This window comes from Mixophyes fleayi, chromosome 2, assembly GCF_038048845.1.
Source record: "Mixophyes fleayi isolate aMixFle1 chromosome 2, aMixFle1.hap1, whole genome shotgun sequence".
Lineage (NCBI taxonomy): Eukaryota > Metazoa > Chordata > Amphibia > Anura > Limnodynastidae > Mixophyes > Mixophyes fleayi.
The window spans coordinates 56648945-56937302 of NC_134403.1; the positions used below are offsets into that span (position 1 = coordinate 56648945).

A 288358-nucleotide genomic window follows, 5' to 3' on the forward strand; every position below is an offset into this window, starting at 1 on the left:
GAAAACATAGTTTTGATATTCAAACTTTAGCATCAGCTGAATAGTATTTTATCAATTAAGTAATACAAATAGATGGCCTTAACTTTAGCAGTCAATCTGCAATTAGCCAATCAGAATCGGTTAGCTGGTGCTGCATATCATCATCTTAAGGAGCCATAAGGAGTCGTAAGTGTAATATGCAATGTAATATTTAATATGTAATATCAAAAGCTTCATTAAGGCGTATATATATTTTTCACTCATGAGCATTAAGAAAATTCATTTTTTTTTTAAATAAATGAGATGCAAGTCAAACTGTAAATGAGCCCAACGTTAGTAATTTAATCCTACACTCTTGAAGATATGATTTCAGTTCCCGGCTTCTAAAAGTCAATAACAATTTTTTGCTGATGGTAAATAGGCAGATTGAAAAGCACATACCCTGATTGTGCTATAAGAATGTGGTGAATGGATGTTATAGTATATTAGGAATAGCAATTATTTTACAATATTAGTCAATTGCTGAACTTTATACTGAAACAAAGCATGTAGATTTAAATAATAAATAGTTAAAATGACAACTTAAAGAAGTATCATTATGTTAAGGAATTTATCTTGCAATCATATTTTGTAGAATGATCTGTAATATTCTGGTACATTGCCTGGTGTTAAATGAATGATAGAAACCCTTATTTATCTGACACAAGCAGGGTCACCCGGTGTTGTGCGGGTCCGATTTGCAATGTGTACCAGTTTTTATATATTAGCAAATTATTTGGTAAACAGACCAAAAATGCTCTGTAGAAAATAAGATTTGTTGGTTTGTCACGTTGCTGTTATGTTGTGGTGAGGTTTCCTTCCAGCAGTCAAACAATTGTTTACAACCAAAAAAACCATGTTCTCAATATTTGATGTTCTGTCGCATTGTCGCTATGTGGTTTAATACAGTGGTGAAACTACCAATGGTGCGGCAGGTGGTGTGCACCGCAGCCCATGGAGATAATGGGGCCCACTGCATGGCAGGTGCAGAGGCTCAGGGCTCCAGTTCCCATCTCCTTGCACCGGGGCCCACAGCTCGCTAGTTCCTATAGCAACCAATCAGATTCTAGTTATCATTTATTTAGTAGATTCTACAAAATAACAGCTAGAATCTGATTGGTTGCTATAGGCAACATCTCCACTTTTTCAAACCCGCAGTTTAGTAAATATACCCCTAAATAACTATGTAAGATTTGGCAGCTTTACCTTTGAGTTGTGGAAGATATTCGCCAACAAACAAAAAAACGTATTTTATTTATATAGATAGATATAGAGAAGATTACAGGCCCATTCATACATTTGCATTTTTCATCCATGAGACACGATTTTTTTAGCACATTCAATAGAATGTATTATAATATTATGTATGAAAAGGTTAACTAAGGGAGAGTATTTGTTACTTCGTTCTATATGCAATATAATTTTATATGTTTTCTGCTATTTAAATGCATAATTCTTGAACCTCAGCCCTTTTATCTGCATTCCAGTGGTATCTACCAGGGTGGTAGCAATATCCACAAATGATGACCTCCTACAAAAGCCAATGATGCCAACTCTCCAGACCAGAGGACTGTTACACTGTAAAAAAAAAGTGTGTGTAAGTATTGCGATTTGCCTCCTCCCCTATACATACTATTAGATCCCAATATCGGGAAAAACAGTTTGTCAAACCTGGAATGCAAAGGAGTACGTGGAAAATGGTTCCTACAAATTCCAACTGTCTCTTCTGCAAGTCTTGTTTCTACTCCCGAATCTAACAGAAGACACATTCTTCTGGAGAAGTCATCATAACCAAAAGAAAACAGACAGGGGCAACAACTGGGTCATTTTGGCCCATAAAATTAGTTTACTAGCTTTATAGAAAAAAATACTATATGAATGCAATGTTTTTCCCGTTTGTTAGTGGGTCATTATATAGCTTTTCTCCACACAGAGAAATAAAGTGGAACCTCACCTATTTATCACTCTATCTACTATTTAAACCCTTTTCGTCCATAAAGATTTGTGCAATACACAATAAAACACCCTGTACATAGAAGAAACTATTTTCTTATATTCCCTGAGCTGCATGTCCTATTCAGCATGGATTATCATTTCACTTTCTAAAATATTACAGTAGGTGTCTTTAAATAAATGATAGGAAGCATTAAAAGTAATGACACGCTAAATATTACCAACACCTGTAGTTAGTGAACAGCTTTGACAAATGATTTGAGCATGATTATTTTGCATAGTATAACATAAATGTATATGTATTTATACATTTATCAATCAATTGTGTTTTGTCATTGAATGGGATTGAATATTGCAAACAATAAATGAATGCTATGTTAATGTAAACAACAGTGTAGATCCTTGTTACAAAGCATACCATTCACACAGTGTATTTGTTTTCCCTATATATGCTCAAATCTATATTAATGATTCTAGCGCCTAAAAAGGCAAAGGGGTATATTTACTGAACTGTGGATTTGAAAAAGTGGAGATGTTGCCTATAGCAACCAATCAGATTCTAACTTTCATTTAGTAGAATGTACTAAATAAATGATAGCTAAAATCTGATTGGTTGCTATAGGCAATATCTCCACTTTTTCAAACCTGCAGTTTAGTAAATATACCACCAAAGTGTTAATCATTTTTGTAAAGGAATATGCAAACATTCAAAAATACACTTTTAAAATATGTATTTTCATATACATATATTCATAATCACAGTCTTGTTATAGAATATTCTTCTTCTGTGGGAGGTTCCGCTTGTTTGTTGTTAGTATTGAACTGTATGTCTTTGTCCAAAATCTTTTCAATATGGTCTGTTCGACTTTTATCCACAAAACTGTGGCAACCCCCGGAAGGCTGTAATGGTAAACATTCGGAGGTATCCGATGTACCTTGAGTTACTGTGCATTGTTCATCCAGTGTATTAACATTTAATTGGCAGTTTGGTTCTATGTCTTTCACTGTTTCAAATGTTTTTTTACTTGGATCGGATATTTGTTCCTCCAGAATTTCCTCGGAAACGGAATATATTTTGCTAGAACTCCTCTTGAACTCTGCTGTGCTACTAGACTGTGAGCGTCTGTGAAAAAGTCCAAAGCTTTTTATGTCTTTGACAAATTGAATTTTCTTCGGTTTCTCCTTAGCAGTTTGGGAAGCCAACAAGGCAGACCCATTGCTTACATTGTTATATTTATCAGCTGTTATCTCCGCTGTTTTAGGATGGATCATAGTGGTTATGTCATAGATGCTGAAGCTCTTCTGTGTTCTACCAATCTTTTCCTTGGGTTTACTTTTCTCTTCTGTATCTGAGAAATCGGATACACTGTTGCTCATCTTTGTAGAGTGAAGATTAAACTTGTTTCCCTTTAACAAACCCAAAACCTCAAAACGGAAGCTAGAAATGTCTTGCTTTAGTTCCTAAATGAAAGAAAAGAAAAAAAAAGTATGTTATATTAGAAGTAATTTACAATTTATTTTAACACACCTTACACAAGTAGGGTCTTTTCCTAAAGAGGGATTCTAAGTGTAACTATTTTTTTACTTCCTTCCACTACAGAAACTGGGTGTTGTTACTGTCATCAATCGGATCATTACTCTGTTAGCAATTTTTGTTGGGCAAGACAGAGGTGGCTGGGGGCCATTTACCTCCAAGGGCTGGTATTTTTAATTTAGTATTCAGTACATTCTAATTATATAAGAATAAACTACTAATTGCTTATTGCATAGCTTTCTAGCATTTGGGTAATGTGGGGTTTGTATTTCTAATCAAACTATTAATTCACAAGTGCATGTTGTACTGGGTCCATAAATATGTTAAAATTATTTGCAAATTTGATCTCCGGATATAAATACATATTCCAAAGTACTGGCCAAATTAAATTACCAGTTCTACAATTATGTATGCTGTATGTCATTCTAGATATATGTTCTGTATTCTGTATAAGGTGAGGTTAATTTAACTGGTTGTTGACTGCAAACAGTATTTTTATGTTGGCCACAAACTTTCAGCATTCTACTAAACATAACTTTTTATAAGTTGTTCAGTATATATATTGGACTTTGCCCCTATACTGTTTTCTTTGTGGTTTCTTTGCCGTATCCATACGTGTTACACTAGTGATTGTTTATGTCGGGGGGTTCTGTGGAAATAGCACGTTTCAGCATCAACTATGCCTAACTAACTTCTGTCCTATCTAAAATATTTGCCTCAACATGGGCATGTTTTTTCTACCCATACCCTCAGGAGTGACAGTTATTACCTACATACTATTACTTACCATTCATATAATCTTTTATGTCCCCACTAAGCTTCACCCACCCCTTCTTGTCTGCACCCCTTTCCCTTTACTCCCTGGAAGCATATTCAAGTTCACAGAGCATCTTGATTATTGCAGATTTCCTTAGAATAGAATCAATTAATGACAAAAGTGTGGAGGCATACATCATACTACAACAGGCGCACCATAGATAATTTTTCTTAAAATAAAGAGCTTTAAATAATAGATACACATCAGAGCAGGAAGAGGCAAGAAATGAAGCTCACGAAAGCTGCAGAGCACAGCAACAAACTGGAAAAATTCATAAGAAATCATTTTTGATTTATCTCCTTTGCAAAAAAACCAGAAGAGTGTGTGACACCAATAAGTTATAGCATTGTGGATCTTTGGGCAAGTGGAAAAAACACACATTTTTCACCCCCACATTTTCAGTGCAAAAAGCCCAGCAGGTTTTAAGAAAAAGCCGACCATCTGCAGCCACATTACGCCCTGTAATTGCCCACTTTCACAACTTTGTGGATAAAGATAAAATATTTGCTGTGAGAACACACAGGAAAATGTTTACTGCAGATGCAATGTGATAGAAAGAGAGGTTTATTCACCAGAATACATTGCGGTGTTTGAATCTGTAGGCAAAATGCTGAAGGCATAGCTGAATACATACAGTGTGGGGGTTTGGTAATGTGCAACGGAGCAGACAGAGTTTTTAGGCACTGCCTGGGCAGCGTATATTACAAAGGTAACCAAAGGTGTTGAACAGTGCGTAGCATATAATGAGGTACACGGATGAGTTGGTACAGTTAAGGCAGTAATCAAATGGATACAACAGAGTATACTGCCATGATCCTGTAGAGCGGAGATGTAGAGCAAGTGTAGCGGAGTACACACACAGATGACAATAACTAGCAGGCTGGTTTGGCACAACCAGATACACTGACGCAGTGTCTAAGACCCCCACCAGACTTCACCAGGGATCTCCGCAAGAGGATATGGACTTCGCTCAGTGAGGACCCAGGTCACAGGCCCAGTGTATTTAGTTCCTTCCATGAAAGCAGTAGAGTACTTAGCCGGCATGAGGACTCTGCTAAAAACACCACAGATGGAAATGCGGGTATGGGTGTGCTGCTGTCGGGAAGACTGGACACAGGAATTAAAGAAACAAGAATAGCTGCTATTCCTGTTTCTTCAGGTTGATTGATGATTCCCAGCATGTGTTAGTATTAGAGGTTAGTGGTAACACCTGAGGTAAGTATTATGTCAACTCAAGCCTGAGGCTCAGCCCAGCTGGGTTCTGTTAAGGATTCTAATTGGGAAGGCCAGCGATCCATGGACTGGCAGGACAGTGATGTCTAAGACTGCTGCTAGTGACACTTGTTCTTAGAAAAATGGTGCTTTGCAGTTTGCCAAGGGTACAATAACCATCTATCCACATTTAGAGGAGGTGAATTTAAGGATAGTTTTAAATATAGTTTTAAATAAAATTGGATATGATTTTATAAATCAATTATCAACTATCTAATCGATTATCCTTACTAAAACAATATTATTACACCTCTCCACTCCTCAATGAATATATGATAGATAAGAATCCAACAAAATGCCATCTCACTAATTAATGAAGATTCTAAACTATTACTAAATTATTAGCATTACACATAATCAGGTTCAGTGTGGATTTATGTCAGGCAGGTCTACTACATCTACATCCAGAGCTAGATATACTAGTACATCTTTAGATGCTGCAAAATCATTTGATTCTGTTAAATTGGAATTCCTGTGGGTGGTACTGTCAAAAATGGGATTAGGTCTTGAATTATAAATAGCTAAATATTTAATAATAAAAATAATAGTAATAATAATTATTTGTAAAATGGAACAATCTTTCCTCATAAGGGTAAGAACTGGAGGACAAATTGCAGAAACCATTTCCCTGGAGCAAGGTATATACGCCCGGGGTGCCCATTGTCACCTGTGCTACTTCCAATTGCATTAGAAACGCTAGTTCAGAAAATATGGAAACAATAAAAAATTACTGGGAATGTGGAGAAATATAACAATGTATGCTTTAAATTATAGTTTCGGGAAATATCCAGTACTTAAAATATATTGAGGCAAATCAATCTTATTTCCTTTAATATAGTAATACAACCAAGCTCTATATTTCCATGTCAGTTAATTTGGGCCAAATCATTTAAGCACTAAATCATTTAAATATAAATACCCCAGTGATACAGTTAATCGAGCAACAAATAAATACATGGATAAAATTTCCTATTTCCATTATGAGATATAAAAATCTAATTAAATAATTCTGTTACCTAAATCAAACCTTATAATTTTACATTCCCAAATGATATTTCATTAATATTTACACATGTCATATCATGAAGGCACAATTCAGAAATGTACCTCTTAGAATACAGTAATCAAATCTGGAAGCTAAATACTAAACTAAGTCACTTTCAGCTGCATAATGATGGTTGATAAATGGAGCACAAAAAAAATAAAAATCCAAAGGACTTTTTGAACTTCCACACAAAAAAAGCTATAAATTCAACGGACACAGTTTAAATATATACATAGTTGATGACACAGAAAACAAACCCTACACAAATGACAAAGATACATAGTTCAATGTGCAAAACATGCCTTATTGAAACTATACACCATGTTTGGAATTGCACACTGTCACGATCCAGTACTCACCTGAGCCTGTGTGATGTGTGTGTGACAAAGAGTAAATAAAAAACAACCACCTGGGGGTAAATGTATCAAGCTGAGAGTTTTTCGGCGGGTTTGAAAAGTGGAGATGTTGCCTATAGCAACCAATCAGATTCTAGCTGTCATTTTGTAGAATGTACTAAATAAATGATAACTAGAATCTGATTGGTTTTTCAAACCCGCTGGAAAACTCTCAGCTTGATACATTTACCCCCTGGTCTGTTAAAAACGCTTAAAACTCTCCCTGCCTCTCCCACACACTAACTTACCAATCATGCCAGCACCAAGGATTTTTCTTACTCAGGAAGCCTTTGGTTCTCCCTACAACTATGTAGTATTCTAAAACCAAGCAAGTCTGAAATGTAAATTCAAAAGAACATGAACTTTTTGGGCCTGAGTCATTAAGGAACGTATCTCTGTTTTTTTGTGTGTATCAAATGCAATTCCCTTCTGCGCATGCCCAGAACGAGGACATTCGGCCATCAATGAAAGCAGGCCCACTGCGTATGCCAACAAACATGACCGTTACGATGGTCTACGATTTTGGGGAGTGAATGGGGTGGGGAAAGGGAGTGTGCCCACTCTTAATGCACAATGTGGGCATGACAAATTCAATCGAATGCAGCCACGTCGGAATAAAGCTCTGTGTGTGAAAATTTCTTATTTTTCTGCCGTATCGCTTGCACCAGCTAAGGGGCTAGTCTAAGTCCTGGGTCAGTACCGTTTGTGTGCTATAACATGTGTCTGCAATCAGGAGCAACTCTAAAAATGTATTTTATGTACAGTAGACATTAAAGACAGCCTAACCCTAATGTTTTTCAACGGAAAAAAAAAATGATAATTTTTTTTTTTTATATACAATTTCCATTCCTAATCATAAATGACTATATTATTGACAGGTAACATTAATTGATTAATATTTTTTTTCTGTGCGTTCTTTTGAGATTTCATATTCCACATACGCATTATACGCATCCTGCAGTGGTCTAGTACCGCAGAGTGAACCTACACCCATAGTCAACACTACACGTATCTTGAGATCCGTTCCTTGCCAATTTACGTGCAGTTGAGAACAACTGCACAAAGCACTCAGTATGCGTGCCTTAACGAATATGGAAAATAAATCCACAATGCTTACGATGAAAAACAATGAACAAAATTGCATCGAAGATATAATACAATAGTTTCTTGTAAATATAAAAAGGAATAAACAACAGACATTATAGCCTCACGAATGAGTTTTCTCAATGGGAAATTGACTCCAAAAAGTGAACCAAACTGATGATTTACTCCACTGTGATGTCAGACCTAGAAAGTCTGTATAAAGGCAAATTATTTTTTTAATGACCTCTTTTCAAACACCTTTCATGTCAGGGTTTATGTGCACTGGCCTAACTTTTTTACCTGAAGGTTCTACAAAGATGATATTACCTCCACACAACAAGTCATAAGATTCTCTTCATTTGCATACCAAACATAACTCCTGTAAGTAAGATATTTGAGAAAATATGACATTTTCCTGTGTCCTTATTCCCTTTCATTCAAATTTATCCCAGCTGTTCAGTCATCCTGTTGAGATGTCATGAGATATCACAGATAACACAGAGTCACCAAGAATGTGATGAATTTGTTTGTTGGATATCACTGATGTTTTTTATATAACCTTAAAGAGAGATCCAAAAGCTTTTGCTTGACGACCTGTGTCATAAAATGGTTTTGGGCACTCATCTGTAACTAGGTGTCTGGAACTCTCTAGCCAAAAATACCTCATGGGTAGAGCAGAAAAGTTAGGAAACTAAATCAAAGAAATAACATAATTTGGCCTCCCCCTACTCAGTTTTAACCCTAAGCAGAATACAAAGTTCATCTGAGCTACACCAAACTAATACTATGAATGAATTCACAAATACATGCAGTTTTATATGACTAGCAATTAGCTTGCATATGACACATACATATTCATATATGGGAGGTAGCTTATCCATATAATGTGACTGGTTTTAGAAAGGGAACTGTCTATTGCCTCCACATTATATAAACTTAATTTAACCGATGACATGAGATTATCTGAATCTTTACTAATGTATACTACTTTCTTTCACAAATAACTTGGGCTAGCAACTGAAAACACTTATTGAAAGCATATAGCTTTTTATGGAAAATATTGATTTACTTTTGCACAAATGTACATATATCCATAGGGAGTGTCCAACTAACTTCAATAGGATTTGAACAGTAGGGATATAGAAAGTAGAAATACTTAAATATTAGGAACATTACACTTCATACCTTAAAGTTTTCCTCTGTTAATCCTTCTTCTGTCTTGGCATCCCTGATCATTGCTGCAACATATCTCTTAACAAGATTCTTCATGACTTCCTAACGCAACAATAGGAGACAGATCAATTCTTAAACATTATTTTTTGGTATTATTTAAAGATAATATTCAGAAAGTATCACATTTAATTTGTTCCATCAGTCACGATTAGCATATCAGTTTCCAGCCCAAACAAAAATTACACACCCTGCCTTGTGGGGGGAGGGGGGGGGGGGTCTTCTTGCCCATTTGAAGCAGTGTGGAATTGTCGTGAACCACTGTGTACTTGGGCAAGTCTTCCTGTCCGCTCTTAGGTACTGGTGCACTGTATGGTCCCCAGCCTTATCTGACCCTGTGGAGGCTGTGGGGACAGGGTAGTCAAATATGCAATATAGCCTCTAATTTAATAAGGCAGCCCAAACATTTTCCATTGGAAGTGGTGGAAGGCAGGATAGTGGCAATGGGTGTCAGTGTGTGTCCACATTTCCTATGCAATGTGGAGATTTGGATATTGTGGTTTTGTAGTTCCATAACTGCTGTATAACCACAGGTTCCCTACTCAACCTATGGTGCTACGTGAGGGCTGGAATCATGAACCAACTTCCTGCACAGTCATTCAAATACTCTGTGCTCTTTAGAGATGGGTAGGCTTAGGGAACCTATGGGTTTCCAGTGGTTATAGAACTACAATAACTCCCAGTGATCCACAAGGGCTGGAGATTCGCAATTCTTTAGACTTATGCTGTCTAAGAAATAATACATACAAATAAATATTTATTAGACCTCAAATTTTCCAAATCATCGCTTTATGTGGAGTTTTTAAGTCGCCATTCAAGATAGTTCGTTCATTAAGTAAAATCATGTTTAAAAATATAAACAGGGGGAAAGGGATTGTCTTTTATTCCCATTCCCCTTACTCCAGCTACTTATGGATTACATATGAATAGAGGGTCAGTAGGTACTTTGGTGGATTAATATATATTTTTAATGAGTTGGGGTTTTTGTGTTGTTTACTTTATTTTACTTTTAAGTAACAGATACTTAGGGAACCCATGGCGCTCTAGCTGGAGAGCAACAGTAGTTGAGATTCATGCAGTGATACTGAGATGTGGTGACCTGGCAACAGACACAGCTGGATAATGCAGCCTTCGAGTGTGTTAGGGTAAAACGGATTAGCAATAATACGTGTTTATCACGATAAGATAACATTTTTTATAAGGCCAACATCTGTATTATAAAATATACAGAACACAAATAAACAGTGCACTGCAGTAACTGACTTATTTTAACACTGCTGTGTTTGTTTTAATGTTATCTAAACATGAGAGATTACATTTTATAGCAAAAGAAAAAGGAAACAGCAAAGGAAAAAATACCTGATATTGATTGTGCCTGCGGAAGTTATCAGCTGCTCTTCTCTGCAATGAAACAAACAAAAAGCACCAAGAGTTCTCTTGTAACTATACAGTACATTACGTTAAACATATGCTTTTTTTTTGTAAACACTTCGGAATTAGGAAAGCATAAATGTATTTTACCTGGCAAGATCTAAAAATATGCAGTATGAAGTCATCATGCATATTTTAGTAAGAAAATACAATTTGCCAAGTGCCATTAAGTTACTGCCATTCAATAAATTATAAGTAAAGGAGCATCACTTTATTAATCAAACCAATGTTTGAGCCTGTTCCTGAAACATTTATCATACTGTGTATGACAGTAGCCACAAACCTGTAGGTCTAGATTTTGCTGTAGTAGATCTTAAATTGTAATTTCCCTGACAGAGGCAGATTATAGGTAGGGCAGCTGGGGTGCTAACCAAGCCCCCCCACAAAATAACTGGCCCCTGCACGGCACCCACTGCCCTCCCCATTGCAAGGCAGCACAGCAAGAGCTATGTTTGCAAGTCAGTGAGTTTGCTAGACCTGTGCATGCATGAGCTATGTGCATGGAAGCTGCACATGTGCAGGTCGGGTGAACACTTTTAGCGACAGCATCCACTATTCTCTAAAAACATGTAGCAGCATCCGATTGGATGACGTGTTTGATGACTTTTTGGGTTCCACTGCACTTGCTGTTAATAGAGGAATCGCTTTAGAGTCCCATTCAGACCACAAGACGCAGGCTATTGTTAGTAAATATTCAGAGGGGGGAGGGGAGGGGGAATACATCTAATGGTCTGAAAAATATGGTAAATATTATAGGAAGTTCACAAATTGTAAAAAAAAAAAATAATTTCCACTAATTGATTATTTGTAATGTATTATTTATTTTTCTGCTGCTCTCTGCTGGCAAAATAAACTAAATAAAACATAAAATAAAGATGTTTCTTTACTTGTGACCTGGCTATTTCTTCTGATACCTATTCACTTTGAAAAGAACTGAGCTCTAACATGCTGCTCCCTTTCTTAATCGCTACAACTTGGCAGACAGCCAGGACTACTCTTAGCTTCATACTTTGCTGCAACAGTGTTGTATATCTCTGCCAAACAAATTATCCTAAGGATCTGTTTGGAGTGTGACTTACAGCCAGCGATTCCTATTACTGATTATAAATGTATTTAATATTTATATATTAAGGTATCTATATGATGTCTCTTGCTCATTAAGTTACTTTTTCCCTCAATTACTTACACCTATTGTTCCGAAACTTTCAGGTTTTTTTCTTATGTTCTTCTTGCATATTTTTTTCCTTGCCCATTTAAAAAAATACCACAGTGATTTTGGGCTAGGGACAATATTGAAAGGGGTGGGAAGTGTCCCTCCTTCCTCAAAGTAACTCATCCAGAGCTTTGTTCTTGCAAACTTCCATTCAATGTCTGCATGATCCTATAATGGAGAGGGTAAGAAAATATATGTATGAAATTAATTTCAATAAGCATAACAAATTTAAATAATTTACTGCATGTTGCATTGCATTTCTATGTAGCGTTAAAAAGTCCTAGATTCAGGTATTGAAAGACTTAGGCCTGGAATAAAAAGCTCTTAAAGCTGAAACACAATAATATTTACAGATATACTGTACATAACTTGATTTATTTCACATTACATTTGTATTGTTGCTTAGTACAAACCAGGCCTGCCCAACCTGTGGCTCTTCAGGTGTTGTGAAATTGAATGATCCAGCATAACATCCTTATCTCATAAGCTTCCCTTCTAATAGGCTTCGGAAACATTTCCTAATATGCTTGTGAATGTTATTTTATACGTAAGGGTCCATTAAGATTAATCCAGAGTGATATTAAACACATCAATTACAGTGTGAGATACATGTGACCTTGCCTGTGTCATTGGTAGAGGGAAGACCATTGATAAAATCTCTTCCCCTATTCATGATGGGACAATACTGTTATTTCCCTACTACAAAGCACTTAGGTGGTGGGAGGGGGGGGGGGGGTCTCGGTTGTCAAGGCCGCAGTACAGATTTCACAATGACTGAAACAGAGATGCTGCACATGTGGCTGCAGCTCCTCCGATCTAGCTAAGCCTTTATGGGTCAGTGACAGATATGATTGAATGGTGTGCAGAGCTTACTAAGTTTAAGTGTATAGGCAATGGTGCACATTATCCATAAAGATATTGTAAATAACACCTGTACTTAATGTATTAATGTGGAACAGTGGTAAAATTGTTGGCACATCCAATATTAAGAATAATGCCCACAAATATATTTTGTTGTGCGATTACACAATTTAGTGACAAAATAATTACTAGTTAGTTGCATAAATCCTCAAACATTGTCCTCTTGTTGTTCCAGAGAAGTGAGTTAAACATGCAGAAATTAGCTGGTAGTTCTATGAAACTATAGTTTGGAGAAGAACAGAGGAGAGAGCGCATGTAGAAGAGGCAGTGAAGAACCCATAAAAGAGGACCCGTAACCAAAGCTGTAGGGTTATTTAATTAACTAGTCATAGCAGACAAATGCAAGCAAAATGTGTTTGCTTCATAATGTATCCAGCCAAGAATGTGGATAGCATGTTAATCACTCTGCTGGTCAAGACACGGCCGCTGGACGTTCATCCCATGCTGTACATCAGTATTCTCAGTGCTCTACATCAGTGAGGATTGCCAAGAGCACTTATGGGTACATGCTGGTGTGAATTTCACATTGTTATTGTTTGTAAATATTGTATTTTGTAACACATTGCAATACATATATTATTTTACGTACATTATGAAGGGAAACAATTAATTTTTACCACACTTTGATGTGATTCTACAATTCTTTCCATAGTTGACAAATCTTCCCTGCAGCTCCTGGGTTCCTCTATATTAAGAGATTCCCCTCATAATGTCATCAATGTTATGACACAGGATTTACCTCTATTAATGTGGTAGGTCATGTTTCCACCTTTTACTGCACACTGCATTTACTTTGAATGTTGCATGCAGTGATCATGCAGTAGAGAACTAAGGCTGATGGTTCCTGGCCACACTGTTTTAACCCAATCCTGTCATTAAAAGTAGAGTGTACCTCCTTCTGGTCATTAAACTGGGCTACAACTCAGAAATGAAGTCTGCCCAACATATAGGTACGGGTGGGTAGGAACAGGTTAAAAAACACTCGCCCCCTGGTGAAAGGTCATCTTTTAAGGAATTGGTTGAAATGTTCAGTCCAGTGGTGGAACTACCATTGGTGCTGCAGGTGCCATGAACCGAGACACAAGGGGATAATGGGGCATACTGCATGGCCCCGAGTCCCTTCTCCCCACTTACCTGCTCCGGGGCCCACAGCTCACTAGTTCCACCTCTGATTCAGCCATAACTTGCAATCAATGACTGCAGCGAAAAACACTGTACTTGATATTGATTGTTAAGCATAAATGTATTATTTATTGTCCTTTGGATTGACCGGGCTTATTCCCATGACAATAAATCTAAATCACAAACTTAAATAAAAATCTACTGTACAGGCAGACCCTTATTACAGAATATATCTTACAGCAATGAGTTGGTAGGAGTTGTTCATCATGGCGATTAGCATGTTCAGAAGAACAACCAGTGAGATTACATTATAGGTTCCAAACATGGTGGCACCAACGAATTCTGTGAACTTGTGGTCAGGTTTCACTTTTGTGACATATAGACTGATGAGCCCAAAAATTGACCAAAACAATGACTGCAATGTTTCAAATAATCTAGAAAAAAACAACAAAAAGACATCATAAAAATTAAGGAAATATCAATATTACTTGTTAATACTATGTCATATACAATCCTCCCACTCATGCTACACAAGGCTATTCTACAAAACTGTACATGGAAGTGCCTCAATCTTAACAATGTACTGGGGGGGCATAGCAAGGAAAACAGGCCAAATATATGGTATTGTAGCCCTGCTAACTCCATAGCAATGTTTTCTGACACCTATAGTAGATCATTGGCAATGAATACGTTAGCCAAAGCTAGATGTAAACCCGAGGGGTGAGTGCATCTGATTTTAACTGCATTTGAATGGTGTTTAAAGCAGAAAAGTCAGTGTAGGATCTGCATACAATGAGATGCCCTTGACGCTGGGATGCAGGCTTAAATGTTTTGATCAAAGTATGAACTAATACCTCATGTTTTCATTTTGCTAGATACACACATATATGCAGGGTTAAGTATAAGTGCTGACAACAAGTGTCTTTGTTTTGAATAAATGTGTTACATTAACAGTACAGGGCAGGTTTTTCTAGGCCATAAAGTTGGTGACACAATTATGGCTTTCTGAAAGTGTATCTTTACTAAAATAGAATAGACAGTGTAAATGTTATCACTATGCTTGAGACGTTGGTCTCTCAACACAGGGCCAGATAGCTAGGTCTTACTAGTCTGGCATCCCCAAGCTGACTGATTGAGCCGCAATTCATCATCATCATCATCATCACCATTTATTTATATAGCGCCACTGATTCCGCAGCGCTGTACAGAGAACTCATTCACATCAGTCCCTGGCCCATTGGAGTTTACAGTCCCTAACATAGACACACAGTTCCCTAACATAAACACACAGACAGAGAGACTAAGGTGAGTTTTAATAGCAGTCAATTAACCTACCAGTATGTTTTTGGATTGTGGGAGGAAACCGGAGCACCCAGAGGAAACCGCAAACACGGGGAGAACATACAAACTACACACAGATGAGGCCATGGTCGGGAATTAAACTCATGACCCCAGCGCTGTGAGTCAGAAGTGCTAACCAATAAGCCACCGTGCTGCCCAATTGCTATTTGCTATACTCAGACTTATTTGTGTATTTATTTCCATTATTTTATAAAAGTAAAATGTAAGAGTCTGGCAACATAAGTTCTATGAGATGAAAATATTCTATGCCAGTTAGAGTGTTATAGAAGCAAAGTGAACGCAATTTGTGTTTTTTAAAATCGGACGGAAATTGTACGCACATATGCTTTATTCAATTACAAGAGGATCTCAAGAAATATTTCCATTGGCATACAGCTATAAGTACGCTCTGGCTATATGGTACTTGCCATATGCATAAGGACAGAACACACTGTATACCACGCACAATGCATATGTGCAATGTAAAGTCCCATCAGAATGCATGGAAAAAAAATATTAAATACATTAACACCTATAAATACTATAATCAATAATAAAAATACATTAAAAAAATTATATATTTTTTTTTATAATTTTGGGGGAATTAAATACATATATCAGGATGTTCTTAATATGTTCTGTACATAAAATGCATTTTTACAGTTGCTCTTAATTACACATGTTGTGGCATGCGTAGGCGTCCATCCTCACTATCTATCACCATTTACACCTGCCCTGAAGCTGGAGCAAATGATTTGACTAAAACAGCTAACTCAGATCATCAGAACTTGAATCAGACTTATGCGCATGTGCTCGACCTTGGCACGCTGGTACGTTGCCTATGTGCATATGCCCCTTCCTTATCCCATTCTGCTCTTCAAATCAGAGGCAGTCGGAAGGGTCATTTGGATTTGAACTTGGTTTGCATGCACTTGCGCTCACTGGAGTAAAGTCAGTTTCTGAGCAAGCGCAGAGCAATTTCATGTAAAATAGGGCAGGCAGCGGGACTTGCATTCGAAGATGAATCAGGCTCATAGTGTTTAGGAAATTATGTTCATTGGACAATATTAAAAGCTAGTTGTGCAGCGTGGAAGTATGTTTTAATAGATTGTTCTTACTCCTGATACTCATTTTATTTTATGTATAACGGAAATCATAATAGCATGATTTGCAAATCATTATTTACAATTCTACTGCTTTCTGAAGGAAATACAGGACAGATTGAAGGTGATCCTTACCTAACAATTAATCAGTCTGACTAAAAATTACCTATGTACCAATGTGTTTTTCTGTACAGAGCATGTGTAGGCTGCTCATACAATCTGGATCCCTTTATATTTATGTTGCTAATAAATATGAACGATCACATGACCAGAGGGGAGATTTACTAAAACTTTTATACAGAAAAAGTGGAGGTGAAACCAAGCAGATTCTAACTATCATTTTTTGGAATGATCTAAATAAGTGAGAGATAGGATCTGATTGGTTAGTATGGGTGCCTTAACTATTCCCTTTTAGACCTTTTTTGGAGAATTTCGGGAGCAAGTAAAAGATGAGCCTGCAATCTAGAGAGTCCTCCATTTTAGGAATTTAAAATAATGGTTTACAAATCATTTTTTTGTTATCAGGGGGGTCATGAATCATCATTGGCTATTTATATAGCGCTACTAATTCCACAGCGCTGTACAGAAAACTCACTCATATCAGTTCCTGCCCCATTGGAGATTACAGTATAAATTCCCTAACATTCACACACAGACAGAGAGAGAGAGACTAGGGTCAATTTGATACCAGCCAATTAACCTACTAGTATGTATTTGGAATGTAGGAGGAAACCCACTCAAAACACAGGGAGAACATACAAACTCCACACAGATAAGGCCCTGGTCGGGAATTGAACTCATAACCCCAGTGCTGCGAGGCAGAAGTGCTAACCAATAAGCCAATAGCTGCTCATGAATGTAACAAAAAGGGGACATGGTGTATTTTAAATTCAGAGTTCCGAATACAGTTGTCTCTAACATGTATTACATTGTAATTGGGGGAGGCACTATCACCATAGGAATTAATGATCCCCAGGTTGCTATACACTTTACCAGTAGCTGACATGTGGTCAGTAAGTCCTGACAGAACTGCTTGTAAAACAGATTCTAAAAAGATTGTGTGAACAGAGACCTAAGAAATTAGTCCTTTTCTAGCTTCATGGGAACAGTGAAAGTAATTTATGGCTGTCAGTAAAAGCAGTGACTGTTTTGAAAATGTTCAATTAATGCGGTAGGACAAATACAAACGCCAAATGACAAAAGGAGAAATACATTAGGAGGTTTTCTCTTCATGTGCATGTTGATGAAGAGCTTTAACAAAGCACAGACAAAACTGAATATTATGCCTTGTCTGAAAATGGTCTTAACCATTGTGGGCATTTAGGCATGCAGTAGTATACAATGAAAAGCCATATAATTAAAAAACTCATATTGACTCGATCTCGTTTCAGATTACCCAAAATACCAAGCAAAGTTAAAGAGTTGGTAGGTATCTGCATTAAGAGAAATGCATACATACAGATGTAAAATGTATTTTGCTAATGCTATTGGATAGCAAGTAATTTATAATCACAGACATGGTTGATCAAGTTTTATAGAAGACTAAGATAAGAGTAGGAAGGAAATCTAATTAACACAATAGCTCAGTGATTATATACATGTGCGCTCATGTAGAGTTGTGCCCTGAATCTAAGGAGGTACGCATGAAAAAGTGCATTTGTATGCCTATGTGCACTGGGGCTTATCTCACGATATGTTCAGCTGCACATCACTAACAAATGCACCATGTTTATCCCAGGAATAACAAGTGTGTATACATATGTCCCATGAGGTAGCGTAGAGGTCATACTCGGGAAGAATGAATCCGGGAGATGCAGGGGGAGGTAAGCGGTGAATTGTGTTACTGAGCCCACCCCCTAAACAGACACAATAATTTCTAGTCTATTATGAAAGGGGGCGGTGGCCACAATGACACATGAATCGCGACATAAGCCACGCCCTCACCCCTTAAATAATGAATGGCCAGAATCTGGGAGATTCCAATGCTCTCCCAGAAATTCGGGAGTCTCCCGGACATTCCGGGAGAGTAGGCAACTATGGTAGAGGTGCAGCTTGACAATGATAGTGGTAAATGCGAAAGCCGCATTACCCTCTTTGTACACAACATATTAAACGTTAAAATTTGTTTATCAGGCAAAATGTGAATATTTCTAAATATAGTAATTCTAGCCCAGTGTACTGCACCAAGCAGTATCCATCCTGCTTATAAGTCGGTCCAATCTATCAGAGTTCACTCGGATATTCTCTGAGCTCAGATTATGCTGTGGAAATTATTTCCTCTTTAGTATATGAATTTGGAGATAATCGTGTAAGTGGTGTTTTCGAATACATGATTTATTTAATTAAATAGGTGTTCATGTTTTTTTAAGATTATTTGTTTGAGCATTATTTTATGTTTAAGTATATATATTGGACATATGTCTTTTTGGCATTTTGTTGAGTATACAAGTACTTTAATACTGTACAAACATTACACTGGCTCACCAAAGCGAAAGGCAGCTCAGAAAGAACCCCTAGCTTTTCAGCTGGAGCATGTTTACAATATTTTACAGGGGAACGGTTATCATTAGAAGACCCTTCTAGTTTTTTTTAATTAAGGCCCTGCCATATAATGTAATACCAAGAAGAGGAAAGAGCAAGTGCATGTGGGCATCCTTAGTACCTCTGGCACACAGGAGACTATGATTCATGTGTATTTTGGGTAGACTTGTGCAATACATTATGGGCAGCCTGGTGGCTTAGTGGTTAGTACTTCTGCCTCATAGCACTGGGGTCATAAGTTCAATTCCTGACCATGGCCTAATCTGTGTGGAGTTTGTATGTTCTCCCCTTCTTTGAGTGGGTTTCCTCTGGGTGCTCCGATTTCCTCCCACACTCCAAAAACATACTGGTAGGTTAATTGGCTGCTATCAAAATTGACCCTAGTCCCTCTCTCAGTCATCTGTGTGTGTATGTTAGGGAATTTAGACTGTAAGCTCCAATGGGGCAGGGACTGATATGAATGAGTTCTCTCTACAGCGCTGCGGAATCAGTGGCGCTATATAAATAAATGGTGATGATGATGATGATGAATACATTCCAAACTATACTGATTCTACTGGCTTATCACTTTACCAGCCACTTATGAATGATAAGCATATATGTAGAGAAGAAGTGGATGCTTGCATATAAGAGTTATAACCTTTATCACACTTGCAATTTGATTTATATTTGAAATAGAAAATGAAATATGAAACTTACGTGGAGAAGGCATTATTTTGCTTTTCGCATCGGATGCCAATGCAGTTCTTATTGTCCACTTCAGTTGTATCATAATTGAAGTATAATTGATTCAAGCCATTGGCAAACGCCAGTAGTACAAGACAGTATATAAAAAGAAATTTTAAAATGTCCAGAAGCATTCTTCCTAATGATATCTGCAGAGGACCCAGGTGAGAGTTGGCTGTGAACAATGAGATTAGACGCAAAGAGCTAAAGATATTGGCTATTGCAAATAATGCTTCAGCTACCAAAGTAGGGTGCCACATGTCCCAGTCATGTCGTGGACAAAGCACTGTACTGTACTGCAAAGAAAAGGGAAAAAAAAAAGATATTATGTTTTTTATGAAATCATGTATTATGGAGACCTAACTTAAATTTATTGTTGGAAAAAATGCAGCTTTCCTATAATGTAAATGGAGAAAAACAGGAAGCCAAGGACTGAGGGTTAGATAGTGGGAAGAGCACAGAGCAATTACTAGGTAGGTGAAGCTTCTGTCACACTCATGCAGGAACATTGTTGTGTTTGCTGTATGGAATCTGCTACCAGATTGTCAAGCTTACACCATACTTACCTACTTTCTTCAGCTCCCTTCCGGGAGCCAGCCAGTGGAGGGGGGCGTGAAGGGGCGGGGTGGCCGAAAACGCGTCATTTCGGCCCCGCCCCCTGTGACATCATGACGCAAATTGCGTCATTTGACAGCGGGGGCGGGGCCAAACGCCGCGATTCACCGGGAATCGCGGCGTTTGGGATCTAATTCTGCCCACTTCACTAGGAAGTGGGGCACTTCCTAGTGAAGTGGGCAGAATTCGGGAGATTGCCACACTCGCCCGGGAGTCCGGGAGACTCTCACAAAATGCGGGAGTCTCCCGGACATTCCGGGAGAGTTGGCAAGTATGGCTTACACAATCAACCTGCAAAAAGCCACCTGTTATTCTGTCAAATAATTTACTCTCCACCTAGTTCTGGATGCCAATAGCAGAGACGTAAATAGAGGTGTGCAAGAGGGGCGGCCGCCCAGGGCGCAAACATGAAGGGGGGCGCAGAGAATTATCATTTCACATTAATTTCATAAAAACTGAGTACTTGGGGCGTCCCATTTGCTTCTTGTCCCAGGCGCCAACATTTCTAGTTAGGGGTCTGGCCTTATTTGTGTGGAGTTTGTATCTTCTCCCTGTGTTTGCGTGGGTTTCCTCCGGGTGCTCCAGTTGCCTCCCACACTCCAAAAACATGCTAGTAGGTTAATTGGCTGCTATCAAAATTGACCCTAGTCTCTCTCTCCCTCTCTGTCTGTGTATGTTAGGGAATTTAGACTGTAAGCTCCAATGGGGCAGGGACTGATGTGAATGAGTTCTCTGTACAGCGCTGCGGAATCAGTGGTGCTATATAAATAAATGGTGATGATGATGATGATGATGATATGGGGTAAATTAGATGAAGAAGAGTGTGCTTAAAACTGTCAACAGATTCTCAATAAGAGTGGGAGCGATCAGATGCTTACATTTTATAACGACACACCCATACATCAAATTCTAAAGGCAACAATAATATTAACAACAACAACAATAATATTATTCACTTTATTAATATTTATCTTTTTTTTTTTAATTCATGATAGTTCTTATTTAAATAGGTACTGGATAATAAAACAAACAGGGTCTTCTTGAGAGTGGAATGCAAGCATATGCTTTACTTGCGATAGAAAAAAGTTGCACGCAAGTATATATATATATATATATATATATATATATATATATATATATGTATGTTGCATTCTGAGCTGAATACGCATCTAGGTCTGAGTGAGAAGCAGATGCATCCGCTTGACAACAGACACAGCCCTCAAATTTTAATCTATAGCTGAGCGACTAGTAATGTCTCAATAAGTGTCTGTGAATCATTCGCTAACCTACACGTGTTTTGCTACTTTGGGTGTTCATTATCATCATCATACCCTGCTTACACCTATCCTTGACCGGCTGAAAATAAAACAGATTTTCCAGCTGTATCTGCAACTAGGCCCCAGTCTGAATCTGTAAGCAATTGCTCAAACACGCTCTTACTGTACATTCAATACGTTGGAACACCTCTTCCCTCCCTCGTCACGCCTCTTTGGGCATAAGGAGTTGTAAGTGGTAAAACGTTACAGGTATTACTAGCTGTAGTTGCTTACGTTTATTTTCTGAGCATACATTCGTTCATCTAACTCTAAATCAGACCCATAGGGCCTGAATCATTAAGGAGAGCAAAGCATAAGAAAGAAGTAACTTTGCACCTGTGCAATACCATGTTGCATTGGATGGGGAGGTAAGTTTAAAATGTGGGGTCCAATTTATAGTTGGGATAGGGTATTTTCAAGGTCAACTTCAAATTTCAGTGTAAAAATTAAGCTATCAAGTATTTGTGTGCTAGATGAAAAAACAGCCAGTATTTAACTTATGTGCAAAATAATAAACTAATTTGCACCCTTTGCATTGTAACATGGCCATTCTCACCTTCTGGGCCCCCTTCTCTGCTTACCATAGAGCAGAGCGGGTGGCTCTTCTGAGCATGCTTAGTCAAGAGCACGCACCTAGTGTACATTATCAGAAGAGCGGAGCGGGGTGTCAGGGAGGAGCTGGGAACTCGGAGGTGGGGTCAACCCATTGCTGGGCCCACTCACCTCCAGCCCCCTATACTCACGATAGTTATGCACCTGCTGGAAGTGATAAGAGGACATGGTGTTTTAATAGATGTTGGATGGTCGCTTGAGTCGCGTTTGTATTCATGTTTCCCACTGGATGTAAAATTCTTCTGTATAAATTCTGTTTATGATCAAAATACACCTCATTTGAAATGCAATGGAGGGAAATGAAGGTCAGATGGTGAGCTCATGAGTCCGTACCACTTTAAGAAAATATTAATGCACACACAACAAAGCTATGAAAGGATAGTTATAATATGTGTAATGTACCTTTGAATATGCAACAATTTTCAAAGAAATTGTTGCCAAATATAATGAATTCATTACAAAATCCATTAAGTTCCACCAGTCATGCATGTAATCTTGAAGTCCTCCGTCCCACATCTGTTTTATCTCAGCCCATATGATACCTATTATAAGCAAAAATAGAATATTTTAAAATACAAATATCTAATGTAACACAATATAAAATGGGGAATTAAAACACCATGTTAATAAAAAAACATTGTCACGTTAAAGAAATAACTATTTAGAACATTATAAAATATTTTACAATTACAAATTTAAGCAGGATTTAGTAAACTGGGTCTTTATATTTAAAAAAAAATATTTTTATATTAAACGAACTTGTGTTTTTTATTATTGATATGTACCACAGAGCTGTTTCACACATCACAAGGAAACTATAGGTAAACATGGATAGCAAGATTGTTCATTCATACAATTACAAGTTACATTTCCGGTGTTCTTCTGTCTCAAAAATGGTAAATGATACCAGAGGGCTCTTATACTGGAATATAATGTGTAACTCCTTCACTGCCAACCATTGACCATTCCCTGGTATGCGAACCCGTCAGAACACAGGGTAAGATTCCCCCAAATTAAGTAATTGGGCTGCCCAAGCAGCCGGTTTGCTCATGATACACCTTACTGCTTAGGAACCTGGAAGGGCAGCAGTGAAAGCCATGTATACAATGCACCTTGTCTCTCTGTAGCCTGATTGATGCCAAGGGACATTTCCTACAAGTGTTTTACACAACTATGGACATCAGTGTGTACCTAAAGCCTAATGCCATTGCCTAAGGTAACATACCTGGATTAAGTAACTGATGCAAAAGCTGCAAGTAGACCATAACTGTATTTCAAAGATTAAATGGCTCATATTGGACAGAACATGTTTGGAAGGTATAATGTGATCACTGATTACTTATGCAGCCTTACAAGAGATTTTTTTCTGGATGATTTAAAATGCTGCTCAGAAAAGATTAGACCATATTTAGCTGTCATATTTATAGAGTTGTGGGAAAGGGAAATATAAGCTATACAAAGTAAGAAGACTCCCCCCCCCCCAAACCTTATTATAACCCATTCACAGTACATTGCCTCTTCTATTTTTATAGTCCGGGTAAGAGATGAAAGCAGACAGGGGAAAAAAACAAACTTATTTTTAGACAAAAAGTATTATGGTAATAAGTTGCTGTACATTATATCTACTTATCGTCATCCAACATATTCTGCAGAGATAGAGAATACAAGATTTTCAATTGGTCACAATCACACACAGACCTGGGTCAATTTAGCCAGAAGTCAATTCAACTCTTAGCGTGACTTCACACCATGGGGGGAAGCAGATAGCATTCTGGGTTGGAACTGAAACCAAGGCCTCCATACTGCATTTATGACCTCAGGTACTGTACCCCAGCATGTTTTATAGATCCTCTCACATAATAATATGTACAAAACCAAGTAGCATGTGTGGGTCTTTTAGTATATTGAATACTAATGCAAAGTGTTGAAGTCTAACACATTTCAAGTCACCCTACTCCCTCAAACACACACACAAACACACCAATGACAAGATATACTTACAGATGCATACAAAATCGCTCACTTTTCAGATAGACCAATACACACAGACATACCATAAAACCTGACTGTTCCTAAACCTCTCCCCTACAATTTAGGACATGGTCTATTTGCATTGTTTGTTGGTTGGAGCAAGCAGTTACGTAAATTAGGTACAGCACCCTGTGGCACAAATGATAAATAACCTATGAAATTAGGTTTCTTTGGCAAATTTGTATTTTAAACTATTTAAAATTGTAAAAACAGTACCAAACATTAAAACAAACACTACCAGGACTTCAAATACTCCAAACATAGCTTGTATAGTGAGGTAGGAGCAGAAGAATAGGTAGAGAAACGAGAGGGAAGAGGGCCCTGCTCATAAGAGCTTACATCCTAGAGGGAGGACAAACAGATGGGAGGCACAAAGGGAGTCAGAGGAATGGATCAAGTGCAAGAGAGGGGGGTAAGGTAATCAAGTATATATAGAAGATTAGGTGGATGGCTGGTGGGCTTTGAGGAAAATATGAATTGTGAGTGTCCGCTTGAAGGAGCCCAAATTAGGGAGTAGTTGGATGGAGTGTGGGAGGTCACTCCAATGAAATAGAACGGGATGGAGTGTGAATGGAGTGGAGGTTAGACATGTAAGGGACAGTGGAGTGGGAGATGGCCTTGTAGGTGAGTGTGGAGAGTTTGAAAAGGTTTCTGTAGGGGAAGGGGAGCCAGTGAAGGGCGAGGCAGAGAGGAGAGGCAGAAGAGGAGCGGTGGGAGAGGAAGATGAGTCTCTCAGCCTCATTGAGTATAGACCTGAGGGGGGCAAAGTGGGAGAGGGAGAGCCCAGTGAGAAGTTTACAGTAGTCGATACGGGAAATGATGAGACCATGGATGATGGCTTTGGTTGCATCCTGGGATAGGAAGGGCCAGATGCGGGCAATGTTATGGAGTTGGAAGTGACAGGATTGGGTGAGAGATAGAATGTGGGGGGTAAAAGAGAGGGCGGAGAGGGAGTAGTCGAGGGTGATGCCCAGGCTGTGGAGTTGGGGAACAGTGATAGAGAGATCAAGATCGGATGAATATCTAGAAAGAGGGAAGATGATGAGCTCTGTTTTGGCAATGTTGATTTTGAGAAAATGTGAAGACATCCAAGAAGAGATGGTGGAAAGGCAGTCAGATACATGGGAGAGAAGGGAGGAGGAGAGATCGTGAGAGGAGATGTGGAGTTGAATGTCACTGCGTACAGGTGATATTGGAGACCGAAAGAGGTGATGAGATCACCCAGGGAGGTAGTTGTGAAGATAAAGGGTTTTCTGGCCCATTTCTAGCAACTTCACACTGGTTGGCCACCCACGGATGCTTTACTATACCCAGTACCTTCTAAGGTTCCTATAGGCAAATGCAATTAGAAAGTAAAACAATACATTTATTGTAATAAAAACAATCAGTAAAATATTATATACACACAGTAAATAATGCCAGGGAGATTTACCATATCATCTGTCCCTTACCCCACTAGCTTAAGGAGTTACAGTCACCTGGCTGTCCTGACTTGAAGCCCCATGGATCTGCATATGTAGTAAACTGGTAGAGAACAGCAACTCAACACCAGAACTTGCACCTTCCAGAAATCAATCCACAGAATGAACAAAACCCTGGGCAAACCCCTGGCTGTCTCCCTCTTAAACATTGGTGGGTGCTGGATCAGGGGGTTGGAGGGGGGAGGGGAGTTGAGCTGTGCTTCCACAGAAGCTCCCCTGTTGGGTTGGAAACAAAATGTCTGAACTAATCCTTTGGTGGACAATGTATACTAATTGGCCTTCCCCACCTCCAGATATAGTATATCAATCAGTCCCTCACCTTTGTCCTGGAACCTAATCTTTACCCATAACCCACCTGGCTTCACTTTAAGAACAATAAATAACAGCTTCACTGCAATATCAACAATATACATTAAACAATACACATATTTACAATGAGTTACAATGTCCCCTTAGCGACATGTATTTAGACACTGCATTTGTACTCTGGTCAGCTGGGGAACATAAATAGGGCTATAAAAAGTACATGTTGTGAGAAACGAGGGACAGGCTGGTTGAGAGGATATCAAACTCGTTTTGTCACAGTAGTGTACAGTGAAAAGGGTAGAGGGTCAAGGACCGAAGCCTGAGAAACTTCTACAGGGAGGGCGGATGAACCAGAAATAGGTATAGAGAAGGAGCGGTTGATGAGGTAAGAGGAGAACCAATATATATGTTAAATGTATATGTTTCAAATATTTATATTTACTATCCTCTTATGCATTCAATTTATTTATCTATTAGTATTCTTCAATGTTTTTGTTTTTGTCTTGCTTTAGTCTCCAGTGGGATATTTTAGGAATTTTTAGCTAATAGTGTCACAGCTTCTTACACAATGAACATTTCAGTTTTTATATGTCATACAATTCAAGTTCTCATATGTCATTCACACAGGCCCGGTGCTCCCATTAGGCAAGGTTAGGCACTTGCCTAGGGTGCCGGGCTCTGGAGGGCGCCACAGTATTCTAAAATGCTTTAAAACTGTGCGGCGAATGCTGACCATACCTGTCACGGCCGCCGCACAGCATTCAGATGGACGGGGAGGGGGGAAGAGGCTATTTTGTCGCCACCGCCGCCTCTCTGCTCCGTCTCCTCCCCTCCACTTACTAGTGTCAGTGAGTCGCATTTTTAAAAATGTCTAGGGCGCCGTGGACCCTAGCACCGGCCCTGCATTCACAGCTGTATGAGGATGAATCTGCTTACAAAATGCCATTCAGGTATGTAATGTTTTGATTTTGCAAAAAATCGTGTTGCTACAAAAACAAGAAAAGTGTCTTCTAAACTCTCTTACAATATGCCATCTGTGTTGCTAGGGTAATGGATGAGCTATTAAACATTTTATAAAGAGGAAATTCAAATAGCTAGCATCAATTATTCATACCTGGTATATTTTCTTCTTGGCATCGCTTAAGGTTTAATTTTGAGTGTTATAAAACCATATTAATAATTGACTTTTTTTTTTACATATGATTAGCATTCTCTCTGTGTGAAGCATGATAACAAAAACAATTATCAGCATAATCGACTATTATTATCCCTTATTTAATTAATTCAGGCGCTCATGCAACATGCTGAGTCACAGGTAGAAGCAAAAGCTATTTTGTAACTAAAATTAGAACATTGTAGAAACTTAAAATGTTGACGATAAAAACAGAAAGGCCAATCTTAACTGCCCATGAATTTCTTTTCAAAATGTATTTTAGTCTAAGGAGAGACCTCTATGTTTCCCAAGTGTGTATACACTTATTTTCTGTTTTGTTTAATGCTTTTTCTAGAATTTGCCAGAGCCGGATTTACACCTCATGGGGCCCTAGGCAAGATATCGGTATGGACCCCCCCTTCACACACACACAGTGGCCCCTCACACACACATAATACACGCACACAGTGGCCCCTCACACACACACATAATACACACACACAGTGGCCCCTCACACACACATAATACACGCACACAGTGGCCCCTCACACACACATAATACACACACAGTGGCCCCTCACACACACATAATACATGCACACAGTGGCCCCCACACACACATAATACATGCACCCAGTGGCCCCTCACACACACACACATAATAAACGCACACAGTGGCCCCTCACACACACACATAATACACGCACACAGTGGCCCCTCACACACACACATAATACACATAATACACACACAGCGGCCCCTCACACACACACACACATAACATACACACACACACACACACACACACTAGCAATATATTACACCCCCCTCTCCCTCCCAACTTACCTTTTTGTATCCATGAGCTGTGCACTCTTCCCTCGCTTCACACATGGGACGGCACCTGTCATGTGGTGCACGTCCCATGCAGAGCTGGATTAAGACTCTGGGGGGCCCGGGGCACTTTAAACAGGGGGGCCCCTAAGGTGTACTATGGCTATGGCTATAATTTTAGATATATACATATACACAGACAATACTGTGTGCACTACTGTTAGGTGCACGCAGCTCTTCCTTCACCAGTAGTACAGTGTGAAGCGGGACATACCTCCCAACTGTCCTTGTAGTTGGACCAAATCCTGACTGAGCGAGACAGTCACCCAAATTCAGGACTGCCCCACCAGATTCAGGACAGATGGCAGACTGTCCTGCTCTTTCCTACCCGTTCTTGTCACTTTCATCACCTGTGGCTGCTGGTGTCTTAAACCCAGTTGTTGCTTGTGTAGATCCTGGAATGTTCGTGAAAATCTAAAACAGCCCTGGCATTAAATCAATGCACCCACATTTAATACGTAAGCCTCCCTCCCTGCAAATAGGCCTGAATATAAAATTAAATAAAATTAATAGTATACAAGTTTAATAATAGAACTGTTTCTCCCAATAAGCCCTGACACGTGTTTTAGGGTTTTCTTTCCTTAAAAACTTGAAAACAAATGTATTTATTTCAATGTGTTTTTTATTAAACTTTATTATATTTTGTGTATAAAGTGGAACTGGAAGCTCCACCATTTGAATAGTGGTGGGCTGGATCATAAATAGGCCCTTTTTGTCATAACCATCAAAAGATTTGACCACTCCTCCACGGAGCCTGTTTCACAGTGTTTGGGGTTCATCAGTGTAGGATAACCGCTTATTGCTCAGCATGTGAAGCACTTACATAGGCATCCTCACTGAAACCATGATAAAGGTTTATGCTACTTATTAATGGCAATAGGAAAATAAGCAACTCTAAAGCAGGTGTAATGCCATTTACATGGAAGCCAATTGAATCAATGTTTTACACAGTGGGAATGTAGAGCATGACCAAGGCAAATGCTGTAACAGAATGTTCATTAAAGGGTAGAGCAACATCCAGTGTATCAGTGAGGCTTGATTAGTAACATAATAGTATCTTTGAATATTGAACCCTGAAATAACACAAGTAATCACCATACTGCTAGTATAATGCTATAATTGGAGATAGACATAAAGAATGACATCTGCACTCGGGCTCTACAAGTAAGCTTGTAATTGAGCAGTATAATGACAGCATTAATCCACACGCATCTTCTAGTTGATTAGAATGTGGCTTCAAGCTCCTATCAACTTTGCCCTTAAATTTCATATATATATATATATATATATATATATATATATATATATATAATATCACAGTACTTGGAATATATTACACATTCTAATTCTGAACCTGTAAATAAAGTTTCCAATATAACTGTGAAGAATGAGTCACCTGAGTCACCATCAGCTGCGATGAGTCTTTTACTAGGAGAAAGATCAGATCACCTGTCATTTTTCTCCTGTTTGTGCGGCTGTGAGTCCTCCCCTGACGCTGGCGCGCACCTCTCAGCAATAGAAAGCCTCCCCCTCTGGACGGACTAAAGCATTGGCAGCAGGCCACATGTACAGCTGCTGTACATTTTCAGATCGCCGAGGGGGGAGGGGGTCACAATTTTTTTTTTTTTTTTTTTATATATTTTCACTTGTCCCCCCCAGCTGGGCCCCCCGAGAGCCCTGGAATTTGCTCCTCTTTCTGTAAGATTCTAATTTTTTTTTTTGCTGCGAAGCTGTGCTACTTTCATCATCATCACCATTTATTTATATAGCGCCACTGATTCCACAGCGCTGTACAGAGAACTCATTCACATCGGTTCCTGCCCCATTGGAGCTTACAGTCTAAATTCCCTAACATACACACACACACACACACACACACACACAGAGAGAACTACTTTTACCAAATCAATCAGCAATATGTTGCTTATTAACCAAGTTAGACAATGAAAAAAAATATTTGATTGGCTGCTATGATTACAGCACAATTTGCATATTTGCACACTCGGTCACCTCCTTGGGTCCCCAGAATGGACAGATGCAGATGCTCGTTACTCCTGCTGTGCATCCACATCCTAAGAGACCCAATTAAGTGGTCAGCTGATGACAGCCTACACGGTCAGATCCCCATCATTTTTCATTTCGGGTATAACACAGCGCTTTGTTGAAATGTGGTTTAAAACAAAAGAAATTGACTGTACAAATAACTGCAAATCATGTGTGGTTATCTGTAAGCCATTACTCTAAATGTGGCCCTAAAATTACTATGAATTACTGTGAACTATGAATTTAATTATACTGCTGGGTGGAAGCGAATTAACTGAAAAGCTGAAAATAATTCAGTTCAAATTGTAACATTAGTTTATGCACATCAGAGGAAATCTATGTGACAGCTAAAATATTTAATATTGGTCTTTAGTGCAATTCTGGTGTATCTAGAATTACACATTCATCTATGTTTCTATATCCTCTTTGGTGATTATACTCTAAACATAGTGAGGGACTTTAAAACTAGTGCACCCAAACTGATTGTCATTTTGTAGTGCATATTAAAAAAATGAAAGCCAACATCTGATTGGTTGCTATGGGCAATGTTCCAGTTTTCATGTGCACTTGTTTTCATAAAACACCCCCCACCCCACCCTCACCCAGGATTTTAAAAAGAACATTAAAGATTATTAATTGAAATTGCTGAAAGGTGAAAACTTGCACTGAAACCATAGCAACTGACCAGTCTATGTGTTGTCTGTGTAGCATAGGTTAGACAATGAAAGCAAATATCTGCTGGGTTGCTGTGGTTTTAGTGCACATTTGAATTTTCAGCAATGTTAGTCAATAACTCTAAATGACATGTTTATCAATGTCTTGCACACGTATAGTAGCTATGAGTAATTATATGATGTGACATTCACCAAATAATGCAACGACACCAAAATCACTCAGTCCACAAAGAACCACTGAATGGAATTTTATCCGCTCCCTGAAAAAGGATGGTGCACACTGAGTTATTCTCAGAGCAGTGTCTTTTATATAGACTCTTCCCTGAGCTCTAATTGGCTGAAATTTGTAATCCGAGAACAATCTTATTTAACTAATCACTTCTCCTGTATCTGAATGTTTAACTCCACTGTTCATTTTAATAACTTCATAAAATGTTGGCTAATTTCAGATGGTCACTTGTACCTTTTTTCACGTCAAGCAGCATTTTTGGTTTAGGGATCACTTACATAAATTTGTCAAGTATAAATAATGTTATAGAAAAAAAATCAAGACATTTTCTTAGAGTAGAGTATATACAGTTAATTATGATTGCATATTTACTACAAAAAGTAGTAGATACAGGGCTTGTGCTAATATTAGGTGAACCTAAGCTTACAATGTATTAAGTCTAACCCTTCATACCTTGTATACATAGAGTTACAGAGAAGTGTTATATGCACACATGGAATGTAGTACCCTCTTTTAGTCTGCAGATGCCACTGTTGCAATAGTGAGAATGAGCTGGTTAGAAATCATTCATCCTATTTTTAAAGCAGTTTTCAGGCATTAGTTAGCGGCTTAAAAGCACATTAACGATGATAAGTGTGAACGAGTTCTCGGGATTTACTCATTCAATAAAACAAGGCATCAGTTATTAGTGTGTGACACGATACACAACAAACATGTCAGAAAAAGTATAAGATACAAAATAGTTCTTCGCTGTTCATGAGTATAAACCTGTATCAAAAAGTAACACTTGATTTGTTTAAGCCTTTTCATATAACATTTTCACACATTGGTCTAAAAATACTTTGTAGCAGACATGTAAAAATATCTGAAGGTGAAATATGATACTGCTGAAGTCAGCACTCTTTTTTTTTATAACACAATAAACCAAATCTTTAAATGGTCACAGTTTGACTTAAACCATGGTTGTCCAACCCGTGGCCCGCGGGCCGCATGCGACCCAGCCCGCTTGTAAATGTGGCCCAGTGGTTGTGGCAAGGGGGCAGCGCTGTTAATGAAAAAAATATCCTGCAAAAAAAAAAAAAGAAAATACTTATCTTGCGGTCACGTCAGCTGGCGCTCCGGCTCCCTCCCTGGTCTCCTCCTCCGTGTGGTGCTCGCAGTGAATGTCGGGGGTGACGTCATCACACCCGACATCCATTGCGTAGCGCAGCACAGAGGAGTCATCAGCAGCAGTGAAAGATTATCCAGTATCTTATTGTTGTTACTCTGAATTTGGACTTTCTGCACCATGCAATTATGAACTAGCCGTGTTCTTTGTATGTATCTAATATAAATATTAAGAGATGATTGTATTTTTAATATTTTAAACCATTTTAAATGTGCAGTGCTGAGTAGGGTGAAATTATCACCCACTGTTACCCTCATCGGAGGCTGCTCCATGAGCCATTTTTCCCGCCACCCTATCTTTAAATCTCTGTAGATTTCTATTAGTCCTCCTGATGCTACCTATATCGGTGACCATTTCAAACTGGTCAATAAAAAAAATGATTCATGGGTGCAGAAAGAGAGGGAAAAAAAGTTTTTGGCATTTAATTCCCCGAACCCCATTAAGGGGCAGATGCAGGTAAGTTAAATTGTAGCTGGTAATGGGCTTTAATCATGATTCTGCAACAGGTTTCCTAACTCTTACTAACTTCATTTCCAACTAAGTTTAATATGTTAACTATGTTTTCTATGTTTTTTTGGATGATCAGCTATCGTTAGTGTTAGTGTATTTTATGTGCGGCCCAAACCAACTTGTCGTCTTCCAATGTGGCCCAGGGAAGCTAAAAGGTTGGACACCCCTGACTTAAACCTTCCCTATCTAATGCTTATAAAAAGCACAGTGGAGACCTCCTACTAAAGCACAGTTACTGTCCAGAGAAAATCATCATACAATATTCAGTTTGCTTAAATAACTAAGTGAAATATGCTATACATTAATTACTTAGACTTTCAGATGTTAAATTAACTTAATGTTTAAGGCTAAATTGATTTACTGCTGCTGTGGAGAATATTAGTTCTTAAAAAAACATTTAGATGTAATTTATTTTCAGTGCAACATATTTACTTCCTCAAGTACCTTCTGAAGTGATCAATTTCTTATATTGCACTTTATATCCACTGTACAGTATATCCACTGAGGGGCTCAAGTTAAGTTGACAGTATATTGCATTTTTGGCTTATAATATTATATTTTTACTTCTGCGCAGGCACACAAAAGGACCAAAACTTGTGGCTTGTGCGCATGATCAGATGTAAAAACGTATATTATACACCAAAAACGTACTTATCGTTCAACTCAACATGAACCCCTGATTCATGAAGTCACGGTTGGGTGTTTTTTACATACATCTCACTCCTCCACTGACTAGCAGGATGCCCATAGAGAAGAGAGTAGCCATAATGGAAAAGTTAAGAGATGCCAATTGTAGCCAAAATGTAAAAACACAAATAGTCTCTAGGCCTCATTTCCTAAAAGTGCAAAGAACAATGTAAAATGCCTTGATGGCCTTCCAATTGCACATAAAAGTGTGCCCCCTACTGTCTGTTCTGGGGGGACGCCCCTTAAGTTTGCAGAGAGGACAACAATCTGAAGATGTGCACTGTGCAAGGCAAGCCCAACCTTCACTTTACAACCATCTGTTTGATTAAATTAAGCTTTTCTGTTTTGTACCCTAAAACACTGATCAGTTTAGTCTACCTTATAGGTTTCATTAACCATGAGAGTGAGGGGGCCTTGGGACTGCTTTTATTATGTGACACTTTTTGACGCGCAAACCTTTTATTACAGTACATCACTTGGACTGCACTTCTCTGGCAAAGTGTAAGGTGCAGGTACAAAATGAGTCCCATTAAAATTATAGTGTGACATCTGAATACTACCAACTCTAGTCCTTTTTGCAAAGTGAAAATGGGCATGCACCTCACCGCACAGCAAACAGTGCCATAAGTTTTTTTTTCTCAGTTCATCTAATTCTGCAAAATGATAATAATAATGACAATAATAACAGTTATACGTGATATTTCTTGCTTTTCTTGTGATGGTTATTGTTAATAATTGTTCAGTATATGTCTGTGAGTACAATGAGTAACTCAATCTCAAGTTTTCGATGTTGTTGTAAATTCTGGAGCTTGGTTGCTTTACAATAATTTTTTTATATTTTGATTTATGTTTTCTTATATGTTTGCTTTTTTCGTTTTACTTTTTGTTACTGGGGACTGGGAGGGGAAATGTTGGGGATTAATAAACATTATCAGATTTTAATAAGGTGCAGCCAGTGGTGGAAGTGGAGGTGTATACGGTGGTATGGTATGCCGCCACTTCTCCTATAGCCTCCATTGTAAAACTATCAAACTCCATTCACTTACATTCCCATTACATTTTTCATATTGCCGCTTCTAAATATCCATACCATCACTTCTAAGTTTCCACTTCGATCACTGTGTGCAGCTCAAAACCTTTTGATTTTTTTAGCGTAAGGGTAAATCGAGACACATAGCTATTTTAATCAAGAAAAGTCATTTATTTCTAAAACCATTCCTGAATATCTATCTGGCTGATAGGTATTTAATTCCGGACCTAACAAAAGGTAATGTGAAATATTTTTGTCATCTTTATGCTCCAAATCTATTTTGGCTAAGCTTTACCCCTTTGGTGCTATAAAATTTAATTATGGGTGGGAATTTCAATATTGTCTCCTCGCCAGTGCTTGATAGAAAATTTACAGCTGTTAGTAACAGAAAACACAATAAAAGTCACTTATATTACTAAGCTGCTCCATATCATAGATATCTGGATGGTATATTTAATAAACTGTGGGTTTGAAAAAGTGGAGATGTTGCCTATAGCAACCAATCAGATTGTAGCTGTCATTTTGTAGAATGTACTAAATAAATAACTAGAATGTGATTGGTTGCTATCGGCAACATCTCAACTTTTTAAAACCCACAGTTTAGTAAATATACCCCATGAGATTTAAGCAACCCATATATCTTCTGCACATAATATCATGTTAGGCATATATTTATTGTCTTAAATTTTCACTATGACACCTAACATGAGTAAAACTGGTATATGGTGTCCTAATTGATCTTGTCTCAACTCAAAGTTAATGAGACTACCTACAGTGCCAATTTTAAACACATGAGATTTCCGGCTTATTTGGCAAGCTCTCTTTCTTTTCAATGGATTTCAGAAAACACCTGGCACAATTTTTTGATAAATAATCAAAGCCATTTAAATTCCCCTATTATGATTTGGCAAGCTGCCAAGGCTTCTCCAGAAGAGGAGAAGTATCACTCTTACATTAGTAATTACAACAAAACACAGAATGCTGACAATGACACAAAAAGAATTAAGTGAAGCCTTAAAGAAACGGTTTACAACAAAACTAAAAAGTAGCTAAAAACAAAAAGAACTTGCAGTTTGAAGCAATTGTTTCCAAGTGTAAACCAAATCCTCAGGTTTCATTAAATACCAATTTTATTGACATTGCAATAAAATAATATTTGCTAAGAGGAGAAAGTCCACACTCCAGTATAGTGGCACTATGGGATAAGCAGGGTAAGTTACATCAGGGTAAATAAGTAAAACTAAGCATATTGAAAGCAATGGCATTCACACAGGTTTGGCTCATGCTTTCATTAAGCAAATAACATCCCAGCATGGCCAGGGTCACGTATAAGAATACTGAACTGTGCTGGTACCCTATAATGATGGGCAATATGGCTGTAAAAGGATACCTCCATGACTTTTAAAAATGGGTGATTGTCAGGAAATATTTGGCAAGAACTTCAGTGACTAACTACAGTGTACTACTAGTAACTATGGTGATATGATCACGGAACGCAGAGGTAAAACCAATCAGCAAAGGGTAACAATGAAGAGGATGACAATGCCCCAACCTACAGAGCATTGATGGGTGCCAAATACTTTGATGAGCATGACACTGATGTTATCCATATGACAAGGACTTTTCAGATTTAAACCCAATGAAAAATGTATGTTATATTATGTAATGACGCCTGAGACACGATTTTCCACAGTCACCAACCAGACATCACCTGACATGATGCTGCGTCCATCCTGCACAATTCCAGATGTTGGTACACTCAATATAGCGACATACATGCCACAAATGGTGTTACCATCTTCTGAACACTACATTTATGTCATGAAAGTTAACATATTTTAAACAATTTTATAATGATTTTTATAAACTAGACAACATTGATTAGGAGAAGAAGACAATGTTTTGGAATATTATAAAATCTGAAGAGGTGGTCAAGACATTATGTAATGTAGATCTTCTAAAGAATCACATCCGCTCCCTGCGCTCGGCCAACGACTGCCGCCTCTCCTCCACCCTTATCACCTCTTCCCACCCCAGAATCCAAGACGTTTCCTGTGCATCCCCCTTCTCTGGAACAACTTCCCTCGTTCCATCCGTCTGTCTCCTGCTCTGTGCTCCTTCAAACGTGCACTCAAAACTCACCTCTTCCTCAAAGCCTACCAACCATCTACTTAACCCCCCATCTCCTCCCTTTGCTCGTCCTCCCTTCTCTACTCTTGCCTCAACTGGCTCCTCTTGTTCCTGGTCTGTTTACCCTCCCTTAGGATGTAAGCTCGTATGAGCAGGGCCCCCTCCCCTCCTGTCTCCATACCTGTTCTTCCGCTCCGTCTTTACTGCATATGACTAGCCGGAGTTTCTGAAGTATTGGTACTTTTTGTTCATTGTTCTGTATGGTTTCACCCTGTATAGTCTATTGTTAGTACTGTGTGCGGCGCTGCGGATACCTTGTGGCGCCTAACAAATAAATGATAATAAATGATAATAATAATAATTTGTGAACTTTTACACTTTTTTTCAACTTTATTCTAGCTCCTCAGACTTTACCAGAACACTTTGACCTTTATAAAGTTCATGACCTTGATCTTCAGGCCCATTATAGGCCAATTTCATTATTTAACGTTGAATACAAGACATTGAGTAAAATCCTCGCTGAAAGGTGGAGGTTGATTATACATTTTAACTGATTTTATTTGGGGAAGCAGTTCAGCTTTGAATATTAGATTAGAAGATTATATCTGTTATACAACACCTTAATAATTCCAAGGTGACAGCTGCCAATGTAAATGTGACCCAAAATAGAAAAAAAGCCTTTCATCTCATATCATGGGACCACTTTTTAAAATTCTTTAATATTTTTTTTTTCTTTCCAATAAATTGTTTCAAGTTTTACTCTCTTTATTCTACTTCTATAACTCAAACAGTAGCAAATGATTTTCTTTCAGCCTACTTTCAGGTTAAAGTACAATACAAGGTTGGACAAAATTCACGATTCTCTTTGATATTGTATTAGAGCCACTAGTAGTGGAGAAAATACAAGAAATTTTGGTGTATTAGAGTAGATAATAAAAAATATAAACTAGCCCTATTTAAGAAGATACTGTTTTTATTCCATCCATCATAACCTAGTCTGGGATCTTTAGATATAATGGGGGTTTTAAATTGATATTCTGGATATAAAATTAACATGAATAAATCAGAACTACTTTCACTCTCTGACACTGGTTTTACTACTAGAAATCTCAATTTAACTTTGTTTTTAAATTAGCTTTTAATAAAATTAAATATGTGGGGATTTACATTTTTCTTAAAGGGATTTTTATTAATTTAACTATACTCCGATTTTACAGAATATTTATAAAGCACATAAAAATATGAATTTTTTAAAGTTCTTTGCTAAGTTACAATGAATTTCCAAAATTCTCCAATCCTATTCAAAGGTTACCTAGTTCACTGCTAAGCTAACATGTCCATGAATGTACTAAAGAATATTTTGTATTGTAAAGTAAAAGCATAAAATTGCCTTTATTAAATTGAAAGCAAGGAACGCTTAAGGAGTTACTAGCCTTCCGAACATCACAATTTTTTCCCACTCAGCTATTTTTAACATTTCTACAGATATGCTGACATCTCAAGAAAACTTTGCAAATATAGTAACTTTCTTGAATGAGAGAAGTTTGGCTCAATACGCTTTGGCAGATTTATTACATTTGGAAGGGTCAGATAGCCTCAAATTTTATTATTTAAATATACTAATAACTCATGGTTTTACTTATAAAAGAAATTCAAGAAATACTGTATATTTCCAAATATTTTATTATATGGGCTATTTACCAAGTTTGAGAAAAGACTACATAATTAATATTTTAATCTGTAGCAAATTAAAGGCATCTTATCAAGAATTTTTTGATCCTGGGGGTAACATAATTTATAGTTTTAATCAGATGAAAAAGAAACATTCTCTTTCTATAATTCTCAAATGTATATGTTTCTTCAAGTTGGATGCTGTGAATTCCCTAATCTATGCCAAACCTGAATGATCTGTTCCTGATATAATAGAGAATATACAATAAAATAATTTAATAGATTTTTTTATATAAAAATATAACACATCAATTATGTGAAATGCTGGTCAAGGATTTATCAAACTTGAGAGAAGCATGTTTTAGAAGTTACTGAGCCCAGTAAACTTATATATCATTTTAGGAGTACTATCAGTCTCTTCACTACAGGAAAAACATCTCAAATGAGAATAACAGTTTTAGGGGTAGATTTATCAAACCTTCTAAAAAGGAAATGTGAAGGTGTTGCCCATAGCAACCAATAAGATTCTAATTATCATTTTCTAATAATGTACTTGATAAATGATAGCTAGAATCTGATTGGTCTCTATGGGCAACAGCTCCACTTTTTCTTTTTAGAAGGTTTGCTACCTGTAAGACATAACATATGACTGAAGAAGAGTATTGTTCCTATTTGGAGTGTATATTAACTAATGCTATTTTAATTGTTTCTGGAACTGTAGGAAAATAAACAGATATTTGGGCAAAGGCTTTTAATTTAATAAATAAGGCAATTAAAAAAACCTTACCTGTAGGAGGATCATATAGCTTTCTTATTCTGTAATTTTTATAACAGGAAATCATTACCCTTACAAGATATTATACCTGTATTGACCATTATAAATTACACTGCATTACAAATTACTCATTTTGCCAGAAGAGCAGCTCTAGAGGGAAGCACTAGATGATGACCATTCACTTGATACAGATATTTGAAAATACTGAATGATTTATCTATAACAAACAACTTTAAAATAGTGAGCAATTACTTAGTATCCAAATAGTATCAGCTAGCTGGAAATTTGATGTCAACAAACTTTTAGACAAACCAGTCTTTAAAATATGAAAACCCTTTTTGAGACGCCCACCATGGTGTGTAGCTTATAACTGCTAAGTTGTTAACTTGAATTCAACGATCATGTTTGCAGCTAGAACATGTTAAACTAAACAATAAAATACTACCTTTTCTGCCTGTTTGAGCTACATTTTAAAGTGTGATTTTTTTTTTTACTTCAAACAACGAGTTAGAGTTCGAATTTGCATAGAAAGATGCTAAAAATACTGCACAATCTTACTGTCTATGCACCAGAGGAGATCTCAGTGACCTTGAAACAAAAGTGATTATGGGGGCAAATTTGGCAGCAGCTTTAGGGACCAAAACAGCTCATTTTGCAAATGTTTCCTGAGCAACAGTGTCTAAGATGGTGTCAACATGGATCTCAAGTAAAGTACTTAATCGGAAGGGACAATAGTGCGCAAAAATGCATATTCCAAGATTGTGATAACCATACATTAATTTGAAATCCAAGGTAAAACAGGAGAACAACTGTAGAGTGCAAGTTTCAGCCTGTGGAATGGGCAGCCAGACCTGATATCCTATCAGTCGTGCTGCAGGGCAAACATTGCTCCACGCACATGTCAATGTACACTTGCAAGTTGGTGTAAAGAACACAGGCAATGGACTGCAGAGCAGTGGAAAAAGGCGATAAAAGCCCTGCTTCTTTCAACAATGAAGGGTTCTGATGTTTTTGTAATTTTGTGGCACCCATTTCTAGAAATGATTTGGGAGCAGTCATTCTCCTATAAAGCAAGAACAATGCTAATCGCTGAGTAACACCTTGTAGCCGCATTTCTCTCCTGAAAGGAGATGTGTCTTTCAGGATGACGACACCCATATCCAAAAAACACATGTGGCCTCTCCATGGTTTGATAAGCATGACACTGATGTTATCCATACTACTTAGTCACCTGATCAACAACAAAACGCTTATAGTGTATTTCTGGAAAATGACTCAGACATCTCTTTCCATCAAAATCAACCAGACATCAGTTGAGAGACTTTTTATGGAAATAGTGCTGCATCCCACTGGCCCAATTCTAGCAATTGTTAAACTCAATACCAGGACACATAGACAACAATTTGAGAAACACTGCTAATAGTGACTCTATGGAACCATGAAGTTCTATCTGCCTCCTTTCTTAAAAACCTAAGGTAATGTCCTCACCTGACACACAATCCTGTTTGAAGTGCTGAACAGGAAAATGATTATAAAATAATACAAATACATTTTATGTTAGAAGTGCAGACATTGACTGATTATCCTGCATTGTACTGCGCACAAGTAAAACCAAATATAGAACGATAATTGCTTATCAGTTGTTCTGCTTGTTTATCTGGTTTGCCTCCAGATTTAGATTCCTATTTCATTTACAGTGGTTTATCATTGTACTTTTTAAAAAGCCAAACAACGCTGCTCTGCTCAATCCCTCTTTGCTTTGGACAGCGTAGAATAATGTTTGTTAAAGCCACAACAATTTATTCTGTGTTTCTGAAAAGCAAAACTGTTTTCTTTTGGCCCCGCAGCTCATAAAACTCGACATTCCTAAAACATTTTGTTTTAACAGTATTCTTGGTTTATCTACTGTATCATATTAAAAAGTCAACATTTTACAAGAAATACAATACTTATCGGAACACTAAATCTCGGGTAAGAACAAAGAATGGTCAACGAAAAAGAAGAGAGAAACTGTAAAGAATAAAATCCTTCAAAAGCTTATGCCATCCCTGGCAATTACAGTTTTAATTCCTTCTCCATATTTATCAAATCCAATCACTATCCCAATAATAGTACAAAAGATAATTCCAGTGCATTTCATGGCATTGAGTCATGAGGCAAGTAAGAAATTAATTCACCCCCTTCACACTGAAAGAAATGTTGATGCACATTTAAAGCATGGCATTTTTACAGGGAACTTATCTATTAATTATGCTGTATAAGGGAAGGATTAAAAAAAAAGAGTCTGTATTACTAAATTACATGAGAGGTGTAGTGGGTAGAAAGTTGAGGAATGGGAATATCCTCTGCAAAAGAGTATAGCCTGTGAGTAAGGTGGCACAGAGTATTTTGTCTATAGGCTACAATGGTGAAGATTGAGCCTTGGTCAAAAATGTCACTATTAATAATTACATTGAGGTCTGAAGGAAAGTAACATAACTATTACCTATCTAAATATATATATATATATGTGGCTGCTGTTAGTCCACATTACTTGTTCTAATTAGTAGCGATCTGTAGAGGGATAATAAATAAAGGTGTATAAAGAAAACATTATAGTATGTTTTTTTCCCGAATAGGGCATATGGACATAAGTTGATGACATCTCCTCTCCATTCTGTTTTGACAAATTAATCGAATGGAGATGAAGGGGCACTTAGAGGTCATTAATCTGTGCAGAAAAATGCTGGAGGAGAGCACATGACTATCTTAGCAAGACTCCTGCATATATAGACCAATGATCTCTATGTGAGATACATTTTTCTCTGGTTTCCAGTCCTGACAAATTTAACTAATACCCATGTGAACATAGCATTATTTGTTATGCGTGCACCCTAGCCCCATTGGTTGAATGTTAGTATGAGTGAATGTCCTACAATCCTTACCAGTAATGGATATACTGTATTATTATAGACTTTTGATTATATTGGATACTGTACCCTTCAGAGACAATCTCTCGAAAGACCACAATATAGTAACACTATCCTATACAAGTCTTCCCTTCTTTATTCAAAACAAGTTCCTCGGGTAAAACCAACATCACTAGTTTTTTTCCGTAACCCCCATAGATGTTTCTTTATTATGGGGGGGACAGAAAACAAAAAAATGTTGACCTATACACTGCGAAAAGCCATTTTCTGAGCATTTGCTGCCCATGTCACATGTGTGTTATGCTTAATTCTAAATCCCGACCTTGCTGTGCTTGAAACAATATCTATAGCAGACTGGAAACATATTATCTAATTATGTTTAGGTTAATCTTTCTATATAAATATACATTTAAATACATAAGTTGTTGTATGTAAATTTATATATTGTAATTCCTAATTCCATACTCAGCTATTGACTAAACCAGTGGTTCCCAAACTTTTGCAGTTCGCGGCACCCTTAGAGTCTCCAAATTTTTTCAAGGCACCCCTCCAAAATAATTACTGAGCAGTCCTGTTTTAGAAGTAGTTGGGTCAAAAGATTGTAATAAGTATTTAGGTCACGACAGAAATACTTATTTAGTTGTATGTAAAAATACCCCTCTGCATCCAGACACTCTGCCCCCTCTGCATCCAGGCACACTGCCCCCTCTGCATCCAGGCACACTGCCCCCTCTGCAACCAGGCACACTGCCCCCTCTGCATCCAGGCACACTGCCCCCTCTGCAACCAGGCACACTGCCCCCTCTACATCCAGGCACACTGCCCTTTCTCACGGTGCCCCCTCTGCCATCTGTCCCCCTCCTCTGCCATCTGACCCCCTCCTCTGCTCTCTGTCCTCCTCCTCTGCTCTCTGTCCCCTCCTCTGCCATCTGCCCTCCTCCTCTGCCATCTGCCCTCCTCCTCTGCCATCTGACCCCCTCCTCTGCCCCGCGCCAGGCGCCAGCTATAGAAAAAGAAAAAGCAAACAGAAACTTACCAATCCGCGCGGCGCTAGGACCCTGCAGCCTCCTCTCTCGCGCAGCTGTCACTGACGTCAATATTCAGTGACAGCTGCGCGAGAGAGGAGGCTGCTGGGTCCTAGTGCCGCGCGGATTGGTAAGTTTCTGTTTGCTTTCTTTTTTCTAGGGCTGGCTCGCAGCACCCCAGTGACAGCGCCACGTCACCCCTGGGAGCCGCGGCGCACACTTTGGGAACCGCCGGACTAAACCGAACAGTTAGTTATTCTGTTTTATAAGGGCAGCACAGTGGCCTAGTGGTTAGCACTTCTGCCTCACAGCACTGGGGTCATGAGTTCGATTCCCAACCATGGCCTTATCTGTGTGGAGTTTGTATGTTCTCCCCATGTCTGCGTGGGTTTCCTCCGGGTGCTCTGGTTTCCTCCCACACTCCAAAAACATACTGGTAGGTTAATTGGCTGCTATCAAAATTGACCCTAGTCTGTCTCCCCCTGTCTGTCTGTAAGTGTGTGTCTATATTAGGGAATTTAGACTGTAAGAACCAATGGGGCAGGGACTGATGTGAATGAGTTCTCTGTACAGCTCTGCGGAATTAGTGGCGCTATATAAATAAATGATAATGATGACGATAAGTCTTTCAGTGAATTCCTATCGTGTCACATTCTATTAGATACATTAATTTTGATTAATTTCATACTAGACGTGTAGTAACGGTACACCTGACAATCTTTTTTAGACTGGACAATGACACAACGCTACAAGTATAAAAGTATGTGACATAATTATAACATATTCCTTGTAAACAGTAAACCTTCAGTTGGACTGAAATACGTTTTGTGTTTGAAATGTATTTCATTTAGTAATTCATTTACCCAAAACCCACGGTAATATCAACCACTCAGTCTTGGCTGGTGCAGGTCCCGGTTGGTTTATGTTGTATTCGTTTTGTGACGCACGTAACAAGAGGAATAGGAAAGTCAAGTGCGATGCGGTGTGGCAGATGAATTTGATGAACGGCTTCCTAATAAAGAGTCCGAGGTTGCTTTTGGGAGCTATCAAGTAACACATAGAGAAGAAAGGGAAAAGTATTCCTATTATTACACATGTGGCCATCTTCACTGCCCAGTGTCGTCTTCTCCAGCCTGGAAATTCATCATACCAGCGGGACGCAAGCAGCTGCTGACAGTTCGGTTGGGCGACAAACTATAAAACACAAAAAGAAAGAGATTAAATGACAAACAAATGTCTAGAAACCGCAGTTGAATAACTAAAATTGTATATGGTTATGGCAGACTACACATCCTACTGCTACTAGAGCTTTGTTTGTAGCGTGTTTAATTTATCAAAACTTTGTATAATTGAGCATTCTAATTTTGATATGAAATAAGTGACTAAAAAATGTATGTATATTTAGTCCCTTATTTCATATCATTGTTCTTTGGGGAAGTGTATATATCCCTATTCTAAATTGGTTAAGCTGCTTTTATAAAGAAGCGCAGGACACACTTGGGGCCTGAGTCATTATGGAAAGTAAGGCAAAAAAAATGAGTAAATCTTCTCCAGGAAAAACAATGTTACAATGCAAGGGGTGCAAATTATTTTATTAGTTTGTACAAAAGATAAATACTGGCTGTTTTTTCATCTAGCACACAAATGCTTGATAGCTTTGTTTTTACACTGAAATTTAAAGCTGATCTAGGACATGCCCTACCCCAACTATAAATCTGTCCCCACATTTTAAATTGACTTCTTCCTCCAATGCACCATGGCTTTGCCCAGGTGTAAAGTTACTCCTTTTTAATGCTTTACTCTCCTTAATGACTCAGGTCCTTGGTGTTTTTTTTCCATATCTAATTTTGATGCCTAAGCAAAAGGTTACAAATGAATAAGCACAAACTGTCTAAAGCAGACCCCTATCACCAGGCTCCTGATCCGTGTATGAGCCCAAAAATCACTAATGAAAATATAATATATGGGGACATTTATTCTACACAAATTATATATATATATATATATTATATTTTATATTTTATTTTTTTTCCATAATATTCATTTTTTAAAAGAGTTTTTTATATACAAAGTTGCACTATGGTTTGTTTACCTTCTGTTTTGTGCATATACATGATTTCTGTGGGGAGCTATGAAGGAAGTTTCACATTTTGGATCTTAGGCTTCCTCCAAGAAGTTGATTTATAAGGACTATATGATATTTCTTTAATCCACACAATACATATTGGGTGTGCAGAACTTTTAAGACAATAGAATTGTGTATACAGTTTATGCCTATAGCGCCTTCCCTGTCACCATATATTAAATTTTCATTCATTTTGTTGCCTGGTACATCCAGGAACGGGTAGACAAAGATATCCAAGTGCTTTCTCTGCTGTACATTGGGATTTTAATATACAGGAAGTCTGTCAGTGGTAGTGTTACACAGTCAGTAGAGTTAGCCACTGAGCTACTGCTATCAGCCCAGATGATTAATAAATTTCACTCAAGCAAGGGTGATAGTGAGGTTTCCCAACAAAGCAGATTCCATCACTGCACACAATCAATTAAGGCAGAAAGTGAAGGAGAGCCTCAGATAGCTCATGCATCATGTATGTACATGATTCATCATGCATACAGCTCTTATAGTGCCAGCAAAGGAACTGATTTATCCCTCTACTTGGAAGTTTTGCAACATATAAATCTGATTTTCCATAGGATATGATATCTCATTAAATGCTAAATAATTTTTTAGTCCATATGGTGGAGGGATGGATATAAGAGAAACATATAACCGGGCTTAAAAATACATTTTGCATCCAATATTTTACAAATGCATAAAATGACTGTACAAATCTCACAGTTAGGCACATCACTCTTCTGACCTGGACAAAGAAAGCACAGTCAAACCTTTGCTGAAACAAACTATGTTTAATACCAAATTAAATGAGCTGTAAATAAATAATAAGTGCACTTGTCAAGAATTATTATACTAAACATAGTAGCACACAAGAAAAACAGACTAGTATTAGACACCGAGCATTACAACTAATGTTCATTCCAAGCAATTTGGAAATTAAAGTTTACAAGTAAACCTAAAGAGGATTCTACTTTGAAGGACTGTATCAAGCATCTGATGGATTATTTTTAGAAAGTTACATTTTAATATTATCTCTAGACAGCTCAAATTAGATGGAAAACTAAAAAAGTAGTTTATGAAGCAAATCCAAGGAGCACAAAACGCATTGGTTGTGCACCTATATATAGAAGCATCACACAGCACACATCAAGGTGCATGTCGGCTCTAGGGAGAAGACACCACAAACTTAAAGGGCATTTAGGTGTGCAAAAATCTGAAGTATTGCACTGTTCAAAAGTGCAAATGTGTCTTTCAAAGTCCAACCTTAGAACTATCCCTTTCATTAAATAGCATTTTTGCCATTTTTTTAATGCTTAAATTGAAACCTTATTTATTGCTTTAATAAACATACCAGCTAATTATTATTATTATTATTAATATTTATTTATAAGGCGCTACAAGGCATCCGCAGCGCTGTACAGAGACAAACAAAATCACAATACAATGGGAGACAGCACAGTACAGTAAACACAGCAACTCAGTACGCTCAATGCACAGCTAGAGAGGGCGGGGAAGGGGGAGGGAGGATCCGAAAACGGGGAGATAGAGGTGTTGTCGACAGTGATGGAGAGGTCAGAAGGGGATGGGGTATGAGAGGGAGGAAAAACTATGAGCTCAGTTTTGGCAAGGTTAAGTTTGAGGAATCGAGAGGACATCCAGGAGGAGATGGCAGAGAGGCAGGCGGACACCCTAGAGAGGAGGGAGGGAGAGAGATCAGGAGAGGAGAGGTATAGTTGAGTGTCGTCAGCGTAAAGGTGGTAGCTGAAGCCGAAGGAGCTGATGAGTTCACCCAGGGAGGAGGTGTATAGAGAGAAGAGTAAGGGTCCCAGAACAGAGCCCTGAGGGACCCTGACTGGAAGGGTGGATGGGGGGGAGAGAGACCCAGAGGTGGTGACAGAGAAGGAACGGTGAGTAAGGTAAGAGGTGAACCAGGACAGGACTGGGCCGGAGAGGCCGAAAGACTGGAGGGTGTGAAGGAGGAGGGGGTGGTCAACGGTGTCAAAAGCTGCAGAGAGGTCAAGGAGGATGAGAAGGGAGAAGTGACCCCTGGCTTTTGCAGAGAGGAGGTCATTGGTGACTTTAGCCAGGGCAGTTTGAGTGGAGTGGAGGGGGCGGAAACCAGACTGGAGAGGATCAAGGAGGGAGTATTCAGAAAGGTAGGAGGTGAGACGGCTGCAGACGAGCCTCTCAAGAATTTTGGAGGCAAAAGGGAGAAGAGATATGGGGCGATAGTTCGAGAGAGAAGTGGGGTCGAGATTAGGTTTCTTAAGAATGGGGGATACGAGAGCATGTTTGAAGGAGGAGGGGAAGATGCCAGTGGAGAGGGAGAGATTAAAGAGGTGAGCGAGGTGGGAGCAGGTGGTGGGGGAAAGGGAGCGAAGAAGGTGGGAGGGGATGGGATCCAGGGGGCAGGTAGTGGGGGGGGAGGATAAAATGAGAGAGTGGACTTCCTCGCCGGTGGTGGGACGGAAGGAGTGGAGGGGAAGGTGGTTGGGGGGGGAGGACAGAAGAGTGGGAGGGGTGGAAGAGAGAGTGGAGGAGGAGATTTCAAGTTGGATGGCCTCGATTTTAGAGGAGAAGAAGGAGGCGAAATCAGAGGCAGTCAGGGAGGAGGGGGTGGGGGGAGGGGAGGGGGCCAGGAGAGTGCTGAAGGTGGCAAAGAGGCGGCGGGGGTTAGAGGACTGGGAAGAGATGAGGGATTTAAAGAAAGATTGTTTAGCGAGTGAGAGGGCAGAGCTGTAGGATGAAAGGATGAATTTAAAGTGGAGGAAGTCAGCCAGGGAGCGGGATTTTCTCCAGTGACGTTCGGCGGAACGGGAGCATTTTTGGAGGAAGCGGGTAAATTTGGAGTGCCAGGGTTGGGGTTTGGAGCAGCGGGGGTGGACGGAGTGGGCAGGGGCGACCGCGTCCAGAGCGGAGGTGAGGGTGTGATTGTAGAGGGAGACCGCCTGGTTGGGGCAGGCCTGGGAGGAAAGGGGAGAAAGGAGGGTATCGAGAGAGGAGGACAGAGAGGCAGGGTCAAGAGCATCGAGGTTGCGTATGGACAGAGTAGGTTTGGGCAGGGGGGGGAGCAGGAGAAGAGGAGAGAGAGAAGGAGAGGAGATGGTGGTCGGATAGAGGAAAGGGAGAGATGGAGAAGTCGGAGAGATTACATAGGTAGGAGAAGACAAGATCAAGGGAGTGACCAAGGCAGTGGGTAGAGGAGGAGGTCCATTGGGTGAGACCAAGGGAGGAAGAGAGGGTGAGCAGTTTGCTGGAAGCAGGGTAGGTGGGGTTGTCGATGGGGATATTAAAGTCACCGAGAATGATCGAGGGGAGATCGGAGGAGAGGTAGTGAGGAAGCCAGCTAGCAAAGTTGTCAAGGAAGAGGGAGGTGGGGCCAGGGGGGCGGTAGATGACAGTGACGCGGAGATGGATGGGGTAGAAGAGGCGGATGGAGTGAGCTTCAAAAGAGGAGAAGGAGAGGGAGGGTTCAGGGGGAATGACACGAAAAGTACAGGTGGAGGAGAGGAGGAGGCCAACTCCACCGCCAGGGCGGGCACCAGGCCTGGCGGAGTGGGTGAAGGAGAGGCCACCATAGGAGAGGGCAGCGGGGGAAGTAGTATCAGAATCGGAGAGCCAGGTTTCAGTAACGGCAAGAAGGTTAAAGGAGTTGGATAGAAAGAGGTCGTGGATAGCAGTCAGCTTGTTGCGGACGGATCTGGCATTCCAGAGGGCACAGAAGAAAGGGGGAGAGGAGAGGGGGGAAATGGGGATGAGGTTAGCAAGATGAGCAGCGCGCGGGGGATGGGCGGGGAGGAACGGGAGAGGTAGGGCGGGGGGAGAGTATGGGTATGGAGTGAGAGCGGGGAGGCATAATAGGGAGAGAGAGTAACAGAACAGTGAGATAGTGGGGACAGTGAAAAACAGGTAAGAACAAAGGCAGGAAGACAATGAAAAGGTGGAAGATAATAACGAATTAGGGCGTGGAGGGCATGGAACAACAGTACAGTGAGATAATAAGGACAATGAAGACAGGTAAGAATGATAGCAGAACAGTAAGATAATAAGGACAGCGGATAACAGGTAAGAATAAGCAGGGAGACAATAGCAAGATGGAGGACAATAACCAATTAGGGCGTGGAAGGCAAAGAATAATAGAAGGAGAGGTAATAAGGACAATGGAAATAGGCAAGAATAATAACAGGTAAAACTAGTTGCTGGTAAATATAAAATCAGGAAAAACAAGATAAAGGCATATAAATAGTAGAATAATAACAGGTAAAAAGTAGAAACTTGTAAATGTACAATCAGGAAAAACAAAATAATGGCATATAAAATAATGTTCTATATGCAGTTGATGCAGTTAAGCCAGGGACTCAGCAGGAGAAGGGCCAACTGACAAGCCGGGCCGGCACACAGCAGATCAGCTGCTGCAGACAAGCCAGGGACCCAGCAGGAGAAGGGTTAACCGACAAGCCGGGTCGGCACACAGCAGACCAGCCGATGCAGACAAGCCAGGGACCCAGCAGGAGAAGGGTCAACCGACAAGCCGGGTCGGCATACAGCAGACCAGCCGATGCAGACAAGCCAGGGACCCAGCAGAAGAAGGGCCAACCGACAAGCCGGGTCGGCACACAGTAGACCAGCCGATGCAGACAAGCCAGGGACCCAGCAGGAGAAGAGTCAACCGACAAGCCGGGTCGGCACACAGCAGACCAGCCGGTGCAGACAAGCCAGGGACCCAGCAGAAGGGCCAACCGACAAGCCGGGTCGGCACACAGTAGACCAGCCGATGCAGACAAGCCAGGGACCCAGCAGGAGAAGGGCTAATTGACAAGCCGGGTCGGCACACAGTGGATCAGCCGACGCAGACAAGCCAGGGATTCAACAGGAGAAGGGCCAACCGACAAGCCGGGTCGGTACACAGCAGGCCAGCCGGTGCAGACAAGCCAGGGACCCAGCAGGAGAAGGGCTAATTGACAAGCCGGTTCGGTACACAGTAGATCAGTCAATGCAGACAAGCCAGGGACTCAGCAGGAGAAGGGCCAACTGACAAGCCGGGTCGGCACACAGCAGATCAGCCGATACAGACAAGCCAGGGACTCAGCAGGAGAAGGGTTAATTGACAAGCCGGGTCGGTACACAGTAGATCAGTTGATGTAGATAAGCCAGGGATTCAGCAGGAGAAGGGTTAACTGACAAGCCGGGTCGGTACACAGTAGGTCAGTTGGTGCAGATAAGCCAGGGATTCAGCAGGAGAAGGGTTAATTGACAAGCCGGGTCGGTACACAGTAGATCAGTTGATACAGGTAAGCCAGGGACTCAGCAGGAGAAGGGTTAATTGACAAGCCGGGTCGGTACACAGTAGATCAGTTGATGTAGATAAGCCAGGTACTCAGCAGGAGAAGGGTTAACTGAAAAGCCGGGTAGGTACACAGTAGATCAGTTGATGCAGACAAGCCAGGGACCCAGCAGGAGAAGGGCCAACCGACAAGCCGGGCCGGCACACAGCAGACCAGCCGGTGCAGACAAGCCAGGGACCCAGCAGGAGAAGGGCCAACTGACAAGCCGGGTCGGCACACAGCAGACCAGCCGATACAGACAAGCCAGGGACCCAGCAGGAGAAGGGCCAACCGACAAGCCGGGCCGGCACACAGCAGACCAGCCGACGCAGACAAGCCAGGGCTCAGCAGGAGAAGGGCCAACTGAAAAGCCGGGCCGGTACACAGCAGACCAGCCGACGCAGACAAGCCAGGGACTCAGCAGGAGAAGGGCCAACCGACAAGCCAGGCCGGCACACAGCAGACCAGCCGATGCAGACAAACCAGGGACCCAGCAGGAGAAGGGCCAACCGACAAGCCGGGCCGGCACACAGCAGGTCAGCCGATGCAGACAAGCCAGGGATAGACGGCATGGCCTCGCCCCTGGAGCGACGATGACACTCCCCTGCACCCCCACAACAATCCTCCACCGTCCTCACAAGTTTCCAGATGCCCCACAATCGTGGACAGACAACTGTGTCAGACTAATGTGTAAGAAATGGTTAATTTAACTGCGGGTTTGATAAAATGGAAATGTTGCCTATAGCATCCAATCAGATTCTAGCTGCCATTTTGTACAATGTACTAAATAAATGATAACTAGAATCTGATTGGTTGCTATAGGCAGCATCTCCACTTTTTTAAACCCACAGTTTAGAAAATATACTCCCAAGACTCTCCCTCTTAAATGTTGTACTTTTGTGAGTTTGAAGCTTTATTTTACACTAGGTAAATATCACCTACAAAAGCTCTTCTCCCCCACAGAGCAACTGGAGGTGCAAGACGTGTCCTATTAAAAGTACAGGTTGAGAACCAATCTCCACCAGCTCAGATCTGGTGTAACAATCAAAGTCTTTTTGTAAAGTGGAACTCTCCAGCACGGGATGTTCCTGAATATGCACCTTCCTCATTCCCCCCTAGCTACACTGCTTAACACTGTACATTTTGAAGAAGTTGGTATGTTGATAATTCTCACATTTTCTCAATCAAAGTATAAAACATTGTTATAAGATGATGAGAGAGGATGAGGAGCATGGGGAGCCCAGCGGAAGTACAACCAGGAAATCCATTAAATAGAAGACCTTTCTGCTATGCATATTGCCACCTCTAGTGTCCCAGGCTTAGTGGTCACCGCTAGAACATCTTCAGTATTAAACTGACCAGTATTTTAAGGAATAAACAGAAAATGGCATTTATTTGGCGATTCTAAACCTATAGCAGGTTGTACCATGAGTGAGGAGTCACGTGACGTGAGCTGTGTGGCACTGTGGTTTTTCAGTAGATATCCAGTGTTATTTGCAAATGAGGACCAGCGTTTTACTTTGCCTACCAGTGCTGAAGTGATGTCCATCTATTTTTCCCATATTTTACTTCCACCCTGACACCACATCATAACTAAGGTCCACTTGAACTAGAAGATATATGCGGTATCCTTCCCCAACATTTTATCAGTCAGACTTTCTGTTGCATACATGCTCTTTATACTCCTTCCAAAAGACTTAATGACAAATTCAGGGGCTGATTTATTAAAGGGTGAAAAGCGATAAGGTTTTTCTCAAGTCATAGGGGGGACAGCTTTAAATGAACACGCCTCTACATGTGTGACAACAGACTAAAGAAAACATTAAAAGCTATAAAGCTTATCAACATGCCTCCTTATTTATTGATTTTGTATAGATGTGCCTTTCATTTTAGTCCCAGGCCCTGAAGTAATCGCTCTACAGGCCCTCTCCATGCTGGCATTGTGGAGCTTGAACTTGAGATTGACTATTTGAGAGTTCTTTAAGTCATTGCAAGGTGAGATTGGAGCCAATCTATGCTGGGATTGCTATATTAGTATTAACTATACAAGTATTAAAAGGAATAGCCATAAAGGTATCAGAATAAGGGTAGCCCTTCAGTCACCCAATATGTTGCATGTACTTACTGCTGCTCAGTTCTTTCCCTGATTTAACAATAACAGAAGGACACCGCATGACAGGTTTAAATCTGAATTAGAAGCACAGTGTGATGACATCACTATATGGCTGCCTTGGACCACTTCAGAACTAAAGAGTAAGTACTAAACATACTGCGCTGGTGCTTCCACATATCCTGGGGGATGCTCAGGCTCAGATCAGTACTGGGGCCATGGGGACTTTAGACAGAATCTCTTAATTAATCTAATAAGTTAATGTTACACTTGCATCTTTCACGTTGACATATAAAACTGTCACTAAATCTATTCATAGCTATGCAGTTGACAGAGCCCCATTTTGTAACTCTCCCTAAGCCTTTTCTTAGTACTGACCAGGTGTAAAGTGATTTTTGACAGCTAATAAATTAGACAGAACAGTTGCATAAAAGTTATTTAATTTTAGTTAATCATGTGTTCACTTATTATCAATATATTATTCAGCTCAGTAATTTTTAATATGAATAGAGTCATAGACAAATGATAACGGCAATTTAATTTGGCATTGTCAAATTTAATTTGAAGCGTACATTATTTATTTTATTGTTCTATATAAAGTCTAATGTACTCAGTGTACAGCAGTGTTGTACTCAATTTACATATGAAGTTCACAGACTCTGGTTTTTGCTACAGAAAGCTGTCTTTTCCAATTAATGTCCTTGTAATTAGCTTAATGAAAAATGAAAATACTTTTTAATCTTCCTTTTTTGACAGCTACATTCCACCCCATGCTGCTCTACGTCAGCACTGTCTTCTTAAAATGAGAATATGCTAAAAAAAATTATGAATGTGGGCAAAATATAGATACTGTAGGTGTTGATAGACCTTGCCAAGAAGAATCATAGTCCCAAAGTGTTTTGTTCCCTTCTCCTCCTAGTTGCTTCGTAATGTCATCAAAGTTCACTTCAATAGTTTTGTAGGGTTTTTTGTTTTTTTTGTCATTTTTAGTGTTCTTTATTACTGCATTGTTTTTCTATGCAGGCTCTTCCTACTATGGAAGTCTGGGTAATACAAAACATTGAGACCCTTAAGTAGCAACTTTGCCAGCTCAGAGGTCCCAGTATAATGGTAAGGCGTTCATAATATAAGTAAGTTAAAAAGACAAACTCATAAATATGAGCAAAACTCACCCAAAAGCCCATGTTCCCCACTTTATTATAACAAAACATAACAAATCTTCTTTGTTTCTTCTTTCCATCATAGTCCAATGGGAAACTCTTCTTTCTTCATCTAATGGGACAAATACAAAAAAAACCCATAACAGGCTTAAACTGCTAGCTAAGAGCCCCAACATGAAAAAGTGGTGAACAAGGACTTTGGGCATGTTTTTTATTTCAGCAAAAATGTATTCTTAAACTGTGTGGTTATTTTTGGTATAATAGGCAGGGGTCTTAGGAATGCTGGTTCATTCTACTAGGACCACTGAGAGCAAAAGTTGTCATCCCAGGGGTCCTGATCTTTTTCACACATGACTCTACATCCCAAGGGAGCTGGAAATAGCCTCAGTGATTTAAGCTAGGTACACACTACAGGGTTTTTGTCCAATAATTGGCTCAACCAGCCGACATACGACCGCTCGTTCAAAAGTCGTGTCAGTGTGTGTAGTGACACGATGGTCGAAAGTCTGCCCAAATGGACGATTGCTGCCTCATTTGGTTGGTCATATTGTTAAATATTTTCGTTCCAATCTCGTTTCCGTTGTGTAGTGTGTATAAACTTCCGACCGATCCACAATAGGGAGTACGAAATTACAATCATTGCTCACGACAACATGGCTGTAAAAATTTGCTAAAGGGACGTTCGCTCTTCCCTTTATCGTATAAAACAAGGCTAGTGTGTATGCAGTCCATGGACCGAGCGATCAGACCATCGATCGCATGTAAAATCGATCAGCATAAAAAGTTGGTGGAAAATTCTGTGGTGTGTTTCCAGCTTTACTGTGTAGGACTGGTGGTCTCTGGGACGGGGGAGGGAGAGACTCTGCTTTTTAGCACCACCACCACTCCATTCTCATAGATGTTCCACTCCTGCGCTAAGTGGTGTAACCCATTTTGGTGGAAACCTTTTACCAGGCTGTTTTATGGCTAGGGCTTGTAAGTGTGTAGACACATCTTTGTTCGTATGCAAGCGGGTAACTGGTTTGCTTTAAAAACCAGTGGTTTCTGCTTTTGCATGTTGAATAGGATTTCATGGGAATCTGAGGTTGATATATCATGCAGATGGCGTTTTATCGCAGTTTGAAAACAGCATACCAAACTGCAATTAAGTAAATCCCACCTAAGTGACAGCCATTGCATCCATATTAAGGGTGGTTTCAGTTCCCAGAACCTTGGGGAACCTCCCAGAAAGTGCCTGGAATTATTTAAACTTAAACACTTTATCTGCAGTCTTAATTTTGCCGGGTTATGCCATTGTTTTATTACCTTTGGCTTCAACAAATTGACCACCATTATTCTACTTATTTTATCGCTCTAGTGCATTACTTATGTTTTGGCTCTAGTGTTTCCTGTGACTTCAGGGAAAAAAAATAAAATACAGAGAGTAAGTTACTTGTGTTCATATGTCGTTTCGTAGCTGCTAAGAGTTATGTGAAGCACTGGGTGAGTAACTGTAATACTAATTGTATTTTTTTTTATTATTTTCATATAAGGGAAGATTAGAATTAATTTTGAAGGGTTGTATTAATTTACAAAGTAATATTCATTTGGCAAGATGGATTTATGTAAAGGAGTTTAATAATGTGGATTTCTACATTAATGTGCAGCTTACTTTTTGACTCATTCTTTTGTTTTTTCTTTTTAATTTAACATGGATTATTAGATGTATATACATTGCACTTTTCATTTTCTATCATTAATGCGGGAAGCATTTTTTTTTTTGCTTTGTTCCAAAAATCAAGCATTTGTAAAATCCCGACATGTGTTTGCCTCTGCATATAAAGAAGATTTGACCAGTTAAAATATACTCATTTACAAACTGCAAAAATGCTCACCTGTACTTATTCATACTGCACCAGTAAGTTTATTTATCTTGTAAAGTAAAAATGTTAGAGACTTCAAGCGCTCTTAGAACATAGGTAAAGATAAATGGAAGATAAATAAATGATACTTATATTCATTGAAGATCAGATTCCCCTCAGATTAAATTCATTCTCCATAGGGAATCATATAAAAAACAAATAATAAAGGAACATCATAGCATAATATTGTTTGATATAAGAAATATGGCAAATAGTGAACAATAAACAGGAAAACAAAAACTATTGTTCCTTGAGATGCTCTGGAGTGAGTTCTTGTTAAACCCCTAATGGGGATACACGTATTATAATAATAATGGGTGTGCATTTTAAAGCACCAACACTCTTTTTCTGGAGGAGCTTCTTCAACACAATAGTTAAAGGATCCTTGAGAAAGACTATACAGGTTAAATCGCGTTGGTTTCAGGCTTGTGGACTTGAATTTGTGATACAGGAATTGGACTATCAAGATATCCTAACAAGAGGGGAGATCACTGCAACAATTTCTAGGACTTTCTATGATTTATACCATGCCTAACATCTTTGCAATCTGGTAGGAATCCATCCATATCCTGTATTCAGGAAGTCCTTTATATGTTTTGTTTTTAATGAATTTGTATATTTGTATTAAAGAATATTTTTTTATCAAGTACATTTGGATACTTCAAGTTCCTTCTGGATACCAATTATGATAAAGGAATATTCATATTATGCCTTCAAGTTATAACATCTTGTAAGTACACACTTGAGAGGGGAGAGAGAGACAAGAAACATTAACTATTGTGTTGAAGAAGCTCCTCTTGAAAATCATCTGAGTGTTGGTGCTTTAAAGTACACAGAAATTATTATCATAATACGTGTATCCCCATTAGGGGTTTAACAAGAACTCACTCCAGAGAATCTTAAGGAACATTAATTTTTGTTTTCCTTGTTTACTGTTCACTATTTGCCATATTTCTTATATCAAACAATATTATGCTATGCTGTTCCTTTATTATTTGTTTTATTATGTGATTCCCTATGGAGAATGAATTACAACTGAGAGGAATCTGATCTTCAATGAATATAAGTATAATTTATTTATCTTTCATTTATCTTTACCTATGTTGCAACACTAAGAGCACTTGAAGTCTCTAACATTTTTACTTTACAATATTTTCTATAGGAAGTGTATATCCTGTTTAGATTAGTAAAGTTGCATTTAGAGGAAGCGCAGATAAATATCAGTAACTTTTTTAAGTTTATTTATCTGTATAACACATTTCTAGGTGAATGTCCTCTTCACGGAAAGAGTGAAACTTCAATTTAAAGTCTTCAAAGTCTAAACTAGGACCACTTTAGGAACACTCCATTTACTACTTTGAACTTTTCCGTTTTTTTCTCCTAAAATACGGACCTGTTTAGTTTATTGCTTGTCACTTTTATGTGTTTGACTGTTATTATTACAATAGTAGAAATGCCTAGAAATGAGTTTATCAGCAGCTGTAGAAGTAAAGGGAAATCAGGGGGCACAAACCTTTACTCTCCCACATTCACCATGTTGACCCTCAAATCCATGGATCCAACAGTCCAAACAATGGAGCATTTGTGCTTTGGGTTTGTCTCTTGCACATCATAAATGAGCTTTATGTACACCATACAAACTTTACTTCTATACAAATAATAGTTTATTTATTTTTTGCTGCTGTGACTCTCAGCACTTTTTTTGTTTGTTTTGCTTTAAACACCTGCTTACAGCTGCTGCTTAATGTGGTTACCGAGATTTTATTTAACTGAGCGTAGCAGATATTCTCTGAGACTCCACCAGCAAACATTGTATTAACAAAGTGGTAACTAACAGTGTATCTCACAGTGAAAGTAGAGAATTTATTTCCAAATTTGGACAAATTTCAGAATCTGAAATCTATTTGCCCATCTCTAGTGGTAACCAGCTAATTGCCCCATCATCATCGAAAAATAACACGATTCCCGATAACAATCTAAATGAATTGGATTATTACAGGGCATGTTCATAAAGGAGTTTGAAAGGCTTAGTGCTGATGGGTAATGACAGATAACAGAACACATTACCACAGCAGATAATTTCCTCACTATTAACCCTTAAGATCAATTACTTGACATATAAAGGTTGTTAATGCCTACAACCTCCAAGACCACTATATGCTAGAGATGTTCACTGACCGCTGTGTTTTGGTTTTGGATCGGGATCTGGATTAACTTCATGTTTTGGTTTTAGCAAAACTACCCTCGCGTGTTTTGGTTTTGAATCCCGATTTTTTTTAAGATCCCGTTTTGTTTTTTTTGCTAAAATCACAAAATTTGGCTCTTTATTTTTCTCTACATTATTAATAACCACAATAACATCAATTTCCAATAATCTCCAGTCAATTTTTGTGAAGTGACAAGAACACTGCTACTCCTGTTTCTGTGTGAGCAATGGCGCTGGATCTCCTGGGGAAGGATGTTCTTATGGAATCCAAAACCCGAGAGATCAGACAATGCAACAATGACATTTTGCCTGGAGTCAGATCCGAGGACGCCCAGAGATACCGAGCCGGCTGGCGAGCCTACTCGGATCCCCTAAGTTTGGGTGGGCTCAGTTTTCAGAAACCCAAGCCCAAGCATCTCTGCTATATACAGCTCCTGTATATGCCAGTTTATCTATAAAAAATTATGAAGTAATGGTTGTCACTATCCTTTGTTTTTCATTTACCTTAATACACTTCATGCTTCTTTGACACAGCAAAAAACATTTTATTTAATGCTGAGTTAATACAATTGATTTTTATCCTGTTGGTAAGGTTGTATAGAATATTGATATAAATAATCCACTCAGGAAGGAAATCATTATCCTCTATCCAACATGTGAAGAACTTCTTGTCATACCATAATAACAAAAGAGGACAATGCATATATCAAGAGTTCATGGAAGCAGACAGGGCTATTTATATAGTAATGTGAGGTCAGAACCTTGTCTCAGGTAGCTAGGTTATCCCTCGTCTCCCACTACCAGCCAGACAAAGGCTTAAGTTACTGATATGGCTTTTCACACCAATTCTGAAGATAGAAGGTGCCACAAATAGACTGGTAATAGCTAATAATTCTACATTACATTTATGGAGTGGAATTACATTCAATATGAGAACACAATCTAAAACTAACCTCAAAGGTTTGAAGATCCAAAATGTTATCAAATGGAAATCATTATTTTTTTAATCCTTTATTATTGTTCCCAATAACTTTATGTCCACATCCCGTAGAGCATATAAATAAACAGTTTTGTACCATTTATCATTCATTTATTATTATGTATCTTACTGTTGATTGTATGTACTTTAATTCAAACATACTGACTGAAATATATTATAAATGATATGTCAGTCATTTACATTGTTCAGACCATTAAATAATATTCCACTGTTATATAAATTACACGTTAACTACAACTCCTACATCTATCTCACAAATACATTGTATTAAAACTGCTCATCCATGCTTAGCTCAACACATTAATACTTTGTGGGCTATAAACTAGATATACAAATTGTAAATTATTCTATTTAGCAAGTTATTAAGGTGCCATCGCGCTTCATGTACCAGCCTCAACCACATCACACAGCATGACTAAGCAAAAGCAGAATTCAAGGATTGCATTGCTAGTAAATAACACCTTTGCAAAATGGCTTGTGCCATCACATGCTTGATTTGCATAAAATTCTGCTGCAATTTTGCTATTTTTCATATTGTCTTATTTACTATTATCATTCCCTTGAGGTTACTCATTAAACACAATTCCTTTCAAAATGATAATATCAATAATGATAATAATAATATTAGAAAAAAACACTGAATTGAATATACACAATGGATTTCATGTCTCTTAGACAAACATGATCACGGTTTTCTCTAAAGTGTTGAAGGTTCTTAAAGTTCTGTCCATGTCTCATCAACAATGTTTGTGGAACTTCTAAATGAAGTAGAAGTGAACACATCACATTATTAAGAACCCAATTCCAGTTACATCTGTTCTTGTTTGAGAAGATCCTTAAAACATGCCCAGTTGACCGCTCGGAGTACCAGTTATATAGTGCATTAATCTGAGCATAGGATCTACACTAAGTCCACCTGTTACCTAAACACACAAGGGCAGACAAGGGCAGCTATTTTGTGGGATAAAACAATATTCATAATAATGCAGTCTATTAATTTACTAGGACATAGTGACATCATTAAGTCACGCTTCAGTTATCTTAATTTCTATTAAACTAATTGGCAGCTATCGCTTGACTATTGTCACAACCCACAAATAGGCAGCCTCAATGAGCGTAGGTGAAAGTTGCCCTTTGAAATTAGGTGGTACTATGGGGGGTATTCAATTGTTGCTTTTAACACGCTAAAACAAAAAAAACCGAGCGCTCTAAAAATATTAGCGTTAATACGGTAATATGCGCGTAAATACCGTTAATACGGTAGTTTACTCGCTGTATTTTATCTCGCAGCTCCCTGAAATTTAGCGAGTAATTACCGTATTAACGCTAATATTTTTAGAGCGCTCGGTTTTTTTTGTTTTAGCGCGTTAAAAGCAACAATTGAATACCCCCCTATGACTTTGAAACTTCAGAAGTTGTATGTTGGGGACCATCATTCGTTGGGGTATAGTGTGGGGAAAAGAACATTTATGTCTTTGTTCCTCTTTAATCTTTAATTTCATTTGTGTTTTATTTCTATGCAAATACTGCATCTATGTAGGTAAAGACAAGCAGGAACAATTGTTTTCTTTTGCATGTATAAATGTTGCAACCTTACATTACAGGAATTTAAATAGCAATAACAAATATGCAACTTTAAGCATTAGAACATACCTCTTTTTGATGGTACTTAATTGCCAGTTTCAATCGGGCAAGGTCATTACCATTCTGCTCTTCCAACAGACCACCATCATCCCTGTAGTTAAGTATTATTTCTAATTCTCTCGAACTCCTTGTCTGATCCAGAAGGTCTTTTGCAAATTGCTTGCATTGCCTTGACAGCTCCTCATACTCAGATTTAAACTCATTTTCCACTTTGCTTAACTCTTGCAGCTCCCAGCTCAGTTGGAAAGCCGTGAGGAAAGGATCTTCACTTGACAGTGAAATTAGAGACGGGCTCGCCAATGCCCTGTAGATGTTCAGCCTTGATCGAGAGTGCCGTAAACTATCCACATCAGATCCAGAAACGCATTCAACACAGTTACAGCGAACTTCATGTGGTCTGGGGATTGAAACACCTTTTTGAACCAGGTGCTTAATGATTTCATAATTGTTTGTATGAGCAGCCAAAATTATTGGAGTGATATCTGGAGTAAATTCAGAGAATTGCTTATCAAGAAGTATTGGTGGAACCTATGTGGAAACAAAATATGACATTCATTTTTAATTATATAGTAGCCATTAATTATTATTCTAACATTCTCAGAATACATGCCTTCATATTGTTTGGTCCTTTAGCCAACATTATTTAAGGTAGATTTCTACTTGTACATATACTTTTGCTTTATCTCTTCTTGTTTCCACCTAGGCAGAGTGGTTTTGTTCTCATTGCTCTTGGATACGACACAGAAATGCATTGTGGATGCGATAATATGCAATATTCAAGAGCAGAGATTAAGTGTGTTATATCTAACATTAATAAAAGTAAACTGTATCTAAATTGTTTAAAGGCTTTGGTGGGAAATTAAGTTGGTTAAAATGTGGAAAACCCAACATTTTAGAATTCTGGAATTTTAAAGATGCATTAAACTTGTTGTTTCCATATAAAAAAAAGTAAAAGATAGAAGTAAAACTTTGGTTCAAGTTAAGCGGAATAAGCAAGTTGGGCGGGGGGTGGCAAGCCTGAGGGGCACTTCCTTCCGCCTGTCATTCCCCGCTTGTCCACCGACATCATCAAGGCCAACTTGAGGAGCGGTGGAGAGAGGAGCATGAACTTGAAGAAAAGAAGACAGAAGTAAAAGGGAAGAAAACAAAATAAAAAAGACAAAATAAAAGGTAAGTAAGGTATGGAGGGGCAGCACTGGGATAAAATGGGCAGTGTGATAAAGGCACAGTGTAATAAAAGGAAACTGATAAAGGGGCACAGTGCGACGGTGAAGGGGCACAGTGCGATGGTGAAGAGAATACTTGTCACATTATTTTAACCCAAATACTTGAAAAACGGGTCTACTTGGTAATCATTTTGGTTTAAGGGTGCCTTGAAAAAATTATGGAGACTCGAACTGAGAAAGTTTGGGAACCACTGTGAAACATGTGAAAAAGGACACATAACTTAATAATATATGTAATGTATGAAAGGCCTCAATTGTGTTAGGTGACAGGTAAGCGGCCTGGTATATGTTTAATGACCTGATTTATGCTCAAAGATAATATTTTGTATATTTTTGTATTTGTTAAAGTAAATTATACCTAAGTGATCTTATATTTTGTTAAATATACAGAATCTATTGTATGGGACATATAACATAGTTTATCTAACAACAACTTGTTTTGCAAACTTGATTAGTGTTAGGGTGAAATAAATAGCCTTGTTCATTTGTCATGTCTGTCTTCTGATATAGGGGTTCATTTAGACTTGGACCTACGTCTGTTTTATTGTGCAAAATATACTTTTGAGTACTGTGCATGTGAACAAAAAAGTGTATGCATAAGACAATTTGTGGACATTTTCATATCATTGGCTTGTGTCTCCTTACGCCTGGAGAGGTGGAACACGCTCAGAGCTCTAAGGACGTGTTCCAGTAAATGGGACCAATTAGCATACACATCTCTTACCAGAGCTGTAGGGCTAGTGCAATGATACACAATATTGATGATGGCAGTCAGCAGCACTATCTAGCTGCATTTGTTTGGCTAATTGCATACAGACCTTTCCAGCTGATAGTACTTAATTAATTAGAGTTGCGGCTATATTATATGACGCAGCGTCCGTCTATTTGTATTACTTATTTGTCACTTCCATTGGGTCAACTGCATAAAAGAAGTTTGCCACTTGATGTTTAAAGATGTTTGTATTTCACCTGTTTTAATCTCATTTCATTTGTGAAGGGGAGAACAACAGATGTTTATATATTTAATTTAAATGTTGTACTTGTGTTAGCATTTAATTACATTTTATATGAAACATGCAATTTTCACATTTATTAATAACATAGTCAAGACACTGTTCTATTGTGTGTGACCCTTCATTAATTATTATAATGTGTAAAAATAGGAATAGGCGGCTTTTTCTATGTGTAACATTGTGATCTTATTGACTGATTAAATGCACTGGCGGAATAGTACATATCCCCATAACAAATTTTGGGCAAGTGGCAGGAGATACCATTCTAACCTCCAAGGACCCCCATCTCTTCTGAGCACTGCACTCACTGTGCAGAATTCACAGACACTTGTCAGTTTCATAAAGTTTTAAATGAGTAAATGGATTTATTGAATCTTAATTCTAATACATTTTTGCTGCACAATGGAAGTGACAAGTACCTGTGAATTGTTCACAAAATGAACCAAGGGTCTGCCACTCAGTCATACTCCCATAGGAGTAGATATATTCCAGAAAAGCAAAATATGTACTATATTTCGGGGACTGAACCCTACCTCAGGTAATTGTGGTAATTCCAGGTGCAGTCATTTAAATAGTGTAAAACACAGGCTTGTCTTTTATATTTTACATTTACACAGTAACCGAGCAACCTAGGATGTGGCTAATTCCCTCATGACTGCCACTCTGCTCTCTAAAGTGCAGAAGCCTCTTCTGAGCCAGCACATGTGTAGTGAGTGTATGCGCTAAACCGCACATGCTCTGAAGAGGCCCTCACTCTGCTCTTGTGAGAAATGAATAAATTAATTGGTTATATCTTAACTCTAAGAAGTTTCTGCTGTTTTATTTGTATAATCATTTTAGCTAAATTTGGCAAACAAGTCAAAGGTGAATTTAGATTACATACATTACAAATGACTGAAGCAGAAGCCGTTTATCATCTATTTTTATTAACTATTTGACAGGCTTGAAAAGCAAATATCAGCTTTTCGGAAAGAGAAATAAAATAGAAGTTGCTCAGCTATAGGCAGCATAATTCCTAGAATTTCCAGGTCCTTATGCAAAATTTGAAATAACATCCACATTGTCTTTATCATTTTATAGAGCACAACTTAATGGCACAGGATAGGACAATCCAGTAATATATAGAAGAAAGAAGAATCTAAAGACTTTTGTTCCTTACAGTTGTCCTGTCGAATACACACACTGTCTCCTGACACCTGCGTATGCATCTAAGTCTCAGTCTACAGAAGTCAAATTTGTTCCAACACAACCTTACACGACCTCTCTTTCCACCGTTCTGCCTCTTCAATCATAACAGGCTGCAATATGCGTCTACATATGGCCGTAAACGCAATTAGCATTTTGTAGGCATATGCAGAAGTAAAAAAAAAAAGGTTATTATATGCTGAAAATGCTATTTGCAACCAAGCCTACATGACCATCAATGTAGGCAGCAGTATTGTGAGATCACAAGAACTCATTCTCAGTCTACATAAGTGTCAGTCTACATAAGTTCACAGTCTACATAAGTCACATTTGCCCCAACAAGACCTTACACAACCTCTCTTTCCACCGTTCTGCCTCTTTAATCATAACATGCCGTAATATGTTGGCTCTTCCTATCATTGTGAAGCAGAATTCACCAAGCATTGGATTGTTCACCCACTAATATGGAAGGTGAGCTGGGTTTAGACCGTCGTGAGACAGGTTAGTTTTATCCTACTGATGACGTGTTGTCACCATAGTAATCCTGCTCCGTACGAGAGTCTACATATGGCCGTAAATGTAACTAGTATTTTGTGGGCAAATACAGAAGTAAAAAATAAAAAAAAAGTGTAGTATATGTTGAAAACACTGTGTGGGGCCAGTTCTACATGACCACCAATGTAGGCACCAGTATTGTGAGATCACAAGAATAAAAATTAAGTCTATCAATTCACTAGGCAAGCCAGAGATAACTAAATGACAAAGCATTTGCTTCATATATGCATCGAGTTATAATACAGTATTTTAGAAATGTCACTAGATATGGCTCATCATTTTATGCTGGTATCCAAACAGGGCCAAGTATTTTACATCTGTAATGTCATTTGTAGTTTAACTCTTACATTTAACTTACACATTTGTCGCAAGATAAGACTCAGCTTGTATGTCTTTGTCACGGAATTAGAATTATTTTCTTCTATATTCCAAAGTCCAATAAAAAAAAAAAAATGTATAAAGAGAGTCATGTATAAAACTAGACTACTACCCCCTCCCCTCCCTCCCCTTGTTTGGCCTATCATATGACTCGGTGTCACATGGGACGCGCACCAAGTGACAGGTGCCGTCCCATGTCCCATGTGTGAAGATCAGCGTGCGCGGACGGAACAAGGTAAGTGGTGTGTGTGCTAAAAATTCTTCTAACCCTTTCTTAAACATATCTATTGAATATGCCATCACAGCCTTCCCTGGCAATGAATTCCATATCTTGACTGCCCTTACTGTAAAGAACCCCTTCCTTTGCTGGTTGTGAAATTTCCTCTCCTCTAACCTTAGGGGGTGACCACATGTCCTGTGTATAGTCCTTGGGGTAAAAAGTTCCCATGAATGGTCTCTGTATTGACCCTTAATGTATTTGTACATAGTAATCATATCTCCCCTTAGACACCTCTTTTCTAAAGTGAACATGCCTAAACTGGCTAACCTTTCCTCATAACTTAATGACTCCATACCCTTTATCAATTTTGTCGCCCTTCTCTGAACCCTTTCTAGTTCCAGTGCGTGTGTGTATGTGTGATGTCAATACAGTGTGTGTGGTGTCAATACAGTGTGTGTGTGTGATGTCAATACAGTGTGTGTGTGATGTCAATACAGTGTGTGTGATGTCAATACAGTGTGTGTGTGTGTGTGTGTGTGTGAGATGTCAATACAGTGTGTGTGGTGTCAATACAGTGTGTGCGTGTGTGTGCGTGTGTGTGTGTGTATGTGTGAGGTCAATACAGTGTATGTGATGTCATCACAGTGTGTGTGTGATGTCAATACAGTGTGTGTGTGTGTGTGTGTGATGTCAATACAGTGTGTGTGATGTAATTACAGTGTGTGTGTGTGTGATGTCAATACAGTGTGTGTGATGTCAATACAGTGTGTGTGATGTCAATACAGTGTGTTTGTGTGTGTGTGTGATGTCAATACAGTGTGTGTGATGTCAATACAGTGTGTGTGTGTGTGTGTGTGATGTCAATACAGTGTGTGTGTGTGTGTGGTGTCAATACAGTGTGTGTGTGTGTGTATATGTATGTGTGAGGTCAATACAGTGTGTGTGATGTCAATACAGTGTGTTTATGTGTGTGTGTGATGTCAATACAGTGTGTGTGATGTCAATACAGTGCGTGTGTGTGTGTGTGTAGCATGTCATTATAATGTGTGAGGGAAGGGGGAGCATGTTAATATAATGTGGAAGGAAAGGGGGGGTGGTCTTAATTTAGTGTGGGAAGTAGGCTATTTAATGGTGGAGTGCAGGAGGGGCTAGTTATTTAATGGGTGCTATTTTGTTTGTGGGGTGGTGGGGGGCAATTTAATTTATTGGTGAGACTGTTTGGATGGAGAGAAATAGGTTTATATATTAAATGTGTTTGCTATTTAATGTTAGGGTTGGTTGGAGAGAATTCGATCTATTTAGCAAATGAGAATATTATTATTTTAAGGTTAGGACTGGAGGAAGGCCTAATTATAAAATGTGGGTGCTATTAATTTAACAGCTAGACTGTTTGGAGTTTTCCAAATTTTATGTACCCATTTTTTTTCTCTAATAGGGCATCCAACATTCCAGGATCCAGACAAGCAGCAAATGAGTTAAGAAACCAGCACTCACAAGTGGTGAAAGTGACAAGAACAGGTAGGAGAGAGCAGGACAGTCTGCCAACTCTCCTGCATCTGGTGGGACAGTCCCGAATTTGGGTGACTGTCTCAATTAGGACAGTTGGGAGGTATGTCCTGCTTCACACTGTACTACTTGTGAAGGCAGAGCTGCGTGCACTAACTGTAGTACACACAGTATCACCTGTATATTTATCTAAAATGATAACCATGTTACATCATAGGGGCCCCCCTGTTTAAAGTGCTCCAGGCCCCCCAAGTGCCTTAATCCAGCTATGTCAGATTGACCCCTAGTGATCTACTCTTCTTTCCACTACCACCTCTAATATTATTTGGTTTAGGTTAATCCTAAAACAAATAACCCTATTAGTATATAGGGTGAAGCAAAAACATCAGGTTTTTAAAGCAAACAGGCATATTGCATTTTGATAAATCCCATTATAATCAGCCAGGTATGTTTAAAAAAATAAAAAAGTGGTGTAGGGAGAAGGAAGATATAAAATAAAAGGCATTATAAAGGGATGTTGGATTTTTTGTTGCATTATTTATTTTTATTATTTAAGATTTATCATTTATAATAATAAAGTATCACTGGGTTAAGCAACACTAAAATAGGCTCTTTTTATTTTGATAAATATATATTGTACCAAAAACCACCCTACTTATGGGCCAGGCCTGTGTGCTTGCCCCCAGGCTAGAGTCTGCCAGCCAGCCCCTGTTGTAAAATATACAGTACCTTAAAAATACATTGTATCCACAACACATTTTTCACATTTTATTGGCACAGATTATGATTTGAAATAGATTAAGCAGGATTCTTTGGCACTAATCCACAAAGTATTGATCACCATGCCAAACCAAATAAATATTCCCAAAAAAGTTTGACAAATGTAAAAAAACAAAAATGATTATATGTAAAAAGTATTCACAACCCTCACAATTAAAAGCTCAAATTTTCACAGGTGCAATACAGTACCTTAAAAATCACCTAATGTGCTCAGTGATTTCACCTGTGTTAGAGGTTGATCATTTGCTGTCAATGGTTTTGTAAATATAAATGCCACTCTCTCTAGGAGGTGAGATTTAAAAAAAAAAAAAGAAAAAAGAAAGTTTAAAAATAAAGACGAAAGAGCACCCAAAGTGAGAAATATTAATTGTGGCAATAGGAGCAGTTTGCCACATACTATTAAAGAATAGACTAATAGTTTCCCTGGGAATCTGCAGGCTCAGGCTACAAACAGGTTTAAGTCTGCACACTCTTCCACACACATAGCACAGGAACACAAGTGGAGCACCTGGGTGTAATTAATTAAGGGAAAGGCTAGTGTAGTGCTTGGGAGGAAGCTTAAATAGCTGGACATGTACTATGGGTGGTGCGACTGAGTGGCCGGGACTATCTATCTAGTTAGTGTTACAGGTACTTAACTTTGTAAATATTTTTAATGCAATTGCTGAAACTATTACTGTAGCTATTCATTCCATCCTGACAAGCCTGAATAAAACATCAAAGTGGTTCAGTCAACCTGTGTTAGCAGCATTTTGTCTGACGTGCTTTTCACAGAATATAGAGAGGCACAAATCTGGGGAAGGGTACAAGATTATTACAGAGGCAAACATCCCTTTGAGCTCAGTGCACTGTACAGAAATGGATATATAATACTACATTCACACTGCCTAGATCAGGCTGTTTAACTTATTTAGTTTAGTTGACAGACAAGATGAGCACTTATTACAGATTTCTAATGCAATTCCAATTTTGACACTGAATGGGTAACAGAAGTCAGTGGCTTTGATGGAAGATAATGAACGTGGATCAACAATCTACAAGAAATTCCACAAAAAGAGCTTTTATAGAATAGTTGCAAGTAGCAGGTGTGACAAAAGGAGGTGTTTGCCATTGGCTTCTAAAAGAGGAGACAGGTAATTAGCTGGCAAGTTGCAGAGAAAGGCTGCAATCAGAGTTACACATTTGTACAGTAGGTCACCTAAGTTAAAGAGATACAGGCGGAGGACATATGTGTGACAAAATAATAGTAAAGAGTCTGATTTAACTTCCATGTTTTGAAGTGGTTTAAAAAACCATCTTTTCCACAGCAAGCATCAGCCTCACAGGTTGGGTCTGCAGTTAAAACAGAGCACCTGCAACAAACTTCATTTTAAAGGCAAGGCGGGAGTGTCATCTGTCCATCAAGTTAGGGCTCTGGGAGGAGTATAAACTATATAAACCTGTCTGTTTCATTGCTCATTTGTGACAGATGCCAGCCAGTGGCTAAGGAGTTGGTCTCTATCTAGCATTAGGGTCACAAGAAAGAGTTTGAAATTTTATGCTGTCAGTTTACTTTACCATCCTGACAATAAAAGCAAAGTAAAAAGCAAGAAGGCGCTCGTGTGTGCATCACTTGCAGTGTGCCTGTCACACAAGCCAAGTTTTTGGCATCAATGAGTTTGAAAAACACCAAATAGAAGATACTACAAATAAGTCTTGTGGCCTAACAAGACTACAGTAGAATTTTCATCTTGAACGCTACGAGTTATGTATGGCACAAGTCAAACTCTGAACACCACCAAGGTAAGATTATTCCCACAGTAAAAAATGCTGTTTGTGGTGGTGGTAACACCATGTTTTGAGGGAACAATTTTGTGCCAAGGACTGGCAATCTTTTCAGGATTTTTAGGAAGATGGATGGTGAGCATTATAGACAAATCCTGGCCAAAAACCTGCTCTGCGATTCCAAAAGGCTTAATTTATTTTGTTTAGGTCCTTATCCTTTTCAACAGGGCAATGATCTAAAACACAATGCAAGAGGAAAACTTGAGTTGCTTAAAATAGGAGAAAACATACTTGAGAAGCCAAGTCAAATTCCTGGGGGTAAATGCATCAAGCTGCGATTTTCTCAGCAGTGTTGAAACTCGCTGATCTATGAACCCTGAGATTTGATGTAAAATCACCAGAGATGTGTTTCTGTCAAAATCGCTATTTTAAAAATCGAGAGACATCAAAGTCCCGACTGTTTGCCACTCTAGCTATACAAGTCTTAAATGTATGCAGCTGCGATTAAGCAAACTCTCCCGAGTTTGCATTAAAAATTGCTAGATACAACACGCTGCTTCCTAGCTGCATGACTAGTAAACATATCACTGTTACACTGGCTGTCTATATAGCCGGAGGTCCGGCGGCTGTCATAAGTTTAAAAATAGATACATTAAAAAAACAAAAAAAAAAACAAACCCGTGTGGGGTCCCCCCTTCGAGCAGTATTAACCCTAGAGCTGCCAGCCTACTGCTGGTAATGTGAAAATCGGGAAAAAATTGTATTGAGTGTACAATAAAGTGACAAATAGTTGTAATTATGGAGGCAGACATAAGTAATACACATATAAATAAAATGTTGACAAAGGCTTAGAACTAATCTAGCAGACATATGCTGTATGCGTTTATTCAATAGACACCTGTTATTGCTTTACAGCTAGAAGCACCGACGTACCAGAATGAGTGATGTCAGGACAGCATGGAACTGGTACAGCATCAGAAATTAACATAGCTCCTCCCCCCCCCAAAGGAGTCGCAGCTTGAGGAATTATCGGCAGTTGTTCGTGGATTATATACATTACATGATCGTTAGGTGATTGGTCGGAAAATATTGAACACTACCAAATGAGCTGACACTTTGGAACGACATTTGACCATCGTGTCCCTATACACACTAACCCAACTTTCGACCAAATGGTCGTAGGTCGGCTTATTTGCCCGATTATTGGACGAAAATGCTCCAGTGTACTTAGCCTAATCCAACAAATTCACATTGGTAGTCCTAATGTAGAAAAGTTGCTATTGGAGTTGGCTAGACATCTTAATATGTGTTTTTGTCAGGATCTGCCTGCAAGCCCCTTGCAGTGCATACTGCTTTGCTTGGCAGCTCCTGCCTCCTGGACTATTTGACTTTATTAGTGTGTATTTGCAGCAGTACCTCTGATCACCAGAGGTGCTGCTATCGTGGCTTTCATGGTTGCATTAGGGGTTAACCCGTTCTCCAATTATCTCATGCACCTGGGTGTGTTCTCATTTCCCTTATATATACACCTGTCACTCCCAGCACACTTTGCTGGTTATTGTTGTCATCCTGATGTCATACTCTGAGGTCACTTCCTCCTGTGGTGCTCCTGGATCTATGCTGGGTGAGATCTATTTCAAGATACATTCTGCTTACCTGTTTCATATGTGAACCTGGGACTTACCTGCGCATTTCCCTGTATATGCTGCCTGGAATCTTTCCTCACCTCCCATTTACCTGCAACTGCTGAATATCTGGTATTTCTGCAAGCTTATGATTTCATCACCTGTTCATACTCTCCTGCAATAAACATTGTTTTTTCACCTTATCCATGCCTCCATAGCTGTATTTCTAAATTGATCCTTGACAGTTTTAAAGGTAGGCTGGGGACTAGGGATGGGAGATCGAACGAAAACATTGATTGTACGATGTTTTAAACATTGGTTACAAAACATTGTTTAGTCCTAAACATTGGTTCTAGAACCGATGTTTCTATATTTGTCAAGTAAACTGGCTACTTACACATAGAATAAACTACTATACTTCTGAACTCATCCTTATGGGTATCTATCTAAATGTAGGCTTACAGTCTGTGTATACATATAATACATATACTAATATATATATATATTTAGCTTTTTAGATGTTTGATATGTATTAATAAAGTATTGTTATTTACCACAGCGCTATCTCTGTTGTATTCATATTTTCGGTTATTGTATACTTATCTATAATTGATAGTAAATGTGTAGATTTCTTATTTTGTGCTGTATAGTTTTATTTTTAGTTTACTTTTCCTGTGTGATCAACACTTTCCTTTACTAGCTGCATTTGGAGATCTGCAAGATTTGAATAAATTTGTTTCTTTGAATCCACTATAACGCCTGATTATTGTATTTTGTATATTGGGTCATCTTTTCCCGTATCTTTAGGTTATATAGCTGCACATTCTGCAAATCCAGAGAATCATATACTACAATAGGAGAGCAAAATCACACAATGCAAAAATACATCATATATACAAAGGAACATTTCCCACTATGTTTTGGCAAACACAGGATCAAGTTCAAAATCAATAGTTTCCACAGGACTCCATTCAGGGACAATTAAATTGTCCCTGAATGGTAGGAAGATATTGTCATCCACCAGAGGAAGTGCATGTAATCCACAGCAGGAAATCCATGGTTAAAATCCACAAATAAAGGTGTTAATGGTTAGATGGTAGAATCTACTAACTAACAGTATGTAGCATGCACTGAAGGTAAAAGAATACTCCACTGTGGTGTAAACTAATATCCCCATGAAGCAAAATATTATCATTCCAATAATTATAATATTAATTCTCATTTGACCTAATTGACTTCATGGGATATATTTACTAAACTGTGGGTTTGAAAAAGTGGAAATGTTGCCTACAGCAACCAATCAGATTCTAGTTATCATTTATTTAGTACATTCTACAAAATGACAGCTAGATGCTGATTGGTTGTTATTGGCAAAAGCTTCCCTATTTCAAACCTACAGTTTAGTAAATATACCCCCCCAGGACCTAAGAAACTCGACTACCTCACCGTAATTTATTACCTGTGTAACCATCCAACGTACATTTTTGAAAGATAAAAGTAGGTTTGATTGGGCACAATTAAATATCTGGTTGATCAAAGTCATTAATACATTGTGTAAGGTCACCAGCAGACCAGAGAAGAATGTAAAGAAACAGTATTTTGTAATTTGTCATACAGCTTATTTCCTAAATAATTGAATCTGTTGAATTTGGCCATATTTGGCTATAATTTCAGTTGTTTGCACCTTGGGTCAGCAAAAAATATAGCAAATGCAATATTTGTACAATGAATCTTTCGTCATATTTCACCTGCACAGTCTTTACTCATAAAAAATATAAAATGCAAAACATAAACATAAATAAGATTTATCAGGAATACAGGCAATTCCAACATTCCAACAATGAGAGGTAATAATCATAAAAAATAATAAAAAAACAAACAAAGAAAAAAAAACCCCACAAGCATGACCTGGGGTAGGAACTCCCAAAATGTTATCTTTATCAATCTCTGTTCTATGCAAGTCTGCTTTCTTAAGGTGAAAACAAGACATTGGGGGTATATTTACTAAACTACGGGTTTGAAAAAGTGGAGATGTTGCCTATAGTAACCAATTAGATTCTAGCTGTCATTTTGTAGAATGTACTAAATAAATCTAAAAATCTAAAAACTAGAATCTGATTGGTCCTATTTCTGTGTGCATGTTTGGCGATTTATTAAAAAATATCATAACGTGTCTTCTAAAATTGGGCTATATATATGTTCATATATAGAACAATTATTGCTAGAGATTATCCATTGTGCTAGATATATTCAGTTTCGTATGGATGAAAATAGGTACAGACAACAATTGTTCTTTCTTGTTAAACTTGGAAAACTAATATTTCAGACAAACTAAACATTCCAGAATGTTATTTACTTCCTGCAGATATAAGTAAAATACTAAATTAGGATAATAATTGTATTTGTCACTTCTCTGCAGACTTTTCTCTACAGAAAGGAAGCCAATCATTGATCCATGTGAGGTTGTTTACTAATCTGGGAAACAAATTTAACATATTAAAATGTACAATTTCCTTATCAGTTGACATCATATCCAATTATTCAAAATGGATTGTTTTTATTTCTTTTGGCAGACACGATTTTCCCATTCTATTAACAGTATAGTCAACCAGATTTTTTTTTCTAGTTTCTGTTATGATACAATGTTGATAGTGCCGAGAAAATCCAAGATAGCGAATTTAATATTTTACTTGGCCCTTGCAGTGACGAGCACATACTGTATAATCATTTCAGCTGCTAGAACTAGCATCAAATAATTTGTAGTTATTTGAAGCTATGCCAAGCCCTGAAAGGGTAAGATGCAGACGAGGGAGAAGAGAAGATTGTGTAATTTGAAATGACAGCAATTGGTACAGCTACGAGGTATAGCTTGAGGCATGAAAATAAGTATCTGTGTGGAGGAGGATACTGTTCTTGCGGACGACAACCAGACTGAGTAACAACAAAGACAGAAGTGCACAGATTTAAGCTTTGCATTGAGATGCCGTCTCATGATTCTAAAGCCTAAGAAAGTTAAAAGTACACTATAACTGTAGTTTTAAAATACATCTTATGATGTATCTATAATAATGCAAAATACTATAATAATGTGCTTAGAGAATTTATTCCGTAAAACTTACAGGTGATTGTCTAGTTTTACACACTATGCTCAAGCATTACAAATGTGGGGAAAAACTGTCCAGCAAAATATTTTTCTCATTCCACATTTCAATACAAAATTTCACACAATTTGTAAGTGAATTTGACCTTAAGTGTTTCCAATGTTTACAAATTACACCAAAAGCAGTTTTGTGATGGCTAAATAACTAAATTAAATTAGATAACGCATGTATGTGCATGCTTCATCTTTTGACATTGCACACTTACCATCAGACTGAGATTTTAATATAGTACACAATACTTTGTAAATGAATAAAGAACATATACTGTGCTAGTCCATGCTAGCCCTATCTAAACATAGATTCTACTTTTAGGGCTAGATTTACTAAGCTGCGGGTTTGAAAGAGTGGGGATGTTGCCTATAGCAACCAATCATATTCTAGCTGTCATTTTGTAGAAGGTACTAAATAAATGAAAGCTAGAATCTGATTGGTTGCTATAGGCAACATCCCCACTTTTTCAAACCCGCAGCTTAGTAAATCTAGCCCTTAGTCTTTAGCTGCGGTGCAACATTCTTTACATCTGTACATGTAAGACAATTATAACAATAAATGATGTTTCTAAACCCAGATGGTTCCACAGCCTGTCATTGCAGGCAATGGTTAACTGGATTACTTGCAGGGTACTATTCACACGCCGAGCATTAGGCAGTATAGCAGGTATCAAGGAAGATCCTCACAGTAGCAACGTTATATTCCAGTATTGAATATCCCCCAAGGTGTTATGAAAAACATAGGTGGTATTTGGCCAATTCTGAACAGAACATAAGTGAGGGATAAAGATGGAGTTTGGATCCTGTTTGCAAGAGAAAACATCTGATGGGTGGCACAGTGGTCAGCATTGCTGCCTCGCAGTATTGGGTTTATGGGTTTGATTTCCTATTTGTGTGGAGTTTGTATGTTCTCCCCGTGTTCGCAGGGGTTTCCTCACACACTCCAAAGACATACTTGTATGTTACTTAGCTTCTGGCAAAATGTATTCTAATATGTGTGTGTGTGTTCAGGTGTTAGTGAATATTGATAGTAAACTCCAGTAGGGTTGAACTGATGTGAATAATTAAATATGCTCTGAATAATGTAGGCACAATATAAATATCAATAAATAAACACAGAGATAACACCATGGCTCATGATTCACTGTATAGCGAACACACTTTATTGGTGTCAAAGTAAACACATAAATACTTAATCAATATTTCATCAAAGTAACCCATACAGTGATATTCTACATTATTCAAATGTTTCTTTCAATGTGGACTCCAACACTTATCATATGGATTTCTAAATATTGCTACTCTATATTTATATCAGTTAAGGTCACATAATCAGTACTACTGCAGATACGAACTGTTGGCCAGAACATCAATGAACCTTCAGAAAGTTCATCTCGACATTAAAGGGGAAATTAACCAGGGACGGTTTTGTAGGCAGTTTTAATACTGCTGCATATTGCTGGCGGGCTTCACCCCCAAACCACTAGATGTATTATTCAGTAGTTTGGAGGTACAAGCTCAAACCATTGGCAGTGTGCGATCATTTCAAACCCCTTAAATAGCATGTGGATTAGCCAAATCGCCTGCTGTTTAGGGGAAACTGCCATGAGTAAATGTTAAAACTAAACCTCTATCAGCTTCGTTAACGGGCTACCTAAGCATTTGTCATGGTCCTCTGAAGATATCTGCAATTGGTAATATATATTGAATTATAACACTGTGGCAATCTGTAACCCCTGCTAGTGGCTTCCTTTACCAGGGCTGATGGCAGCCTGTGAAGTTATGGCAGCAGTTTACGTATCTCCACCTGCTGGTTCATCTTCCTCCTTCTCTACAGAAAATAGAAAACACAAAATCAAGTCTGGGAATGTCAGGTGGAACATTCTCAACTTCCTCTAGATCCACCATCACAGCAGTCCTTTATCTGGTTTATAATAAGTGTATCTTTAGGTGTCACTTGCCAATGATCCCTCCATTCTAAGTAGTAACAGGCTCAACTACAACAGATGAAGCTCTGCTATGAAAAGTATCTTTGCAAAGATACTGCAGGCAACCAAGTAGGAATAACTGTGACCTTGCTAACAATTTTCAATCTGCATTTACTACTTTGACCAGCGCAAATCCAAGACATGATCAGGAGTAAGAAAAGTGCCAAACTACAAAGACACATACTTTTCCTCTGGGTAATAAATATTGTGTGTTTTGAGGCAAAAAGCTATATTCCAAGCAAGTGTTTTATTAAAAATTAAATTTCTCCAGTGGCTTGAATGGTCTTTTAGAAATAACAGCTGGGGACTTAATTCAGTTTTATGAATTTAAAGGCTTGGGAAAAACAGTGAACTATTTCACATACATTTTGGCTGAAAGGTTTATACATCTCATTCATAGTCTTCTCTCTGCAAAGTTGCTCTGTGTGTTGTTTATTATTATTTTTTTTATTAGTGCTTATCACAGTGATTAAAAATATAGGGTTGTTGCAAATTCATGAAAGTTATCACACTGGGACAGTACCTGCAATAAGTGGCTGTCCTGGTGAGACATTGCTCCGTAGGGGTAAGATTCACCACTGTCTTACCGCCATGGCAAAAGTGTTCTTTTTCTTGCCTTTAAAGAGCTGATAGCATTTCAGCACCTTGGACAGTGACCTGTTCCTGCCAGTGTCTTATACATACTCTTAGTACAAAGCTCCCTGTCTATCTATTGTTAATTATTTGGGTCACATCTATCTTTTACTACACTGTTATTGTGCATGCCCTAAAGATGCATCACACATAATGTAGGAAAAGTCTGATGCATTTCTATTATATCCCTCCAAAATGCTTGTGGTAGTGCAGCTTTTAACCACACAGCAATCCTTGTGTTAAGGAGAATTGCTCTATTTTAGGAAGCCACTTTCCCTGTGGACGTTTGTGTAAAGCAGTCAGTCTCCATCCTCCTACACATCATTTATGTATACTTATGAACTGGTCATATGACATGTTACATATTATGCATATATTACATGACTGTATTAAGGGTGAACTTTCAGCTCTAGTTGAAACTAGTAATCCATTGCAAGGTCAAACTCAATAATCAAGTAAAATTAAAACAGTATATACAAATATATTAAGAATTAAGACCAATACTGACCAGCTTATACAGTGATCTATTCCGTTCAACATAATTGCTTTTGAAAATATTATTGATATGAGACTGCTCCATATATATTTTTAACGACTTGCTTTCAGATTCAAAAAGAGACAGTGCTACTATAGTGATAAGACTTTTATATAGAATAAGTAAATTCTTTGACATAATATAACGACTTATGCCGTCACAAATTATATCTAGTGGTATTATCCAAGCATGTTACTGTCAATACTGAAACAAGATTTCTATTTACAATAGAAATGGTGCCTGAGGAAGGAGGGTCGAGACTGGCAGCCTGCCAAGGAGGAAGAAGACAACTGCCTCTTCTCTGCTTCTCTAATGGCAGGGCTAACAGGTATGCATGAAAATCCAAGCGATATTCAGCTAAAATGAGGTTAGTGCTGGAGAAATCATTGCTTTTTCCAGCGGTAGCTTAATACATTTGGAGAAGCAGAAAATTAGGTTTTCTATGCCGAAAACAAACATTTTCACTGGATTTAAGCACAAAAAATAAATAGGTCTCTTAATGACAAAATGGATCATTTATAAAATTGCCAAAATGCGGACTTGCAATGCATCTCAATATGTGCAAATGCAGCTTTTTATTTGTCTCACGCCTACATAAGAGCACACCATATTTCTGCTATTGGGAATTGCTCCTGGAGAAATGGTAATGGACATTCTTTGTGGAATTCCAGACCTGAAAGCAAATGCAAACGTTGGAATGATTAAAATTGTCACTTTAAAATGCCTAATACCAGTTAAGCTCTATCTTCAGCCTTCATTTTTTCCAAATTGCATTTTACAGCCTCAATCATATTTTAAATGAATAATGAGGGTGATGGGAAGTTTTTATTACACTTTTGTATGTTTGAATATTTTTATTACATTGGCTTTGAAGTATCGGGTGATTCCCCTTACACGTACTACCTCAGAACCTGTAAAACAAATGGACCTCTACACTGTAAATAGGTGTCACACCAGGCAGCCGGCATATAGCTAGGAATACCCTGATCTGCACATCTCCATCGTCAAAAGATGTGAAGTTTAGCATCCTTCTTGATGTGCAAATCCAGGAAAGAGAAACATAAAATCTAAAAATGGCAGAGTGAAAAAATAGCCTTAAGCACTGGACTTTATGTATGATGACTTTTAAGCAGCAAGATGACATAAAAGAGGAGAAGCAATGCAGTCACAAACATGATCTAGTAGAGACATCCGATCAAGAGCATATAGATAATACGACACACACAAAGGGCTAGATTTACTAAGCTGTGGGTTTGAAAAAGTGGGGATGTTGATTATAGCAACCAGATTCTAGCTGTCATTTTGTAGAAAGTACTAAATAAATGAAAGCTAGAATCTGATTGGTTGCTATAGGCAACATCCCCACTTTTTCAAACCTGCAGCTTAGTAAATATACCCCAAAGAGTGAATAAATTGACCAAGTCCGTATGTATAAAATAAGAGTGAGGAATCTAAGAAATGAGTTTTGTGGTACACAGACAAATAGTAGAAAAGAAGAGGAGACAGAATTGTATTGAGAGATAAGAGATCCAAGATAATCTATCATTTAAGATTACCAAAGAATAAAGAGTATTAAGTACCAGACAGTGATCAACCATTGGTTGCTTGTTTCTTTACTGAATCCAATATAAAATGTTTCTACTAACATACAAAGCCATCAACAATACTGAACCAATATCTCTTCATTTGTCTTGAAGTATTTCCTAATTTGACCCTTATGTGTTGCACAATATCTGTTTCTCACCCACACTCATTACTTGCTTCCATTCCTGGTTAAAGGAATGTTTATGGACTGCACCCACTTTGTGGAATAATCTCAAAACCGTCAAGTGTTCTCTGAAAACCTACCTCTACAGGCAAGCTTATTAAATTCCTCAACCACCCTCTTAACCTCCTTAGGCTATTCTACCCTATTACCACCTCTCTACACTATTCACAGAAGACATTTCTATACTCAAACAACCCTCTGACCCTGACTTACCAACATTGATATGGAACTTGATCATATGAGCTCACTAAGCACCTTTTACTCTTGCAGTCTGGCTGGGACAATATGTAGCACTTAATGTCATGTAGCAAACTCCTATTTTCTTATAGATTGAAATTCTTGTGAGCAGGGTCCTTACTATGTCTGTCCATAATACCAAGTTTCATTTTATTACTGTTTATTTTCATTTGTAAAATACTATGGAATATAATGACACTATATATATATATATATATATATATATATATATATATTTATATATATATATTTATATATATACAGATATGATAAAAACAAATGGGGAGGGGCGCCACATAGTAAAATACTGTATATGATAATGCAGAGGGTGTACCACAAGTCAGAATTTTAATCAACCAAGTGGGTATAGAGAAGAGATATTTATATAACACATAAAAACTACAGACCAAATCAAATAGAAAACTATTTATTGAGTACCTTCGAAGAAAATAGCAAATTAATTTTAATAAATGCGCATTTCAGTAGACTTACGGGAAAGTACAACCAATCTTCCCAGAAATACTTATTTCCAGTAGATGCTGCATAGAGCAATTTAATAAAGGAGAACTATTCAGTAATTGACACCATAAAAACAAAATATAGCAGATAGTATGAAAATACCACAAAGCAGTAAAGTTTCCGTTTATTAATGTATTTAGGATTTGAATCAGATTTGCGTGTTTATATAAATGGTGCAATTACAGTTTTCCTGATTTTATACTAATTGACTGTTAGCTGCAGTACAATAATACAATCTACATGCTCCAAGGCAAAAAATTTGTTAACCACAACAATATTAGGACAAGTTGGACTCTACTGTATATAATGATGAAATAATGTTGTTGTTTTTTTCACCTAGAACTGTATGTCTATCTATGGCATGTGAACACACACACACAAATAGGACATTGATTTTGTGATGAAAATAAACTTCCATCTGTATCTAAAACACATTGCCAATTTTTTTTTTTAATGCAATGTTCTCCAAATGCATTGAAAAGCGTGATAAATTATTGGAGATATGTTTCTGATTAGATCCACTAATACTTAGATTTCAAAGAGACAAAAAAGGATTCTAGGGCTATAGGTCATGATCAAATAGAGTATTAAAAGCTAATTACATTTTTAATACTCTATTTGGGTGTGACCTATAGCCCTGGAATCTTTTTTTGTGTGTTGGTATATTGAGGTAAGGGATCAGAACCTCCTTTCCAGCAGCTGAAGTTGTTTTCTTATTAGGTCCCAAACAGTAAACAGAGTTTTATTTAGAAATCGTCATGCAACCAATATTCCAAATTGAAAAATAAGACAAATCATGGCACAGTCCAACCAGCCACACCCTGTTTAGCCTTCACTACACTATTAAACCAGTATGCTATGGCTCTTTAGGATTGTCTCATGAAAAACTGAATGTTGGGGAATGTGCATTATGTCAGTGGCACTCAACCATTTTTCTACCTGAGAACATCAGTGTGCTGGTCTTATGGGACCTCCAAGTGTGAATGAGCTATTGTTCATGGATTCCAAAAGAGGCAGTTCCCAATAGAATGTATCTGACAATCAGGTTACCCCACAAAAATGATACTAGGTTGCACAATCGGGATTGCATAACAAGGTTGTACAAGGTACTAAGAAATAATGCATTAATATAGGATAATAAAGTGGAACTGAAGTGATCATGTTGTTCAATTGGAGGGAATATTAAGCAATTATCAGACTGGTTGGCCTTATGGGTTTTCCCCTGGTGTCTATGTCACATGATGATTACATATGGACCAGTCCATATCTTAAGATTCCACAAGAAAAGTTTCAGCTGTATGCATGCCAAATAACCAAATACGCACAATGGCTTTTTCATAAGGTAAAGAGACAGAGGTTACACACACTGTCCAATCCAGGCTAACAGGATCATCATTCATTTTGACTACACACCCAGTCATCATCTGGATATCTGGAACGGTTTGTTAAGATATATTTATTATTTGCTAATTAAATCAAAATTGTTCAACATCAGGGCAACTGGTTTCGGATAACTATAGCTATATTTGTATTTGTGGTGGTTCTAATTGTTATAACTGCAAAGTTCTAAATTTGAAAAAAAAAAAAAAGGGACATTTTGATTAGTTTTTACATTTTACACATGCTTTGTTTTTTCACTGGTATGCCAGTAAACGTAAACAAAAAATGTCTTAATTAGCATGATTTGAATCATAGCAATAAAAACATTTTTAAAAAAATGAAATTTCTCTTGGTAGTTTTCTACTTCATACCCTCAAGGCCACAGTTATGCAGTAGCCATCTGATTTTCGTTTATATATTTAATTTAATCCTTATCTAGCCGTCTCACTAATTTTCTTTCTAAGAATAGCTTTTTTTTTTGAGGAGGAGGAGGAGAAGGATTTAAAAGTATAAAATAATTAGTTAAGTGCCTCGAGCATGCACACTTTACTTAAAAAGGGTTGACAGGTTATGTTTCTAATAATGTACATGTTATATCACGTCTTCTTGGCTTGTCTGTTACAGATGCAGTGTTCAGAAACACAGGATATGCTAGGGAGATGTTGAAGTTTAATTATTGTATGAAGGTGGTAATTAATAATGTCTACACTACAATCGGTTGCGATGCGATTCATAAACATAATTATCATAACATTTAAGTATGTTTCACGTATTTTCTTTGAATATAATATTATAAAGTGTTGAAGAGGCCAATTAATGTTTTCATCATCTAAACTATATCGAGTTTGGTATCATTCTGTTCGCAATTGCATGAGAATGTTTCCGGCTTTATTTATGTAGCGTTCACACATTGCAAACGCTAGTTATAAATAATATCACTTTTCATTCACCAAATTTCAAGTCCAGAGAAGTCATGAAAAATCCAGTTTATACTAGCCTAGAGGCGGGAGTCTGAAGGAGGACAGCTGGCCAGAGGAATCAAACAATGAAATGTCAAATTCTTGGAAGGTCATGACCCATCAACCTATTAATGTGAACCTTAATACTGTAATTGTGCATCTTTGTGATGTCACTTCTTTTTACAACTGTACGGTTTATAAATTTCTCACTTCTCACTTTGGAAACCAGAGCGTTCTGAGTGGAATCCACACTACTCTAGGACTCACAGAACTATGAATTTCAGTTTATCAATAAAGGGTGGAAGATGCGTCACATAAAGGTAAGAACGCATATCATTCAGTACTTTTATTTTACATCTTGTGTTGTTACACCGAATTCCTGCTTTGAGAGTCTATCAGGGGGTGCTGGAGTGAACCTAGAGGGACGAAGGTAAAATTGTTTTACATAGTTCTATTTTGCGATTGCAATGCACAGAGTTTGTTTAAATAGCGCATATTACGTTGCTATACTGCCACAAATTTAAATATAGAAATATATAATAAATCCTGTTTTGTTATATTATAGTAAAGTATATTGTTAAACTTATCTAGGAAAGGAAGTTGGAAGCAATAATAAATTGTTCTAACAAAGTGTGTTTGTGATCGTGTGTATGTATAGGGTGAAACGAAGATAACAGGTTGCATAAGTGCGCAAGACAGATGGTTAATAATGCTGTCTGGCATGGCGAATAGTTTATATGGGTATGCATCTGGGTAAGCGGTGCAAACCTTTTAGAACATAGAACATTATATATATATATATATATATATATATATATATATATATATATATATATATATATATATATACACACACACACACACGCACTATTATATATGTGTAATTAAAAAGATTTGCCTCAAGTTTCCAGATGGGAAGGATCTGCCTCACAGGAAAAGGTTTCTGTTGGGAGGAGTGCCTCATTGGAAGGAATTTCCAGTGGCAAAAGTGAGTTGATGGCGATTTAGAAATGTTTAGCTCTTCGGGTGCGCAAATCGTGTTTGTGTGACTTGTATTAGTTTTTAATTCACCATTTTTCTTAACTTACCCAAGAGTCTGAAAGACCACAGACAATGGAAGCCAGGCAGACATGATATGGGGCAACATTAGAGCATAAGTATATGGTAGGACCTGAAGGGTCTGCAATATACACTATGAGCAAGAAATGTGGTTAAAGAGCAACTGTGTATTGTGAGAAGTGGACAAAAATAACTGCTGAATGTGTAAAAACTTTTCCTAATGTTGGTCGCTTCAATCTCGAGATATTGAATACAGTTAAGGATCAAATTTGTATGTTAAGTTAACGAAAATTGCAACTCAAACATATCATGTGTTTAAGCTTGTGACAGTGTGAAGGCAAAGTTTAGTATAAAAAATTAGACCAGCCACAGAAAGATAAAGAAAATTGTTTCAAACCTGAGAGTGAAACAGCTCCACCCCACCTAATGTGGATAGTAACAAAAGTGCAGCCAGGGAAAGCAGTGAACCCTGTAAATTATACCCTGTCTTGGAAAAAAGTAAATGTATTAGTGAAGGGGATGAGGATGAGCCTACTTTAATCTCTGCAGTGGCTCATACATTACAATTATCTGCTAAATACCCCAATAAAACCCTCCCACATGCTAGTAAACATAGAAATATCCAATGTTCAGAAACAATAGTTCCAGCTATTGACAAAGAGTGTTGTGATATTGTAGACTTAAATCCAGTAAGAAGAATAGCCATCTAGAAAAGGCATCTAATGATGGAGTAGTTCCAGTCAGGAATGTAGCCATGCATTGCCCTTGGAGTAATATGATTTTCATTATATTATCACTGATTTCCCTGATCCTAGGAAAGATTTAGCTAAATGTAAAATATTTATTAAGGATATGGGGAATGCACACAAATCAACTAATAAGCCCTCAACAAACCCTCCCAATACTGACATTCCAAATTTTATTAAAGATTAAAGCCAACTTGAGGAGGCTAGAACTTTAACTGATAAGGAAAATCAGAAAGATGTAAAGAACATTAATATAAAACTCAGTGTATACTTTTCTGTGGAAATTAATTGGCACAAAATATTTATCATTAAACAAAAAGATAGTGAAAGTGCTGCAGCTTACTTTGCAAGGGCAATGTCAGACATGGCTTCGTACTCTGGACAACAAAGATAATGTTCATAATAGGGAAGTAGTGGTGTCAGTCTAAATGGATCGGCTCAAAGATAAACTAGGGTGCAGACAGTTATTCCAAATTGGAGAGGTATAACAGTAGCTGCCCTCCAGCAGTCTGCTGTTAGTCATGATAAAAATATTGCCAGGAAGAAAGAAATGCAGTGTAAAAAATTTAATGACAGTAAGCAGACAAGCTTTATAGGTGCAGCGTTCATCACAACAAACACAGGTGTATGTAGTAAATTCTTTTAACTGTGGGAGAGAAGTAGAGATGAGCGCACTCGGATTTCTGAAATCCGAGCCCACCCGAACGTTGCCGATCCGAGTCGGATCCGAGACAGATCCGGGTATTGGCGCCAAATTCAAATCTGAAACTGAGGCTCTGACTCATAATCCCGTTGTCGGATCTCGCGATACTCGGATCCTATAAATTCCCCGCTAGTCGCCGCCATCTTCACTCGGGCATTGATCAGGGTAGAGGGAGGGTGTGTTAGGTGGTCCTCTGTCCTGGTAGATCTCGTGCTGTGCTGTTTAGTTCTGTGCTGTGCTGTTTAGTTCTGTGCTGTGCTGTGCTGTGCTGTGTTCTGCAGTATCAGTCCAGTGGTGCTGTGTGCTGTGCTCTGTCCTTCTGAGGTCAGTGGTGCTGCTGGGTCCTGTGCTGTGTCCTGTTCAGTCCAGTGGTGCTGTGTCCTGTGCTCTGTGCTTCTAAGGGCATAGTTATTTCCCCAATATTCCCCTGTGTTTAAAAAAATAAAAAAAAGTTATTTAAAAAAATACCAAAAACTAATTTAATTTTTTTTAATTACCACAAAATTTGCACAACCAATCCTGCAGTATAAGCCCATTGGTACTGCAATATTACCAAGTTCACATATTCAGCAGTAAAAGTCCAGTGGTACTGCAATATTACAAAGTTCACACATTCTGCAGTATCAGTCCAGTGGTGCTGTGTCCTGTGCTCTGTCCTGCTGAGTTCCGTAGTGCTGCTGGGTCCTGTGCCGTGTCCTGTTCAGTCCAGTGGTGCTGTGTCCTGTGCTCTGTGCTTCTAAGGGCATAGTTATTTCCCCATTATTCCCAAGTTTTTAAAAAATAAAAAAAAGTTATTTAAAAAAATACCAAAAACTAATTTAATTTTTTTTAATTACCACAAAATTTGCACAACCAATCCTGCAGTATAAGCCCATTGGTACTGCAATATTACCAAGTTCACACATTCTGCAGTATCTTGTGCTACATATAATGGAGACCAACAATTTGGAGGATAAAGTAGGGAAAGATCAAGACCCACTTCCTCCTAATGCTGAAGCTGCTGCCACTAGTCATGACATAGACGATGAAATGCCATCAATGTCGTCTTCCAAGCCCGATGCCCAATCTCGTAGTACCGGGCATGTAAAATCCAAAAAGCCCAAGTTAAGAAAAAGTAGCAAAAAGAGAAACTTAAAATCATCTGAGGAGAAACGTAAAGTTGCCAATATGCCATTTACGACACGGAGTGGCAAGGAACGGCTTAGGCCCTGGCCCGTGTTCATGACTAGTGGTTCAGCTTCACCCACGGATCTTAGCCCTCCTCCTCCTCCCCCCCTACAAAAAATTGAAGAGAGTTATGCTGTCAGCAACAAAACAGCAAACAACTCTGCCTTCTAAAGAGAAATTATCACAAATGCACAAGGCGAGTCCAAGGATGTTGGTGGTTGTCAAGCCTGACCTTCCCATCACTGTACGGGAAGAGGTGGCTCGGGAGGAGGCTATTGATGATGTAGCTGGCGCTGTGGAGGAACTTGATGATGAGGATGGTGATGTGGTTATTGTAAATGAGGCACCAGGGGGGGAAACAGCTGATGTCCATGGGATGAAAAAGCCCATCGTCATGCCTGGTCAGAAGACCAAAAAATGCACCTCTTCGGTCTGGAGTTATTTTTATCCAAATCCAGACAACCAATGTATGGCCATATGTAGCTTATGTAAAGCTCAAATAAGCAGGGGTAAGGATCTTGCCCACCTAGGAACATCCTCCCTTATACGTCACCTGAATAACCTTCATAGTTCAGTGGTTAGTTCAGGAACTGGGGCTAGGACCCTCATCGGTACAGGGACACCTAAATCCCGTGGTCCAGTTGGATACACACCAGCAACACCCTCCTCGTCAACTTCCTCCACAATCTCCATCAGATTCAGTCCTGCAGCCCAAGTCAGCAGCCAGACTGAGTCCTCCTCAATACGGGATTCATCCGAGGAATCCTGCAGCGGTACGCCTACTACTGCCACTGCTGCTGTTGCTGCTGTTAGTCGGTCATCTTCCCAGAGGGGAAGTCGTAAGACCGCTAAGTCTTTTACAAAACAATTGACCGTCCAACAGTCGTTTGCCATGACCACAAAATACGATAGTAGTCACCCTATTGCAAAGCGTATAACTGCGGCTGTAACTGCAATGTTTGTGTTAGACGTGCGCCCGGTGTCCGCCATCAGTGGAGTGGGATTTAGAGGGTTGATGGAGGTATTGTGTCCCCGGTACCAAATCCCGTCGAGATTCCACTTCACTAGGCAGGCGATACCAAAAATGTACAGAGAAGTACGATCAAGTGTCCTCAGTGCTCTAAAAAATGCGGTTGTACCCACTGTCCACTTAACCACGGACATGTGGACAAGTGGTTCTGGGCAAACGAAGGACTATATGACTGTGACAGCCCACTGGGTAGATGCATCCCCTTCCGCAGCAACAGCAACAGCTGCATCAGTAGCAGCAACTACAAAATGGCGGCTCGTGCAAAGGCAGGCAACATTGTGTATTACAGGCTTTAATAAGAGGCACAACGCTGACAACATATTAGAGAAAATGAGGGAAATTATCTCCCAGTGGCTTACCCCACTTAGACTCTCATGGGGATTTGTGGTGTCAGACAATGCCAGTAACATTGTGCGGGCATTAAATATGGGCAATTTCCAGCACGTCCCATGTTTTGCCCACACCATTAATTTGGTGGTGCAGCATTACCTCAAGAGTGACAGGGGTGTGCAGGAGATGCTTGCGGTGGCGCGCAAAATTGCTGGACACTTTCGGCATTCAGCCAGTGCCTACCGCAGACTAGAGGCACATCAAAAAAGCATGAACCTGCCCTGCCATCACCTCAAACAAGAGGTTGTGACGCGCTGGAACTCCACCCTCTATATGCTGCAGAGGATGGAGGAGCAGCAAAAGGCCATTCAGGCCTACACAGCCACCTACGACATAGGCAAAGGAGTGGGGATGCGCCTCAGTCAAGCGCAGTGGAGACTGATTTCCGTGTTGTGCAAGGTTCTGCAGCCATTTGAACTTGCCACACGAGAAGTCAGTTCCGACACTGCCAGCTTGAGTCAGGTCATTCCCCTGATCAGGCTGTTGCAGAAGCAGCTGGAGAAAGTGAGGGAGGAGCTGGTAAGCCATTGCGATTACACCAAGCATGTAGCTCTTGTGGATGTAGCCCTTCGTACGCTTTGCCAGGATCCGAGGGTGGTCACTCTTTTAAAGTCAGAGGAATACATTCTGGCCACCGTGCTCGATCCTCGGTTTAAAGCGTATGTTGTGTCTCAGTTTCCGGCGGACACAAGTCTACAGCGGTGCAAAGACCTGCTGGTCAGGAGATTGTCCTCTGAAGAGGACCGTGACATGCCAACAGCTCCACCCTCATTTTCTTCCACATCTATGGCTGCGAGGAAAAAGCTCAGTTTTCCCAAAAGAGGCACTGGCGGGGATGCTGATAACATCTGGTCCGGACTGAAGGACCTGCCAACCATTGCAGACATGTCTACTCTCGCTGCATTGGATGCTGTCACAATAGAAAAAATTGTGGATGATTACTTTGCTGACACCATCCAAGTAGACATGTCAGACAGTCCATATTGTTACTTGCAGGAAAAAAAGGCAGTTTGGAAGCCCCTGTACAAACTGGCTCTATTTTACCTGAGTTGTCCCCCCTCCAGTGTGTACTCGGAAAGAGTTTTTAGTGCAGCGGGGAACCTGGTCAGTGAGCGGCGAAGGAGGTTGCTTCCTCATAACGTTGAAAAAATGATGTTTATAAAAATGAATAATCAATTCCTCAATGAAGTACAGCACTGCCCTCCAGATACTATAGAGGGACCTGTGGTTGTGGAGTCCAGCGGGGACGAATTCATAATGTGTGATGAGGAGGAAGTACACACTGTAGGGGGAGAGGAATCAGAGGTTGAGGATGAGGACGACATCTTGCCTCAGTAGAGCCTGTTTAGTCTGTACAGGGAGAGATGAATAGCTTTTTTGGTGTGTGGGCCCAAACAAACCAATCATTTCAGCCAAAGTTGTTTGGTAGGCCCTGTCGCTGAAATGATTGGTTTGTTAAAGTGTGCATGTCCTATTTCAACAACATAAGGGTGGGTGTGAGGGCCCAAGGACAATTCCATCTTGCAACTTTTTTTTTTGCATTATATGACCAATCAACAGTCGTTTGCCATGTTCAAAAAGTAAAACCAAATTTAAACAAATTCAAGAAATTAAACCAAAAGTAAAATGCCCTGTCATAATTTAAAACAAGAGGTATTGACGTGCTCTAAAACTACTGTATTGTTGTTTATATTTTATAAACACTACACTTGAAAGCTTGAGTCTTTCAATAAAAAAGTAACTATCCATTGCACGAATATTTGCAACAGGGACAATTTTAAGGTTAAGAAAGTCAACTAATAACACTTCGACGCTGTCTGTCTTTATAAACACTACACTTTTAAGTTGGAGGAGGTATTGTGGCCCCGGCACCAAATTTACTACCGGGGCCACTCCACTGTGCAGTCCATATTTAGGTGTATCAGATATTAAACAACGGTGACAGTTGATGCCCAATTTTTTAATTATATTGTGGCCTCGGTACCAAATTGTGTACCGGGGCCACCACACTACGCAGTCCATACCCTTTTTTGGTGGAATTCTGACCCGTGGAGGGTTTTTTAATTATATTGTGGCCTCGGTACCAAATTGTGTACCGGGGCCACCACACTACGCAGTCAAGATAGATAGATGCGTATCATAGATAAAGTACATTCAGTGGTGTGGGGCAAATTGAAAAATATTCAAAATGCACTGACATTATCAAAAACAAGAGGTTGTCACACGCTAAAACTCCAACATGTATATGATGGAGAGGATGGAGGAGCAGCCGTATGTGCAGTGTAATGCAGACCTGTTGAAGGTTTTTTATATATTTTATTGTGGTGCCCAGTGCCCACTCCTCTACGCAGTCCAGATACATTTATTGGTGCGAATCATAAAAGTTCAGGGTTTTTAATATATATTGTGGTGACCCACTCCTCTACGCAGTCCAGGTACATTTATTGGTGCGAATCATACAAGTTGATGGTTTTCTTATTATATATATTGTGGTGACCCACTCCTCTACGCAGTCCAGATACATTTATTGGTGCGAATCATAAAAGTTCAGGGTTTTTAATATATATTGTGGTGACCCACTCCTCTACGCAGTCCAGGTACATTTATTGGTGCGAATCATACAAGTTGATGGTTTTCTTATTATATATATTGTGGTGACCCACTCCTCTACGCAGTCCAGAAAGATACCTCGTTGCAACGTTTTGGACTAATAACTATATTGTGAGGTGTTCAGAATACACTGTAAATTAGTGGAAATGCTTGTTATTGAATGTTATTGAGGTTACTAATAACATAGGAGTGAAAATAAGCCCAAAAACTTGATTTTTAAACTTTTTATGTTTTTTCCAAAAAAAATCCGAATCCAAAACCTTAAATCCGAACCGAGACCTTTCGTCAAGTGTTTTGCGAGACAAATCCGAACCCCAAAAATAATGAAAATCCGGATCCAAAACACAAAACACGAGACCTCAAAAGTCGCCGGTGCACATCCCTAGAGAGAAGGACATTGTGCTAGAAGTTGCAGACAAGATAGGAAGCCCTTTCATCCCTGTGCAGATAACAGGAGACAGCAATTGGCAAATAATGGGCAATAGGATAGAGAGAAGCCAGCATCTGGGCCGTACTCACTCAGTGGCAACAAATGTCATGAGTACACATTCCAATCGCTGAAGTATGGGCCGCAACTGTATTATGCAGACAGTTAAATTAATAATCAGAACAGAGAACCAAAATTATTAAATGAATATATCCGGTACCAATCAAACTATTATTGTAGACACAGTAGCGGACAGATCTGTATTAACTTTTCCTCTAAATTAGTCTATTACTAGGGAAAACGTTCCAGCTGTGGAAGTGATATCAGATGTGTATCATTATTCTTTGACAGCACCTGCAGAAGTTACTATTTATTGGGCCATTGCATACTAAACATTCTTTTCTTCTAGCTGCAACAGCCCCTACTAACTTACTTGGCTGGGATTTATTATGTAAAATGGTGTGTGTAATATACTTTACTTCTTATTGTGTGTTTTTAGATATTCCAGGAAAGCATGCACAGGAGGTACAAGATATACTGGACACCCCACAAAAGCTAATGGTGCACTTCTCGGTTATAGAGTGAAGTTCATCACAAGTAGCAAAAAGTTATACTTATGGACTAAAGATGGACAGGACACTGGATTGATGTCTAAAGTAGCTCCCATAATGGTTCATTTAAAAAGTGGCAGATAAGCTCCAAAAATACCACAGTACCCATTAAAACCTGAGGTAGAATTAGGAATTTATCCTGTGATTGAAGAGCTGCTGCAACAAGAAATTTAAATTTGCACATCCAGCACCGCTAACAGTCCAATTCTCCTGGTAAAAAAGGATGGGGTAGGGGCTACAGATTAGTACAAGATTTACGGGAGATCAATAAAGTAGTCGAGAGCCAATTCCCTGTAGTGCCCAATCTAGGTATGCCTTTGGGGTAGTGCATGACTTTGGGGCCCTCTGGCGCCTTAGGAACTTTAGGACAGCTGCAGGCAAAGCAGTAACAGCCATACAACTACCTAAGGAAGTAGCCATCATCAAGTGTAAAGCACACACATACGACAAGGACCCCATATCACTTGGTAATGACAAAGCAGATGAGGCTGCTAAGAGAGCAGCAGGCTAACTCAAAAACAAATTAAACTAAATTAATGATTTTCAAAGCTCTCAGTGCACATAAATTAATAGAAATGCAGGATTTGTGTTTCCTACAGTAGAAGGCTGTCTGAAAGTCGAAGGGATGTGTTGAAGAGTCCTCTGGACTCTGGAAAAATGGACAAGGTAGGATGGTAGCTCCTAACTCATATCTTCCGGGCCTAGCAGAGGCAGCACATGGCCTGACTGACCTGGACAAGGAGGGTATGTGCCAATTGGTAAGAGCATATTGGTGTGCATAGGGCTTCTCTTCACATGCTAGTAAGGCAATGCCTTGTCTTACTTGTCTGAGAAAGAATATGGAAAGAGCAATACCAACAGTGCCATCCCACATTCCTCTAACAGATGGACCTTTCCAGGTCATACAAATCGGCTTCATCCAATTACCACCCTGCAGGATTCTCAAGTATGTATTGATGTTTTCTCTAATTGGGTAGAGACGTATCCAGCCGCTACTAATTCTGCTGTTTTTCCTACTAAGAAAATCGTTAAGGAATTTGTTTGTAGGTTTGGTATCACCAAAATCATTGAAAGTGATCGGGATACACATTATACTTGGAATATCTTTCAGCTTATGTGTAAACTCATGGGTATTGATAGTAAGCTACACACTCCCTATATGCGACAAGCCAGTGGGAAAGTAGAGTGTGTAAATGGTACTATCAAGAACAAATTGAGTAAGGTGATAGCTGAAACTGGATTGGCTTGGCCAAAAGCTTTGCCACTCGTTCTTCACAGCATCAGAACCACTCCTAGACCACCTCTTAACCCTTCACCTTTTGAAAAGTTTTTTGGCAGACCACCTCACTTGATGGTAGATAACCAAGATGATTTAAAATGCAATAGTGAAGTGACTGTTTAAGACAAGGTCGAGGCTGACACTACAACAACATCACTCGTGAATCTGTTCACTGAGACAGTGTGAGGAGCTATTGTCTGAAGAATATTGTATTTGTAAGTACTGTAACCCAATAATTGAAGAGAAGTGCATCCAGCGATGTCAGTATAATAATCATTTTTACCTAGGTGGACATCCATTAGATGATTATCATTCATTGGTGGGTAAGGTCTTAAACCAAACTGAATGCTGGGTGTGTTCTTATGTGCCTCGGGGACAAAATAATGTAGTACTAGTACTCTTTCCACTAAATCTCTCTGAGGTTCTCGAATTACAGGGAGGAGATCAATAGAAGGGAGACATAATAGGACAAGATCCCCTAGTTTGACAATTCGCCAATGCTCAGTAGAGAAGTCTTTGCTGTGCCTGAATTTTATGCACACAAGGAAACTTGAGCATTGGGAAGCTGAATGGGATGATCAGACAATAGGTGTAAATGAAAGACCCATTGATAATGCTAAGGTACAGGTAACCAAAAAGACTGAGGGGTATCATAAACGAGGCTATGTCAACAGACCTAAGAGAGTGTTGATTTGAAAAGTTCCTCTGGGTCACTGTTTGAACGTTATACAAGCCGAGACATGCATTAAACAGATGGAAACGTTAGGTATGGGTAATTTTACTAAAATATTGTGTGACACCATAACAAATCATTTTGTGCCATATATCCTTCCAGATGATGTAAATTACATTTGTGGGCGAAGGGCTCACAAATGATTAACTCCGAACCCCAACGGAATATGTTTTCTAGGAAAAGTACTTCCTGAAATAATGACTATTTCCCATTATAAAACGACTGACATTCACAGAACAACCTCACCTCCATACGTACACACAAAGCATGAACACAAATTCAAAATAAATATGATTCCAAGGGAATTTAATTACAGAAACCACCAGTTTTAGATCATGGCTACATTGGACCCCACCAAGATTAATTGGGGATACCTAAATTATAAATACATACAGGATCTGGCAAAACTAATTGACTATATTACCGAGATGTATGATGACACATTCAGGTATACAGGAGCTGCAGGCTTATAATAAGGAATTATTACAAAGGAGACTGGTACTAAATTATCACACTGCATTTACTGGTGGATATTGTGTGACATTAGCCACCCAGTTCGGTGTTAAGTGTTGCACTTATATCACTAATAATACAGATGACCCTAAACAAATAATAGACCATAAAATGTTAAAATAGGAATTTCGTAAGGTCCAAAAATCTCTTTATATGAGATAGGGGAAAAGGTAGTAGGATGGACCTTATGGTTGAATCCTGTCAAATTGTTTTCAGGCTTCGGGGAATGGGCACAAGAACTGGTTGCTGGTATAGGCATGCAGGCCCGACGCTACCATTAGGCAGCTTTAGGCAGCACTGGGCTTCTGGGGGCACCACCCTCCCCATTATCAATATCAGAACTGTTATAAAAATTAAATGAAAAAATATTTTAATTTACGTAGGCGCCAGTGCTGCTTTGTCAAGCCCCCCGCCAGCGCCATTTTACTGGCACATTTCTTCTGCATATTATTTTACTGTTGGCTGAAAGAGCTGGCGCACCAAGAGCATAGGGACCCAAGGGCTGCAAGCGGTCCAATCAGAGGCCAGCAATGTTCTGACACTGTGAGCTCCAACCAATCACAGTGAGAATCGCCTGGTTGTCAGGACATTACTGGTCTGTGATTGGTCTGCTTGCTGCTCAGGGTCCCTTCTGCTCTTGGTGTGCCTGTTCTATCAGCGGACTGGAGGGTGACATGCTGGGTTCGGAAGCCATGCATAGTATAATATATTATATATATAAATAATGGGATATAATGGGCTCTGTCTTGTAATACTGTAATACTGAGAATATTTATTGCAACTGATAGATACGGATGTAACAGAGATATGCTATGTGCTTATAAACAATAGTTTTAAAGGATTGGCCAAAAATATTGGCACCCTTGCACTTTTTTTCAAATAACTCACAATTTCCTCCTCACATAAGTTCAATTAAATTGTCTTTACAATTCTTTCTCTGTGTTGAAATTCACATTGATGAAATGATCCATAATTTTAAAAAGTTTTTTTATCCAAATCCCACCAGCACAGAGGATCTTGTATAAGTGGAACCTAGATAGAGTGAGGCTCTAAAACAGTCTCTGCTTTATGTCTCTAGGCTCCTATAGAAAGAAATGAAGAAACTTACTAGCCTATTTTACATCCATCCACCAAGCTAGAAGGTATAAGCTGGTTACCATGATCAGTGTGAAAGCAGGAGACCACTGCATACTCCACCACCTAATCAAGATAAGCAGCTTACCATCTGCTTAGTTAGGGTTTTTTTAACAGTAAAGAATCTGGCTCAAAAAAGATACATTACATCATAAACAAACACACACTGTTCTTATAATAAAAAGCAGTACTATAAAACCATAAAACAAATGATAAAAAGAAAAAGAAAAAAGAAAAAAAAAAGTAAAAAATAGTAAAAAGAACTTCCCATTATTAAAAGACAAATACTAAAACAGTTAAACACTATGAAACAGTAGCGAAACCAACACATTTGTATCTTTTAAACCATCTGTTTTGTTCCTTTTGACTAGCTAGTAACTATTTTATTGTCATATTGGGGTAATCAGCCTAAGGGATCTTTTTATTCATGCTTTATTTTTATCACATAAAGGCAGTTTCTCATACCCCTCAACTGTCCCAATAAAGGTGCAACAGTCCTGTTTTTAGGGACTGCCACTGGTGAGCATGACAATGCAGGGTTATTTTGAGAGGAAAGGGAGGTGTACTGGAAGGCATGCAGCATTGGATATGCTAGGCCTGCCCCCAGGTGACATTAGAAAGCCCCAGCCTGACATGGCTCTACCTCTGTTCATTGGCTGTCCCGACTTACCCAGGCGGAACCTTTGGTACATGGTTAATATATGTACCACGAAACAAGATAGTATGACTTAACCCATCTAATTTTTTATAATATCCAAGGTTAACAGGACGTGATGTGATGGGTCAATATTTGAATAGTGGTAGTCTCATGCATCTCCATCAAAACACACAGTGAACTTAACAAGATTTCTATCTACAGCAACAACATTTGCTTACTCAATCATTGAATCATTTTTATGTGCCTTCTGCTTGGACTTTATATTACCCATATGTATTGTTTGCATCTTGCAGTGTGTTGCATCTGTCTCAACACGTCAATTGGCGTATATATGCAAAGTTTACCTATATCCGTATTCAAGAAGAGACGTTTCTTCAGATCCGCTTCTAGTATATGAATGTGGACGTGCGTATGCCCGTCTTTTAAAAGAAATGCATGATACATTCATTGTGCATGCCTTAATGAATCAGGCCCACTGAGTTACTTGGCTTCAGACTGAATGGACCCATGTATGTGTAATATGATTGGTGCCACGCAAATAAACCATGTAATAATATGTGATAAAGCAATATAGTACTCAACTCCATGTAAACCCCATAGCTGTGAGCTGAGCAGTATGGAGAGCCAATTTTTCTCTAAAATCCTTGGTATTAAAGTATATTTATAAAATCTCACTCATTATTGGGAGGGGTTAAACATGGGAGGAGGGGAGGTAGATGGATTACTTTAGTATGGTCTTTTTGCAAGTGTTTTGCACAACAAACTAGAAATTAAATACTAGTAGGTAAATCATCATGGACTTTTTGCACTATTATAAATATTTTTTTTTAAAAAGTAGAAAGAACGGAAAATGAAATCACTGAATTTATGGACATGCGCATGCAACACACAAAGAAAATTGCACAAGTGTCAGTGTATACTATCGATCAATAATAATTAGCTGACCTGCTTTTCTCCTCTTGGCTTTTTGTGATTTAATAGGAGTTCAACAGCCCCAACTACTTCTTTTCTTATCGCATGTAGTAAAGCATCTCCAATGTAGACATTAAAACTTAGCAAAAGTTCAATCAGCTCAAGGTTCTCATTTTCAATGGCAATCAATAATGCCGTTCTTCCCAAAGGGTCGATGCAATTAATATTGATTTTAAAATAAATTTCAGCTTCCTCGAGTGCTTGCTTGACACTGGCAAAGTCGCCTTTCTCTACTGAGACCAGGTAGGCTTTCTCGTGTGGGGAGAGTTCCGACTCTGATCGTACAATGCGAAGTGGAATCCGATCCTGAAAAGGAGAACTGTTGCCTCTTCTGTAATAAAACTGAGCCATATTTTATGCCATCCTTTTTATATCTGAAAACAAAAAGAGTACAAATCAATAATCAGACTCATAATAGAGATGCAATTAACATGTACAAGTATTTTCAAGTGAAGGGCATTCAACAAGGTGCTCAAATGTTCTGCAAAGTAAAAGCAGATGCAAGGCAGTTTAGCTCCTTTCTACACATATTTCATGCCATTTTCATCTGTGGTTGCCATAATTAACTTAGCTTTATAATGCAGTAGATTCAAGGTATTAAGAATTTAAGGCACGTATAATGTGTATACTATATTCTTAACAGGGTTGACACCTTCAGACAACTCAATGGCTTCCCCCAATTTTTGCAATTTTTTTTTTTATATTTTTGGCTTTCTTCAGTTTTTTTTTACAAGGCCCTTTTTTATTTGTATTATCTTTTATTTATATTGCCCTTGCACACAACGCAGTACTGCTCTATGTATACTGTTGAATCCAAAGCAGAGAGCAAAACATTTTGTGTTATATTCGAGGGCAAGGAATGTAAACAACTCTGTATGGATTAATTAAATGACATGAAAAAAGACAGAAATATCCCGGAAAGCAGAAAGAAACCAGTATATTTAGTGGAAAAAGCAGGTGGTGAGCATAAACCAAAAAATCTAAATCATTTAAAAAGGTGGGAAACCTATTTAAGTGTCAAAGCATCACCCAGAGCAGTCTTTCTACACATCATTATCTTCGTAAGAGGCTGAGTTTCTCTCTGTCGGCCACCACCCGTATTTCAATTTAATGTAATTGAAAATATTCCATGCAACACAAGTTCTACCAATACACCGAAGCTTAATTGTTTCACTAAATAAGCAACGTCTACAGAAAAAAAAACAACGTACATAATTCGCTCAAAGCCTCAATTAATTTAGATAGGTCAATAATGTAATTGCATTTTACAGTTTTTTATTATTGTCATTAGGTGAATTTTCCTGGAACTAAGCTAATAGTCTCACAGAATGTTCTCATTAAATAAAGAAGTCTAGATCTTCTTAAACTTCATAAAAAGAGAGTGCTGGTAACTTGTCATATGCTGAACCTGAATTCCAGAAGATGCGTTATTGGGATAGCTGCCAACATTTTAAAATAGTTTCCGGGGACACTATGCTGCTGAGCTGTCACAGCTGATACTGTCTCAGCAAGCCTTGCAGCATTACAGATGTACAATCCCCATCATGTCATATATCTGAAATCTGCCTATAACATGTGTTTTGTATTTTAAATATACCTCTTCAATAAATATTACCTAATAAAGCCCTGAAAATTATAATATATGGCAAAAAGTACATTTACAGTGTAACATGCAATTGGTCAATATTGACTACTAAGGACATTTCTAGGGACCATTTCTTTGTAGCCTCCTTGGAAATTAGGGACAGTTGGCAACTAATGGCCTCATTTAGAGTTGCGTTAATTGCAAATACCTTATTTTTTTGTGATGCGTGTGCAGTACAAATGTGGAAATTAGAGTACAACATAAGTTAAGCTTGCATTGGCCTATTTAGAGTATGGTTCTCTTTTTCAAAGTGAAATAATGTTCTTTCCAAGGGGTCAATGCAATTAATATTGATTTTATATACCTGTTAAAAGACGTAAATGCTGCAGGTACTCAGCCCCTAGTGAGAAGATACATGCTGTTGATAGTGACCTTTAGCATGTGTCTTTACTAATAAAAAAAGAAAGTCATTCAAGGAAAAACTAACCTCCCTTACCCCAAAGTGAACCAAGGCTAATTACAGCTAATGCAGAGGAACAATCAAACCATTATCAGCATCAATCTATGCCAGGCTGTGATGCCCCAACTATAACACTGAAAACGACAGCGTGGGGTCCCCTATAATAGTGGGAACCAGCCCAACCAGGTCCACGTGGAACTGAATTCCCTAGGGAGGATTGGGTTCATGGAGAAAATGTAGGCCACATTGCTAGTGAAAACCAAGTGCCAATTGGAAGATGGGGTATCAAGTTATATAGTCAAAAAAATAAAAAAAGCACTTTAGTGGTCCTCTGGCAGCCATTAACTGCTTGAGCTTGCATGGAGCTTCTAGGACTACAAGTACCAGCATGCTCATGACTGCCAGTGTCTTCTAGAGCATGATGGCTGGGACCAGTAGTGCTACGTAATAACCATCTGTTGGACACTGATTATCAACTGGAATGCATTGGATGCCTACAATGAGAAGTAGAACTCATCTTACAAACTTCCCAGAGCCAGGAGCCAGCATAGTTCCTGATTATGGCCAACAGCCCACAACCAGGAACTAGCGCTATATCTGTAATTAATAACGGACGTGATTGACGATAACTGCAGGTAAAGCACAAGTCCTGACTCTGGGTAGCCATGTGCTTGGAGACAGAAGTCATCTTGTGGTTGCAAACTACAAAGAGCCAGAAACTAGTGCTTTTCCTGGTGTTACCAACTGTCTGGAACGAGGAACTAGCACCGTACCTGTCATTATCAGCTGCCAGGAACTGGTACTCTGCCTGTGGTTATCAACAACCTGGAGCCAGGAGCTAGTGTGGTGCCTGTATCTACCAACTGCCCGTAGCCAATTATTAGCAAAGTGCACAATCATATACGCTTCACCAGCTACAACTATTATACTATTTGTAGACTATGCAGCATTATTGTTACATTCTGTTTAAGGTAATTGTATGTTATTTGTGTACAGTGATGAGTATTGTGTTGTTAAATAAAAGATCATAATATTAAAGTGTAAGTAAAAAAAACAAGAACACACACCATTTGTGAAATATTTTCAAATAAGTAAAGACTCACACATGCCTCATTTCCATCTTTATTTCACATCATGGGTTATGCATAAACCTCAATGTATCAAAGAAGTTCACTGATATATTTTATGAGTGAACTTAATTGATATAATGGGGCATATTCAATTGTCGGCGGGATCGCCGAAAATCCCATGCTCCAAAAATATTACCGTTAATACAGTAATCTCTCGCTGGATTTCAGCTCGCAGCTCCCTGAGCTGCGAGCTGAAATCCAGCGAGTAAATTACCGTATTAACGGTTTTTCCATGCACGATTACCGTAATATCGGTAATCGTGCGTGGACCTGCGGGATTTTCGGCAATCCTGCCGACAATTGAATACCCCCCAATGAATTCATTCAAACCCCATGAGGGAACCATAGGCAAATAGCCAAACAGTATGACTCTCTCATACTTTAGCCAATCAGAGCAAAGCAACTCTGATTGGATGCTTGTTGAAAGGCTAGCATCTGGCAAAGGAAGTCTCTCAACATCCAAAAGGGTTTCTATTCCCAAACAATTACTGGCAGAAAGAAGATAACAAGATCATCATCATCATCATTTATATAGCGCCAACATATTCTGTAGCGCTTTACAATTGGAAACAAATACAGTAAGAAACAAACTGGGCAAAACAGACAAAGATGTGATAGAAGATCCGATGCAGGACGGAGCTCCATTAGGGCATTGGTGGGTCTTTATTAATATTAAAATATTTTTTAATCATTGTGCGGGTTGTTTTTACTTTTACTTTAATATGTGGCACTACTGATCCCAGTATTACATAAATATAATTAAATATATTGAGAGAAAGCTGGTTAAAAGTATATCTAATCGGCTGAAAAAGCTGCTACCAAGGGCACAAATCTTTAGGGTGGGAGCAGAATCTTTTTTGTGGGTGCAAAACTGTGACAGGGAGAGGAATAAACTGAAATAAATTTTAAAAATATTGGAGAATAGGTGTTCTCCTAAGCAAAAAGGAAACCTGAGAAAATTGTAAGGTTTTAATCTTGACGTATTCCCATGTTGGAGGCTGAATGAGTCATCCTTGGGCAGGAGCTTGAGGATAAGTGAGTAGGACAGACAAGGATGGTGACAGGCGCAGCAGTTACAGCCGCTCCACCTTCACATCTTCACCCTCAGTAGCACATGCCTCCGTTCTGCTATACCAAATGAGTGACCCTTTTAAAAAGCCAAGTGAAGCTGAGTTCAGACACATGGGAACAAATCCATAGGTGGGGGTGAGGGTGAATGTAGCCAGATTTAAAATGAAATATTAATTCATAATTACCTACCACATATAGACCTGTTGTGGAAAACAAGGGGTCCTGTGACTGCATTAGCCTAGGGTGGTCTGAACTCTTAATCAGGCCCTGGGAGTAACCTTTAAATACTCCATTGGAACCATATTAAGAGAATCTATAATCACCAGAGGGATTTTAATTAGAGTTTTAAGCCAAATAAGCATTGAAATATTTTCATTTAGGAATGTTATCTACCACTTCTGAGTTATATAGCAAGGGGCTGGCTAGCAAACTTTAGCCCAGGGGGCGAGATTTGACTCAGCAGCCTATTAGGAACATTTAAAAGGAAAATAAATGTATGTAGCGAGTGAGCCAGCCCAAGGTGGTCCACTATGGGACAGGCCCAGGGGGCATGTGCCCCTCTAACCACCAGCCCAGCTAGCCCCTGTATATATGCACTTTACATATTGGTCTTTTCTTTGGTTTTCTCCCCCATTCTTATCCTAGAGATTTAAGATCATTGTTGTAGTTTTGTGTCACCTTGTGTGTTTATATATTGAATGATGTTATTTTCTTAATTAATGGGTAAACTGTAGAAAACAGAATAATCCAGGGCGATCTCACAAGATACAACATCACAATATTAAACTGCTCATGACTAAGAAAAGCACATAAATGAGTCATAAGATAAGGACTAAAATAACATTTCAACCCACAGAATCCTGCAGCAACTCATTTTATGAGAAACATGCATATTTTACCTCTCAGCATTAATCTTCATCTACATTTATTTAGATTTTCAAATTTATGGATATAGTGATAAAAATAGAAAATATAAATATTGCCTTGAAAAAGCCTTTAGCAACCAGTTTTAATGTACAAAATTACATTTAAGATTTTGCAATACATGGACAGATTTAAAGTTATTATCCAACAGATACCCGCAGATAACAAATATCATTAGAAAGCATTATATAGTGACAAAGCTGAACCACATTCTCTTTATTACAGCTTACCCAACAACTCACACATATCGCAACCGTCCATATCTCTACCCTGAGCCACGCTCACTCTTCTTGTCTCAGCTGTGCCCTATTCCCACTAAATTAAAAGCTCTTTCATGAGCCGACCCTATGTTTTTAAATCTGCATTTATTGTGTCTACCAATTTTATGTCTCAGTTTTACGTATACCGCTTCCCCCACGGTCCGATGCCGCAGATCATTGTGACGCCTCACAAATCAACTAAAATAATAATAATGATATTGGAAGACACTGAATTGCTTCTTGCATGTACACAGATTTTATTTTGTGAAGTTTGAGCTTTCAGAGTTTTTCAGCAGATGCTGTAAACGCTTTTGTCATCTACCATAATTTTAATAAAGTGACGCACAGCTTTAACATTTACCTGCATTTGATTACAGTTTAATAATGGTTGTTTGACGGTATGCCTTTTTGCTACATTTATATATGTGGGATAGGTCATTAGTTTATCTGTGTTTTTTAGAAGAAACAATGTGGTAATGATGGTAAGCTTTTTTGCTATAGTTAATTTTGTTGCTGTTAGGTGTACTGATATTTTGCCGTCTAATTTGTATATATTTTCTTTTTCTTTGAACTTTTGATTAAAAAAAATAATTACCTGAAATAGTTGTGGAAAAATTGTTCTGTGGATGAGCTCAGTTAGCGTGCACAAGTGGCACGCCCCCGTGTAATGAAGAGTATCATTGGTTTGTGACAACAGATAACGGGGCCCTGAGTGGTTAATGGGGATTTGAGGTTCCAGTGGGAATAATTTGTGGCATCTGAGCTGGAAGAAACAGGTTTAGGATGTCACAGTGCTGACAGCTCCAAGGAAAGAACCTCTTGGCTGTGCTAGCTATCAGAGACACACTATATCCGGCCAAGCCCCTTAGTCCTGAGAGGACTGGTCATGAGGTACAAGCTAAAGTCAAGGGAATGGAGAAAATAAAATAGTGGGGGACGAAGCAGAGGTCGAAGGATTAGAGTAGTCTTAAGCTGCCGGTCTCATAATAAACTTGCAGAACTAGCGGTAGAAGCCTTCGCCTATGGCAGCTGCCTTTCCCGTAGAGCTTGATGTGCTCACAGGTACTCAGATGTCTCCAGGTCCGAAGCAAGCAGAATAGTCAAAGACAGGCCAATGGGTCAGAGCTAGCAGTAAGCAGTAATATCCAAATAAAAAGCAGAGGTCAGGGCAATCAGAGTTTAAGCAGGTCCTAAACAAGCCAAGGTCAAAACAGGAGATCAATCAGGAGTCAGCAACTCAGCACACAGCAGGTCAGCAATCCACAGGGAATCAAACACTATAACCGGCAGGGAGGCTGAGCCCTCCCTGCCTTAAATACCAAATGCAGCCAATCAGGGACAGGGAGTAGGGTCATATGATTATCCCCCAAAGTACTGTTTAATTAAACATATAAACATTAATTAGCCCGCAGGCTATATTTATTAATGCGCATGCGCCTGGCTGCTCTGTATTGCCAGGACGGAGCGACCCAGCAGCTCAGCGTCCGGCTGCTGCCATAGCAACAGTCGGGCCGGAAGTGACGTCCCGGTCATCAAGGAGACGGCCGGGACACAGGAGACAGTAGGGAGCAAGTTGCAGCGGTGTCTGCAGCCGCCGCGGCTCGTAACAAGTAGGTAGTATTGTGATGTACAGTAAAAAAAGCAAGTCTTCTTCAAAGCAAAAGCAAGAGAAATCCAAAACAAAACTTTGCTTAGCAAAGGTTTGATAAAACTGAGGGACTTTATAAAGGCTACAAACAGGTGAGATAAATTGTTCTGATTGACTTGACTGTTTCACTGAAGGGCTGATTACAGGGTAAAGAAAGCTGTGCAGTAGTCCAGGTGAGGTGAATAGCTAGATTGCTGTTCTTAGCAGAGTGCTGATTACAGGAATTGAGAAAAGGTGTGTGTAGCTGTCTTTGTGAATAGTTTTAACTAGTGCTTTGAATGCTCACATTAATTGTTTTCTCACAGTGGTCATCTGAAGCTAGTGTTGTGAACTATCACACTGGAACTGCAGCTGCTCCCAGGTGCAGAAGCACAGTATCTACATGAGTGAGGGGAAAGTTGGTAAGCCAAAGACATGCCCAGTGGAGATACGGGTTGTGTGTGTGTGATGGTGAGAGAGGATCTAAAATTTCAAACTGCTCAGAAATTCAAGTTTCAACTATTGCAAAAATGTTTGCGATAGAATCAGCTATGGACCCCGATTCAAACTTGCAGTTTGGAGTTTGTAACTTGCATTTTCAGTTCGTGGTCGAGGTTCACCAAACAGGTTTGTGACTCTCATTTGCAGTAAAATAACTGTTATTTTTAACACAAATAAAATAATAATCTTCATTAATATAAAAGTATTTTTAAATTGTATTAATTTCAACTGCGAACACTACTGTATTTGAGGTTTCCTGTACATGTTCAGGGTTTTTAAAATTAAGACAAATTTTTTACATTTTAAATCTATGAGCTGACTTATACTTGGTTGAACAGACTCAAATACGGTCAAACCTGTTCTGCTGTTTCAGATGAATTTTTTATTTTGGAACCAATTCACTGAATCAGTTCAAGGATCGGATTGAGACCGATTCGAGCATCTCTAGTGTCAGTCCAGGGAGTGAATTTATCAAGCTGCAGGTTTGAAAATGTGGAGATGTTGTCTATAGCAACCAATCAGATCTTAGCTGTCATTTTGTAGAATTCACTAAATAAATGATAACTAGAATCTGATTAGTTGCTATAGGCAATATCTCCACTTTTTCAAACCCGCAGCTTGATAAATTTACCCCCAGGAGTCACCAAAGAAGTCTGTGGGAAGAGCAGCCGTGCAAATGTGCATGTGCGAAAGTGAGGAACATGGGTGTCTACTCAGAGATGCACCTGGAGATTTTGCGAAACTACTAGTCTGTGTTACCTGCTGCTGACATGTGTCAATTATTCATTGCAATTAAGAACTATGCTGGAGAGATTACAGGAAAAATACAGAGTTTAATAATTTGTTGAAACTAAAAACTGTGCTGGAGTGCTAAGTAATGAAATGTAAATACATTTTACCATATTTGTTCATTTAAGAGAGAAATAGATTACATCTGCACAACACAAACATCTTTATTGTTATCAAACCTGCATGCACAGGGGGAACATGTCTGAACATTTACCAACAATATCCTTAGGTAAGGGGGAGATAGACTGTAGGCTAATCCAGGAGTAGGTTTCAAGATAGCAACTAGGCCACCCAACAACCAAACATGAGAAACATTTGGTTTTGTTTAATATAATTATCCTTTATTCTGCGTGTGGTGAAATGGATACCGTCACGCACGCCCAGCCTGTCCCAGATACAGCAATCTGAACAGCTGGCCGTGACTGGCATCACCTTAGTCACTTAGCAATGAATACACCTTTTCTGCCACCACAAAGGATTTATTATGGTGTCCTTACTTTCACCAGAACTACTTATTAATGTTTCACACTTGATTCATAAAAACATTTAGCATGAGCCTCCCTGGGCTTCGTAAGTTCACAAAGAATAATGGAGAACACAATAGATTAAATGTATTTAATCTGAAAAATGGTTCCAAGGCTTAGTTACAAAAAATTAACAACAAGACATACAATATATTGCACAAATAAGTTTCAGAAAATAAAATAAATAAATTAAATTACTTACTGGTTAAGACCTAGTATGTGAGGGAACACAATTGAGAAATATGGGATATTTCAGTCTTGATAGACCCCCTCATGAAAATGCACACGTTCTTGTCTAAAGCAAAAGATTGTAAACCCTTCTTACAGGCTCTTCACCCCCATCTTAAGAATTACAATTTCAATTAAGTCAGATTGATTCCCAAAATGACACAGAGCTTTCCGAAGTAAATTATCTATCACTAAAATATATGTTTGGGCACCTGAGAGAATCTCTCACCTCTGCTCTGTTTGAGTGGCTAGATGGTTTACAACTTTGTGGCTTCAAACTCCTCCAATCCCAGGCCTGGTTATTTTCAAAAGACTTGCATAGGTTCCCCATGGGATGTTGGGCGTTAAAACCTTCATTTTTTTGGCTGCATCTCATAGAGATGTTAGCAAAAATAATCCAAAATGTATATACTGTAATTGCCGGAACAGCACACATTTACCCCTCACACCTAGTTGATTCTGTCCCCATATGTCACATTTTCTGATTGCAGTGTATTCACATCAATCATTCAAGTAGTTTATTCTTACTGAAGGATGTGTCACAGTGGACGTAGATGCATCCTGTAGTGGATGTATCTCCATGTTTAAAGTGCTGCAAAAATATGGTATTGTAAGTTGTACAAAATATGTCAAATGTAAGATAATGTAATTTGTGGTAACAAATTAAGAGCAAAATGAAATGAAAGTGAAATTAACTTACAGATTTTGATTGCAATTTTTTTGTTAGACAGAACAGGTCTTTGCGTGATCAATATAGGCAATTTGTTTACATATTGGCATCAGTATGCCTTAAAATGATTTGATTTAAAAACAGTATGAATCTTGTTTGGTCATGTCCATAAATCCACTTATGGTCAAACTGATCATACTTATCCAGTAATTATATGATTGGGCTAAGCATCAGTATATGCTCATATATAGCCAGCATTACTGTAAATAGGCAAATATTGCATTACAGCATCAATGAATATAAGTACAATTTACCTATTTTTTCATTTTTTGTGTAAAAATATGCACAACCTCCCAGAAATTTGTAGCATTAATGGTTCAATAATATATGTCATTAGAATTTAATTCTTGTCAGTTTGATAGGACAATGACCTACTGAATATAAACAGCAAGTTTGTTTTTCATTAGTTAAGTAAAACCACACAAGAGACCATCTTATTAAACCTATATTGCTTTACATAAAGTCAGCATAAATGGAAATTGTATCTGAGCTCATAGCCAGCAGGTATTGGTTGACAGAATACAGCTTGTTTATTGAAGCACACAGTAAAATAAAATAAATGTAATACACATTACAAAATCCACCAGGGCATGCCTGACATGTGGATGTGAAAGGGTTAATCAATACAGAACCACCATTTCTGTCTAAAAATTACTAAAATCCACATATATCTCACACTCACTATTAAATACCAAGTACTGTCAGCACTAAGAATTAATTCTTCAAAAAGTCTTCATCTACTCTGTGACTTATCTGAAAATACAATTTCAACTTAATGTAATCATAGTTACAAAGTTACAGTAATCAAACAATTCCCTGCATAAATTTATCATTATACAAAGTCTATCAGACAACTGATTTTTTTTAAGAATAGAGACAATATTTTATTTAAGGTGGTTTTATATGACAAAAGGTCACAATGTTTTTATAATTAAAATGTTGATAACAAAATTGCATACAGTAATATAAATGCAAAAAAAAATGTTACTTTAAAATAGAACTAAAATAAAAACACAGAAACTTGAAAACTACACATGTACTTTCTTGAATAATCAGCCACCTGGATAAAGGATAAAAAGTTTGGACAACTCTCAGTTGCAGACTGATCCCCATACACCGACAATTTTCCAAAATTATTCCACTACTTTTTAAACTTCCTTGCGCAAGCCCTGAAACACTGAAAGAGGTGTGCTGGTATGCTAATCTGTTTTACAACCTATAAATTGACTTCTTGTCCAAGGACAGTGCTAGTAAAAGGTTATAAAAATATATCATAACACTCTTCTGGAACATAGCAGGGATACAGCATTAATTCCACTAAACATGGTATGATTATATGCATATGGAATATGATTAAGCTATACGGATTTCTAGGACAGATACATAATTCCCCTAATTTCCTTGGGAGGCATGCATATATCATTGACACATGTTATGCTTTCAACAATTCCAAATTTATATTAAGGTCTTCTCAGACATGGTTTATGGAAATGATTCCTTTGATCTGTTATGTTTCTTATAGGGAAACACAACATTGAACTTGGAGGAGTCAAATAGATATTTTAGCCATTTCCTTGAAACTGTGATAACAGGGCATTTCTAAGTAAGCAGTCAGAGTAAGACAGAAAACAGGCACCTGAATATGTCTCTTTCCTTCATCAAAATTCATTAACCGCTTGTTTGCTTATCCACAGTGATTTACTGGAAAAAAAATTGTCTAAAGTAACTTCGGATATTAGAATATATTATAACATGAACAGATGATTAGGCTATAATCATAATGACTCATAATAGAATAAGTTATATCATCAACAAAGTTAAGTGTAAAAAAGTAATTCAAATGAGTTTATCGTGTAATAGCAATCACCATGGCTTTTAATAAATGGAAAAAATATATATTTGCTGGAATTGAACACATTGCATTAAGAAAGTTGCAGCACATTTATAATGGTTTATTTGCTGTAGTCTTATTTAATTAAAAAGAACATTTACTTCTAGAGAATTGATCAAAGCTCTGTATTCATATGAGCCCTCAAATAGATTTTTAATACTTGCAAATAACAAAATATTCATTTGTATTCCAGCATTTGCAGCATCAACATGATGGACATAGCTTAATGTAATTCTGTGCTCTGAAAGAAAACATTTTTTATGATATATTTCCATTAAATATATTTCTCATAGAATAGCTATTTTAGCATCTTTCCATTGCTTTTGTGTAATCATTTTTATAGGGAGTCTCTGGAGAACATTTTGTGAATACAGAAATGAAGTCAACAACAATAATATGCCAAAATGGAATGAAGCATTAAGCATTCCTATGTTTTATATTAATAATGAGCAGGAGGAGACATAGACATCTGCTCCCAGCTATAGAACTTGCAGACCTAAGATGACTGCACAGCCATAATCAACGTCTACTTTGTCGATGTCCAGAGGCAAAGTCACAGGGATATTGCAAATGTTTCTTATGTAACATGCGAATGGAATAGCAAAATCTAATCTCCTTGTCAGCATTATTAAAAAAGGAAATCTGCATTTAGTAGAAATGTTTCAATGCCAAACATAGTTGCATGTGAGAATTGGGTTAGTCATTTTCTTTTTTTTTCTGGGAAATAAGCTTAGCATAATATTAAAGTTAAGAAACATTTAATAGCACTTTGAGGCAAGAAAACTTTAAATTATTTAATGATGAGTGAACCACCCTGTCTTTTGGTTTTGTTTCCTAAACCACCATTGTGTTTTGTGGTTCATTTTGGCAAAATTAAGTCTTGTATCTAATTTTCACAAAAAATATGTGTAATGTATTTTTTAAGATTCCAATGTTAGTATTTGAAAAAGTATTGTATTGACAGAGTCACTGGAAGGAGACTAAATGAAAGAGGTATGTGTCCCAGGCTTCCAGCGTTGTGTACGTTAAAACACCAGGGAGATGTGTAGATGTGTGGGTAAAGCTTCCCACAGGGTATTTCCCTGCGCTAACAAAACATGGTAAGGGTCCATTTTGTTATGTATGGAGAAAGAGAAGGGTGGGCTCCATACATAAGGCCCAGTCCAGGTTTTCTGGCCTGCCAGTCTCTAAACAGACTGATCAAGAGATGCACCTGCGAGGTGCCTGTGAGAAGGCAGCTAGAATATGCAATCATTGTCTCAGACTTGGGAGGAGGTGAGTTGCCTCCTGAGAGACTATGCTGTGGTGAGCAATGATATGTTGAGTGTGTGTTTGAACACAAGGTCCAACACCTGAGAGAGGGTGTCATTAAAATGTATTAGCTAGTAGCCAGACGGCTAGGATTTTGTTTATGTTTTGCTTTGTTTGCAAGCTGGTGAATAAACTAGCTGTGGTTTTTAACCTGAAACCTCTGGACTTTTGTTTTTTACTGCTACTGTTAATCGCCATCTGCCCCAGGAGATGGTACCTATTCCACTGATGATGTTACAGTATATATATAATAAATCAATCTCCATACAGAAATTAAGCCAGTATCAAAAGAAATTGGATTTCTCTGGACAGTCTCCTACCCCATTTTATATGGCCGGATACTAGCATTTGCCTAAAGTGAGGTATGAGGCCAAAGACATTTACATTTGAATAGACCTAGCTTCCAATCCTGTACATTAGCCACATCCACAAAGGCATTGTAATTAACTTTTTTTAAGACAAATGCATTTTTGGAGAAGGAAGCTCATTCAAACAGACACACTCGCTCTACATAGAGATGTAGGGGTATATTTACTAAACGGCAGGTTTGAAAAATTGGAGATATTGCCTATAGCAACCAATTAGATTTTAGTTATCATTTATTTAGTACATTCAACAAAATGACAGCTAGAATCTGATTGGTTGCTCTAGGCAACATCTCCACTTTTTCAAACCCGCAGTTTAGTAAATCAAGCCAATAGTCTGGAATCTTCATCAAGGAGCAGACAACTTTTCATATGCCCTTCGGGGTTGTGGTAATATGTGATCATAAGGGATTATATAATGGTTAAATATATTCAGTGTTTAGCCCCATAGTAATAATATTTACAGTGTTTTAATGGTAAACATATAAGCAATAGGAGTTGTACAATGTATGTGAAAGTTTAACACTGTAAATACATTGTAATAAATGTTATAATAAATGTTAGTGTGCATAGAAAATGGTTAGTTGTTAAATATATAGTATACAAGGAAGTGAAATAGCTGTCTTTGGTTTCCAGATGTTAAAATATGGATTTACATTGTTTGTGAGGACGTGAAATTGTAAGTGAATATTGTTAAGTGATATTGTATGTAAGTCAGCAAAAAGGTTTTTGTGTGAGATACCTGTGTTGTAAGACATTTGTTTTATAGTCACAAATGTCTTATTATAGTTAAAGATGTCCGACAGAGCCTAGACCCATGAGGTCTAGCTTTTAAGAAGTTACATACACACACATGAGCAAGAAATTAGTAATGTAAAATATTGTACATACACACAGATTGTCATCCATGTTGCCGTGTGTAATTTTATGTTATTGAATTTATATAATTGTATTATTGTACAATATATCTGTGCTGGGATTAGGAATTTTATAATGTCTTGATACATGAGATATTTATATATAGAACAGTAAATTTGATTTAAAGGACTGAAGTAGGTGTGTCATAAGAGGGAAAATGTAAAAGCGTGTGGTTGTATGGTTATATAACAAGCGTATCCAGGAACAGAATTGGCAGATAGCATACACAATTAAGGCATAAACACTGGATCTTTAACTGTATTTATTTACATTGAATTACACTCATTTACAGTCTATTTTATAATGACCACTTCACAATTACCAATAATAAAAGTGCCTGAAAATGTTGAACAAAGAAACACTAAATGTGCACTTTCAACTTTAACACAATACAATAAAATGTATTAAAAAAAAAAATGAAACAAACAACTTAGACCATGAAATACATAAATGAAAATATTAAATACTTTCCCAATTGATTAACAAAATACAGTGATGGATGTACTCTAGATGAGCTCTGTGCCCTACCTCCCACATATTCATTTTCACTCAAATTAAAAACAGTTAAACAGGAAATTACATGGTAGTACAAAGTACAGTGTAGTCATCACACCAAGAACAGGGGTGTTTAGAAGATCTACTGAACACCATGTCATTTAATTTTCTGGACCATCTCAGTTGCGCATTTGGTGATCTCTACAGCCTCCTTGGTAACAGCAGCTACCTCCGAACATCATGGATAATTACCATCCCAGCTCTGTTTCCAGCAGTAAGAATGATAGAACGTGCCAGAGACACAGTTACTACAACCTGGAGGATAACTACAATAGTACCTGTGCAGCACAAAAGCAAAAGCCTTTCCTAGACCCAGAAACTAATGGGGGTTCAGTTAAGATAGTGAAGGACAGTTATGGCTGACATCATCTAACCGTTTTAAGATTTCTACAGTGACTGGTTCAAGTTTTGTGTCTCTGCCTTACACTTTCTCGTTCTCTTTTCATTCCATCGGGGATGCACTTCCATGATCCCAGAAGTTAAGGTGTAATGATAACTATAATAATAAAAATAATACTAATATTTTAAATTGATACAAAAGTAGTTGTAGATATCTACTGGATAACTCAACAGTCCATTCCAGTCCCAAAGATAGTATTAAGGAACTTAAAAGCAGTAACTAGCTGGCACAAATAAAACTACCAGTGAATAATGTCTGCTCTTAGTTACAAGTAATGTGGGGTGAGGGTATAGCTCCTATTAAAGAAGACAGAAAGCAGTTCAAATAATGATATAAAAAAAATATTAAACCAGTCCCAATTTGAAACTAGGATGTTAAAAAACAGGAATTAACCAGCAGCTCAATATCATGGACAGCTTCAAAGCTTCATTAAACAGGCTCACTAAATTGATGAATCAGGCCATAATGCTTCTCATACATTAACATGGCCTAAAGACTCTTATATTCAAGTAGCATCATCTTACCTCCAATTTGCAGACCTGTGAGAGTCCCATGTCAAGAACAGCAACAGCACAATGTGAGAAAATTCAATCCTGTCCGCGATCCAACAATTCTTGTCCATGTGTTAAAAATGAGACTAAGACCCCTTATTAAACGGAGCTGCTGGAAAATGCTGCAACTCAGTTAGAAATGGAAACATCAATGTTTTCACTTTCCCTATTTAAATTAGTGATTAATAGTGGTTAACTGTACATGCATAATATACATGTAGATTGACCTGTAACTATGCATATAATATGTTAGATATATAGAAGACACATTGTGTATTGGTGTGAATATCACAATGTGAAGCTAAGGAGAAGGGTGGTGTACACCCACACACACACTGCCCAGAACCTGACACAGATGCACACAAGTACCCATTCATAGCGAGAGGGGAGGTGGATGAGCATGTATCAGGATTAGAGATAGCAAGGTAAGTGGGGGTCCGACAGGAGCTTACATAAAGGAACATGAAATTATTTACAATAATATCACATATATACATTCCGTGACCATGAACAGTAGGGTCTTAGAGGAAGGGCCAGGCATTATCAAAGTAAAAAGTAATTAACCTGTATTGAAGATATTGGTGTATAACCCAGGATACTCTAACAGGAAAAACATCAGGGACAGACTGATATTCTACAAAAGGTACAGGGATTGAACTGTTGAGGACTGCAATCAAGTAATTTTCTCTAATTTTCTGATGAATCCCCTTTCAGATTGTTTGGGGCATCTGGTAAAATGCTTGTCCGGAGAAGGAAAGTTGAGTGCTACCATCAGTCCTGTGTCATGCCAACAGTAAAGCATCCTGAGACCATTTATGTGTGAGGTTGCTTCTCAGCCAAGGGAGTGGGCTCACTCACAATTTTGCCTAAGAACACAGCCATGAATAAAGAATGGAACCAAAATATCCTCCAAGAGCAACTTCTCCCAACCATTAAAGAACAGTTTGGTGCCGAACAATGCCTTTTCCAGCATAATGGAGCACCTTGCCATAGAGTGATAACTAAGTGGCTCAGGGGTCAAAACATGTAAATTTTGGGTCCACGGGCAGGAAACTCCCCAAATCTTAATCCCATTGAGAACTTGTGGTTAATCCTCAAGAGGCGGGTGGACAAACAATAACCCACAAATTCTAACAAATTCCAAGCATTGATTAGGCAAGAATGGACGGCCATCACTCAGTATATAGCCCAGAAGTTGATTGACAGGATGCCAGGGTGAATTTTAGCGGTCATAAGTCAGTATACAGCCCAGAAGTTGATTGACAGGATGCCAGGGTGAATTTTAGCGGTCTTCAAAAAGAAGACCGCTACAACTCTTTGCATAAACTTGTAATGTAATTGTCAATAAAAGCCTTTGACATTATGAATTATGAAATGCTTGTAATTTTGCTTCAGTATACCATAGCAACATCTGACAAAAAGGTCTAAAAACAGCGAAACAGCAAACTTTGTGAAAACCAATACTTCTGTCATTATCAAAACTTTTGGAAATGACTGTATGTTAGTTAAAAATGTGTGTATTGGTGGAGTTAAGCAAGCTGAAAACCAATCTCCTAAATTGGTCAGTGGTCACCTGTATAATCCTTAATGCACACACCAGCTCATTATACAGCATTGTAGTGTGACATATACCTCTTATATCTTTGTCTGTCTGGTTATACCCAGTCTTCTTTCATTACTGTGTTTGTTCCCAATTGTAAAGTGCTACAGAATTATTATTGATAATAACGACAACAACAACATATGTAAGAGTTGGTCGCCAATATGAAAAAGGTCACAGGATTACCATGGTAAATAATGAAATTACCAATTTCCATTATTTTCACATTTACCATGGCCGCCCTATGGAAAGGCCATTCAACTAGTAAACATAACAGTGAGGGTTATTCCCCCAGTCTAAAATGACTATGAAACATTTGTTTTACATAGCAATTATAAACATCAAATATTTTTGTCACTGTCTTCTAATTATTTTAAAAATGCATTTGTTACTTTTCCTCAAAGCTGACTGCTGATTAAACCAAAGTACGACTAACCACTTTTCTTTTGACCATTGCAAAATAATCCTTTTCCACTTTATTTTTTGTCATAATTTATGTTGTGAATTTAAAATGACAATTTGCAGTCTGCAGCATTATTTGATTGAATCTTCAATGGGTGTGATAATTAAATTGTTCCACTGTAATTTAAAGTGACGTTCTTTAAAAACCGACAGTAATTAAGATGACATTTAGCTTCTTGTACATTATTGTAAATAGAGAGTGTCTGTATCAGCTACAGCCTTGTTTTATTTCCTTTATATAAACCGCTCCTATAACTGGTATCAAAACTTGTGGAAAATTGAACTGTGTTTGTCCTCAATGAAGGGATTTGTTGAGTTTGTATTCTGGAAATATTAATCACTTTGAAGCTGACAGATATATACTATGCTGCATAAGAAAGCATACTCATTGAAATCGTTCAGATAAAGCCCAGATTGGTTTAGGAATTGTACAAAAGCTGACATGGGAAAATGACATATTGAGAATGAGCATTCACATTGGTATATATTGATTATATATGATTCTGTATACAGATATAGACATACATAAGATTAAGCCTTTTGCTCATTACTTTCTATGTTTTGCTGCCAACCACAGTTAGTAATGCAAAAACAACAGAAGAACGAGCCATCCCTGGTTGCAATTTTGTTTCCAAAACCATCCTCCTTTTTTGGTGATGCTTTGTTTCAACAAGACAGGCGTTTTGTTTTTGAACATACTTGCCAACTTTTTGATGTGCCCTCGGGAGGGGAGGTGGGTAGTATGGACTCAGGGTGTGGAGCTTGGTGAATCACATTGTACAGCAGGGGGCGGGGCTCTAATGCCACCCACTTCACTAGGAAGTGGGCAGATGCAAGAGGATGCCCTACTCTCCCAAGTGTCCAGGAGACCTACCTGGAATTCGAGAGCCTCCTGGACATTCCAGGAGAGTTGGCAAGTATGTTTTTGGATTTCTCCAAAAATATAAATTTGCCGAAAAATACTAAAAATAAAAAATCATGTCATTTTGAACTGTTGTTTACATTAATATTTATATAATTTACATGCATTCACACCATACCTCTGACTCATGTGACAGGGGCAGGAGGGGGCGTGGTGACGTGGTGACGTCTTTGCTTCACCATAATAAAATGCCAAAATTGAACGACATTTAATAGCGGGGCTTAATGACACGAATAAGCCCCGCCCCCAACATTCAATGCCGTTAAAATCTGCATTTTTTAGGATCTGGGAGGCTTGCCTATTGTTCCGGGAGGACTCCCCGAGATTCGGGAGCCTCCCGGAATTCCGGGAGAGTAGGCAAGTATGATTTACACTTGTTTGCAGTCTATTTGTAGATAATTATCTTTAATATGAGTGATTTCCTGTTTCTCACATGACATCCTGCTTTACTGACAAAAGTAGTGTCAGACTGTAATATAGTCACACAATATATACATTTGTTCTGCTTAAGTATAGTATATACTTTTTTTGCTGTACATGTACAATGTTTTCCGATCTTTTCTCATCATCAAAAATATCTCAATGATCCGCATTACTTAATGTTTAATGAAAAGGTGCAAATGTGCAAAATGCTAATAGCAACCTGCAAGACATTTGCTTTTACTCTAATGTTCTCTAGATGAATCAAAGCAAATTGCCAAATAATTTTCCAAGAATACATAATTATAGTTTGGCGCTATATAAGTACATGATCCACAGTATGTTACAATAAGGGAAGTCTTTATTATTAGTTCATAAAAAACAACATCAAATATGGAACATAAACTTCTCGCTGGGGGATATTAATTTATATCAATAAGAAGAGAGTAATAGAATTATAGTTTAACTGACCATATTTCAAAAATATGCTCCAAAAATATATTTACAAATACTGTAACACAAGCGTGGTAACTTCTTAAAAATAAAATGTGCTAACACTTAGAAATGAACCAATGTAATAGCCCTTTTTTTCTTAATCTTCCTTTAATAAATTGGAAACAGGCTTATTTTAATCAAGCAGATGGTGTCTGCAGAGAACATTTAAATGAATTCAGAACATTTAATCAAACTTCAGAACACTAACTTTGATCACATTCTCTACAGTGCTGTATAAATTAAAACTCAAAGCGTTTCATTCTTTTTTTTTGGGAAGAACACTGCTTCACAATGTAATTATTGCAGTTTGTGAAAAAAAGAGAGAATTATCAGTGTAAACACAAATTATAACAAGCTGATCAAAACTCCAAATAATTATTGAATTGTAACAGCCCCTGTGGATCTCCTTAACCCCCCCCCCCCTCCTCCCCATATTACAAGGCGTTTTCTCCCCTTGTTGATCGGAAAGATTTTTGTTTTGTTTTTTTAGGCGATATCAAATTTACTCAAATTCGTGTTAGAGCATTTTAAGCAAGGCTCTTACACCGTATGGGGGAGGTGGGAGGTGTGGGTACAGCCATCTGTATCTAATAAGAAATAGATAGCGCTTCTGAGAAGGAGTTCATGCCCCAATGCAGTGACTTCTTGCCCCCTGTGCCACCTCCCACAATCTCCCCGTCATCTCAGCTTTATAATCCACCAATTAGCATTTATCTTCCATAATTTTTATGAATTAGTATATTTTAAATCAGGTCTCTATAAATTTATATATTTTTGTATATACATGTTTATTGTTTCATTTTATGTTTGTGTATGAATAAATTATCTATCACAAATTGTAAATGGGAATGCGTCTAAATATGTTTTAGTACCGATTTCTAACGCAGTCACAACACAAATTCACCGCCCACAGTCTGTCTTTTGCTACCCACCTATCCAAAAGTGCTGGCCACATTGGCTATACTGCCTGCAGATGATTTCACATGTGCCTGCCTTATCTGCACTATGCATTCATGCAAATCATGGTGTGAGTGTTGCCAGACACTGGTTAATGCCCACACAAAGATGGGCACGGGCTCCCTAAGCAGGCCCTGACCCAGAACTTTGTACCCACCATCCTGCCGGTGGTTCCTTCTGATATTGTTATAATCCCTATTGCACTATCATCCTTGACTGTTGTCCCATTGTCACCAAGTGGTCTCATGAACTCCTACTTTGTGCTAGATTCTTACTTCCACCACAAAGACTAACAATGCAACAATTCAGCCATTAGCCCCTACCATGTTCTGATACTTTATTGGGGGATAGTGTTCGACTGCTACCGCATGCATGCTTATGTCTAGCTAATTTTGTTTGTTCCAGGGGTAACCTATTACGAACAGCTATTACTTGTCAAAGATAGGGGGCAAAGATAAAAAGACAATACATATGAAGAAGGCAAATCAAGGTAAGGAGCCTTCTCTACAACCAGATATGTAACAATACCTCATAAACCCTCCTACTACCTGCGCTGCTCATCCTTTGGCTTGTCATTCACCCCATCTTCTAATGGAGAGGATTATCCCATGGTCTAATGAAATGTCAAACTTTTTCATCATTTCAAATGCTTGTCCACAAAAACAGGATATCCTTGCATTACAGCATAAGAAACTTTGTCACCAGCTGTGACTACTATCCACATGTATATAGCAACTATAATGATATAATGATTGGTCGTCTTCTTTGGAGGAAGAAAGAGAAAAACTCAACTGATCTTGTTGCGAAACTTCAGAATGCAGGTCAGTGCTAGGCCATGGAACTGAAAGAATTACAGACCAGAGTGAATGATCTTGATAATAGGGGCAGGCACAATAACCTACGTATAAAAAGGATCCCTGAACACATCTCTCCTCCCGAGATCATAGATGCCCTCACAAAGATTTTTAACAAGGTATTGGACCGAGACTCCAGAGGCACTAACACAGAAAGAACCAGAGACATTATCTATAGATTACATTATTATTCCCAGAAGGAAGATATAATTTGAAAAGTGAGAATTTAGATGGGATCGATTTTGATGGACACGAAATTCAGGTATTCCAGGACCTCTCCTGGCATACCCGGCAGCAACGGAGACGTCTATGGCCTCTAACAGAAGAATCTGCGAATGTTCAATGTTAAATATCATTGGGGCTTTCCTTTTAGCCTGCAGGCAGCCTGCGCTGTTAAACAAGCTCTCCTGAAAGACCCTTCTGATCTTGACCTCTTGTGTTCTACATTAGATTTATAGAGAACTCCCTACCGGAAAGGCAGGCCTGGTCCACTCGTCTGATCCCCTTTTCAGATCTTCAACGTGAAAGATGGGAAATAGAGGGTCATTCCTCTAAACGACCCAAAATTCCAACATGTGCCAGTCAGATGGGCAACACAATCTGTTTTCTCTCACTATACATATTTTCTGCCAGGACGCTGTACATGTTCACGTTACAAAGTACCTTCCTAGGGATTGCTTTCCATGATGACAAAGGTTTTTCTGATACTGCTTACTCTCAGCTGTTGATTTTACGAGAGGAGTTATCACTTTGAACTTCAGTTGCCAAACCAACTCTTCTATGTATTTTCTAGATAAAGCCAAACTGAATTGTGTTTTTGTTGTTCGCTTAGTTTGGTGAAGATCTAGCCTAGAGCATTAGTTTTTGCCTGACATGACTTATTACTATTTTGTTATGTCATTTGAGGTTTGAACTACTACTAATCTGGATCATTTTATACTCCTTGTTGTCTCAAGCTGTGTTTAAGTAAGGTACTGCAGAATAATTGAAATAACTGTAGAGTCTACTCATAGACATAGATCTGGTATAGCCGATTGAGCCTCAACTGTTCATCTTAAGAGATAGATTATTACATTTCTTCACTGTTCTCTAGCCTACTGGCTACCTTCTTACTGGGTTTTTTACTTACCTTACCGTGAAGGTGTGAGCTAATTGTCTTTCACTCTATCTGATCAAGAACTAGCATAGAGCTCTTACTTTTCCCTAGTATTCTAGTTTATCATTATTTTGGTCTGTCCTGTGCAGTTTAAACTATTGTTACTTTGGGGCTCCTATATATTACCCATAGCTGTCTAAAGCTGCATTTATAATTGGTTCAATATTTCTTTGTTACCTCAGGTGCATATTGCACTATTCGTTTTGTAATTCATACTTCTACCTATCTACCTATCGAGCTCTGTTTTTTCTTAAGATAAGTTTCTGTTTTTCCATCTGCAGGGCTCTCATCACCCAACACATGTTGACACTAATGCTATGGCCTGGAAACACCTTGCTATGGACTAGTAAGGTGCAGTTTACTATTATTTTTTTACTCATTTTGTGTCATTTGCATTTCATCTATCCTGCCACATACTACTCTTCCTCCCCCGCCTACCACACACTCTTTCTCCAGTCCTCAGGGGTTCTACACATAGCTCTCTACCAGATGACACATCTGATGATATCATCTAATACTAACTGTCCAGGCACTACTCACACCACTGAGGATACCATACAAATTTGCTCTATTGACATGAAAGGCTTTAATATCCCTGAGAAGAAATCACAGGCTTTACAAGGTTACAATTCTGACCGGGCCGATGTAGTCTTTATTCAAGAAACCCATTTTAAACAGGGTGCAGCTCCTTTATTCATTAGTATGCACTACCCGCCTCTTGTTGCTATCTTGATATCCAAGTGTTTAGTAGTGTCTGATCTTTCTCATCACTCCTTTTAGAAGAGGAGGATGCTCCTACTTAAATACTCAATTTACCTTCAACAGTATACCTTTAATTAACTCCTGAACAAGATCAAGTAGCATTTTTGTCTGAAATAAGCCACCTTCTCACCACATCATTATGTGCTGAAAGAGCTGCTTCCCTTATACACTCAATTAAAGATTCTAAGATTCTGGAGGTAGGGATTGCCATCTTACCAATGGGACTGCTAAATCATTTCACTCCTACTACTTAAACCTACACAAAATGTCCAGTGTTACCTCCCTGGTGGACACCGCCCTAAAAAAAAGTTGAGTACAGAACACCTGCAAAATTGTGACTGACCTAAGATTTCGGAGTCAGCTAGAATGCTCTTAGATGAGCCATTTTCAATGAGGGAACTGGAGGATGCAATCTCATCTTCCTTCACGGGGAACAGCCCAGGAGCTGATGGATTTACCATTATATACTACAAAACTTTTGGGGGAGACTGAACCCTCTTCACTTGGGAGCCTTCAATGATATTTAGATGTAGTTGGCTGTTCATAACAATCCCTTGAGGCTAATATTATGATTCTCCCTAAGGAAGGTACCCCTTCCAGTGCTCGAGCTACAAACCAAACTCCCTGTTGAACATTGACCTTAGGCTTTGGGCAAAAATGAATGCTAACCTTTGAAATTCTTGCTACCAGACTTCATTAATTCTGATCAAGTTGGTTTTGTTCCAGGACGTGACGCCCGGGATAACACCACAAAAATCATTTATATGATTCACTCTGGTGGAAATTTGACAGCTCCTGCTTTGCCACTCTCAACCAACGCTGAAAAAGCCTTTGACGGGGTAAACTGGCAGTTCCTATATGGAGTACTGGAGTACATGGGACTCGGTATGTATGTCTACAATGAATCCTCTCACTCTATCAAGCTTACACAGTCAGAATCAACATTAATGGCTCTCTTTCTGATTCCTTCTTTATAAGAAATGAAACATGACAAGGCTGCGTGCTGTCCCCACTAATTTTTATTCTCTATATGTTTTTTGGCTCAGTCTATTGGAAAAAATCCCGATAGCTCTGGATTCAGGTAGGGACAACTATGCCTAAACTGGCTTTATTTTCTGACCATCTCCTGGCATGGTCACCAATCCAGTGATTTCCCTTCCTAATCTGATGTCAGAATTTTAGAAATTTGGTGACTTGTTTAGCTTCAAAATAAATTATACTAAATTGGTTGTCCTTAATCTTTCATTGCCACTAATTTTATTAACAGAGATAAAACATGCTTTCTCCTTTTCCTGGCACCCGTCTCTTATCAAATACTTAGGAGTATTGATTATTAAAGATATCTCTAATTATTTAGTATAAACTTTATTATATTAATCTCCAAGTTATGCTCTGAATTTAGGAATCCTAGAAAGGACCCGTGGCATAGATTCCTATCCATGGATAACAATTGAAGGTCGTACTCTGAAGGTTCCTCCCGGCCTCCTATGGCTCTCCAAGCTACCCTGCATATCTCACCCCACGATTGGCCCTGCCCTTCAATGCTGGACTAAATTGAGAATGCAAACAAACATTTATTTCTCATTGTCTCCTCTCACTCCATTGACTAACAATCCAGATTTCCCACCAGGGCTATAGCCAGGAGCTTTTAGACTATGGCTTATGGGAAGACGGTCAAGTGTGGCCGGTTGCGAATGGAAAGACTTGAGCTTTCCCCGATTTGCAGGAAAGACTAAACCTTCTGCCTTGGGAACTTTGGCTCTATCTACAAGCTAGACACATCCAGGATAAGATTATTCATGCAGCGGCAAGAAGGAGGCTGACTATCTTTGAAGATCTTTATTGTAAATCTCAGGAACTCCCAACACACAATCTCCCCTATTTACAGAATCTTGATTGCCAACTTATATGGTTCATTACAGAGTTATAACAAATCTTGAAATCGTGAGTTCGGGCGAACACATGTAGAAACTGAACAAATTGAGCCCAAAGTTTTATAATTTATCAAGTTCAATGATGCTCAATGATCTATCATCATCAAGTTCATTCAGCCTTTCCGTAGTTAAAACACAGTTCAAAATTCTCTCCAGATTATACAGGTGTCCATACCAACTGTGCAAGATGCATTCAAGTGCTCCAATTTTTGTTGGAGATGCGGATCGGTTACTGGGTCTCTGTTGCACATCTGGTGGAGCTTCCCTAGTTTAACCACCTTCTGGCTTCAGGTCAGAGAGCTCACTATGGGCATATTAGGTGGGCCAGTACCAGATGACCCGACTTATGGCTTTTTAACCTTTTGAATCTACCAACTTTCCAGTATTAAAAATCCCTACTTAGACACTTAATCAATGGTGCAAAAGTAGTTCTCCCTGTAGACTGGAGATCCTTGTTCCTACTCTGAGGGAGTGGCAGACAAGGATTGACATGTCAAGTGATGATATCTTCATGTCAAGCCAAGATTGTTATGTTGAATTTACAATTACTTGATTTGGTGGCTGGATTTTCAGTATGAGAAGTATTTCATAATCTACTTCATATAGTTCCCTGATGGCACATTGATGTTCTCCCAGTGTATGGGATATTGAATAATTCCCCTTTCCAGGCGGTAGGCAGTGTGCCATTGAACGATGCCATTGTACTGACCGCTAGTAGTGCAGACAGAACTTGGGCTTATTTTCCTTTTGGAAACAGTGTTTCTATGCAAGAACATGCCAAAAGGATCTCACCGTCCCTTTTCTTGCTCAACACCCCCTCCCATTCTGGTTTTGTTTCATGCTAAAAATGGGAGGAATGCTCTTCTAAATATTGTTTAACATCTATTTTCTTACTCAATAAACAAAGATTTAAGAAAAAAGGAACAAAAAAACCCCCAAAAACCTTAAATATTGCCATAAAAAAGACCCACGAAACACTGCAAAGGAACAGCGCTCAATGATCACAGCCGGAATTAATAAGGACTCCTTTTCTCGTCCAAACAACCACAAGCATTTTTCCCCACTGGACTGTTGAAACTGGCTGGCAGTGATGAAGGGTTCTTGCTTATCCCATATTTGAACATTTGGCAGGACTCATTTGTATTTTTTTTTTCATGCAGACTTTCCATTTTGTTATTTGTTTTATTTTTCATTTAGTCTATGAAGATTCAAGGAAGTGGAAAAGACTACAAATGCTGGCGATTCATTAATATCAAACCAAAATAAGTTTTGTTTCTATTTTTTATTTATTAATGGCAGCATCTGTCATTCAATGTAAACTGCGTTTCCCACCAAGACCTTATATTTTTACATTGACTGAACAGTAAACCATACAGTTACCCATTGTACTACACAAAAAAATGCAACAATAGTTTGGTTAATGTTAAGATTACACCTAGAGAAATCGTGCAGCAGAAGAATCCTCATGCGTTAAAAGACAATTTGACACGTGTTACATCTGCATTAAAGAGACGTTTTTCTCAACTATTTTAGTTTGTCACAGTTTTAAAAATAGACAGTCACAGCAGAACATTTTCCATTAGGATATAATTTGCTTTTCATATATACAGAACATTGCTGCTCACTTTTAGATACATCATGTACAGCTCCCTGTCAACAAAAGTTGAGACTGTAGAACTGATGAATGTCAGTTTATATCACAACCTTACATTGTTCACCTCTATGAATATGTCTTTTATGTGGAGTTCTAAATTTGTTTTTATTGTTGTTTTAGGTTTAGTTGCATTCTTTTAAGAATACTATTTTGTTGCCACAAATGAAAACTGGAGATAAATAAGTAAATTGAAAAATTCATATATACTGTATTATACACACAAGTCAGGACTTACTGTACCTGCACTGGCCCTATCCGGGGCCTCATTCAGAGTTGGACATAATTGCATTTGTATTTTATGTAAAATGTGTTGTACTGTGCATGCACACAGCTTGCACCCATATTTTGAGACTTTGGACCCCTTGAGAATTGAAAGTTGGATCATGGGCATTCACATGCAGGTGCAACACAGTAAGGGAGTGTTAGTGCATCTTATTTTGGGTTACACGTGTCTTTAGACCCTCCTTTCAGGTAAAGTATCTTCACATCCATAAGCCGAATACAAGTTTATGAGTTGATTATGTCAATGATTGTCACATCTTTGATCCAAATTCATCTATACACTTGATGTCTGGTTGCTCGGATCTCAACATGCGAACAACTCAAAATACAGGCGTAACACCACAAGTGTGCCACTTTACGTGCAACTTTAAATGAGGCCTTAAGTGTAAATATATATTTATCTTTCCATTTGCATACAATACCTGTATTTGAGGTTGTTGCTATAATGCCCCAACTGGAAAAATAAATTGTTCTAAAAATAAAGTGTATGTGGGGAGGAGGGCTGCTGCAGTTTCTCGACCACAGCAAGGGGAGGGGAGAGGTATAATAGCAGGGCTGTTTCATATGGTTTTATTTTGTTTGAATGTATATATTTATTTACAAAGAAGAAATTCATGACCCCCTTTTCTGTGTTCCAACATATATTTTGTAACAATGAGGGTAGGGGGGGGGCTGCAGTGGTGTACTCTTGAAAAATTAGAGAATTGGCAATTTTGGCACCTTAATTCTAGGATTTTCACCATATTAGAAAACCCTTTAAGTTCTCACCATTAAGAGCCACATATTTACTGTTGACTGCTGAGCCATCTCTTACTTTCCCTACCGCAAGTGGTGGCATGCGAGCATTTAGTAAACATCTTCGTAGAGGTATCTCAGGCAAGTCAAGAGGCTTCCTGAAGCTGTTTTGGATTCACTCAAGGCTCAGTAATCAATGAATTTGGTCCTCACATCTTTTCAATTTACACAATCTAACTTGCTTTAAACATCTCTATGTAGGCGATACCTGGCTACACATTGTCTAACTCCTTCAGTACAATCAAAACATGAAAAACCTCTCACAACAATAAAGTTCTCCCATGAACACTACCCAAAGACATTTTAGCAAACCTAAATTTATAACGGTTTTCTCCATGTTACCTAAAATGTATTGTTTGTTTCACATCAACCAATAAAAAGCCCCATTATGTGACCATGTAGAACCATATAGAACCATGTAGAATTGTTTCTAATAATAAAAATATATATATTTATATATATATATTTTTATTTTTTTATTTCACCCATGTTACATCAAATGTTATTCAGATAAATCTACAACATGATACAGATACCTTATATATGATTTTGTATACACTTGGTAAATATATTAAGGGTCATTAGCTTTCATTTGTCAGGGTTCCATTTTTTGAGTAAAAAATGGATATATCCAACCTTGTATTTATTATCAAGGTCATAATAAAATCACAACAATGAATAAATATTAAATAGCTCATTGCATTTGGTATTTTTAATCAATACTAGTTAGAATATTCTCAAAACGAAATTTAAGAGGATAATTTAATTTGTTATGGATCAAACAAGGGCATAAATTCAAATATGGCCTGTAACAACACAAGTGGAATAGACTATGTAGTCTTGCCATTTGGCCTCTAATGCTCTGGACATTTTTCAGGATCTGCTCAAATATATTTTCATACAATTTTAAGGTAATTTGTAGCCATTAATATTCATTATTTTCTTTAGATCTTCTTCTTGGAGGAACAACTAAATCATGTCGGTTTAATGTTGATCAAGTTCAGAGAAAATGCTTTGCATGCTATACTTTAGAAATATATATTAAAAACTACTGAAATCCCATTTCTTGGATATATTCCCAGCTCAGGGTTACACGTGGATCTAGAAAATATTCAAGTTATATTATACTGGACTCAACCCAAAAACTAAAAATCATTTAATTGCTTTTGCATTTCACCAAATACTATAGATCATTCATTAAGAATTTTCATTACTTTAACCCATTGCTCTTTTTTGTATTAAAACAATAATGCAAAGCAATAATCTATGAAATTGTCCAGAAGAACATTTGGTCTTCAATAAATTGTGTCTTTATCTCTGCCCCAGTTTCATGTAACCCTGATACTCTGCAACCTTTCATTATAGAAGTTGGTGCTGTTCACTTAATATTTTAGAACAACCTACTTCACCCATGTGGTTATTTTGCCATGAAAGTTTCCTATAGAATTATAAAACAAAATCTTAAACATACTGAATCATCTAAAATACTGAATTCCAAACAAGCTAAATGGTTGTGTTGTTCTTCAATATCACCTATATAAAAAGAACATTAGCTTTTCTTATGAGCAAGAAACAAACAAACAAACAATTGTTGTCGAGTCCAGATATAACCCATCAAATTCAACATGCCTGACAAAAAGTCTGACAGCTGACAAACATGTTCCAGACATTCTCCATCTATCTAAAATATGACTCAACACTGGCCAAAGATCTTGGTTTCTAGAAGACTGTCCAGTAACTTTGTAGAATAGTTTGGGAGCCCACTTATAGGAGAGATATTTTGGGGTTTGTTAGGTGTGTACTAGAAGTAAATAGTTTTGGTCTGCCCACCTTTGCCCATCAATGGAATCATATCCATTGATTTTATTGTTGATTGACCCTTATCCAAAGATTTGTCATTATTTAAGTGGTGTCAGAACGCTTCTCTAAAATGTCTCACTTTATTAATTTATCCAGCTTACCTTACCCTGTTCAGCGAATAAGGCTACACATGACCATTTAACTTAGACACTACAGATCTATACTGAGTGAGTGTATCATGACCGACTCTCTTCCTCCCCTACTTTCCCTACGGACCGCCTACTATGCACCGCATTGTCCTGGCCATCGGCTGTTACTTTCTCCTCAACCCAACCCTGACTCCTCCCCCCATGTGTGTGTGTGTGTGTGTGTCTCTTGCCTGTACCTCTTCAACCTTTCTCCCCTTTCCTCGCCTGTCTCCATATATCTCTTGCTATCTTGTTTTCCTTTCTCCAATTTTGAATGTGTACCTCTCTCCTTCGGACTCCCCACGTATTCTTCTTCTCTCCCTTATGTGTTTGTGTGAGCATCTCTCTCTCCCATTTGTCTTTTTCCCTTTCAGATGCAGGAGCAAAAACATAAGTGTATGATGTCACAAAAGAAGAACATACAGTATTTGCGCTGTGCTATTTTCCATGTATGTAAACCGACCTTTAATTGTGTGATGACATCAGACCACAATTTATTTAAGAATAGACTAGTGAAATTCCTAATTTCTATTATTCTGAAAGTCTAAAATCCCTGCTTGCAGGTCATGCTCTATTCTGAAATTTATAAGAGAATGACAAATACTATATCTAACGTTTAAAAGTTATGCTTGTTATGCAAGCAGAAACATTCCTTTCCCATGGTGCCAACATTTATTTATAAATATTTAGATTCAAAAGGTGCCTGTGTTTTATTAGGTAGACTGCAATGATTTATAGGTGATGTTTAAAATGCTGGCATTATGTAACTTCCTGTGCAAGGCACCATGTTTTCCTAAGGACCAAATAGTTAAAAAAAAAAAAATAGGTGCAACTGTGCCAAATATTTCATAGAGAGGGTAAACATGCGCTATCACAGGAAAGGTTCCAAGTTCTGCGGTGTCCTAAAATGGCATGTTTAAAGATCTGCCCTAGATTCCAATGTTGTTATTTCTGTTATTATAACCTTTAGCTTGTATTGCGGCATGTTTTTCTTATGGTTGTTGTCAAATAAATACAGCAAATTTCTATTTCTTGCATAAAATATCAGTTTTTGTAGTGTTTCATATGTGATTCTGCTTCGTAGATAAGTTATGAACAGCTGAAATATTAATTATTTAATAGGGCAGTCTTCCTGCAGCCCCATGGGTTAAGTTCCTTGGCAACAAAAGCATAATAATATAAATACAAAGTTATTTACAAGCTTGCAACTCTTTAATGCAACATTTATTTTTTAATCTACAAGAATAAAGTAATTCTGGACATCTCTCTGCAAAATTTGTTAATTAAACAAACATGGTGCTTCCACAGATTCATTGTAAAACAATACACAAAACAAGAACATTCTCTCAATATAGCTCACTGACAGCTCCAACATTTGCCTACTATTGGAACACAAAAAAAACCAAAAAGTTAAAACACGAATACCCACAACTGTGGGTTCCCCATCTTCACATAAATATCAATACAATAACATATATAAATACAAAACAACAGTAAATAAATGCATAATGCAACATAAGGACACTCAAGAGAGTTCTGTTGCTACTGTTGATAAGGTCTGGGGCATTAATATAATACAAAGGGAAAATAACAAAGCATATATAAAAGAGCTAATGTAATAATAAAGATAAATCTATATCAGTAATGGAATCAGCATCTTCATATAACTTTAGCGTTGTAAGCTGATAATTAGAGATGGTTCAGTAAATATGTAAAATATTTATGTATTTTCTGCCATGACCGATTTGTTTTTAATATTTAAACAGTACACAGTGTGACCTCCTATTATGCCCATACTATATTTTTACTACATTTTGACCTCCGTTTATGCTTATACTATCTTTCATTTTGCTGTCATAATTTCTCCCAACATTTTCTGTATAATATAGAAAGTAAGTTCAGAAGTCAGAACACTTGTCAAGAACAGCAAATTCTAGTTTTTCTTTCTTCGCATTACAAAATGTAAGAGTAAAATATTCAATAAAAAAAGGCATTCTAGACCTTTACTGTTTAATGGTGCAAATAAGGTCAACCATATAAAAGGGACAATATTTCTACAAGAAACAATTTATTAAGATTGACGACCTATAGAAAAGACCAAAGCTAATAAAAAGCAAAAGTTAGGGAGTGCAAAACCTCATAAATTTAATAAATGCAGTAGAATTTCTGCCCTTGTCCAGAAGAATGTTAAAGTGCTGGTGTTAAATTTATACCTGGTTGTATACCATCATATTTTGCTCATTTTTGCCTACTGTTTTGGTGTAAAGGTTGGTAGCAAAAACAAATTTTTGGATTTAACTCGGTAATACCAGTCTGGAAAGAATTCTCAGGTCCAGAAAGTGCAGTGATGAAAAGGGGCTGGAGTATGATGGTATGCCATACTGCCACTTCTCCTACTGCCTTCACTCAGGGGCAGGCCTGGCTGGACAATTAATTTGTATTTCGGGCCCCCTAGTGGTCTAGTGGTAATGTGGCGCAGGCAGCCTGAGCGGTTCGTGCATGGGTTGTCACACTGCATGCTACTCACTGTGAATGTGTCATTTATTCATAGAATATTGTACTACAAGCTAACAAAAAATATTCTGTGAATGGATTATGTACCCGCAGTAGGTAGTATGCGATGTGACAGCCCATGCACAGACCACATAGGCTGCCTGCATCGCATCTCCTGTAAAGCAGTGTCTAGATCCCCTTCAGAGTGTGACATCACCAGATCATATGGCTGCAGCAGTCACATGATACATAGTTAAGGAGGCCATTGGAAATCACTGGTAGAGATAAAGGTACAAAGAAGGGGTAATGTGATAGGGAGGGGGCATGTGTGAGTAATGAATGTGGGCAGAGAAGGCATGTGTAAGTAAAGCATTTGGGCAGAGGGGGCATGCCTATATAAAGCAAGTGAGCATGTGGACAGAGGGGGCATGTATGTGTAAAGCATGTCGGCAGATGGGGGCATGCCTGTGTAAAGCATGTGGGCAGAGAGTGCATATGTGTGTAAAGCATGTAGGCAGAGAGGGCATGTATGTGTAAAGTATGTGAGCAAAGGGGCATGTGTTAGTAATGCATGTGGGCAGATGGGGACACAGTGTGATGAGGGGGGCACAATAATGAGGGTCACAGTGTGATGAAGGGAGAACAGTGTGATTATGGGACAGAGATCTGCTATTTGTTGCTCTTATTATTGTTATAGCTATATAGTGTTTATATATATTATTTTATATGTACACATACATACCCCATTACAATCAGCCAGGTATATAAATGGTTCTGCAGGAAGAAGATATAAAAAAAATAGAATGTAATATAAAGTGAGGTTTGTTGCTTTATTTAAGATTTATCATTTATAATAATAAAGTATCGTTAGGTTAAGCAACAATAAAATAGCTTCTTTTTTATATTAATGAATATATATTGTAACCTTTAAAGATGGGCTGCTACTTATGGGCTAGTGCTGTGTGCTTGCCTCCCAGGCTAAAGTCTGCCAGCCAGCACCTGCCTTCATTGTAAAACAATCCAACTCCATTCACTTTCCATACTGCCACTTCTAAATTCCAGGCCACAGAAAAAGTGTCTATAACATAATCAATATAATTACTACAATAGTCCTTTAAAAATCAATACAAAGCTTAAAAAAGTGGAAAAGATTTCAAAGAGCAATAAAGCAATAGTTCTATGCAGAAACATTTCAATCAGTGCCCTTTAATTTCTTCTTAACCACGCTCTCTTGCAGAAAGCCAAAATCTTTGGGCATGTGTATAATTGAACGCATCTTGCTAATCTTCATTCCAATCATATTTAGCAGCAGAAAGAACAAATAAGTTGACTGATTACTAAAGAGGCTTCTGTTTCAGGAAAGGAAACATTCAAGATAGAAATCAGAAAGCATACCAATGTTCAGATTTATATACATATTGAAAACAAGTTAACCCGTGCATGATACTCATGCATTCTAGTCAAATCAAGCTACTTAAGGTGTTAAAAAGGTCCTTGTCATGCATTTGGGCCTAGCCCAGGCCTCCTCAGGGGAAGAGCGTTACTTCCCGACGCAAGCGCCCTTTTTTAACGTGGTTTTGTCCACATGTCACCACCTCATCATTTTTCTCCATCACCTCATCCTTTATCTTCATCGCCACATCCTTCATCAAGCTACTTAAAGTGTTAAAAACTCCCCACTGTCACCCCCGGCAACCACCAACCACTCCCAACTGTCACTTCTCCTTCAAGAAATATATAGGTCAGTGTATAACTCTGCCCAGAAGGTGGCGCTGCAGCTTGTTTGTTTTTTTTTCACACACGCCACTAGGCATTTATATAGTAGATATCAGGGGCAATTAGATGACAAACATGAGAGAATTACACTCTCTAACACAAGACATTTATTCACAGTGGACCTGATTCATCAAGGAGCATATCAGCCATTTTTCTGTGCGTATCGTACACAAAATTAATCTGCGCATGCCTAGAACCAGACCACACGTAACTAGACGTTCAATTTATCTTCGTAAACAAAGGACATTTATTACAGCCTATGATTTCTGTGAGGGGACGGGCGGGAATTTACATTCCCCTCCAATGCAACATGTTTTTGCCAAGGTGCAAAGTAGTTACATAGATACATTTCAGAAGTTAGTAGAGAAAGATGTTGAGGGATTACCTGACAAGATACAATTTAGACGGAATTTATCCCAAGGAGAAAAGGTAGCTATGCGACAACTTTGGGAAGGGGATATATCCATTTTGGAGAAGTTTATTCAATATATCAACAGGAATCCATTAAACATGGAATTTACTGTCGAAATGAGTCAAAAACAAATTTTTGGGATTTGACCATATATGTAGAAAACCATGAGATTAAGACAAAGACTCACTACAAAGAGGTTGATTGTGATCAATTTGTGCCTCCCTCAAGTAACCATGGGGATCAATAATATTCTGAGTAGCCAATTTAGGCACATCAAAAGGAACTGTTCAGATATGGAAGTGTTTGATACACAGAGCGAAACACTTAAGGCAAAATTTCTGAGACAGAAATAGGATGAATTAAAAATATCAAAGGCCTTGGAAGAGGTCCGAACACTAGAAAGAAATACCATATTACAATATAAAGAGAAAGCATGTTCAGGTACTGAAGATGTCAAATTTATTAGCCAATGCAATAGTAACATAGGGATCTTCAAATCCAACATTCAGAATCACTTGCATGTGTTAAAGATGGATGAAGATTGCAATACAATTATTGCAGACCAACCCTGCATTGTCTATAAGAAAGTGAGGAATTTGAAGACCATCCTGACTAACAGTTATATTCCGCCTGATGTCGTCAGCCATGGCACCTCTCGGACTAAAGGGTTTTTCTTTTGCCTGAATTGCAATGTTTGAAAAAATTTAGGTGTTAAGGATACACAACCAATTAATGAAATTAAATCTAAAAGTAAAGGAAGAAGTTTTTCTATTAAATCTCACATGTCATGCAACACTGAGGGAGTTATCTATGTATTGGAATGTCCCTGTGGACTTCAGTATGTAGGGATGACTAAATGGAAATTCAAACAAAGACTAACTGAACATATTTACAATATTAAAAGAGGATTAAAAACCCATATCGGACCATTTTTGTAAAGTGTATAAATTTGTGGGAGTTGAACATATTACGCCTGATTGGAGAGGAGGAGACTTTGTACAAAAGATTGCAAGGACTGAATCCAGATGTTTTTTTAATATAAAAACTCCTCATGGATTAAATTTGGATTTTGATTTAAGGAATTTTCTTTGATTCATTAGCTTCCTTTTTCTTTTATACATTTTTTATTCCCATTATACAATTTTAATTTACTTTGATGTAATTTGTTTCCAGCTTCTAAAGTAAAGGCTGCATCAAGTTATAAAAGTGCATGCAGTGTTTTTAAGCTTATATTACCTGTAATAAAGCATGATAGGGAAGAATGAATAAATAGCTTCTCCTTTCACCGAGTCAGTATCTTGACAAAGTCTCTAGTGGATGAAACGCGTTGAAACTGACTGAACCTTTTTGACACAGTGAGGACACTGTTCTATAAATCATCATTTAGAGGAGTCGCAACCTACGGAGGAAGCGTGTATACCAGCGCCACCCTCGATCCGATGAAGCACCAAGGATAGAATAAGCACAGTTAGATTAGCTTGAGGGCAAGACCTACCTGTATCCGTATCTATTTCAGCAGACCTTTGAAATCTTGGCAGAAGGCTATAAACATTTTATCATCTATCTACATTGATATATCTCTCTCTCCTTCATTTATATCAGCATCATTGTTTGGGGTTTTTTTGCGATCCTTTCTCCATATTGTTATATCTGCCTTATAGGAGCAGCATTGAGCTTTTAGAGAGTGCTCACCTTTATTATTTAAAAAATGAGTACGTTTTCTCCTGGACAAAACCATGTTACCATGCAAGGGGTGCAAATTAGTTTATTATTTTGCACATAAATTAAATATTGGCTGTTTTTTTCATGTAGCACACAAATACTTATAGTGTAGTATACTTAGTAGCTTTATTTTTACACTGAAATTTAAAAGTTGTTCTAGGACATGTCCTACCCCAACTATAAATCTGCCATCACATTTTAAATTTACATTCCCCTTCAATGCAACATGTTTTTGCCAAGGTGCAAAGTACTCTTTTTTTTGCTTTACTTTCCTTAATGAATCAGGCCCTATGACTATCGACATTAGATCTATTGTCGACCTTATGACTGTAGACATTTTCACGGTCAACTTTTCATACCCAACCCCATTTTTAGCCATGCTATCCATTATTATAGGCAACCAGACAGTCCAGCATTTCTATACATGGTCTTGACCATGCTGGATTGGCATTTGCTTTCAATATGCTTGGTGTCCCTAGTTTACCTAGCTTTCTACTACTTGTATCTCCCAAAAAGTTCCTAATAGTCATTTGAGAAATAAAAAACCATAAGTCGTACCTGATGATTTTTTAGAATTTCATTTAGGAATTAGGACAAAAACTATGTTGCCAATTCAAAATATAAAGAATATTGCATGTTCTTCATTTCCAAATGATTCATTTTAGATTTATTGACCCAGGTTGCCAACGTCTAATTAAATCATTCTATAAAATGTGTTATAGTGTAGTATACTTATTTCATGCTCTTAATAATTAACTGTCTAGCAGTTATAAATGTCAAGACATTTCCTTTGTATGAAAAGAGAGAGATAATCAGTATTCCATGCAAAACAAACAGTGCAGGAGGAGATTATAAAATAATACATATATTTTGTGACAATCGGCACCATCAATAAAATAGTAATTAGGGAGTTAAGGAAAAGTACAAAATCTATTTATCATAACATGGCAATTAGAAAAAAAAATCAGTTTACAAGATTTGGAAACACTTACAAAATATGATTTGACACTCATACAAAATGCATCAGTGTTATGAGAATGGATGACAGATTTGATGTCGGGAAAGACAAGGAACAGACAATAAAGAATGGATGGCAGATTTGATGGTGGGAAAGACAGGGGATAAACATTTGTAAAGTCTATTTTAGAAATAGAAGAATACACAATTGGGAGCAGAGAAAACCTGTTCCATGTATCCTCTGAATCACTGCAACAATTGATCACTTCCATCATTCAACCTAGATCGCCTTTCCACAGCCAGCAGATGTGAGTCACCAAACTACCACTATTCGATGGCTTTTATCTCAACTTGATAAAGAGGATAAGAAAACACAAGAACAGCATCTTCAAAATCTGGAAATTAGATAGTTTAATTCATAAATATACAGCTTTGATCTTTAATTTTCTTTCTTAAACTCTTGCCTAGTCCCTACACAATACTTCGTTATATAAATATATTTTGGCATTGAACAAGTAGTTTTATTCCTATGTTATTTATTGCAATAATGTGTTTACCAAATCTCTTTTGTATTGTTCCAACCATCCTTTCTCTTGTTCTTTATCATTTAACATTACTTATTTACTGACATTTCATTATGTAAAGTAGAAAGCTTCCATCACTCTTTGGCCTGAGGACGATCAGAATGATGATGTTAAAAGCTTGGCTTTAAACAATATTTTTTTAATTGACATAGAAATTGCCTACTATACAGTCAATTGCGGTTTTGTTTATTTCTGAGGCAGAGTGACTGGATAGTTAAATAGCTATAAAGAAACATGAACTGACAGTGCCTCCTCTAGGCACTCTGCTGTATACTGCAGTCACCAAAATATAAAATAAGCAGTTCACAAAGGGATTAATACCCTGATGAAGTCAATATCCCAGAGCTGGTAAATATTTACTGTAGAATTACATCTACATTTGTATGGATGTGGTCTTATTTGTCACGCTACTTGCCCCCAAAGATACAGAAAACTTTTAGGAAGGGGGGGGGGGGGCATGAAATGAGTTGAATTCAACACTGTCAATTTTTATGCCAGATATATATATCGGAGTCATACTACAGGCTGTGGCAACAACTAAATTAGCATCCTCCTCATCCCCTATACTTATTAAACATTTCTATGTGAGTTGCTTGCACTTTGAAAGACACATAGGGCCTGATTAATTAAGGAAAGCAATGCGAAACAGATTGTTTTATATACAGAATATATATATATATATATATATATATATATATATATATATATATATTATATATATATATATATATATATTACATTGATCAGGATGTTATTAATGCCTACTGTACCTAAAACTCAATTTTACAGTTGCTCTTGATGGCAAACTCATGTTCTAGCATTCATATGCGATCATCTCCGCTATCACTCAACACTTACTCCTATCTTGTAGCTGGTGCTAATGACATGGCTAAAAGTCACGTACCTGACAGATGCTCCGAGCATGCACTCAGCCCTGGCACGCCCTTAAGAGACATTGCCTAGGTGCATACGCCCCTTGCCTCCCCCATTCCGCCCTTGAAATAATAGGCTCTTGAAAGTTTCATTTGCATTTGAAGGTAAATAAAAGATAAATTGCACTTGCATATAGTTGTTTCTGAGCACACACAAAGCAATATTATGAAAAACAAAGGCAAGTGTCGGAATTTACATTCCTTTTACGCAACGGTCCTCCACAACTTGCTACCTGAAACAGCTGCCTCAGGTGGCCTTATTAGAGGCATAGCCCTGAGGAATATTTAAAAACCTGTGTCTGGTTCACTATGTGGCTATGTCTAGTTGGCATTAGTGTGTTTCCACAAAGCAAATAACTTTTTGTGTCGTGGATTTTAAGCCTGCGGATGTCAAGCAGATAATGAGGTGGTGCAAGCCAGCTTAGTATTGTGACGGCTCACATTCCCATCCACAGAAGGAAGAAAATCTTCACTCTATAGGTAACTCAGCTACAGTCATTTAACAATACATAAAAGACTGGACACAAGTACACTTAATTTTTGTAATTGATTATTTCCTTAATCCTTCCTCATCAAGAACTGAATCATGATTATAATCTAATTAATCACGATACACACCACACAGCAACTATCAACTGCCCCGGTTTCCTGCTATGTACTATAGTTTGTAAAGGAAGACATAGCACAGACATGTACCACTCCCTGAACCTTTAAACTAAGCCAGGCTCTCTGTCATCCAGTATTGGCTTCCCTGACTAGTCTAGTTTGTTTGTCTACCTACTGTAAAGAACTAAGGGATATTGGGACTAGATTTAAAAATAATAGAAAATTATTAATAAAATATCGCCCAAAGGCTACAAATTACATGATCCTCTTTCTTTATAAACTTTTAAAATGTGTCTTATTTCTACTGGATTTCACTTGTATTAGAGATGGGAACATAAGCATTAGAGAGCAATTGCAGAGAGGCAATTCTAAAGAATTGTTATGATGCATGTGAGGATACTAGGTCTAACGTAACCTTCTGTGCCACACAGCTGGCCTACTCGGTACCTACCCAAGGTTCAAAATCACCCAGGCAAATATCCAAATGAATACAAATAAGTTTATTTAACAAAATGATAGCACAAAACAGCACTAAACATATTTTAAAAATAACACTACAGTCTGGCACAGACAACATAGAGGGTATAATGAAAATACCTCACCAGTATCCTTGTCACTTTCAGGGACTGCTGTCTATAAATCCAAGCTTATCCCCCTCTCTCCTTTAAGGCTACCAGCAAAGGTAGCGGACTTGAGTTACTGTCACTTCGCTTGCGGTGGACACACAGCTCCCCAAGACCTGGAGAGGTAGATCAGGGCAATGGCAGCACTCCAGGGTCTGATTGTCCCTTTCCTGTCAGGGGCAGAGATCTATATCTCAATGCCAGCCTGACTTCAGCTATCACTTGGTAGTGAATGCCAATTTCCTGTTCTTTGTAGCTCACTTTTAAGTCCAAAAATGACCTCATCAGCAATTCAGGACCTGCCTGATTGGTCCCTTTTCTGTGTTTACCTTTTCACAGGTAAACATACAGACAAAGGGATAGCAGATGAGTCACTCCTGATTTAATTAGGGACAGGTATTTTTCTGTGGCTATACAGCAGAGTTTGTTTAAAACAGGAGAGATCACAATCCAGACACATTTACATTTAAATACACAATACAGTCCTCTGTAATTAAACATAGAGCTCTGTCTGTGGGCCTTTTCCCTATACTGGCACACACAGTTCCCACAGCTAAACAAAAACAAGAGACCCCCTGGTGTGATGTACTTTCATACAGGAATGGTGGGCAATAATCCTTTTTCCTAGGCTGACACAATGGACTGGTCTGCAAGATAACAAACCATCCCGACAGACATTTTAACTACTTTCAAAATAGAATAAATACAACCTTAAATATGACTGACAAATATGGGGAACCAGAGGGCTAGAAAAATCATACGTTTTTATAATCCGCAGTTTGTGAAAAACAAGGTGATGACAGGTTAAGGTAATATTAATACCTTGTTTCCCCACATTTCTATTAAATAAATGCTCGGGCTACTCGGACTTGGAGAAAGGTGTTAAAACCTTCTATGTTAAACGGAGTAGCAATGTGGAAGTTCTGGATAGATCGACTTAGTCTGATATTATAAAGGTATTCAAGGGTGCGGAATGATTCTGACTTAAACATATAGAGGGTGTTGGAATATTAATATTTTCAGTATTCTCATTTGTAATAATGAACTCTAAATATATAGGTGTTGATATGATTTTCTCTTCCCCTCCTCTAACTTCTGCCCCCTCCCCTGCCATTCCCCCTAGTTCTTGTTACTATCATTGTATGGTAAAGATGCATTAGAGAGCATTGGATGGGAGTTTCTCTTTTTCTCTTTCTTGTTATTTCTTAAATAATAAAAAAATGTATAGACTTTGATCATTCCTTTTTATTGTAGGTATCAGTCTGTGTACCATGTTATCTTTCGCACAATAAAAAAGATTAAAACTGAAATAAGAAAATATCAGCTTATGTCGACAAGTCCATCTCAATCAACAAACATGGTAATATATGGAGCAATGAAATCGGAGAGTGAGGAAAGAATACTTATAGAAAGCTTGAATGGAAAACAGGAAACAAAATTGATGCTCTCACTTTGTTAAGCAAAAACTCTTAACCGATTATAATTTGAGAAAGTTTTTTGCCTTTCTTAAAGAAATGGGAAAGAACCAATTTTGATAAAACAATTTTAGTAATTTATTTAATGCCAAAATGGCATTAAGTAAATCAGGTTACAGAATACTGGAAACAATGTGTGGAATTCTATAGTAAAATTATTAAAGTACTTAAAATTCTAACTCTGTAAAATTGACCACTTTTGGCAAATAAAATAGATTCCAAGCGCTTTTATGTATATATTCTAACCACTTTATATGTGACTCTAGTATAATTGTTATATTGCTGTGTTTATTGCATTTTATTGTTTCTCGTTGATTCAATTACAATAAAAAAGCAGTTACTGGATGTGTTTTACATCTTTATGATCAGGCAACTGTTCCCATTTTTATAATGCATACTTTCTTAGCTTATCCATGAAAAATGTATATACAGTATAATATGTATTCTTTGTTTAATGCATACAATAATCTAGTTAGAAGTGAAGTTAAGGCCACAGTTTTGTGAGGTAAGAATGCGAACCACTTTGCCACAAGAAAATGTCTATTAAATGTCTATTAACATCAGGATATTAAAGGACTGGTACCAAAATAAATAATTTACCACTCGTCTGGACTCCCTAGGCTAAACAGTTAACTCTTTGGCTTTTCTTTGTGCAGTTTAATTGCCCAAAATTGACAGAAAGAAAAAACAGATTTTTTTTTTCTCTTTTTGGTGCCTGTTTTAAACAGTGTTTTTTTATTTTGCTAAAAAAAAATTACCCATTAGTATATAAAAATATAAAAAGTAGCAAGGCAGGCTCAAGTGCTAAAGTTTTATTAAAATAAACAACTCTCTGTACTCTGTCAATGAGAATTTGGATGATGAACCATTATGTTTTTAAGCAATAAAATACATTAAAACTACCTACTATACATTATGAAAATGATGAAAATAAAAATTTGAAGAATGACAGGTTCCATAAAATGGGCTTAATCCGAGCGCTTAAACATTATATAGAAATGCAATTAACAGATCTTTTTCAGTAGAGAGGAAAAAAGCAAACAAGACACATTTGATTTATGTTGTCAAGGGATCTTCACTGTCAATAAATTTGATTTATTCAGCTTGAAAGTGGTCGCTTGGCCGTAAATGAACCAAATCAGCGCTTTGGAATTTGATAAATTATCTTCACTGCTAAATAAAAAAAATTAAATGCAGTAATGTGAAACTATTGATGCTTTATGTAAATTAACTGTATGCTGAAACTATTTCGCAGAGTTTATCGGAAATTCTATATTTCATCAGCTTACCATTATTTACTAGTTATCAGTAATAAGGTAAAAAAAAAAGGTGAAATTTGTCAACAGAATTAACTATTTTTGAGACAGACAAACTTCATACACATCACTATTGTCTGAATGGGGACTTTGCTCCTGTAGCTCAGCAGTTCCTGGTCCTTAGAGGGCCAAAAATGTCAGAAAGTAGGAACACACTGGTCACATTCTTGACACTGAAGCTGCCAGATCAACCTGCAGCAGTTTATAGATCATCCAGAAACTTTATAATGTTTCCTCACTGCCTCTGCATAAATCTTTGTGTTATTTTGGATTTTTATACTTTTATATTATTTTCTAAAATGTTTACAACATAACAGAAGGAGAAACCCCTTATGGTGCCATTAATTAAAAGCAACTTGTTGCTTTTTTGATAAATCAATTTACATAGTGTTTGCTGCACTATGTCAATGTAAAAAAAGAAAAAGTAAAAAAATAACACAACTTTTTCGGTCTTCCCTGACCCCTGAGGTTAGATTTATTAAAGGGCATTTTGATAAAGCCACCAAGTTTCTCGTTTTTTCTGTCATTTTTAAAACCATCGGATTTACCCCCTGAAAACCACAGTTTTACAAACCACCATACTACATATTGCCATTTTTACCATGAGAGAAATAGAAACCATCAGTTTTACTAGGCTGTGGTTTGATATACTGCCGGGAACCGCCTGCAAAACAGCTGTTTGAGCTACTTTTCCATTCATAACCAGTGGTTCAAGTGGGGGTGTATATGGAGGTATGCCATACCGCCACTTCTCCTACTGCCTTCATTGTAACTCTATCAGATTCCATCCCCTTACATTCCCATTGCATTTGCCATACCGCCACTTCTACATTTCCACTTTGACCTCTGATTCATATCATAAGAGGAGCCCCTATAAGCTTATGAATTACGTGGCAATCATTGTCTATTGTGTGTACAAAATTAACTTTTCATTATATTAGCGGGAAATATTTTATTCTATTATGTGAGCAATATGAATGTATAATTATATTAAGGGGAAATATTTGATTGCTAATGAGGACAATAATTTATTTATGATGGGGCGGCACTTATTACATAGCACTACATGTGCCACTTGTAGTGCACATGTGAATACATGCAATATAAATGGTGCCTCCTTCATGAAATAATAAGTGTTGTCCCCATAATAAATTATTGCCCCGTTAGCAATCAAATATTATTTCCCCTTAATATAATTATATGTTCACAAGTTACCCCCATATCTTAATTATAAATTTGTACCCATAATCAATAAAAGATTGTCACAATAATTCATATGTCAATGCTGCCTCCTTTTATGTTATGAATGGCAAGAAATCTCAAAGAGCATGTTTGCTTTGTACAGAATGTAAAAAACAAAGAAATAAAAAAGTAAAGCAATAGTGAGAACAAAAAAGGACCAAAAATTAAGCCACTTATACAACTTCCACACCCGCCGAAATATCTTAGTTCTATTTATTTATAGTAATTTAACTAAACAAATTACACACAGAGAACTTGGTAATGCAGATCAAGTTAGTACGGTATAGTGAGTGAAATTGATGGTAATGTCCAATATGAAGTAGACCTAGGTTCAAGAGAAGAGGGCTAGGGAAGCAGGACTAGAGGTACAGAGGGTGATGAAATATATATATATATATATATATATATATATATATATATATATATATATATATATATATATATATTCCCTTTTGGTTTATGAGAAAAATTCAGCTGCAATTACTTTTTTTGCATATTTTTATTAAAAAGTACAGATTTTGCTTTAAGATGGCATTTGTATACTTTAATTCGAGCCATCAGCCAATCTGTGTTTTGTTAAAACCAGTCTGGTTTTGTTATTCACAAAAAACAAAATATAAAAACGTAAATTTGATGAAACATACTAAAAAACCCACATAGAATTATGCCATTTTGAGTTCTTTATGTTTCTACATTATTCATTTTCTCACATTACATTTTCCTATATTAGCTGAAACAGTCACCCAGTGTAACATAGTCACAGCATATTTGTGACTTTGTTTCTATCTACATACAATCTTTTCTTATATTTTTTTCCTTCTTCTAGTCTCATCTAAGCATTTCAGTGTTTAAAATTAAATTGCCCCCCCCCCCCCCTCTCGTTGGCACCCCAGGAGACTTCCAAACATTTGGGTGTCTCCTGGACATTCTGGGAGAGTAGGCGCTATGAAATAGGTCCCTTAGTCCTATATTGATGTACGGTATGTCAAAAATCTTGGAAACTGACCTGGCCTTCCTGGTGAGAAAACTTTGACAAACCTCTGTGCTCAGAGGCATGTACATGTCTCCGTTTTAAATTTAACTTTCCGATTGCAGCTCAGCATTGAAAAATAATAAATGTAAAATAAAAGACAATCAACAATGTAACTGTTTTCTGTGAAAGATTAAATATATAAAAGAAAGTGTTTTGAAAGACTTCTACTTAAGAACTTAAAAACATGAGAATATGACTCATATTAGCAGAAGGAGGAAAAAAAAAAAAAGAGAATTTATAATAAGATGGCTTCTGAGCTGTGACAGCAAGTAAAGAAAAGAAACCAGTGCAGAAGAATACACAGATTATTTCTGTATTTCAAGATTACTTTGTTATTTTCCAATTCAATTCAATTATGCAACGTAAAAAATGGAAGAGAATTTTTCATCATTGTGTATGTTTTAGCACGGATTGTATTATGCTAATGGATACATATGGCAAACTACTTAAAAAGGTTGTAAACCGACTTGGTGTTTCGGCTTTGCTACCAGTTCTGTTGAACAAACGTGAAAGGTTTTCGTTTTGGATATAAACTTAATTAAACATTGTGAAAAAGTAAAAAAATGTCATTTTGAGCAGTTTTGCTCCTATAATACTATTTATAGCATTAACATTCATTTTCAGTCTATTTTCGAATGATCCCTTCACTATAGTCCTAACTTGTCCGAAGTCTGCAGCGAGGTTTCTTAATGAAGGATTTTGTAACTGTGCAATCATTGCATTTGCTTTCTCTGATTCAATTAAAAAAATAATAAATTGAATAATGTTGATATCGGTCCTTCATTGTACCCAAACATCGTTCACATGTTCAGACTTTCCATCGCTCCAATTGAATAAATAACCACACAGACACCAATGTAAATTTGTCAAAAGGTCACCGTTTTTTAAACAAAAATGGTGGCGAAGAGCGCAATGCAAGTCAACTAATAGCAAAACCAAACAGTGGAAGGTCAGATTGCCATTATACCACTGGTCCCAGGATATAATCCTTTACAATGTTACTGCTTTCTAGTAACGGTCATCAGCTTTTAGAACCAGCAGGAGCAGACGCCTTTCCTGTAGAGTTGGACGCATTCATAGATACTTGGATGCCCCCAAGACTTAACTCAATGTAATAAAAGCTTATGAGCAGGAACCAGTAACACGGAGATAGGAAAAATAGGGCCAAGAGTATGCCCCCCACATCCACTCAGAAGACAGAAATAATTTAATTACATCTGCGTGCACCAGTTGCCTCTCTCCAGCCAGGACGCAGCGGCAGTGTGAGCCATCCCGGTTGACCTGGTGTCAGAGTGAGTACACCCCTTCTTGGGGATCGTCTCTGCTGCAAGTCTCGGGCAGTCCCCGTTACCCAGAGGTTGGACAAAGCTTAGCCAGTGGCTATGAGTTTTCCGACCTCCCTGCCACATAAATATTTACAAGTCCCCTAGTTTGATTCAGGAGGGCGGCATTACGGCACATATCTAACTCATTCCAAGTACAATGACATTTTGAATTCAACTAACATCATGCCCTCTCATCATTATTTAAATGTCTACGAATGCCGCTGCCTGTAATTGTTCACTGTTCTCTTAATGTAGGATTTTGTAAATCTGCCACCGATGCATTTAATTTCTCTGATTAAATTAAAAAAGTAATTCAACATACTTTATAGTTCTCCAACACCATCACATAGCATAAATTATCATATATATATATATATATATATATATATATATATATATATATATATACTAGCCATTTCTATAGTAGATATATATTATTATATAAGTAACTTACAGATATATAACTTGCATTTGTAGAATTAGTAGCTATTTTGTGTTTATCCCACATTTTGTTTCTGCAGAGCCACCAATTTTCTGAACAGCTCCTCGCATCATTAAGAGCAAAATTCACTCCTCCTTCAGTTTAACACATATAGGGGTATATTAACTAAACTGCTGGATTGAAAGAGTGGAGATGTTGCCTATAGCAACCAATTAGATTCTAGCTGTCATTTTGTAGAATTACAATAAATAAATGACAGCTAGAATCTAACTGGTTACTATAGGCAACATCTCCACTTTTTCAACAGGCAGGGTGAAGATAAGCAATAAGGGATAAAGGGCATCCCTGACAAGTTCCGTTACTTACTGGAAAAGAAGGGAAAGGACACCAAATAACCAGATTTATATGTCTAGACCTTAGTGTTTTTATAAAAAGGAGATAAAATAAATATTTTCACTTACTGTGGCTTTAAATATAATAGACAAAGCTATAAACACAATAAAAAATAAATAAAATACATGAAATGTGATATTAAACCAAATCATGGTACATTTTGTATATTTTGTGTATTTATTATTGTTCAATATAGATAGATGTATTTATTAACATTTATTTAGAAACTCTGCATCACTTTAGAATTGGGAAATACACACAGTAATTAAACAAGACTGGGTATTATCAAACAGACAAAAAGGTTAGAGGGTCCTGTTTGCAAGCTTACAATCCTATAGGAAAATTTGGATTTGATACATTATGAACCTTTATATAGCACCAAAATAATATGCAGCAATTTACACAAAATGTTTAGTCATTCAAATCAGTCCATTTCTGTACCACACAAACAAACATGCCAACATTAACCTGCCAGTAAGTTATGTGTGAAGGTAAGTGTGTAGTGGTTCAGCCAGATTCCAATAGGAAAGAGTGCTTAGTGGGGAATATGATCTAGTCACGCAGCAATGTTGGTTTGAGGGGCAGTAAGTTACTTAAACATAGAAAGAGAATAAAGTTAAATTGTGAGTGAACTGAGGGGTGATAACTGAGTAGAGTAGCCTAGGGAGGTTAAGAGCATGGCTTGGGAATTTAATAAGTGTGATTAAGAGGTAGGGGAGGGTTGGCAAATTTTATCCCGGGGGGCAAGACTCGACTCAGCAGCCTATTAGGAATTTTTTAAAGGAAAAAAATGCTGGTGGCCCAGAGACCCAACCCAAGGTAGCCCGCTAGGTCACCGGTCTGGGACACAGAAGACCCCTCTCCTGCCCCCCAGCCCAGCCTGCGAGTCTAAGGGAATGCTTGATGGTTTTGAGATGAATTCCACAGACTGCGTGTGACTGAAAAAGTCTTTTAACCATGAATGGGAGCAGGTAATTAGCGTGGATGGGAGATATTTTGATACAAGGGAAGAGATGTATATTGGTGCAGTTTTGTTAATGGTTTTGTAGGTTATTTTATTATTATTTTATATTGGTTTCTGTAAGGTACAGGCAACCAGTAAGGAGTGACAGAGTAGAGCAGCAGTAGGAGGATGTCTCGCCATGAAAATGAGTTTAGCCATTGCTTTTAGAAGTGATTGTAATTGCAATAGTCAATGCGGGCAATAATGAGGGCATGAACTAAGATTTTAGCATAACCTTGTATGAAATACATGCATCACTGGATGATCTTTTAAATGTATGTAAAAGATTTGGAAATAGGGAACATGTCAGGATAGTTTATGAATGACACCTTGACGGTGAACCTAGGGGCAAGGATGTCAGGTAAGTTACATTTGTTGCATGGGGGAAAGATTATTAGCACAGTTTTTTAAAGATTGAGTTTGTGTGGGTAAGTTGACATCCAAGATGAAAAGACAGAAAGACATTCAGTGGCTTTCAGTTGGATAATATATTTTCGTATAAAGCTGTATTTCACTATATACCACTTCTTTACTTTCTTGGAGAAATGTTTATTTAAAAAGAATACTTTCTAGCAGTTCAAACACATGAAGAGGATATAGTAAGAGCCTGATTTCTATGGGGGAAACGGGAGTGTTGTGAGGAGGAATCACTTGTCTATGCATGAACCATATATTCTGTTTTGTTCTGAGGTCCCAATGAACTTAATTGATTCAGGCGTAAGTTTCTTTCTGCGGTGGCTGAATATTCTGAGTGCAGTATGGGTGATAGACTAGCTAATCATCACCTGTGGAGTTGTTTTTACACGGCAGTGGAGCATTTTTGCTTTCAAGTTTTTGGATATAACAAGCTTGTTTCTTTTATTGAGGAACGGAGTTATATAAATTACATCACTTGAGGAAGAAAAAAAGAAAAGGAGGTCATTATATGGATAATATTTTAACCTTTTAATTTATTTAATTTTATTAGGCGTAGGAGATTTTGAAAAAGTATTTTGTACTAATATATTTAAATTTAAGTGCACACTATTGTCAAATATTAAGGTTACTAGAGCACCTGAACCTACATTAATTTTAGAATTTGTAACGTATAAAAAAAGGCTTGATGGTACTTCATATGTAGGTTGGCAACACCTATTAGGAATGTGTTATTTTTGTACAAAAGCAGTGTAAAGGTCCAGAAGCATTTGAAGAATGTAGAGTCCTTTACATTTACCAGTGGACAAATTATTGACCACTTTAGACAGTACAATCTCTGGAGTGTAGGGAAAAAAAAGCCTGACTAAAGAGGGTCCAATAGATTTTGCAAGGAAAGGAATAATGTCAGGAAAGTCTCAAGAAGCTTGCAGGTACATGTGAATTGGGAGAGTGGATGGTGATTTGAAAGACAATTTTGGTCACCATTATAATAATCACATGCTCGTATGGAAAGCAGAGTGGGAGAAGAAGAGAGTAAAGAATTGGGGGCTCATACGGAATTGGGTGGATAAGATGACTGTTTAGTTTAAAATATGCAAAATTGCACTGCACAAAAGCGTATGTCTATGTACACATGCAGACTGGTCTATGACACTTGCACCTCTTTACATTTGGGGAAGCAGAACAGAGGAGAGAAGGGGCAGTGAAACATGGTCTAGGAACAGTAAGGGGGTATTTGCATAATTGTGAAATGAGGAGGAACCGCACAGTAATGAACATGTGCCTGTCAGTAGACATATCCCTTTCTGTTCCCTAAAAGGCCAGTGCAATATTACATTAATGATGATGATGATGAGGCATGAGGCACTGGATGATCCATGGGAGAATGAGGCAAAAGGAGGGTCAGTCAAGTCAGTGATCAAAAGATCCACAATATACTAGGGAATAAGCAGGGGCAAGGTCAAATGTAGCCAGGGTCTGGGTCACTAAGACAATATATGATGGTGTAGGATGATGGAACAAAGCAGGAGTCAAAAACCAGGGAGAAGTCAGGATCCAAACAGGGGTTTCATGGAGATACCAGCAGCAGCAATGACAAACTGGCACTAGTCTGCTGGAAAAGGCAGTCTTAAAAAGGCCAGACATATTGGTTATACCTTTGGTGTTGTGAAAGGTGTCAGCGGTGTTAGGTGGATGTGAAGCCACAAATGCTTTTAACTTAAACAGGTTGCTGTTTATTGAACTTGGTAAGACAATTGATTATATGCAGGTACTCTGATGGTAATTTTGCAGTACAGCAGCAATTCAGGTATACAGTATTATGCATACAGTCTTACGTACTTATCACTCTTGTATATGTATCAGATATACTCTTATATGCATATGGATACAGACAGATTGGTATATATTCTCTGCATGTCCATGCAGGTTACTTATTTTTGTGGCAGACTCTCTTATAATTTTACTGGGAGCCTCCGGGTCACTTATATTAGCTTTTATAGATATGGGACATGCAACTATACTTACTGCGGCTGCTACCATCAGTGTCTGAGATGGAAGTGTAGGCACAAAGCAAAATTCCAGTTTGTGGCATTGGCGCATGCGCAGTTACGCATATCGGATGCTAAGCGTCCTGCTCCTCTTCCGGTCCACTAGACCACCGGGGATCAGGCTCACAGTTTAGGAGACGAAGCGCAGCGCTTCTATTCTAAGAAGACTCAGGTGACCATGATCCAGCTCAGATGATGAGGGCTTAATCCCTTGCAGGCAAGGAGAAACTGTCCAGGTACAACAGCAGCCCCTTTGTTAGCAAAGAGGTAATGTAAATCAACAGATGTTTCCATAAGTAAGGATTTATGTTGCTTTGGTAACAGGTTTGATATTTACTGACTGTATGTTGACATTTAGCACATCTATAGATTAAATACATAAATCACATAGACTTACATATATTAAAACATATTATTTTATTTATTAGCATTAACAAGGGAGCATATAATGCATGCCTCTTAGTACTGTATTTTAAATTGCTAGAATAATTATTTCAACCATGTATGCATAATATGATATATATATATATATATATATATATATATATATATATATAGTTACAACACTATCAAATGATAAACACTGTATACAAAGATGCAATACTACCAAATGATATGAAGAGTGTATTTTCTGTGTCTTCTCTTGGACACACACTATTCATTGTTGCTTTTAAGTTGAAACGTTCCAGATACTTCTCTAACATTGACATTTAAGGATATTTGTAGTTTAGTAAAGGGAGCAATAAAAGTGTAGATCTTAAAGAGCAGAGTAACTTTTAATGAGGGGCAGATTAGGAACTTAAGGAGGCCCTGGAAAAATTTTGAAAGTGGCCACATGTAGGCTGGACTAACCCAACTGTAGATGACGCCAACACAAAAGTAGGCTGGGTTAAAATACATTTTTCTAGCAAAAGAAAAGAAAACCCCAAGAAAAGGTTCGACCCTTCCAATATATACAAAAATGTCAAGCGCTGGGAAAACCTGTACTTCTTATTCTCTTCAAATTGAATATATGTTGAATTCAAATGCAATATAAGGCAATATAACAGAAATAGCCTAATATAATAAAAAACACATGTTATTTTTATTTTTGTTACATCACATGAATATAAAAAAGGTTAAACAAATAGCCAGACAATATTACCCCAATAAACAAGAACATATAGGTTCTATCTGTGGAAGGGAGAGGGGGAGGGAGGGGGAAAAAAAATGCCCGAGCACAAGAAAAAATGCTGCTTGTATAGATTGCACTAGATGAAAAAAATGTACATCTATTTTAGATCCCGGTTCCAGTGGAAAATAAAAATGTATAAAAAGCATGCATCAGAGATAGAACTCAGTATAAAATCAAAATATAAAAATAGGTACAGTCCTCCACATGTAATGCAACTTCGTGGGAAACAGTAATGCGCTGAAAAATCCTCATAGGTAAAAGAGAATTCAAATTCCAATAATCACGTATAGATAATGATAAAAGATGGCATATGTAGTATCTCAGAAAAGTTCTTACCACCTTCTTCACGGGTTCGGATGATGTCTCTGATAAGTCCTCTCCTTAAGGATGGCTTAAGCCCAGTTTGAATTGGAATAAACCAGAGTGTCTTACCACTTTCTGGACCCTCCGGAGGGGTGATAAATGTATACCGATCTCAGCAATGAATCCAATCGTCCCGCAAATGCTGCAGCCGTCAGTAGTTGTTTCCACTATAGGTGTTCCCACTCAGGCGTCCCTCGGAAACAATTGCGAGATAAAGATAGTTCCATTCACTTGACGAAAAACGGAGGAGCTAAGGTCACAGTATTATTATTATGACTCCTTCTCCATGTGTGACACCAATGTATCCGGACAAAAATATTAGGTATAGCTTACCCTTCCAATGCCCTTTTTAACTCTTTTTGGGGGCAGGAGTGGCTTTCAAACATAAAAAAAAACTATTTTTTTTAAATGCAACTGTGATTGTTTGTGAATGCTAGCACAACATTTCAAAATATATTTTCTTGTTTGAATTAAACAAATACTCCCATGAATGGGATATACAAAATGTAAGACAAAGCAGGTATAATACTTTTATGCATAATAATTTGTATAGTACTGGTGATAGATATACAATACTTAGTGCATCCTAGTGACATACAATATAGAGAGCATCCTAGTGACCAATATATATAATACAAGTCTGCCATAAAATACAGAGAGCATTCTAGATACTTATTTACAATGCACAGAGCATCCTAGGGATCGCCATACAATACAGAGAACATCCAATTATGCTATACTATACAGACTATATCCTAGTGTCTGATGTACACTACAGAAAGCATCCCAGTGACCAATATGCAACACTGAAAGCATCTTAAAAAATAATATATAATACAAAGAACAACCTAATGATTAATAATTGAAAAATCATAAAATACAGAGAGCATCCTAGACTGTGCCATACAATACAGAGACAACCTAGACTGTGCCATACAATACAGAGAGCATCTTAGTCACCACAATAAAATACAGAGAGCATCCGTGTGTACAATACAGACTGCATTCTAGTGACAACACAGAGAGCACCTGCAATTGCCTCCTATCCCCCACCATATAATAAATAGAACATCCTAGTAAGCACTGTACATTGTAGAGAGAATTCTAGTGCCCATCATACAACACAGAGTATCCCAGTGACCAACATAAAATATCGAAGGGACTACAATACAATATAAAGATCATGCAAGTGATGACCATATAACGCACAGACCAGTGCATAGACACATACACAGCCTTTGCTCTGGCTCCAAATTACAGATTTCCTCCACCCACTTCTGCATGGGAGAGACACACAGAGTACACACTTGAAGTGTTTTACATATCTACATAGCTATCTACATGCCCAAGGCACCTGAATCCAGCAACCTTATATCTCTGCTTCAACTGCAAGTTATTGCCTCCCTTTTCTCTCCTCTACCATGGTCTAGTTGACATGCCCCACCATACATGCCATGGAAGGTGCTCATCAAGGCCCAGTTACTCTCCTTTAGCTTCTTCTTTTATCTCCTCCTTGCTTTTTCCTCCTTTCTCTATCCTCCTACCGCCATACCTCATCCTCCATTCTACTTTCTCCATTTCCCGATACTGAACTGAACTGCTCAGCCTCAGTCCTGTGAGGCCGATCAGAGTGCTGGGCCCCGATTGGAGGAGTGTTTACTTAGACATGATTGGAGGAACTCATCACATGAAGCCAGGGAGTGGGGGGAGGAGGGGGATCATCCCAAGGTTGATCCAAGACTTTTGTAATAAAGTGATTAGTCGATCAGGGTCAGTCTGGCCTGTTAGTGGCCGGCTCTGATCAGCCCAGGTTGCCTCAGGATAAATAAAATATAAACTTAAGCACATGTAAAGTTAAAAAAAAACATCAAGAGGCCTCGTGAGCCACTGGCCTACTGGGAAAACTTGCTTTTAAGCCTGTCAGTAAAATAACAAATAGTAAATATTATCCAAAAATGGTTTGCGTCAGTATACAGAGATATATATTATTCCACACACTTAAAGAGTTAATATCATCATCATCATCATTTATTTATATAGCGCCACTAATTCCGCAGCACTGTACAGAGAACTCACTCACATCAGTCCCTGCCCCATTGGGGCTTTCCTAACACACACATAGACTAGGGTCAATTTTGTTAGCAGCCAATTAACCTACCAGTATGTTTTTGGAGTGTGGGAGGAAACCAGAGCACCTGGAGGAAACCCATGCAAACATGGGGAGAACATACAAACTCCTCACAGATAAGGCCATGGTCGGGAATTGAACTCATGACCCCAGTGCTGTAAGGCAGAAGTGCTAACCACTTAGTCAACCACTTAATAGTGCAATAGGCAATTTAAACTTACTTAAGAGAGAGAGTCATTAGATTGGGATATTGACACAGGAGTAAATATTTCATGATCAGTAACAAAATATTTTTTCATCAATTGTATTATGATTCAAATGAGGAAAGGGTCACTCTGAAATGAATTGGTTAAGGTTACTTGAGCGGTTTTACAAGCTCTGGGGGGGAAAAAGCTCAATGACTGTATGTTCCGGAGTTAGAGGCAACTTCTTATTTCTGAAATATTTAATCATTGCTGTACTCTCTTTTCATTTCAGAAATCCTTGCTGAGGAAACAATATACAAGTGTGAGCTCAAAGCGGAGACAATGAAGCGGATTCCTCCATTCAACACTTATTAGAAGTGTATTCACACATGGCATATTCGTCCTTGGTCCCAAGCATGCAAATGCAAAAAAAGAATTGTTGAAAAAAAAACCCATAGAGCAAACACATAGCACTTTAAACTGATAATGTAAGAGGTATTGGGTTGGATTCATTAACAAATGTAAATACTGATATGTGCTTAAAATCGCACTGCGCATGCCCAGAAACAAACCATATGCAGAGAACGCAGCAACATCCAATTCATCTTCAAAGGACCCTTGCTACAGCCTATCATCATCATTTATTTATATAGCGCCAGCAAATTCCGTAGCGCTTTAGCCTATGATTTCAGGCATGAAATAGAGGGGAATGGGCGTATGCACGTAGTCAATGTGCAGTAAGGGTGTGCCAAGGTCGAGCGCACACAGCACCGGCTGATTCAGGTTTTGAGCATCTCTAAGGCAGAGACGGATTTAGACCTCATGGGGCTCTAGGCAAGAAAATGGTTTGGGGCCCCCTCCCTGAAAAAATCCATAGCACTATAGTTTTTAGCATAACATATACCCCTATTCAGGGGCTGGCTGGCAGACTTTAGCCCAGGGGGGCAAGCAAATAGCACTGGCCCATAAGTAGTGGCCCATTTTTAAAGGTTGGTCTCACCTCCGGCCCTGGGAGGGCCCTCTGGGGACCGCTGCGCCCTAGGCAATTGCCTAGGTTGCCTAGTGATAAATCCGGCCCTGCTCTAAGGTATGTGATTTTCAGTGGTATCACTTGCACCAGCAACAAAAACAAATGTTTGGTAGCCGTCAGCAATCAGCAAAGCAAAGCTTACAGAATTCTTTATCTTAAAACATGCAAAGAGTCAGTAAGCCATAATGTGTATTTTGATGAGCTTTGCCAGTTTGTGTGACAGGAGAAGCAGAACAACTCAGTAAAACAGATCAACCTGTTAACCATGTGATTTCAAGTCAATAAAACACTCCTCAACAACCAGAGCTTACACAGAATCTTATACAAGGACAGCACACAAAAAAAGTTGGAACAGAAGTATTTGGAAGTACTTGGCATAAAGCTTCCAATGGAAAAAATTTAAAAAAATGAAAAATTGATTCTTGCATAAAAATGGAGCTTAACACAAATCCCACAAGGTTGCAAATGCAATAGAATGTAAAAAGCAAATAAAGAAGTTGAACATTACAAAGCTAGACTAATTCCCAAAGGATACTCACAATATTGTGATCAAGAGTATTATGAAAAATTTGCTCTACTGGTAAACACTCTTACATGTGTCACAGCCAACAAAGGGATGATTGTACAAGCCCCCATCTGCTACACTAATCCTGAGTGGTAGGGGTTAACTTACCATTTCCCCGAGCCAATCTCTGTAGTTATGAGCCAGCTAGCCAGTTTGTCAAAAAGCAAAACCTTTAAATATTTATTCAAAGAACTACAGAGCAATTGTTTAAATTATTTTTTGCAATTCTGAAATGGCCACAGCACAACTGGTATTGCAGTGGTAAAAGTACAGCCACAATATTTTTTTTAATAGGCTTCCCCATTCATGGAGAAGACATCCCTGACAAAAGAGGAATACAGTCCAGAAAAACTGCAGCTCCTTCTCAACGTGCCTGGAATACTGTAAAGTATGTCATAAGATATCGTAAAGGGACCATCAATAAGAAATGGAAATTACTGGCCTGTGACAAAATTAATCAGATATGTACAAACATACTGTGACAATGTCACAAAAACAACTGAATGTTTGTGTGACTCTAGCTTGTCAAGAAGCAATCTGGTTACAACAACTCTTAGTAGACTTGGAAATAATCATCATCATCATTTATTTATATAGCGCCAACATATTCCGTAGCGCTTTACAATTGGGGACAAACATAATAAACTAATAAACAAACTGGGTAAAACAGACAAAGAGGTGAGAAGGCCCTGCTCATAAGCTTACAATCTATGGGACAATGGGAGATTGACACATGAGGTTAAGTATACATTTTGCATCTTGGCCCAGCCAGACTGCAATGGTAAAAGTGATATAGAGAGGAGTTAAGAGCAGGGAGGGGAAAGACAGTGTGTTTAGAGGCACTCCTATGGTACTCTAAAACATAACTTTTATTAAGTTTGTTAAAATTGGAAAGAACTGGGGAGCGATTCATGAGAGTAGTTGGTAGCAAGGAGGATTGGTGAGATGAGACGCCGACGCACGTTTCGCTCACTGGCTTTTTCAAGGTATGAAAAAGCCAGTGAGCGAAACGCGTGTCGGCGTCTCGTCTCACCAATCCTCCTTGCTACCAACTACTCTCATGAATCGCTCCCCAGTTATTATATTAGGAAGGGAACATAACCCTGCGATTCTTACAATCTTTTCCTATACTTGTTGAAATTGTTGTAGCTTTACATAGCCTGATTTGTTTAGCACTATTATACAACTAAGAGGATTCTCATACCAGAACTTATGGTTGCAAAAAAATCGGATGTCTGTAACAATTTAGCATCACATAGGATCATTATCATCATATGATCCCTTGGTGCCATTGCTACAGCCGCATACAGCTCAGTCGGTTTTTTATCAACTACCACAACCAAATACTTTAAAATTCACGGCTATCTACGTGGGAACAGCATATATTCGCTTATTATATCGGCGTCTATGCTATTGTTCTTTTTGATACATCATAATGCAGTTTTGAGACAGCTACAAATACTCCTTAGAAAGCAACGTTATATATGGGTTACCATCTCATTAAACCGCTAATACAGACCGTATATAGCTTATAGATTTCAATATTATCACCAGTAATTCTTATTACGGACATACACCCGGCATTTACCGAGGTGTACAACAAGATAGGATTAGTTCTCGAATTATAGTTGTTATGCACATACTATTTAATATATAACCATACATATGATCCAGAAATACTGATGAGGATATGTTGGGACGTAGCAATTTTATTGCTTTTTAATCACCTTGTCACTTATTTTTATGTAAAAATTCGCTCTAATTCCTTCCAACTTTACCAAACTTAATAAAAGTTATGTTTTAGAGTACCATAGGAGTGCCTCTAAACACACTGTCTTTCCCCTCCCTGCTCTTAACTCCTGTCTATATGGATTACAATACAGTGTTGGGTGCACCCTCGGATCAGACCGAGGTATGATCGGATTCATTGTGATAATATTTTATCAGGTACTCTTTATACTCATCCTGGTGCGGTTTTTCCCTTTGTTTTGTAGAAAGGTAAAAGTGACTCATAAGCTAAATGATCCTGTCACAAAACAATGTTGGTCAGGGGCCTGTGACAAAATTAATCAGATATGTACAAACATACTGTGACAATGTCACAAAAAACAACTGAATGTTTGTGTGACTCTAGCTTGTCAAGAAGCAATCTGGTTACAACAACTCTTAGTAGACTTGGAGATGGACATGCATGGACAAATCCCCATCCTGGAAGACAAATAAGTATGTATAAAGTTGTAGAATTCAGAGAACATTAACCCTCATACTAAATATGTTGATGTGAAGTACCAGAAGTAAAGACAAACAGACAAATGCATGACTCTGACAAACAGACTATCACGGTAGATTAACTGACCAAGTCACTAGTGGCTTAGTTATGAGAAACTTACGAAGACATCTTTTAGAGTAAAACTCATTCTGTTGATAGAGGTTGTTAGAACTACAACAGAAAGATTATTCCACACCATCTAAAGTGTTAATAGTCAGTTACATTTAACTGAATGCTAAAGAGAAGAAAATCATGATGGACAATGTGAGTCTGTGTGTCGCTTCTCAGACTTTTGGCTAAGATCAAATGTTATATCAGTTCTTGTAAGCACAAGCTGCACCTCATCCTTTGGCCGGGTACGGAAAGTGGCGCTGAAAGCCTGGGACCAAATGTGACTTCGGAGTGACAAAACAAGGGTGCCAGAAAAGCATAATACTACACTTGGTCACAAAAGCACTGATCGGGACTTTGAAGAAAAAAATAATATCACTTTTATGGTTATGTAACATAACAGTTTAAAAAAAATAATAATAAAAAAAACAAAAACAAAACACTATACACTATACACCATTACTTCTAAATTAATTTCAATGTGTGTCCATTTCCTGTTCTCCCCTTTCTCCTTTCATTCTTGTCCCATCATATTATATAGGCCCAGAAAGAATAACATATTATCTGATGGTCAATGTTAAGCCAGTCTGTGCCCATACATAAACTTGTGCTCATTACAAAAGCCTCTGCTCATTACATTCAAAACAACCTATTTCAAAACTAGAGATGAGCGCACTCGGATTTATGAAATCCGAGCCCACCCGAACGTTGCCGATCCGAGTCGGATCCGAGACAGATCCGGGTATTGGCGCCAGATTCAAATCTGAAACTGAGGCTCTGACTCATAATCCCGTTGTCGGATCTCGCGATACTCGGATCCTATAGATTCCCCGCTAGTCGCCGCCATCTTCACTCGGGCATTGATCAGGGTAGAGGGAGGGTGTGTTAGGTGGTCCTCTGTCCTGCTATATCTCGTGCTGTTCAGTTCTGTGCTGTGCAGTGCTGTGCTGTGCTGTGCTGTGCTCAGTCCAGTGGTGCTGTGTCCTGTGCTTTGTCCTTCTGAGTTCAGTGGTGCTGCTGGGTCCTGTGCTGTGTCCTGTTCAGTCCAGTGGTGCTGTGTCCTGTGCTCTGTGCTTCTCTAAGGGCATAGTTATTTCCCCAATATTCCCAAGTGTTTAAAAAAATACAAAAAACTAATTTTTATTTTTTTTAATTACAACAAAATTTGCACAACCAATCCTGCAGTATAAGTCCATTGGTACTGCAATATTACCAAGTTCACTGATTCAGCAGTATAAGTCCAGTGGTACTGCTATTACAAAGTTCACTGATTCAGCAGTATAAGTCCAGTGGTACTGCTATTACAAAGTTCACTGATTCAGCAGTGTATAAGTCCAGTGGTACTGCTATTACAAAGTTCGCTCTCTTGTGCTACATATAATGGAAAACCAAAATTTGGAGGATAAAGTAGGGAAAGATCAAGACCCACTTCCTCCTAATGCTGAAGCTGCTGCCACTAGTCATGACATAGACGATGAAATGCCATCAACGTCGTCTGGCAAGCCCGATGCCCAATCTCCTAGTACAGGGCATGTAAAATCCAAAAAGCCCAAGTTTTAAAAAAATAGCAAAAAGAGAAACTTAAAATCAGCTGAGGAGAAACGTAAAGTTGGCAATATGCCATTTATGACACGTAGTGGCAAGGAATGGCTTAGGCCCTGGCCCGTGTTCATGACTAGTGGTCCAGCTTCACCCAAGGATCTAAGCCCTCCTCCTCCCCTCCCCTACAAAAAAATTTAAGAGAGTTATGCTGTCAGCAACAACAACAAAACAGCAAAGAACTCTCCCTTATAAACAGATGACATCACAAATCCCCAAGGCGAGTCCAAGGGTGTTGTTGGTTGTGAACCCTGACCTTCCCATCACTGTAGGGGAAGAGGTGACTCCATCCAGCATTTGCAGCACGCCCTCTGCATATGCTGGAAGGATCACCCACAGTCCAGTTACAGATTTGGCTAATGAAGGTGTGAATGTTGTACACCGGGAGGAGGATCTTGATGTAGCTGGCGCTGAGGAGGATGTTGATGATTATGATGCAGACACATACCAAATTGCCTTTCTCAATTTCTATTTATATTCTAGATTATATAACGGCTGAATAGTTTACTGTTTTACTCCTAGTGGAGAGGGGATTTGATGCAGACAGATACCAAACTGCCTTTGTCCATTTCTTTGTATATTTGAATTTCTAGTTCTACAGTCTATGCAGGCTGCTTTATTTATATTCAACTACAAGTGTAGGGCGGGGGGGGGGGGGGGCATAGATAGCCACCAAAGTAACGTGGTCCATTTAATTACACTTTCTAGCTCCACAGTCTGTGCAGCCTGCTTTTTTTTATCTTCAAAGTATTTATATTTACAAGCCTTGCAATCTAAATTAACTATTATTATTATTATTATCGTTTATTTGTAAGGCGCCACATGGTTTCCGCAGCGCCGTACACAGTACAAACAGTAGACCATACAGGGCAAAACAGTACAGAACATTAAACATAAAATACCAATACTTTGTAAACTCCGGGCAGGCAAATACAGTAGAGAGGTGGTGAAGTCCAGGCAAACAACAAATCCAGGAAACAGGCAGAGATCGAGGTCATAAGCAATACAGCACCTCTGGTGGTATGAGGTACTGCTGCTAGGTACAAATGACAGACAGAGTTGTAACATAGCCCCCCCTTTAAGGAGCGGATTCCAGACGCTCCAAACAAGCTCCCTTCAGGTCTTCTTCCTCCTCTTCATCTTCTTTTTATTGCAGGATGGTAATATGCCCAAAAAGCCAGTCACCAAGGTTGGTGTTTGTTGTGACTGAAGTGGCAAAGCAAGGTTTTTCCCGTTCTTGCTAACCTTCTCCCTAGGTGACCTAGACTGTCTGATGGAAGACACATTCATAGAGGTCTTATGGACAAGAGCAGAAGCTGACGCACAGGCTGGAATGGGAACAGAAAAATCGTGATCAGAACACTTGACTGTGGATGGAGTGTACTTCTGACAAACAGCATTAATAAAGTCCATGGTATTATGAATAATGGGGTCATCAGAATTTAGTAATGAGAAGGCCCAGGTTTGTGGTTCTCCTCTAAAACACGCAATAATTGAACCCACTTGGTTAAATTGGTCAACAAAATAATCCGGACATTCTTGAGACTGTTTCCCGAAAAGCTCGAGTACTGAACCAAACTGTTTGATGTCTCCATCAAAGAAGACTGGAGGAGGATCTGATGACTCAGAAGAAGCCTTTGGGCGTTCAGGCTCAATAGCAGACTCTGAAGAGTTCCCAGCGTGTGCAGCAGTCTCTGGAGAGTCCCCAGCTGGGACGGCAGGGCAGGGGTCCCCGGCTGGGACGGCAAGCTGAGTACGCTTGATGGGTAGCCTGGATTGGGCACAGCGCTCCGACTGGATAGCCCTGTGAGAAGCCTCAGAGCAGACAGCACTGTGAGAAGCCTCAGAGCAGACAGCACTGTGAGAAGCCTCAGAGCAGACAGCACTGTGAGATGCGGACTGTAAGGGCAGCGCCCCCTCTGGAGCGGACTGTAAGGGCAGCGCCCCCTCTGGTGCTTAAGACTCGGGAGTAGAGGCAGCGGCTGAAGACTTGGGAGTAGAGGCAGCGGTCTCAGGGCCGGACACAGCGGACTCAGGGCCGGACACAGCGGACTCAGGGCCGGACACAGCGGACTCAGGGCCGGACACAGCGGACTCAGGGCCGGACACAGCAGACTCAGGGCCGGACACAGCAGACTCAGGGCCGGACACAGCAGACTCAGGGCCGGACACAGCAGACTCAGGGCCGGACACAGCAGACTCAGGGCCGGACACAGCAGACTCAGGGCCGGACACAGCAGACTCAGGGCCGGACACAGCAGACTCAGGGCCGGACACAGCGGCAGGAGACTCAGGGCCGGACACAGCGGCAGGAGACTCAGGGCCGGACACAGGTAAGTTTTTACCCCAGTCCAGAAAGCACAAGGCTGTCCAGGAAAGTAGATAGAGTCCAGGGATATTGTGAAATAGCATACAGCGGTGGTGAAGTCCAGGCAAAAAGGTCAGGGCTGGCAGCAAACAACAAATCCAGGAAACAGGCAGAGATCGAGGTCATAAGCAATACAGCAGAGTCCAGTACACGGTCCAAGGTCATACACAGCAAGATCAATCCAAAGGCAGAGAAGGGGAACTGAGCAGGAACAAACGGGAACACAAGCAGCAGCCAGGTAAACAAGGATGAACTGCTCAGAGCACAGCTTGAGGCAGGTACTTAAAGCAGTGCCACAGGTGCAGTTCCAATTAGGTCTCAGGTAAGGAAATTAACTCCTTCAGGTATGTTGCAGAGTTCAGGAGCTGAACAGCAGCACCTCTGGTGGTATGAGGTACTGCTGCTAGGTACAAATGACAGACAGAGTTGTAACAAGGAGGAGCGGCGTGAGAGGAAGATAAGTCTCGCAGCCGCATTGAGTATAGAGCGGAGGGGGGCAAGGTGGGAGCAGGGGAGGCCAGTTAGGAGGAGGTTGCAGTAGTCAAGGCGGGAGATGATGAGAGCATGGATGATAGTTTTGGTGGCCTCTTGAGAGAGGAAGGGACGGATGCGGGCAATGTTACGGAGTTGGGAGCGACAGGCTTGGGCGAGGGATTGTATGTGGGGGGCAAAAGAGAGAGAGGAGTCAAGAGTGACTCCCAGGCAGCGGAGTTGGGTGACAGAGGAGATAGTGGAGTTGTTAACAACAATGGAGTGGTCATGGTGGGAAGGGAATCTGGGTGGGGGAAAGACAATGAATTCAGTTTTGGAGATGTTCATTTTAAGAAAGCGTGAGGACATCCAGGAGGAGATGACTGAGAGGCAGTCAGTTACACGAGAGAGGAGGGAGGAGGAAAGATTAGGAGAAGAGATGTATAGTTGAATATCATCAGCATATAGGTGATACTGAAGACCGAATGAGGAGATGAGAGCCCCAAGGGAGGAAGTATACAGTGAAAAGAGTAAAGGGCCAAGAACAGAGCCCTGAGAGACTCCTACAGGGAGAGGGGAGGGGGTGGAGGAAGAACCAGACGTGGATAGTGACGTAGAGGTAGTGACGTGGTAGAACTCCAAAAGGCAGTTTGGAAGCCCCTGTACAAACTGGTTCTATTTTTTAACTGAGTTGTCCCCCCTCCAGTGTGTACTCGGAAAGAGTTTTTAGTGCAGCTGGGAACCTGGTCAGTGAGCGGCGAAGGAGGTTGCTTCCTCACAACGTTGAAAAAATGATGTTTATAAAAATGAATAATCAATTCCTCAATGAAGTACAGCACTGCCATCCAGACAGTACGGAGGGACCTGTGGTTGTGGAGTCCAGCGGGGACGAATTGATAATGTGTGAGGAGGAGGAAGTACACACTGTAGGGGGAGAGGAATCAGAGGTTGAGGATGAGGACGACATCTTTTCTCAGTAGAGCCTGTTTAGTTTGTACAGGGAGAGATGAATTGTTTTATTGGTGTGGGGGCCCAAGCAAACCAATCATTTCAGCCAAAGTTGTTTGGTAGGCCCTGTCGCTGAAATGATTGGTTTGTTAAAGTGTTCATGTCCTATTTCAACAACATAAGGGTGGGTGTGAGGGCCCAAGGACAATTCCATCTTGGAACTTTTTTTTTTGCATTATATGACCGATCAACAGTCGTTTGCCATGTTCATAAAGTAAAACCAAATTTAAAAAAATTCAAGAAATTAAACAAAAAGTAAAATGCCCTGTCATAATTTAAAACAAGAGGTATTGACGTGCTCTAAAACTACTGTATTGTTGTTTATATTTTATAAACACTACACTTGAAAGCTTGAGTCTTTCAATGAAAAAGTAACTCTCCATTGCACGTATATTTGCAACAGGGACAATTTTAGGGTTAAGAAAGTCAACTAATAACAGTTCGACGCTGTCTGTCTTTATAAACACTACACTTGGAAGTTGGAGGAGGTATTGTGGCCCTCGGCACCAAATTTACTACCGGGGCCACTCCACTGTGCAGTCCATATTTAGGTGTATCAGATATTAAACAACGGTGACAGTTGATGCCCAATTTTTTAATTATATTGTTGGCGCTGTAAAAAATTGTGTTCCGGGCACACCACACTACGCAGTCCATACGCTTTTTTGGTGGAATTCTGACCCGTGGAGGGTTTTTTAATTATATTGTGGCCTCGGTACCAAATTGTGTAGCGGGGCAACCACACTACGCAGTCCATACCCTTTTTTGGTGGAATTCTGACCCATGGAGGGTTTTTTAATTATATTGTGGCCTCGGTACCAAATTGTGTACCGGGGCCACCACACTACACAGTCAAGAAAGATAGATGCGTATCATAGATAAAGTACATTCAGTGTTGTGGGGCAAATTGAAAAATATTCAAAATGCACTGACATTATCAAAAACGAGAGGTTTTCACATGCTGAAACTCCAACATGTATATGATGGAGAGGATGGAGGAGCAGCCATATGTGCAGTGTAATGCAGACCTGTTGAAGGTTTTCTATATATTATACTGTGGTGGCCAGTGGCCAGTCCTCTACGCAGTCCAGATACTATTTTTGGGTGTAATGCAGACCTGTTGAAGGTTTTCTATATATTTTTTATTGTGGTGCCCAGTGCCCACTACTCTACGCAGTCCAGATACTATTTTTGGGTGTAATTCAGACCTGTTGAAGGTTTTCTATATATTGTGGTGGCCAGTGGCCAGTCCTCTACGCAGTCCAGATACTATTTTTGGGTGTAATGCAGACCTGTTGAAGGTTTTCTATATATTTTTTATTGTGGTGCCCAGTGCCCACTACTCTACGCAGTCCAGATACTACTTTTGGGTGTAATTCAGACCTGTTGAAGGTTTTCTATATATTATATTGTGGTGGCCAGTGGCCAGTCCTCTACGCAGTCCAGATACTATTTTTGGGTGTAATGCAGACCTGTTGAAGGTTTTCTATATATTATATTGTGGTGGCCAGTGGCCAGTCCTCTACGCAGTCCAGATACTATTTTTGGGTGTAATGCAGACTTGTTGAAGGTTTTCTATATATTTTTTATTGTGGTACCCAGTGCCCACTACTCTACGCAGTCCAGATACTATTTTTGGGTGTAATTCAGACCTGTTGAAGGTTTTCTATATATTATATTGTGGTGGCCAGTGCCCACTACTCTACGCAGTCCAGATACTATTTTTGGGTGTAATGCAGACCTGTTGAAGGTTTTCTATATATTTTTTTATTGTGGTGCCCAGTGCCCACTACTCTACGCAGTCTAGATACTATTTTTGGGTGTAATTCAGACCTGTTGAAGGTTTTCTATATATTATATTGTGGTGGCCAGTGGCCAGTCCTCTACGCAGTCCAGATACTATTTTTGGGTGTAATGCAGACCTGTTGAAGTTTTTCTATATATTTTTTATTGTGGTGCCCAGTGCCCACTACTCTACGCAGTCCAGATACTATTTCTGGGTGTAATTCAGACCTGTTAAAGGTTTTCTATATATTATATTGTGGTGGCCAGTGGCCAGTCCCCTACGCAGTCCAGATACTATTTTTGGGTGTAATGCAGACCTGTTGAAGGTTTTCTATATATTTTTTATTGTGGTGCCCAGTGCCCACTACTCTACGCAGTCCAGATACTATTTTTGGGTGTAATTCTGACCTGTTGAAGGTTTTCTATATATTATATTGTGGTGGCCAGTGGCAAGTCCTCTACGCAGTCCAGATACTATTTTTGGGTGTAATGCAGACCTGTTGAAGGTTTTCTATATATTATATTGTGGTGGCCAGTGGCCAGTCCTCTACGCAGTCCAGATACTATTTTTGGGTGTAATGCAGACTTGTTGAAGGTTTTCTATATATTTTTTATTGTGGTGCCCAGTGCCCACTACTCTACGCAGTCCAGATACTATTTTTGGGTGTAATTCAGACCTGTTGAAGGTTTTCTATATATTATATTGTGGTGGCCAGTGCCCACTACTCTACGCAGTCCAGATACTATTTTTGGGTGTAATGAAGACCTGTTAAAGGTTTTCTATATATTTTTTTATTGTGGTGCCCAGTGCCCACTACTCTACGCAGTCTAGATACTATTTTTGGGTGTAATTCAGACCTGTTGAAGGTTTTCTATATATTATATTGTGGTCGCCAGTGGCCAGTCCTCTACGCAGTCCAGATACTATTTTTGGGTGTAATGCAGACCTGTTGAAGGTTTTCTATATATTTTTTATTGTGGTGCCCAGTGCCCACTACTCTACGCAGTCCAGATACTATTTCTGGGTGTAATTCAGACCTGTTGAAGGTTTTCTATATATTATATTGTGGTGGCCAGTGGCCAGTCCTCTACGCAGTCCAGATACCATTTTTGGGTGTAATGCAGACCTGTTGAAGGTTTTCTATATATTATATTGTGGTGGCCAGTGGCCAGTCCTCTACGCAGTCCAGATACTATTTTTGGGTGTAATGCAGACTTGTTGAAGGTTTTCTATATATTTTTTATTGTGGTGCCCAGTGCCCACTACTCTACGCAGTCCAGATACTATTTTTGGGTGTAATTCAGACCTGTTGAAGGTTTTCTATATATTATATTGTGGTGGCCAGTGCCCACTACTCTACGCAGTCCAGATACTATTTTTGGGTGTAATGCAGACCTGTTGAAGGTTTTCTATATATTTTTTTTATTGTGGTGCCCAGTGCCCACTACTCTACGCAGTCTAGATACTATTTTTGGGTGTAATTCAGACCTGTTGAAAGTTTTCTATATATTATATTGTGGTGGCCAGTGGCCAGTCCTCTACGCAGTCCAGATACTATTTTTGGGTGTAATGCAGACCTGTTGAAGGTTTTCTATATATTTTTTATTGTGGTGCCCAGTGCCCACTACTCTACGCAGTCCAGATACTATTTCTGGGTGTAATTCAGACCTGTTGAAGGTTTTCTATATATTATATTGTGGTGGCCAGTGGTCAGTCCTCTACGCAGTCCAGATACCATTTTTGGGTGTAATGCAGACCTGTTGAAGGTTTTCTATATATTTTTTATTGTGGTGCCCAGTGCCCACTACTCTACGCAGTCCAGATACTATTTTTGGGTGTAATGCAGACCTGTTGAAGGTTTTCTATATATTTTTTTATTGTGGTGCCCAGTGCCCACTACTCTACGCAGTCTAGATACTATTTTTGGGTGTAATTCAGACCTGTTGAAGGTTTTATATATATTATATTGTGGTGGCCAGTGGCCAGTCCTCTACGCAGTCCAGATATTATTTTTGGGTGTAATGCAGACCTGTTGAAGGTTTTCTATATATTTTTTATTGTGGTGCCCAGTGCCCACTACTCTACGCAGTCCAGATACTATTTTTGGGTGTAATGCAGACCTGTTGATAGGTTTTCTATATATTATATTGTGGTGGCCAGTAAACAGTCCTCTACGCAGTCCAGATACTATTTTTGGGTGTAATGCAGACCTGTTGAAGGTTTTCTATATATTTTTTATTGTGGTGCCCAGTGCCCACTACTCTACGCAGTTCAGATACTATTTTTGGGTGTAATTCAGACCTGTTGAAGGTTTTCTATATATTATATTGTGGTGGCCAGTGGCCAGTCCTTTACGCAGTGCAGATACTATTTTTGGGTGTAATTCAGACCAGTTGATAGGTTTTTAATTATATTGTGGGGAACACTCCTCTGCGCAGTCCAGAAAGATACCTCGTTGCAACGTTTTGTACTAAAAAAAAAAAAATATTGTGAGGTGTTCAGAATAGCCTTTAAATTAGTGGAAATTATTGTTATTGAATGTTATTGAGGTTAATAATAGCGTAGGAGTGAAAATAAGCCCAAAAACTTGATTTTTACACTTTTTAGTTGTTTTTCAAAAAAAATCCGAAACCAAAACATCGAGAAAATCCGGATCCAAAACACAAAACACGAGACCTCAAAAGTCGCCGGTGCACATCCCTAGTCAAAACAGGTTATACCGGCATGAACCCAATGTTATACCAGCCTAAGCCAAATACTGTATATAACAGCATATGCCAGTACATTATACTGGCCTTTGCCCAAGACAGTATAGCTTGTGTATACTACATTATAACAGCATGTGCCCATTGCAATTAAAGAAGTTTTATCATTTTCCCTATATTCCTAGTTCGTGACCACCTGAGAGCATCTTCTATGTTAGATGTTTCCCTTCTTCCACATTGGCCACCAAGATTTCACTAGCTGCCAGAACTTTAGCGTTGCTAGTCCCACCACACTAACCACACTACATTATAGAATGTCAGTTTACAAATACAGTGTGGACATTTCACTGTTACACCGGAGCTTTGCAACACTGTGAAATGGCTTTTGTGTGAAATTCTGCTACAATTTTGCTCATCTTTAAGTAGGAGGTTTTCAAATTCTGTATCGCACAGAAATTATGTCTTAGTGCTCCTCCAAAATAGAGTGCCTGTGATCGCCATCTGCCTGGAGTTGGAAGCTGGCGTGGTGTCTGTAGTCCCTGGCTATCTGGGGGTTAACACATGCCTATAGTTGCCAATTGCCTGGAGATGGGAACTAGCAGGGTCTGTAATCACCAACTGTCCAGACCCTGGAACTAGCACAGTGCCTGTATTTACCAAATGCCCCGGAATGGGATAAAGCATACTGTAAAGTGTGCAATCAACAACTGCTTTGGGCCAAAAGGTAGCAAAGTGAATAATCAACTTAATTAGTAAGGTCGTTTGGGCATGGCTATCTTTATCCCATGTTTCATGTCATTGTATGTCATTTGTTGTATCATGATCCCCTTCAATATACAGCACTACATAATATGTTGGCTCTTTATAAATAACTAGAGATGAGCAGTTCGGATTTAGAGAAATCAGACAAGACTTGACATTAGGGGTAAGAGTTTATCAGAGTTATGACTTCTCGCGCCAAAAATCAGATCTGAAAACCAATTTCTAAGAAAATGTCATATCGATATCTTCCTTTCAGATATATCCCTCCCTCGTGTTCTCATCTGCCATTTTAGAAGAGAAAGTGTATAGGGGAGGATGTCTAAGGCTGCGATCCAAAAATCGTGTTTACACTACAGTCTACAGCGTTAGTCAGTGTGACACAGGAACAGATAAAACAGAATAGCTGCGATTATTTTAATGCAGTTTAATTTCTGTAGAGATCAGTTAGCTAAAACAGTTTGCTAATCAGTTGGGTTTAAGTCTGTCAGAGAGTTTATAGTAGTGGCTACTTGTTGTTATAAATGCACATATAGATAGTACTATAGACATTATTCTAAACTAGTATTTAGTGGAGAAAAACAAGGTGCTCTTGCTGTATGACTCTTAGCAGCAGAACCCAAACAACATTTAGATTTATTTCTTTTAAAACCTAAAGTGTTTCTAGTGTTATCAATTTTCAGTCACATCTTTATTAAACAATCAAAAATGCAGGGTGATGTGTTCAAATATGAGCATCAGTGCAGTAGCACACCTCAAAAAAACAATATATTTCTTTCTTTTAAAATCTAAAGTGTTTTCTTGTAAAGCAATTTTTGTGAGGACAGTCAGTGACATCTTTATTATTAAGCTTTAAAATTCAAAGTGTTTCAAAATATGTCAAATTGGGTATAGTAACACACAGCCTAGCACCAGGAAGCAACCGAATGGACAGAGAGTTACAATCCTCATTGGAGTTAACGCCTTCATCATCAACCTCCTCATTATTAGTATGTAGTCCAGCACTCAGTTTTCCAATACAACTGACTCCCCTAATACAATCTTTGATTCCCAAGAGACATCCTTGCACACTACAGCTGCTGCTGCTGGGGGTGATACTTCTATACAGAAGGGGACCACGAAGAATATACATAGTTTTTATTGACTATGAAGCAAGTGTTAGCAAGAGGAACCAAGTAGACAAGCCAGCAACCTGTTCCATAGCGGATTACTAAAGCCATGACAGCTATGTTAGTATTTGATGTACATCCATTTTCTGCCATCAACCAAATGCATCAACCAAAATCAATATCGATTCCATTGCTCCCTAGCCGCAATTCCTCAGCTGTACTTCCTCAGCTGTTATTCGGTACCTTTAAAATGACATTGTACCAACTATCCACTTAACTATGGCTATGTGCACAAACGGTACTGGTCAAACAAAAGACTACAGATTGGGGGAGATTCAATGCATCTCCAGAATGGCCGAGAGACACCTTGCGCTGATTTTTTTTTTTTTTTACAGAACTATTCCTCATTTTTGCATAGAGGTGCAAGCAAAAATAAGAAAATATTTTTACTGCATAATCGGTAAAAATGCATAATTGAATTCACCCTATTGTGTAATGTGTATATTTTTTTGCAAAATTAAAATGTAATTAATCTAGTATGTGTTACGACCCGCGGCGGTGCCCAGCCGCCGCGACTCTCCTACCTCCGTCCCGGCCGTCGCTATGGCGACCGGGACATCACTTCCGGGGCCAGGCCGACCATTGCCGTAGCAACGGCCGGACGCTGAATACTTCAGCACCGCGTCCCGGCACTGTGGGCAGTCGGGCGCGTGCGCTATTCTGCGAATAGCCTGTGGGCTAATTAATCTTACCGATTAATGTAGTAGGCACAGTCTGGGGGCAGTTTCAGAGCTAGGCTCTGATTGGTCACACTGTATATTTAAGGCAATGAGGTCTGCTGCCTCATTGCCGGTTATAGCTTCTGTTTGCCAGTCTGCTGACCTGCTCTGTGCCTTGTTCCTGTCTGTTGGAAATCCTACTGATTACCCGTGTATGACCCCTTGCCTGGATTTGGACCCTGCCTGTGTTTCCCGTGACCTTGACCTCTGGCTTGAATACGACCTCCCTGTCTGCTCGTGACCCCTGACCTCGGCTTGTTTATCGGATCTGCTGTCGGCCCTTGACCTCTGCTTGGACTCCACTCCGCTTGCCTGGGTTCTCCCCAGCTGGTACACACTTCACGACCCTCTGTCAGTCTGCAGCCCAGCCTGTCCCCACCATCAGGGGCTCCAGTGAACACCTGACTGGCAGAGTAGACCCCGGGTTGTGTGGTGCCGGCTGGAGGGGTTCCTAACAGTATGCCAGTATTATATCAGATTTGAAAAACAGCTGTATGGGCAAAATTCCTTTTGTGAGGGAACACAGCTGCTGTATGGATGTCCCTTAAGTGTGGAGTGGACTGGCTGCAGCTCACAATGAAACAGAAAGAGAAGTCTTTAAAACTTCCGGAGCCCCATTCATCCTCGCCTCAAGCATGGAGCAGTGAGACCAAGTAGCTCAAATCTTCTCTGAGTGGCGTTGAGTGTCTTTAGCTCCTCTGTGATGAAATGAAACTGGATCTGCTGGTTTACAAAACAAGTTCTTGGCGGTGATACCAAAGCATTGTTCAATTCCTGGCCAAGGCCTTATCTGTGTGAAGTTTGTATGTTGGCGTGGGTTTCCTCCGTGTGCTCCAGTTTCCTCCCAGACTCCAAAAATATATTAGTAGGTTGATTGGCTGCTGACAAAATTAACTCTAGTCTGTGTGTGTTAGGGACTTTAGACTGTAACCTCCATTGGGACATGTACTGATGTAAATGACCAAAAAATGTTCTCTGTAGTCTATACAATGCTGCAGAATTGGTAGCGCTATATAAATAAATGGTGATAAAATGATTCTTTTCAATTCACTGGCTGCTTGGGGGCAAACCAAGGAGATGGTGGCTGGTGAAGGAAAGCACAATTTATTGGGAACAATTTTAATAGAATTCATCACTGCTATGAGATTAAATCGCACAACTGAATATAGTCTGATAATTGCCTGTGTAGCCTAGCCCGTACTCAACAACCCAAAACTGAGACTGGGGACACCCAACTGCTAAACTAACACATGTCCATTTCATACTACAGCCAAGAGCCATTATAATTTAACCGGGATCCATTTTGCACCTTCCTGTTGTACTACTACAGGAAATTACTTTTCTAGGCACACTTAAACCAATGTAATAATATGCTTCAAATAATAAATATAGTGTATAGTCATAAATGAAGCTAAAGTATTTTAGGAGAAAAACATAAGTTGAAATTAATATATGAGGTGGTCTTAGCAGGTTGGACTTTCAAGTAGATGAGCAGAATTTTCAAAATTTGTCCCAAACATTTGCCTCACTCCACATGGCTAAAACATTTTGTATATTTTCCGGTGGCGGAAATTGGTATTCCCAGTCCTATGCCAAACATACCATACAGTAGAATCAATTGACAGTCATTGTCCTAGCTCTATTTCTAGACTATACATTATACCAAATACAAATTTGTAAAACAGTGTTGCACTCTTGCTTATCCATTACATACTAAGATTGTATCGCCGAAACCTCTCGCTTCTGCGGAATGGCCATGGCTCTGAGGAACTCTTAGAAACAGAGTGTGAGGTACAGTAGCTGTAAATATCAATATAAAGACATAAGTAATACTGGCACTCCCACAAGGCAAGACACTATTAGAAATGCTCAGACTACTAGTTTTAAATTCGACTTGAACTTGAACTTTTGGTCAAACCAGTGTCAAAAAAAATCAAAATTTCTTTTTGGATTGACCACCAAGGTGTGTTTGGCTACTAAGCTGTTCACTCGAATTTTAAGTACTCGAAGCTCACAGTCCAAACTTGTTAAAATAAACTGCTGTATTAACTATATGGGTTCAACCAAGCTCATACTTGAAAAAAAGTTTTCTTAAAATTGTAGTTATTTAATTCAAATAATGAACATCATAATTTGTTTGCAATTTTGAATTTGCATGGTTAAATATAAATACTACACAATGTAGCCAATTGGGGTGGGGTACGTGATAATGACAGTGACTAATCCGACAACTCTTACCCCAACATTATAACTCTGAAAGGCTCCTTTTCGGACGAGGATCGAGGACAACTGCTTTGGAAAGCGACTGCTAACAATCCCGAGGAATGAAGAATCCGACGCGACTTCATGACGTCACGTACATCCGCGACGCTGTTATCGCTGCTGTTAAGGGGGTAATGTCAGTATGCGCCCATGGACAATCTACTTTTCAAAGCATTGTATATTGTCCATGGGTGCATACTGACATTACCCCCCTAACAGCAGCGAGAACAGCGTCGCGGATGTAAGTGATGTCATGAAGTCGCCCCGGATTCCTCATTACTCGGGATTGGCTGCAGTCGTTTCCACAGCGGTCTTCATCGATCCCCGTCGGAAAGGAACCCTTCGGAGTGATCATGTCGGGGTAAGTGTTGTCGTGGTAGTCAGCACCACCGGCCAATTGAGGGTGAACAATCTTAATCATATTTTAGCCCCGCCCTTTCCTCCTCCTTATTAAAATTGCTTTTCAGTATATAATAGCAAATTTTAATTTTGGGATTTTGGATTAGTAGCCTGGGGCTCACTTAGTTCACTGGTGCTGGTATGAACTTGTTTTATAAGATAGGTGAGGATTTGATAAAAGGTTTGTATATTCTAATAAACGGTTTCCTGCAGAAAACATAGGGCTACATATGTATATTAATGTACTTGGGGTGAGGGGTGTATGTTAATGTAAATTTAAATTCAAATGGGGTGGATACTAAAACAGTTAGGGCTAGATTTACTAAGCTGCGGGTTTGAAAAAGAGGGGATGTTGCCTATAGCAACCAATCAGATTCTAGCTTTCATTTATTTAGTATCTTCTACAAAATGATAGCTAGTATCTGATTGGTTGCTATAGGCAACATCCCCACTTTTTCAAACCCGCAGCTTAGTAAATCTAGCCCTTAGTGTTTTGGTGCATGATTTGGGATGAGAAAATGAACACTGTAGGGTGACATGTCTGTACTCAGATTGGCTGTGTGATATCACACAGTCACTCAATCAAAGGACAGCAGAGGCTGTGGAGGAGTTCCTGTTTAAGCAGGGAATTCTTCAGTAATGAGCACCACACCAGTGGTAGCGTGTGGGTGGCCTATGGGTGATTTCATGACTGTATGGTTTGATCCTGCCCTCTTTGGAAAAAGGGTGGGTCCTCAGACAGTGGCGCCCACAGGGGATTTCCCCAGCCCCCCATGGGCCTGTCCAACCCTGATAACAATGGTGAGATAGCGTTCAGTTCTGACAAGTCTGAACTTGTCACTTTTTTGCTCTTTTAAATTTCTATTACTTATGCTTTTAATAATAAATAAAATTATCATATATTTTACTACCCTAAATGCATGTATAAGAGCGAAACCTAACTGTAGATAGTTTGGTAGATGACAACTTTACCATGATTTTTAACATTTGAGTGACTAAGATTGTCCACAGCTGAGAAGCGGCTCTATAAAATATGCAGTAACTAAGGATTAACATTTAAACACGTCACCTAAAACTTGCAGACTAAAAGGTTTTCCAGTATATTTAAATGGACAATGAAGCAGATGGTAATATAAGTGTGTCAGCACTCAACAGAAGTACATCAGTCAATGTGCCATGATTGTCTGCATTCAGAGGATATAACGTATACTTCTGTTTGCAAAATGAGGATGCGGTTTGTATTTTTTTTTTTACCATTTTAAGTACTTTTAAACAGAATAGATTTACTATAATGTGTACTGATTAATCTGGTACTTAAAACAGCTAGCAGAAAATGTGTCAGTGGTAATTGATCTTAAAAGCTGGAGTTGCTTGTTGCTAAATGGATGCATTTGTATTTTTAAAAATGTACTTTTTTAATATTTGTTGTGTAGCTTGGACCTATACATTAATGGGTTGATATCATTATTACGTCTTTATTGATCAGCCACTCATGTGTAGCACATTGCTTTACTAATACCAAGCTGATTGACAGGGCGAAGAGCAGAGCCCTTTTGGTATTTAAGGAAGTATGTGTGGAAGGTGTCCATGGATACCTGGATGGATGACGTCAGCTGCTGTCTACCAGGAAGCCGGGAAGTATCGGGCTGGCCCATCTAGTCATCGGCCTTTCTGGAATTTGCCAGAACTGCCAGATGGCCAGTCCGGTCCTGGGCAGAGGGGAAGGATGGTAATGTACAATTGCAACCTAAAGTGTCAAAAGAGGGTGGAATGGCCCTGTAGATATCATAACTATATATTATTTGTAAATTGCTACATGACCAAAACAGTGACCAAAACCTACATTTATCCCTTTTATAACACCACTAATAAATGCCATTCTTGCTCATTACTATAAACTTAGTTTGTGGGAAAGGGAGTTACCTGATTGAAATCAATTTCTTCTACAGTGGTAGTCAGGGCCATCTTAACAACATTATGGGCCCCCGGGCAAAGCAGTGTACCGGGGCCCCTATATATATATATATATATATATATATATATATATATATATATATATATATATATATAGATAAATAGATCGATATAGATATAGATGTATAGAGATACAGATATAGATAGATAGATAGAAGATAGGTGTACTTGCTCAGTGACCCTTGAAGGTTTCTTTTGCAGGTTTTTTCTTTTGCAGGATTATTTATTCTAATTAAGAGCCCTGCCTCTGGGGCCCCCTTGCCCAGGGGGCCCCCGGGCACCTGCCCATCGTGCCCAATGGAAAAGATGGCCCTGGTGGTAGTCAATGTCTACCATCCACCAAGTTTCACATAGAAACATAGAATTTGATGGCAGATAAGAACCTGTTGGCCCATCTAGTCTACCCATTTTATTTTATTAACCTATGGTACCTTAAACCCTATTTGATTCTTTATAAGGATATTCTTATGTCTATCACAAGCATGTTTAAACTGCTCTACTGTATTAGCCTCTACCACCTGATGGGAGTATATTCCACTTATCCACTACCCTTTCTGTGAAGTAGTTTTTCCTCAAATTTCCTCTGAACCTACTTCCCTCCAGTCTCAGTGCATGTCTTCGTGTTCTAATACTTCTCTTCCTTTGAAGAATGCTTCCCTCCTGTACCTTGTTCAAAGCCTTGATATATTTGAAAGTTTCTATCATGTCCCCCTTTCCTTTCTCTGCTCCAAACTATACTTATTAAGATCTTTGAGTCTTTCCGGGTAAGTTTTGTGTTGTAGGCCAAGCACCATTTTAGTTGCCCTTCTTTGTACAGTCTTTAATGTATTTATATACTTCTGGAGATATGGCTTCCAGAATTGAACACCGTATTCTAGATGAGGCTGCACCAATGACCTATACCAGGCCTGGCCAACCTGTGGCTCTTCTGGTGTTGTGAAACTACACTTCTCAACATGCCCTGTCAGCTACAGGCTAGCTATAAACTGGAAAAGCATACTGGGGCTTGTAGTCTCATAACATCTGGAGAGGCACAGGTTGGCCAGGCCTGACCTATACAGTGGCATTATTACTTTCTTCTTTCGGCTACTGATTCCTCGCTCTATGCAACCAAGCATCTGACTTGCCTTCCTTATTGCTTTGTTGCATTGCTTTCCTGCCATTAAGTCACCTGAAATAGTGACTCCTAGATCCCTTTCCTCTTCAGTAGTTTTCATTTTTATGCCATTAATACTATATTTAGCCTTTGGGTTTTTGAGATCCAGGTGCTTCATTTTGCATTTTTTGGCATTAAACTGTAGTTGCCATCAGTGCCGTAACTAGACATTTCAGTGCCCTGGGCGAGACAGGGCATCGGCGCCCCCCATCATAATGGGAGTGATGTTTGTCGAGTGGGTGTGGCCTAATGTAGGGGTGTGTCTAGCATGTTTCCTTCTTTGTCTGTAACTGATATTCTTGAAATTTGTAAAGAAGCCCAAGAACGGTGAAAAAACTTGTATCTATAAGAAAACCTATACACACTACAATATATATATATATATATATATATATATATATATCTATACTAGGGATGTGCACCGTCGACTTTTGAGGTCTCGTGTTTTGTGTTTTGGATCCAGATTTTCGTTAATTTTGGGGTTCGGATTTGTCTCGCAAAACACTTGACGAAAGGTCTCGGTTCGGATTTAAGGTTTTGGATTCGGATTTTTTTGGAAAAAAACATAAAAAGTTTAAAAATCAAGTTTTTGGGCTTATTTTCACTCCTAGGCTATTATTAACCTCAATAACATTCAATAACAAGCATTTCCACTAATTTACAGTGTATTCTGAACACCTCACAATATAGTTATTAGTCCAAAACGTTGCAACAAGGTATCTTTCTGGACTGCGTAGAGGAGTGGGTCACCACAATATATATTAAAAACCCTGAACTTTTATGATTCGCACCAATAAATGTACCTGGACTGCGTAGAGGAGTGGGTCACCACAAGATATATTAAAAACCCTGAACTTTTATGATTCGCACCAATAAATGTACCTGGACTGCGTAGAGGAGTGGGTCACCACAATATCTATTAAAAACCCTGAACTTTTATGAATCGCACCAATAAATGTACCTGGACTGCGTATAGGAGTGGGTCACCACAAGATATATTAAAAACCCTGAACTTTTATGATTCGCACCAATAAATGTACCTGGACTGCGTAGAGGAGTGGGTCACCACAAGATATATTAAAAACCCTGAACTTTTATGAATCGCACCAATAAATGTACCTGGACTGCGTAGAGGAGTGGGTCACCACAATATATCTTAAAAACCCTGAACTTTTATGAATCGCACCAATAAATGTACCTGGACTGCGTAGAGGAGTGGGTCACCACAATATATTAAAAACCCTGAACTTTTATGAATCGCACCAATAAATGTACCTGGACTGCGTAGAGGAGTGGGTCACCACAATATATATTAAAAACCCTGAACTTTTATGATTCGCACCAATAAATGTACCTGGACTGCGTAGAGGAGTGGGTCACCACAAGATATATTAAAAACCCTGAACTTTTATGATTCGCACCAATAAATGTACCTGGACTGCGTAGAGGAGTGGGTCACCACAATATCTATTTAAAACCCTGAACTTTTATGAATCGCACCAATAAATGTACCTGGACTGCGTATAGGAGTGGGTCACCACAAGATATATTAAAAACCCTGAACTTTTATGATTCGCACCAATAAATGTACCTGGACTGCGTAGAGGAGTGGGTCACCACAAGATATATTAAAAACCCTGAACTTTTATGATTCGCACCAATAAATGTACCTGGACTGCGTAGAGGAGTGGGTCACCACAATATCTATTAAAAACCCTGAACTTTTATGAATCGCACCAATAAATGTACCTGGACTGCGTATAGGAATGGGTCACCACAAGATATATTAAAAACCCTGAACTTTTATGATTCGCACCAATAAATGTACCTGGACTGCCTAGAGGAGTGGGCACTGGGCACCACAATAAAATATATAAAAAACCTTCAACAGGTCTGCATTACACTACACATACGGCTGCTCCTCCATCCTCTCCATCATATACATGTTGGAGTTTTAGCGTGTGACAACCTCTTGTTTTTGATAATGTCAGTGCATTTTGAATATTTTTCAATTTGCCCCACACCACTGAATGAACTTTATCTATGATACGCATCTATCTATCTTGACTGCGTAGTGTGGTGGCCCCGGTACACAATTTGGTACCGAGGCCACAATATAATTAAAAAACCCTCCACGTGTCAGAATTCCACCAAAAAAGGGTATGGACTGCGTAGTGTGGTGGCCCTGGTACACAATTTGGTACCGAGGCCACAATATAATTAAAAAATTGGGCATCAACTGTCACCGTTGTTTAATATCTGATACACCTAAATATGGACTGCACAGTGGAGTGGCCCCGGTAGTAAATTTGGTGCCGGGGCCACAATACCTCCTCCAACTTCCAAGTGTAGTGTTTATAAAGACAGACAGCGTCGAAGTGTTATTAGTTGACTTTCTTAACCCTAAAATTGTCCCTGTTGCAAATATTCGTGCAATGGACAATTACTTTTTTATTGAAAGACTCAAGCTTTCAAGTGTAGTGTTTATAAAATATAAACAACAATACAGTAGTTTTAGAGCACGTCAATACCTCTTGTTTTAAATTATGACACGGCATTTTACTTTTGGTTTAATTTCTTGTATTTTTTTAAATTTGGTTTTACTTTTTGAACATGGCAAACGACTGTTGATTGGTCATATAATGCAAAAAAAAAAGGTCCAAGATGGAATTGTCCTTGGGCCCTCACACCCACCCTTATGTTGTTTAAATAGGACATGCACACTTTAACAAACCAATCATTTCAGCGACAGGGCCTACCAAACAACTTTGGCTGAAATGATTGGTTTGTTTGGGCCCCCACACCAAAAAAGCTATTCATCTCTCCCTGTACAGACTAAACAGGCTCTACTGAGGCAAGATGTCGTCCTCATCCTCAACCTCTGATTCCTCTCCCCCTACAGTGTGTACTTCCTCCTCATCACACATTATCAATTCGTCCCCGCTGGACTCCACAACCACAGGTCCCTCTGTAGTATCTGGAGGGCAGTGCTGTACTTCATTGAGGAATTGATTATTCATTTTTATAAACATCATTTTTTCAACGTTGTGAGGAAGCAACCTCCTTCGCCGCTCACTGACCAGGTTCCCCGCTGCACTAAAAACTCTTTCCGAGTACACACTGGAGGGGGGACAACTCAGGTAAAATAGAGCCAGTTTGTACAGGGGCTTCCAAACTGCCTTTTTTTCCTGCCAGTAACAATATGGACTGTCTGACATGTCTACTTGGATGGTGTCAGCAAAGTAATCATCCACAATTTTTTCTATTGTGACAGCATCCAATGCAGCGAGAGTAGACATGTCTGCAATGGTTGGCAGGTCCTTCAGTCCGGACCAGATGTTATCAGCATCCCCGCCAGTGCCTCTTTTGGGAAAACTGAGCTTTTTCCTCGCAGCCATAGATGTGGAAGAAAATGAGGGTGGAGCTGTTGGCATGTCACGGTCCTCTTCAGAGGACAATCTCCTGACCAGCAGGTCTTTGCACCGCTGTAGACTTGTGTCCGCCGGAAACAGAGACACAACATACGCTTTAAACCGAGGATCGAGCACGGTGGCCAGAATGTATTCCTCTGACTTTAAAAGAGTGACCACCCTCGGATCCTGGCAAAGCGTACGAAGGGCTACATCCACAAGAGCTACATGCTTGGTGTAATCGCAATGGCTTACCAGCTCCTCCCTCACTTTCTCCAGCTGCTTCTGCAACAGCCTGATCAGGGGAATGACCTGACTCAAGCTGGCAGTGTCGGAACTGACTTCTCGTGTGGCAAGTTCAAATGGCTGCAGAACCTTGCACAACACGGAAATCAGTCTCCACTGCGCTTGACTGAGGCGCATCCCCACTCCTTTGCCTATGTCGTAGGTGGCTGTGTAGGCCTGAATGGCCTTTTGCTGCTCCTCCATCCTCTGCAGCATATAGAGGGTGGAGTTCCAGCGCGTCACAACCTCTTGTTTGAGGTGATGGCAGGGCAGGTTCATGCTTTTTTGATGTGCCTCTAGTCTGCGGTAGGCACTGGCTGAATGCCGAAAGTGTCCAGCAATTTTGCGCGCCACCGCAAGCATCTCCTGCACACCCCTGTCACTCTTGAGGTAATGCTGCACCACCAAATTAATGGTGTGGGCAAAACATGGGACGTGCTGGAAATTGCCCATATTTAATGCCCGCACAATGTTACTGGCATTGTCTGACACCACAAATCCCCATGAGAGTCTAAGTGGGGTAAGCCACTGGGAGATAATTTCCCTCATTTTCTCTAATATGTTGTCAGCGTTGTGCCTCTTATTAAAGCCTGTAATACACAATGTTGCCTGCCTTTGCATGAGCAGCCATTTTGTAGATGCTGCTACTGATGCAGCTGTTGCTGTTGCTGCGGAAGGGGATGCATCTACCCAGTGGGCTGTCACAGTCATATAGTCCTTCGTTTGCCCAGAACCACTTGTCCACATGTTCGTGGTTAAGTGGACAGTGGGTACAACCGCATTTTTAAGAGCACTGAGGACACTTGATCGTACTTCTCTGTACATTTTTGGTATCGCCTGCCTAGTGAAGTGGAATCTCGAGGGGATTTGGTACCGGGGACACAATACCTCCATCAACCCTCTAAATCCCACTCCACTGATGGCGGACACCGGGCGCACGTCTAACACCAACATTGCAGTTACAGCCGCAGTTATACGCTTTGCAATAGGGTGACTACTATCGTATTTTGTGGTCATGGCAAACGACTGTTGGACGGTCAATTGTTTTGTGAAAGACTTAGCGGTCTTACGACTTCCCCTCTGGGAAGATGACCGACTAACAGCAGCAACAGCAGCAGTGGCAGTAGTAGGCGTACCGCTGCAGGATTCCTCGGATGAATCCCGTATTGAGGAGGACTCAGTCTGGCTGCTGACTTGGGCTGCAGGACTGAATCTGATGGAGATTGTGGAGGAAGTTGACGAGGAGGGTGTTGCTGGTGTGTATCCAACTGGACCACGGGATTTAGGTGTCCCTGTACCGATGAGGGTCCTAGCCCCAGTTCCTGAACTAACCACTGAACTATGAAGGTTATTCAGGTGACGTATAAGGGAGGATGTTCCTAGGTGGGCAAGATCCTTACCCCTGCTTATTTGAGCTTTACATAAGCTACATATGGCCATACATTGGTTGTCTGGATTTGGATAAAAATAACTCCAGACCGAAGAGGTGCATTTTTTGGTCTTCTGACCAGGCATGACGATGGGCTTTTTCATCCCATGGACATCAGCTGTTTCCCCCCCTGGTGCCTCATTTACAATAACCACATCACCATCCTCATCATCAAGTTCCTCCACAGCGCCAGCTACATCATCAATAGCCTCCTCCCGAGCCACCTCTTCCCGTACAGTGATGGAAAGGTCAGGCTTGACAACCACCAACATCCTTGGACTCGCCTTGTGGATTTGTGATAATTTCTCTTTAGAAGGCAGAGTTGTTTGCTGTTTTGTTGCTGACAGCATAACTCTCTTCAATTTTTTGTAGGGGGGGGGAGGAGGAGGAGGGCTAAGATCCGTGGGTGAAGCTGAACCACTAGTCATGAACACGGGCCAGGGCCTAAGCCGTTCCTTGCCACTCCGTGTCGTAAATGGCATATTGGCAACTTTACGTTTCTCCTCAGATGATTTTAAGTTTCTCTTTTTGCTACTTTTTCTTAACTTGGGCTTTTTGGATTTTACATGCCCGGTACTACGAGATTGGGCATCGGGCTTGGAAGACGACGTTGATGGCATTTCATCGTCTATGTCATGACTAGTGGCAGCAGCTTCAGCATTAGGAGGAAGTGGGTCTTGATCTTTCCCTACTTTATCCTCCAAATTTTTGGTCTCCATTATATGTAGCACAAGATACTGCAGAATGTGTGAACTTGGTAATATTGCAGTACCAATGGACTTATACTGCTGGATTGGTTTTGCAAATTTGGTTATAATTATTATATATTTTTTTTTTTTAAATTTTTTATTTTTTTTTACTTTTTTTTTATTTTTAAAAAACTTGGGAATAGTGGGGAAATAACTATGCCCTTAGAAGCACAGAGCACAGGACACAGCACCACTGGACTGAACAGGACACGGCACAGGACCCAGCAGCACTACGGAACTCAGCAGGACAGAGCACAGGACACAGCACCACTGGACTGATACTGCAGAATGTGTGAACTTTGTAATATTGCAGTACCAATGGACTTATACTGCTGGATTGGTTTTGCAAATTTGGTTATAATTATTATATAATTTTTTTTTTTTTTTAATTTTTTATTTTTTTTTACTTTTTTTTTATTTTTTAAAACTTGGGGATAATGGGGAAATAACTATGCCCTTAGAAGCACAGAGCACAGGACACAGCACCACTGGACTGAACAGGACACGGCACAGGACCCAGCAGCACTACGGAACTCAGCAGGACAGAGCACAGGACACAGCACCACTGGACTGATACTGCAGAATGTGTGAACTTTGTAATATTGCAGTACCAATGGACTTATACTGCTGGATTGGTTTTGCAAATTTGGTTATAATTATTATATATATATTTTTTTTTTTTAAATTTTTTATTTTTTTTTACTTTTTTTTTATTTTTTAAAAACTTGGGGATAATGGGGAAATAACTATGCCCTTAGAAGCACAGAGCACAGGACACAGCACCACTGGACTGAACAGGACACGGCACAGGACCCAGCAGCACTACGGAACTCAGCAGGACAGAGCACAGGACACAGCACCACTGGACTGATACTGCAGAATGTGTAAACTTTGTAATATTGCAGTACCACTGGACTTTTACTGCTGAATGTGTGAACTTGGTAATATTGCAGTACCAATGGGCTTATACTGCAGGATTGGTTGTGCAAATTTTGTGGTAATTAAAAAAAATTAAAGTAGTTTTTGGTATTTTTTAAAAAAACTTTTTTTTATTTTTTTAAACACAGGGGAATATTGGGGAAATAACTATGCCCTTAGAAGCACAGAGCACAGGACACAGCACCACTGGACTGAACAGGACACAGCACAGGACCCAGCAGCACCACTGACCTCAGAAGGACAGAGCACAGCACACAGCACCACTGGACTGATACTGCAGAACACAGCACAGCACAGCACAGCACAGCACAGCACAGAACTAAACAGCACAGAGGACCACCTAACACACCCTCCCTCTACCCTGATCAATGCCCGAGTGAAGATGGCGGCGACTAGCGGGGAATTTATAGGATCCGAGTATCGCGAGATCCGACAACGGGATTATGAGTCAGAGCCTCAGTTTCACATTTGAATTTGGCGCCAATACCCGGATCTGTCTCGGATCCGACTCGGATCCGCAACGTTCGGGTGGGCTCGGATTTCATAAATCCGAGTGCGCTCATCCCTAATATATACACATACACACACACACACACACACACACACACACACACACACACTAATAAACCCTCTCCCAGTGTAATTATGTGATATATATGAGAATTTGACTTAGAGTCCCTCTTTCAGTGATGTGTTGCAAATGAAAAGACTGATCTATCCACTGTGCCCCGAGACAGGTCAAGTGTCGTGTTTCTCCGTCTCTTGTTGTTGCACCTGGTCCTGGTCTGGGGCACAGGGGTAAGACGCTCTAGAGAGGAGTTCCAAAAAAATGGCTTAAAATAAAAATAAAAATTTTATAGCAATCCCAGACAGTGTAGCCTTTTCATATACATATTACTCTCACAATCCCAAGCAAAATGTACAAACACTCTTGGCAGAGTGAAAGGTGTTGGTATATTTGGAGAGACAACTGATTTGATGGCGATATCAGCTATAGATTTTTCTGCATATTAAAATAATAGGCAACAGATTCCACTTAAGCAGGTGACCGTGTTCTCATTCCGGTGTCTTGGCCATGTGCGCTCTCTGATTTTAAAGATGTCCTGACTGAAATAAATAAAATAACTCCTTGTATTCTTTTTAAATGTTGAAATCTATAAATTGCAGAGGCAGATAGATGCTTGGTAGTAAAGGGAGAAAAATCAGTAGCAGAAAAAAGGAAGTAATAATGCCACTGTATAGGTCATTAGTACGACCTCATCTAGAATACTGTGTTCAGTTCTGGAGGCCATATCTCCAGAAGGATATAATTACATTAGAGACTGTACAAAGATGGGCAACTAAAATGGTTCATGGCCTACAGCACAAAACTTACCCGGAAAGACTCAAATATCTTAATATGTATAGTTTGGAGCAGAGAAGGGAAAGGGGGACATGATAGAAACTTTCAAATATATCAAGGGTTTGTACAAGGTACAAGAGGGAAACTTCTTCAAAGGAAGAGAAGTACTAGAATACGAGGACATGTACTGACAAGTGGAAAATCCTCCCATCAGAGGTTGTAGAGGCTAATACAGAAGAGCAATTTCTACATGCTTGGGATAGACATAAGGATATCCTTTAAAAGAAACAAGAATTAAATAGGTTTGCGCTTACAATAGGTTAAAAAATGGGCAGACTAGATGGGCCAAGTGGTTCTTATCTGCCGTCAAATTCTATGTTTCTATGGAGAGATGCTAGCACGGTGTAGGATATTAAATGATTTGGTTTGCCGGGAATATAAAAGAGTCATGTGGGGAAAAAGCACAGACTGTATTATTAAAGTGACTTTCATTTGTTTTCCAGATTTTGCATATGTGACTGTGGACAATTTATTGCTTCATATTTACCTTTTCAGCTTCTCTTCTATACTGCTGTATTCTTCTTCATTATCCTTCTTCTGTATTCTGCTGTCTGAAGACAGTCCTCTTCTACCTTCCCGGTCCAGTCGCCACTGTGCTGTAGCTCCTGGCTCTTCTCGACTCCTCTAAATCCACTAGCAGCATTGTGAGGTCAGATGCGGGGACAGAGTTCACAAGCCAGGAGGAGCTGGGTGCTGGGCACCATTTTGGAAGCGCTGGGCGCCCAGCATCGATAATCTGTAGTCTGTGGTCACAGAGCCAGGGCACAGAGGCAAGTAACAGGAAGCCGCTGCACCCACTTAGCACCGCCCACACCGTCCTAGTTATGGCTCTGCTCCACAGTACTGAAAACAACAAAATCTCACCAACTCTCCACATTACAGCAACTGGCTATACCAACCTGACCTTGCACCAGTACAACCCATGTCCGCACCCTGCCCCAATGCCAGCCTTGTCCCCACACTACACCAATGCCATCCCTCTACACCAACGCCAGCCCTATCTTCATACTGCACCAATGCCAGCACTGGCCCCACACTTCACCAATGCCACCCCCCTACCCACACTGCACCAATTCCACCCCCTTACCCACACTACAGCAATGTTACCCCCTACCCTCACTACACCAATATCACCCCTCTACCCACACTACACCAATATCACCCCCTACCCACACTACACTATTGTCACCCCCCTCTACCAACACTACACCAATAACAGCCCTGTCCCCACACTGCACCAATGCCAGCCATACTGTGACATGCAGGGGGGAGAGAAGGGGCTTTCACTTGCATAGGAGTAAAGAGGGGAGGGCAGACAGAAACTTTCACACACAAAGGGGAGGGGAGGGAGAGAGGCTGACTGACACACAGAGGGAAAGTGGAAAGAGGATCTCACAAGCAGAGAAGGAAATGAGAGAATACAGAAGCTGTCACACTCGGGGATTTGTTGAAAAGGCAGAAAATATAAGTTTGGATGTAGCACCGCCCACTTTTCAGAAAGCTCTGCCCCTCCCAACACCATGAATGCCTGTCACACACAGATATAGTGAGTCTGAGGGGAGAGAGACTGTCCCAGAGGATAGCAGAGAGAGGCTGACATACTTAGTGGAGTCCCCGAAGTCCAGCCTTATAGAGAGCATGGGTTCCCCGGCAGCCTGCTGTCACAGAGCCAGGCACAGAGGTAAGTAGCGGGCGGCTACTGCGCCCCCTTGGGCTTGCGCCCTGGGGACGGCACTGCCTGCACATGCCTAGTTACGGCTCTGGTTGCCACTCTCTTGACCATTCGCTAGTCTACCTAAATCATCATTTGTTGTACCCCACCTAGTGTGTCTACCCTGTTGCATATCTTTGTGTTATCTGCAAAAAGGCATACTTTCCCTTCAATACCATTTTCAATGTCTCCAATAAAGTTATTAAAAAGCACTGGTCCAAGTACAGATCCTTGGGGTACTCCACTGGTAACCTTTCCTTCCTGTAAATGTACTCCATTTACTATAACTCTCTGTTTTCTATCCTGCAACCAAGATCTTATCTATTCAACCATCTTAGAATCCAATCCCAAGCTTTCAAGTTTATTTAACAGTCTGCAAGGTCTAAAGCCTTACTAAAATCTAGATAAGTTACATCTACACCTCCCCCTTGAGCTATTACTTTAGTCACCAAGTCATAAAAGTCAATAAGATTTGTCTGACATGATCTCCCCCCAGTAAATCAATGCTGTTTGGGATCCTGTAAATTACTGGATTTGAGATATTCTACAACTCTTTCTTTTAAGAGTCTTTCCATCAATTTCCGTACTACTGATGTAAGGCTCACTGGTCTGTAGTTGCCTTTTCCTTGCTTCCACTTTTGTGCAGTGGGACTACATTTGCTCTTTTCCAGTCCTCTGGAATTATTGCTGTAGCTAGTGACTGATTGAAAAATCCTGTTAATGGTACCTCATTTATATGAGTATACTTGCAACTTACCTGTGACCCCTTCCCCACTATTTCTGTAGTGAACACTGAGCAAAAAGAATTATTAAATGATCTACTATTACCTTGTCTCCCTTAACAAGACCCTCACTCTCTGTCTTTAGTCTTATTATTCCTCCTTTTGTTTTTCTCCATTCACTTAGAAAGGTAGAACATGCCCACCCCTTGCCAGTAGCGGGGTTCCTTAAATAAAATAGAAAGATCAAACTTCAGCTCTCCAATTTCTATGCATGCCTTCAACCACATTATTGGTTACCTTATGTTTCAAAGGTATCCCCACACCTCATGTGTAGGCTCATTTGGGTCGGGTCATCTTTATCTTTGGTTTTGACATTGTATGCCATTTGTTTTTATCACATTCCCCTCAATGTACAGTGCTGAGTAATATGTTGGCACTTCATAAAAAAAAAAGACATAATAATAATGGATAAAATGCACATTAGTGGTCTTTCACTTCAGTCTTGTTAGCCAAATACAGACCTTCCAATAAGAGTAAACCAGATCTTTTACAATCTGATTTGGAAGTTTGACCATGAAACTCATTAATACACAAACTGATTGGTCAATCCACTGCTTAAAACAGCGTTTCCTACAGGACATTTATATCCAGGTAGGTTCCTCAACCCCTAGAGCCATCTTTTTCTCTGGTGTGACTAATTTGAATGGAAGCTAAGGATAGTATTATAATATATATATATATATATATATATATATATATATATATATATATAGCGATGAAGGGTCATTTGGTTTATATACCACACCTATTCTGTTAAGGGCAGGTGAAATCCCAAAAGGTCTGCAGGTACAGGCTGCAGACAGGGTTAAAGTCCCACTCATGCTTTCACAAAGACACATAGGGGCACCACATGGGTGTATGTAGTTTGTTATTTTCTTTACGGATTAATTAATGCTTGGGAGGTGAAAGAAAGACTATTTGTTTGTCAGTTCGTTGGCCAATGACTATACCGAAGATGTATGTCTAGACAGACAGGGTCGCAGGGATTTTGAATGGCTACCAGTGTCACTATATGCTGAATAAACTGCTGTCCTTACCATCCAGACAATGAAAGTGAACACTTGATTCAGCTAATCTAGAGTGAAGTATCACATAAACACTAACCTCATCACTAATATATATATATATATATATATATATATATATATATATATATATATATATATATATTATATATATATATATATATATATATATATATATATATTTATATTTATATAAATATTCCACTACACCAACTGCACATTTTATTTCAGTGAATGAGGTGATAGGAAGGCAGAAAATTTTCAGGTATTTGGGAGCAAGATAGTGTCAAGTTGCGCTAGATAGGAAGGTTATAGCAATTGCAATGTACAAACATTACATTATTATCAGTACCAGTTGTCATAATGAGTCCACAATGTCCATAAGTTCTTTGACTGTATCCAGAGCCGTAACTTAGAATTCAAGACAATTCAAAGACAAATGTCGCCCCCCTAGCCCTCAATTTTAAACAAATTCACCTAAAATATTAATAAATTGCGCCCCCCTTCAGCATTGCGCCCTGGGCAGTCGCCCCCTGTCGCACAGCCCTAGTTACAGCACTGACTGTATCCACTCTTTCTAAGGGGCTGCATTTCTCACAGAATTATGGGATGAATTAAGCCGGAGGAAAAGGAAAAGCTGAGGTGTATGTTTGTAACTTTATTAGTCCCCTCTCTAAAGGGGTCTGACCTTGTTGTGTCACTGTGGGAGGTCACTTATGCCACATTATAAATTTCTGTGGCCGATGGTGTTCTGTCTATAGGACAATTTGCCTGCCCTCCCTGTTTCCCTGGTTTTGGAGCTTCTTTGCAGGTGAACTTGATGCCAACACCTGCTCGGTGCATGTTTCTTAGTGCCCCTGCTGGGGTGGTTTTTCGATTTGGGCACCCATACCCTTTAGCACTACGTTAAAAATAAAAAAATAAGATGGTAAATAATAAATAATAATAAAAAAGAAAAACAGCGTGCCCCCGTCCCCCTTACCTCACCCCCCCAAACAACTTAACCAACCCTAGTGGTGCCAGCCTAGGGTGGTCGACATTCTGATAGTCGACAATCTGGTGTCAACATTCTGAATTGCAAAATTTTCATTGTCACCATGTCGGCTTCATCCAAAAATGACCCTCAATGCGATATCAGGAGAATTGATCCCAGAAGATCTGCTTATTGTTTTCTCCTCCACTGTACAGTGATTGTATTAAATAAACTTCTTTATTTGCCAAGCTCTGTTTTTGTGTCCTTTATTTATTAGTAGATTGGTAAGATCGGGTGTAAAGGGGGAGGGGGGGCTTATTATTATGCGAGAACATCAAGTGTTAAGCATTTTATAGCAGCTAAAAAACATGCTAATAGCATAGTAAGGTTAATTACAACACTGCTTCTCTCTGATGTTTCTTTTTTTCTTTTCATGCGCTTTTCGCTTTTTCTTTCTACACCACAATTTGCAGTCATAATTAAACATTGTGCTATTTATTTGAGTGATAGATTTTATAAAATACACTTTTCTGTCACAATTAGAATATACCATATTAAATTAATTCCAAACAACCTCTAAAATGGAATTTGTTTGAATGAAAAAAACATGTCTCATAAGACAGACAATTTAGTGTCACAATTTAAATTAAGTATATCAAAATAATTTAAAAAGGGGGAATATCATCTGCACACACATATTTGTTAAATGTATGGAAATATTCATTACCACTATCACTTACTTTAGATAAAACAGGACAAGAATGCAGGAGCACAATTTAGACACGAAAGATATACTAAATCACAATAATTTGTGTATTAGACTCTAATATTGCAATATAATATAATATCTGAAATAAACATGAGGTCGTTAGTGTATATTTTAATCAAATACACTGCTACAGAGACATAGCTCCCAACCATCCTGATTTAGACGGGACAATCCCCATTTGAGTGCTCTGTCCTGCCACCCTGATTGGGACAGTTTTGGAGGGGAGCACAGAACGAGACAGCCTAGCACTTTTAAAGCACTAAGCATGCTACTGGGGTGTCATGCTTGATGTGGGCAATGGCTACACATCGCGCACGCCCCCAGCATGCAGTGGCCATGCCCCCATCTTGCTGCCAGAGAGATAAACATTGGAATAATGTAGTGACAAAGTGACTTCAATAAGATGGGTACCTAAAGTAACAATTGATTTCTTTAACAGCACTCTAAATAACTACTTTAATTAAAAACATCTATGTATAAACGGGTGGGTGCTGCGTTATAGTAAAGGAAGTCACAGCCTTCAAATTGCTAAACAGAAAAAAGGAGGGATTTAGTCCATGCACCTACATTTGTCAAATGTATGGCAAAGTGCATCACTAATGTGACTGACTTTACATAATATCATACTTGTCAACTCTCCCAGAATGTCCAGGAGATTCCTGAATTCCAGATAGGTCTCCTGGACTACCGGGGAATAGAGCACCCTCCCGCATCTGCTCACTTCCAAGTGAAGTGGGCAGAATTAGAGTCGAAATGACTCGATTCTCAAGGAAGCACGTCATTTTGGCCCCTACGTTTGCATCATTACGTCATGGGGCGGGGTCAAAATTATGTGATTCATCAAGCCCCACCCCCTCTGCCCATACCCCCTTTGGGAACTCCTGTAGGGTGACTTCAGAATGTTGGCAAGTATACATAATACAGGAAAGGAATGCAGGAGCACACTTTAGAAACTAAAAATAAACATTTGTGTATTGTAATATTGCTATAAAACAATAATCTGTAAGCAAATGAGGCATGCACCCAGTTATAGAAATTAATTTGGTCTATGTGTCCATCTGTTTGGTTTGAAGTCACCTCACCACGGTACATGGGCATTCACAACTTAATCAAAAGGTGCACTAAGAGCCTCATGTTTATTTAAGATATTATGTTATATAGCAATATTACAGAGTTTAATACACAGATGTTTATTACTTTGATTAGTCTGTCTTTAGTGTCTTAATATGCTTTTGCTTTCTTACACTGCATTAAAATACTTTAAAAGCACAGGTATTGCAGTGTTTGAGCGGAAAAAAATGTGTTTATAACACAAAAACATATTAGGGCTATATAATGATACTGTGTATTCCAGCAACTCTAACCACATCTACTGAAATATTTATTTGTGAATAAACAAGTTTTTAGAAGACATGCAATGTTCAAGCTAGTAAATTATAAAGTGTACTCTAATAATCTATAACCACATCTTCTGTTGCAATTATTCCAGTGAAAAAAGGGTGATTGAAAGCACAGATGAGATGAAAGACAAAGTTGCTATTACAATTAACTATTACAAATTACAAAGTAAAGTAAATTACTCATATCACTATTCACTGCAATACAATATTATTATTATCATCCTTTATTTATTAGACACCACAAGGTTTCCGCATCGCTGTACACAATACAGTCGACTATACAGAGTGATACAGTACAGAACAATAAACAAAAAATACCAAAACTTCAGAAACTCCCGGCGAGGCTATTGTAGTGAAGTTGGAGCATAAGAAGAGGTATAGAGACAGGAGGGAAGAGGGACCTGCTCAGAGGGTAAACAGAAATCAGGCACGGAGGGAAGTCAGTTGAGGGGATATAGCGCGGGAGGAGTGAAAAGGTCCGGGAGAAGAGAGGAGATGACAGTGAGCTGGAGGTGAAGAGAAAGGGTTAGGTGGTTGGCTGGTTAGCTTTAAAGAACAGGTGAGCTTTAAGTGCCCGTTTGAAGGAGCACAAATTAGGGGACAGATGGATAGAGTGAGGGAGGTCGTTCCAGCGAAGGGGGCAGCACGGGAGAAATCTTGGATTCTGGAGTGAGATGAGGTAATCAGAGTGGAGGAGAGTGACTGTCATTGGCCGAACGTAAGGAGGGGAAGGGAGTGTGAATAGAGAGGAGTTTAGAGATATATGGGGCAGTGGAGTCGGAGAAAGCCTTGTAGGTGATGGTGAGGAGATTGAAAAGGATTCTGTAGGGGAATGGGAGCCAGTGTAAGGCAAGGCAGAGAGGGGAGACAGAAGAAGAGCAGCGTGAAAGGAAGATAAGGCTTGCAGCCGTGTTAAGTATAGTACAAAGGGGGGACGAGATGGGAGTGGAGGGAGGCCGGTAAGGAGAATGTTATAGCAATCAAGACGGGAGGTAAAGTGCATGGATAATAGTTTTGGTGGCATCCTGGGAGAGAAAGGCTGGAGATGTTGCGTAGTTGAAAGCGAAAAAACTGTTAAAGCTGCAATCCCATATAGTTGTTTAGTTTAAGGAGGCCAGAGCCTCAACTGAGATGGTGCTGATGATATGAATAGCTGCATCACTGGCCCAAAGCATGTTTTTATCCCCCACCCCTTACTTTGGGAGATTCCTCGCAGGTGTGTTGGGTACCACCATCTTATTGGGGGGTGTTCTCCTAGTACCCCTGGTGGGACAGTTTGTTTTTTTTGTTTCCAGCACCCTTCAGCTTAGTTGCTGTCTGCTATTTTTACTTCAGTGCGGGACTATTTTCGCTGGTGGTTTGGTGCCAACACCAGCTGGTTTGTGTTTTGCCGGAAAACATTGAGCTTGGTAGGCGCACATAAGTTTTATTTATGTAACAACTTATCCTGCGTTTCTTTCAAGAGTAAGCTTTTGTTTTGGTAGAGGCAACGCCCTAGAAGGCGGGCTTGTTGGTTGCGTTTCGTCAGCCTAGAATGGACGTGGGTTCTCAGATACTTGGGATAAATTATCCCAATACTAAGGATAAGGGTGCGCCCAGCTGAAATTTTTACCCATTTATTGATATCAAGAGGGTAGGTGACCCTCACTGTGATATAATGTGTGAACTCCTTTTATTTGCCAAAGCAATGTGTAATGTAATTATATTAGAGTGGTAAGAAGGGAGGTAAAGAGGAGGACTGATTATTACCATTAAGCATTTTATAAGTGTAAAACGGGCTATATTGTACTTCCCTAAGGTTATGGACCTGTGATTGCAATTGTTGGATTGTGATTGGCTCATTTTCATTTGCCTAAACAATGACTTGTCTATGTCTGCAGGGGGAGCATTTCTATCCAATGAATCGCATTTGAATCAGGCTTCATTCGCTAAATAATTTAAAGGACCCGATTTAAAGAAATTCATACAAATAACATCAAAATGAATCGATTCACTTTACTCATCCTCCCCCACCTCCATCGTTATTCCTTTCAGTCAAATAACTGCTATGCTCCTAATGTTTACACTTATTTTCCTATTGCAGCAACCTAGGTTGCGATAATTAATTGCTGTTGAACAAACACCCTTCTCATCCATTAATCAAATGAGAAATTTGGAAGCAAAGCAGTATGTATCAAATTGAAGGAACTATGTTCTAATGTTTACAGATTCCTCCTAGAACAACGACGGATTTAAAACTTTGCAGGCACCATGAATTTAAACGAAGAAACACACGGTCACTTTTATTATGTAACCAGACTTCCACAACATAAATATAAAAATATATACACAATATAGAGTAATCTCATCCAATTACTTTACTTCCATTAACATCTCACACCAGACCATGGCTAAAAAAAATCATTAAAGAAGATGTTTTCTTCAAGCCAAGATGCATATATTCAGTCTTCTAAATATCAGAGAAATTACTCACAATTCCCCAAGGCTTCTTGTTGCTTCTTCAGAGTGTATATCTGCACGCTGAGACCAGCCACAACACTGTTCTTAATCTACATTTGAAAGTAAGTCGGCCAAACCTCCCTGTAGCTTGTGACATCAGCTATCAAATCCTGGCTTAATGCAGTTCATGGGGTACTGAATTAAATTATGGCTTTACGATACTGTAGCTGGTGAACTTCAGCTGTGAGGGCACAGGTTGCTATCGGTCATGCCGACATCACAGCCTGCTGAGTCTCACCTCCAGTCAAAAGAATTCAAAGAACAATCCAATAAAGAAAAGAAAAAGCAACAATTAGAAGCCTACACAAACCACACTCAATTATGTGTATTGCCCACAAACGATACTTTATTTTACATTATGCTGTGGGGCTATTGTATGTAAATATTTTGATGCTTGAAACTATTCAATTTGTGCAATTATTTTCTCCTTCTATGATAATATCATGTATTACACAAAGTAACATGATGATGAAAGGATGCCTGGGTAGTATAGATACATGAGGCTGGTGTAAGTCTAGAGAAGCCCAGGGAAAACCAAAGAGGAAATATTCTACAATGAAATACATTAAAAAAAATCATGGAGATTTATGTTGTATAATAATGGAGATGTGTGAAGGAACAGTGTTGAGTTTAAAGGTACAGGGGGTTTGAATGATTGATGGTTTATCAGATCTGTACCAATTTTTTTTTCTTTCACTTTAATTGGACTGATGGAGGAAAACAGAGACCTGACAAGCTGCCACAAAGTTAAGTTATTGAGTTTTTATTTAATGCCAATTAATACCTAGTGTCATGCCATTAAATTATACTTGTTGCCCAATAAATGTTTCAGTACATAAAATACTACGTGTCACAAACGCTTGAGATACTTACTTTTTTCATATCTGTTAATTGTTTGCTAAATTACTAATATACCTGCTCATTGTGGGCCTGATCAGAGGAAAAGAGGGAATTTAATGTGACCCTGGAAACTATTCTTAATATGGCCTTATGTGGTAGGTGTGGTCAAACTGGCAGTAGGCAGGGTGAAAGCAACAGGAGGTGGGCTGCTGGTGGGGGTGCCGCCACGCAGTCGGATGTGGGAGTAATCAACACACAAGGGATGTAGCCTTCATTTAGACAGTGTAGGGCCATTCTCTAACAATTTCCCTTTCAAACACTAGCAAGGCTGCTTGCACCACTGGTATGTGCATATGGCAGAGCAGTGTAAAGTGGGATATAGAGGAATACCTTGCCAACTATCCACATTAACCGGCTATACCAACCCAACACTACAACAATAACACCACCCATCTCCCTGTATACTGCCCCTATACGACTCCTCTCCCTGCATACTGCCCCAATACCACTCCTCTCCTTGCATACTGTCCCAATACCACTCCTCTCCCTGCATACTGCCCCAATACCACTCCTCTCCCTGCATACTGCCCCAATACCACCCCTCTCCCTGCATACTGCCCCAATACCACTCCTCTCCCTGCATACTGCCCCAATACCACCCCTCTCCCTGCATACTGCCTCAATACCACCCCTCTCCCTGCATACTGCCTCAATACCACCCCTCTCCCTGCATACTGCCCCAATACCACTCCTCTCCCTGCATACTGCCCCAATACCACTCTTCTCCCTGCATACTGCCCCAATACCACTCCTCTCCCTGCATACTGCCCCAATACCACTCCTCTCCCTGCATACTGCCCCAATACCACCCCTCTCCCTGCATACTGCCCCAATACCACTCTTTTCCCTGCATACTGCCCCAATACCACTCCTCTCCGTGCATACTGCCTCAATACCACTCCTCTCCCTGCATACTGCCCCAATACCACTCCTCTCCCTGTATACTGCCCTAATACCACTCTTCTCCCTGTATACTGCCCCAATACCCCTCTTCTCCCTGCATACTGCCCCAATACCACTCCTCGCCCTGCATACTGCCCCAATACCACCCCTCTCCCTGCATACTGCCCCAATACCACTCCTCTCCCTGCATACTGCCCCAATACCACCCCTCTCCCTGCCCCAATACCACCCCTCTCCCTGCATACTGCCCCAATACCACTCTTCTCCCTGCATACTGCCCCAATACCACCCATCTCCCTGCATACTGCCCCAATACCACTCCTCTCCCTGCATACTGCCCCAATACCACTCTTCTCCCTGTATACTGCCCCAATACCACTCCTCTCCCTGCATACTGCCCCAATACCACTCCTCTCCCTGCATACTGCCCCAATACCACCCCTCTCCCTGCATACTGCCCCAATACCACTCCTCTCCCTGCATACTGCCCCAATACCACTCCTCTCCCTGCATACTGCCCCAATACCACTCTTTTCCCTGCATACTGCCCCAATACCACTCCTCTCCATGCATACTGCCTCAATACCACTCCTCTCCCTGCATACTGCCCCAATACCACTCCTCTCCCTGCATACTGCCCCAATACCACTCCTCTCCCTGCATACTGCCCAATACCACTCCTCTCCCTGCATACTGCCTCAATACCACTCCTCTCCCTGCATAGTGCCTCAATACCACCCCTCTCCCTGCATACTGCCCCAATACCACTCTTCTCCCTGTATACTGCCCCAATACCACTCCTCTCCCTGCATACTGCCCCAATACCACTCCTCTCCCTGCATACTGCCCCAATACCACTCCTCTCCCTGCATACTGCCTCAATACCACCCCTTTTCCACACACTGCACCAATACCATTCCTGTGCCTGCACACCTCAATTATACTAGCCTTCTGCTCACACACCTCCCCAATACCACCCCTATGCCCACACTCTCCTAACTTCCTACCTCCTGCAGGATCACAGTGACAGTCAGCAACTGACAGCAAATCTGTTGTGATTTCTATTGAGAAAAGGCAGCTGAAGAACAGGAAGGGGATGGATGGACCAGCCCAGGACCGGTCCACGTGACGCCTTTACTAAGATGGCTGGGGAGGGGCCATCCACTAGGAAGTGGTCATGTGTACTCGGGTGACTGATATCCTACGCGCCCTCTTCTCCACCAAGGGAAAATTATATAAACCATTTATTTAAAAAAAAAAATCAGAATGGGGGGGGGGGGGGATAAACACGGGTGGCCCCATTATGTTACCAGCCTACCAGGAAAAGTCCCGGCATGGCCACTGGCCAATTCGCCCCTGGACACGATGCAGCATTGGATGCAAGGTCCTTTGCGTGCCGTGTCTTGCGTGAAATAGCTCTGCGCATGCTCAGAAACGGACGTTACACCAATGATCACAATTCATGTCTGAGTGCAGATGACACTTACTGCTGCCTACGTTTTGATGGGCGGAATGGGGGAGGGAAGGGACGGATTAATGTAAGCCATGTACAGAAGAGTGTGCCGAAGGCAGTCATTACAGTTGCAGCCAATTAAAGTTCTGGATTTCTCTTAAATATGTATTTTTTTGCTATACCAGATTAAGAGCATCAGCTCCAGGGCTGGTGTAAGTGCCGACTGACAGTGATGACTGTCACAGAATCATTTTTGCATAAAAAAAACTACATGTATGCATGACACTAGATAGCACAGTACATGTGTATGCAAGGAAGAGAAACTATAAAAATGCATGTTATGTACGCCTTAAACACATCCTGATTATGAGTTTAATGTAAAAATGAATCCTTTTCTTTGTTTTGAGCACTTATTTTTACTGGTGATTATAATATGATGAGATGGTAATTACCACTACCAGTAATGCACAGTCTGCTTCTGATGAACAGTAGATGACATTACCTCTTGCAGCATTGCCCTAGTGTTGCTACTGTCCCATGTCACTTTAGGTGATGGGAGTATTGTGATTCTAGATTCTAATTGGTCACCACCAGTGGCTAATTAGAAACCAGGGGCACGTACCCTATATTACACTAAGTGATATATGACTATTGCCACTTGGGCAGCACTAGTTACTAAAGCCTCTCACAGCTGCTACTACAACTGCGGGACCTCATTTTTATCAATCAATATTAAAAAATAGATTATTCATGCTGCTCCCAGGGTGTGTTCTGCTGCAGTTATGGGGCAGCACGGTGGTCTGGTGGTTAGCACTTCTACCTCACAGCACTGGGATCATGAGTTTAATTTTCCTTATTTGTGTGGAGTTTGTACACTCTCCCTGTGTTTCCGTGGGCTTCCTCCCACACTCCAAAACCATACTAGTAGGTTAATTAGCTGGTATCAAATTGATACTAGTCCCTGTGTCTGCGTGTTAGGGAATTTAGACTGTAAGCTCCAATGGCGCAGGGACTGATGTGAGCGAGTTCTTTGTACAGCGTTGCTGAATTAGTGGCGCTATATAAACAGATGATGATGATGATAGAGAACTGAAAGGATGCGCGTGATCTGCAATTTGTGCACCAGTGTGCTAGACATACATTTTATGATTCTTCTCTGTACAGGTCTGCTAACATTTTGTCTGCTTTCTGCCATATTTCTGACCTTTACAAACCTTGTCACATCAGCATGTCATACCCACCACAAGAAATATATTTTGATATTTTGAAGTTGGGTGTTAACTGTACTATTTTACATGTTGCTGGATGTCTGTTTACTTAGAAATTAGTGTTGGTACCTGAATTCTGACAATTGTCTATGAAACTCTATTACTTGTTCCAAGTCTCTCACAGGGAGCAACCAGTTTAATGACCTACAATCACTGACTGCTACAATAGGCTTTTTATTATCTTATTTTTTTCCATTTATTTATAAGAACATACAATTTCTATTGCATCCTATAAATTTGTTTGATCTATCTAGGCATTACACATTCCATTCTTACGTTTTTAGCCACACTTTAAAGGGAAAATATGCTCTACCTTCACAGATGGACAATTAATGTACCACTTGGATACAGTTTTATATCTGCAAAAATGCCTACATATTCCCATAAAGGCCAGGACTACACAGGGGATATTGATACGTGACTGTTTACATGTTGCCTCAGGTCAAAATCACATATAATCAGTCTGATTAAGAGATGCACAATTTGATTACAGTTGTAAGAGACAATGACATCACTCTCGTAATTTAGCCCTTGGGCATAAGATTGAACAGCCATTATTGAAGCATCAAACTTGCCAGGATAATTAATTAGCACCAATGAAAAATGTATTACCACACCTATTCTATTGAAACAACTTAGTTGGTCATGCAACACCTGGAGTATGGAGCACTGCCATGTCCTGGGGGCATGACTAGACGATTGCGCCATTAGGCCATTCCCCATCAATCAAATTAACACATTTTTGGTATTTAGTAGCAGGAGGGCAGTGCTGGGATGATGCGATTCGCTGGGATTTGCGTCACAAAGGCCCGCCCCCCAGCCACATCTAAAGAAATGGCAGTATGCGGAAGGCTGCCCTGCTCTTCCGGGAGTCCTGGAGAACTCCTCCCAGAATTTCGGGCGTCTCCCTGACATTCCAGGAGAGTAGGCAACTATGATTTGAAGGGGTCACTGTAACTGACAGGCAGGGGCAGCCTGGGCTAGGGGGCATCTAAGCCTAGGGCCAGTCGCATAGTGCGCCACCTTGGGCTGGGTCACCTGCATATTTTTCTTTAAAATGTTCCCAATAGGCTGCTGGGTGAAGTCTTGCCCCCTGGGCTAAAAATTGCCAGAATCTCCCCTGCTGAAAGGGCTCATAAGAGCCAACCAACAAATACAGCAGTTACTTTGCCTAAAAACACTCATGATATTAAATCTGTACTATCAGTTTACATTTTTTCATATTGATGTTAAAATAAACTCTTTATCCAGAAAGACAAAAAGTAATTAAGTGGAGTTGTTTGGTGGTGGTCATGTACAAGGGAAATGTGGGAACAGACAGTGCTAATATTAACTGCAACTTAACAATATTTTAGGCCTAGTGCTCCAAAAAACCTTTATTGGGAAGATTTAGTCCTCAGCATTTTGGATAATCCAGTAGATCTCGTAACTATACTTCTACGATTTATAAAACGGAATACTGTTGAAATGTCATTTATTGGGATGGAAAACTCTGAATACCTCACTGATTTGGCATTGATTCCTAGCTAGTAACAGCTCATACATGATGTGAAAGAAACGGCAGTCCATTGATTATAGATATAATCAGTGGTCGAAGTGGATATCTGGAAGTAGCATAATGAATAATGCAATGGAAATGTAAGTGAATGATTTTGGATAGTTTTACAATGAAGGCGGTAGAAGACGTGGCGATATGGCATACCACTGTATACACCCCCACTTCCACCGCTCTTTATAATAGTGCATAGTAATCAGAAAGCAGTCACAGAACTTTTAAAGAAAATAAGTGTTCATTCCATTTAAAAGAAGGTCAACATTTCGGAATCCATACAACCCATTAACAAGACTTTTGGGCGAGTGCTTTCCTTGTTGTTATTTGTGTGGGTATATATATATATATATATATATATATATATATATATATATATATATATATATATGTATATATATATATATATATATGTATATATATATATATATCTCATTTATCTTTCCATATATATATATATATATATATATATATATATATATATATATATATATAATGCTTCTGGATCACTAACAGTATGATATCAGAATAATGGATTTGCTTTAAAGAAACTCATACAAAACTATGAAGTTAGCATGACTATTAAAACCATTTTTTTTGCAAATATGTTGGCACAGGCTTCATATTGTTAGTGGGCACGGAATGGCAGCGCATTAGTACTGTAAAACTTCCACAAACAGAATGCCAGTAGCTCCTTATGTGAAAGGAGTGGAGTTTCGCAGGGTGCACCGTAGGTGATTTTTAATCCATTGTCAGGTTGCTATGCACTGCACACTGCATAGCAACCCCACCATGACACCTGTCTTGTGAACAACAGTAAGCTCTAAAATGCTTCTAAATACAGAGTGCAAGGGGGCGACAAGTTTATCCTTATTCTAATAAGTACACAGAAGAAAAATAGAGTTTCAGTTCAATACATATTTAAATTCAATTCATGATTTAGCTTTATTACTTCATCATTGCTGTTAAGACTTTTGGGAGGTTTTGAACAGTCATTATCTGTAAAAATCAACATTTATTATCATTTATGTTACAATCTGATTAACTTAAATTTTTTAAATATCTCACAAATGATAGAGCACAAAAGGTGTAAGATTTCACAGTGCATGTCTTTTGGTGGACATCATAAAAAAAAAGAAACGCTTTAAATATTTTCTTCAAAATCATTTTAACTTTATTTATATAGTAAAGTAAAAATCAATGTGTGTGTATTGTTTCCTCAACGTATCAGGAATCTACATCGGGAGAAATGCTTTAACACCATTTTCTCTAGTGATAAGGGCATAATCCAAGGCAGACTGCTGTCTGTAATTTAATTAAATTGCTCCAGTCTTCTGGATAAAACACTAATGATGCTAAATGGTAGTGATGTCCTGCTACCCATAACTAGAACATACTATAAATGCTTATCTAAATATCTTTCTCCTTTGTTACTTAGAAGATCTTTAAAACACAATTCATTTAACTGTGACATGTAAAATTTACCACAGCTATCTAATAACCATTCTGTACATTGTATGATGGTAAAATGTAACAACCCCATTAGGTCATCAAGACTCGAAAAACTACACATAACATCTATTTAAATTCTCCAACTATCGAAATGTGTTAAACATTGCCTTAATGTATACATTTCAAAGCACTGCTTTATTAATAGAGAATAGTTAATTCTCAGTAAGATAGATATATTGGTATTGGTAAGTTTAATTTCTAGTTAAAAACAAGCCACAGCTGGAAAATCTGGATATGTACAGATTTATCTATAATATCGCACCTACATTATAATCATTGTACACAATATACCACAGGCATGGTTAACTACTAGTGTCTTAATTTGTTTATTGTAATTAAGTTCCACAGATAAATATATAAAGTACACAGTTCCAGAGCCTTTTAAGTCCAACAATCACCATGGCACAGCAAACTTGCAAACTATCATTTGCATTTTAAATAGGAAACATTTGTTTGCAAACTGTTTTTTATATGACATTTGACTGCTCATCCCTCCAGCAGGTGTCAGTCTTTCCCAGCTATAGGACAGCGTTCACTGTACTAAAACAGCCCAATATCTGATATACACAGTACAGCAAATAGTATGTTAAATTGCATAATATATTAACAAATAAAGAATAATAACTACAACAAGAAAAATGATTATTTTTCATTAAAAGCATATTATATCCATGTAAATATGCCAGACAAAGAACTCATTATCCAATTATTATTTTATAGAGCGCATATTTCATTACAGACAAACATGCATGCAAGTATGAGATAAATATAAGATGCATATATTAAGTTATTTAGCACTTACTTGTTGCAACTGCAATATGATGATATCCACAAGTACAGTTCAGTAATTGTCCTGTTTGGCTTTTTCCAAGTGAAACTTCATTATGGTCAGATAATTTTGGTTACAAGGTGAAGCACTGGATGCTCCTACATGCCGTTCTTCATGCCAGTAGTCCGAATTACGCTGTTTCTCACAATATCTAGCAGCTTTTAATATATATTGTTGGAGAGATGGAATCAATAGAGCACTGAGTCAGAGTATCCCGTGATGACTGCACAAGTGCCATCATATAATCTCCAGACTGTCTTGTTGCAGTTAGACAGCATGCACATGAAAGGAAGATTACCAATTCAACTTGTCTGGACTGCTGCTGCCTACATTGACTTATATGGAGCCTGCATTGCTCTCAGCTGTAAAGTATCCGCCTCTCTGGTGAAATCCCGTAGGGTATCCCTTCATGCTGTTTTGATCTCCCTGCTTTCCCACTCGATTATCTCCTTCTCCCACTCTCTGAGTAGTTCTCCTTCCTCCCACTCTGAGTTAAAGCTCCTCTGCTGCATCTCCCCCATTGCTCACTGATCACCAGCTACTGATTTGCCAGCTCCATTTGCCTGAGCAGTGTTTTTCTCTTACTGTCACTCATAGCAAAATCTGCTGAGCTACCCACAGACAGATAGAGCCTGACAAAAGTATTACGATTTTAATCAGGTCATTGCTATTCTATTGAATTTAAATAACATATCATAGACATCTTTTTAGATCAAAGGGAATGCAAAAAAAAACCCCATCAAAGATAAAACATTTAATAAAACATTTTTTTTTTCATAACAAATTAAACTTAAAAAAACTCAGAGTCTTATAAGTTACTTTTGTATAAAATGTCTTTGGCATATGCTGTTTTCTCTCTAATACAGATAAAGCTTCTGTTTTAAATTCTGTGTTTTCTCCGCTTGTTCTCTGCCTACAGGTTTTGGAACTGACAGCTTATCTGTACACACTGCTGAATTTCAGTTGAAACCCTGTGGGAAATGCTGTGTACATCTGCCCAGAGAAATTATACAAAACCAGGGAATATCAGTGGGAACATTTTCATACGAATCCCCATTTAAATCATTTTTTTTTTAGCCTTTCAGTGTGTGAAATTGAGGAAATTACATTTCTTCTAGTACTCAACCTTGAATAACAATCTCTGCTCAATTTAATGGATGTTGTGAAAGCTTCTACCACACACAGTTCGCTGTAACATAAATTTAATGCCAGTCCTAATCTTCCTCAGGAATTGAGCTGTGCTTTACAGAATATCTGTTGGAGTCTTAGAAAATTCTACAAATTACTTACAGTCCACAAGCTTGGAGTGACTTTTAGCCACTTCAAATGCAGAGTTCTTCAGTGAGCACTAAATCCTAAACAAATTGTTATGCTAAATATTGTGAGTGATGTCTTATCAATTACTGGTATGTTTGGAATGTTTTTTCTATTGAATACATATATTTCTTCATACACAATTATGACAATAATTAGTTATGTTAGCCTCTAAGATGTATCTGACTAAGGTCTGATGACCTTGTTGAATACAATTGTGGACTCTTGCTTGCCTGTGTAAGTTGTTTATTAGTCAATCAGAATGTTAGAATGTTCATAGTACAACCAATCAGATCTTCAGAATGTTCCCAACAACAGAAGATGAGTGTACTGATCTTGTGGGAGGCAGTGATGTGTAATTATGCTAAGGAGAACAGGGCTGCATGTGACAGGGTCATAATGTAGCAATAGAGGCGAGCTGGAAGCCCCAGACTGAGAGTAAGATAATATAACAAGTAGATGCCCCAAAAGCAGAGTACTGATATCAGGCTCATGTCACAATGATGCAGTGTGTGCCTTTATATTTTACAACAGATGTGGCTTTCAGGACCTGCAGTATCACTCCTTTATACTATATCAATTCTCACCCCCTTTTCTTCTACAACTAAAGGCTATACTTATGTACAGGCAGACGTAGTAGCATTATAATTAAAGTAGTTATTTGCCTTGGGGCAGACAATGCCACTCAAGCAGTGTCCATGTACATATAAGGTTGGAAACTCCTCTGTAAACTTAATATTCTTCATACATACCCATAGATATTACATTTCTCAAGGAACTTGAATGATTAGAGTTGCAAAGGGAAGTTCATAGCTGTACAAAAGCACACTTAGGGAGGATTGTCATAATTGATCTCAAAGGAATCATTTTCGACCGTAGTATTTGTCTATTCAGCTGCAGCTTTTACTTTTATTAATAATAGCTTGAACTTAACTTATTTTTCTCCTGTGGTCCTACACACTTCCAGAAATATGTAAAATATGTGGTTCTTGCATATATAGATTCATAGGTATAGGGATCAAGAAAGGTACACCAACCTTAAATAGGGGTCCTACCCTTTTAAAGAATTCAAGCTATGATTAACTTTATATATATAGCCTCCCACCCATTCAACCTAAAACATGGGGGTTTCTCTTTGGGATTTTACCACTCCAGAGATACTGTCAGTCACTGCATTCTCTTCAGGCATTGTTGTCCACTTAGCTGCCATCCCAATACTGCTCACATTCAAAATCATCTAGGGTTTGTATCCTTCAGCGCATAGTGATAGGTGGCATTCCAGAATGGTTTAATTTGTAAAAGAATAATGTATTTTAAACTAGAAAATGATTGATGAAAGCAGTGATATTCAGGACTGTGTTTTACATAAGGAGTGTAAACGTTTATGGTCTTTTAATTGGGATTTGGTTCACAGAGAGGACAACTGAACATTTTCAAGTATTATAAAATGACAAAAATCCATACTATGTGCTGTTTAATGGGACATACAGGGTTTTTTCTGGCAACATAATAAAGTAGATCGTTTTTTATTGTTCTCATTAGCTAGGGAAAAAAAGACAATAGTGAAAAAAATATACAATTTTCACTCTGGTGCTTGGCATTGTACAAACACCATTCACGTTTTAAAACAGCATGCCACAATGCAAGGCTAGGAACCAACAAAATGGTTCCTGGCCCCAGGTGTAGTTTGGCCATAGTCCTCATTTGGAGTGACATCATGATATCATGACAGGGCTGGTCCTAAGGTCTAGCATCACCCAGTGTGAGTATTTTTGGGGTGTGTCCCAGCTAAGTTTAGAAATGATGAAATGATATTTTTATTATTAACTGGAAAAAAATGAACAAAACAAAATTGCACTAAAGAGAAACAGAAGTACCAGGGCCTCTCAAAGATGTAATTATAATAATACAATGTTATTTACTAAATACACACACACACACACACACACACATATATATATATATATAAATATATATATATATATATATATATATATATATATATATATATATATATATATATATATTGCGGCAATGGGATGTGGTTTTCCACAGGCCTCTAATAGTGGAATTAGCTATGGTGCTAACTGTCTGCAGGTAAAAGGCTGCAGACCAAGTTATACACAGGTGTAGCACTGGGCTTAAGTTCAGTAATGTACAGGTCAGAGACATGTTGTAAAGTAAATGTAAAAAGTAATTTACTTGCATGCTTTAACGTGTCTGTATCCACAGAGCTGATAGGGGTGGCTGTGCTGATTAGGCGTTACAGAACACCTGAGGAGCCATCCTTTAAAGACAAGGTGGGAGTGTCGCCTGTCAGTCATCCAAGCCTGTGGGAGGAGACATCTGTATTTAATCCTGGAGTTGTGCTCTTGTCAGGGGTGACTGACGCTGAACTAGTTGGCCAGTCAGTAGTGAGCTGGGCTATGTCTAGTTAGTGTTTAGGGTCACCAGGAGGTGCAAGTAAAGGTATTGCTTGCTGGTGTCATCCTGACAGAAGTGTTATTTATTGTGATGCCAACAATAAATATGTTTGATTTAAAACAAGAAGTTTCGTGTTGCTGATGTCTACTGGGTATTCTTGCAACAGAAGGTGACAAAAGTGCCATGAGAAAGGGGCGTTTTGTTACAATATATATATATATAGTATATCACACTGCACTCCCTCCTTCATCATTACTCCCCTTCTTCAGCAACCTGTCTCCCCTTTCATCTCACTGGGCCCCGTTTAACACACTGTTTCCATTTCATCACACTGTATTCCCTTCATCACATTGTTCCCTCTTCATCACACTGCTCCTCCTACTTAATCATTGCTCCCCTCCACCATCACACTGTTCCCCTCCTTCATCAAACTGTACCCCCTTCATAACACTGTACCTCCTCATCATACTGCTCCCCTTTTCATCACAATGTTCCCTTTCATCATATTGTTTCCCTTCAACAAAATGCCCTCTTACATCACACTATTCCCCTTCATCACACTGCTCTCCTCTGTTCTTTGCTTATCCTCCTATGACCTTCTTTTCTTCATTTCTTCTGTCTTTTCTTCTGTCTTCTCAGCTGCTCCTCTCTGCATGGCTCCTCATTGACAGCATCACAACATGATAATGTCATCATACTCAACAGTCAGTGAGAAGGAGGATGCCAGAGTGGATAGCACCTGCAGATGCAGGAGGGCGAGTGAGGCACTGTCTGACTACCTGTCTGAGTACTTCGAGGGACTAGCATTAATCAGCATGGTTTAGCTTTCTGGTGGCTGGCATCTCCCATGGATAAAAATCCTCATTATATGCGTCAGTCATGATCTGCCCATTCCAGATCCTCACCCTCCCTTCTCTGTGAGCGTCTGTCAAATCCCCACCCCCACCTCCACCAGAGGCAAGCACACCAAGCACGGTGCATGGTATAAGCAGTTAGCTTAATATCCTAGCTGTGTGAATATCAAGACTGCATGGAACCTTTCCAGAGGAGAAGGGCATGTTGATTCTCCCTTCCTCTCTGAACAGGAACTGCGAAGAAGCAGACAGATCAGGAGGAGACAGCCAGCCTGGTGATGAGGTAAGTGCAATAAGTGTGTGTGTGTGTGTGTTTATATGAGTGGTTGTGGGACAGTAAGCCGCACCACAGGTGTGAGTCATCATCATCATCATCAACATTTATTTATATAGCGCCAGCAGATTCCGTAGCACTTTACAATTGGGAACAAACATTAAAAAAACAATACTGTGTAATACATACAGACAGAGAGGTAAGAGAACCCTGCTCGCAAGCTTTCAATCTACAGGACAATGGAAGTTTGAAACACAAGGGCATGTGCTACATCATATTGCACAGTGGACCAGCTAGAATGCAAAGGTAAAAGTATTGAGTGGGCTGTGTGTGTGGCAATGTTGGTCAGAGGGTTGTTGTCTTGTGTTAGCTGTGTAGAGGATGGTAATAGGGTAATCTAGGGAGATTAAGATGATGGTTGAGGAATATAATAACCTTGTCTGAAGAGGTGGGTTTTCAGAGGACGCTTGAAGGTTTGTAGACTAGAGGAAAGTCTTACTGTGCGATGGAGGGAATTCCACAAAGTGGGTGCAGCCCAGAAAAAATCCTGTAACCGAGAAAGGCAGCATGTGATGAAAGTGGAAGAGAGACGCAGATCTTGTGCAGAACGGAGGTGTCGAGTAGGGAGATATTTTGAGACAAGTGAGAAAATGTATGTCGGTGCAATTTTGTTGATGGCCTTATATGTTAGTAGAAGAATTTTATATTGTTATATTTGTTTATTATTGTTATATTCGTTGAAATACAGGCAGCCAATGTAGAGACTGACAGAGTGGCTCAACAGAGGAATAAAGGTTTGCAAGGAAAATCAATCTAGCCGCTGCGTGCAAAATACAGGGTGATTCAAAAGTCGCAGTACACCCTTTTATTTCAAAAACTCTACAGGAAATTGGGAAACCTGAATACTCCAGTAAGGTATGGGTGACGTGGTCTATCTTTTACGGTATGTACCAAACATGGGCGCCATCTTGAAATCGGCCAATCGGCCCAATTCCTGCAGAGTTTTTGAAATAAAAGGGTGTACTGCGACTTTTGAATCACCCTGTAGATTGTCGGGGTTCAAGTCTGACTTTGGGAAGACCAGTAAGGAGGGAATTGCAATAGACGATGCGGGAGATAAGTGCATGAATTAAGGTTTTTGCGGTATCTTGTGTCAGATATGTGCGTATTCTGGAAATGTTCTTTAGGTGTATGTAACATGACTTAGATATAGAGTTGATGTGAGTAATAAACAACAGTTGTGAGTCAAGGATTACACCTAGGCAACGAGCTTGCGGGGTGGGATTTATGGTCATGTTATCAACAGAAATAGAAATGTCAGGCAGGAAATTCCTGTTTTTGGGTGGGAATATTATTAATTCAGTTTTTGAAAGATTGAGTTTGAGTTGGCGAGAAGACATCCAAGATGAAATGGCAGAAAGACAGTCAGTAACGCGAGACAACACAGATGGTAAAAGATCAGGAGAGGAGAGATAGATTTGTGTATCATCCGCATAGAGATGATACTGAAATCCAAAGGAGTGTATTAATATAACGTGGGTGCTATTTATTTATTGTGGTGTGTATTCATGTCATGTGGAGTTGTATTGATGTAATGCGCGGACTTTTAAAATAGTGTGGGCAAAATAAGTCTGTTTATTAAGTATAAATGCTGGGGTTGGTTACGGTTATAGGCCTATCTGTTAAATTGAAATGTATTAATTTAATGTTATGGGGGACTATTAGGGGTGACTGCAGCAAGTGAGCTTAAAGCACCAGCAACAGAAGGTTGTAAAAGCTGCAAGAACAGGTAGGAGAAATACTGTTTGCCTCTTGTCAGGATTATTGTGGTCAGTTGCCATTTTGGTGGGACATAGGCCTATTAATTAAATGAGAGTGCTGCTGATTTAATGTTAGGGCTGGTTGGGGAGGGGGCACCTAGAGTGTATACTTGTTGCACAGCTTTCAAGAAGTGAATAGTAGCTATCTCTTTCCTAAACATGGCCCCATAATTTCTGCACCCATACAAGCAGCAGCTGAGCGTAAGACACCAGCAACAACAGCTAGTGAAAGCTGCAAGAACAGGTAGGAAATATACTGTCTGCCAACTGTCCAGATTCTGGAGGTACAGTCCTACTTTTGGTAGACTGTCCCGTGCAATCAGGAACTTGTCCCAACCACAGGGACAGTCCTACTTCATGCTCCTTTTCTTGCGAAGAGAAAGCCACGTGCACTTAACAGTGATGCACACAGCATCATCAGTGTGTCCAACATGATAGACATGCCCACTACATGCTGGCCACACCCAATCCAGTGGCACTGGAGTACCCACATCTGCAACACATGCATAACCCTCCTCCTTTTAGTTTGGCTTCACCTGCTGACACCTTGGTCTCACCTGCAACATGAAGTTACTTTTACAATATTTTCCAAGGCTACTTTAAATTCCCAATTTGCCTATGCCTGGCCCCATGGCTACACTTGACTAGTGTCCTTCAGAGTCATGATTCATAAATGGGATGTTGCAAAGAAGTGTGATCCTCCCATTTTCATGATGATGCTCAAAAATATCAAAGTACATTATAGCACAACCATGCATTTCCATGAGCAGGGAAGACTTTTTTCCCCAAATTTAGTAAAAATTGGGGCAATAGGCCATTTCACATAGGTGTGAATATTCGACAATACAGTCTTCAAGTTCCGCATTTACTTTGCCATTCCGCTTTGTATTTGTAAATTTGAATTTTGATGACCTTATAGTTTATGAAAAGTGCTGTGGCAACAATGGTCAATTAATTCTACGGGGCGGTGTGGATGGGGTAAGACTGTGAGCATTTTAGGCCATAATCCAATGGCACTGTGCATCTGCAATAGTTTTTAGGTCTTAAATGAGGCCCCCCTCTATAAATAAAAATCATTGCAAGGATTCTTTTTCTTGCCCACATATTTGGGCTAGGTTCTGCTATCTTAATGAGAAGCCCATATGATAACAGTATATGAGAAGCAAGTAAAATTTTGTTTCCCGCTGACCATCTGCTAATACACTGGTTTTCAGTGTCAATAGCAGTAGCCTGGCTGATTATAAGCAGGCGTCTATTGCTCCTGGAGCTGTGTTTACCTTCCTGGTATATTAATCTGACCTTTAAATTCATCCTATTAAAATAATTTTGGCATATCCTACAATAGCTTTCTATGCAATGCTTTATAACACAAAATAATTGCTGTATATCAAATCTATTGTCATCCATGGTTGTGTGTTACAAAGCAATAAGTATAAAGAATTGACCCACATGCTATATGTCTATTTAAATAATGATAATACATAATCACAGATGAATAATTCAGTTATGGCAATAAGACAATAAATTAATCCATTTAGAGTAAAATTGTATTCATACAATGTTGACATTTTTATAGTATGCTTCGGTAGAAAAGTTTTTCTTTTTTTTTTTTTTTTTTAAGAAAAAGGACTACAGTCATGGTCAAAAGTTTTGAGAATGACACAAGTATTGGTTTTCACAAAGTTTACTGCTTCAGTGTTTTTAGACTTCTTTGTCAGATGTTGCTATGATATACTGAAGTAAAATGACAAGCATTTCATGACTTTTATGGACAATTGCATTAAGTTTATGTAGAATCAATATTTGCAGTGTTGACCCTTCTTTTTGAAGACCTCTGCAATTCGCCCTGGCATACTGTCATTCAATTTCTGGGCCACATACTGACTGATGGACGCCCATTGTTGCCTAATCAATGCTTGGAGTTTATCAGAAATTGAGGATTTTTGTTTGTGCACCTGCCTCTTGAGGATTGACCAAAAGTTCTCAATGGGAATAAGGTCTGGGGAGTTTCCTGGCCATCCTGGCCACGGACCCAAAATTTTGATGTTTCGATGCCAAACCACTTAGTTATCACTTTTGGCTTATGACAAGGTGCTCCATCAAGCTGCAAAAGGCATTATTTGTCACCAAACTGTTCTTGGATGGTTGGGAGAAGTTGCTCTTGGAGGATTTTTAGGCACCATTCTTTATTCATGGCTGTGTTCTTAGGCAAAATTGTGATTGAGCCCACCCCCCGCTGCCATTCCTGTGCAAGCTCTGAACTGGTGGTTCCCCGATCCCGCAGCTGAATCAAATTTAGGAGAAGGTCCTGGCGCTTTCTGGACGTTCTTGGGCGCCCTGAATACTTCTTCACAACTATTGAAGCTCTCTCCTTGAAGTTATTTAAGATCTGATCAATGGTTGATTTAGGTGCAATCTTACTAGCAGCAATATCCTTGCCTGTGAAGCCCTTTTTGTGCAAAGCAATGATGACTGCATGTGTTTCATTAGTTAACAGAGGAAGAACAATGATTTCAAGCACCACCCTCCTTTTAAAGCTTCCAGTCTATTATTCTAACTCAATTAGCATGACAGAGTGATCTCCAGTCTTGTCCTTGTCAATGCTCTCACCAGTGTTATCGAGAGAATCATTGACCTGATGTCATCTGGTCCTATTGTGGCAGGGCTGAAATGTTTTTGGGATAAAGTTCATTGTCATCGCAAAGAGGGACTTTGAAATTAATTGCAATTCATCTGATCACTCTTCATGACATTCTGAAGTATATGCAAATTGCCATCATAAAAGCTGAGGCAGCAGACTTTGTAAACAATAATATTTGTGTCATTCTCAAAACTTTTGGCCATGACTGTATATTTTACAAAACAAAAATACAGTTGTTGTCAGCTCTTGTCCTTACTATTATTGCAAATGTGTATAAACAGGAAAGTATGAGGCATTAGTTTATATTTTCATCAATATGCTGAAGCTTGCAACCCATTTCTGCAAGTACTACACTGACATCATACTTGAAATAATACTGAAGTGCAGTTAAAATCAAAAGTACTCACCTCTCATGCATGGAGGCTGACATGCACCAAAGGCTTGTCTGTAAACCACATCCAAAAGGCCTTAAATAGGCTTGATGGACAGCAGCTAAGGCAACATTAGGTAGTATATGGGGAAACCAAACAGTGCTTATGAAGTGTTAGGAAGCAGGACATTGCTTGCTGCAAGGTATAACAAAGGACCATATTCAGTAGGTAGAAATGGCCACCTATCTAAGACATAGATATGCATCCTGCTGTTAGGAAGATAGAGGTTAAGTACACAATCCTTAAAGCAGAATTATGGTTGAACTACCTTCATATACAGTAGATAGAAATGCTTTAAATAGTTTAAAGCATTTCTCGAACCATTCAATTAGGATTTTTACAATGTATTCACACCATAGAGATAAAATCTTATAAAATAATCAACAGTTTATAAATGAAACATTTAGGCTGAGAGAAGAGACAGAAGATGATGGGGAATAGAAGAGGAGAAAAGACAAGAAGTGTAAAGAAAGATTTCAGGAGGGGAAAGGAAGATGAGGTGGGTGGGAAGAAGGGGAGGTGTTAGTAGGGAAGAAAGGGAGGGGAAAACCCAGTCTGGATCCATGGAACATAGTAGATACCGAACACGCAGTGCATTAGTGGGGCCAATGTCAACAGCCTCTGAGTCTGTAGAGTCTCTTGGCATCTGATCCATGATAAAAGAGTCACGGAATCCAAATGCCACAAAATTTACTAGGACTGTCATTATTCATAGAGGCAATTCTAAAGTTTAAGCATTTGTGATAAACACTTGAACTTTAGATCAAGATTAAGCAGTATGAAATGTGAGTTAGGTGAACAGGTTCGACCATGTTGTTTCAGTTTAAATAGTAGATTGCATAAAATTTTTAATGTTTTCTCATGCAAATGTTGACTTCAAACTTTGAACTTAAATTTGATGTTCGCTGGTTAAATTTAAGAAAACTTGAAAAAAAAAAGGACTATAAAATGAAGCCATTTAGTATCGCACAGACATAAATAGCAATATCTTATGATTCATTTTAACTTATTTTAACTGAATGCTCTTAATGCAAACTTTGAAGTTTAAGTTCAAATCCAAGTTAACAGCTTAGTAATTCTAAAATACACACAATAGTGGTTGAACCAAAAATTGATTTTAATATTTTAAACCAAAGTTCCAGTTCATCTAACAGGACCAGTTTAATTGAGTTTAGAGTAGCTGGGTTCTCCTATTTGCTTTGCTAATATGAAGTGTAGTGTACACTACCTAATACAACAGTCCTCCACTGTTAGGGCTCACGGTCACGGTCACTAGGATAAACTTTTAGAATTGATGGAATAGAGGACTTCACCTATAGCAGCCACCTTTCCCTTTGTTTGCTTTATGTGCTCGTAGGTACTTAAATGCCCCCAGGTCTTAAGCTCTAGCATAGTAGAAGTTTATCCTTGGCACAACTGGAAATAGGAGGCAGTAGTCAAAATGGTAGTGAGTAGTTAGAGGTGGCCGAGGTAAGGGGTCCGTAGCAGGCATTGTGGTCAGGAACGGGCATAGGTCAGGGCTGGCAGCGAGCAAGAATATCTGAGTAACTAGCCAAATGTCAGGGCAACAAGCAAACTATCAGAGTCCAGGAAAGCCAAGAGTCAATAACGTTGAGACAATCAGAAATCAGGAGACCAAAAAGCAGGTCAGCAAACAACAACTGAAAGCTATAAACAGCAGGGAGGCTAAGCCCTCTTATATACATAAGGGGGGGCAATCAAATTACAGGGAACACACATCACAATCAGCCTAAGGGGCTGTTTATTTAATTCAAGATAATTGTTCACGTGCCCAGCTGTCTCTCATGTCGGGATGCAGCGTTTTATGCACGGAGCGTCCCGCCCATTAGCTTGACAATGGCCAAAGAGGAAGTGACATCCCGGTCTTCATGGAGAAGGCCGTGATGTGGACCCTCAAACAGCAGTTAGTCGCAGCGGCTTCGGGCACCACTATGCCTGATACTTAGCTTGTGGTTGCCGTAACGTGCTGGGTCTCGTGGAGTTAACATTATATTGGATGTCTTGTGTTTGTTTCTCAGGCTCAAGTCCTGAGCAATACAGTGAGAGATGAGAAACATATAAGAATCATAGTGGCTAATTTACAGAGTATTATTGTAACAGATACAAATTAAAATATAATAATAATATAGCATATGTGTAGAGAAAATGGATATTGTGTGGGTTGGGAAGGATATGCTTTACCCCAGGGAAGGGGTGTAGAGATGTGATGGGTGGAGGGTGGAAAATGCCAGTAGTGTCTAAGAGCCTGATTCATTAGTGATCTTATCTGCCGTTTTTTGCTTATCTTAAGCAATTCCACTCTGTGCATGCTCAGAAAAGGGAGATAAGAAGCAAAATCCACTGCGTAAGTGAAGAATTTCTTAAGTTAAGATGAAAATCCATCTTAACTTCACACTTATCTCCCTGTTTCTTCTTAAAAATAAGCATCTTAACTTTAGCACAAGATAAGATCATTAATGAATCAGGCCCTAAATTATTTTGTTTTAGGGATTGGTGATGGAGGTCAAGAGTTAATATGTGATATATAAGTGTGGTGTAGTGGGGTAAAGCAGATACGGGACAATTAGTTGTGTGTAATGGAATGAGGGGACACAGCAGCAAATAAGGTAAAATATTCTAAATGAGTCATATGTGATGTACTGCAATAATAATAAAAAATTACTTTTTGCTACACATTTTGATAAATGAGTCATGTGAGAGTAGAACAGTTCCCTCCCAGGAAGTATTCTGATGTCTTTCATGCATGTGATTCTAAACATAAAAGAGGGCTGTCGCTATCCCTATTACTAATCATCTCAATTTTGAACCGGATAATAATAGAACTCAAAATTGGCAGATACCACATTCTTACTGGTAAACTAAACATTTTCCTGACTACTTAGGGCCTGAGTCATTAAGGAGAGCAAAGCATAAAAAAGGAGTAACATTTGCACTTGGGCAAAACCATGTTGCATTGGAGGGGGAGGTAAATTTAAAATGTTGGGACAGATTTACACTTGGGGTAGGACATGTCCTAGATCAACTTTAAATTTCAGTGTAATAATAAAGCTAACAAGTATTTGTGTGCTAGATGAAAAAACAGCCAGTATTTCCCTTATGTGCAAAATAATAAACTAATTTGCACCCCTTAAGTTGTAACATGGTTTGTCTCAGAGAACATTTACTCCTTTTTTGCCTTAATGACTCAGGCCCTTAGTGTTTACACCCTCAATCAGAATCAATCCTTCTTTTTTTGTGTCCCTAGTTCAAAAACTCACACAGCATAATCACACACTTTGCCTCACCTCCTAATCGCATTACTTAAGTGATATTTCCATTTTGACGGAAGCAGGAAAGAAGATTCCTATTTGATTTTTTAAAGGGGAAAATAACAGATGTATTTAATTTAATTTGTATTTGTGCTTTTATTTAATTATTTATTATATGGAAATTGTGACTTTTGCATTTATTGGTAACGCAGGACAGACACTAATCTCTCCTATGTTTATGACACTTCATTACATTATTACATTGTGTACAAATAGGATAATGCAGTTACTACTTCATTGTTAAGGCACATCTCTACGCTATTCCTTAGCTTTCTCTATGCTTTTGTGGTACATAAGTATACACACTTGTTACTCTTGGGGGTATATTTACTAAACTGCGGGTTTGAAAAAGTGGAGAGGTTGCTTACAGCAACCAATCAGATTCTAGCTTTCATTTATTTAGCGCATTCTATAAAACAACAGCTATAATCTGATTGGTGGCTGTAAGCATCATTTTCACTTTTTCAAACCCGCAGTTTAGTAAATTCCCCCTGGTGTGATGGATCGAGATGGTTCCGACTAAACATGTGGAGACAAATGCATATTTCCCTCCGTACTTTTTTCCTGCTTGCAATCAGAGCATAACTCTACATGAGCACCTGGAACTGCACCATACACAGATTGAATTTGTAAAGGTTAATCAATGACAGGAATCACCCCCTCCCCAATATCCTCAAACTGCAAAGGCCCGCAATCACATATAAACAAAGAAACAATATATATATATATATATATATATATATATATATATATATATATTAGGGATGTGCACCGGCGACTTTTGAGGTCTCGTGTTTTGTGTTTTGGATCCGGATTTTCGTTATTTTTGAGGTTCGGATTTGTCTCGCAAAACACTTGACGAAAGGTCTCGGTTCGGATTTAAGGTATTGGATTCGGATTTTTTTTGAAAAAAACATAAAAAGTTTAAAAATCAAGTTTTTGGGCTTATTTTCACTCCTAGGCTATTATTAACCTCAATAACATTCAATAACAAGCATTTCCACTAATTTACAGTGTATTCTGAACACCTCACAATATAGTTATTAGTCCAAAACGTTGCAAAAAGGTATCTTTCTGGACTGCGTAGAGGAGTGGGTCACCACAATATCTTAAAAACCCTGAACTTTTATGATTCGCACCAATAATTGTACCTGGACTGCGTAGAGGAGTGGGTCACCACAATATATTAAAAACCCTGAACTTTTATGAATCGCACCAATAATTGTACCTGGACTGCGTAGAGGAGTGGGTCACCACAATATCTTAAAAACCCTGAACTTTTATGAATCGCACCAATAAATGTACCTGGACTGCGTAGAGGAGTGGGTCACCACAATATATATAATAAGAAAACCATCAACTTGTTTGATTCGCACCAATAAATGTACCTGGACTGCGTAGAGGAGTGGGTCACCACAATATATTAAAAACCCTGAACTTTTATGAATCGCACCAATAAATGTACCTGGACTGCGTAGAGGAGTGGGTCACCACAATATCTTAAAAACCCTGAACTTTTAAGAATCGCACCAATAAATGTACCTGGACTGCGTAGAGGAGTGGGTCACCACAATATATTAAAAACCCTGAACTTTTATGAATCGCACCAATAAATGTACCTGGACTGCGTAGAGGAGTGGGTCACCACAATATCTTAAAAACCCTGAACTTTTATGAATCGCACCAATAAATGTACCTGGACTGCGTAGAGGAGTGGGCACTGGGCACCACAATAAAATATATAAAAAACCTTCAACAGGTCTGCATTACACTACACATACGGCTGCTCCTCCATCCTCTCCATCATATACATGTTGGAGTTTTAGCGTGTGACAACCTCTTGTTTTTGATAATGTCAGTGCATTTTGAATATTTTTCAATTTGCCCCACACCACTGAATGTACTTTATCTATGATACGCATCTATCTATCTTGACTGCGTAGTGTGGTGGCCCCGGTACACAATTTGGTACCGAGGCCACAATATAATTAAAAAACCCTCCACGTGTCAGAATTCCACCAAACAAGTATCTGGACTGCGTAGTGGGGTGGCCCCGGTACCCAACTTGATACCGGGGCCACAATACCTCCTCCAAACATGCTACAGACAATTCGTCATTGAGATCCCAGTAAGTATGTTAAAGACAGACAGGGTCCAAGTGTTATTAGTTGACTTTGTAAAGAAAAAAACTGTCCCTGTTGCACATAGTCGTGCAATGAAGACTTACTTTTTCATTTAAAGGCACGATCTTTCAAGTGTAGTGTTTGTAAGTCTAAGTCATATTATACTTTTGGTAAAATTGGTTATTTTTGTTCCTCTTTATGTTAATTAATTAGTAATAGAATTAAAGTAGGAAATAGAATTAAATAGAATTAAAGTAGGAAATAGAGTGGTATAGAGTTGTAGTGTGGTATAGATAGAGTGGTCCACACAATATAATAATAAAACCCTCAACTGGTCTGAATTCCACCAAACAAGTATCTTGACTGCGTAGTGTGGTGGCCCCGGTACACAATTTGGTACCGAGGCCACAATATAATTAAAAAACCCTCCACGTGTCGGAATTCCACCAAACAAGTATCTGGACTGCATAGTGGGGTGGCCCCGGTACCCAATTTGATACCGGGGCCACAATACCTCCTCAAAACATGCTCCAGACAATTCGTCATTGACAGACCCCAGACAGACAGGGTCGTAGTGTTATTGTTTGACTTTGTAAACCCAAAAAAATGTCCCTGTTGCACTTGCACATAGTCGTACAATGAAGACTGACTTTTCATTTAAAGGCACGATCTTTAAAGTGTCAGAAAGAGAGAGAAGACACAGGAGAGGAGAGTTGTAGCTGGGGACCTGGGGTGGAAGCTCCCAGGCTCCCCCAGCATTGCCTGGAAGTCTGAGCGTGGTGACTGAGCCAGGGCAAGGAATGTGTGCCCTGGATGAGGGGGAGAACTCCATGCCACTATAGTGAACCCAAGAGAGAGGGGGACACTGCACATGGAAGAGGCCCTGGAGTGAGGGCTGCTACAAGAGGCATGGTAGCTGTAGTGTCAGATCCTGAGGCTGAGAGTACACAGAGTGACGTGTCAGAGCACAGGAGACATTATCCCCGCAGAGGAGGGATGAGCTGCAGTTGAGAGGTCTGCTGTTGAAATAGGACATGCACACTTTAACAAACCAATCATTTCAGCGACAGGGCCTACCAAACAACTTTGACTGAAATGATTGGTTTGTTTGGGCCCCCACACCAAAAAAGCTATTCATCTCTCCCTGTACAGACTAAACAGGCTCTACTGAGGCAAGATGTCGTCCTCATCCTCAACCTCTGATTCCTCTCCCCCTACAGTGTGTACTTCCTCCTCATCACACATTATCAATTCGTCCCCGCTGGACTCCACAACCACAGGTCCCTCTGTAGTATCTGGAGGGCAGTGCTGTACTTCATTGAGGAATTGATTATTCATTTTTATAAACATCATTTTTTCAACGTTGTGAGGAAGCAACCTCCTTCGCCGCTCACTGACCAGGTTCCCCGCTGCACTAAAAACTCTTTCCGAGTACACACTGGAGGGGGGACAACTCAGGTAAAATAGAGCCAGTTTGTACAGGGGCTTCCAAACTGCCTTTTTTTCCTGCCAGTAACAATATGGACTGTCTGACATGTCTACTTGGATGGTGTCAGCAAAGTAATCATCCACAATTTTTTCTATTGTGACAGCATCCAATGCAGCGAGAGTAGACATGTCTGCAATGGTTGGCAGGTCCTTCAGTCCGGACCAGATGTTATCAGCATCCCCGCCAGTGCCTCTTTTGGGAAAACTGAGCTTTTTCCTCGCAGCCATAGATGTGGAAGAAAATGAGGGTGGAGCTGTTGGCATGTCACGGTCCTCTTCAGAGGACAATCTCCTGACCAGCAGGTCTTTGCACCGCTGTAGATTTGTGTCCGCCGGAAACAGAGACACAACATACGCTTTAAACCGAGGATCGAGCACGGTGGCCAGAATGTATTCCTCTGACTTTAAAAGAGTGACCACCCTCGGATCCTGGCAAAGCGTACGAAGGGCTACATCCACAAGAGCTACATGCTTGCTGTAATCGCAATGGCTTACCAGCTCCTCCCTCACTTTCTCCAGCTGCTTCTGCAACAGCCTGATCAGGGGAATGACCTGACTCAAGCTGGCAGTGTCGGAACTGACTTCTCGTGTGGCAAGTTCAAATGGCTGCAGAACCTTGCACAACACGGAAATCAGTCTCCACTGCGCTTGACTCAGGCGCATCCCCACTCCTTTGCCTATGTCGTAGGTGGCTGTGTAGGCCTGAATGGCCTTTTGCTGCTCCTCCATCCTCTGCAGCATATAGAGGGTGGAGTTCCAGCGCGTCACAACCTCTTGTTTGAGGTGATGGCAGGGCAGGTTCAAGCTTTTTTGATGTGCCTCTAGTCTGCGGTAGGCACTGGCTGAATGCCGAAAGTGTCCAGCAATTTTGCGGGCCACCGCAAGCATCTCCTGCACACCCCTGTCACTCTTGAGGTAATGCTGCACCACCAAATTAATGGTGTGGGCAAAACATGGGACGTGCTGGAAATTGCCCATATTTAATGCCCGCACAATGTTACTGGCATTGTCTGACACCACAAATCCCCATGAGAGTCTAAGTGGGGTAAGCCACTGGGAGATAATTTCCCTCATTTTCTCTAATATGTTGGCAGCGTTGTGCCTCTTATTAAAGCCTGTAATGCACAATGTTGCCTGCCTTTGCATGAGCAGCCATTTTGTAGATGCTGCTACTGATGCAGCTGTTGCTGTTGCTGCGGAAGGGGATGCATCTACCCAGTGGGCTGTCACAGTCATATAGTCCTTCGTTTGCCCAGAACCACTTGTCCACATGTCCGTGGTTAAGTGGACAGTGGGTACAACCGCATTTTTAAGAGCACTGAGGACACTTGATCGTACTTCTCTGTACATTTTTGGTATCGCCTGCCTAGTGAAGTGGAATCTCGAGGGGATTTGGTACCGGGGACACAATACCTCCATCAACCCTCTAAATCCCACTCCACTGATGGCGGACACCGGGCGCACGTCTAACACCAACATTGCAGTTACAGCCGCAGTTATACACTTTGCAATAGGGTGACTACTATCGTATTTGGTGGTCATGGCAAACGACTGTTGGACGGTCAATTGTTTGGTGAAAGACTTAGCGGTCTTACGACTTCCCCTCTGGGAAGATGACCGACTAACAGCAGCAACAGCAGCAGTGGCAGTAGTAGGCGTACCGCTGCAGGATTCCTCGGATGAATCCCGTATTGAGGAGGACTCAGTCTGGCTGGTGACTTGGGCTGCAGGACTGAATCTGATGGAGATTGTGGAGGAAGTTGACGAGGAGGGTGTTGCTGGTGTGTATCCAACTGGACCACGGGATTTAGGTGTCCCTGTACCAATGAGGGTCCTAGCCCCAGTTCCTGAACTAACCACTGAACTATGAAGGTTATTCAGGTGACGTATAAGGGAGGATGTTCCTAGGTGGGCAAGATCCTTACCCCTGCTTATTTGAGCTTTACATAAGCTACATATTGCCATACATTGGTTGTCTGGATTTGGATAAAAATAACTCCAGACCGAAGAGGTGCATTTTTTGGTCTTCTGACCAGGCATGACGATGGGCTTTTTCATCCCATGGACATCAGCTGTTTCCCCCCCTGGTGCCTCATTTACAATAACCACATCACCATCCTCATCATCAAGTTCCTCCACAGCGCCAGCTACATCATCAATAGCCTCCTCCCGAGCCACCTCTTCCCGTACAGTGATGGGAAGGTCAGGCTTGACAACCACCAACACCCTTGGACTTGCCTTGGGGATTTGTGATAATTTCTCTTTAGAAGGCAGAGTTGTTTGCTGTTTTGTTGCTGACAGCATAACTCTCTTCAATTTTTTGTAGGGGGGGGGAGGAGGAGGAGGGCTAAGATCCGTGGGTGAAGCTGAACCACTAGTCATGAACACGGGCCAGGGCCTAAGCCGTTCCTTGCCACTCCGTGTCGTAAATGGCATATTGGCAACTTTACGTTTCTCCTCAGATGATTTTAAGTTTCTCTTTTTGCTACTTTTTCTTAACTTGGGCTTTTTGGATTTTACATGCCCGGTACTACGAGATTGGGCATCGGGCTTGGAAGACGACGTTGATGGCATTTCATCGTCTATGTCATGACTAGTGGCAGCAGCTTCAGCATTAGGAGGAAGTGGGTCTTGATCTTTCCCTACTTTATCCTCCAAATTTTTGGTCTCCATTATATGTAGCACAAGATACTGCAGAATGTGTGAACTTGGTAATATTGCAGTACCAATGGACTTATAATGCTGGATTGGTTTTGCAAATTTGGTTATAATTATTATATATTTTTTTTTTTTTTTAATTTTTTATTTTTTTTTACTTTTTTTTTATTTTTTACAAACTTGGGAATAATGGGGAAATAACTATGCCCTTAGAAGCACAGAGCACAGGACACAGCACCACTGGACTGAACAGGACACGGCACAGGACCCAGCAGCACTACGGAACTCAGCAGGACAGAGCACAGGACACAGCACCACTGGACTGATACTGCAGAATGTGTAAACTTTGTAATATTGCAGTACCACTGGACTTTTACTGCTGAATGTGTGAACTTGGTAATATTGCAGTACCAATGGACTTATAATGCTGTATTGGTTTTGCAAATTTGGTTATAATTATTATATATTTTTTTTTTTTTTAAATTTTTTATTTTTTTTTACTTTTTTTTTATTTTTTACAAACTTGGGAATAATGGGGAAATAACTATGCCCTTAGAAGCACAGAGCACAGGACACAGCACCACTGGACTGAACAGGACACGGCACAGGACCCAGCAGCACTACGGAACTCAGCAGGACAGAGCACAGGACACAGCACCACTGGACTGATACTGCAGAATGTGTAAACTTTGTAATATTGCAGTACCACTGGACTTTTACTGCTGAATGTGTGAACTTGGTAATATTGCAGTACCAATGGACTTATAATGCTGGATTGGTTTTGCAAATTTGGTTATAATTATTATATATTTTTTTTTTTTTTAAATTTTTTTTTTTTTTTTAATTTTTTTTTATTTTTTACAAACTTGGGAATAATGGGGAAATAACTATGCCCTTAGAAGCACAGAGCACAGGACACAGCACCACTGGACTGAACAGGACACGGCACAGGACCCAGCAGCACTACGGAACTCAGCAGGACAGAGCACAGGACACAGCACCACTGGACTGATACTGCAGAATGTGTAAACTTTGTAATATTGCAGTACCACTGGACTTTTACTGCTGAATGTGTGAACTTGGTAATATTGCAGTACCAATGGGCTTATACTGCAGGATTGGTTGTGAAAATTTTGTGGTAATTAAAAAATATTAAAGTAGTTTTTGGTATTTTATAAAAAAAACTTTTTTTTATTTTTTTAAACACAGGGGAATATTGGGGAAATAACTATGCCCTTAGAAGCACAGAGCACAGGACACAGCACCACTGGACTGAACAGGACACAGCACAGGACCCAGCAGCACCACTGACCTCAGAAGGACAGAGCACAGCACACAGCACCACTGGACTGATACTGCAGAACACAGCACAGCACAGCACAGCACAGCACTAAACAGCACAGCACAGCACAGCACAGCACTAAACAGCACAGAACTAAACAGCACAGAACTAAACAGCACAGAACTAAACAGCACAGAGGACCACCTAACACACCCTCCCTCTACCCTGATCAATGCCCGAGTGAAGATGGCGGCGACTAGCGGGGAATTTATAGGATCCGAGTATCGCGAGATCCGACAACGGGATTATGAGTCAGAGCCTCAGTTTCACTTTTGAATTTGGCGCCAATACCCGGATCTGTCTCGGATCCGACTCGGATCCGCAACGTTCGGGTGGGCTCGGATTTCAGAAATCCGAGCGCGCTCATCCCTAATATATATATATATATGAGAATACCCCAGAATTAATAAAAATTGCACATCTGAATGCTGGTAAAGTAGCTGGTGCAGGGATGGTAAAAAAAGATCATCGTCACATCTGCGGAGTGCAAAATATTGGTACATCTAATAGGAGCATGCAAATTCCTTCCTGAGTAAGGATTAGGCACATATGTGCACCTACTTTGCACCAACATGAAAAAAACTTAAATGTGGTGGTTGGGATTATTTACAGGATATAGATGAAGATGGACAACTTTCTGCTTTGCAGGAGTGTGCAAAGACTTTTTCTCCTCGTAATAGAACGTCATCTGAACCTTTGAAGTGCTGGAGATCGGGTCTCGTCCTTTATTTTTAATAAGACAGATTTTTTTTTTCTGTAGTTGCAGTTCCACATGCCAAAAATAGAGTACATAAAATTTACGTAGTACAAGTGAAAATGTTTTTTTCCTGTGTTTACACTGCCGCAAACCTATTATTACATTATTAGAAATTGGGGAAAGATAATGAGAGCTCTGTTACAGCTTGGATAGTTTAAAGCTTTGCGTGACCCTATTTTTACAGTTAGGATAGAGACATGATTAGGGATTGAGCTAATGAATGCTTGCTGTTAAGACTAGCATCTCCAGGAAAATCAATCAAAGAAGGTTGAAAGATTATGTTCAAAATCAAAATCTTTAAATGAATCATTTCCAAACGATTAGACATTTTGCTAAATTTGAAAAGCACTTATCCTAAATTTGTTTGGCCTATTTTTGTGCATTTCTTAGAAACAAGGAATTGCGATGTTGTAAACAAAATAGAAAATTATTTTGGAGTTTTTTTTAACTGTCAATTTTTGATTATTTTTAATAGATGTGACAGAATATTGAAGTGATGTGGTAGCACTAGAAACAACTCACTCCTATCTCTAGGCATATTCCAATATGTTTCCCTGGGGCCTGATTCATTAAGGATCTTAACTTGAGAAACTTCTTATTTCAGTATCCTGGACAAAACCATGTTACAATGCAAGGGGTGCAAATTAGTATTCTGTTTTGCGCATAAGTTAAATACTGCCTTTTTTTCCATGTAGCACACAAATATCAACTTTAAATTTCAGAGTACAAATAAGCTATCAAGTATTTATGTGCTACATGAACAAACAGTCAGTATTTAACTTATGTGCAAAACAGAATACTAATTTGCACCCCTTGCAATGTACATGGTTTTGTCCAGAAGACTGAAATAAGAAGTTTCTCAAGTTAAGATCCTTAATGAATCAGGCACCTTGTTATTATTTCTGTGAAAAGATTACTTGTTTTTTTGTCACAGAAGTCGATCTCTGTTTGTCCAGTTGTAGAAAATCATTTTTACCGGTACGGCATGTCCTGTTTTTCTTTCCCTTAGTTACCAGTTTGATATCTGATTAACTGCCAAGTGGGATATATGTAGAATATAAACAGTTTGATTTATTACTTGGATAGCATTTAAGTGTTACTGTTCCATTCAAGATAACTTGTACTTGAGTAAGGAGATTGTCCCATGCGATTAATGTGCTTCTAGTAATAAAAACCATGCGCCCAGAAAGATTAACATCAAAAGTCTGTTCTATACCTTTGTCAGGATTTTAAGTCTGTACAACGCTCACAGCTAATGTAATACAAATCAACAACAATTATTAATAACTTTTGGAAAAATCCAAAATAACTCAGCTGATAATATGTCATAATGGGGTTACTATATTACTTATTTTGGCACAATCACTGCAGTTTGCCACAGTAATATTTTTGAGAGATGGCAAACTGACCTCTATAGGGATTATGAATGTATTTTAAAACTTTGCATTTTTTGTTTATCCTTCTTACACAGGCCATTTATTTTAGCCTTTGAAAGTTACCTTTAGCCTAACCACAATGTATAAATTCCACAACTATCCATTTTTCATAGCTCCCAATGCACAGATACCTATGATGTCTACTGCAAAGACCTGACTGCTAGTCACTTTGCACAACCCCACTACAAGCAACCTTGTGCAGATCCCCATTGTATGAAAACTAGTGCCCCCTGATGCACAGAAGCCTTCATTGCATAGTGTCATACAATGACCAACATTTTACATACACAATAGTGGGATAGTCCTTTGTGAAGTGTTATATGTGCTATAAGCATAGTGGCCCCCTATCTAGCAAGAATATTAAAAGGTGATATATAATTTGTTGTTTTCATGGAGTGACAACAACAACCTATCAGTTTATGTTTTAATGGCAAAATATGTTTAAAATCAGAGTTTTTCTATCATCAACCTTCATATATTCTCCGTGGAAAATTTTATAATGGCCTCACAGGTCTCAGGTATGATCAGACCCAAAACTTGGGGTGAAATAGCTGTGGTGTGCTTGAGATCAGCCAGTGTCTTTCCAGTGGCCAAAAATCTGACAGTAGCAAGCAGTGTCTGCTCTGCAGATATGGGACTCCTTAAATGGGTGTCCTCCTTTTGTGATCCTTTGGTTGGATATTTACAGGGGCTGCCAGGGGCAAACGCAGGAGTTATAGAGGGGGATTTCCACACCACGCCGCCAGTGGGCGTGACCAGCATGGATGGGGTTGTGACTATAATTTTAGACAGTGCTTGGCTGCTCTCCAACTCTTCATATCCCCATAATATACATGGACAATGCTACATGCACTACTGTTAGGTGCACGCAGCTCTCCCATTCAACCAGAGCTGTGTGAAGCCGGGGCAGGGTCCAGCCACCTCAATTATACAGTGCCCCAGGCGTGGAGGGTGGTTTCCAGGCACTAGAAAACCCCCTCGGTTTGCCTATGGCTGACAAGTGTAGATGCTTCTTATTCTCGGATTTGGGTCCGATAAGATGTCCAGACAAAAGTGGTGAGAACTGGTCCTTGAATCCTGTAGTGGTGGCTACATAAAACGTTAGAGAAGGTTAATGATAGATGATAGTAAACCATGCAATGTGACAATCATAGTAAAACGTGCAAGGGAAAGATGGAAATAGTGTAAAGTGATGAGAATAGGGTCATAAAATAAGATAAAATAAGTGGTAAGTATATGGTTAATAAATTATAAATAGGAGATATGTGGGGCTTGAATAAGTAAATCAGGAAATGTGACTTTTGAGCAGTATTTTAAGTGTAGCTGGAGGAAAAGTGTGAATAGATAAGGTGAGACTGATGATACTAAAATGTTGCAGGGAATAATAGAGTAAGTAGTAATAGAAGTTGTTAATTAAAAAAAAAAGTAATTAAGCAATTATAACATAATAAAGATAGCAAAAAATACAGATAAGATAGGAGTAAATGCATTTTCAAGCGCAGTGTTACGTATATGTCTATATATTAATTTTTGCATATTGTTGACTTACATATCCCTACACCTGCAGTGGAGATAAGTGAAGGCTGAGTAAGGACTTGTTCACTTAATGTCTGCACAATTAGACATGGACACATCTGCAGATTTCTTGTAGATGCTGGAGACTTGGTGCTATAATACACAATGATGATGATGATGACTATCAGCAGCACTGACTAGCGACTTCTAATTGACAGCATTGACAGTATTTATATAATTGGCGTTGCAGATGTATTATGTCAAATCACGGCTGTCTTACCACAATACTCAATGGACGTTTCCATTTTGACTACTGCAGGAAAGAAGAATCCCATTTGAGTAACAAAAATAATAAATATAATAGTAAAACTACACTGGATATTAACAGACAGACAACGAGGTAAGAGGGTCCTACTCGCAAGGTTACAATCTAGAGGACAATAGACGTTTGATACATGAGATTAGGTGCCACATATTGCAAATTGGTCCAGCCAGACTGCAAGGGTAAAAAGTGCTTAGTGGGCTACATGATCCAGTCCCACAGCAGTGTTGGTCTGGGGGGTAGAGGGATGTTTGAATATAGATAGAGAAAACATGTAAGTCTTGTGTGTACTGTGTACAGGGGTGGTAATCAGGTAGAATAGTATAGAGGGTGGGTCAGGAATTTGATATTTCCTTGCTTAAGGAGGGGGGTTTACAGGGACCACTTGAAGGTTTGGAGGCTAGAAGAACATATTGTTGTGCAAGGGAGGTAATTTAGTCAAAATCCTTGGCCTCTCTAATGGATATGGTTGACCTCCCACTCTAAAAGTTCTTATAGCAAATCATGTTTTGTGCCAGTACGCACTTTATAACAATATGCCTTTTGGTATGTAATATATAACCTGGGGTATTTTTATTTATGTAAATAAAAAGGGCAAATCAGCAATGCTTTACTTTGCACTAACGCACCGAGGCAGTTCATCCAGCACACTTCAAGAAGCCTACTCCCAGTGGTGAGTGTCTCCAAAAACCAGAAAAGACCCGGAATCTTCTCATAATATGCTGTTCAATTAAGACTCATTTATGGCTTAAATTATTCATTAAAGGGAGGGGACACAGTGACTGCAGATGGCACTTTTTTTTATGTGTGGAACAATTTTCTTTTTTTAAACTGTTTATTTTGAAATATGTACAATATGAAAGCATAAAAAAGGCATATAAAACCTAAATAATAGCCAGATTACAGCACATAACAAATACATCCAGGTGAACAAATAAAACTATGGCCAAGATTTACTAAGCTGCGGGTTTGAAAAAGTGGGGATGTTGCCTATAGCAACCAATCAGATTTTAGCTGTCATTTTGTAGAAAGTACTAACTAAATGATATAGGCAACATCCCCACTTTTTCAAACCCGCAGCTTAGTAAATCTAGCCCTATAAGTCTATACTGCATATAATAATGAACAGTATCATATTGCCACGAGAAAGAGAATAAAAAAGTGAAACAATGATGCAGTGTTTTTTGAGGTTTTTTTGTAAGTATATTTAAGGGGGGAGGGGTAAATAGGGGAAAAATTTGGAAGAGAAAAAAAAAGGGAGGGGAATGGTGGAATTTTTTTGGGAAGGCCCAAACACCCTTTTGGTGTACTGGAGCCAAGGTTCCCAAGTCTTATGGAATGTGGGCAAAGTATTGTTGAGTAGGCCAGTGAAATTTTCCACAGAGGACATATATCCTATACTATTCAGCAGTGCCAGTCTGGGGGAGGGCATTGCTTTCAACTTCTTGCTATGAAGAGTTTGGAGGCTTGGCAGATATATAATTTGTTTGTGGATTTGCTCAAGGATTGGATGGGGCTATTGAAAATAAACATCAAGGGATCCCTCGGTATTCAGATCAGTTATCAATTCAGTCAGATCTATAGTAATAGTCCAGAACTGCTGAATGATAGAACACTCCCACCACATGTGAAGACACGTGCCAACATCACCACATATTCTCCAGCATCTGTTAGGGGTGAGGGGATAAATGCGGCTAATCCTTTCCGGGACCATATACCAACATGTGTATATCTTATACGAGTTTTCCTTAATACTCACATTTATAAAGGCCTTAGCTAATCTCTCCCTGATGATGGACCATCCCTCGTTGTCCAAGGAGATCCCCAGGTCTCTCCTGAAGGCTACCTCATGGAGTTCCAAGGGGGGTATCAGTAACAAGTATCGAATGGTATATAATGAAGATTGTGCCTTTACCTCCAACTGAGTAGATACAGTTTATTTAGAAAGGGCTCTATTTACAGAGGGCCTTTGAGGGTGTCTGTGATTTAATAAAGCCACTAATTTCTAGGTATTGGAAGTGAAGCGCGAGAATAAGGTGGTATTTGTCCTGTATATCCGCAAATGATGTAGGAGGAAATTCCACTGTGATTTGTGTACACCTATCATAGTTCCTAGACTTCCATGCAGGGGCAGATTGGGAACTTAAAGTTGACCTGGACAAAAATCTGGAAGTGGCCTCATGGGGGTGGGACCAACTCAACTGTAGGCGGGGTAAACACTAAAGTAGGTGGTATAAGCGCAGTTATCCATAGCCACATCAATGGTAGGTGAGACTAGTGCAACATGCCTTGAGGAAAACTGTGCAGATGTGGTTTGTCTGATGTGTTACCTCTACTGCCAATCAGGGACTGAACCAATCTTTTTTCTTTGTGGGAGAACACTATAGTTACATATAGTCAATTACATGCAAGACAATTTATTATGTCAAAGAGCTATAATCAAATACTATATCTACCAGCCCTGTCTGACTAATATTCAACATTTTAGTGACTCCTGTACAATACAGAGAGATTTCTAGAAATCTATATATAATGCAAACAGCATTCTTGTGACTACCACCCAATACAGTGAACTTTTGTGTGACTGCCACCCAATACAGAGAGCAACCTTGTGACTGCTACCCAATGCAGAGAGCATCCTTGTGACCGCTACCCAATACAGAGAACTTTTGTGTGACTGCCACCCAATACAGAGAGCATCCTTGTGACCGCTACCCAATGCAGAGAGAATCCTTGTTACCGCTACCCAATGCAGAGAGCATCCTTTTGACCGCTCTCCAATGCAGAGAGAATCCTTGTTACCGCTACCCAATGCAGAGAGCATCCTTGTGACCGCTACCCAATGTAGAGAGTAAAATGTGAATTTTATTCATACAAACTGTACATTATATTGTGTGGAATTGATATTACTTTTACATGCATAATTTATTTCTAAAGATTAGGGTTTGTTCACACAGGTGTATTTTAGTCATTTTCCTATAACTTAACACTTCAAATGGCCAAAGAGAAATGTATAAGATTTGTTATGTAACTCTTCTTTATCAAGTGTTCAAACATCTGAGCAGACTTTAAAATAGAAATCATCAAAAACACAGTTAACTGTCAGTTCCACTCGCATATAATCTCCATGATCATCTCCTAAAGGCGGGGAACTTTGTTGTATGAAATGTAACTACTGATCCCTATGCTAATATACACAGCCATTCACACATGCAGATTAGCAAAACTGACAAACTAAAATGGAGAAAACTTGCATGTATCCATGTTGCTTCTTTTCTGTTGTTTTGCTCCTATGTATGTGTGATAATCGTATATGTATATTACTATAAGGACAGTGATCCTTATGCTTACAGAAAAATAGTTCTTACAGGCTCAGTGTGCATTTTTTGGGGAATCACAGACTCTCACAGTTAAACAAACCCAATATGTATGAATCATTACATCCACAGTTACTTTGAATTAAGTGTTAATTTTCTACTAGGCTAATACTACTTTGTAGTCTGTTGTGTGTATACATTAAAAAATTACACTCAGTACTGCTTATTCACTCCCCACTTTCTGCTCCAATCTATTAGGGGTCCAAAATGTGTAGACTGTAAAATCAATATCTCCCTGATACACAAACCCAATAATGACAGTCATTCATTATCTATCACCTGTTGCTCCTAACAGTCTTGCTAGGCAGTGATATGAGCTGAGATTCATGGATGAGGATGGTGCAGGAGACGTCCGTCTGGGTGGAACAGCAGGAGCATCTGCAGCCTCCATTCAGCAACAGGCAGCATTGCGATTTGCTACCAGGAACTCGCCTCCTTTATATATCGATCTGACATGGATGAATTAGCAGACCGGAGATAGCGGATACCAGAATTCGCTTTCATCTGAATATAAACTCATTCATGCCAGACAGATAAAAAGGAGGCGGTCCCCGTTGAGAAGAGGTCCTGGCAACAAATCGTGATGCTAAGCAGGGGCTTTGGAGGCTCTTGTGACTTAGTCTCCTGTCATCTGGGTGTCAAAAAACAAAGGGAAGAAAAAAAAATGCAGAAGGTGGCCTCCAAGCAGCCTCATTAGACCAGCGGCCAACCTGGAAAATTCCCGATAAGGCCTGTGACCAATTTGCCCCTGTTTACATGGTTCGGCTATTCTATCTGAGTGTCCAGGAGAAAAAAAATGAGTGTTTCCAGATTGGGGATAAAGGGGTAAAATAGTGAACCAAATTAAAAGGAGTATTTACTTTGTCCCATATAGAGATTGTAAAGTTAACTGCAAGGCAAGCATATGCCGAGGCAGATCGGTTAATCCTAGCCAACCATGGGAAATAACTCAAAGATAGTCCTGAAACAATGGCATTCCCAATGTCTACTCAATTCTTGAGTCCTGGATTGGAATGCCGAGAAACTAAATGATTGAGTTGAGTGGCAAAATAGTATTTCAACAGTAAGAGGCAGAATGGTGGCTTAATGGTTAGCACTTCTGCCTTTCAGCACTGGGGTTATGAGTTCGATTCCTGACTATGGCCTTATCTGTGTGGAGTTTGTATGTTCTCCCCGTGTTTGCATTGGTTTTCTCTGTGTGCTCCGATTTCCTCCCACACTCCAAAAACATACTAGTAGGTTAATTGGCTGCTATCAAATTGACTCTAGTCTCTCTGGCTGTGCATGTGTACGTTAGGGAATTTAGACTGTAAGCTCCAATGGGGCAGAGACTAATGTTAATGAGTTCCCTGTACAGCGCTACGGAATTAGTGGCACTGTATAAATAGCTGATGATGATAAGGGGCCAAGATCTCCAGTTTTTGTAGATTTGGCCAGTATGGCTTTGCTGAGTCTGGGTTTGTGACCTCCCTATTTCCAATTATTACAAGATGTTTGAAGCACCAGTAGGGTGGAGAGGGAGATCTGTTCTGAAAGGGTCTGAAAAAGATAAAACAGTTGTGGTAGAACCTTCCTTTTAATTGGATTTATACTCCCGGTCCAGTGTGACTGGAGGTTTTTGGTTTTTTTTTTAGCAATGTCCTGGTGTATTTTATTTATCAGAGGTAAATAGTTAAATCAATATAAAAACGGTAGTAAGTTTTAGTAATTGAAACTCCCATGTACAAGGTGCCTGAGGACGCCATTGAAATTTGAATCCAGCCCTTTCCGGTTTCTATGAGAAACATTGAGGACCAGAATTTCAGACTTAGAATCATTACTTTTATATCCAGAGAGGTGCTTAAATTCTAATAGGAGGTTGGGTATAGAAATATATGGATGAGACAGTTTGAGAAGTATGTCATCAGCAACCAGCGAGATTTTATATTGATAATCCCCAACCCTTGCCCCAGTGAGGCTTATAATCTATTTTCATTACTGCACACTATCACACTATTATTCATGCTTACACACACACACACACACACACACACACTACACAACATAAGCAAAAGCAAAGTAATCTATCACAATGTCTGGACAGTAGGACAGGACTGGAGATGTCCCGAAGGGTAGTAGCATCACTATGCATTTGGGCATGGAATTTCCCATGTTTTGCTTTTGGAACTTGGCCACACAACACAGAAACAATAATTAACTATTGTCATTTGAGCTCAATAAATGATGACACAAAAGATGAAATTGAAGATTGTATCTACAGAACGTCACACCTCTGTGAAATGGCCTGTTCTGCCACGGAACTCAATTATCACAAAATTTTACTCATCCCATGATAAAACTTTTGCAAATATGATGGAAACATACACGCAAATAGCTGCCAGGTTGGAACTAAACCAATGGTCCCAGTGGAGCTAGGAGTAGGCAGTAATTCTAAACTCTGCCCCACTGTGCAAATTTAGGTTGACAGTCTATAAAACATATTGCCTAAGGAAAATAACTGTATTAAGTTTGTTGGAAGTAAAATATTTTCCGAGGTTCTGATAGATTTGTTTTGCACTTATAATATTTAGGATTGTTTAAATGGATAATGTATAAATACATGGAGCAGAATTTTGTTTTTAACATGTTGCACCTACTGGGTTTAGATGACCTAAATCTGTTGTACTTTATGGATGAAAGATCTTGATGTTTACTTAACATTTTGACTGTTTATTGCACTCATGCCTGAAAATTGCTTATTCAATCTTGTTGTGCGCTATTTCAAGCATGTTAATTTTCACTTCTAATTGATAGTAATACAAAGCAGAAAATGGATATTTAGTAGGGTATTGTTTTGCATTCTAAAATATTTACAATATACAATTTACATGTAAACACTTATACATTACTATCTGATACAGTAAGTGCAGGTTCAGCTGAACAGGCTGAAATGAACCATTATTATCCAGTTTTAATAACAGAATAGGATGCCAAGGAGAACAGCCGCTACACTACCGGAGGATCCTGACGGAGTTCTGCTTTGTATAAAAACAGCTGTATACTAAGCACTGAGCGGTTATCTGGTAATCCGACTGCCAAAACAGGGACTGTGGTAATAAATTGTAGTAATGATCTCTAGACAAAAACACACTGAATAATGTTAGGAAAATAATAATTCTCTGTATTGATCTGTGGAATAAGAAAAATGTAATTGCATTCTTGCTACTAGATGCTATAAGTACTAACACAACGAACAACTGGACCTATATCATTTCTAACAAAATGAGAGGCTTACCTCATGGTTGTGAGAGGCTTACCTCATAGCTGTGACAGGCTTATTTTATGGTTGTGAGAGGCTTATAATATGGCTGTGAGAGGCTTACCTCATGGTTGTGAGAGGCTTACTTCATGGTTGTGAGAGGCTTAACTTATGGTTGTGAGAGGTTTATCTTATGGTTGTCTGAGGCTTCTTTTATGGTTGTGAGAGGCTTATCTTATGGTTGTGTGAGGCTTATCTAATGGTTGTGTGAGGCTTATCTTATGGTTGTGAGAGGCTTATTTTATGGTTGTGAGAGGCTTCTTTTATGGTTGTGAGAGGCTTATCTTATGGTTGTGAGAGGCTTATCTTATGGTTGTGAGAGGCATACCTCATGGTTGTGTGAGGCTTACCTCATGGTTGTGTGAGACCTATTTTAAGGCTGTGAGAGGCTTATATCATGGTTGTGAGAGGCTTATCTTATGGTTGTCTGAGGCTTACTTCATGGTTGTGAGAGGCTTACCTCAAGGATCTGAGAGGCTTATCTAATGGTTCTGAGAGGCTTACCTCATGGTTGTGTGAGACCTAGCTCATGGATCTGAGAGGCTTATCTTATAGTTGTGAGAGGCTTACCTCATAGCTGTGACAGGCTTATTTTATGGTTGTGTGAGGCTTATCTTATGGTTGTGAGAGGCTTATTTTATGGTTGTGAGAGTCTTCTTTTATGGTTGTGAGAGGCTTATCTTATGGTTGTGAGAGGCATACCTCATGGTTGTGTGAGACCTATTTTAAGGCTGTGAGAGGCTTATATCATGGTTGTGAGAGGCTTATCTTATGGTTGTCTGAGGCTTACTTCATGGTTGTGAGAGGCTTACCTCAAGGATCTGAGAGGCTTATCTAATGGTTCTGAGAGGCTTACCTCATGGTTGTGTGAGACCTATCTCATGGATCTGAGAGGCTTATCTTATAGTTGTGAGAGGCTTACCTCATAGCTGTGACAGGCTTATTTTATGGTTGTGAGAGGCTTATAATATGGCTGTGAGAGGCTTACCTCATGGTTGTGAGAGACTTATATTATGGCTGTGAGAGGCTTACCTCATGGTTGTGAGAGGCTTATCTTAAGGCTGTAGGAGGCTTACCTCATGGTTGTGAGAGACTTATATTATGGCTGTGAGAGGCTTACCTCATGGTTGTGAGAGGCTTATCTTAAGGCTGTGAGAAGTTTATCTCATGGTTGTGAGAGACTTATCTTGTGGTTGTGTGATGGTTACTTCATGGTCAAGTGAGGTTTATCTTATGGTTGTGTGAGGCTTATTGTTATGGTTGTGAGAGACTTACCTCATAGCTGTGAGAGTGTCAGATTGCAAGCAGCAGTTATTAGAAGTGTGTATGGGCAGCACGGTGGCCTAGCGGTTAGCACTTCTGCCTCACAGCGCTGGGGTCATGAGTTCAATTCCTGACCATGGCCTTATCTGTGAGGAGTTTGTATGTTCTCCCTGTGTTTGCGTGGGTTTCCTCCGGGTGCTCCGGTTTCCTCCCGCAGTCCAAAAACATACTGGTAGGTTAATTGGCTGCTATCAAAATTGACCCTAGTCTCTCTCTGTCTGTGTGTGTGTGTGTGTGTGTGTATGTTAGGGAATTTAGACTGTAAGCTCCAATGGGGCAGGGACTGATGTGAGTGAGTTCTCTGTACAGCGCTGCGGAATCAGTGACGCTATATAAATAAATGATGATGATGATGATGTGTCTGGGAGAGGTGATCACAGACAGCACAGGTGTGTAAATCTGCAAGTATGGATTGGATTTAGCAGGTGTGGTCCAGGAAGGATCTAGAAGGGTGGTCAATCCCAGAAAAGTGCTGACGTATAGAAAGGTTAGAGATTAGGTGTACGGATTGTCATTAATAATTGTGTTTATTACTGTTGTGATTGTTACTGCTGTAACAGAAGTTTTAACTGCAGATCAGCCACTGTGGGAGGGTTACTGGAGTTCTGTCTTCCACCTTTATCTGCAAAGAGATAATTAAAATGCCAACTATATAAAGAGATATTATCGTAAATCTCTGCGTCTCATACAAGCTAAAAACTTTAAAGATTGGATAAATTTTAATAGACAGAAAAAAATAATAGCAGAGTGATAAGCAGCTGGCTAGTGCAATTAACATTTATATCACTTATTACCAAATAGGGGTGCCAGGACCTTGAAAATAGGGGGCTAGCTTGCTGGACACTCCTTCTCATCCAAACTATGTTTAATTAAAAAAATAATGATTGCTTGGATTGTAGTGTGTTAACCATACACAAACAAAAGACATATGTTTCATATTTATTGTATATTCTTAAATGTTGCCAGGCGGGGTTGCACCAACCGGAACTATTGTGTAAACATGCCTTTTGTTTGTGTATTGTAATATGCCTCTTGTTTATTGTGCAGGCAGCGGGCACCCTACTGAGTCACAATCCTGCTTAGCAGATATGTTGGAGCCACACTACACAAGGTGCCTGGTAAGTGATCTGAGGACAGGGGGAGGTCCACGGACAGTCACTGATAAGTGTAAGGTGTTTAAAAAAATAGCCACAGGGTAGAGGGTTCTCTATTCAGGACAGTGCTGCCTAGGAATCACTACTTCTGTCAGATTGGTCCAGAATTGTGTTTGTGTGGATAACGAAGACTCCGCAGACTGTGTTTTCTTTGTGGACCTGCCAAAAGGAGTGAAGCACATGGCTCAGCAACAGGGATTGCGCATCAAAGTGATTAAGACAAAGACGCTGGTGAGGTATGTGTTGTTTGCTGTGTGGTAAACCCTCTGGTAATGTCACTTATATGCTATTATTTTGTGTGCTCTGTTTTTTATAGCTATAATAAATGGGTGCATCTTTCACCCACTATTTGCCTAGATGATTAATTTTACCCATGTCGAGGTACTGGGTAGGCCAGGGCTAACCTATGAGCAGACTAACATGGCTAAACATTACCCCAGTATCATCACATCTTTATATTCCTAAACAAGTAGACAAAGGGCATATTTTAAGTTCTCCCTCCCTGCTTGCCTCTCTCTTGTTCTGTCTTGTAACCATTGCAACCTATTTAATGAAATAAAAGGCTTTTGTTTTCCTATTTAGAGTATAACTTGTCAGTGCTTCTATTACTAAAGCAGCATAGTGCTTTCCAATAAGTATGAGACATTGAATTTCTCAGATAATGTGATAAAATCCCTGATTGTTTATTTACTAATTATTCATTTTCTTTCCAAATCTTTTAGCAATTCGCAAAGCTATTCAAAAGGTGTGAAACACTAAAATTTTGAGATTCTCAAAATGTGCTAAATTATTTCTCTACTTTGAGCATGAGTTATACCATATATAACTGTTGTCAGTACCTCCATTGCCAAACTATTTGTTTATAGTGCTCAATCAATTTATAGGCTCACAGCAGGTGCTTGAAATGGTAGGTTTAGTTCAGTTTAAAAACACATGAATGTATAACCCAATATAGGGACTCTCATTCTTTAGAGTTAGGACCACCCTATTAGCAGAAGCGCCTTGATGGGGTGGATGGCTTATTAATTGTAAATGATGTTCCTTTAATTTGCATACAAGTAGAATAGAGGCTCTTTTACTGCTTTACAGCAGTGTGCTCAGGGTTTTTCTTTATTTTTGGTGATCATATAATCATACAGAGAGGACAAATTCAGCTTGAATCAAACAGTAGCATGAAAAAAATTACCTTGGCTTCTCAAGCTACTACTTCTGCCTCTGCTACTACTACCCAGAATCCGATAACTCCTTAATCCGATAATTCCTTCCACTTCTGCTAGTCAACTCCGGATACTTAAACCCCAAAATTTGATGGAGATCCTAAGGCTTGTTGGGAGTTCTTAAACCAATGTGCCAAACAGTCTGAGCCCCAACTGGGGAGTTTTCCAATGGAAAAAACTAAAGTGGCATACATCATTGCTCTCTTGTACGGTTAGGCTTTGGTCTGAGCCTCTCCGTTATGGGAGCGCAACTACCCCATGTTGCATAATAGCTCCACATTTTTGGAGACATTTAGAATTTTTTTTGATGAACCAGGCTGGGTGTCCAGTCCGCCTCCGGTATTTTATGACTTTGCCAAGGGTCTCTATCCCTGGGCCAATATGCCATTCAATTTCATACTCTCGCTTCTTAGCTTCATTGGAATAATGAAGCCTTAGTCCCTACATCTTGGCAAGGTGTTTCCGACCGAATAAAAGATGAATTAGCTGCACAGGAGTTAGCTACTTCTTTGGATGATCTCAGCTCCTGCAACCAAATCGATATTCGCTTCAAGGAGCAAAATCAAGAAAGGGAACATTCACTCTGGCACTTGCTTGGCCCCCCACTTTCAAAATCTCATGCTCCACGCAGAAGAGCTAATACAACTGGGCCGGTCCTGTCTCTTCCCAGAGGAAAGGGAGAGACATTTCAAGAATAACCTCTGTCTTTACTGTGGGGAGCCAGGTCATATTCTGGGGAACTGCCCTAAAAGTCTGGGAAACAGCAAAGCCTCACTGGCTCTGGAGAAGTTAGGTTGGACACTATTACTTCATCTCCATCTGATTCTAATTTTTCAATCAATGTACTTCTTTGGCATTCTAAGGGACAGGATCTGCTTTCAGAAACTTTATTTCAGCAGTCACAGTAGCAAGATTCTCCTTATCAACCATCTTGCTGGATTAGCCTATCATCATCACTGCCATAGATTGTAAGTTTTTAGGTGGCTCTATCCTGGAAGGTACCATTCCTTTAACCTTACAGATCGGGGCCCTTTATAGAGAGTCTATCTCTCTTCTAGTAACCCAGAGGCTGTAAATCCGCTACTCCTGGGACTACCCTGGCTCAAGTCCCGTTCTCTGATTCTCAATTGGCATTGTCTGCAGAAGGTTCCACTGCCTAAAAGGGATCCTCCGTCTACTTCCTCGGAACCCTTAGGCATCAGTACGTTTCCTACATAGACGGCTTCTCCGGACAACAGGCTTTTAATGTACCATCTCATCGAGCCTGGCACTGTGGCATTGAGTTGCTTCCTGGTAAGGTGCCACCTCTGGTACGTGTCAACCCCTTATCTCTACTGCAAACTCAGGCCATGGCTTCTTATATTAAGGAAAATTTACAAAGTGGCTTCATTATAAAATCTTCTTTGCCTGCTGGCGCTGGGTTCTTTTTGTAGAAAAAAAAAAGATGGTGGTCTCCACCGATGCATAGACTATCAGGGTCTTAATGTCAGTATGGTAAAAAACAGATACCCTTTACCCTTAATATCAGAATTATTTTACCAGCTCAGAGGAGCTTCAATGTTTACTAAATTAGACCGCAGAGGAGCGTATAATTTAATTCGATAAAGAAGGGGGATGAATGAAAAATGCCCTTCAATGCTCGAGATGAGCACTTTGAATGTTTAGTCATGCCCTTTGCGCTTTGTAATGCCCCTGACGTTTTTCAAAATTTCATGAATGACATTTTATGTGACATCCTATCTCAGTTTGCAATTATTTATTTGGATGATATCCTTATTTTCTCCAACAAGCTGTCCTGTAACCGACAACATATCTCTACAATACTTGATTGGCTTGATTGGCTTCGCCAGCATCAGTTATATTGTAAATTGGAAAAGTGCCATTTTGAGAAGAACCAGCTACCTTTTCTAGGTTATGTGATCTCTGGTTCCGGGCTCCAGATCCAGGGAAGCTTAAGGCCATATTAGATTGGTCTCAACCAGTTGGACTTAAGGTGGTACAACGATTTTTAGGCTTTGCCAATTATTATTGGCAATTCATCAAGGGAATTTCTTCCCTTGTGGCACCCATTTCTGCCTTGACTAGTAAATCGGGTAATTCCATACTTTAGCCTACCGAAGCACTTGACGCCTTCAAGCTACTCAAAAAGGCCTTTACCTTTGCACCCATTCTTCAGCAACCCCATACTTCACTTCTTTTCTTCCTAGAAGTGGACGCTTTATCTTCTGGAGTGGGTGCCGTTCTGTCCCACAGATCTTCTGCTGGTAAACATTGTGTTTTTTTCTCACAGAGTCTTTCTCCAGCAGAGAGGTCTCAATTGCCTGTGACCATCTACATCGACCACAAAAATCTATTACCAATCCGTCTCTTGTTTGAATCTGCAACAGGCTAGATGGTCTTTGTTTTTTTCCCACTTTGACCTTGTCATCACTTTTAGACCGGGCTCTAAGAATATTAAAGGCGACATTCTCACCCAGGCTTTCATTCTGCTGACCAAGAACCCCTGCTAAAGGAGAGATTCATATTGGATCCCAAGTGTATTGTGGCTAATACCACACTCACAGATTTTAGAATTCCACATGAGAAAACTTTCATTCCTATTAATCTAAGAATCAAACTCTTCAGTTGGGCTCATGCCTCTCATTTTGCTGGGCATGCAGGAATCAAGAAGACAAAATAATTACTTTCTGGAGCCTACTTGTGACCCTCCTTACACTCCGATGTGGAGGGTTATGTTTCCTCTTGTTCCGTTTGTGCCAGTCATAAAGTCCCTAGCTAAGTACCCTATAGACCCTTAAAACCTCTTTACTTTCCTGACCGTTCATGGAGCCAGCACTCTATGGATTTTATTATGGATTTATCCCCCTCCAAGAGTTACTCTGCTGCCTGGGTAGTCATTGATTGTATCTCCCGGGCAGCCCATTTCATACCTTTTTAAAGGTATGAAATGGTCTACCTTTTGCTTCCACCTTGGCTCATCTTTATATTAGAGAGATTTTTTGATAACACGGTTGCCCAGATGTGATAGTCTTCGATATTGGTACTCAGTTTGTATCAAATCTTGGAGAGCTTTTTGCCATCTCTGTGACATTAAACTTTTTCGTCCGCCTTCCACCCGCAGACTAATGGTCTAACGTAGAGAACTAACCAAGAACTCGAGAAGTTCCTCAGGTGTTATATTTCTGTCAAGCATGACAATTGGGTAGATTTATTACCATGGACGGAATCCGCTCACTATAATCATTCTCATGAGTCTACTGCCACTTCGCTCTTTTTCGCTCTGCAAGAGTTCCACCCCAAACTTCCCCCTTTGTCCGACTTACCCTCTTCAGGAGTTCTGCCATAGAATCTTTTCTTCAACATTGTTGTTCGTGCTGTTAAACAGAGGTTGGCCCAGGATTCTGCCAAATAACAAAAAGTTTTTTAACAGGAAAACACTTCCCAAACGGTACTTTTCCTTGGGGGCAGAGTGTGGTTATCTATGCGGAATCTTCATCTTCAAATTCCCTCTAGGAAATTTGCACCACGCTTTACTGGACCCTTTGAGATTTCAGAGGTTTTTAACCCCATGACTTTTAGGTTAAAGTTTCCTCCTACTTTAAAGATTCCCAATGTCTTCCATGTTTCTCTATTAAAAACGCTTGTTATAAACAAGTTCTCCGTCCATAAGAAGATTCCTCCGGCAGTTCCTGTTCAAGATCAATTAGAGTATGAGATAAATGAGATCCTGGACTCTCGTATTTTGAGTGGTACTCTTCAATTCTAGTTGATTGGAAATGCTTTGGTCCAAAAGAACGCTTTTGGATTCCTGCCGAAAGACATGTGCCTCTCCTTGTTAAATGTTTTCATAAAAGATTTCCTGGTAAACCATTTAGGGTGCCCAGTGGTCACCCCAAGGAAGGGATAATGTAAGAGACTTAACTGTTCCCCGTTCCTGCTACTGTTCTACTGCTGATCGCACTACCCAAATTACGGGTATCGACACTCGGCAGTGCAGTCATGTGACTGCCAAGATGGGAAATTCAAATCCCCTTGCCCAGCTCTGACGCAGGATCAGTGTCAGAGCAACAGTTCCTGTAACCGTCTGACCCAGCTCTCTGTTCCCAGTGTTCAGTCTGCTTCTGTGTATCCTGTACTTGTGCTTCAGCCCTCCAGTGTTTCACCAGGCTTCCTGACTACATTTTTGGATCTTCCTACAGTACCGTGTATTCTGAGCATTTTGGCATTTGACTTAGGCTTCTCCCTTGACTCCAGCTTCTTCATTCTCCCTTGTGCTTTACAGCCCCATTGTGTACCAGACCCGGCTATTCTGACATTGGCTTGGATCCTCCCTCTGAGCTGCACTACCTGTTGTGCTCCATCCTCTGGCGATTGGCTCTTCCTACCACAGCCTTTCCACCTTATATCTTTTCACGTCAAGGGGCTCCCCTAGGGACCACAACCTGCGAACCACCGGCATAAAAGCCCACAACACCTTGCGGAGTTTCTTGAAGACCGGAGGTTCTTTACATTCCGTACCCTAGAGAAACATGCGTAAATCCTTATTGATTGGGATGTTACTCCTGTTGGCATAACAGACTGGTGGGGGTCCAAAAGTTTGTTGGAGGAAAGAAAGGGTGTGAGGTGAACATAGGCCAGTGTCTCAAGAGGCTTGAAAGAGCAAGGAAGCTGAGAGATAGGATGGTAATTTGAGAGAGAGTTTGGGTCAGAAGTTTTTTCAGAATATGAGTAGTTATGGTTTGGCTAAACACAGGAGACAGGGGTCACCTGATTTGCTAAGGTATAGAATCAAGAGGACAGATAGTAGAGTAGGAAGATAGCTTCAAACCAAAGCACAGCAGAGTGTGGAGGCTTCCAACAGGTCCTCATTGCAGAAGGGTATTCGTGGGTGTGACAGAATTTACCTCCTATGCCACCCTGTCTGTGTGTTGCTGGGGACCGGCTGGTCTTTCTTTGCCACCGTCCCCTATTCTTTCTCCCAAATACGCCCTCGGACCGCAGTAGGAGGGGCTTTTGCTGCTGCCACCACTAGGCTCCTTCACCAGCGCCTAGGAATGCCTTCTTCTGGGTATCTCTCGCTGCTAGTGCTTGCTGGCACACCTGTGCTGGTACCCCTGACCTCTTGCCTTCTGATCAGGGTTGCTATGGATGTTTCCCTCTGGCCTATCACACTGGCCAGAGCTGCAGGGTAGCGGGCAGGTACTGGAATACTGGGTCCCAACCTCAAAACAGCTGGATAACAGATTAGATTTGGTCTAATCTGTAGGTCACAGGATTTAAAGCAGGTAAGTAGTTGTCAAAGCAGGTTCTTTAAACAGTGATGTTTATTAGCTCAGGAAGTTCTAAAAAGGACAGTTACACACTCACTAGTTTGATATACTAGTGATATCCAGCAAGTACAGATAAAATAATATTAATACATGGTCAAACAGTGCACTTTTTATACAGATTTACACAGATACCCTGGAGGGAGGTAATCCAGCCTCCTTCCCCGCTAACTATTCTAGGGGCTTCATGTAGCCTGCACATAATGCAGCCTGGAGGGGTTTAACACCTTTTAACATTGCTGCTAGCGACACCACTACAGCTGAGGTTTTCTATTGAATGTTTACCATCAGGATATTACTAAGTGCTCTGTTCCTGTCAGCCTTACTAAGTGCACTGTTTCTGTCAGCATTTCCAAGTGCACTGTTCCTGTCAGCATTTCCAGACTGCTCATTCCCCTGCTATATTCTACATTCAGCAAGAACATGAGCAGGAAGATCATCCAGGCTGCTAGTTTCTGTTTCAGTCCTGCTCCAGCTAGGCCCAAGGGTCCCGAATCGAATCAATAAATACAGACGACCAAGACAGTTTGTTCTGGCCCAATGGATCCGCTAGGGGAACATACCCCGAGGGAGGACACTGTCCAAATATTAGCTGAACGCATTGAGAGACAAGAAACTAAGCAGGGGGGAAATTTTGAGATTCCTGCAGGATGTTTCTACACGTATGGATACCTTGCAGGTATTCCACAGTCAACCATCCCATACTCCGCCCGAGCCAGTAAGACCTGCTTCACTACCTACTCCATCCAGACTCCATCTTCCCACGCCAGCTAAGAACGATGGCGATCCAAAGAATTGTTGCGGGTTTCTCAACCAGTGTAGTATACACTTTGAATTACAACCCAGGAATTTCCCTACTGCACGTACCAAAACTGCTTATATTGTTTCGCTACTATCAGGGCAAGCTCTGGCGTGGGCATCACCGCTCTGGGAAAAATCTGACCCAAATTTATCTGATATTGATAGTTTCCTGTCTACCTTCCGCAGACTATTCGACGAGCCTGGAAGAACAACGTCAGCCGCTTTAGATATTCTGCGGCTTCGGCAGGGGCAGCAGTCCGTGGGCCAATATGTCGTTCAATTTCAAACACTTTCCTCTGAGCTGTCTTGGAATAATGATGCTCTTGTTGCGGTCTTCTGGCAGGGCCTGTCTGACCACATTAAGGATGTATTAGCGTCTTGGGACTTACCTACAATGCTAGACCAATTGATTACCATCTGCAATCGGGTTGATCTTCAGTTCAGAGAGAGAGCTCTAGAAAGGAGGAGGCCAAAGCACCCCAAGTTCCGTCCTATTCGACGGGTCCGTGCAATGTCTCCTTTCCCTGAAGGACCCATGCAACTAGGCAAAGCACGTCTTTCACCCACCGAGCAAGAACGGCGAGTTAGAGAGAAACTTTGCTTATACTATGCCATTTCCGGACATCTGCTACATTATTGTCCTCGCAAGTTGGGTAAACGCACCCTCCTAGATGACGATGAGTAGGTGAGCCTAGGAGTGGCCCTTCGCTCCCCACAAGGCAAGGACTGTATTATCCCAGTCACCCTGAAACACGCTCAAGGCTCCCAATACATTTCAGCCCTGCTGGATTCTGGAGCAGCTGGGAATAGCTGCTGAACTAGCCATTCCACTAATGAAAATTCCTGTGACCATGTTTCTCTCTGCGGTTGATGGTAGCCGTATTCCAGGGGGTACCATTACGCATCAGACTTCTCCAGTGACGCTCCAAATAGGAGTTCTGCATTCCGAGTCTCTTACCTTTTTGGTCATCCCAGAAGCCACAAGCCCTGTGGTTCTCGGGTTTCCATGGCTTCAAACGCATAACCCCCATATCGACTGGTCGACTCCACAAATCTTGGCGTGGGCTCCAACTTGTTTTGGGTCCTGTTTACAACGTGTTTTTCCACATTACTCCACCTCTGAAAAAGAAGCTTTGCCAGTTCCTTCTGCCTTCCAAGACTTCACAGATGTTTTCAGTAAGCAGGCCACTGAAACTCTACCACCTCATCGGGATTGGGACTGTCCCATTGATCTTGTTCCGGGTAAAACCTCACCGCGTGGCAGAGTCTACCCTCTTTCTATCCCTGAGACAAAATCTATGTCTGAATATATAAATTAGAACTTGGAAAGGGGCTTCTTTCGCCCATCCTCTTCACTGGCAGGAGCTGGGTTCTTTTTTGTAAAGAAAAAGGATAGTGGATTACGTCCCTGCATCGATTACCGTGGTCTCAACGACATCACCATCAAGAACCGGTATCCTCTGCCCCTCATCACAGAGTTATTTGACAGAGTCAAAGGTGCCCAAATATTTATGAAGTTAGATTTCCACGGGGCCTACAATTTGATTCGCATCAGGCGTGGCGACAAATGGAACACCTTTAACACCAGAGATGGGCACTGCGAATATCTTGTCATGCCATTTGGTCTGAGCAATGCCCCAGCGGTTTTTCAGAATTTCATAAATGTAATCTTTTGGGACTTACTGTACCATACTATTGTGGTATATTTGGACAATATCCTCGTTTTCTCCTCTGATATCCAGTCCCACCGCAGACATGTTAAAGAGGTCCTCAGCCATCTCAGAAGGAATAAACTGTATTGCAAGCTTGAAAAATGTACCTTCAAGGTTGAATACATTCCATTCTTGGGGTATATCATCTCGGGACTGGTCTCCGTATAGACCCAGAGAAGGTGCAAGCTATTCTTAACTGGCCTCAACCATCTACACTAAAGGCAGTACAGCGATTTCTGGGATGCGCTAACTATTATCGAAATTTATTTGTGGCTACTCTACTGTGGTAGCACCACTCACCGCCCTCACCAGGAAAGGAGCTAATCCTGCCAAGTGGTCTGAAGAAGCCCAAACTGCTTTTCAACTTCTGAAACAAGCATTTATTTCTGCTCCCATACTCAGGCAACCAGATTTAACCTGTCAATTCTACTTGGAAGTTGATGCCTCATCTTTTGGAGTAGGGGCAGTTCTTTCCCAAAAGCCAGCTGATGAGCAATGGCATCCCTGCGGGTTCTTCTCCCGAAAAGTTTTACCAGCTGAACAAAATTATACCATACTGGACAAAGAACTGCTTGCCATCAAATTGGCGCTTGAAGAGTGGAGACATTTACTTGAGGGAGCTTGTTATCCTGTCACAATATACACAGACCATAAGAATCTGCTCTACCTTAAAACTGCACAGTGCATGAGTCCACTTCAGGCCCTATCGGCACTATTCTTTTCTCGATTTGATATCCATGTCACCTTCCGTCCCCATTCCAAAAATCGCAAGGCCGATGCTCTGTCCCGTTTTATGGTGAAAGAGGAAGATTCCATCACTGTGGATCCGCGGCCTATTATCAGCCCACTCAGCATCGCAGTCAGTAGACCTGACAATACACCTCCCCAGGGGAAAACTTTTGTTCCTGAGAATCTGCGTGAAAAATTGCTCCAATGGGCACATTGTTCCAGATTTGCCGGTCATGCGGGCATCCGCAAAACTCAATCTTTCATATCGAGAAGCTAATGGTGGCCTATGCTTCATCAGGATGTTCAGCAATTTGTTTCCGCATGTGGCAGCTGAGCCCAACATAAAAGTTCAAGACAATCTTCAGCTGCTCAACTTTTGCCTCTGCCTATTCCCAACAAACCCTGCACCCATATTTCTATGGCCTTTTGTTTCTGATTTGCCTAATTCTAATAATTTCAATACCATCTGGGTCTTTGTTGACTGATTCTCCAAAATGGCACATTTTGTTCCTCTCCGTCGCCTCCCATCAGCACCTATACTGACTCAGCTATTTATAAAAGAGATCTTCCGTTTGCATGGGTGTCTTGAAGAAATCGTCTCAGATAGAGGAGTTTAGTTTGTGGCAAAATTCTGGAGATCCTTGTGCCAAGCACTACAGATCAAACTAAACTTCTCTTCGGCCTATCATCCTCAATCCAACAGGCAAACGGAAAGAGTCAATCAGGACCTAGAAACATTTCTTTTGTACATATCCTCTTCTCAAGACGACTGGGTAGATCTGCTTCCTTGAGCAGAATTTGCTCATAATAATCATTATCACGAATCCTCTGCTTCCACTCCATTTCATATGGTCTATGGCCTACACCCCAAGGTACCCTTGTTTACTCCACTTCCTACAGCTTCAGTACCTGCCTCTGAAGTTTTCCTAAAGAATTTTGCAGGCCACTGGCTCCAGGTACGGGAATCTCTACTTAAAGCGTCCCAACGCTACAAAATTCATGCTGACAAAAAGCAACTGTCACGGGCACTAGGAGGCTTTACCCAGTATCACCCGCTGATGGTCTTATCAGAGCAGTAGAGTTGGTATATGATACTCTGATGGCAGGGTGATAATGGAACTGGAAATAGCAGATGGTTAGAGAATGCTCAGAAAGTCTATGACTAGCAGCACTAGTAAACAATGGGTAACTGAACACGAGGATCTGGATGGACAAGGCACGTGAGGGTAGTCAGTGGTCTGCGCACGGCAAGTTGTACCACTGCTATAGTGAGAAGAATGTCCAGGAGTAATAAGGAGGTGGAAGTCAGCGGTCTGCGTATAGCAAGTTGTACCGCTGTCTGTAGTGAAGGAATGGAATCCAGGTGAAGGTCACGGGGAAGTCAGTGGTCTGCGAGTAGCAAGTTGTACCACTGCTTATGTGAGAGGATATATGCAACTGGTGACGCAGGGAAACAGGAATCAGTGGTCTGCCTCTAGCAAGTTGTACCACTGAATATATATGTGAGGAAGGACACGAGGAGATAAATGCTATGCAGAGTCTACACGGGTACACTGAACTTGATCCCACGTTGAACTGCACACAATGATAATAATGAATGAACAGCACTGCACAGATAAACAAAGTCACTCAAATAGTCCAGCAAAAGGAAACACAGTCAATAATAGCAATAGTCTCAGAGGATGGAAACTCCGGAGGAGGACAACTCAGTCCAGATGGATATGCAATACACCAGCACAGTCAATGAGAAGTATGCATACCGTGGTTCAGATGAGCAGGCTGTTAGGGATAGCTGCAGGGATACCTGAGCGGCCGGGAACAGACGAAATGCGAAGTCCTTGCAGAATGGAAGCGGCAGGTAGGTGCAGCGCACTGTAGGTAGGACAGCAAAGATGACAAATACTCAGGAAGCAGTAGTATATTGAATAGAACAGCAAGAGACCATGGAAGAGTTGAAGCGATGTAGCAAAGCTGGAAGCCGAGGAGCGTAGACTCGAAGCAACAGGCGAGTTGACACAAATGGACACACTGTAGAAGCAGTAGGCAGCGGGTCAGCTGACGGCAGGTAGAATGCAGACTGGAGCGCTGAGACGAGCAGACTCTGTAGACACGCTGAAGTAGCGAACAGGAATCAGCTGGAACAGTAGCGATGTAACTCAGGAGAGTTTGCAGTAATCTGTAGCTGTAGATACACGGAGGCAGCGGATAGGAATCAGCTGCTGGAGTCACGAAGAAACACAGGAGAGTTTGCAGTAATCTGTAGCTGTAGATACACGGAGGCAGCGGATAGGAATCAGCTGCTGGAGTCACGAAGAAACACAGGAGAGTTTGCAGTAATCTGTAGCTGTAGATACACGGAGGCAGCGGATAGGAATCAGCTGCTGGAGTCACGATGAAACACAGGAGAGTTTGCAGTAATCTGTAGCTGTAGATACACGGAGGCAGCGGATAGGAATCAGCTGCTGGAGTCACGAAGAAACACAGGAGAGTTTGCAGTAATCTGTAGCTGTAGATACACGGAGGCAGCGGATAGGAATCAGCTGCTGAAGTCACTAGGAAACACAAGAATAGAAGTGGTCTGGAAACCACAAACGGCAAACAGGAATCAGCATTAGCTGAACACACGAGGAGGCACTGGAACACCTTCAGAGACTCATGAGGAATGAGACTCCATGAGACTCCATGAGACTCCAAGATCAGGCAACGTGGTATTGACCACAGGTGCTTAATATAGGGAGTGTTGCCTGATCAGTCAATTAAGTTAAAGGAACAGAACTGAAGGTTAAAAGGGACTGCACATACGCAGTACCTCATAATAATGGACGGACACGGTTCCTAGCTACTTTAGAAGTAGCACTCACAGTCCGGTGAGTGACAGTACCCCCCCTTTTAAAGGTGGGCACAGAACACCTGGAACCGGGTTTGTCCGGGAATTTGGTATAGAACTTCTTCAAGAGCGCTGGAGCGTTGAGATCTTCAGCTTTGATCCATGAACGCTCCTCAGGACCAAAGCCTTTCCAATGCACGAGGAAACGAAGAACTCCTCGCGAAATTTTAGCATCCAAAACCTGAATAATCTCAAAGTCTTCCTCCTGATGAACTTGAAGTGGCTGTGGTGCTGAAGGAGGGACCGAGAAACGGTTGATGATGAGAGGTTTGAGCAAGGAAACATGGAAGGCATTGGAAATACGAAGACTCTTGGGAAGTAAAAGTTTGAAGCAAACTGGATTAATAACTTGAATGATCCTATATGGACCAATAAAACGGGGAGCAAATTTCATGGTTGGAACCTTCAAACGAATATTCTTAGTAGATAGCCACACCCGGTCTCCGACTTTCAATGGTGGAATAGCCCGTCTCTTTTTGTCCGCAAAAGACTTATATCTGGCAGATGTCTTCTTTAAACAGGTTTTTACCTGAGCCCAAATATTTTTGAAGGTTTGACACAAAGTCTCAACAGCAGGAACTTGGGTGGGCGGGAGGGCAGGAAATTCCGGGAAAGACGGATGGTGACCGTAAACCACAAAGAATGGAGTTTTAGATGATGACTCATGGTACATGTTGTTATGAGCAAATTCAGCCCAAGGAAGTAATTCTACCCAGTTGTCTTGATTGGCTGACGAGAACATCCTTAAGAAAGTCTCAAGATCTTGGTTGACTCTTTCAGTTTGTCCGTTCGATTGGGGATGGTAGGAAGATGAGAGTGCCAATCGTATGCCCAAGGTCTTGCAAAGGGCCCGCCAGAATCTGGAAACGAATTGTACTCCTCTATCTGACACGATTTCGGATGGACATCCATGGATACGGAAAATTTCTCTAATGAAATGTTCAGCCAGGGTAGAAGAAGAAGGTAAACCAGACAAGGGAACGAAATGCGCCATCTTCGAAAATCTATCCACCACTACCCAAATGGTGTTGCAATTCTTACTAGGAGGAAGCTCAGTGACAAAGTCCATACTAATATGGGTCCAAGGCTTAGATGGAATGGGTAGTGGCTGAAGCAACCCCGCTGGAGTTCTGCGGGGGGTCTTGAACTGGGAGCATAAATCGCATGCTGCGATAAACTCTTTGACATCTCTCCTCATAGAAGGCCACCAATAACTTCGAGAGAGGATTTCAAAGGTCTTGCGTTTACCAGCGTGTCCAGAGAAACGAGAAGAGTGAAACCATGAAAGGATTTTTTTCCTAAGAGCAGGAGGCACGAGGGTCTTCCCAAATGGTAGCACTTTCGTGGAAGAAGCAGCCAGAGAAACACATTTGGGGTCTAATATAAAGTGGTTGGGATTCTCTTCAACGTCTGAGGACGCCACAAAGGCTCGAGATAGAGCGTCTGCTTTTTTATTCTTTGCAGCTGGTTTGAAGGTTATGATAAGATCAAAACGGGAAAAGAAAAGAGACCATCTTGCCTGACGAGGATTTAAACATTGAGCAGACTGTAGGTATGACAAATTTTTATGATCCGTAAAAATTGTCACTGGATGACGAGCTCCCTCTAACAAATATCTCCACTCCTCCAATGCTACTTTAATAGCCAGCAACTCCTTGTCCCCGATGGTGTAATTCTTCTCCGCAGGCAGAAGACCCCGAGAGTAAAAGGCACAAGGATGGAACTTTTGTTGCTCCGATTTCTGGGAGAGAATGGCTCCTAAACCAACATTAGAGGCGTCTACTTCTAGGAAGAAGGGAAGCATCACATCAGGCTGTCGAAGGATGGGAGCAGAGGAGAAGGACTCTTTAAGAAATTGAAAGGCTTGGAGAGCCTCAGATGACCATTGCTTAGTATTGGTCCCTTTGCGAGTAAGAGCCACAATGGGAGATGCAATTGAAGAGAAGTCTTGAATGAAGCGTCTATAGTAGTTGGCGAAACCTAAAAATCGCTGAATGGCCCGAAGAGTGGTTGGCTGAGTCCAAAGTAACACAGCATTCACCTTTTCTGGATCCATTTGTAGACCAACTCCGGAAACAATATAACCCAAAAATGGAATCTGGGGCAACTCAAATGAACATTTTTCTAGTTTACAGAATAATGAATTTTTCCGGAGTCTGGAAAGAACTTCGGCCACGTGTTGGTGATGTGAAGGCAGGTCTTGGGAAAAGATGAGTATGTCATCCAGATATACTACGACACATACATATAACAAGTCCCGAAAGATCTCATTAATGAAGCCCTGGAAAACAGCAGGGGCATTACATAACCCGAAGGGCATTACTAAGTATTCATAATGCCCATCTCTGGTGTTAAAAGCTGTTTTCCATTCATCACCGGACCTGATTCTAATCAAATTGTAGGCACCACGAAGATCCAACTTAGTAAAAATCCGGGCTCCCTTGATCCGATCGAACAACTCAGTAATCAGAGGAATGGGGTACCGATTTTTGATAGTGATAGCATTAAGTCCATGAAAATCTATGCAGGGGCGTAATGATCCATCTTTCTTCTTCACGAAAAAGAACCCAGCTCCAGCGGGAGAAGTAGAAGGTCGAATAAATCCTCGCTGGAGATTCTCTTGGATGTATTCGGCAGTAGCCTGAGTCTCAGGTAATGAAAGTGGATAAACACGACCCCTAGGTGGAATCTTGCCAGGTAACAGGTCAATCGGACAATCCCATGAACGATGAGGGGGAAGACGTTCAGACTGAGCTTTATCAAAGACGTCGGCAAATGAAGCATACTGAGGAGGAAGTCCCGGTGAGGAAGGTGAAATGGAGGTTTGCTGTATTCTACGAGGAACAACACGAGAAAGACAATGTTGGTGACATTCAGGTCCCCAAGACGTAACTTGAGGAGTGCGCCAGTCAATCTGGGGAGAATGACATTGAAGCCATGGAAGGCCTAAAACAATCGGACTTGTAGTAACAGGAAGGATTAAAAACGAAATTTCTTCTCGGTGTAGAACACCAATCTGAAGAGTCACTGAAGACGTACTTTGGGTGATGAGACCGTTGATAATACGTGATCCATCGATAGCAGTCACCGTAACAGGAGTCTTCAGGGTAATCACTGGTAGGGACCATTAATTTACAAGGGCTTCAGAAATGAAATTTCCCGCAGCTCCTGAATCAATTAGAGCTTGGGACTCAAAAGACTTAGTAGCAAATGAAATGGTAACGCCAAATGCACAGATTTTTGATTTCATAGAAGATGGAGAGGACTCCAGGGACCCTAACTTCACCTCTCCAGAACTAGTTAGGGCCTGGCATTTCCCGATTTTTTGGGGCATGTCTGGAGCATATGTGTGGCATCAGCACAATAGATACAAAGTCTATTCTTAATTCTTCGATTCCTCTCTGCAGAGGTTAGTTTGGAACGTCCAATCTCCATCGGTATTACCGGGGTTGAAGCAGGACGAATTTGAGAAGTGGGACGAAGAGATGTTTTAGCTGAAGTAGTTCTCTCAGAGTCCCTCTCACGAAATCTGAGATCCACACGATGACAAAGAGAAATCAAATCTTCTAAAGACGTAGGGAGTTCTTGAGTAGTCAGTGCGTCTTTAATTTTGTCCGAGAGCCCCTGCCAGAAGGCGGCAATTAACGCTTCAGTGTTCCACTGAAGCTCAGAGGCTAAGATCCTAAATTAAATTACGTACTGTCCTACTGTACGTGAACCCTGTCGTAAACGTAGAATGCGGAGGCAGCGGAAATAACACGACCTGGTTCATCAAATACATTACGAAACATGGAAATAAATTTGGCACTATCCTGTAACAACGGATAATTTCTTTCCCACAGAGGGGAAGCCCATGCGAGAGCTTGTCCGGAGAATAATGAGATGAGATAGGCCACTCTGGAACGATGAGTCGAAAAGTTTTGAGGTTGGAGCTCAAAATGTACTGAGCATTGGTTGAGGAAACCTCTACATGTTTTGGGATCTCCATCATACTTTGACGGAGTTGGCAGGTGAAGCGTGGAAGCCGTAGACACCTGGGATGGCACTGGGGAAACGGAGGAAAGCACAGGAGCATCAACAGAAGCTGTGATATTCTGCACAGACGTTCTTTGGGAGGCTAACGCCTGGTAACACCGCAGCAAATGCCGTTGGCGAACTTCCTGTTGTTCCACACGGGTGACCAGATGCTGCAGCATCTCTTTAGCTGTGGGTTCCGAATCTGGGTCTGTCATGGCCTGATCTTACTGTCACGGGCACTAGGAGGCTTTACCCAGTATCACCCGCTGATGGTCTTATCAGAGCAGTAGAGTTGGTATATGATACTCTGATGGCAGGGTGATAATGGAACTGGAAACAGCAGATGGTTAGAGAATGCTCAGAAAGTCTATGACTAGCAGCACTGGTAAACAATAGGTAACTGAACACGAGGATCTGGATGGACAAGGCACGTGAGGGTAGTCAGTGGTCTGCGCACGGCAAGTTGTACCACTGCTATAGTGAGAAGAATGTCCAGGAGTAATAAGGAGGTGGAAGTCAGCGGTCTGTGTATAGCAAGTTGTACCGCTGTCTGTAGTGAAGGAATGGAATCCAGGTGAAGGTCATGGGGAAGTCAGTGGTCTGCAAGTAGCAAGTTGTACCACTGCTTATGTGAGAGGATATATGCAACTGGTGACGCAGGGAAACAGGAATCAGTGGTCTGCCTCTAGCAAGTTGTACCACTGAATATATATGTGAGGAAGGACACGAGGAGATAAATGCTATGCAGAGTCTACACGGGTACACTGAACTTGATCCCACGTTGAACTGCACACAATGATAATAATGAATGAACAGCACTGCACAGATAAACAAAGTCACTCAAATAGTCCAGCAAAAGGAAACACAGTCAATAATAGCAATAGTCTCAGAGGATGGAAACTCCGGAGGAGGACAACTCAGTCCAGATGGATATGCAATACACCAGCACAGTCAATGAGAAGTATGCATACCGTGGTTCAGATGAGCAGGCTGTTAGGGATAGCTGCAGGGATACCTGAGCGGCCGGGAACAGACGAGATGCGAAGTCCTTGCAGAATGGAAGCGGCAGGTAGGTGCAGCGCACTGTAGGTAGGACAGCAAAGATGACAAATACTCAGGAAGCAGTAGTATATTGAATAGAACAGCAAGAGACCACGGAAGAGTTGAAGCGATGTAGCAAAGCTGGAAGCCGAGAAGCGTAGACTCGAAGCAACAGGCGAGTTGACACAAATGGACACACTGTAGAAGCAGTAGGCAGCGGGTCAGCTGACGGCAGGTAGAATGCAGACTGGAGCGCTGAGACGAGCAGACTCTGTAGACACGCTGAAGTAGCGAACAGGAATCAGCTGGAACAGTAGCGATGTAACTCAGGAGAGTTTGCAGTAATCTGTAGCTGTAGATACACGGAGGCAGCGGATAGGAATCAGCTGCTGGAGTCACGAAGAAACACAGGAGAGTTTGCAGTAATCTGTAGCTGTAGATACACGGAGGCAGCGGATAGGAATCAGCTGCTGAAGTCACTAGGAAACACAGGAATAGAAGTGGTCTGGAAACCACAAACGGCAAACAGGAATCAGCATTAGCTGAATACACGAGGAGGCACTGGAACACCTTCAGAGACTCATGAGGAATGAGACTCCATGAGACTCCATGAGACTCCAAGATCAGGCAACGTGGTATTGACCACAGGTGCTTAATATAGGGAGTGTTGCCTGATCAGTCAATTAAGTTAAAGGAACAGAACTGAAGGTTAAAAGGGACTGCACATGCGCAGTACCTCATAATAATGGACGGACACGGTTCCTAGCTACTGTAGAAGTAGCACTCACAGTCCGGTGAGTGACAGCAACGAGCCATTCCAAGCTTGAAACCTGGAGACAGAGTCTGGCTGTCTACTCGCAATCTTCGCCTCAGAGTTCTATCTATAAAATTCGCTCCTCACTTTATTGGACCGTTTAACATCTCCCGGGTCATCAATCCAGTGTCCTACAAATTACATTTACCATCTTACCTCAAGGTACCCAACTCCTTCCATATCTCTCTCTTAAAACCACTGGTGCTAAATCAGTTTTATACACCCAAACTGGTTTCTCCTGAAGTGCAGACTGAACATGGTGACGAATATGAAATTAAAGAGATCTTGGACTCTCAGTTTCAACATATCACTTTACAATATCTAGTCGATTGGAAGGGCTATGGTCCAGAAGAGAGGGCCTGGATCAAAGCTTCTGATGTTCACGCTCCATCTCTCATCAAAAAATTTCACCGCAAGTTTCCAACTAAGCCCCAATCTAAGTGTCCAGTGGCCGCAAGTAAGGGAGGGGTACTGGCACAAATCGGGGTCTTAGCCGCACTTACCTCATCCGCCGCTGTCATATCACGGCTACCTGGGTCCCTTCTGGTCGTCTGCAGCATTCCCATCCTCCACACCCCCGTTTGTAAACAAACACATACTGTTTGTTCTGCTGCATGGGTGCAGTCAGGTGATCATTCCAGACCAACCAGATTCAGGAGCTGTGATCACATGAACTGTACAGCCAATAGTTGTTTGGGACACCCTATTTAAACCTGCTGCTGTGATCTGTTCATTGCCAGAACAACACACTTCTCTCCAGAGGATAGTTCTTGGCTCCAGGTTCCAGTGTTCCTGTCAGCATTACTAAGTGCTCTGTTCCTGTCAGCATTACTAAGTGCTCTGTTCCTGTCAGCATTACTAAGTGCACTGTTCCTGTCAGCATTACCAAGTGCACTGTTCCTGTCAGCATTTCCAGACTGCTCATTCCCCTGCTATATTCTACATTCAGCAAGAACATGAGCAGGAAGATCATCCAGGCTGCTAGTTTCTGTTTCAGTCCTGCTCCAGCTAGGCCCAAAGGTCCAGAATCAGATCAAGAAATACAGACGACCGTGACAGATATAACATTTCTCTAATCTTGCTTTGAACGCAATTTAACTTACAAAATTCAAATTCATCTGTGATCACTTACATAGGGAGGCTACCAGCAAGTATAATTACCTCCTCCTGTCTTTTAGGCTCAACAGACGTTTTGGTCACAATTAACATGAGATTTCTCAAGACAGTTGCAAAATCCAAACATGACATACTGTATCAGAAATCAATACATTTCAATAACTCAGAAATACAGCATAATATAATAAAATCAGTACATTTGCAATGATATACCGAGGTGCCTGCACTCCTAATTAAAATATATGTCTACAATAAGTTATTTCTATGTGATCCAGCCACAAATAAGTTATTTATAAGTGATCCAGCCACAGTGGGTAAATATTAATCACCTTAGAATCTTGTCTTATTAAATATCACAGCTAATTGAAGGCAGCATATATTAAAAGAGCACAAGTGTTAGTTTGAACCCTGCAGTATTTAAACAAAATAGAGTGCAAAGAAATTGCAGATTTCTTTTTGCATTACAGAATTCTAAGTGGTCAAAAATGGGCCCTTGTTGGTCACTTTCGTAAAGTAGGCAAAGTACTCTTATACTTCTCTGTGCACCACCATTCTGATCTCTGCAACTTTATGTTATTAATGGAATACATAGAAGCGTTTATAATTTAGAGTTAAACGCATGAATGCGAATAACATTTATTAAATACATATTGCTATTACTGTACTGTGTGGGCTGTATCTAGTTTAAAACCCAGTTCCGCATTACTGCACCATTATCACATGCTGTTTGTAGCAACTGAAATTCATGCCATAGCTCCCTACAGCAAGAAAACCATATGCAGGGTTTTCACCTACACTTTACCTTATTGTTGTCCTGCATTATTTACCAACCACTACTCCTATCCTTAATTATCATGAGAAACCAAAAAACTCTCCCTATTTTCCCCTTGTTTTTATTGGTGAGACAGGCAGGGGTTCTCCCTGGTCAACACCTGACAGGTGAAGATTTCAACTGTAAGTGGATCTGCAGTACAGTTACCATATTTCACTCTGACCTGCCCAGGAGCTTCAGCTAATTTATTAGTATACAATAATATGCGCAAAGTAAATAATAAAGCAAACATTAGTTAACAAGACATATCACTAAGCAGTAAATGTATAATACATTATATATGCATATCCACTAATGCAAAGATTTTGCGAAACAGGAATGATTCACATGGTGTAGTTTCCTTTTGTAGCCCCAGTGGACAAGTAATACATTTGCTAATCTATTGTGTCTATGGGAAGGATGCTGTTAAGAGATGTTAACAGCTTCATAATCACCTTAGGACACAAAAGAATGCTTTTGGAATTAGCACATACATGCTATTTTCCATTATTACTCAGACAAAACATCCTCAAGTGTCACACTTTCTTCACATTTGCAGTTGTTAATATTTATTATTTACTGAATTATTTCAGCAGTTATAATAAATTACATGATAGATTATTTCAAACACTAAATCTTTATCCTTTAAATTGTTTTATGGTAGCTTCATTTATTACTATACCTTTCCTTTTAAGATGAGCATTAATTATAATTTTGTCTATTGTGTCTATAGTTAATGCAAACAATATTAGCGCTATATTGCATTGTAGGGATCGCAGGATGTCCATAACCCATAATGAAACTTGGGTGGGTGAGATTGAATATACTGTGACCAGCCTTGTAAGAGGATGTCCTGTGATCAGGGCCACCAAGAGGAATTTTGGGCCCCAATACAGCAACTTCCCCCGCCCCCCACACACACACAGCAGGAGAAGAGATGAGGGTGTAGACACGTAATAATGGGGGCATAGCAGTGGCAAACGTAGGATTTTTAAGTGGGGGTTTCTTCCCCCCCCAAAAAAAATGTATAGAGAGAAAGAGCTGCTGCGCATGCGGCCGCGCATGCGCAGCAGCTCCATTTTGGCGATGCTGTACTGTACAGCAGCCGCGGCGCTGTCAAAGAAGCGTTCGTGGCAGTGCTGTATTGTAGTACAATACAGCACCGCCGCGGACGCTTCTTTGACAGCACCGCGGCCGCTGTACAATACAGTGCTGCTGGTAGGGGCAGTGTGTAGCGCCCATTCGTTCGCGGAGGGGAGGGATTTCTGGAGAACCAGAAACCCCCCATGCGTGCGCCTCTGCATAGCCAACAAAGGCTGTGGCTGCGCCTCTTTACACATGACATTATGGGGGGGAGTTTTCAATTAGCCGCAAAGTGCCTCCGCAATATCTGCTGGACACTTTGCGGCAGAGATTTTGACAAAAATCTCCGCTCATGTTCCATGCAGGGCAAGGAAAAATGAGTGGAGAATTTTACCGTAATTGACGGCAATATGCGCAGCGTGATGTCTGCGTGCCACATCGCTGGCTATTGAATTCCCCCATTATGTATTAAAATGGTGATATTCTCACCTACCTGTTATTGCAGCTTTCATAACGCCACCCGCTGGATGGAAAAAAAACAAAAAAAATAATATATATTTTTTTAAATACCTGGCAGCGGGGCCCCCCAGGCAGGCCCAGGACACGGTAATTTGTATGGCGCCCCTGCCTGCAACCAGCCTTATAAGAAGATACTTTGTGACCAGCTTTATAAAAGGATGTACTGTACTCATCTTTATAAGAGGATGCAAAAATATAAAACAAAAACCATCATACTGTAATCTATTAATCAAATTCGAAATGTGTCACATATGTTTCAACTAAATGTGATAAAACATGAAAAATTTCAATATAATTCCCTCTACTTCCATAGAGAGTAAAACAGGGATAATGAGTTTGAAATATACACTGTTGGTGATATTGTGTACATTCCTTACTGATGATAAAATTGAACTAATATTTTTAAGCTATTCAACATAAGAGGAACCTTTCTATATTATACAATCAGAGGACCATCATATAAAAACACCAGTGTTATAAAAATATATTCTTTATTACCAGACGTTTGCTGCATAAAAAGCATTTCAGTATTACAAGGACTTGAACTTTTCTATGTGATTTCCAGTTCCTATACAGATGTGTGCTTAACCCCGTTCAGATTGAATGCAGGCACGTAGAATATAAGATCTCTGCAGAAAATGATGTTCAAATGTCGACAATTTGTTTCCACAGCACATGGGTTTGAATAGCACAACAGGTCTTGGATCACCGGGTACTGTACTGTATATTGTACACTGAAACCTGGATTATATTGATGTAGTATTCTATCTGTAGAGATTATTTAGCTGTCATCAAACTATTCAGTTATTCTAGTTAATTGACAGCTAAATGACAGAGAACGCAAAGTTAAATACACAAACTCAGTAACTATGTATTTTGCCCTATCAGACCGATCCAATTTCATATTTTATTAATGTTATTAAATACCTTAATACAGTTGTTTGTTGAACAGTTCTGGTTCAATTGATGGTAGGATATGTATATGTACAATATGTATGATTTATTTAAATTTATAAAATATTTTACTGGGCAAAATAATTGTTGTCTGCTAACTGTAGTTTTCACCCTAACTGGCCATTACAGGTGAATATCCCAACATAAATTCTGGTGGTGTAAATATATACATTTTGGTACTGGGCGTGTGAACCAAAATGTGTCCATAACTGGATATGGGCGCATCTTAGACTTGTGGCCCTTACCGTTAATATGGAGCGCTACACTCCATCTCCCATCTTGGTAGTGGTGTCCCCTGTGACCTAGTGAAGACAGGAAGTGGGGCAGCCTCCAGCCATCTGCTTCACTCTACTGAGCATGCACAGACAGGAAGTTAGGCTTCAGCAAGGTTCTTCCAGTGACAGTTGAACTGGAAAAGAAGTCATAACTAGAGCTGCATCAACTGCAACTGTATATATGTATGTATCACCTGTTACAATAAGTTCTGAAATAAATCCAACAAATTGGTTAAGTCTAAAAGCTTCTAGTGGTGTAACATCTGCCACTAGCAAACTGGAGTGACTGCATCTAAGGGACGTTACTACAATGACTAGGCAGCTGGTTGAGGTCTGTGTATACACTTGTCCCCATATTGAAGATATATATATATATATATATATATATATATATATATATATATACTTTATACCGTACACAATATTTAAATGTGTTTTGCGTTCATTGGCATAAGGTCCAGTCCTGAGCATGCTCAGAGCAATTTGATGCAAAATACGATACGCAAATGGATTTATGTCAGAAAATTAATCAGGCCCTTTGTCCTTACATATTTATTGCATTTTTTATATACCTTTTTACTTTAGATTGTGAACTCTTTTGAGCATGGTTCTCATTCCAATAATCTCTCCATATATGTGCACATTTTACAATTATGTCATTGATATTATGCTCTATATGTACTTCCTATGTGTATCTCAAACTTTAAATGCAAAAGTTTTGCAATACAGGGGTACCAGCTTGAGGAGGTTGGAACGGCAGACAGTGAGCCCTCTCTACTGCAAAGTGCTCAGAGAATGATTCCCAAACTCGTAACTTAAACTTTTATCGCCTGGGGCGAAAAAGGAAAATGCTGCTCCCCTAACCCTTAATTTTAACTAAATGAATCTAAAATATGTATAAACTGCGCCCCACTTCAGCTTTTCCGCCCTGGGCGGTTGCCCCTTTTGCACAGCCCTAGTTACGGCCCTGATTCCCTTCCAAATTCCTGAATAAGCTAGTTCTCAAGAAATGCTTATGGGCTAGAACCTTCTGTTTTATCTTGAAGTCCATCAAACCTAAAGTTATTCTGCCTACCCTCAAGATTTTTCGTTTTTACTATGCATTGACTTATTTGTGTTGCCAGGTTGGAGATTTCTCCTCTCATAGGAGCAGTGATATCCTCAAGGATAGATATTCTGTGTTTGTCTTGTCACACCCTCTCTCACATTTTCTGTACGTCATCGCAGATTAATCTTATCTGTGACCCTCTTTTCTGAGGATAATATTGCTTGTAGCACTTGTTAGAAGGGGTATATATTTGGCTTTCATAATCTTGATCAGATTGTGAGACCAGGTTGATGTATCAACATTGTTGTATTGGTTGTATTGTAGGTAGGCTGGTGGGCATATTTTTCTAGTCTGGCCAAACTGGGCGCTGAATGGCCAGATTTACCCATTTTGACATAATATGTGCCACAGGCATAGCTTTAGCATTGACCTCTACCGCATTCCAGCTGCTATGTGTCACGATCGTCTGAATTTCTTGATCCGATTCGGGACCCTTGGGCCTAGCTGGAGCAGGACTGAAACAGAAACTAGCAGCCTGGATGATCTTCCTGCTCATGTTCTTGCTGAATGCAGAATATAGCAGAGGAATGAGCAGTCTGGAAATGCTGACAGGAACACTGCACTTTAGTTATGAAGACAGGAACACTGCACTTTAGTTATGCAGACAGGAACACTGGAACCAGGAGCCAAGAACTATCCTCTGGAGAGAAGTGTGTTGTTCTGGCAATGAACAGATCACAGCAGCAGGTTTAAATAGGATGTCCCAAACAACTATTGGCTGATCAGTTCATGTGTCACAGCTTCTGAATCTGGTTGGTCTAAATGATCACCTGACTGCATCCAAGATGGCCGCGCCCATGCAGCAGAACAAACAGTATGTGTTTGTTTACAAATGGAGGTGTGGGGAACGGGAATGCTGCAGATGGCCAGAAGGGACCCAGGTAGCCGTGATATGACAGCGGCGGATGAGGTAAGTGTGGCTAAGATCCCGATTTGTGACACTATGTTTCAGGTGTAATATAACCCACTGGTTACAGACCCCAACTCTGTAAATAGTTTTCAATGAGCCCTAAGCTTATGAGCCAGCTGAATATATAGATGCTCCAACAGTCTCCAAGGAGACAGGGATGCAATAACACTATTGCAGGTTTACTTAGGTGTATAGAAGAATGTGTCCACAATAACCTATAGTCCTTCCGATGAATGTGATGCTCAGAGGGTAAGAGTTTCACAAAGTTCTGTAGCTTGCAAATTACTATGTATGGCCAGTGCACCCAGTTAGATGTGTATCAAAATAGTATTCCAGTTACAAAGATAACATGCACAGTATGTTGTGTTAGGCACTTCTATGCACTCAGTCAGAGGTGGATTGGCCATAGACATAACCAGGAGTTTTCCCGTTAGGCTGATGTTCCCTCCCCATATTGTCATGAGCTCGCTTGGGTGCATGACTGGCTGGTCCCTGGTATGTCCGTAATTATTGCTACCAATAAATATTGTCCAATGCGATCAATATGATTCTGACACAGAAAGAGATTTACTAGCAAAATGTATCAAATTATAACTGATACATACGCTTGCACACTGGATCCAGTAACAGCATATCAATCCTGAAGTCCGTGTTGTCAAAAAAAGACTGTTACTGTACCAGTGGTCTGGTTTTACACAGTTTGGTTTGAAAAATAACAGAGATGACATCTCAGTGTACAGAAAGATAACACTAAGATAGTTCTTCATTGGTTCAGGGTCCCGTACAATGAAGGTCATAGGCTAGTTCAAATGATGCATCTGCAAATGTGGGGGCAACTCACTCCAAGAGCTGTGTATGTGTCTTGCCTCAGGGAACCATGGAAAATATGGTTTAAACTAACCCATTAACAGAGTATTTTTGAGTATTAATCTTATACTAATCATAACTAGTGATCGCAATGTGTGATGCCTCATCTGATGATACCGAATTCCTGCTGGTGAAATGTGGATTAATATATGACTAAACACAATACATTTCTTATGACCTGAACCATAAACAGGAACATGAACGTGGCTGACTGCCATGCACAGTATAGACACTTCCAGCAATGAAGAAGTAGAGTAGGAAAAAGACAAGGATTTCTCCAATAAGTAGTAGGAACAACTAATAAGGTTATCCATTTGTTAAAATATGCCCTCTCCTCCTATAGTAAAGGAAAGGGGGTAGTAAAAATAAATTTAAAATGTAAAGAAAAGTTTATATAAAGTAAAAACATAAATACATTTCAAACCTATCCCACAAACCTTAGGGATGGCACAGAAGATGATTCTGCACGTTAGTAATGGTATCAGATAGCTTGCGCAGATATATGCAGTCAGCTCCAGTTCAGTGAATATATAGCAAGTTAGACTCCACAAGGCAATTAGAGAAACATGAGTCAGGAGGCAGGACTGAAAACATGGTAGTAAAGCACTATGGAGTCTATGTATTAAAATAGTGCAGTGCCAATCATTATGCAGCACTGCAAATCACAGTGATACATAATGAAGCACTGCTGTAATTCACTATCCTGGGTCTAATCTGGGAGTTCCGGCGAAGTACCCTATCCAGCATGAACTCTTTTTACTTTTTACCGGCAGCCAAGCGCTGTCGGGGAATGGACGAAGTCGGAGAGGTTTCAGCTGGATCCCATAGAATATGACAGGTAATGCCATTCTGAGATGGTGTTATCTTGGTGCAAAAAGTAAAGCTTTTCAAACCTTTGTGCATTGCACAAATTCGCAGTCCCCTTATTAATCTATGGGACTGTGTTAAGAAACTTTAAATGGGTTATGGCAGGAGACAGCTTTCATTTCTCCTGCCATAAACCCTTCATAAATTGTGAGATGGATATTTTATGGAGAAAACTGCTGTTTTCTAATACATAGACCACTAAGCACTAAGATATCCTTTTAAAGCCATCTACTATACACCACACACACTCATCATTACACACGATCAAATTTTATGCCATTACTTATTACTACATCTCACTCTCTCTTCCTATTTTTACTTCTTTTAAACAAATGGGTATTTCTTGACACATATTGCACATTCTGCATGTTTCTGATGCCCACTCCTTATTATGCCTCTGACTGCAAATACAACGTTGTCTGCTTCAAAGAGTATACATCCAAATTGATAATATGATTTTGACATTTTGCACTGATACAATTTGTATTTTTGTTGTGCATTTTAATACAACTGTCCAATGGAGCTCTAATGCATAAATAACCATCTATAGACTACATATGGTTTCTAAATGATGTTTAGCATTAAAGAGAGTGGCGTGGGAAGTGTTAATTTAATTGTTTGGTATCTTGTAAATAAGTAAATGTATTATCATACACACTTATTAAAAGGAAGAGACTGTTCTGTACTTTTGTATGGAAATCTGAATTTCTTTCCAGATGTTCTGAAGAAAATGATTAGGTTAACATCCATTAACAAATAAATTGGAAGTGGCTGTATCCTCAATATCACTGTGATTTTGTATTTAACATGTGTTTCATTGTGTACATCTATTATTTATGCTGTAGAATTTTAACATTAAACATGCATTAAGATATATGGTTCACTGTAAGAGTGTCCCTAGGTGATAATAGAGTACCATGAACATTTCAAATTACAGTGTTACGGGAAATGCAACTGTATAGTTCATTAATGAACCACAAAAGTGTAAAACTGCTGTGTAAAAGCTTTTTTGTTACATATTATACCTACTTTTGTGACATTGTGCCTGGTTTTACAGGTAAGCATATATATTGAATTTTTAAGACCGTCATATTAGCGGGGTTGCAAAAGTTTGCACCAGCTAATGGGAAGAGTTGGAAGGATACTGTCACTCCTGGGGCAGAATGAGTGCCCTCGCCTTCTGAGCCCATTAGGATATAAATTACCCACCCTTCCTTGACCATCACCAACACCAGCTTCCCGCTACATCCCACCAAAAGCTACAGGTGTGAAGTCACTAACATAGCTTAGTGCTTTCCAACACTGGAAAGTCTTTTCACAAAGTCAGTGTGGATAAAACAAGTTTACAGTTAATAGGTGTAAAAAGGGTTTTCTTAAACAACCAATCTCTACATATTGTTGTAGATAATGATGAAACATGACTTGCTACAGGTAGACCAATGGTGAAAAGCAATGACATTATGCTGGTTGACTCAATAAGCCACAATATGGATGTGCTTTCATGCTTACTTATGTGCCTTATTGATGACATTATAGTGGGATTTATTGTCACCAGTAAAATGGACAGTAAGGCTCATGTACAACTGTGCAGAAATGCAATAACCACACCTTGCAGCCCTGCAGCCTTAAGGTCACATCCTCGATGATTAAGGCTGCAGGGTAACCATGGCATCATTAGGTCACATCAAGATGATATTTCTTACCAGTATTTAAAGAGGCACTCAGGGTCTCAGGATCAATCCCCCTAAAAGAACCCAGAATCAGATAAACTACGTGGGGTCCCTCCACAGGACACTATATTTATTTATTTTTCTCTCCTGTATGGAAGTTGATATCCTAATGTTCCCAAAGGCAGAAAGGACCCAACAATATTCTACCGTAGGAGTGACAGTGTCATTGGACTTTGTGGGCCTGATTCATTAAGGAAAGAAAAGCAAAAAAAAGGTGTAACTTTTCACCTTGGCAAAACCATGCTGCATTGTAGGGGGAGCTAAAATTTAAAATGTGGGGACAGATTTATAATTGAGTTATGACATGTCCTAGATCAACTTTACATTTCAGTGTAAAAATAAAGATATTTTATAATAAAGCTAATAAAGCTAAGTATTTGTGTGCTACATGGAAAAACAGCCAGTATTTAACTTATGTGCAAAATAATAAACTAATTTGTACTCATTTTTTTCCCTTTCTTTCCTTAATGGATCAGGCCCTATATATCCCTTTAAGCTGTTTTATATCTCTTACTAAAGTATGTTATTTTTCTTTTCATTAAAGTATGTCAATTTAATTAAAACACTATATACATTTTACCTCAATGTTCTCCATGACTCATTAACCATTGCTGGATAAAGGGCTGGTCAATTGAATTGTCAGAGTTCTGATGTTTGCAAAGGTGTTTACAGATCCTTGTTCAACGTCTATTTGGTACACATCCACCTATTACCAGTATTACTCTGTGCTAACATACTATACCACTGGGCGCCTGTATTCTCCTTAGGAAATTTTACTTATAATTTATTTTTAGAAAACAAGTTTAGAGGTTGCAAACTTTTTTACTAGTTTAGGCAAATGTATAAAATGCTGATTTTTAGTCGACAAACCTCTCCTCACATGGAGAATACTCAGGTCTGCAGAACCATTCTCCTCTTAATTTATGATTTCATGTTTCAAAGTGTCGTTGTAGTTAACTTAACCAGCTGAGACATACTACAAAGTCATCATCATGATTTATTTATACAGCGCCACTAATTCCGCAGCGCTGTACAGAGAACTCACTCACATCAGTCCCTGCCCCATTGGAGCTTACAGTCTAAATTCCCTAACACACACACACACACACACACACACACACACACACACACACAAACACATACACTAGAGTCTATTTGATAGCAGTCAATTAACCTACTAGTATGTTTTTGGATTGTGGGAGGAACACAGAGCATCCGGCAGAAACCCACTCAATCTCGGGGAGAACATACAAACTCCAGATAAGGCCATGGTCTGGAATCAACCTTATGACACCAGTGCTGTGAGGCAGAAGTGCTAACCATTAAGACAACGTGCTGCCCATAGAAAATAATGAGATATTCTAGACCAAAGAGGTGGGAAATGATTGGATGAGAGCCAATGATTGCATCAAATCAGCTTCCATCCAACAAGGTGTAGGTGCAGTGTGTCACAACCAGTCAATCAATGTAAACACTTTAAATGTATTCAGTTAAGTGCACTGCATTTGAAATGTTTAATGATTGCTGGTAGTATTTTCATGTGGTGAAAGCTGTGTTCTAAATGTGTCATACACCATTACTATATATGCCATTCAGAATTTACCCTGCTGTTCTATATCTCAGTAGCTTGAGGGAGATTTATGGCATGATTATTATAGTTCAGAGTGTTGTGCTTTATCATTATCAATGTCCATTACTTATGCACTTAAACATTGATTCAAATATTCCAAATACATATTACATTTGACTTTTCACAAAGACTTCGCTGATTTCCCCTCATAGAAAAAACAAACTTTTACCATTTATAATACAATAATAATAACAACATGATCAGTGAGCTGATTGTTCTTCTAGTGTGACACTGTTCACCAAGATAGGATGTACCTGCTGAGACTGACACAACTGAACTGCGAGACACACTTCTCCGGTTTGAATTGGCAGAAGGCTAAAGACCATCTAGCCTGCTGGGGGTAAAAGCAATGAGCTGTTTGGAGATACAATAAAGTCATTGGGTGAACTGTCACCAGCACCATCCATAGAGGTAAGGCCTGAGCATTCTGCCACACTGTTTACCAAGGGATTGACCTAACTGATCTGTGCGGTGCGGAGTGTAACATGTCCCTGGTGTTCAGCAGGGATCCCACTAAAGGAGGCATGGGCCTGGCTGTGTGGACATGCAGCTCGCGGCTCTCATAGACCATTCTTAGTAAGGTAACTGGTGAGTAAACGTAGAGAAGATGAACAAGCCAGGTCAGAACCAGTACAGACAGAACAAGTACTGAAGGAGAATCTTAAGGGCCATCAGGAATAGCAAGGGGGAGAAAAGAGCAGAGACATCGCCTGAAAGTAGGTTATTTTCTGGTAATATTAAACAGCTAACGGTTTGGGTAAGTTTATCTTAATGATTAACCAATTTTAAAAGTTCAGATATTTTTCTTCTTTCCATGTTCAAGGAATAAGCACAAATGACAACAATGCGTATAATTTACAGCATAGCACAATAATTTTGTGGCCAACCTCTATATCTAACACTTACAACAGTATTCACTAGAGGTGTGATGATTCTTATTTAGTTCAATGTCATTTACTTATCAGATACAGCATGTGAAATATGTGCTGCACAGAACATTGCAGTGGGTTCCGGTGCAAAGAACATACTGTAATATCTACTGCAAATTATAGTAGAGCTGGTTTCTGACTGCATCTGGAGCAATAATGTGGATGCACAGGACGCTAATGGTCAGGAGGTACTTAAAGCACTGAATAAATTGCATAATGTCACTTATCCAGTCATTTTAATTCCTTGTGGAGCCCCTACACAGAGCGCAGGTCACTGACATGAATGAGAAGTAGTCAGCAGCTTTTTACATGCAAAGGTGCTGGCTGCTACTCCCAGGCCCGGCGCTCCCATTTGGCAAGGTTAGGCAGTTGCCTAGGGCGCCGGGCTCTGGAGGGCACCACAGAATAAAAATTACTTTAAAACTGTGCGGTGACCGCTGACCATACCTTCCACGGCCGCCACACAGCTTCCAATAAATCCACGGGGAGGGGGATGGGGCTATGGATCACCACTGCCGCATCTCTGCTCCGTCTCCTCCCCTCCACCCACTGACTGTCAGACGTGACATCATCATCACGGACCGACAGTGTCAGTGAGTGAAGGGGAGGAGAAGGAGCAGAGAGGAGCAGCTTTATGGCGGCATGTAAAGGTAAGGAAAAACGTGGGGAGGGGGGGGCGCGGATTGTAAAAGTATGCCTGGGGGGGGCGCGGATTGTGAAAGTATGCCTGGGGGGGAAGGGGCGCGGATGTGAAAGTGTGCCTAGGGCACCAAGGACCCTAGCACCGGCCCTGGCTACTCCTCCATGTCAGTGCTACTCTGAAAGCGTTCCAGTTGGCTATGATGCCGCAGCCAAGCACCATATTCTCAGTCTGAGGAGCTGAGGATGCTGCCCCCTCCACCTTTCTGCCAGGAACGTGAGAGGTGGGTTGCTCCCAAGAATTGCACCAGCCCTACTTGTTTTATTCATCTTAGAACCAAGGCCCACAGCACATCTTCTGCATGTCACTTAGATAAATCGAATAAAAAGCAGGGATGAAATTAAATCTCATTCATCAGGTCTGGCAATCTATTTGATCTCTAAAATGTATTTCTCTCTGGAGAGTTTAGCTTTAGTTAAATTAAAATAAGGGTCCTTTCCCTGAACTAGGTTTGGAAGCATTACTGATAAGCAAGTCTATAAGTTCTGTACAATCTAGCAAGTTCATCAGATCAGTTACATAGATCCAACCAAACTAGAGGACCTAAAATGATTAGTTGAAGCCTTTATGAGGACTCAGTATTTTCTACAGGTTGGTTACGCTTGGATGTTTCTCATCTTGATATTGTGAGTAGTACTATTATTGTTTTCTACCTTTATATGTTTATATTGTCAAATTCCATATCCTATGTTATCATACTGCCTTTTATGTGCTTGCAAATCTTAAAATTAAAAAAAAGTGTCCACTAAAAGATGGCATGTACCACTCTCACACTTTTCTCATTTCCCAATGCTGCCTGCATTTTCTATTAAATAGGATATTGAAATGGAAAAAATTGATAAGCACGAGAGAGTAGCCCAGTTTTTGATAATAAGACATTGCAGGTTGACCAGCTCTTCCCTAGAAAATAATGTAATTTGCCATTAAAGTGGCATCAAAATATGGTGTTGATTTTTTTCTTGCAAAAAGCCATAGGCATCATTATTCAAGGAGGATTTTCATGTAATAAAATCTAATCTAATAGAGTTATAAGATTTATAACAGCAAAATAATATAGTATTTACTCTGTTAATTCGAGAACATCACAAATGGCAAAAAAAAAAGATTTAATCAGACTTTGCAATAAACTCACAACTTATTAGTCAGTTAATTGACTGAAGCATAAAAAAGCATTAGGTGTTGGCTATGACATAATGCTCCACTGAGACCCAATTTCATTAACAGGATAGAGGAGGTAGGTCCCAGCAAGGGACCCCCACCAAATGGGTACTGGAGGTACGTACAGTCATTTTATAAAAATGTCATATTACATGACTTTATACTTCTGTGAGACTACAGAAAATCTAGAGACACGTTATTTGGTCATTTTCAGGCGAATACAACATTATGTGACATAGTCTATAAAAATTCGACAGCCCTACTCATAAAAACTTACAGTCTTGATGATGTAATTGTTGCAGCATTAGGCCATGGTAAAAAAATCTATATTTTAAACAAAATTGCTTTGAAGTGGTGTGTGGAATTTTAATTAAATATAGGCTATAAATGCTTTTGATTGTCGTGCAATACAAAAGCTGGCAAACAATTCTAAAAATAGATTAGTGTTACATAATTTCCATATGTTTCATAAGACTGTGTAGGCTGAACATAACATATTGCAAAAACAATTTGTTTGAAATATCTAATGTATCATTTATAATTATTATAATCTAAAGCAGAAAAATAATTGCAATGCAAAATATAAATTGTATAATTGTATATATTATTGGGAACATATGAAAGTAGCCCAGTTCATTTTATTTACTGCGGTTGCTGGCAAGAATGTTTTGATGACTGTGTGTTGTATAATGGGATTCATTAATTGATTTTACACAATATACCTCCTGCAAGTGAAAAAGTTTGGCCACAACTATTGGAAAAGAAATAACAATGATTGACATTGCCATATGACATATGATTTCCATGGAAAGTTAAATTCCATTTGTGCATTTCTATGAATTAGGATGCAGACGATGAATAATAAAAAAAATATATATTCAACTTTACCATTGTATTTAAGATTTCAGAACATACATGTTTGTCTTCATAGTCAAAGAACACAATAATTCAATATATAAAACACAATTTAATGATGACATCTTTCATGGGATTTTTTTTTTTAACTTTACATTAATTATGAAGAGGAATGTGGGGGTAGATTTATCAATCCCTCTAAAAAGGAAATCGGATGTATTGCCCATAGCAACCAATCAAATTCTATTATTAATCTAGTACAGTCTAGACAATTATAGCTAGAATCTGAATGATTGCTTGTGCTCATGTGTATGCTGCAACTTGTAGTGCCCCAACTATGTACTTTAAATGGTGTCCCCACCTGGAAATACTAAGTGTTGGCACATCATAAAATATAATTATTGCCCCAATGGTTATGAAATAGTAAGCCACTATAATATAATAAAATAAAAATCCCATACATATAATCATTAATTAAATTTGGCCAACTGCTTTATTCATAAAATAATTTGTCCCCCGTAAGATAATTAATAACTATTTTTGCCCCTCTAAAACAAAAATCATGCTTTACTTAAACTTCCATTGTGCCTCCTGTATTATTAACATTACCCTGCAGTGTAACAGCGATGTGTTTGCTAATCTCACCTATAGAAAGCAGCGTGTTGATTGTGGCGATTTTCAATTCAAACTCGGGCGAGTTTGCAAAACCGAAGCTTCATACATTTGTTGATTTGTATTGCTAGAGTGGCAAAACATTCTGACTGCGATTTGTAGTGATTTTGGAAATGGTGATTTTGAACTGAACACTTTACTGGCAATTTTCTATCAACTCGCCCTTTAATACAGCGACGAGCTTAAATTAGCCAGAGAACATTGCTGAAAATGCAAAATCGCAGCTTGATACATTTACCCCATGGGGTGGGCAAGCATTTTGAAACTGTGGTGGATGGAAAGTTAAAGAGGATGGTGGACTAGGAGACGTCGGGGCAAGCTTATCTGAAAAGATGACTTTCAGCTGCTTAAATGTTGAAAAGTTGGGGGACAGTCTCATTAAGAAAGAGAAAGAAGGAAATGCTCTGGAAATGTCCTGTAGACTGTCATACGAGGAAGTAACAAGAGAAGTATTGAGTAACAGGTCTTTGGAAGGGGTTAGTGAGCAGTATGGAAAGTACTTTCATGTGAAGCTGCATATGTAAGGTGGGGCATACTTGTAGATGGCTTTATATATTAGGAATAATGCTTATTTTTACTCTTAGAGAAATATGCACCCTGTGCAGGGCTTTGTTTCGAATTTGCATTGATTTGTATTAGAAAGGCCTCTTTGTATCGTACAAATTACAATATCTTGCATTGAGATCGTAATTAAGAGTACATACAAATTTAAGCAATATTAACTGCTTACAATGTAATGAATTGCATGTCTTCTTTGAAAGAGACTACTTAAACCAGCACGTGGTTGAATGAGGTTAATGTGATGCATTGATCTGTATTGTCTAAACCTTCTTATACAAATACGTGTAAGAGCTGTTTGCCATGGTGTAGGTCGGCGGTTCCCAAACTGTGCGCCGCTGTCCCAGGGGTGCCGCGGCGCTGTCTCAGGGGTGCCACGGACCAGCCATCAAAAAAACAAACAACAGAAACACTTACTAATCCGCGCGGCACCGGGACCCAGCATCCTCCTCTCTCACGCAGCTGTCATATCAGTGACAAGCTGCGTAAGAGAGGAGGATGCTGGGTCCCAGCGCCGCGCGGATTGGTAAGTGTTTCTGTTTGGTTTTTTTGATGGCTGGCGCGCGGCAGAGGGGGCAAAGTGAGAGAGGGACAGAGGAGAGTGACAGCGTGACACCACTGTTTACCTTCTGGTGTATGATGTGTAACACCACTGGTAAATGTTAAATCACCCAAAAGTATATACCCAAGTGAGGACTGCACTAAGTCCACAGCATAATGAGTAGGCTGTTCTGTCTGTGTCCAAGTTCTGTCTAAACGGCATAATGAGTCCAATATTAAATCTGAAAATGACAGCTACAGTGTGTAAATTGTTTATTTTACCAGTGACAGATACAAAAAAGAAGAAGAAGATGTTTCATTAGACACATTCACTAGGTGACCTCTCATTACCCATTGAAATGAAGGGGAAACAATTTCAATCTGAGCCTGGAAGTGTCTTTTGAAAAAGCATTAATTAGTAAATGCACTGCGTTTATGCAAGCAACTCAGTTACTTAGAATTACCTGCAAAGTCATTTAATTGCTTTGCATGGTTCTTGCTTTCACCAACCAGAAAACCCATTTAGATAAAAACAACTTATTTTCAACCTTTTTTTTCAGCTGCTATTACATTAGTTGTCTATTTTGTTCAGGTTTTCTATTATTAATAACTGGAATTATGATGCAGGAAGTACAATTATCATATATATTCAGAAATGAATGGAAAATAATAGCTCTTGGTAATACTTATTAATTTATTTTTAACCTTTTATTACTGTACTTTCCGGTTACAAGCTACTAGCACTCAGCAATGTTTTTTATTATAAATATGAATATTTTAATTATCCAGATTTTTATATGGGGTATTTTATGTATATTTTTCTTTTCAAATATATATTACAACAGGTTCGTCCAACCTCCAGATGTTGTGAAACTACAGGCCCCAGCATGCTTTGCTGGTAGACAACCAGTTGATAGCTGGAAGGGCATGCTGGGACTTGTAGTTTCACAACACCTGGAGGGCCGCAGGTTGGACAGGCCTGCACTACAACATTGCATTCTCCTGATCAGTGGCAGAACTATCCCTATTACAGGGGGTGTGGCAACCACTGGGTTCGGAGATGCACAAACCACAAAGCTGAAAAGCACAATGGGGGCTGTGGGACGAAAGAGCCATGAGGCAATGTAGTGTCCCCCCCGCCTATAATATGCATGCTGGCATAAACATTCCAATTACATGAAAAGGAATAATAATTTGCATTCCCATGAAATTTATTTAAACAAAATCATTTATTTATTCAGTACATATACATGCATACATGTTAAAATTAATTAATATCAAGCAGCTCATAAATTGCATTCAAATAGACAGCAAGTTGCAAATGCATAGACCACTATTCTATTGTGATACCAAACACAAATACGGTGACAAGAGTATGTTGAAATGGATTTACTTAGAAGGAGTTCTTACTATCCCTGTGGAATAGGATACTGCACAGAAAGAAGTGACAATTCAAACGGTTTATTCAATTAATCATAAGTAGTGGTATATGGAAAGGTTGATGGCTGTTAAATGTATTAACACTCCTGCCGAGTGTGCTTTTCACACAGTCAGGACTGCTATTTTATATCCATAATATGTGAAACTCAGGTCGTGAATACGCCATTACTTCTTGCGGGTTACCACTCAGTGGATAAATCTTTCTACAGTAAGTCATCGCAAGTTCCCTTTTCAGCAAAAAGAGTATTTTTGATCAATAAAACTAATTTATGTTGCGTTCAGTCTACAGCCAAAGATCAATTGGCATATGTAAAATAAAAATAGACGCAGCAAGAACTGAGATACGTCCTTCAGCTAACGCGTTTCTCTAGCAACCCAGCTAATTTCATCAGAGAATAACTGAAAGTATCCATAGAATCAGCAAGTGTTGCTTGCATCCAATCAGAATACATTAATCAGTATACACGTGTTAAAAATAAATAAATCTATACATATTTCTTATCAGGTGGCGCCGGTGTTTTCTTTCTTATTCCTAATACATGTCGCATTTCAAGATTGTATACAGAATCCTGCCCTAAAAAACCAAAGGATGAAAAGAATGCAATGCATTGTCACCTCTACCTCCACAACACCTACAATCACCCACAAGTCCACTTTAGCTCACTCCCCACCTCTCCTCATTCCCTTTCCTAGCTTCTAAGTGTTCTAGAATTCACTTTTACCTTTTTGCCCTATGCTCCTGTTTTCAGCTGAGTCGGATTTAATTGCACATTGTTTTTGTACTGTCCTGCATGACGTTTCTGTTTTGTCCATGCGCTTTTTTTATGTAATTTATTTTTATTGAGATACTTAAGAGAATAAAAACAGCAAATGAAAAATAATTCATGAACAGAATCATGCAAATACATCACAGTCCATTAACCAATAAAAATAGCGCTGATTATAAAAACATACAATACACTACAGACAAGAGAAAGAAGAGACCAAAAAGGTATATAGATTAGAAGGAAGAAAGGAGAGTAAAAGGAAAGGGAAGTAGGGGGAGGAGGGATGGGGGACTAGGAAGATAGAGGAAAAGGAAAAAAGAGAAGACTCCTCATAGTATAACAGTCGCAGGACAATAAAAGGATGCCCAAAGGGAAACAGTACAGTATGCTTATTCTCCAATATGTCCACCTACACTGATTTACACCAGAAAATGGCTAGCCACAATCCATGAGGGAGCGATAAGACAGAGATTCCTCAAACTCAGCAGAGCCACATTTCCGCGTAGTTGGTGAATTTCTTTTGGCCAGAAAGGGTTATGTCATCCATAAGCCTGTAAAGGTCTATCTGTCTAAACCGCTCTTGCATGTCTGGGGATGCAGGAGACTGCAAGTGGACCGGGATAACTGCTATGGCAGCATTTTTTATAAGAAAAATTATTTATACATTTTTATACTAAGAAATGGGGATGTCTGAAAGACTGAACAACCAGAAATCTGACCCTACCGGGACCGGACCTCCCATGATTTCCTATGTGACTGTTTCACCTTACACCAATGCGACACTATTACAGGGCAAAACCACCAAATATGAAGAGAAGATCCCGACTCAGAACAACATCTCCAGCAGGACCCCGAGACACCCGGGTGCATCTTACTTAATTGGGAGGGGCACTTGTAACAACAAGAAATAACTTTGTACTGCATCTCCGCCACAAAGAGGCTAAAGGAGCTCATTATGATATATTGGAAAGCTATGGCCAGAATTTTTCAGAGGTAGGCTTCCCTAGTTTTCCACCCCAAGCGCCAACATAGCCAGGTATTTTGGGGTATAAATTAACAATGAGCAGTTAAATTGTGGATATAGTGTGTTTCGGTTCAGTGGAGCAGCACAGCTCCTCAAAGACAGTCAGGCTCCTACCCTCTCCCCACATAACTGCCTTTGATTGTAAGTAGTGTCTAACCTGCAGGTATAGCCAGGGCTCTGAAACAGATAAACCCAAGTTGTCCTGCAAAAGAGAGAAGGCGCGTACTTGTCCATTGGCCACCAGCTGACCTCTCCTGAATATCTTATCTGTAGGCCATGTCCTAAAAGCCCCTAGTGTGAGTCCTGGTGGAAAGTCTGGATTAGCAGTCAAGGGGGTGAGGAGCGATAATAGGGAGGAAATAAATTTCAAGGTTTGCAACCTAGCCCAGCATTGAAGCGTGGGGCCAATAGTGGGGTGCAAAGTGTGTGAAAATTCAGGCAACCAGCGAAGTACAGATGTAGGAGTCCACATCACCTGATATAGAATCTTTGGTAGAATGTTCATGTAAAATGTAGAATTTTAATTATTTTTACCCTCCCCAGCCAGGAGAAGCTCTGAGATCGCCAGCGTCCAAAATCCACCTGGAATTTGGGGATTAATGGGAAGAAATTTATTTTTTGCAAGGCGGAAAGGTCCCTTGGAAGCCACACCCCCCAGATATTTAATTTGAGAGGAATGCCAGGTGAACAGAAAGGAGCACCTAAGGCCTTCTAACATGAGCGGTGGAATGGAGAAATTCAGAGCCATAGATTTGGTGTAATTCAATTTAAAAAGTTAGACAGTGCCCCAAATCTCTCAAAATCTAGCATTAGATTAGGCAGTGAAATCAAAAGATTGGTGACCATTGCTAACAAGTCAATCGCAAATATGACTAATTTGTGCTCCGGCCTCCCACCCACACCCCATACACATTAGCATTACTTCTAATAGACTGGGTCAAAGTCTCCATACAAAGGACAAATATCAATGGGGAAAGCTGGCATCCCTGATGTCTACAATAATAGATGGAGATTGTGTCGGAGAAAGAACTATTATTATTAATATGGGCTGTGGGGTTCCTGTAAAAGGAGAGGATTCTATGAAGACAGACTGGACCCAATCCCATGTGCCCCAGCACCCCCTCGAGGAATTGCCAGTCTACCCTGCCAAAGCCTTTTTAACATCAGTTGCTAGGAATAGGGTAGGGGAATGCCCTCCCTCTATCAAATGTATCAAGTCAATAATCTTAGTGGTTTTGTCCTGAGCCTCACGGCCCGGAACAAAGTTGACTTGATCACTATGTATTAGACTTTGCAGGAGAGTTTTCAGGCGATTAGCCATCATTTTTGCGAAGAGTTTTATATCCACATTTAGCAGGGAGATAACTGGAGCACAGGGATGAGTCCTTACCTTCCTTAGGGAGAATTGTAATATGTGCTTCAGGAGAAGCTGGATTTGTCAGAGATCTCATTCATGGCCCCCAGAAGAAAAGCATTTAACACCTGGCCGAACATTTTATAATAGCCAATGGTAAACGCATCTGGGCTTTTGCCAGGAGAATTGGAGGAGACAGTCTCCCCTACTTCCCTCAGGGTAAATGGTTGATCCAGCATCTCCCTGTCAGACTCCGAGAGCTTGGGGAATTTGCACCTCTGGAGGTAATCGCTAATTTGTTCTTGCTTTGAGTCGGGGCCTACCAAGGGGGAAGATCCCGCAATTATTATTATTATTATTATCGTTTATTTGTTAGGCGCCACAAGGTTTCCGCAGCGCCGTACATGGGACAAACAGTAGACTATACAGGGTAAAACAGTACAGGACAATAAACACAAAGTACCAGTACTTCAGAAACTCCAAGCAGGCAGATACAGTAGAGACGGAGCAGAAGAACAGGTATGGAGACAGGAGGGAAGAGGGCCCTGCTCATTCGAGCTTACATCCTAAGGGAGGGTAAACAAAGTCAGGCACAAAAGGGAGCCAGTGAAGCAACGGGGAGAGAGAAAGGGGGCAGAGGAGAACCAGAAGAGGTGAGAGGTTAAGTGGATGGTTGGTAGGCCTTAAGGAACAGGTGAGGAATGTTATATAACCCAGAATAGTAGGCATGGAGTGTTGAGGCTATGTCCACTGTCAAGTGGCTTTCCTTCCCATTTGCATCCTCCACTGAGTGGGGCTCTTAATGTCACAGCTAACATCTTCTCAGATTTGTTTCCCCATTAAAAGTATTTGTGTTTGCACCGATCATGCGCTAATTTCGTTCTATCACCAAGTAATTGTAGGGCACTGCGGACCTTTTGTGGCTCCATATAGATAAAAGATAATAAATAATAAGTTCTGTTGGAAAGCAACATCATGAGCATATGTGTTGAAAAGGATGATGATAATGATGTTGAATATAATGACTATTACTAGTAGTAGTAGTAAAGGTAAAAGTTTTTTATGAATATTATTAATGATAAAGCGCCACCTATTTCGAAACTTTGTTCAATATAAAAAGGAAAAATGAAAAAAGTAAACATAAAAACAAAATCAATATTGTTGTACGACCATCTTCTTCACTTCAAGGTCAAGTGGTAAGATACAGACAATGGATTAACGATGTTGAAACTCTGTTATAGTTTTTGTTAATGCACTAAGCCTGTTACAGTGTCACCTCTTAACCCGGGACTTGGTGAATGTAAAATAGTAAAGTGCCACATTTTACTTTAAACATGTTTTTAATCTTAGGTCAAGAGATTATATAAAAGTTACAGCCCAAAAGAAAGAACAATACAAAAGGCAGTACATGTTGATATAGTCAGAATAATAGATTAAATTGCCAAACAGTATGAAAAAAAACAACAACCCATAATGTAACAATATATGTTCTCAATAGAAATAAGTGAAACCAATTGTACACATTTCCTTGCCGGCTAAACAGTTTGCAAAAGTGGAGTAATTAAAAAATTGGAATACAATTGTCTTTTAAAATGTCTTTTTTGAACAACAATTTCTATAGAAAAAAGTCAAACAGCAAAATAAAAAGAAATTGAATACATTTATAAATTACATTTTATTCTCTTAAATCATTTTAAAATAGCTTTGTTGTTTAAACTAATGGACAAAAGATTTGTAATTTGAATTATTAAAAATAAAATTAATAGCCTAATACCACAAATTATTCCTCAACCCAAATATCAGCTTTATTCATCTACATGCCTCATCTATGTTTATACTTATCTTAGGTATCTTCTAAAAATAAATTATAATGGCTCATAACGTAATTATGATGTAAAATTATATTAAGTTGATCTTGTAAATTGTTTCATAAGAAACCAAGCATCATTTATTAGATGCCACTGTTTTTCAGGCCCTACACAAAGAGTAATGCTTGAAACTACATTAGAAATGCATGGTTGGTAAGACAATAAAAGTGGAGTGCGGATTTGGGATGGTCCAGTTTTTGCATAGTACTCTGGCACCAGTGTGATAACAGCATTTATTAAGTTACTCCAATATGCCACCTCTGGTGTTTTACCTGTTTTCTATGTCATGGGGGATGTATACTAGACAAAGTGTATTCATTACTCATGAATAGTATATAGCTCAACCTCCCAAACTGCAAATGTTCAAATTGTCCACTTTGCTCAAAACAAGTAGCATACTCCCAACACACTTTCAACATCATCATTATCATCCCCTATTTATATAGTGCCACTAATTCTGCAGCTCACTCACATCTTGTGAAGGACGGATGGAAAAGGGAAGTGTGAGGGAAGGGTGCAGGTGGGGTGGGCTTTAGATAAATGGTGGAGTGAGGGTGGTAGCTTGTTATTTAATGGTGAGTGCTATTTATTTTTTTGTGGGATGGTGGTCTGGTTATTTCATTTAATAAAAGGGTGGTTTAGGTATATTTATTAATTGTAAATTATATTCATTTATTGCTAGGACTCTTTGAGAGAAGAAAATAGATTTATTTATGAAATGGGAAAACTATTAATTTAATGTTGGGTCTGGTTCAGTGGCGGAACTACCATTACTACTACCGATACTGCAGGTGCAGTGTACCGGGGCCCATGGAGATAACTGGGCCTGCTGCATGGCAGATGCAGAGGGTCGGGGGTCCTGGTTCCCTCCTCCCTGCATCGCGGCCCGCAGCTCGCTAGTTCCACCTCTTTTCTGGTTGTTAAATGTAATTAAATGTGGGTGTTACTGATTTAACACCAGGGCTGGTTGCGGATTTGTGTAGTGCATGTACCTGTCTTTTTCCCAAATAGGATCTCAACATTCCAGGATCCAGACAAGCAGGAGCAGAGTTTAAGACATCAGCCACCGAAAGAACAGGTAAGAGAGAGCAGGTTTATCTGCCACCTCTGTTTCCACCTGGTCCAGGTAGATGGGGTCGAGGAGTAGTAAGAGGACCCTGCCTGTTTAATTTGTACTGGGCCCCTCAATTTTGTTGGCATATAGGAGCGCTTAGCTCCATCTCCTCGGGTTTCAATGGCAGCTGCTGTAATCCCCAGTGGTCTAGGAGGAAACCGGAAGTGGGGCAGGACACCTATGTCCAATTTGTGCTACTGCGCATGCCCAGACCCCCAACTTGGAATTACGGCTTTCGCTCCATTATTTCCATTAAGAACAGTGAGGGGAACAGTCATAGCTTAGAGAACTGCGTCGCGAACATCAAATAAATCCCCCAAAAGTGTTTAACTGTAAACTGGAGGCTCCCATATGTATATATGTGTACCGCAAAACATTTAAGAGGCAAAATCAAGCGACGACCAGGAACAGTGGAAAACAGCTATTGATATAGAGTTAACAGATCTGGATGACAACCATTCATGGACTGTAGTTGACAGGCCGTGTAACCGCAAAATAATCAGGAACAATTGGGTCTTTTGTAAGAAAGTGAATGCGGACACTACCATCACACTCTATGAAGCCCGTCTTGTTGCCAAGGGCTACACACAAAAGTCCGGGATCGATTATGGCGAGATCTTCTCGCCTGTTGCCAGATACAGCACCCTAAGGTTAGCGATTGCCATCTCCACAATCCATGATTTGTGTTTGTATCAACTTGACTTTGACTCTGCATTCTTGAATGGAGAAGCAGAAAACAATTAACTGTTGCCCTTTCCAACACTGAGGCGGAGTACATGACACTCACAGAAACTGCAAAAGAAGACTATATGTCAAATTGGTTTTCTTAACTAAAGTGAGACCATCAACATTTAGTGTGATAACCGTGGAGCAATTGATTTTTCTTCAAGTACAAAGCACCATGTACGGTCCAAACACAATGCCATAAGACAGCTCTTCATCCGAGAGTTAGTGGAGAAGAAATCTATCAGTGTGAGTTATATAGCCAGTGAGGACAATCCCTCTGACATGTTAACGAAGGGATTGACATTAAACTTGCTAATTGTGTTCCTGAAAAATGTGGACTGTTATATATTTGAGTAATGTTGATTATATTTCACCATATGCTTATTTTGTTTCACTTAACCCTTGAATTTCTTGTTACAGGAAAAAGAGACTTTTTTAAAATGTATGATAGAGTAAGTAGAAATGTTTTTTTCTTTGTAACAGGAGGTGCTATTAAGCAAAGGGCAGTGTTGGCATATAGGAGGGCTTTGCTCCATCTCCTCGGGTTTTTATGATAACTGCTGTAATCCACGGTTGTCTAGGAGTAAATTGGAAGTGAGGCAGGACGCCTTTGTCCAATTTGCGCTACTGCGCATGCCCAGACCCCGCAAAACTGAAGCTCGGCTTTCGTACCGTTACTTCCAGTAAGACCAGTGAGGGGAACAGTCGCAACAGAAACACATTGAGTGCTAAGAACATTCCGATGATCTGATAGAACAACCTGTGGTCAGTCACACAGTTGAAAACTTAAGACATCCTGGGTGTGCAGGAGATGAAGATTTAATACAATAATCCAAAACCTTATTCCAGGCCATGATTTGACCCTTTCCATTTCTAATGAAAGTGGGCTTCAAAATGGGAGAACCCAATATGCCAAGCCTGCCGCAGCGGAGTTTAATTTCAGGAAATCACCTTCACACGTCGTGACACTGCTTCTATCAGCTGAAAGAAAAGACATTTAAATGTCCCAGCATTAATAATTACTGCACCGGGGATATAAAATGCTACTCCATCAACTGAGAGAACCAAAGTGACACTATTAGAGCAGTGCTGATATTGCACCACGGTCTACTCTTCTTAACTGGTCCTCCATTGTGGAGGCCCAATTTCACCATGTATCCTCGTATCACTAAGAAAGGGAGGTTTTGGGGGAAGGACCCACACCAGTCAGGAACGAGAGGAGCATTAAATCTATTATCTTTTTTTAAAACTAAAGTTTCAACTGCATTTGAACATCAGAAGAATGTTAGAACACACTTGTTTCAATGAACCTTTGCAAGTTCACGGAGAAACATCTGCTGAAAATTAATGAGGATACAGGTCTTTCTATAAAGTTGAGTTTTTTTATGTAATTTACTGTGCAGTATTCTCTCAAGGAAGCTATTAGTTGGAACTGTCAGCTCTTGTTATTGGTAAAGAAATGTAATAATGCACAAAACCATTACATTTGCTTTTTTCCAGTTATTCCAGTTAATTTATGCTTCTTGTTTTTTTTTGTTTTTGTTTTTTTTAATCAAAATTGAATATGTTTCTCATTATCAAAGATCCTTCCAATATGCTTTATACTTTGTTAATTAAGGAGAACGTTGCTTAACAAAGTAAGATATCTTTAAAAAAAACAAAAAAAACTTAGGTAAGTATCTATGCTGAATGCAAATGAATTACCCTACTAAAAATACCATAAGTTACGTCTCTTACATAAACCTTAAGTAAAGGCCAAACACGTTTTAGCCTTTTTGCTATATGCTGTTTACATGACAATAACATTTTATGTTTTAGGGTACCAGCATACATTTTACATACCATTTTAATTTGATGAAAAAATATATTTTCTTTGTGTAGCATTTGTAAACAAACAGCTTTTTTATTTTTTTGCTATAAAAGCAATAATAGATTTCATTTTTCTCTACTTTAGACAGCATTCTACGTCCTTGGTATGGTGGGTTTTTTTTTATATTTTTTCTGCGTTTATATTTTTGATTAGCTTGTTAGACAGTAGACACGGATACACCTTGGAAGGCACTACAAATATAATTTCATTTTTATAGCAACTGCTGGAACTTGAGCTGAAGGTCTATGAGCAAACAAACCGTTTTCTGTTTTCATTTTTTATTACTCAGAGATCAATTTTGTTTTTTAATTTTTTGACCCAGTAGATCTCCTTAAAGCAGGGGGAGTACAACATATACCATGCTGAACAGCATCTTGTTGAATGCTTTGCAAAATGATTGAGCAATCAGGAATCATTCATAATGGTTTCTCAAAATTTCCCTGGTGTTCCATCCTGTGATTGACATCCCGGCTCACAGTGTGCAGCCACTCCTAGCACCGTGAAAACATTGCGCATAAATTTAGGTTCCATGTTCACGCGGTGTAAAAAGGCATTTTAATTTTCATTGACAACAAGTTGTTTGTACATTTCTTCAAATTGTTATTTTTTCATGTCTTTAATAGTTTACATAGTTTCATAGGGCTTCATTTATCAATGGGTGAAAATCTTATTACCGATGAAAATGACAGCGGTACCTGTACTGCTGCAATACCTGTTCAGTTAACGCCATTCACAGAAAGGGAAGCTGATAATTTGTTCCTTGAATAAATTATTTAGTAGCACTGTACCCTAAGGTAGGATTATTCTAACTTTTATAGTATATGTACCATATGTTTAAATATATATAATTTTAATATTAATTTTTAAAAGAAGCTTTTTTTTAAAAATAAGAGGACGTGAAGATCACAACTGTTGAAAGGTGGGGACAGTGAGACGGTGGGAAGCAGAGACAGATATTGCCCAAGCAGAAGGCACTTTGTTTAGGCAGGCTCTGCTATCAGTACATGCTCTTCTCCGGCTGTCTGACAATGCAACTTGGTACAAACGCTGTGTAGCATGGGAATTAAGAAGTGTACATGACCTGGTAAGGGTATAAATAATCAAACCATGGATTCAAATGGTCTTGTCAAGAGTCAAATTCTGCAGGGGCAGAGTCTTTGGATGCTAGTAGATGCTTCAGAGATAGTGAGTAATGAAAAAGTGAGAGAAGAAAAAATATTAACACAAATTTTTGACATAGGACTGTATTAAAAAAAATGTTTGGATTATACTTATAAGGAAAAATCCAAAAAAATTACTGAACATTATTATTATTATCATAGATGTATAAGGTGCCATAGTGCTCTGCAGCTCTGCACAGTAGGGAAAACAGGACATACATAGAACAAGGACTTACAAGACATTATATTGAAAAGGGTTTCAATCAATCAAGGTCAACGAACAAAGAGATTGCATATGCCCTGACTTTCTGATCTTGGCCGTTGGGTCAAAAAAACTAAACTCACCAGAGAAAATGGAGGCATGTGATGACACCAACGTGTGTTTTGTACTGCACCTTAGCAGAGGATTTGTGTCCTGAATTACCTCCTATGTATTCAATGCAGCAAATCTCAAAAGGGTTCTACTGAGAAACTAAACAATTCCAACAAAACATTTTTTTTTTGCTATTTAATATCTTATGGAATGTAGTTTCTACTTGTGGAATATTTATTTGTTCTATATCAATGGTCAGTTATATTATATCTAATATGGGACAGTATTTTTTTTTTGTACTAAGAACACATATTATTCTTGTGAATCTTGTGTGTGGGGGTTAGTTTAGAAATAATGTTTCATTGATTCCATACCATATTTTAGGCTATAACTTCTGGATGCAAATTCATCAGCAGCACTGTTCAGACAATACTTATGTTTAGGATTAGGATCTATTCTATTTAATACTAAACGTCTACAATCTTACCAGCAAAATATTTTTCATTCATTGCTAAGATTTTCTCTATAATGGCGGCAGCTGAATTTCATTATCAGACTCTTTACCTCTGAACACAATGGTGCTTTTTTAGTTTGACATATTTTCTTTTCTTGCTGTATGAATGGATGGATAGTTTGTGTATGCATTCACTGTGCAAGTATTGATTGACTTTCAGATGTGACTTGTAGTGTTCTAACAAATAAAACAGTTGATATCACAGCAAGTTGCCTGTATATTTCTGTACCTACATAAATAATGGAGCTAAGTACAGAAAAGCACTGTGTTTTGTTGTGGTCAGTATGTGATAGGCTGTTACACATGAGAATATATGACACAACTATGGAGTAAATGCACTGCACACTTAATAAAGTACACATCCACAGACATTTCCCCTAGCACAATCCAGTAACAATGAATGTATGAGGGGCTATAAGCCCCTTTATAAGACTATAGACATGTGACATTTGTTCAGGGGCAGACTTAGATTTATTTTTTTTTGGGGGGGGGGGGTGATTTAGCATATTCCCGCCCCTTCTTCACTTTGATTGGTGGGCCCCAGACCCTTTTTTGATTAATTTGAACCCACATGCTTAAAAGCAGGCAGTGGATGCTAACCAGCTGCTCTGATTGTACTTAAAACATAGTTAGAGTAGCCGGGCAGGATCCTCTGTCTGACTCTTGGCCGTTATATAAACGTTTGTAGTGTGTTGATAAGGGGAGAATGACTTCTGAACCTTCTGAAGATCTCCTATGTCTTTCTTATACACAGGTTCCTAAAAATGTACCCCATATTCAAGTTGATATTTCCTGCTCATGCATCTGTGCCCCATTTTATGCATCCCAGTATTTTATTAGCTGTTGCAGCAGCTGCCAGACACTGGGCCCTGCTACTAATCTTAATGTCTAGTACACATAAGGCCTTTCCCATCTCAGATCTTAACAATTGTATCCCATTTAATTTATAGGTAGCACATTTATTACATATACATACACGCAATATATTGCGCTCAATTACCAAAAATGCAAGTAAACACTAATCAAATGTTAGTAAATAATGAATGTAATGGAACGCACTCCGTTCTCCTCGCTGTCCGTCTCATCATCCACAATTCTATGAGCCTCATCGGTAGTTCACCGCCCGCGTAAACATCAGGACCGTGGTCCCCGGATCTCTATATCTCCGGTCAGGTACCTTGGTATACACATCTTGCGACCCGGAACTCCGTGAGTTACCGGTTCTATGCTTAGTCCTCATCAAAGGCTCTCTCATTTACTGGACTTTCATTATTGCGTTATTTGGACAGCAAGTTCCTTAATCCATTTATTGGGATTTCCAACATAGGGTCTTATTGGAATCCTTTTGGACTCATATTTTGACTTTTTAATAACCATTTCCATTTTAATGTGCAACTGCTTTTATTTATGTTTATTTGTTGTTGCATTGTTTTAATTTTAATCCATCAATTGTATGACCATTTGCCGATTAAACCCCTGGTCATCAACTTTTTACACTGGTCCTATTATATCCCACTATATTTATTTGTTTGGTCTTATCAATCAGTGGACACTCAGTTTAATATTCACACATCTACCAATCATACATTAGACCACTTATTGTAATACATTAGCCTTTACTGTTTTCTCATAATTATTATCATTAAGACTGGTTTACATGTATTTACATTCATTATTTACTAACATTTGATTAGTAGTTACTTGCAATTTTGGTAATTGAGCGCAATATATTGCGTGTATGTATATGTTGTGGATTACAGGAAGGCATTCCTGAGTATTGCTGCTCTTGCCTGAATTGGGGTTAAGCACAGCCCTTTCTATTTGTTTCAGCACATTTATTACTATAGCACAAATGCATTACCTTACATTTTTGTACATTGAATCTCATTTGCCATTTCTCTGTCAAGCTCGTCATTTGGTCCAAGATCTTCTGCAGTGACTTAGTGCCCTGCTTTATGTTAAAAGTCTTACAAAGTTTGGTGTCATCTGTAAATATGCACAATTATGAAATGCAATTTTGGTCATAAATAACTTTTTACAGATGGTTGAGGATGATTGAAGACAAACAGCAGCAACTAGATTACTGGGCTGGAGCACAAGAAGCTGGTAAAGAGTAAGTGAGGAGGTCTCACATATATAGGAAGTCAGAGAGTGGAGGTAGAACATGTTAATCTATAATTTAGGAATAATCCTAGAAGTTCACAAACTCTTTTGAACAAATACATTTACTGTTGGATCATTTTGATAAATAAATTAATGAAAAAGTGTATTATTTTCCATGTTATTTGATTTAGTGGGTTCTCTTTATCTATTTTTATGACTTAAATAAATATATGAATACATTTAAGGTCATATTTTTGTAGGAATTCAGAAAATGCTAAAGGGTTCACAAACTTTCTAGCACCACTGTAGACTGAACTTGACACAGGGCAAAAGCAGGTACTGTCTAACAGCTAGAATAGCTCAGCATAACCGGGAGGCTGGAGCTGAGTTCAAATTCAGGACAGAATTTCATCTGGGTCACTCTATGTGTCTGACCAATTCCTTTACTTAGAAAAGTTCTGTGTCCATATTGGACAAGATACTGTAGACTGTAAAGTAAAGCAGTCTGAAAAGTTGAAGGCCGGCATTGTGATGCAATATGGTCATGAACATTCTTGGGGGTAAATGTATCAAGCTGAGAGCTTTCCGGCGGGTTTGAAAAGTGGAGATGCTGCCTATAGCAACCAATCAGATTCTAGCTACTATTTTGTAGAATGTACTAAATAAATGATAGCTAGAATCTGATTGGCTTTTCAAACCCGCCGGAAAACTCCTAGCTTGATACATTTACCCCTTGGAGTCTGGGAAGCACAGCATGCCAATTTCCACTCATACAAGAGCTATAATTGCTTTACTTGGTTTTAATTCAGTTCGATTTTAGAAAGTCACTGTTATGTTGACCTGAGATGATAAAGTTTTAGTCCACAACTTAATGCAGAGTAAAAACAACCACACTGATAAAAATAAGAAATTGGTTTCCTTGACAACAGGAACCATGTGCAATTTCCTATAACAACGCCACCTACATTCAAGTTTCCATGGCAGCAACTGATTACGATTAGCTTCAAGCATAGATTGAAATATTGTTTAGTTACATCAACTACAGTAAGATAAAAGACTGTTTAGTATCAATCACTGATCGTCTTAGACTACAAATGAAGCAATATGTTCAGTCTTCTATAACATAATGTTTCACTAAGACACAGTCTGCTTTTTACTGCTCCCTTCTGCCATCTTACTACAGATAATGTGATTAAACATTCAGAGATATGAGCCATATGACAAGTATGCAATTAGTATTTTATGAGTACACAATGATCATTGGGGTCAGTAAGCCGTATTTTTAACATATTATGAGTTAATATTGTATTATTGTGATTTATTTGAGGGTAATTTGATTTACACATTGCATGTGTACCAGTATACTGTACATGATATAAATACATTTTCTATCTTTATTATAGTATATTAAAGGGACACATTATATATATATAGGTATAGTTATAATCAGTTGCAGCAGGCAGGAGGGCATGATGAATTGACTGTACAAAGTGATTGGCAGTAATGTTCATCGCTGAAACACTGTAAGTATATGTAAGTACAATGTAAGTGTAGTTTGTGTCTTCTAGTAAAATAAGCCAATGATGGGGTGTTTGGCAAAATAAACAAGAGAGAACCCTTTTAAATGGAAGGGTAGCTAAATTATATAAATTAATTGAACATAAAATGGCATATACAAGTATGGTGTTTATTATATGGAATGCTTTGGAATTGGAGTTTTCTGGATAAGAGTTTTATCTCTGTAATTCAGAACACAATGTCTAAAATGCACTAAAAGTCATTTAAAAATTATCCGTTTTCCCATCATCATCATCTTCATCATCATCATCAGTTATTTATACCCACACAATATATCTGTCATTTCTCTCTTTGTTGGGCTCCTCACAATGGGCCTGATTCAACATAGCATGTATCTGATGATTTTGAGCTTATCGTACCTAAAATCACTCTGCGCATGTCCAGAACCGGACCATACGCCAGTAAACACAGCCATGTCCGCTCCGTCTTCAATTTACAGTAAGGGTGCGCCAAACTCAAGTGCACGTAGCCATGTCTGGGCATCTCAAAGTTACTTGTTTTTCTGCCATATCTCTTGCTTCAGCTACAAGGCTAGTTTCAGACCTGATCACTAGCGATGACAGTCTTGAATGCTATAACATGTGTTTGTAATCAGGAGCAACTGTCAAAATGTATTTTATGTTAAGTAGACATTAAGAACATCCTAATAAATGTATTTCATGGGAAACATAAATAAATAAAAAACTTTTTTTTTACTGCTTTATCATTTTTGCATATATTATTAACTGGTGACATTAATTTGATGTATATTTATTTTAATTTAAATTTATAATTCCCATAGGCATTGGACGTATCCTGCAGTATCTTGTGTAGTAGACTAGACTTACACCCGAATTCATCAGTGCACATATCCATATCTTCATATCTGATCCTTCAGATCCTTCCTTGTTGATTTTGGGAGTGCACAGAGCCAATTTATGTGCATTTTAAAATCAACGCACATTGCACTCAGTATGCATGCCTTGATGAATCAGGCCCAATAACTAGATTGAAAATGTTGGTGATCATGTCAGTTTCTATAGCAAAATCACCAAATCACAGCAATAATTTCTATTGTATTGGTTTCCGCTGTGAATTTCTTATTCACCAACCCAAAAGCAGCTGCAGTCATGAAAAATGCAAATTATATCTATTGCAGCTGGATCCGTTCTACTATTGATTATAATTATATGTTGTAGTTCATAATGTTATGTTGTAGCTTTAAGCAAAGTACTGGTACATTTCCTAAACAGCGTAACTCATTACAGTGTGGAGCAACAAAGTCGCTCACACTTAAACTTTAAGGAACATCACACAATGTCACACTGAATGTGTGCCAGAAAAGTTTCCAAAAGTTGTGAAATCATTTTCTATGTCATGTTTGCATGTTGAATCCAAAATTAGTGTTTGTATCCAAACATGTTGGGGGATGTTTTTTTTTCAAAGCACTGAAACGCAAACTTAGTTTTTTTTAATATGACATTGTTTTACACGACAAAAAAATGTTAAAGGATAATAAAATAGCATTAATATTAATTTTTTGTAGACTCATGTTTCACAGTAATAACTGTTTTAAATATTTCGGGGAAATATTTAACAGCTTTGCACATTTTGTAGGAGTGATTTTGGCCCATCCTTCCGCACAGATTTGTTTGGCATGGTACACTTCAATGATGGTTGACAACCATTATAGTGTCAACCTGTCAAGAAATGATAAACGCTGTAATGGCTTCAACCAGGAAAATCCATTTGCCTTCCAAACTCTCTCTGACTTCCTACTTCAGTCTTCATGTTTTGGTTTTGGGTATTGAGATTAATCAATTGAGTGAATTAAGAATAACAAAATGTCAGTGTGGTTGTAACTATTTGTGTGCTGACTGTCACCAATTATTCTCAGTTTACTGACTGTATTTAAATAGCATCTGGAGCTGGTCTCTGCAAAACAAATTCAGCCTAAATCAAACTTTAAATTACAACAAATTTGAAACCTTTTTGTATATTACAAATAATGATCTTCACTGATCTTCCAAAAAAAATTACTAAAATACTAATGTAATTACAACTGAGGAATATCTCAGCCCAAGGGAGCTATTTATGGTGTCCATACCATAAACCTGATGGAGTTAAAGTGGGCATGGTAGCTTAGCTCCTTGGTATGACACTGTGGGAGTTTACTTAGCATGCCACATTATAAATATTCCTGCTTGGCTGGTAATCTTCCTCTTTGAGTTGGAAAGGATACGTTTTACTTACCTTGGATTTAGCTGTCTGTTACTTTCTGTCTCTTTTTCCTTATTCCTGTTTCCCTTGCCACTTTCCTCTTCCCCCTGTACATCTCAACCTTTCCCTGCCATCTTTTCTCACTCATTCTACCCTTTCACTCCCTTGATTCTCCTCTTCCTTGCTTGCCTTATCCCTGTTTTTCATCCCCACTTCACTGTATAAACCATGTATGTTTCCATTGCTTTTCAGCCCCTTCCATTATGTCTATTCCAATCGGTTCCGTCCCAGGTCTTCCTTACTCTCCAGACTTCCTCTGCCGGCAGCTCTGTCCGTTTTTAGCAGCTGGACGCTGTCCTCTTTCCTCAGAATTGCCGAGCGCCTCTCCGTTTCCTAGCAATGGGACACTTCTCTGCACTTCCTGTCGGTGGTCTGCTGCTTGGGCCACCGCCACCACTGCCACCAATGAGGGAATGGGCTCCACTATTTAATCCTGCCTCTAACACTAGGTAGGTGCCAGGTGCCAGAGTATCTAGGTCTTCCTATGCACCAGCGTTCCTGCTTGTTTCCCTGCTCTCTGACTGACCTCCTGTGTACCGACCCAGCTTCCCATGGTTCTGCTTCTGGATCTCCCTTCTGGCTGATTGCTCCCGCTGTATTTGACCTTTGGCTTGCTGACTCCGATTTGCCTTGCCCTTTGATACCACGTTTGCCAGTACGGTTTGACCTCTGCCTGCACGACCACAACCACGTCTGTCCACCATCCACTCCGCTGATAGCTAACTTGGAGGACTGCGACCTGCACATTTCTTGCAGCAAACTCCAAACTCTCTTGCGAGGGTCCCTGGCGAAGTCCGAGGCCTGTTTAGACTCCACACCTCCTAGCTTAGCAGCGCAAATATCACCAAGTGTCTCGTGACAGAAATTTGTTGTACGGTTACGCATTAAATGTTTGAGATTGAGTGTTAGAAGTTTTGGTCGGGGGGCCCTGTTGGTGTAGGTGGATATAGAATCCGCCTTCCACCCCATTCCGTTGTACTCCAATTCGCTCCTATCCATGGATTTCAAGTTAAACAGTGGTTTTAATATTGATAGGTGCCATCCTATGGATTGCGCTGTTTCCTGTACATTTTTTTTATGTTTTAATTCGTACCTGTAATGGTGTGTGAAGGCGAGCACCGTTTGTCACGAAATGGGGTGCTACTGGACTGTGGACTTTATTCATCACCTGTTTCTTACAGTTTAATGTACTTTTTAATCCTTGGCCCAGTCTAAGTATATACACCAGAGCATCGGTGTATTATGTGTATTATTATTTCATGTTATTAGGTACATTTTGGCCTTTGTATTACCTGCAATATTATATGTATTAGAAATATAAAGAATATTGCCATATTGTGTGAAAATAACAGGACAGCAGAAGTTATTTTGCTTGTGTTAGCTAAGGTAATTACCATTTTGTCTCAAATGTCCATTGTTATGAGGTGTGGCTTAGATTTGGTTTGTAATCAGAACAATGTCTCAATATAAAGGTTATTGTATTGAAATGTAACATCTCTGTGGAAAAGCAGTTCAGGGCTTAAATTTCACCTCTGCAGGGTACCCTCAGGAGTTGAGTGAATTAAGGTTACTTCTGTTTGCTCCCTATTGTCCACTAGTGAGATTTACAGACAGCCAGGAACCGAACCCAGCAGGGGTCACCTGAGGGGAGACATCTGGGGAAAGTAGGGGAGGGGGCTGGATAGTGTGAGAAGCTGTAACAGATTCTGGATACTATATTACTAATCTTGATTAGCGCTGGCTTACCTGAGGTGC

The 288358-nt window shown here is 39.5% G+C and overlaps 1 protein-coding gene across 2 annotated transcripts; it reads right to left on the reverse strand.

The window, feature by feature from the left end:
- Positions 1 to 1253: 1253 nt before the first annotated feature.
- Positions 1254 to 199379, reverse strand: TRPC4 (transient receptor potential cation channel subfamily C member 4). Of its 2 annotated transcripts, XM_075199024.1 has the most exons (11): positions 198780 to 199379; positions 95893 to 96293; positions 60475 to 60993; positions 43865 to 44195; positions 22691 to 22830; positions 19719 to 20041; positions 14273 to 14468; positions 11965 to 12159; positions 10707 to 10748; positions 9303 to 9392; positions 1254 to 3432 (listed from the first exon to the last, which is right to left on the reverse strand). In XM_075199024.1, the coding sequence occupies exons 2-11, from the start codon at positions 96268 to 96270 to the stop codon at positions 2728 to 2730; spliced, it is 2919 nt and encodes a 972-aa protein (XP_075055125.1). In that variant the 5' UTR covers positions 96271 to 96293; positions 198780 to 199379; the 3' UTR covers positions 1254 to 2727. The 2 variants fall into 2 exon arrangements, with proteins under 2 accessions (XP_075055125.1, XP_075055126.1); XM_075199025.1 differs by lacking the exons at positions 60475 to 60993; positions 95893 to 96293; positions 198780 to 199379 and adding an exon at positions 53727 to 53809.
- Between the last annotated feature and the right edge of the window lie 88979 nt (positions 199380 to 288358).

What these genes read in the sequence shown, in the direction of transcription:
- TRPC4 (XM_075199024.1), bottom strand. Translation starts at nt 96,270, where the DNA reads ATGGCTCAGTTTTATTACAGAAGAGGCAACAGTTCTCCTTTTCAGGAT. An exon ending in AGCCAAGAGGAGAAAAGCAG is followed by an intron (nt 60,994 to 95,892) that starts GTCAGCTAATTA and finishes GTTTCCACATAG; the next exon opens with GTTCCACCAATACTTCTTGA. An exon ending in ACTCCTACCAACTCATTGCT is followed by an intron (nt 12,160 to 14,272) that starts GTAAGATATATT and finishes TCTCCATTATAG; the next exon opens with GATCATGCAGACATTGAATG.